Source organism: Ranitomeya imitator, chromosome 8 (assembly GCF_032444005.1).
Source record: "Ranitomeya imitator isolate aRanImi1 chromosome 8, aRanImi1.pri, whole genome shotgun sequence".
NCBI classification, from domain to species: Eukaryota; Metazoa; Chordata; class Amphibia; order Anura; family Dendrobatidae; genus Ranitomeya; species Ranitomeya imitator.
Window position 1 is genome coordinate 42,972,779 of NC_091289.1, and position 288,358 is coordinate 43,261,136.

The 288,358-nt window shown below is 44.1% G+C and overlaps 2 protein-coding genes and 1 long non-coding RNA gene across 16 annotated transcripts in view; 1 reads left to right on the top strand and 2 right to left on the bottom strand.

The window, feature by feature from the left end:
• Positions 1–17,384: 17,384 nt before the first annotated feature.
• ACAD9 (acyl-CoA dehydrogenase family member 9) lies at positions 17,385–69,745 on the bottom strand. Its single transcript, XM_069736796.1, has 18 exons — positions 69,481–69,745; positions 53,879–53,972; positions 53,339–53,440; positions 52,467–52,573; positions 50,625–50,725; positions 48,208–48,286; positions 45,820–45,994; positions 44,461–44,534; positions 44,184–44,259; positions 39,709–39,779; positions 32,852–32,971; positions 27,507–27,635; positions 24,964–25,043; positions 23,648–23,774; positions 22,728–22,805; positions 21,325–21,453; positions 20,815–20,887; positions 17,385–17,772 (listed from the first exon to the last, which is right to left on the bottom strand). The coding sequence occupies exons 1-18, from the start codon at positions 69,628–69,630 to the stop codon at positions 17,672–17,674; spliced, it is 1,866 nt and encodes a 621-aa protein (XP_069592897.1). The 5' UTR covers positions 69,631–69,745; the 3' UTR covers positions 17,385–17,671.
• Positions 69,746–90,621: 20,876 nt separating this feature from the next.
• Positions 90,622–124,559, top strand: LOC138647114 (uncharacterized). The gene is made up of 2 exons (XR_011314882.1): positions 90,622–90,767; positions 124,121–124,559. It is a non-coding gene; the product is annotated as an uncharacterized lncRNA (long non-coding RNA).
• A 13,347-nt stretch (positions 124,560–137,906) lies between these two features.
• The window catches only part of IQSEC1 (IQ motif and Sec7 domain ArfGEF 1), an 816,093-nt gene continuing 665,641 nt past the window's right edge, over positions 137,907–288,358 (bottom strand). For 5 of the 14 annotated variants that reach the window (XM_069736797.1, XM_069736803.1, XM_069736798.1 and 2 more), the window contains 13 exons: positions 233,029–233,305; positions 226,625–227,880; positions 212,957–213,118; positions 196,000–196,122; positions 192,857–193,023; positions 191,327–191,466; positions 187,284–187,313; positions 183,301–183,426; positions 176,262–176,361; positions 172,238–172,399; positions 171,098–171,274; positions 145,727–145,776; positions 137,907–144,908 (listed from right to left, as the gene is read on the bottom strand). In XM_069736797.1, coding sequence (XP_069592898.1) covers positions 144,369–144,908; positions 145,727–145,776; positions 171,098–171,274; positions 172,238–172,399; positions 176,262–176,361; positions 183,301–183,426; positions 187,284–187,313; positions 191,327–191,466; positions 192,857–193,023; positions 196,000–196,122; positions 212,957–213,118; positions 226,625–227,880; positions 233,029–233,305 — 3,310 coding nt within the window. In that variant the 3' untranslated portion in view covers positions 137,907–144,368. Of the gene's footprint in view, positions 144,909–145,726; positions 145,777–171,097; positions 171,275–172,237; positions 172,400–176,261; positions 176,362–183,300; positions 183,427–187,283; positions 187,314–191,326; positions 191,467–192,856; positions 193,024–195,999; positions 196,123–212,956; positions 213,119–226,624; positions 227,881–228,246; positions 228,265–233,028; positions 233,306–260,889; positions 261,071–281,071; positions 281,201–288,358 lie in introns of those variants that run through there. The other 9 variants (XM_069736804.1, XM_069736807.1, XM_069736810.1 and 6 more) reach the window with 5 other exon arrangements.

Genomic DNA, 288,358 nt, shown 5'->3' on the forward strand with positions numbered 1-288,358 from the left:
GGCCCGCAGGCCTCTATTGGCTCCAGGTTTTCCTCTTCCAGAACCTTGGCTGCAGTCAATCCAGAGGATACTTGTTTTATAAAAACAATCAAACTTTTCCTGGGCAATTTTTACAAGCAGGCATAGAGGATATGGGTTGTCATCATTCCCACAGGTACCGGACACAACTTCAGCCATGACTCTCAGTATATGTAGAGTATATATTCACTAGCACTAGGAAGTCTTCATCACCACTAGCAGTGCACCCGGATTGCAACACCTCCCACCTCATAGAGTCTGAGCTTCACAGGCTGAGGACACCCATGGGCCCCGACGTCCATCTCGAGGTTCCCCAGGCTGGCAGACGGAATCACGTGGAAGGGTATTTTTGACAACCCACTGCCCTGCAGTGGGGTCCTAGCATCCCTATATGTGAGACTGCTGCTGTCACTTCACTCCACCGTCCTACACCGAATTGTCACTTCCTGAACTTGGCACTAAAGCTGTTCCCCACCTCAAACTGGGCCGACCATTACAGTTAACCCTGCCTACTCTAGACTGCAGCCCCAGTGAGTGTTGCCGCTGACAATATGCCTGAATATAAAACACATTTAACCCCTCAGTGTCATGGAGCAGACCATCAGCTCCTCCACTACTACATTCACCCATACTTTAATTATGGTCATCCTCGACCATACCAGACCTTAAGGGAAGAGTTAGTGCAAGAATTAAAACATTATAAAATATGAAGCTGCAAACTTTTCCCAATATCTTCTTCCTTCTCGGGAGACACCTAGCCCTTCTTGGATAAGGGCCCTGATACAGCAAGTGAGACATTCCATCATCTAGGACATTTCTTTCTTTTCAAAATTTTAAAACCTTCAGCAGCATCGGTGCTTCTTGGTACGGACCCTGGAAGCAGAGTGTCTGAATCGCCCCCACGTAAGGGCAATGGAGTACTCGGTACCGGGTCCTCCTGTGGTATTCGGTCAGGGTGACCAACGCTGCTTAGGGGTCCGCTGGGGTGATGGAATGGCAGCTAGATGGTATACCTTCCCACAGGTGAAGTATATCCCCAGGGCTTCCCAGAAGTGTAGATGGTGACGGTGGATGGTGCAAGGGGCGATAAATAACGAGGACACAATGGGTGCAGTCTCTTTACCTTTACTGAAGGCTTCAGCATCCACAGTCCAGGGTGCCGGATGACAGGGTAGGCAGAGTCCGGCCGGTCTGATGGCAATTCCAGAGTCCCCCTATCCAAGTGGAAATCAGTAGCCTTCCCCTTGCGCACAGTAACATAGTAGGTCCCCAGGTGCATTAGCTCCCATAGGGTCCTCACTCTTATTACTCCTCTCTCTGTCCCCCCAGATGGATAGGACAAACCCGTATGACGGTGGTGGCCTGAGGCTATTTTATAGGGACCCTAGCGTCGCCCCTCCTCCACGTTGCCACCTTGTCTGCTTAGGTTCTTAGGTCAGGCAGCCAACTTGGAATCGACTATCCTGCCGGTCTCTGAAGTAAAGCGTAGAGTCTATTACTCCCTCGGTGTTCCGGCTACCGGATCTGCGCTCAGTGGGAGGCAGCCTGCTCCTAGCTAGTCTCCCACTGGTGTTTTACTCCTGTTGCTACGACTTCTGTGCTCACTCACTACGGCACACTTCCTTTCTTGTCCTTTCTTAGGAGGCTGCCGCATGGGTTGCAGGCGCAGCTCCGTGTCCTTCTTTTCCTTCCTGGGCCGAGCCCAGGCTGCTCCTCTCCTCTCCTCCTGACTATCTCCTTCTCCCTCCAGTCAGCTTCTCCCTCACTTCCTAACCAAACCCCCAGTTTTACCCAAGTGTGAGGAGTGACCTAATAGATAGAACCCTTAGCTCCCCCTGGTGGCCGGCGTGTGAAGTGTGTGTGTGGCTGTGATACCTGGCAGGGAGAACTCCTTTGGTGCCATCAGACATAACATCACTCCCCCTGGTGGAAGAACGACATTACTGCAACGACCAGGACTCTGGGGCGCTGCATATCCATGTCCATATTTTCAACAAGGGTCAACACAGCAGTTCTCTCCTTGTTCAAAAACATAGTCCATGAAACTTGAAGATTACCAAAATGGGCAATCGTAGCGTCACTAATTTGTACAGAAAATCTTTTGAAGCCTGCAGCTGACTTCAGCCTCCAAGCGTCGGGAGCGTATGACGTTACTGCCATGCGCCCCCAGTCATGTACATGCCGAAATCAGATGCTGTCCTCTGGTCGGCAGCATGTATTTCAGTGCACGGAAACGGTGAGTTTGTGCCCCGAAATACACTACAGTTCGATGAGTGTCCAAGGACGCACATCCAGCTGAAGTAATGGGGCTTGGTGTCGGCAGGCACCTCACCTGCAGGCCTGATTGCGGTGGCACCTACATTTTCTCAAAGGTCAACAGAATTTTGAAGGACTAGACATAGCCTCAAATGGCTCCATGCATTTGCTATAATTTAAAGGGAATCAGTCAGAAGAATCAACCCCCCTAAGCCGTCTATATGGGATCGTAGGTCATTGAAAGTTGAATAAAGTGATTCATTGATATCTTTGAACCGATGTGTTATTCCAGAGAAATCAACATTTGTCACCCCCGGAAGAAGCTGGTGGCGAAATGCGCATCGGTTGAGCAGACGCCTGGGTGAACACTCTGTCCTGGCACATTTACTGCAGTCACACGGTAAGGTACTTACCACTGAGTTGCTGCAGTCTTTCTTTGATAGATACTCTCAATCTATAATCACCTATGTGTTTATAAGTCTGGGAAGCATTTCTGTCCCCACCAAGTGTTTCTTATTTGGCTGCGCACCTGCTTAAAGGGAACCTGTCACCCCAAAAATCACGGGTGAGGTAAGCCCACCGGCATCAGGGGCTCATCTACAGGATTCTGCAATGCTGTAGATAAGCCCCCGATGTTACCTGAAAGAGGAGGAAAAGACGTTAGATTATACTCACCCAGGGGCGGTCCCGCTGCTGGTCCGGTCAGATGGGTGTCTCTGGTCTGCTGCGGCGCCTCCCATCTTCATTCCATGACGTCATCTTCTGATCTTCAGCCACGGCTCCGGCGCAGGCGTACTTTGTCTGCCCTGTTGAGGGCAGAACAAAGTACTGCAGTGCGCAGGTGCCGGAAAGGTCAGAGAGGCCCGGCGCCTGCGCACTGCAGTACTTTGCTCTGCCCTCAACAGGGCAGACAAAGTACGCCTGCGCCTGCGCCGTGGCTGAAGATCAGAAGAGGACATCTTGGAATGAAGATGGGAGGCGCCGCAGCGGACCAGAGACGCCCATCCGACCGGACCAGCAGCGGGACCGCCCCTGGGTGAGTATAATCTAACGTCTTTTTCTCCTCTTTCAGGTAACATCGGGGGCTTATCTACAGCATTACAGAATGCTGTAGATAAGCCCCTGATGCCAGTGGGCTTACCTCACCCGCGATTTTCGGGGTGACAGGTTCCCTTTAAGATCACAGTGCAGCACCTTGAGGACTGTTTGCATTATAATAGGTCTTTACTCATATTAACGTTACCATATATTCTTTTGTGCCTATTTTTATGTAGTATTCCATTTTGACTATGGATAATGCCAGACTGTGGTTATAAGCATACTTGGAGAGGATTATAGTCACAGTACTAAAATATCATTACAACTATACCTCCCTGCCCATTATATCCATACCATTTGTTTCACCCAGCATCCCCTATATGACATTTTTGCTTACTGTATTCTTTGCGTTTTAACACATTTTGATATTTAATAAAATGTACCTGTTTTATGGATCTCTTTGTTGACCAGTCCTTATTTTAGGTTTGAGTATTTTTGTTTTCGTGTCAAAAATATGGAAGTGTCAATCTAAATAATAACGGATAGTATTGTTTAACTATTTTTCTTAATGTACCCAGAAATAGGTCAATAAACCAAAAGGAAACAAAAAAAAATTAATAAAATATAAAATTTTATTGAATCATATGATAAAAAACATATGAAACAGGGGAACAGAGAGCAACATCAGAAACCATAGTACAGGAAAATCATTGGTGGGAATACTGACCAAATAACAGTTAAACATGATAAAAATCCCATATACTTAGACAATATAGTGCAAAGAATCTTTTAGACAAACATATCTAGAAGTAAACTGCATAGAAAGCATGAAAAGAAGGGATATAATGTATAAATATCTACCAGTAGTCAGTATCCTGTGGCTCCTGTGACTCCAATGTACGTTTCGCCCAGTGGCTTTCTCAAGGAGCATGGGGGGAAGTGAATGGGGGGTTTATTTATATGTCACACAGGCCAATCAAACTTAATGGTTCCTAATAACAAGTGTGGCATGATGAAATAGACTAATTGCCAGCAAAGAAAAAATAAAATATGCCATAACAATGATGCTATATTGGGCTTAAGCAGAAAAAGCTTTAGCCATATAAAATGCAAATCAAAAGCCTATAAAGATGTATGCGTTCCACCGTGGAATGCACGCCACAGAGAGGCACCTCTGGAACCAGAAGTGACATGTAGCAACGATGCGTCCAACCGTGGAACACAAAAGGTGCAGCCGGAAAGTAATGTCTGGTTCTCCAACAGGAACGCATAGCATGAAGCAACCCCGGAAGTGGTAATGACGTACCGCGGTCATGCGTCCCAAGGTGGAACGCATGAATATGGAGAAAGTAAGGACCTGAAGGTGCGGCCGAAGGATGTAAGCAGCATGCAGCACTGAACACCCCCGGATCAGGAAGTGATGCGCCACAATGTTGTGCACTAGAGTGAAATGCAAAGGACAGGGGAAAATAGCCAGGAGATGGCGATAAATCACATCGTTAGATGGGTACTAAGGAGGCTACGCAACCTATCAGGGCATAAATTATGGAGCAAAGTTAACGATATTTCATAAAGAAAAGGCTACAGTGGAATATGGCTAAAAGCAATTACCATACTGGCCAGAAAAAAATAGAAAGAGATTAAAAATACTGCCATCTAGTATACAGTAGATATAACAAATAAAAAAATAAAACACCATCCATATACATAATAGGGGTAATAATAAATAGCATGTATAAAGTGACAAGTGCATAACATAATATGGGCAAAAATATATACCCAGAAGAAAAACAGATATAATAGTAAATACAAAAGTATAAATATATCAATATATGCATTAAATAAAGTGAAGAAGTGTAGTGCAACACGCGTGCGAACGAGTGATACAGTGACATAATAAAGGACAAACAAACATGTAGAGAGGACCGAAGTCCAAGTATATGCAACATGTGGATGGAATGGAGAAAACTTTATTTGTTGTCTGAGGCTTGATGACATGATTGATGAAGCTAAAAGAAAGTGAAATACAAATGCACTGTAAGAGATTTGTTCATTAAGGCCTTTGGGTGCTAGTGTGTCCAACCTAAAGATCCATTTTGCCTCAATTTGGGCACAATGTCTCTTAAGGTCCCCAACTCTTGCACTAAGAATAATTTGACCAATACCCCTGACTTTGAGCAGCGACACATCACATTGATGTACTAGCTTGAAGTGTTTAGGTAGTGGTTTAAGAGAGTCAATATCAGAATTAGTCTGAGCTGCTCTAATGTCAAGGACGTGCTCTCGACCCCATCATCTAACTTCTCTGGAGATTAAACCAACATATTAAGGGTACATGGCAACTTGCACAGTATATAACTGTTGTGGTGGTGCAAGTAATGGGATAGAGAATTTTGAATATCCTATTCTCTTCAGCATTAAAAAAGTGGTCCATCTTTCTATATTTGGACAGGCTACACAAGTCCCACATGGACAATAACCCCACTTTGGGCCCCGTGATCCAAAAAGATACACAGCTTTCTTCTTGTAGTGACTATGTACTAAAACATCACAAAAGTTCTGAGACCTTCTAGTTTGGATGGTAAGTATTCAAGAAGGACACGATCTAGTTGTAACACCTTCCAGTGTCTAGACAAAATTTCACTGATCTCACGCCACCTACAATTGAACGAATGGATATATCGTACCTTCTCCAACGACTGTGGAGAAGAGAATCAAAGAATCAAGAGAATGCCAAGAGTGTGCAAAGCAGTCATCAAAGCAAAAGGTGGCTACTTTGAAGAACCTAGAATATAAGACATATTTTCAGTTGTTTCACATTTTTTTGTTAAGTATATAATTCCACATGTGATAATTCATAGTTTTGATGCCTTCAGTGTGAATGTACAATTTTCATAGTCATGAAAATACAGAAAAATCTTTAAATGAGAAGGAATGTCCAAAAATTTGGTCTGTACTGAATATATATATATATATATATACCGTATATATATATATATATATATATATATATATATATATCATATCTGAAAAAAGGCTGATCTATTAAAATCGGTAATCTAGAATTATCACTTTTTAGCCACCGCTCTTCCTAAAAAAAAAACCCAGTAAAATAAATAATGCAATAAATAAAAAAAATAGCAATGGGATCAAAATCCATCTACTCAGATTGCAAAAAAAAAGCCCTCACACAGCTCGAGTAACGGAAAAATATTTCATAATTGTTTTCACCAAAAATAAGTAAATAAAGAATAGCAACAAAAGAAGACAAGTTTTATACCCCCAGGTACTGACCTGTAGAACCATGCTGCCAGGTCACTTACCACATGCTATAAAAGCAAAACCAAAAAATGATGGTAGAATTACGTGGGTGGTGGGGGAAAGGAAGCTGCAATTTTACCGAACTTGGACTTGAATTTTTTTTGCCTTCTATTCATTTTACAATACAAAGTATTGGTGTCATCCAGTAGTGTAGCTATGGGGAGGCAGTCGTCCTGGGCCTCGTGCTCTGAGGGGCCCATCTGGAGCTAGGCTGCTCTAACTATCTGCGTGCACAGTGCGCCAATACAGTTACATTCTGCAGCAGTGCAGAAGGAATCGATATCCCTGTTGTGCCACCTGGCCGCAATGAGAAACTTCAGCAGGCGGCGGGGCCCGGTCCCCACCCATCATCGCAGGTTCAACTATATCGGCTGGATGCTGATACAGGTGACCGCATTGATGAGATAAAGATCATTATGCTCCCTCTCACATCATCCCCTGTCAGCGTCTGACATCACTAATGCATTATACTAGAGAGTCTGATTATGGAGTGCTGCATTATATTACAGTCTGCCTATGGGGCGGGTGCATTATATTACAGTCTTCCTATGGGGGGTTGCATTTTAATAGAGTCTGCTTATGGGGGGCTGAATTATATTAGTCTTCCTATGGGGGGTTGCATTATAATATAGTCTGCCTATGGGGGGCTGCATTATATTAGTTTGCCTATGGGGGATTGCATTATACTATAGAGTCTGCCTATGTGGGGGAGCAGTATACTATAGAGTCTGCCTATGGGGGGTGTATTATACTATGTAGAGTCTTTCTTTGGGGAGTATATTATACTACATAGAGTCTGCCTATGGAGACTGGCATCTACCACTGACCATATGGCGGTAATATCCATGTTGGTCATGATATAGAGATTATTTTCAGTAACAGCGCAGTCATCTGCTGAGGTTCTCCTCCACTATTAGGGTGCACCACCCAGTTGTAATCAGAGTTACCTGGGTAGGGGCACACTTAGAAACTTCTCCCACCTTCAGCCAAAACCGTAGCTACGCCTCTGGTGTCATCCAAAACTACAACTCATCCCACAAAAAAACAAAACCCAAATACGGTTATGTGAAGGGCAAAATAAAAGAAGTTATGGATCTCGAAACGAAAACCAGGCCCTTGGGGGGTAGTTTGAATTTCTTTTTTAAATAGGATAATGCAAAAATAAAACCATTTCACCTTTATATTTTATGCTATTTACCTTGTGATTTAAAACAAATCAAGTGAAATAACTTTAACCCCTTAAAGGGAACCTGTCACCCCGTTTTTTCAGATTGAGATAAAAATACTGTTAAATAGGGCCTGCGCTGTGCGTTACAATAGTGTATGTCGTGTACCCTGATTCCCCACCTATGCTGCGAAATACATTACCAAAGTCGCCTGTCAATCAGGCTGGTCAGGTCGGGTGGGCGTGGTGACATCGCTGTTTCTTCCCCAGCTTTCCGTTGGTGGCGTAGTGGTGTGCGCATGTCCAAGTGCCGAATCCACTGCGCGCAGGTGAAGAAAAAGCGCGCGATCTGCGCTATTACCCTTGTCATCGGTGGGGGCGGCCATCTTCCTGAGGCCGCGCGTGCGCAGATGGAGTGCTCTGCTGCACGGGGCTTCAGGAAAATGGCCGCGGGATGCCGCGCGTGCGCAGATGGAGATCGCGGCGGCCATTTTCCTGAAGCCGAGATGCAAACTCGGGTTTGGGAAAATGGCCGCCGCGATCTCCATCTGCGCACGCGCGGCATCCCGCGGCCATTTTCCTGAAGCCCCGTGCAGCAGAGCACTCCATCTGCGCACGCGCGGCCTCAGGAAGATGGCCGCCCCCACCGATGACAAGGGTAATAGCGCAGATCGCGCGCTTTTTCTTCACGTGCACGCAGTGGATTCGGTACTTAGACATGCGCACACCACTACGCCACCAACGGAAAGCTGGGGAAGAAACAGCGATGTCACCACGCCCACCTGACCTGACCAGCCTGATTTACAGGCGAAAACGGCGACTTTGGTAATGTATTTCGCAGCATGGGTGGGGAATCAGGGTACACTACATACACTATTGTAACGCACAGCGCAGGCCCTATTTAACAGTATTTTTTATCTCAATCTGAAAAAACGGGGTGACAGGTTCCCTTTAAGCCCCAAGGGTGGTTTGCACGTTATGGACCGGGCCAATTTTTACAATTCTGACCACTGTCACTTTATGAGGTTATAACTCTGGAACGCTTCAACGGATCCTGATGATTCTGACACGGTTTTCTCATGACATATTGTACTTCATGACAGTGGTAAAATTTGTTCGATAAGACTTGCGTTTATTTGTGAAAAAAAATGGAAATTTGGTGAAAATTTTGAAAATTTCGCAATTTTCCAAATTTGAATTTTTATGCCCTTAAATCACAGAGATATGTCACACAAAATACGTAATAAGTAACATTTCCCACATGTCTACTTTACATCAGCACAATTTTGGAACCAATATTTTTTTTGTTAGGGAGTTATAAGGGTTAAAAGTTGACCAGCAATTTCTCATTTTTACGACACCATTTTTTTTAGGGATCACATCTCATTTGAAGTCATTTTGAGGGGTCTATATGATAGAAAATAACCAAGTGTGACACCATTCTGAAAACTTCACCTCTCAAGGTGCTCAAAACCACATTGAAGAAGTTTATTAACCCTTCAGGTGTTTCACAGGAATTTCTGGAATGTTTAAATAAAAACGAAGATTTTTTTTTCACACAAAATTTACTTCAGCTCCAATTTGATTTATTTTACCAAGGGTAATAGGAGAAAATGGACCCCAAAAGTTGTTGTACAATTTGTTCTGAGTACGCCGATACCTCATATGTGGGGGTAAACCACTGTTTGGGCGCATGGCATAGCTCGGAAGGGAAGGAGCGCTATTTGACTTTTCAATGCAAAATTGACTGGAATTGAGGTGGGACGCCATGTTGCGTTTGGAGACCCCTGATGTGCCTAAACAATGACACCCCCCACAAATGACACCATTTTGGAAAGTAGACCCCCTAAGGAACTTATCTAGATGTGTGGGGAGCACTTTGACCCACCAAGTGCTTATAATGCAGAGCCGTAAAAATGAAAAATAATTTTTCACAAAAATGATCTTTTCGCCCCCAATTTTTTATTTTCCCAAGGGTAACAGGAGAAATTGGAACCCAAAAGTTGATGTCCAATTTGTCCTGAATACGCTAATACACCATATGTGGGGGGAACCACCGTTTGGGCGCATGGCAGAGCTCGGAAAGGGAAGAAGCGCCATTTGGAATGCAGACTTAGATGGAATGGTCTGCAGGCGTCACATTGCGTTTGCAGAGCCCCTAATGTACCTAAACAGTAGGAACCCCCCACCAAGTAACCCCATATTGGAAACTAGACCCCCCAAGGAACTTATCTAGATGTGTCATGAGAACTTTGAACCCCCAAGTGTTTCACTACAGTTTATAACGCAGAGCCGTGAAAATAAAAAATCATTTTTTCCCACAAAAATGTTTTTTTAGCCCCCCAAATTTTTATTTTCCCAAGGGTAACAAGAGAAATTGGACCCCAAAAGTTGTTGTCCAATTTGTCCCGAGTACGCTGATACCCCATATGTTGGGGTAAACCCCTGTTTGGGCGCACGGGAGAGCTCGGAAGGGAAGGAGCCATGTTTTACTTTTTCAACGCAGAATTGGCTGGAATTGAGATGGGACGCCATGTCGCGTTTGGAGAGCTACTGATGTGTCTAAACAGTGGAAACCCCCAATTATAACTGAAACCCTAGCCCTAACCCTAGCCCCAACCCTAGCCTTAATCCTACCCCTAACCCTAATGGGAAAATGGAAATAAATAAATTTTTTTATTTAATTATTTTTCCCTAACTAAGGGGGTGATGAAGGGGGGTTTGATTTACTTTTATAGCGTGGTTTTTAGCGGATTTTTATGATTGGCAGCCGTCACACACTAAAAGACGCTTTTTATTGCAAAAAATAGTTTTTGCGTCTCCACATTTTGAGAGCTATAATTTTTCCATATTTTGGTCCACAGAGTCATGTGAGGTCTTGTTTTTTGCGAGACGAGTTGACGTTTTTATTGGACACATTTTCAGGCACGTGCCATTTTTTAATCGCTTTTTATTCCGATTTTTGTGAGGCAGAATTACCAAAAACCAGCTATTCATGAATTTCTTTTGGGGGCACGTTACACGTTTGGTAAAATTGATAAAGCAGTTTTATTCTTCAGGTCAGTACGATTACAGCAATACCTCATTTATATCATTTTTTATGTTTTGGCGCTTTTATACGATAAAAACTATTTTATAGAAAAAATAATTATTTTTGTATCGCTTTATTCTGAGGACTATAACTTTTTTATTTTTTCGCTGATGATGCTGTATGGCAGCTCGTTTTTTGCGGGAAAAGATAACATTTTCAGAGGTACCATGGTTATTTATATCCGTCTTTTTGATCGCGTGTTATTCCACTTTTTGCTCGGCGGTATGATAATAAAGTGTTGTTTTTTGACTCGTTTTTTTTTTTTGTTTGTTTTTTACCGCGTTCACTGAAGGGGTTAACTAGCGGGACAGTTTTATAGGTGGGGTCGTTATGGACGCGGCGATACTAAATATGTGTACTTTTAGGTTTTGTTTTTTATTATTTAAAGAAATGTATTTATGGGAACAATATATATATTTTTTTTACACATGTGACTATTTGTTTTTTTACTTTATAACATTGCCCCGGGGGGAGCATCATGTTATAGTGACAGATCGCTGATCTGACACAGTGCACAGCACTGTGTCAGATCAGCAGGCTTACCAGCGATTGCTCTGAGCAGGGGCTGTTAAGCCTTCTCCCTGCAGGACCCGGATGCAGCCCCGCGGCCATTTTGGATCCGGGGCCTGCAGGCAGAAGGAGGTAGGAGACCCTCAGAGCAAAGCGATCACTTTGCGTTGCTCCGAGTGTCTCAGGGAAGCACGCAAGAAGCCCCCTCCCTGCGCAATGCTTCCCTATGCCGCCGGAACACTGCAATCATGTTTGATCGCAGTGTGCCGGGGGTCAATGTGGGTTAATGTGCCAGGGGCAATCCGTGACCGCTCCTGGCACATAGTGCCGGATGTCAGCTGCGATAATCAGCTGACACCCAGCCGTGAGCGCGGACAATCGCATATGACATACTATCCCGTCACTGGGAATTAAGTCCCAGGTCACCTTGACGGGATAGTACGTCATATGGGATTAATTCACTTGAATTATAAATGATTGTGTTATTAAAATCAGTTTTTTTGTACAAATGATTAGTAATTCCATGTATATCCCAATAATACATGGCATTATATAAGGGAACAGGCATATGCAGTCTGTGGCCCAGAGCTGCATGATGAGGTAGGCAGTGACATCAGGACACATCATGGAACAATGACCATGGAATGGGAGGTGATGACATTATGACATCATAATGGCCTCGGCTGTTAAAGGGCCTGTTGTTGTGTTGATCGGTGCACACATGTAAGAGAAGTATCTCTAGCGAGTGCTCCCTTTTGACTTTGTTATTTTTTGGCAAAGACAAGGAAATATTTCTTGAGCGTTTATCGTGAAGATTTATTTTGGTCAGCGCTATTCAGTGTCTTCTGGGCTAAGAGAGTTCCACCATCTTGCCCCACACTGAGAGGATCATGGCTTCAAGGGACAATTCTAATCCATCCCAAGTCCCAGGAGAGCCTTCATCAAATGAGATCACAAGACCTTCTACATCAGGTAAGATGGGGAAGGGCATAAAGATCCACTAATACGTCCATATACAGGTCTCCAAAATCTATATTCCTTATAGGGGTTAATATTCTACAGGAGAAAGTTCTTATATATGTTTGTCTTTTTCACACAGGAACATCGCGCCATAGGAGGGAGGATTCCCCTATAGCCCACAGGACGAGGGGCAGGATTGCCCGACAAAGAAGGATGGAGATAGCGCCTGTTAACACTAGAGGTAGAAGGCAGAGACAAAGAAGACCACCACCACCACCACCAGCAGCATCGGAAAGGTCTGAAGATGGGAACCCATCCCCCATTACCACCCAGCGTGAAGTGGTGAATTCGTCCATGCTGCTACTCCCCACCTCCGTAAGGTCAGCCGAGGACCCACCTGCGACATGTGCCATCTGTCTGGATGACTTTACACCTGGGGATCAAGCCAGCTACATGCAGTGCTCCCATTTCTTCCACAAGGCCTGCATTGGAAGATGGCTACTGGACAATAACAGCTGTCCACTCTGCAGGCACATTAACAGCAAGCCTCGGTATCTGGTCCGAGCATTTCTGGAAAACTATGGGCCGACTCTGGTAGTAGTTAATAACCCCAATATGCTATCCCACCCGCCAATGAGGGTATTTTTATTTGATGCCTGGAGAACCCTTCTGTTCCGTTGAGGGAATTCATTGCCAGCAGTGATGCAGAAACAGTGAGTATTTTATTTTATAGTCCAATTATAAGTGATAGTTGTTGTGTATTATGCTGCCATGTTATTTGGCACAAGAGATTGTCACATGTAATGTCTATATATATATTTCATAGGAACCTAAGTGTCACTCCTGGACGGGGCACAGCGGGAGGTCCAGCACAGTCCATCCAGTGCGGCACAGGGTCAGCCGCCATTTTCCATCTTTCATGCACAGAGCATCATTCTTGTGTAATTTTCTTCATTTATCAGGGGAGAGTGCACAAAGCAGACATTCACCTTTTACTGTATGTGGGTTACAGTTATCCTACTTGAGCCTTGTAACAATATTCTGCCCATTTCTATGTGTTGCGGAACTGATTGAGTTATTCTGCGCAGCATAAATATGACGAATGTTGTGTGCAAGCGTGCTACTCCCTGACAGCACAAGCACAGGAGCATTCACTTTTTTTAGTATAGCGCCCTAAAGCTAAAGTCTCCAGCCTCTATTTACTGTGGAGTAAATGTTCTGCCAGAAGATGACGTTTTCATCAGACAAATTCAAAGATTGAATTACTCATTGATATATAAAACCATAAATGCCATAGTGCGTCATGTGCAAGAATCCAGAGTTTTCCATAACATTTTATCATTTTCTCACAGGGACATCCTAAAAATTACAGGCTGGGTCATTCCACCAACCGTCCCCCAGACTGAAGAGAAATTGTTATTATGGAGAAATGAAGCCTCCAGTGAAACCGACTGAGGCCAAACATAGAAGATCAAGACTGCAAATAAGAATCAACTGCAACATCAACATCCAGCCTGAAGACCGATCACATACAGAATGGATGATGTCAGATCCCACCTGCTCGGGCTGGAGACATCTCATGCTAACACCCTAAACTCCAGCTCAATGCCCTCAGTGATCAACTGCTCTCACAGAGAAGATGCAGCGAGTCAATCGGGTGACGCCGACTCCACGGCAATCATTCACTGGACGGCAGAGCAAGGAACCATCCTTTATGACATCCAAACACCTTGTTGTTTTATAAAGAACAATGAAATCTATTTAGTCTTTATAATTGATCTTATTACAGCCAAAACATATAAAGGTTTTACTGTTTAGAAATAAGAAAAAAATGTTCTTTAAGTTATGGCACATATTGAATAAAGTGACAGGTATTGAGGGTTCTCTGCCTTCTATTCACCACTCAAAGCCTCACAATCCGCCCCATCCCATGTAGATTAGGGGTCCTTTATCTGTGACTTACAAGCCACATGTGGCTCGTGGCTGTCTACAAGTTTGATGCAGGTCTCCTGATGGTGACTTTTGTGAATCGCCCTGCATGAAAGAGTTGATGGATCCTCATGTACTACCCCTGGTAGGGTTCTTTTACGACTATGACTTTCCTTCCTTAGACTTCCTGGACTGTCCCATGGGTTTCAGAGAAAGCATACTGCGAGCAGCCGACTGCCATCTATGCATCTCTGACATTAGTCCAAAGTAGGTTCCTGGTGACTTCTCTTTAGACGTGGGTGAGTTGCTGCTCCCACTCGCTCTGGCACTCTACAGACAACACATGTCCCCGTCTCGGTGTGCTGCTGTGTGTGGGGTGCATCACACTTACTTCTGGCCTGCAGACCTCAATTGGCTCCAGGTTTTCCTCTTCCAGAACCTTGGCAGCAATCAATCCAGGCAGAAACTTGTTTTTATAAAAACAATCAAACTTTTCCTGGGCAATTTTTACAAAGCAGGCATATAGGATATGGGTTGTCATCATTCCCACAGGTACCGGACACAACTTCAGCCATGACTCTCGGTATAGGTAGAGTATATATTCACTAGCACTACAAAGTCTTCATCACCACTAGCAGTGCACCCGGATTGCAACACCTACCACCTCATAGAGTCTGAGCTTCACAGGCTGAGGCACCCATGGGCCCCGACGTCCATCTCGAGGTTCCCCAGGCTGGCAGACGGAATCACGTGGAAGGGTATTTTTGACAACCTCCTGCCCTGCAGTGGGGTCCTAGCATCCCTATATGTGAGACTGCTGCTGTCACTTCACTCCACCGTCCTACACCGAATTGTCACTTCCTGAACTTGGCACTAACTCTCAGTTCCCCACCTCAAACTGGGCCGACCATTACAGTTAACCCTGCCTACTCTAGACTGCAGCCCCAGTGAGTGTGTCCCCTGACAATATGCCTGAATATAAAACACATTTAACCCCTCAGTGTCATGGAGCAGACCATCAGCTCCTCCACTACTACATTCACCCATACTTTAATTATGGTCATCCTCGACCATACCAGACCTTAAGGGAAGAGTTGGTGCAAGAATTAAAACATTATGAAATATTCAGCTGAAAACTTGTCCCAAATCTTCTTCCTTCTCGGGGGACACCTAGCACTTCTTGGTTAAGGGCCCCGATACAGCAAGTGAGACAATCCATCATCTATTATATTTCTTTCTTTTCAAAATTTTAAAACTTTCAGCAGCATCGGCGCTTCTTGGTACGGACCCTGGAAGCAGAGTGTCCATGTCCATATTTTCAACAAGGGCCAACACATCAGTAGTTCTTTCCTTGTTCAAAAACATAGCCCATGAAACTTGAAGATTACCAAAATGGGCAATCGTGTCGTCACTAATTTGTACAGAAAATCTATGGAAACCATCAGCTTACTTCACTATCAAAGCTTTCATCCCAGTTCATTCAAAGACGGGATACCTATTGGCCAATTTTCCTGGGTCAAACAAAACCGCTCGGAATCGGATGAATACAAATATGAGGCCAGATCTCTTACTTCGCATTTCCAGGATTGTGGAAATCCCAAATCAGTCATCTCTCGAGCTTTTCAGAAAATTGCTGTTAAAACTACAAATTTTTTTAACTCAATCCATCTTCCCGATCAAAAGATAATCAAATTAGGTTTATTAAGTACGTTCAACAATCAATGGAGTCTTATTATTGGACTCATTCATAAGCCCTGGATCATGCTTAAAATTGTTAGTCACATTATTTTATATACCTGAGACACCCTCACTAACTGCCCAATGAATACCCATCCTACGTGACAAATTGGTCAAAGCAGGCGACATTTAGGACCCGCACGGGTTTACTCTTTAGAGGTTCTTTCCCCTGTGGGAAGTGTAATTTTTTCCTTGCTTAGAACCTACAATAACCTTTATTAATCCCATTATCAGCAGCAGTAAAACCTTAGAGACCTTATAAATTGTAAAACGAATAGTGTCATCTATGCTTTAATTTGCCCTTGTTCTAAAGTCGATGTGGGCGAAACCTTTGAAGAGTTACGTAGGAGCGTTCAACAGCATACGTACTGACCTGCAGACTTGACTAGCATCAGTGGAACGCGTATGTCACTTCCTGTCGGACGTTATCGCGCATGCGCGATGTGTAAGAAGGAATGTGCTGAACAATACGGTGCGCCTGTCTGCCATTCATTTGATTCGTTTTACGGCTCCTACTTAAGCCTGACACTCGACTCGGGCAGATTACCCTTGACAAAGCTGCTGGCAGGCAACGATACACGTCGGGTCTGCTTCTCCAGCTATTTCCACTTACCCCGGGATATATTTAATACGTTCTCATTGCTCCTATTAGGGAATTGTTCCCCAGCCTCCGCTCTCTTTATCTGGCAAGCAATACAAATAATTGTATTGTTTGTTTTTTTTTTGCTGCCATATATGTGATTATTGTACCCCAGCATTTAATCCTGGTATTTACACATTTTGTACTCTTGCTGCTATTGTTATACTATATGAATAGATTTTTTTCATATTTATTTTGACTATATTAAGCATCCTGGTTGCATGTATGCATTGTCATATTACTTGGAACTAATATAAAACTAAATTAAGGAAATATTTATACACTTACAATCGCCTGAGGAAGGGGGAATTGCGGTATTATCATTTACTACCACTTCAATTTCTCATACATATTTTTACTTGTTTGTAAATACAATTTTCTATCTGTATTGACATTTTTGCGCCACTGTCTTTAATAAAATTGATATTATTAATTATGGGTGTGCACACTTCTCTTTCCTTACAACGTCTCCTAACCTTTACTTTAGATGCTTTTCCTTTCCTCGGTTCAGCCTATGTTGGTTCCTGCTTATTCGCTAGGATACTGCCGTTTACATAAAGCTCCTTATGTTTTTGGCACAAAAATAAGTATCTAGGGTCTTGAGAAAGCATAGCCCACCGGAGTCACTGAGAACGAGAATTGCATATTTCTGTAATCTAATTATTTACACTGTACGGTCAACACTGTAAAGAAAAACAAATATAAAAGATTCATAAAAATATGGCGGCACAATCCTGATTCGTGTTCTGAGCTTGCATACGGCTACTGACATCAGACTTTCATATAACAGTTTTTTCATAGGATGACAACACAAATGGCTGTTTTTTAATAAAGGGATAAAGCGTGTTTGTCATGTATTACAAGTTTGATCACAGATTTAGAAAAGTTATCAACAATTGTACCAAGTTACAATACGCTCCTGCACACTCCACGCTGGCAATGTTCGCACTTCGTGTAAAGCTCGGTGGACTTTTTGCAGCATCTGATGCTACTTTTGGCTCAGTAATCAGAAAGTTCTGTCCAGAGGGTGAGAACATGTGTAAGCCCGATTTTCTAGGACATGTTTTGCGATTTTCTTAATACTGTCATCTTGATTTTCTGTAGAATCTGAAAAAAACCCAAATAAAATGTATAAGATACAACAGGGTGAAAATGATTGTCAAAGAGCAAATAATGCCAGCAAGAAAAAGCGTCAAACTAAAAAATAGTGAGAGATGTATGGCTGCATTTACTCTGAAATAGATAAATACAAATCTTGTGACTTTACAGCAGCTCTAACATTTTCTCAAAAGTGAGCAGTATTTGGAAGGAGTAAACTTGGCCGAATATGGCTCCATGCATTTGTTATCATTTAAAGGGCTTCCGTCAGAAGGATCAATGCTGCCAAGTTGTCTATATGGGCAGGTAGGTAATAAAAAGTTGAATGGAAGGATACCTTGATATCTGTGATCTGAGCTCTTATTAAGATCAATATGGAATTCTCTGTAATATGTAAATGAGCTGTTAAGATCTATGGGCCGGACATAGATCTCCACGAGTATCTGCCTCCAGAGCTTATTTAAAATAAAAGAGACATTACGAGTGTGAGACAAGTAGATCAGGAGAGCAGACTGTCAGTCATTACATGTCTCACACTTGTACTGCCCTCTGTCATTTAAACAATCTGAGGAGGCGGATTCTCAGGGAGATCTATGTCCGACCCATAGATCTTAACAGCTCATTTACATATTAACAAAAAATATGGATTTCTCTGGAATAACAAGGCATCGGATCACAGATATCAAGGTATTATTTTATTTTAATTTCTATGACTAACATGCCCAAATAGACGACGTAGGAAGGTTGATCCTACCGAGAAATTCCCTTTCAGCTGGAAACTTATATAAATTTAATTTCTAGTGGGGCATGGACCACTGAAGATCTGACAAATCTATTTAAGACATGCACACCTTCTTAGATTGTTGGTGAAGATATGCCAAACGAATATGGAACTGCCAGTAGTACAGTATCAAACATCATTCTAAAGTAAATGTGCCCTATGGTGTTTGGATCCTAACAATCCCCGCTATAGCACTTTTGTCAAGACATTAGTCCACCAAATGAGTGAGTACGGTGTCAGAGTAAAATGAAAGGATATACAGTACAGACCAAAAGTTTGGACACCTTCTCATTTAAAGATTGTTCTGTATTTTCATGACTCTGAAAATTGTACATTCACACTGAAGCCATCAAAACTATGAATTAACACATGTGGAATTATATACTTAACAAAAAAGTGTGAAACAACTGAAAATATGTCATATTCTAGGTTCTTCAAAGTAGCCACCTTTTGCTTTGATGACTGTTTTGCACACTCTTGGCATTCTCTTGATAAGCTTCAAGAGGTAGTCACCGGGAATGGTCTTCCAACAATAGTAATGGAGTTCCCAGAGATGCTTAGCACTTGTTGGCCCTTTTGCCTTCACTCTGCGGTCCAGCTCACCCCAAACCATCTCGATTGGGTTCAGGTCTGGTGACTGTGGAGGCCAGGTCATCTGGTGTAGCACCTCATCACTCTACTTCTTGGTCAAATAGCCCTTACACAGCCTTGAGGTGTGTTTGGGGTCATTGTCCTGTTGAAAAACAAATGATGGTCCAACTGAATGCAAACCGGATGGAATAGCATGCAGCTACAAGATGCTGTGGTAGCCATGCTGGTTCAGTATGCCTTCAATTTTGAATAAATCCCCAACAGTGTCACCAGCAAATCACCCCCACACCATCACACCTCCTCCTCCATGCTTCACGGTGGGAACCAGGCATGTAGAGTCCATCCGTTCACCTTTTCTGCGTCGCACAAAGACACGGTGGTTGGAACCAAAGATCTCAATTTTGGACTCATCAGACCAAAGCCCAGATTTCTACTGGTCTAATGTCCATTCCTTGTGTTCTTTAGCCCAAACAAGTCTCTTCTGCTTGTTGCCTGTCCTTAGCAGTGGTTTCCTAGCAGCTATTTTACCATGAAGGCCTGCTGCACAAAGTCTCCTCTTAACAGTTGTTGTAGAGATGTGTCTGCTGCTAGAACTCTGTGTGGCATTGACCTGGTCTCTAATCTGAGCTGCTGTTAACCTGCGATTTCTGAGGCTGGTGACTCGGATAAACTTATCCTCAGAAGCAGAGGTGACTCTTGGTTTTCTTGGTCTAATACAGTGTTTCTCAACTCCAGTCCTCAAGACCCCACAGTAGGTCATGTTTTCAGGATTTCCTTAGTATTGCATAGACAATGGAATTAATGTTTGAGCAGGTGATGAAATTATCACCAGTGCAATACTAAGGAAATCCTGAAAACGTGACCTGTTGGTGGGTCTTGAGGACTGGAGTTGAGAAACACTGGTCTAATACAAATTCTAACAGTCTATTCAGTAGAACTATCAGCTGTGTATCCCCCAGACTTCTGCACAACACAACTGATGGTCCCAACCCCATTTATAAGGCAAGAAATCCCACTTATTAAACCTGACAGGGCACACCTGTGAAGTGAAAACCATTCCCGGTGACTACCTCTTGAAGGTCATCAAGAGAATGCCAAAAGTGTGCAAAGCAGTCATCAAAGCAAAAGGTGGCTACTTTGAAGAACCTAGAATATAAGACATATTTTCAGTTGTTTCACACTTTTTTGTTAAGTATATAATTCCACATGTGTTCATTCATAGTTTTGATGCCTTCAGTGTGAATTTACAATTTTCATGGTCATGAAAATACAGAGAAATCTTTAAATGAGAAGGTGTGTCCAAACTTTTGGTCTGTACTGTATTTATATACACACATATATATACGTGCTAAATGTATGACAGTGGCTTATGCGGTTTAATGTGTTGTTCGCAGGCTTAGTCTAATTTTTAGATCTTGTTAGACTGTCAAGTCTGCTTCATCAAATCTGCCAAATTATTATTGTCTACACTTGATTTATTAGCTTCCTGTCAGTGAATATAGTATATATTGATAGGGGGGTATGCTGCATTTAGGATATGGCATCACTTTCTAATCGAAGTAGTTCTATGTTACTATGTTACTTTCTAATCGAAGTAGTTGTGCGTGAAAAAACAAATCCCCTTTGATAAATCTTCCTCAGTGCTTTACAACATTTAGCTGTGTGGTTTCATGCCTTACATTTTGCCAGCTGAGCCATCATGAAGCAGTTCTTGAAATAAGCTTCAGAACAGAAATAATTTGCAATCAGCACCTATAGTGGAAAAAAAATTGCATTAAATAATCACAAAGTAAAAAAAAAAAAACTAAAACATTTGTTCTGTCTTAGCCAGGAAGCTGTTAAAAAAAAAAGGTATCCGAGAACCGTTCTTATGTATATTAAATAATGAAATTCATTATAATGTGTCTAGAAAAGTATAAAAACCAGAGGGCGCAATCATCAGTAACACAAACAAGCATTAGAGAGGGTATTCCAGCAATAGACCCCAATGAACGCTGGGGCTGGACTCCCTTATCTTTACAGAGGACGGACGTCATTTTTCCTGTATTGGAGTAAATTTTGCCGTCTTGGAGTAAATACGGGAATACTAAAAGGAGCCTTGTTCTAAAATGTACAAGATAAAAAAACAAACCAGATGTGCATAATCCACCGCAGCGCAGGAAGTGGGATGAATGAGTTCTGATACTTGCCTCGTGATCATGGTTGCGCAGGCCAATAGTGATTGAGCGACTCGCCCGGGATATCACCGCCGTCATGGCATACAGATTGATGAGAATATCCGCCACTCGCTTCAGTGCAAGCTGCTCCTCCACAATTGTCTGAGAAAACGGGGTTCATGATAATGGGCATTAAATTCGTCATTGAAACCAGTTCTTCGTAAACCATTAATTTGCTGTAAGGATTTACTAGTGCAGAATCTGCACCTCTATAGGAACAGAAATACAGTAACGGCACTGACAATAACGGATTACTTAAAGAGACACATTCAGGAGGCTTTTGCCATGTAATCTGACAGCAGCATGATGTAGGGACAGAGACCCTGACTCCTGTGATGTGTCACTAAGAATCACCATTTTTTCTGCTGCAGATCTAGCAGAGCTCTGAATGCTGAGCTGTGTATAACCCTGCCCACACCGACCTGCAGCTTTCTGTGTACAATGTCAAAGTTGCCAATCAGTGGTGTGGACAGGAGGACTAGGAGGCATACAACATCTAGTAATAATCTCCTGCTGATAAAACACTTTGTATTGAAACAGCCTAACATTGCTGGAATCAAGGTCTTTGCCCCTGCATTATGCTGCTCTCAGATTACAAAGCAAAAACCTGCGACAGGTTCCCTTGAAAGAGAAAATCTACTACTCATAGGGTAAGGAACAACATGCTGGTCACTGGGGAACCAACTGCTGTGACCACCAAAGATTTGTAGAGTTGGGGGTCTGCAGTCCTATATCGAATTTACGGCAAGCGCACTTGCTCGATCTGCACTCATTGTTTATGGGACTGTTGGAAATTGCCAAGAACAGTAATCAGCAGTCCCATAGACAATAAATGGAGTGGAAGCCGAGAATGTGACCTGCTGATCTGTTCTTGGGTGTCCAGGAGCTTAGTAGCCAGATCCCCAAGTTACCAGTAGGAGATCACTTGTATTTTTTTTGTTATTTAGTTAGTATTTCAGCACTTGTAAACCAAAATCATAAGTAAAACTACAGAGAAAAACTATAAATGAAAGGATTACACCTTTTCTTTGTTTATGGGTAGGTTCACACGGCAGTATATAAAAATTGGTCTCATTCTGCAATTTTTTTCATATGCAGATTCAATCACTGAAAAAAAAAAATCTTTTACCTACACTGCACATTGAATAACATTGGGCAGAGTGAGATCCATTTTTTAACGGATAACACTCAGACCAAAAATAAAGGGGTGTGCACGAGTCCTTAGAATGACCCCTGGCTTTAGCATGCACATATTAATGAAATACTAACCAAAACCCTCATGTGTGAATAAGGCCTTAAAGGCCTGGTAAAAGGTAAGTCAGATCAGCATCCACCATCAACCACGAAATACAGGGACAGGGGAATCAAGCTCTTACCTTTCCAAACCTGTACAACAGACTTTCCACTGCACTGGCAAAATAATATGTATTCTCCTCCAGTTTCTTTGTACTTTCCTGTCAATTTAATAAGTGAATATTCATAGTTATTGATATCTCAGCTCTCATCCAAAATGGCCAGAGAAGAAATAAATCAAAGAGTTTGTGTACAGCCTATTAATAATGCATCAGGCATTGAGATACACAGAGGGAACCATTGGGCACACGGCAGGCTCCATCGGGCACACGGCAGGCTCCATCGGGCACACGGCAGGCACCATCAGGCACCATCGGGCACACGGCAGGCTCCATCGGGCACACGGCAGGCTCCATCGGGCACACGGCAGGCTCCATCGGGCACACGGCAGGCTCCATCGGGCACACGGCAGGCACCATCGTGCACACGGCAGGCTCCATCGGGCACACGGCAAGCACCATCCATGTGTCTCCATAACCAGCATGGGACATGTGCACTATACCAGCTGGGCATCTGACTGCCACTTTCCACGCTCTTGCCTTGGATGCGCTAGCATCTCAACAACCAATGCAGAATTGAGGGGCGCTGCATAACCCCTTGAACAGCAAAGGAAAATGCATAGAATGAGGACGTTTTGTCATTTTTTCTGAAAAAAGGGGTCTTGTATTGCTATGACGAATACCAACATGAAGAGTTCTTGAGAGGACTATGCACACGTCCAATTTGTGGTCATTAGTGAGCACTTTTATTGGTTTTATGGAGACAAAAAAAATAAATAAAAAATAAACTTTTCTTTGAGGAATGTGTTTTCTAATCTTTGACATTTGCACAATTATTCACTTTATTGTAGACAAAATGCACATTTGTAACGTGAACGTTGGGTAATTTTGTGTTGTTGCTTTTTTTTTGGTGGTAAATACTCTTTATATGATGAATCACTTACTTCAAGGCTTGGGTGCACGACTCCATCTTTTCCAGTTAACCCTAAATTGATTTTCCTCCTGAAAGTGCTGCCCAATTTTTTGCCGATAAGTTCCAAGGCGATGGAAAGATTCCCCTTCCTTAACTCCCTGATAAAAAGGAGACCACTGACATTATACACGTCACATATGAAGCCTGCAGGCAGGATTAGGGCTCATTCAGAGATCTGTGCAAATTGCACCAACTACAGACCACTAATGCACGGACCGGCCGCAGGTCTCCAGAACGGAGCACGACAGCGTCATGCATTGCCAGGAGGGTGTCAGAATTAAGTCAGGAGACTGCCAGGCCGTGCATTGCAGACAACGGATGGGGAGAGAGAGAAAGGAAAGAGAGAACAAAAGAAAGAAGAAAAAGAAGGAAAGAGAAAGAAACAAACAGAGAAAAAGAAAGAAAGAAAGAAAGAAAGAAAGAAAGAAAGAAAGAAAGAAAGAAAGAAAGAAAGAAAGAAAGAAAGAAAGAAAGAGAGAGAGAGAGAGAGAGAGAGAGAGAGGGAGGGAGGGAGGGAGGGAGGGAGGGAGGGAGGGAAGGAAGGAAGGAAGGAAGGAAGGAAGGAAGGAAGGAAGGAAGGAAGGAAGGAAGGAAGGAATGAAAGAAAGAAAGAAAGAAAGAAAGAAAGAGAGAGAGAAAGGAAGGAAGGAAGGAAGGAAGGAAGGAAAGAAAGAAAGAAAGAGAGGGGGAAGGAAGGAAGGAAGGAAAGAAAGAAAGAAAGAAAGAAAGAAAGAAAGAAAGAAAGAAAGAAAGAAAGAAAGAAAGAAAGAAAGAGAGAGAGAAAGGAAGGAAGGAAGGAAGGAAGGAAGGAAAGAAAGAAAGAAAGAAAGAGAGGGGGAAGGAAGGAAGGAAGGAGAGAGAGAGAGAGAGAGAGAGAGAGAGGGAGGGAGAGAGGGAGGAGAGAGAGAGAGAGAGAGAGAGAGAGAGAGAGAGAGAGAGAGAGAGAGAGAGCGCGAGCGAGCGAGAAGGAAGAAGGAAGGAAGGAAGGAAGGAAGGAAGGAAGGAAGGAAGGAAGGAAGGAAGGAAAGAAAGAAAAACAAAGAAAAGCAAAGAAAAACAAAGAAAAACAGAGAGTGAGAAAGAAAAAGAGCGTGAGAGTTTCCAGCTATAAAGTTTGGGTCCCCATTGACTTCTATGGGGTTTGGGCACAGTTCTGGTTCCTGAACCAAACCCAAACTTCCATGGGTCTGCTCCTCCCTGGTTATCAGCTACCCAATGGATAAAGGCTGTCTGATGAAAACAAGCTAAGTATTTGCTGATTGAGAGAATCACTATTATTTCACTTACTTTATTTTCCCGGTTAGAATCTTTCCTGCATACTGCATCCCTGTGAGGGCAATGTACATCCGCAGGATTTCATTAGTGCCCTGAACCAAGGATACATTCAGAATTACAATGTACACTTTGTATAATAATATTCTACATGTGCACAATAACAATGCGGAATATTTACGCAAACAGAAAAAAAAAAAGTTAACCTGTTATAAGACCAATGAAACCAAAAAGGGTGTGTAAAATGTTACTCTATAGCTGCACAATGTAAACATATTGTACAGTTATATGAAAAAGTTTGGGCACCCCTATTAATCTTAAGCTTAATGTTTTATAAAAATTGTTTTTTTTTGCAACAGCTATTTCAGTTTCATATATCTAATAACTGTTGGACACAGTAATGTTTCTGCCTTGAAATGAGGTTTATTGTACTAACAGAAAATGTGCAATCTGCATTCAAACTAAATTTGACAGGTGCATAAGTATGGGCACCCCACCAGAAAAGTGACATTAATATTTACTAGATCCTCCTTTTGCAAAAATAACAGCCTCTTGTCGCTTCCTGTAGCTTTTAATGAGTTCCTGGATCCTGGATGAAGGTATTTTTGACCATTCCTCTTTACAAAACAACTCCAGTTCAGTTAAGTTTGATGGTCGCCGAGCATGGACAGCCCTCTTCAAATGATCCCACAGATGTTCAATGATATTCAGGTCTGGGGACTGGGATGGCCATTCCAGAACAGTGCAATTGTTCCTCTGCATGAATGCCTGAGTAGATTTGGAGCGGTGTTTTGGATCATTGTCTTGCTGAAAGATCCATCCCCTGTGTAACTTCAACTGTGTCACTGATTCATGAACATTATTGTCAAGAATCTGCTGATACTGAGAGGAATCCATGCGTCCCTCAACTTTAACAAGATTCCCGGTGCCGGCATTGGCCACACAGCCCCAAAGCATGATGGAATCTCCACCAAATTTTACTGTGGGTAGCAAGTGTTTTTCTTGGAATGCTGTGTTTTTTGGCCGCCATGCATAACGCCTTTTTGTATGACCAAACAACTCAATCTTGGTTTCATCAGTCCACAGGACCTTCTTACAAAAAGAAATTGGCTTCTCCAAATGTGCTTTTGCATACCTCAGCCGACTCTGTTTGTGGCGTGCTTGCAGAAACGGCTTCTTTCGCATCACTCTCCCATACAGCTTCTCCTTGTGCAAAGTGTGTTGTATAGTTGACCGATGCACAGTGACACCATCTGCAGCAAGTTGATGCTGCAGCTCTCTGGAGGTGGTCTGAGGATTGTCCTTGACTGATCTCACCATTCTTCTTCTCTGCCTTTCTGATGTTTTTCTTGGCCTGCCACTTCTGGCCTTAACAAGAACTGTACCTGTGTTCTTCCATTTCCTTACTATGTTCCTCACAGTGGAAATTAACAGGTTAAATCTCTGAGACAGCTTTTTGTATCCTTCCCCTGAACAACTATGTTGAATAATCTTTGTTTTCAGATCATTAGACAGTTGTTTTGAGGAGCCCATGATGCCACTCTTCAGAGGAGATTCAAACAGGAGAACAACTTGCAAGTGGCCACTTTAAGTAGCTTTTCTCATGATTGCATACACCTGGCTATGAAGTTCAAAGCTCAATGAGGTTAGAAAACCAAACAAAGTGCTTTAGTAAGTCAGTAAAAAGTAGGTAGGAGTATTTAAAACAATAAAATGAGAAGGGTGCCCATACTTATGCACCTGTCAAATTTTGTTTGAATGCAGATTGCACATTTTCTGTTAGTACAAAAAACCTCATTTCAAGGCAGAAACATTACTGTGTCCAACAGTTATTAGATAAATGAAACTGAAATAGCTGTTGCAAAAAAAACAATTCTTATAAAACATTAAGCTCGGTGGCGCAGTGGTTAGCACAGCAGCCATGCAGCGCTGGAGTCCTGGGTTCAAGCCCCACTAAGGACAACATCTGCAAAGAGTTTGTATGTTATCTCCGTGTTTGCGTGGGTTTCCTCCGGGCACTCCGGTTTCCTCCCACATTCCAAAGACATACTGACAGGGAATTTAGATTGTGAGCCCCAATGGGGACAGCAATGATAATGTGTGTAAAGCGCTGCGGAATATGTTAGCGCTATATAAAAATAAAGATTATTATTATTATTAAGATTAATAGGGGTGCCCAAACTTTTTCATATAACTGTATATACTTCATAACATGCACTGGTTGACGGCATAAGAGGGGTGGTCTCAAGCCGTCTTCAGGCTCCCCTGGTGCCCAACTTGCAATCACACGCTCCTTGCCTATGTGACTATCCTCTTGTGAGTTGGTCTTGGTAACAAGTGTTATACTAGAAAAATAAAAAAAAAGGTAACCTGCACAGCTGATAGTCTTTTCTAGAATTTTGCAATTTTACCCATTTATTTTACCTCTTTAAATACCGTACAATAAAACCTATAATGCTGAACTGTGCCCGGCCTCGACGTCACAATGTCTTGCTCTCCAGAGGTAAATGTCAGGTATGAATTGAGGCAGAATAATAATGCGGCCCGAGAACGCTCACCTCAAAAATAAGAAGAATGCGACTGTCCCGTAGATAGCGTTCGTATGGATAATCCTTCATATATCCCAAGCCCCCAAGGATCTGCAGCGCCTCGCTGACACACTGCCATGCCCCTTCAGAGCTAAACACCTAACACAAGAAACAATCACCATTAGCAGCTTTTTTAATATCAGGGTGCCCCAAATGTAAAGCTAAAATCAATATTAATAAATTGTGAGCTAAACAAAAATATCTGAAGATCCATTTTGTGTTATCAGTATTTTTAGGTTTCCAGAAAAAAACAATAGTTAAAAAGGAGTAGATAGTGAAAAGAAGTGATCACTAGTGATGAGCTAACGTGCTTGGATCAGGTGTTATCTGAGCATGCTCGGGTGCGGCCATGCACACGCTCGACAGCCACTCCATTTATCTTCTACTAGATGGTGGCCCGATTCTAACGCATCGGGTATTCTAGAATATGCATGTCCACGTAGTATATTGCCCAGCAACGAAGTATATTGCCCAGTCACGTAGTATATTGCCCAGCCACGTAGTATATTGCCCAGCCACGTAGTATATTGCCCAGCCACGTAGTATATTGGCCAGCCACGTAGTATATTGCCCAGTTACGTAGTATATTGCCCAGTTACGTAGTATATTGCCCAGCCACGTAGTATATTGCCCAGCCACGTAGTATATTGCCCAGTTACGTAGTATATTGCCCAGCCACGTAGTATATTGCCCAGCCACGTAGTATATTGCCCAGCCACATAGTATATTGCCCAGCCACATAGTATATTGCGTAGCCACGTAGTATATTGCCTAGCCACATAGTATATTGCCCAGCCACGTAGTATATTGCCCAGCCACGTAGTATATTGCCCAGTTACGTAGTATATTGCCCAGCCACGTAGTATATTGCCCAGCCACGTAGTATATTGCCCAGTTACGTAGTATATTGCCCAGCCACGTAGAATATTGCCCAGCCACGTAGAATATTGCCCAGTCACGTAGTATATTGCCCAGTCACGTAGTATATTGCCCAGTCACGTAGTATATTGCCCAGCCACGTAGTATATTGCCCAGTCACGTAGTATATTGCCCAGTCACGTAGTATATTACCCAGTTACGTAGTATATTGCCCAGTCACGTAGTATATTGCCTAGCCACGTAGTATATTGCCCAGCCCACGTAGTATATTGCCCAGCCCACGTAGTATACAGCACAGAATATATTGCCCAACCACGTAGTATATTGCCCAGTGACGTAGTATAATGCACAGAGCCACGTAGTATATTGCCCAGCCACGTAGTATATTGCCCAGCCACGTAGTATATTGCCCAGCCACGTAGAATATTGCCCAGTTACGTAGTATATTGCCCAGCCACGTAGTATATTGCCCAGCCACGTAGTATATTGCCCAGCCACGTAGTATATTGCCCAGCCACATAGTATATTGCCCAGCCACGTAGTATATTGCGTAGCCACGTAGTATATTGCCTAGCCACATAGTATATTGCCCAGCCACATAGTATATTGCCCAGCCACGTAGTATATTGCCCAGTTACGTAGTATATTGCCCAGCCACATAGTATATTGCCCAGCCACGTAGTATATTGCCCAGTTACGTAGTATATTGCCCAGCCACATAGTATATCGCCCAGCCACGTAGAATATTGCCCAGCCACGTAGAATATTGCCCAGTCACGTAGTATATTGCCCAGTCACGTAGTATATTGCCCAGCCACGTAGTATATTGCCCAGTCACGTAGTATATTGCCCAGTCACGTAGTATATTACCCAGTTACGTAGTATATTGCCCAGTCACGTAGTATATTGCCTAGCCACGTAGTATATTGCCCAGCCCACGTAGTATATTGCCCAGCCCACGTAGTATACAGCACAGAATATATTGCCCAACCACGTAGTATATTGCCCAGTGACGTAGTATAATGCACAGAGCCACGTAGTATATTGCCCAGCCACGTATGTCACAGGTTAAAAAATAAAAAATAAACATACTCACCTTCCGATCCGAGGGCCCCTTGTAGTTCTGTCGCCAGCTTCCGGTCCCAGGGTGTGATGACGTCGCGGTCACATGAGGGGCTAGCGGCGACTCCGGCACCTGACCCCCACAGCGCGCCGGTGTCCCCGCCTGCTCAGGCCCCCCAGCACTCTGCGCCCAGCGACGATAGGGGAGTATGTTATTTTTTTTATATATATTGCAGCAGCATACGGGGCATATACTATGGAGAATCTTATGGGGGCCATCAACATTTATGGAGCAGCGTATGGGGCATATGGACGGGAGCAGCAAATTACAGAACGGTGGCGCAGGATGGAAGCAGCACATGACAGAACGGGGGCGCAGGATGGGAGCAGCACATAACAGAATAGGGCAGCACATGACAGAACGGGGGTGCTGGATGGCAGCAGCACATGACAGAACGGGGGTGCAGGATGGAAGCAGCACATGACAGAACGAGGGCACAGGATGGGAGCAGCAAATGACAGAATGGAGGCACAGGATGGGTGCAGTACATGTCAGAATGGGGGCCCAGGATGGGAGCAGCGCATGACAGGATGGGGGAGCAGGATAGGAGCAGCACATTACAGAACTGGGGCGTAGGATAGGAGCAGTACATGACAATAGAGCAGCACATGACAGAACGGGGGTGCAGGATGGCAGCAGCACATGACAGAACGGGGGTGCAGGATGGGAGCAGCACATGACAGAACTGGGGCGTAGGATGGGAGCAGTACATGACAGAATGGGGGCTCAAGATGGGAGCAGCACATGACAGCATGGGGGCACAGGATGGGGCTGCACATGACATGATGGGGGCGCAAGATGGTAGCAGCACATGACAAGATTAGGGCGCAGGATGGAAGCAACACATACCAGGATGGAGACCATATACCAATATAAATGCTCGCCACCCGGGCGTAGAACGGGTTCAATAGCTAGTTATATATAGGATGGGAATGCAGAGTATTGAGATCAGCTTCTTTTTTTTTTTACAGCCCCATAGAGAATGAATGCAGTGGCGATAAGACGTGCACTGACACTCAATTCTAATGGGGATGAAAGGTCTGTGGTAGGGACCCAGCAGTCGGACCCCCGCTGATTAAGAAGTTAGCAGCTATTGTGGATGGCTTATAACATATTGCCACCAGACAGCCATTTTCTTAATATGTAAAGGGGTTAAGTGTGTCCAACTCTCCAGCCATACAAAGGACTTTGGATATGTGCACACGTTGCGTTTTTGTCACGTTTTTATAGTCCAGTTTGGGCACAAATGGAAGGACTTTCTCGTATCAGCAGTGTGAATAAGATTTCTGAAATCTCATGCACACGGTGCTTATTTTTTCCTTGCAGATTTCACCCATACTAATTTGTGGGGAAAACGTTGCTTCAAAATTGCATGTAAAACAACCCTCAAAAAATAACCACATGACAAAAATGAGAGCCTCAATATCAATGCTTATCTACTATATAATTGTCTAAGGGTCACTTCTGTCTTTCGGTCTGTCCTTCTGTCACGGATATTCATTGGTTGCGGCCTCTGTCTGTCATGGAATCCCGCGTTGCTGATTGGTCTCGCCAGCTGCCTGTCATGGCTGCCACGACCAATCAGCGACGGCCACAGTCCGATTAGTCCCTCCCTACTCCCCTGTAGTCAGTGCCCGGCGCCCGCTCCATACTCCCCGCAGTCACCGCTCACACAGGGTTAATGCCAGCGGTAACGGACCGCGTTATGTTGCAGGTAATTCACTCCGTTACCGCCGCTATTAACCCTGTGTGACCAAGTTTTTACTATTGATGCTGCCTATGCAACGTCAATAGTAAAAGGATCTAATGTTAAAAATAATAATAAAAAAATAATAATTATATACTCACATTCCGCCACCTTTCCAGCTCCTCGCGACACTCCGGTAACCGCTCCAAGCGGCAGGTTCCGGTGGTAAGGATGGTATGCGACAAGGACCTGTCATGACGTCACGGTCATGGTCATGTGACCGCGACCTCATCACGGGTCCTGCGTTACCAACCCTGGGACCAGAAGCTGCCGAGTGCACCGCACACAGGCGACGACTACAAGGGCTCCCTCGGAAGGTGAGTGTATGTTTATTTTTTAACCTGTGACATACGTGACTGGGCAATATACTACATGACTGGGCAATATACTACGTAGCTGGGCAATATACTACGTGACTTGGCAGTATACTACGTCGCTGTGCAATATGCTACGTGGCTCTCTGTTGTATACTACGTCACTGGGCAATATACTACGTGGCTGGGCAATATACTACGTGGCTCTGTGCTGTATACTACGTCGCTGGGCAATATACTACGTAACTGGGCAATATACTACGTGGCTGGGCAATATACTACGTGGGCTGGGCAATATACTACGTGGCTCTGTGCTGTATACTACGTCGCTGTGCAATATACTACGTGGCTGTGCAATATACTACGTGGCTGGGCAATATACTACGTGGCTGGGCAATATACTACGTAACTGGGCAATATACTACGTGGGCTGGGCAATATACTACGTGGCTCTGTGCTGTATACTACGTCGCTGTGCAATATACTACGTGGCTGGGCAATATACTACGTGGCTGGGCAATATACTACGTGGCTGGGCAATATACTACGTGGCTGGGCAATATATTACGTGGCTGGGCAATATACTACGTGGCTGGGCAATATACTACGTGGCTGGGCAATATACTACGTGGCTGGGCAATATACTACGTGGCTGGGCAATATACTACGTGGCTGGGCAATATACTACGTGGCTGGGCAATATACTACGTGGCTGGGCAATATACTACGTCACTGGGCAATATACTACGTGGGCTGGGCAATATACTACGTGACTAGGAAATATACTACGTGGCTGGGCAATAAACTACGTGGCTGGGCAATATACTACGTGGCTGGGCAATATACTACATGGGCTGTGCAATATACTACGTCGCTGGGCAATATACTACATGGGCTGTGCAATATACTACGTGGAGATGTATATTCTAGAATACCCGATGGGTTAGAATCGGGCCACCATCTAGTAAAAACACAAAAGCTCTTCCAGAGTCCTCTGTATAATTAGATTTGCCATGTGTATTTGGCGCACCAATGGGTTATTGGTTCCAGCTGGGCATATGAACCCACAGCTATCATCATAGTCTACGGTAATCGCAGATTATTTTTAAACTCGTTTTATTGAAGATTCTACAACATAATAAGGTTACATCATAGAACAACAAACATTTATCATTGCTCATTAAAAGGAATCTGTCGCGTCATTTTTGCGTACCATACTAATAGTACCTTGATTTCCATGTTTTAAATTTACCTTAACCATGGCGGCTTCAACTGAGCAGTCGGGAAACCCTGGCCTGTCCATCATACCAGCTGTGAGGTACGCCATGCTTTCCATTACATAAGCCTTTTCAGCCATGACAGTAAATTTCTCCTATATTACCGGGAAGTAAAAACAGGATTTTTGGTTGCTTACCGTAAAATCTGTTTCTCGGAGCCTTCATTGGGGGACACAGGAACCATGGGTGTATGCTGCTGCCACTAGGAGGCTGACACTAAGCAAATAAAAAATTAGCTCCTCCTCTGCAGTGTACACCCTACCGACAGGAAGTAGCATCTTCAGTTAGTGAGAAAGCAGTAGGAGAAGCAACGTGTAAAAGAGAAAGAATAATAATATAATAATAATAAACTTTATCTACAGAGCGCCAACAAATTCCACGGCGCTCCACAAATTAACAGATTCAAACACTCAAAGAGTGTTCAAAGAACTCAAACGTATACAGTAAACAGAAATGTTCAACTTGGGAGGGTGCTGTGTCCCCCAATGAAGGCTCCGAGAAACAGATTTTACGGTAAGCAACCAAAAATCCTGTTTTCTCTATCGCCTTTCATTGGGGGACACAGGAACCATGGGACGTCCCAAAGCAGTCCCTGGGGTGGGAAAAAACGGACTTCCATCAGGTCCGATGACTCACCACTGCCGCCTGCAGGATCCTTCTGCCCAGGCTGGCGTCCGCCGAAGCATAGGTACGGACCTTGTAGTTCGGCAAAACGTGTGGATGGAAGACCAGGTTGCCGCTTTGCAAAGCAGTCGGCGAAAGCCTTGTGACGTACCGCACTGGAAGCGCCGACCGCCCGGGTAGGGTAGAGTGAGCCTTAATCCCAGGAGGGGGCACTCTGCTCTTGACCCGGTAAGCTTCCAAAATTGCCATTCTGATCGAGCAGGCAATAGTCGCCTTGGAAGCCGGCAGGCCTCTACGCACGCCATCAGGGATGGCGAAAAGAGAATCCATCTTTCGGAAAGCGGCCGTGCTAGCCAGGGAGATCCTCACTGCCCTGACGAGGTCCGGACTGTTCAACGATCGCTCCAGAGGGTGAGTCGGAGCTGGACAAAAGGTAGAAACAATGTCCTCGTTGAGGTGGAAAGATGAAAACCACCTCGTTAAAGGAAGGAAGGCGGAGGCCTGGGACCACCTTGTCCTGGTGGAAAAAAAAAAATCGAGAAAGGAGGTCGGCAAGAAATGGCCGCCAACTCAAAAACGTGGCAGATCGAAGAGATGGCCCTGATGAGAGCCACCTTCCGAGATAGAACTGACAGGGAAAACTCCCTGAGAGGCTCAAAGGGGGAACCCCTAAGAACAACCAGCACAACCTTTAAAGCCCATGAATCCACAGAGGCCCTGTACGGAGGGACAGCGTGGGCTACTCCTCGAAGGAAGGTCTTAGCCTGTGGCTGAGAAGAGAACGTCTTCTTAAAGGGAAGAAGAGCGCAGGAACCTGGCCCTTTAGAGAACTGAGAGCGAAGCCCGAATCCAGTCCTGCCTGAAGGAAAACCACATGGAAGGCAGGGAAAAGGACATAGTGACAAGCGGTTGGACTCGCATCAACGAAAGTAAGCCTTCCAGGTACGAAAAGTAGATCCTGGAAGAAGACGAAGGCTTCCTAGCCTGGATTATAGTGTGACCCATCCGGTCCGAAAGGCCGGACGCTCTCACAACTGTGGAGTCCACAGCCATGCCGTTAAACTGAGCGACCGATAATTCGGGTGGCAGATCGGACCCTGAGACAGCAGATCGGGTCTGTTTGGAAGGCACCAGGGGTGTCCGTGAGAAGATTGACGATGTCCGCAAACCAAGACCTCCTGGGCCAATCCGGGACGATCAGAATGACCGGCACCTATCCCGCCTTGATCTTTTCGACAGCTTGGAAAGCAAGGGAACCGATAGGGGAGCACGAACTGCGACCAAGGAATGGCCAGAGTGTCAACACCACTGCGAGAGGATCGCGGGACCTTGGGATGACCCGAGGGACCTTCCTGTTCCATCGGGACTCCATGAGGACCACCTCTGGAGTCCCCCATCGAAGAGCAATATGAAAGGAAACCTCCTGAAGTAAGGACCATTCCCCTGCCGCAAGGCCCTCGCGGCTGAGGAAGTCGGCGGCCTAAATGTCCACACCGGGGACATGCACTGCGGAGCTACCCAGGACCGTTGCCTCTGTCCAAAGGAGGATCCTGGAATCTCGGCCGAGGCCAGAGAACGCCGAGTCCACCCCTGGTGGTAGACATATGCCACAGCTGTGTCATTGTCTGTCTGGATTCGAATTGGCAGGCTGCTGAGAATCCTTACCCAGTGAAGGAAGACAGAAAGATGAACTCGAGGACAATGATCGGCAAAGAGGACTCCTGCGCCGACCTACAACCCTGAAAAGAACAGGTGACAAAGCCCCGCGCCTCCGCCGAGCGGGCTGGCGTCCGTCGTCACCACCTGCCAGGGAACTGGAAGGAAGGAAATGCTGTGAAGGATCTGCTGTGGGATAAAAGAAGTGACCTCGGCCACCAGTCGAGGAACCGTCTGACCCAGGAGAAAGCCGGATCGGACGATGCAGGGAGAAGACAGACCTGTCCCCTGTGATAGCATAGCCTGCTGAAGAAGTCTTGAATGAGACGGGCGAAGGGAAAATTGCTTCCGATGTTGCAACCAACCTCCTTAGGACCTTTAAGGCCCATCGGAAAGGAGGGGAGCAAGCGGAACTTCCTGACAAAAGGAGGAATATCCTGTCTTTGGAAAGGAAGAGACTGGTCCGACAAGCGTTGAAGAATATGCCCGGAGCTACGAGGCGCTGAACAAGACGGAAATTCTTCCTGTTGGCGAGCCACCCGCAACGGCTAGAGTGTCGGGAAAGATGGATAGACTTTCGGGCGCCTGAAACCGAAATTCCTGAGCCTACATGGAAGCGATTACTGAACGAGGGAATATCATCCTGAAGGTCTCCGACAAAACTTCCTGTTCAGCAATTCGAGATCCAGACTGGGACGAACGTTGTCGTCCTCTGTCAGTACAAAAAGATTCGAAGAGAAGCCTGTGAAACGTTGAACTGTTCCTGTTCTGGGATGGGAACGATTACCCCGGATTTAATGAGGGAAACAATGGCTGTAAAGAGACCCGGGACTAGAGCGGGGTCTCTTGGAGGTTGGAATTTGAAGAAAACGATCCCAGGGCCGGAAATGAAGATTTTGTATCTAGAGGATACAAGTGCCCTGGCCCATGCGTCCTCTACTGAGGAGACCCAGACGTCCCTTAGAAACAGAAGACGGCTGCCCAGCCTGAGAAACGGGCTGGGGTCTAGTCGTGGGTCATGCCTAGGTGGAACTTCCAGTCCTGGACCTGGAGAATCCACCTTAGGACTAGCGGGAACGCCAGGAAGTAGTGAGTCGAAGAATACCTTCTTCTCTTAACGTGCCTGTGGCCTCTGTTGCGAAAGGGAATCTGATGCCGCGAAACGACGAAAAAAAGAGGCCGAAAGGACCGAAGTTGCCGCCTAAGAAGAGAACTGGTGCCGTCAGTGGCGTCCTTAATAATTTGGTCCAGCTTGGAACCAAAAGGACGTGATCCTTGAAAAGGGCAGGCTCGTAAGGGACTTCTTTGATGGCTCTTGAGCCAAACAGAGCGACAGCTGGCAACAACATTACTGGGTGTCTGAGCGGCAGAAGACGCGACGTCCAGGGAACAAATTATACCCCTGCGTGAGTAATCTGGGTGGCAGCTTCCGCCAGCCAGTCTGGTGGAGCTCCGGCTTGAATGTCCCAACGGAATTGTTTTAGCCCTTTCGGATACCGACTTCGAAACCAAAGTGGAAGCGAAAGCCGGGCATAGGGATGATGCCGAAATTCACGAAGAATTCCATGATTCTATCGATGGAATCTGTCAGAGTCGCCCCACCGGACAGCGTGAGGACTGTCTTAGTGGCAAGTCTAGCAGTCGGCGGATCCACAGAGGGAGAGGTCGTTCTCCATCGCCTCTCATACCGGTTGGCGATGAGATCCGGAGGAAAGAGATATGAGACTCCAAGACGCTTGTCTCTTTGAGAACGTCTGGTCGAATTCTCCCTTTCTCTGGCCAGAAGCTCCTCGATTCAGGATGAGGAACGAATCCCTTGGGAGGTAGTTTAGACCGTCTAAACGAAACCGCCTGATCTGCGGGTTCCGTAGAGGAATCTTAGATGCCACAGGTCAGATTGGACGCTCCAATGAGGCTTTGAACCATATCCCTCATGTTATGATATGGTCCGACTCCGGCCCCAAATTATCCTCCGAAGGTACATCATAAAAAGCCTCGCCCTCCGAGAGGGGGAGGATAAGGGGAAACTCGACCACAGAGAAGGACCGTGGGGCGAGATGGACCGAGAAGAGAACTCAGACCGGCGTTCCCATCTGGATCTTTCGCGGCCTGTATTGGAAGACTCGGACAGAGATTCTTGCGACCCGCTGGCTACTACGGAAGTCTGCAGGGGCAACAGATCGAGCATGGACACAAGGGTCTGGGACACCCGTGTGAGATCCGCTACTGATAGAGACAGAGGGGAGGCCCAGCCTGGGGTGGGGACTTCGCTCTGAGGCGGAGCAGCAGGGAACTTAAAGTGGGTTGCTGCAGGCCTGCCTGAGAGAGGCTTGCGGTTGCAAGGCGAACCTTGAAAGTGTTTCACTAAGACACAGGAAAAAGTGACTCCGGCCCCTGAGACAGAGGATTGGGGGGGGGGGGGGCTGGGGTTTGAGTCAAACTGCGGTGCAGAGGTACTCACGGCAGGCGCTGCGGTGTCCAGATGGAAGGCTGCACGGCTTGGAAGATGCTCCTCAGGAACGATAGCCCCTAGGAGAACAGGTAGACATATCTGGGGCACTCTTGTTCGGAACTTGCTGCAGGCCTGAAGAACAGCAGTGGAACAGAAAGATGGAGCTGCTGCCCTGCGGCCTCTGGTTGTAATCCGCGCAGAAGATGTGCTGTGCCCCCAGAAATGAACGCTCTCAGTGAAAATGCGCGTGTGAAATCTCCTGCCCTGTGCTCAGCTGCGACGTGGAGGAAGGGGCGGAGTCCGCCCAGATGACACCGGTGGGCGGAGATTGCAGGGCACAGTTTGTCGGGCGGGAGAAAGCCCGCCCGAAGAAAGCGGAAGTTGAGGAGCGCGGTTCCGCCGGGGCCTAAAGTAGAGGCCGGCGCCGCTGGAAAAAGATCGCGGCCCCGGAACAATGTGCCGCAGAGCAGCGCGGTAGCCTGCCAGGGCCGCAGGGAGGACGGAATAGTCGGAAGGCGGCGCCGAAGTAGGCCCCGGCTGAAGCCGGGACCTAAATTAGAGGCCGGCGCCGCCGGAAAAAGAGATCGCGGCCCCGGAACAATGTGCCGCAGAGCAGCGCGGCAGCCTGCCAGGGCCGCAGGGAGGTCGGAAGGCGGCGCCGAAGTAGGCCCCGGCAGAAGCCGGGACCTAAATTAGAGGCCGGCGCCGCCGGAAAGAGGATTGCGGCGCCGAAGCCTGCAGGGCGGCCGCCGGGGGGAGCGGTGCCGACGCCGCCAGAAAAGTGACATTGCAGCCGCAGCGCGACCGCAGGGAGGACACTGCGGCCCCGAAGAAGGGGATAACCTGTAGTGCAGAGCTACTGCACGTCTTGCTGCCCCTGGGATTCCTTTTAAAATGAGATCAGCGCCGCCATAGAGGATAGAGCAGCGCATCTAGGGACTACTACTCCCCCACACAGCGAGAGAGTAAGGGGGGAAGATCTGGAGATTTAGGGGAAATACTCACCTTAGACATCCCACGCAGTTACTAACCTGAGGGGATTGAGACGTCCACGGAGCTGTGATGGACGTCCTCGTCTCCTCCAACCGACAGGCTCTGGTGGGCGAGTGGGTGGGGGACGGAGCCAGGACCGGACTTCTCAGCACGCTTGTGTGCTAGGATCTTGGTCCTGGAGAGGGATCTATGAGGATACGGGGTGGCAGTACACGCCGTACTCATAGTCCGCATTGTGGGAGTACAGGTGTGACTGCTCACCCTGTATCCCTCCGGAAAACCTGAAAAGGAACGACGCACATTGAGGTAGATAAGGGTCTAATGAAAGACCCGTGTCCACCTCCTACTGACACTAAGCTAAACTGAAGATCCTACTTCCTGTCGGTAGGGTGTACACTGCAGAGGAGGAGCTAACTTTTTATTTGCATAGTGTCAGCCTCCTAGTGGCAGCAGCATACACCCATGGTTCCTGTGTCCCCCAATGAAAGGCGATAGAGAAAATAATTTATTACAAATGTGCACACTGTCAGGAGTCCCTAGCATTGCCAGTGCAACCGAGATGTCACATCACCACATTTATACACTTTGCTTACTTGTGGTTTTGTGCCAACTACATGTGCATGGCCTCTACATCTAGCCTAGTCTGAAAAATCTGATTATGAGACAGCTCACACTGGCAATACTGGGGCATCCTGAAAGTGTGAGCATCACACACTGTGACAATTCACAAGTCTGCAGTCACAGAGAGACTGCAGACATGTGTAAGGCCTGGACGTCCAGTTAATATAACATAATATATATAATGCAATTTCTACATAGGCAAAATAGTAATAAATTTCTCTTTTTTGACATCCCAAGAGCTAAGCCTGCAATAGACGGATCAGAAAACAGACAGACTGTACAATGGGTGCCCTAAAGACGCACATGTTCCCGCATAGAGAGACCTTGTGAGGCAGCTGCCTTGTGCCAACCCCAGATCAGTGTAGCAGATCTAGACAGATAGAGCTCTAGATCCGGAGACACTGGATCCACTGTATTCAGGGTGGATTGCAGCTGCCGTCGTCATATTGTCACAAATACGGTCACAGAATAATGAGGAGGAATTACCTGTATTAGTTCAAAGTCACTGAGCTTCTTGTTGAACTGTTTCCTCGTACAGGCATACTCCGCTGTCATTTCTAGATCACATGAAAAAAAAAGGGTTGATAAATCAGTGTGCGAAGTGATCACATAATTTAACAACATTTGGCTTCACAAGAAAAAATATTACACTAAACATGAGAAACCCAAATATCACAGACCTAGCTTCTTCCAACGACAGAAAATAATCATTACTTAGTGACCTAAATTGAAAGGGGTTGTACACCACTGGGGACATTAGTTTTTCCCAAATTAATTTATTTTTGAATAAAAACATTTTTAGTAATTAGGTTTAATTAAAATCTTTGCATCGTTTACTTTATATAACCTGTGTTGCGCTGCCTATTGCTGGTTGCAAAAGGGGTTAACAGCGTAACAGAGAATCCATCAGTGAGCTCATTCTGACTGTCTAATGGGAGAGTCTGAAGAATGCGTATGTGTGCGTGTATAATATATACCAATATAGCTAGATATATCTATCTATCTATATCTATATATAGATGTATCTAATTGTGTAAGGGGTACTTCTGTCTTTCTGTCCTCAACTTCCGTAACGGAAATCCCGCGTCACTGATTGGTCTCGGCAGCTGCCTGTCGTGGCTGCCGCGACCAATCCGCGAGAGGCAAAGTCCGATTAGTCCCTCCCCTTAAGTCACAGTGCCCGCCGCCCGCTCCATACTCCCCGCAGTCAGTGCCCGCTCCATACTCCCCGCAGTCAGTGCCCGCTCCATACTCCCCGCAGTCAGTGCCCGCTCCATACTCCCCGCAGTCAGTGTCCCCGGCGCTCCGCTCCATACTCCCCGCAGTCAGTGCCCGCTCCATACTCCCCGCAGTCAGTGCCCGCTCCATACTCCCCGCAGTCAGTGCCCGCTCCATACTCCCCGCAGTCAGTGTCCCCGGCGCTCTGCTCCATACTCCCCGCAGTCAGTGTCCCCGGCGCTCCGCTCCATACTCCCCGCAGTCAGTGTCCCCGGCGCTCCGCTCCATACTCCCCGCAGTCAGTGTCCCCGGCGCTCCGCTCCATACTCCCCGCAGTCAGTGTCCCCGGCGCTCCGCTCCATACTCCCCGCAGTCAGTGTCCCCGGCGCCCGCTCCATACTCCCCGCAGTCAGTGTCCCCGGCGCCCGCTCCATACTCCCCGCAGTCAGTGTCCCCGGTGCCCGCTCCATACTCCCCGCAGTCAGTGTCCCCGGCGCGCCGCTCCATACTCCCCGCAGTCAGTGTCCCCGGCGCTCCGCTCCATACTCCCCGCAGTCAGTGTCCCCGGCGCTCCGCTCCATACTCCCCGCAGTCAGTGTCCCCGGCGCGCCGCTCCATACTCCCCGCAGTCAGTGTCCCCGGCGCTCCGCTCCATACTCCCCGCAGTCAGTGTCCCCGGCGCCCGCTCCATACTCCCCTCCAGTCACCGCTCACAAAGGGTTAATGCCAGCAGTAACAGACCGCGTTATGCCGCGGGTAACGCACTCCGTATCCGCTATTAACCCTGTGTGACCAAGTTTTTACTATTGATGCTGCATAGGCAGCATCAATAGTAAAAAGATGTAATGTTAAAAATAATAAAAAAACAAAAAACCTGCTATACTCACACTTTGTAGTCCGCCGAGCCGCTCGCGCTGGCCGCCATCTTCCGTTCCCGGAGATGCATTGCGAACTTACCCAGAAGACTTAGCGGTCTCGCGAGACCGCTAAGTCATCTGGGTAATTTCGCAATGCATCTTGGGAACGAAAGATGGCGGCCGCATCACACAGCTTCGCTGGATCCCAGGGGTGAGTATGTAACTATTTTTTATTTTAATTACTTATTTTTAACAGGGATATGGTGCACACACTGCTAAATACTGCGTGGGCAGTGTTATATACCTACGTGTCTGGCCAATATACTACGTGTCTGGCCAATATACTACGTGGCTCTGTGCTGAATACTACGTCGCTGGGCAATATACACATACATACAGATATATACATACACACACACACACATACATACATATCTGGGAGGACACACTACACATGTTCCCGGCCCCCCTTCCCAGAAGGATGACGCTGGGTCAGGAGGGCCCTTGGATGGCAGAGGTATTGATGGGCTCAGGGGCATCATTTTTCTCTCCTCTGTCATGTACATCATGTCAGAAGATAGAGAAATCATTGAATTAGAGGGCACACTTTTTTTTTTTTTTGTGATCATGTTTATTCACGGAAGAATGGCGATCATGTGATCGGCACCCAAAAATCAGGCCCTGATCATGTACTCCGGGGTCTCAGCAACCCCCTGTAACCAAGAAGACCCTGGAGATTTTTTTAACTCTTGAGAGGCCTCTTTCACAATATTTGGAACTTCTCCCTTTTTCTCAGTACATCATATGGTAAAATGAATGGTGTCACTCAATACTACAACTTGTCTCACAAAAAACAAATCCTCACACAGCTGTGTCACCAAAGAAAAAAGTTATAACTACTGGAAGAAGGGGAGGAAATAAAAAGCGTAAAAAACAATGTTTCAGGGCACAGCCTTGTTCGATCTATAAATCCTAAAATCATTCCTACCCCTGGCTACTCAAGCACTACCTCTCTGCCGAATCCCCCAGTCTTTGTTGATCTAGCGGCACAGGTGGTGTCAGGTTTAACCACAAGTGACCACTGCAGCCGATCACTGGGCATGGTATTCTTGTGCAGTCTATCAGCATAAGACCACTGACAGATCTGCGGTAATTCAAGCTGGGAAAGTGCGGTAAATTATAGCGCAGATCTTCACCAGCTCCCAGCATCTGTCTGTAGGAATGTGGAGATCGATCTGGGTCGTGATCAGGATCCACACAGGATTGTGACGACACCTGACAAATCATACTTGGATCTCCCACAAGTGGTGCCCCATTTTATTTTAACCCTACGATGCGTAATGTGGGCCTTTTAGGCCCATTCACTTACGTTTTTGCTATTTTCTGAAAGATTACTTAACTTCGAATTTTGAAAGTCTAGGTATTCCTCAGGCTTGTAGTTTTTGGTAATTTCCAGTCGGTTATATAGCTGTATGCGATAGTTTTTTGTTTGTTTTTTTAAATAAAAAAATGCTTTATTGGAAAACCACACATTTCCATAACACTGGCCCTTTAGGCCCGTATTATGTTTATCATATACTCAGCAGTTAATGTGTCATTTTTTTGGATGTAAATTTTTTTTATGACATTGCAGATATTTATGTGCAAACTTAGAAGACAGACGTATTGCTTCTGGAACAAACAATAGATGGAAAAATATCTCACAAGATTAACTTTACGCTTATATTGGACTAACACTTCCGGCAGGGTGTCAAAAATCTTATTATCGGAGAATTATTTCTGGACCCAATTCTGATCCATACTACAAAGCATCAATGTCAGGGAACAGATAGGAGGATACTCGGAGAAGCCTTCGATTTGATTAGCGACCTCGTCCTTCAAGGTTGGAAACGGATCGACGAGCTCCTATTAGTTATATTTGGAATATTTGTATCAGGAATTGTACCAAGCGCTACAATCCTAGTGATAACGTAACAGCGAATGAGCGACTTGTACCCTTCAGAGGACGTTGCGGGTTAATTCAATATATGCCAAGTAAACCAGCCAAGTATGGACTGAAAATGTTCTAGATGTGTGATTCTGACTATTATTATGGGATGAATGGGCTTATCTACTGTGGAAAAGAAGTTGGCGCTCCAGGGCAGAAGGACCTAGGTTCTGACATTGTATTAAAAAAAAAAAAATGCTATACAATTCTGGTATACATATAACAACGGACAATTACTGTTGACTTTTTGCTTGTAAAAAAAAAAATAAAAAAATAGAACAGTTGTTGGAACGATGAAGCCAAATCGACATGATATATCTCCGGTGATGAAGCACAAGCCACAGCGATAGTATCTTTGTTTTCAGCAACAAATCAACAATTGTGTCTTACAAAGATAAGGAAGAAAAATCAGTTGATTTGTGTAAGCGTAGATTTCTACAGTCATGCATCGTAGTCTAAGGAATCATTTTACCCAAATCATAGGCAGCATGAATTGCAGCCGGGGGGAGGGGGGAGGCGAAATGATGGAAGCTGGCTATACCCTTCTCTGAAATACACTGGTGTTTCAGAGAAAGTGAAGACATCCTGTTCTTCTCGGCAATGCTGTAGGCGATTGAAAAGTCTCTTATTCGTGTGTACATAGAGAGAGACCTGTCAATCACCTCCAGCAGTGCTGGGAAGAGCCGGCCAAGGGCTCAGCCAGACTAATCTGATCTTTATGGAACCCGATCAAAGGAAATTATCGCTGGAGAGTTTCTAAGGATAATATCAATCACCCGACAGATTCCCTTTAAATACTTTATTCTGCTTGGTCTTCTTCCAAAAATAATCATAGCAATTATTAAAAACACCACATGACAAACAGTAGGAAAAGTCGATGTAAGAAAATGTCATGTTACCTATCAGCTTCTTAATGATTCCGGCTGAGGCGCTGCCCATGCTGAAGCGCCCGCTATTCAGAATATTCATGGCAACCTGAAAAATACAGTTATTAGGATGAGGGCAGAGGTTGTGAGAACATTATGGGTTGTGGGGAACCCAGCATGGAGGGGAAACAGTGGGGGATGGAGGAGAGGATAGTCTGATAACTCATGAGTATGGAAAGTTCCAAAAATTGGAAATTAATAAGAAATATATTGCTGCTATATAAGGGCATTAAATGCAGCATCAACTCACCTTAAAACCTCCTCCAACTTCACCAATGACGTTCTCAATAGGGATCTTTGTGTTCTCAAAATGGAGCTCACAGGCTGCAAGATAATTTAACATATGAGAAGAGGACCATGCATCACATTTACTGCACAACATTGAATATAAACTGCGTATCTGAACCTAAAGGTCTTCAATTTATATGAAAAATAGACATGGATTGAAAACATTGTTTTTCTCTTAAAAAGCCATGTTAGCCCTTTTTTTTTACTGCTTAGTCACAGCAGCGTGCACCCCATGGTTTCCTGTGTCCCCCAATGAAGCACTAGGCCGGGTTCACACTGCGTTAAACAGCAGCCCGTTCAACATACGCTAACGGGCTGCTGCCAACGCAAGTGCCGGTATATGCCGAGCGCTAGCGCAGATAGAGCATCTGCTAGCTCTATCTGCGCTAGCAGTGACTGACCCGGAAACGCTGCAGCCTGCGTCTCAAGGTCCGTCACTCAGTGACGGCACATCGCTAGCGCATGCCCATTGTGGGCGTACGCTAGCGATGCGTCCGACATAGGGGATAATGGTGGCGTTAGACGGACTATTTTACACCGCATTTATGCTGCGGTGTAACGTAGTCCGTCTAACGAACGCCACACCGTAATGTGAACCCAGCCTTAGAGAAACTGTTTTTATTTCAAAAAGCCACCACTGGAGGGTGCACAAGAGCTTCTCGCATATGGCCCCACATTGAGAACACAGCATGCACCAATCTCCGTCTAGTGGTGGCTGCAGGAAGGCAAGATGCTCTGTTTTGAGTCTATGCAGAGGTTTTGGAGCGTTTTATGAGAAAAAGCTCTAAGTTGTATTAAAATCGATTAAAAATTAATCTGCACAGATTTTGGATTTAGGAATAGTATGATCATGAAGGCTGGATTGTCTCTGCTTGTTCGAAACGCGTTAACCTGAAGTTATTGATGCCAATTTTGGCATCAAAGTGGGTTATGCCAGCAATAACTTTCATTACCTATGTACACGATAGACGAAAAGATCAAGGGAGTGGAAGCTCCTGTGTGATGCAAGTAGTTGTACGTATGAATGATCAAGCTCCATTTACTTCTATGGAGAATGCAGTGCACAGGTGTGACCACCGTTCCTATAGATCATGAATAGAGCGAAGGTCCCACACGCGAACCACCACTCTATTCACATAAACAGCGGCCATTTTGGCAGAGCTGGCCGAGATTGTCGTGAAAGCGCCAAAGTTTCTGAAATTTTTGCGAGACTTCTAGAAAAAAAAAAATTGCAACTTAAAGTGTTTATGTTAAAAAAAATACATTATTTTATATATTGAACCCCCAAGACATTGCACTGGTGAGCGAGGATTGCTCTTACTGTTCGATCCTCGGATTCCGAGCTTATCTTCAGGCTTTCCGTGAGAGACCCCTCCGAATGCACGCTCCACAATAAAGGCTGAGATTTTATCCTTTGTGGCTCCATCTGCATCTACAACTTCTGTCCTTGCAAATACAGTAAAAATATCAGCCAGGCCCCCGTTAGAGATCCAGATCTGTAGAGGGAAGTCACATTATAAAAGCAAAGCCACAATAAAGGAATTAGAATTCCCCCTAAAAATTCACACAGCAAAAAAATGGCAGCAGCGATATGTACCTGCACAGGTGTCAGAACTAATGCACCATTAGCCTATTAGTGACCAATATAAATGCACTAACGTTGGCCTTGTAAACTGGGGTGTATGTCCGCATGGGGTGCACTTATATAGTGCTGGGCAGCCCGTCTGATCTAATAGCATGAGTGTCACTAAAAGGCTGTAAGCCAGACACTGTCATTTTCATCCTAAATCCCCATCTATTTAGTGCCATAATCTAAAACTATATACTTGCATTATAAAGTCCCTATGCTCCCCCAACTACATGAACTGCTTATATTAATTTTCTTCATTTCCTTTTTGAGGACTGTTTATTTGAGAATCCCTTAGCAAAGGGATTCATACACTGGGATTCTCAACACTCAATGACGCTTGTTTCAGGGGCTGGGCTACTCACTGCACGCAGTGCAATGTGCACAATGACAGTGCGCGCTGTTGCTCACTCAGATCAGAACTAATGGGCTGACAACATAGCGCAGTGTCTGAATACTCTGTGTGCAGAGACCAGTAATGTCACTTGCGGGGGCGGCGCTGGTCTCTGCACACTGCGTACTATGCCACTGCACTCGGTTGCTGGTCCATTGCTGCTGATCTGAGTCGGCTACAGAGAGCGCTGTCACTGTGCACATCTCGCAGGAAAGAGTGTTACTGATGACGCTTCATTTCAGAAAGGGGGCAGGGGCTGTGGCAGTGACTGCAGCTTCTGCCCCGATGAGGAGTATCTCAGCATGCACTGGAATTCTCAAAGTGTCATTGATTCCAGAGTTAAGGATTTTTTTTCACATCCTTTTTGAAAAGGAAGTGAAAAAAAATCCTTAACTCTGCTGCCTAACTAACTCACCTCTCTCCACGCTACTCCTCCGCTTCTACCCTCTGAGAATCCCTTCATTGGCTTCCAATTCCCCAACATATCCAGTTCAAACTACCAATACTGAACTACAAGGCCACCCATAATCTGTCTCCTCTGTATATCTCAGAACTACTCTTCCGATACCTTCCAAGTCGTAACCTCTGGTGTTTTAAAGACCTCCTTCTCTCCTCCACACTTATACGTCCCTCACCCAATTGCCTCCAAAACTTCTCCAGAGCATCCCCCATCACATCTGATTATCTTGATTAACTTGATTAACTTGAAAACCCATTTCTTTATGAAAGCGTACAACCTGTAATGACCATGCTACCACATCAGCACCACCGGAGCTGTCGCAATCCCCAGCGTACTGTCACTTTACCCATTATCTTGTAGAATGCAAGCCTGCAGGGGCAGGGCCCTCTCCCCTTTATACTAGTCTAATTTATATTTATACTTTGAATCTAACCCCTTCTCATGTACAGCACCATGGAACTAATGGGATAATAATAATAGATTATGGCACTAAATAGACAGGGATTTAGGAGGAAAATGATTTTGGCCTTTGGACTTCCCCTTTAAGGCAATAAAACATAAGTACTTGGTTGCAGAGCTGGACATAAAAAAATACATTATACATATATACACATACAGTAACTGTATGGAGATACAAAAGAGCAAAGTTATATATCATTACAAACACTTCCAGCTCTCATCTCAGTGCTGTCAGCTCTCCCACTTCCCACACTGACTGCTGTGAGGCAAGATCTGGAAGTCTTTGTAATAATACATAAATCAGCTGTGTATCTTTACACAGTAGTTGCAGAGATCAGTGAGGAGACATGGCATGTTCTTTTCACCCATTCCAATTGGTTAGCCTCATGCAGGGGAAGAAGTACAGGACCCTACAGCCAAATCACTGGTGACGCCAAGCTGAATTATAAAACAATGTATAACCTACACCTTTCAAGCTAATATCTCCACAACACAGGAAAAATTACAAAATAAAGACTATGTTTTACTGAGCTCTGCAGCAATTCTTCCATAATATGGACAGTTTAACATTCTCAATTGGGTGATAGATCCCCTTTAAAATAAATCATAACCATCAATCATAAATTAAAAGTACTTCTGCATCATAAGTTTAACCATTGAGAATCCAGATATTGCAGGTAATGTGTCTGGAATTGATCACGACTCTTGTTGTTTGAAGCCTAACCAGTACTGTGCATTAGTCGATGGCTATTAGTCCGTATAACTTTACCTTTGAACCATTGAGGATGTAATGTTTTCCATCATCACTTAATGTGGCTCTGGATTTTATTGAAGCAGCATCACTCCCACTGGACAGGGAAAACATATTAGTATTAGGACTTTGTTTATTAACAGTCTGTTGCACTCATAATGGCAACATATGCCAATCTACGTCTCATCTGCTGTTGGAATAACAAGCATGGATCATAGCTATAAAACAGATAAGGTCATACTACTTTATTACTTGATCCTTAAAATATATGTTTCTAAATAAAGATAATGGAAAACCTATTGGAAAGCAATCTTATACTAGAGCAGCATATTGGTCTAGAGGTCAGTGTCACGGCCATTACTCTTAAGTATAGTATTGAAGAGATAGCCCAAGCTGAAACTAACGTGTACTAATAGGACAAGCAATAAGGCCTCACTGTGCCAATATGTAATACTAATAGGGAGATCAAAGTAACCAATTACGGTATGTATATATAACATACATATACACAGAGTTATCCTACATTGCACAGCTATGATTTTCTTTGTAATACACGATCATTTCATTTTGCTTCCTTCTCTCCCAAAAAATCATACTGAAAGTGCTCTTTTGACTGCTTAGGATATGCTCCTTTATAAGCTGCCTTGAACTGCTGCTGTAGCAAGAATTGGTACTTACAACAATATTTACAAACAAAACACTTCCCTGTCTGAGCACAGGAAGGCCAGCATAGGCGTTCACACAGGGAGAGGCCTTAGGAATAGTATTTTGATTCTTGCTGAAGAAAGCAATTCAAAGCAGTTTCTAAAGGAGCATAAACTAGGCAGCTATAACAGCATTTTCAGCATATTCTCTGATAAAAGAAAAATAGGGCAATGAAGTATACAACCGATTCATAACTTGGCAAAGGTTGATCAATAATAATAATAAGTTTATTTACTTTATAAAGAAAGGCAATGATGGTTTGTAACATATGTTTGAACTTGAGGCATAACTTGTACACTCCCAGACCTCCCTCTGAAGCGTACCCCTCTGGGGTTGAGAAAGTCCTACATTACATCCACCATTCCAGATGGGCCAATCAAGCGCCCACTGTTATAAAAGCATTTTAAAAGAAGAAAAAACAGTCTCCAGACATTGTAGACCAGACACCAACATACGGCAATACTTTAATAATATATTTTTGATGTAGAGGCTTTAACATCTAAATCGGGTAGCCCAAGTCTACAGATTTTTGGGGTTTTGGTGCTGCACACTTTATAGATATGATAATGTGTTCTATAGAAATAAAACATTTACATTTTTCGTGTAAAGTAATAATGGTAAATGGGATGTAAACTGACAAATTCTGTTGGCTGTGCATGTAGGAGACAAACAAAATGGCAAAACCTAAGAGAAAATGACAGTTTATTTACGGTAAATAACTTCATCTTTTTTTAAAAGGTAAATTCACACATACAAAAATTTCTGTTGCAGATTTTACATCAAAATCAACAAGTGAAGATTTGACGTGAATTTCAATTCAGATTTAAATGGTCACGTCTACAAAATCTGCATAAATCAATAGTACAAGTGAATATAAGAAGCTGTAATTGATCCCATCAGAGAACTATGCCTTTTTCTCCATGTATGAGCCACTTCTTCCTCTCCCCCGCCTCCTGAATCATTCACCATGGAGGTTATAATTTATTTTGTTCAAGATGGGCTCTTTGCTCACTGAGGGATCAGATTACAGCTGCGAATGGAAGTGTATGAAAAGGTGAGAAGCAAATGGTGCCGTTTCTGCTTTTCAGTAAGTGTTTTATCTCACCCCAGTGCATGGATTCACTATAACAACACTGTATAAATGCAGCTGTGGCTTCAAAGGGCGTCCTACATATATAGAGGAAAGCGAGAATCCCTGGAGTCTGTGTCCACAGTGTCAGGGGCGGACATACCATTGGTGCAAGGTAAGAGGCCCAAGAGGTAAGGGGCCACTAGCACCACCAAAGCAGGTGGAATTGAGCATTATGATGAATTATTGGACTGCAAAGGACCTGTATATTGTTTGTGAACTGGGGTCCTCTAATGTCTGTGTCCGCCCTTATACAATACACCAGCTCAGAGACAAATGATAATTATGGATAAAGTCTGCAAAGGGGAAAAGTGTGGAAAAATTAAAGATACAAGTCAAAAACATCCAGACGTAATGATACAAAACCACATTTATGCATTGGAAAGGGGTTAGCTAGGACATTGTTTGGGAAGCAATGTGCATCTATTGATTGCCCGCTACATACAAAGCAAATATGTCAAAGCTATGCACATATCACATACTCTACTTTGTGCCATATAATCAGCTTCTTTCTTACTTTGTGATCAAACATCCAAAATAAAGCAAACACAAGGGGAAAAAAAAAAAAGCACAAAAAAAATATATTTTTTTTTTTTTTTACCTTCCAGGCTCCGTGAGACAAAATGCGGCAATGTGTTCTCCTGATGCCAGCTTCGGCAGATATTTTGCTTTTTGCTCATCATTACCAGCAATCAGTATTCCCTGAAGAAATGACAATAAAGCAGGAGTAGGTCCACAAATCTTCGCCCGGGATAATCTCCCGTCCCTCAACCAATCATAATAAAATCAAGTGTCCGTGTTATTAGGGGAGACAAGCGAGAGAAATATCACATTTCGGAAATAACTAACAACCCATCATCGTATCCCCAACACATGAATGGCGGAGCGGACGCCAGACAGAGGCAGGGAAAGCTACGACTCCCTCCATCCAAGACAGGCCTGAAGGGCACGGCAGTCATTATCATTAGGCCTGAGCTGCACTCGCAGATTGGATTTCCCCATTATAAACAATGTAATACATTGGGGACATTGAGCGGCTCCTAACAATCCCAGAGTGCTAATGTGGTAAGCCGACAGAGGCTCCAGAACCGGCAAATGATCGCTCGCGATTAAAACAGCGCAACGAAAGGCTGATGGAAACGCGGCCCGTTCATTCACTACGACGGACTCTGGGCCGCACTAACTTTAATGCAGAACATAAAAATAAAAAAATGTGAGAAACTGACCATGGAAACCAGATTTCTAATCTATAACACAACATGGACGGCTGGACTCAGACCTGTTCCCATGACTAGGGTTCTTTTCACATTGGAGGACCAGTCACAAATTTGGCATAAAATACCGGACAAAATGGCACAGCACGCTGTAACTAGTCCAGCACTATGACGGAGAAGGTTTTGGCACAAAAAAACGAAGCAAAACCTAATACCTGCGTTTTTGGTGCGCATTCATTTCAATGGGTGAAAAACACTGAAAGAAGGGATACGCTCCATTGTGCAAAAAAAACATGCAAAGCGCAAAATCCCGATGACAAAATAAACAAGCTGTGTGCATGAAATTTTTGAAATCTCATAGACTTTGCTAGTACTGTAAAACGCTGAGGAAAATTTGCATTAAAAAAATGCTGCAAAAAACACCTAGTGTGAACTTGGCCTTAGGCCTTATTATAGCTGTATGGAGCCTTCTTTAGGCTATGTGCACACGTTGTGGATTTTGCTGCCGGTCCGCAGCAGTTTTCCATGCGTTTACAGTACCATATAACCTATGGAAAACAAAATCCGCAGTGCCCATGCTGCAGAAAAAAAACGTGTGGAAACGCTGCATTGTTTATTCCGCAGCATGTCAATTCTTTGTGCGGATTCCGCTGCGGTTTACACCTGCTCCATAATAGCAATCCGCAGGTGTAAAACCGCATGTGGAATCTGCACAAAAACAGCAGTAAATCCGCAGTAAATCCGCAGTGCTTTTTACCTGCGGATTTATCAAAACAGCTGCGGAAAAATTCACGTGCACATACCCTTAGTCTGACTTGACAAGGAGAACAGTGCGGCATGCATTATTCACTTTTCTAATAAAGCCATGAGCACCACAACAGATTCCAGCCATCACCAGACACAGGTTATCCGTCATCTGACCAGTCTGGCATTGCAGTGTGCTTTCCATCAGAAACGATTTTCTTAAATACACCAGGTGGGGTTTTTGGGGGGGAAGAGAATGGACGCTACCGCGCAGCACCATCAGCACAAGGAGGGGACCGAGAGGCACATGTGACTCCTAAATCCACAAGTTGGGTAAAAACGCGCTAAAAGAATTATAAACTTAACTCAAATGCAGAAATCAACATGCAAGTAAATGCAAATTCTGGTCAGTCTCCTTATTTCCAAGGCAGAATATAAGACCCCACAACACATATTCACGGACGTGGTAATATACTATGTCTTACCTTTAGCCCTATGGCTTGGTGAGCGGCCAGAGTTACAGCTATTGCTCCGTCTAGAGACGTGATCTCTCCCAGCCGCGCATACATGGTGTTGGATAACCCCAGGCCTCCTGCATGAATCATTGCAGAGAAAACAGCCACAGGTCAAAGAAACCTTTCAGTACAAGCGGCCTCATACGTCTTCACTACTTATCACCGAACGTGTCTATTGCTTTGCCCTTTGTAAATGTACTAGGAAGAACACAGTGTAATATGAGGGGCGAGCGTGCTGCCTACGAGAGCATTCATCAATAATGAATGAGAGGTATATACCGGGTGGGAGAGAACAAGCACTGAGGGGTCGGGTTATAAGAGTCCGAAATCAGGAATGTACAGTCACCAACAGCCACCAATTTGTTGCAACGGTCCTGATTCTTCAGAAACAAACCTGAAAAATCTGGGAACATCTCAGAACTAAAAGGAGCAGAGTTTACGTAAAGCCTGCCGAACACCAATGTATACATGTTGTGTGTGTGTGGTCCAGGTCTTTTCCTACAGCTATGATATATAATATAAATATCTAACAGCCGCTTATCCAGTCTCTGGGCCTCGCATACATCTCTGTAATGGGCTGTATACTGAATTTCTATATCAGAGGATGGAGAGAGGACTATGGTCGGGCACCAGTCAGATCAGGGGACCCCCATTTTAGAGAGTGGGTCCTATATGTGGGACGCTGTGTGGAATGTACAAAGTGAGGATAGAAATTACATTAAGTCCCGAGACAAATCTTCATAATGCATGTATCGCTCCCCCTTTCTTAACCAGCATTATATGATGAAAGAAGAAGCCCACCCTAGGAGCTGCACACAGACGCCAGTGAAACCGGCACTTACCGTACTCCTCAGGAATTTGCATGCCGAACAGTCCAAGGTCCTTCAATCCGTCCAGTGTTTCAGGAGGGATTTTAGCATTCTGATCTATTGCTTTAGAATCAACTGCAAGAAGCAAAATATATTTAACTACAATAAATGTAAAAAAAAAATTAATGAGAGGCACAGAATTCATTACATGGGTATTTCTGCCATTTGGGGTGGTCTTATCACAGGCAAATCCTTGCAATGCGCAGCTGCTGGTCAGCAGATCACAGAGGAAGCTTTGCTCCACGGCAGAAATGTAATATTACATGGCAGCTACACTTGTCATATAAGGACGGCTCAGATCCACCAGAACAGGCGCTGCTCTGCATTCTGGCTTATGGGGAGGACGTCAATACGCCATTATACATGGATATCAACACACATGGCCACCACTCTGATGAATCTAGTAGTAGTGGAAGAAATGGTTTGGACAGAAAACAATACAAAGGTTTAAGGCGATCTTGTATTTTTGCTAGAAATGCTTTTTAATAAATACTACAGAGATCATCATCTCACCTTCCTCACTGAAGAACTTCTCCACCGGTCCTACGAGTTGATTGATCTCCTCCAACTCATCATTACTGATCTCTGGGTATGGAAATACTTCTTCCTGGAAGACAGAAAGAAAGTCATGTAACTACTGATCATTTACACCATACATGTTGTCTGCAGGATTCTTCATCGTTCACAAAGGTGTCCCTTACTTCAATATTTACAAGAAAACTATTATAGGTGAAACCTGGATCTACTGCGCTGCATTCAATGTGAAAAATGAACAATTTTACATCTGAGACTAATCAGTTTTGGATCCCAATGGGTCACATTTTCATAGAGTTATGCCCAAGACAGAAACAGTTATATGAAAAAGTTTGGGCGCCCCTATTAATCTTAAGCTTAATGTTTTATAAAAATTGTTTTTTTTTGCAACAGCTATTTCAGTTTCATATATCTAATAACTGTTGGACACAGTAATGTTTCTGCCTTGAAATGAGGTTTATTGTACTAACAGAAAATGTGCAATCTGCATTCAAACAAAATGTGACAGGTGCATACAGTCATGGCCAAAAGTATTGACACCCCTGCAATTCTGTCAGATAATACTCCGTTTCTTCCTGAAAATGATTACAAACACAAATTATTTGGTATTATTATCTTCATTTAATTTGTCTTCAATGAAAAAACACAAAAGTGAATGAAGAAAAAGCAAAACATTGATCATTTCACACAAAACTCCAAAAATGGGCCAGACAAAAGTATTGGCACCCTCAGCCTAATACTTGGTTGCACAACCTTTAGCCAAAATAACTGCGACCAACCGCTTCCGGTAACCATCAATGAGTTTCTTACAATGCTCTGCTGGAATTTTAGACCATTCTTCTTTGGCAAACTGCTCCAGGTCCCTGATATTTGAAGGGTGCCTTCTCCAAACTGCCATTTTTAGACCTCTCCACAAGTGTTCTATGGGATTCAGGTCTGGACTCATTGCTGGCCACCTTAGAAGTCTCCAGTGCTTTCTCTCAAACCATTTTCTAGTGCTTTTTGAAGTGTGTTTTGGGTCATTGTCCTGCTGGAAGACCCATAACCTCTGAGGGAGACCCAGCTTTCTCACACTGGGCTCTACATTATGCTGTAAAATTTGTTGGTAGTCTTCAGACTTCATAATGCCATGCACACGGTCAAGTAGTCCAGTGCCAGAGGCAGCAAAGCAACCCCAAAACATCAGGGAACCTCCACCATGTTTGACTGTAGGGACAGTGTTCTTTTCTTTGAATGCCTCTTTTTTTCTCCTGTAAACTCTATGTTGATGCCTTTGCCCAAAAAACTCTACTTTTGTCTCATCTGACCAGAGAACATTCTTCCAAAACATTTTAGTCTTTTTCAGGTAAGTTTTGGCAAAATCTAGCCTGGCCTTTTTATGTCTCGGGGGTAAGAAGTGGGGTCTTCCTGGGTCTCATACCATACAGTCTCTTTTCATTCAGACGCCGACAGATAGTATGGCTTGACACTGTTGTACCCTCGGACTGCAGGGCAGCTTGAACTTGTTTGGATGTTAGTCGAGGTTCTTTATCCAACATCCGCATAATCTTGCGTTGAAATCTCTTGTCAATTTTTCTTTTCCGTCCACATCTAGGGAAGTTAGCCACAGTGCCATGGGCTTTAAACTTCTTGATGACACTGCGCACGGTAGACACAGGAACATTCAGGTCTTTGGAGATGGACTTGTAGCCTTGAGATTGCTCGTGCTTCCTCACAATTTGGTTTCTCAAGTCCTCAGACAGTTCTTTGGTCTTCTTTCTTGTCTCAATGCTCAATGTGGTACACACAAGGACACAGGACAGAGGTTGAGTCAACTTGAATCCATGTCAACTGGCTGCAAGTGTGATTTAGTTATTGCCAACACCTGTTAGGTGCCACAGGTAAGTTACAGGTGCATACACAAATTAGAGAAGCATCACATGATTTTTTGCACAGTGCCAATACTTTTGTCCACCCCCTTTTTTATGTTTGGTGTGGAATTATATCCAATTTGGCTTTAGGACAATTCTTTTTCTGTTTTTTCATTTAAGACAAATTAAATGAGGATAATAATACCAAAGAATTTGCGTTTGCAATCATTTTCAGGAAGAAAATGAGTATTATCTGACAGAATTGCAGGGGTGTCAATACTTTTGGCCATGACTAAGTATGGGCACCCTTATTATTTTCTTGTTTTAAATACTCCTACCTACTTTTTACTGACTTACTAAAGCACTTTTTATGGTTTTCTAACCTCATTGAGCTTTGAACTTCATAGCCAGGTGTATGCAATCATGAGAAAAGCTACTTAAAGTGGCCACTTGCAAGTTGTTCTCCTGTTTGAATCTCCTCTGAAGAGTGGCATCATGGGCTCCTCAAAACAACTGTCTAATGATCTGAAAACAAAGATTATTCAACATAGTTGTTCAGGGGAAGGATACAAAAAGCTGTCTCAGAGATTTAACCTGTTAATTTCCACTGTGAGGAACACAGTAAGGAAATGGAAGAACACAGGTACAGTTCTTGTTAAGGCCAGAAGTGGCAGGCCAAGAAAAACATCAGAAAGGCAGAGAAGAAGAATGGTGAGATCAATCAAGGACAATCCTCAGACCCCCTCCAGAGAGCTGCAGCATCAACTTGCTGCAGATGGTGTCACTGTGCATCGGTCAACTATACAACGCACTTTGCACAAGGAGAAGCTGTATGGGAGAGTGATGCGAAAGAAGCCGTTTCTGCAAGCACGCCACAAACAGAGTCGGCTGAGGTATGCAAAAGCACATTTGGAGAAGCCAATTTCTTTTTGGAAGAAGGTCTTGTGGACTGATGAAACCAAGATTGAGTTGTTTGGTCATACAAAAAGGCGTTATGCATGGCGGCCAAAAAACACAGCATTCCAAGAAAACCACTTGCTACCCACAGTAAAATTTGGTGGAGGTTCCATCATGCTTAGTGGCTGTGTGGCCAATACCGGCACCGGGAATTTTGTTAAAGTTGAGGGACGCATGGATTCCTCTCAGTATCAGCAGATTCTTGACAATAATGTTCATGAATCAGTGACACAGTTGAAGTTACGCAGGGGATGGATCTTTCAGCAAGACAATGATCCAAAACACTGCTCCAAATCTACTCAGGCATTCATGCAGAGGAACAATTACACTGTTCTGGAATGGCCATCCCAGTCCCCAGATCTGAATATCATTGAACATCTGTGGGATCATTTGAAGAGGGCTGTCCATGCTCGGCGACCATCAAACTTAACTGAACTAGAATTGTTTTGTAAAGAGGAATGGTCAAAAATACCTTCATCCAGAATCCAGGAACTCATTAAAAGCTACAGGAAGCGACTAGAGGCTGTTATTTTTGCAAAAGGAGGATCTACTAAATATTAATGTCACTTTTCTGGTGGGGTGCCCATACTTATGCACCTGTCAAATTTAGTTTGAATGCAGATTGCACATTTTCTGTTAGTACAATAAACCTCATTTCAAGGTAGAAACATTACTGTGTCCAAACAGTTATTAGATATATGAAACTGAAATAGCTGTTACAAAAAAAAACAATTTTTATAAAACATTAAGCTTAAGATTAACCCTTGTCAGGCTGCATAATTTTACAACCTTAACAGGCTGCATAGGTACAATTGTACCTTCACATATACCTCCACTGTGGGAAGACTTTACTTGGTTTCAGAAACTAAAGTTCATTCAGCTACAAATGTTATGCTGATATCTATTGTTCAGTGTTGTTACTGGTCACTTATGTTGCTGTCAATTAAGTTAATTCAAACTGGGAGTGGCTTCTACTTGTCTTCCTGCCTCCCTCCTCTCATTAGCCATTTTGCTGTTCATCTCATTGCTGTGAGCACACATTTCTAGGCTTGTGAAGTCTTCAATTTCTTGGAAACGAAGGTAGGAAAGTCTCACAGCATCTAACAGCCAGTTATACCTTTATTCTCATTATGTGGGGACAGAACAGTCAAATTGTCTTTCAGCCTGGACTTGGCTTACATATATTTTGTATGAAACTTATCACTATAGGTATAATTTTTATACGAAAAATGGATAATAATTAGTATCTACATATTGTTTTACGATGTTTTATTTATATTCAGCACAAAATACGAAGCCAAAATTCATCTAGCAAGTCATCATGAGTGATAGTAATGCTGGATCTAGTTTCCGCCATAATCCAAGAAAACGTGTTTGCAGGTTAGTATAATTTTGTGAAAAGCCAATAATGTAGTATTTCGGAAAATTATTTATTTTACATTTTTTCATATTTACAGATTTACGTCTGACGAAATAATGCGAATGCTAGAAGAATCTGATTCTGAGCATGAGGATGAACCATATGTTCCATCTGATGATGAAAACTATGTACCACAAGTGGATGTTACTGAAGAAGATTCAGACATTGAACAAGAAATGGTCATAGAGCATGAAAATGAATACGAATCAGACGAAAGTGTTGAGGATGATTCTGTGCCTCAAAGTGCAGGCGACATTTGGACTGCTAAGGATGAAACTCAATGGTGCAGTAATCCACTGCCAAATGCACAAACAAAATCTCGTAATGTCCTACGACAAAGAGGTGGCCCTGCAGCAATCAGCAACCAATATACAGCAAAAGAGCTATTCAAGTCCATCATGACTCCCGAGATGTGTGACATCATATTACGGGAAACGAATCGAAAGGCCAAGAGAGTTTGTGATGCTTACAACAACGAACTGGTACAACGTTTTCCTGATTCTTCCAAACGGCCACCACAAAAAACATTCAAGCAATTTACTGAAACTGAACTTCATGCATTTTTGGGCATACTGATTGCTGCTGGTGTGCACAGAGCCAACAAAGAGAATCTGGAGGAAATGTGGAATGTTGCTGCTCTGCCTCTTATACGTGCAGCCATGTCTCGTGACCGCTTCAAGATGATACTCAGATTTATCAGGTTTGACAACGAAAATACACGTGCAGAACGTGTGCAAACAGATAAAGCTGCACCAATACGGGACATCTGGACAATGCTGAACAGTAATCTGGAGAGAGCCTACAAGCCATATCATTGTATCACCGTCGACGAGCAATTATTTCCATTTAGAGGTCATACTAAATTTACCCAGTATATACCTTCAAAACCAGCTAAATATGGCATAAAGATTTTCTGGGCTTGTGACTCATCAAATGCCTACCCTTAACAAGGTCAGCTCTACACTGGGAAACCAACTGATGGTCCTCGACAAGTAAACATTGGAGAACGAACAGTATTGGACCTAGTGAGCTCGTATAAAGGCTCTGAAAGAAATGTCACCACCGATAACTTCTTTACAACCATGGAACTAGCTAAGGTATTGAACTCCTGGAACATGACACTAGTTGGTACAGTGAGAAAAAACAAAAGGTTCCTACCTAACAACATGCAGCCTGCCAAAGAAAGGCCTGTATACTCGACAAATTTTGCCTACAATCATGATGCAACAGTCTGTTCATATGTACCAAAGAAGAACAAATCAGTCGTGCTTCTATCATCTATGCACATGACGGGAGAAGTTGAAGAGACACTAGCAGCCAAGCCAGAGATAATAAAATACTACAACATAACAAAAGGTGGCGTTGATGTTATGGATAAAATGTTGGGAGAGTACACTGTGAAACGACGAACATCACGTTGGACTTTGGCATTTTTCTACAATATGATTGATGTCAGTGGGTTAGCATCCTACATCATCTACAGAGAACACAATCCAAGCTTCAGGGCAAAGGATCAACGAAGAAAGTTCCTGAAAGATCTCGCAAATCAGCTGTGTATGATTGCAATTGAAGATCGTAGTACAAACAAAATGATAATGAGAAACCATTTTCTTCGAGGTGCAGTAGAAATGGTGCTTGGACGATGCATTGTGGTAGCATCGCAGCCAGCAGCTGGCCCCAAAATACCTCATGGTAGTCGTGGACCCTCCCCTGTTGTTGGTAGTTGCTATGTCTGCAGAGACCTGAGGCGAAAACAACGCAAGACTAGAAAGTCTTGTGTGGTTTGTGTGAAACCCATTTGCGATGAACACTCTGTAGCAAAGCCAACATGCATTACTTGCAAAGAAAATCAATAAAAAAAAGTTTCTTACATTTTCTTTTATAATGTAAATGAACAGTTTTTTACTTGTTTATAATAGTTAAATAGCATTATCATTAAAAAAAAATTTATGCTTTTTCCCTTGCATTATCTTCATTCAAAATATATGAGGTACATTTGTACCTATGCAGCTTGTTATGGATGCAAAAAGATCTCGACCCCTTATCTCGGAAGCGGGTGGAGATATTTTATTGAAATTTGGCCAATATATTCTGGACCAAAAATGTAGAGATGTCACGAAATTTCAGCCCTCTACGTCTTTTCAAAAAAAAGTTATTGCAATTTTAAAACGGAATAGTTACAATTGTACCTATTCAGCCGGATAAGGGTTAATAGGGGTGCCCGAACTTTTTCATATAACTATTAAAAAAAAAAAAAAAAGCGTCTACAAAAAGACCTTCCTCCTCCGGTCTCTAACCCATGATGTTCCTCTAAATCAGATCTCTCATCAGTTGGATGCCGGGTCTCACAGCTTAGACCGTGAGATGGTTCCTTCAGGAGAGGACATCCCAACATGTGGCTAGAGAATGCTTGTTTTATTTCACACGCAAGTTCACAAAAGTTCAGTGACGAATCATCATTCTTGATATTTGGGTGAGCTTGCTGGGACGGACGTCAAAGTCTGAAGAGCGGAGTGCCTTCTCTGAATACACACAGTTGGCTAACACACCTGTAGGGACACTTGCTCCCTAAGAAGCCTATAGAAGCGGGGATGGGAAAGCTTTCTGCACTCCTCATTTCCTTAAACTGACAGGTCTCTCCCTAAATCTGTACAGGAACAGACCTACCAAAGAGGAGGGAGGCTGGGACAAGAAGGGAGATATTAAACAACAATGAGATTGCTACATTTTACACTATTCACAAATAAAGAGCTCTCTTCATTCTTTAGGCTATGTGTACACGTTGCAGATTTGCGGTTTTTTAGCGCTTTTGCGCTATAAAAACCGCAAATAATCTGCATACATTAAGCATCCTATCATTTTTAATGAAATCCGCAACTTCTGTGCACATGATGTGCGTTTTTCCGCATGAAAAACGCATTGCGGAAAAATAATGAACCTGCTCATTAATTTTGCGGTTTTCCCACTGTCTAATGCATTGGGAAACGTCCGGGGAAAAAAACGCACAAAAACCGCGCCAAAACCGCGCCAAAAAACGCATGCGGATTTCATGCGGAAATCTGGCAGAAATGTCCGGATTTCCACAGGAATTTTCTGCATGAATTCCTAAACGTGTGCACATAGCCTTACAGTGTTAATTGAGAATTTAGCCTATTTTAGGTATGCACAATTATTTCTAATAAAACGCAGTACTGTGCTACTTAATAGTAGTGCATTTTTGTGAGTGTTATACAATCCTGCCTCTCTACCTGTACGTGTTATCTTACAAGTATATGACTTTCAGTGCATTAGGTCTTCATCATTCCCGTCCCTCACACTAGAGGTTTTGTATGCTTCAGTATTATACGTTTATCGTATTTTTATTCTAAAAACATGTACTAATTTTGACCTATTCAGAGTTGTGTCCACCATTACTATTTTGCACATAATGTATGCGATATAATAGTACTCTTTTTAGATCTACTAAGATACGCTGACAATTTGCTTGCGACTTGGGAGCTACATGCATGGTGTCCAGAGACTTCTCGGTGGCTCTACCGTTTATCTCTGGTTTCATACAGGAGGCAGAAAAAGGGTTTTCTGGCTAATTTATAGGGAAACATGATGCCAGGCTCCATCGGATGCCATTCTACAGACACTCTCTAAGGGAGAATGCCTCTGTGATACAGTACAGTACTGAGCCCCATACAGCAAAATGCAGAGTTAGAGGATTTTTTATAAAAGGTTACAAATCCCTTAGGTCTATTCTGGATCTCTGAGTTATAATGCATCCATATAGCCGCAGGGGATGTTCATACCTTGTATATCAGAGTATGGCACATCCCACAAACACTGGACATATAGATTGTGCATTGTGACGACCTCCTGCTGCACATGGAGGGGCTCAGAGCTCCCCTTATGCTCTATATCCCTCAGACACTGGATGTAATAATCTAGAATGGATTAATCCATTCCTAACAACCTGTGGATAACACCAGAGTGATAACGGGTTAACAGTAAAGAGCTTTTGCCCTTACACCAGCAGGATAAAGCCACTGAACTGCCCAATTCTGTTGGTATCCTCATTTAGAATAGTGGGGGGCAACTAATAATGTCCTCATGACAGTTATACTGGTGGTCACCGATCCTTCCCTAAAAACAGATCGAAAGAAGAAACCACTAAAGACTTTGTAATTCTTGAAAGAATGGGGGAAAGTGAACCCCAGATTTTTCCATGTGCCCCGCTCAGGTCTCCTCAACCAGTAATTGAAGCTACAACCTCTACACAGACAATTCCCCCTCGGTTCCCTTTATCTCCAAATCGGTCCATTATGGGTTTTTTCAGTAGTCTTGTCTGTATCCCAACCATTAGGACACAAGGGGTGAACTGCCATTCAGAGAAAAAGTATATATAAGCTTGGGGATACTTGACAAAAAGTTCACAGGAAAAAAACCCAATCTTGAATACTTAAAATCTTGACTTTGATTAATTAACTTTAAAAAAAAACAAAAAAAAAAAAAAACCCAAATAGTGCACTACAAAAACCATCACCAAACAGCAGCAGTCAAATAGGAAAGGCCCGGGTGGTGCCTACCCCTGCACTATACTACATGCACCCTACCTATCAGCGGAGGTTGGCACCCTACCTCCTGCGCAATTGGCGCCCCCGCTCCACGTCGACTCACCCGGCTACCCCTATTCGGCCCTGTCAGGGCGGGATGAATATTTACTTATATATACACACACACACAACGTGCCATTTCTTTATAATTCAGAGATTATTTCACAAGGACATAATGGCACTATGGGGCTGTCCCTTATTTGTCCCTGCCTGTCAGCGGGGTTGGCACCCTCATCATGCGTAATTGGCGCCCCCACTCCTCGGCGGCTGGTAACCTATTGTATCCCTAGATAGGCAGAAAAAGTCTTTAGGTAAGGTGCATGAGTGCTATAAAGTGCTAATAAATGGGAATAATCAGAGCATCCTATACCTACATGGGTTATCTTAGTGTGTCAGCCATTCATAACTCATATACACAACAAAGACGGAGTACCAACTTCATCCGGAAATCACGGACTTTATGGCAGATGGCTAATGACCTTATTCAGAGTAGATAACACCAATATCTTCATCAGATACATATGTACCCGCAATGATAACCCCGGGAACAACACTGAATATTCCCTAAACAAAATACACTAATAGGCATGTCCTTTACACAACCCACTCGACGCGTTTCCCCTCCACAAGTATATGAGGTTCATCAGGAGTAAAAACATGTATGTGCCACAGGACTACTTAGCTTATCCATAGATGGCCGGTTTCACATAGTTTGATCCTCAGCACTTCAGGGCCGATCTCCTTTTGATATAATGCCTTGTATAGTGCAGGGTTAGGCACCACCCGGGCCTTTCCTATTTGATTGCTGTTTGGTGATGGTTTTTGTAGTGCACTATTTGGGTTTTTTAGACACAAGGGGAGAAAAATCATTCCGGCACATCCACATGATTCTGAAAGGGATTGTCAACTTTTACAGACAAATATATTTTTATTTTTGTTTTTTTTTTCTTAAATGCAACTGTCTTTAATTAAAATGTTGGAATTTTTGGCTTTAAAGAAGCACTACCATCATTTTTTTCCCTCTTAAAGGGAACCTGCCACCCCCAAAATCGAAGATGAGGTAAGCCCACCAGCATCCGGGGCTTATCTACAGGATTCTGTAATGCTGTAGATAAGCCCCCGATGTGTCCTGAAAGATGAGAAAAAGAGGTTAGATTATACTCACCCAGGGGCGGTCCCGGTCTGGTCCGATGGGCGTCGTGGTCCAGTCCAGCGCCTCCTATCTTCATCAGATGACGTCCTCTTCTTGTCTTCACGCCGTGGCTCCGGCGCAGGCGTACTTTGTCTGCCCTGTTGAGGGCAGAGCAAAGTACTGCAGTGCGCAGGCGCCAGGCCTCTCTGACCTTTCCCGGGAAGGGAAGAAGAAGACATCATCGTAAGAAGATGGGAGGCCCCAGACCGGACCGCAACACCTATCGGACCAGACTGGGACCTCCCCTGGGTGAGTATAATCTAACCTCTTTTTCTCATCTTTCAGGATACATTGGGGGCTTATCTACAGCATTACAGAATGCTGTAGATAAGCCCCTGATGCTGGTGGGCTTAGCTCACCTTCCATTTTGGGGGTGACAGGTTCCCTTTAATATATAGCAGTCCTTAAAGGGAACCTGTCACCTGAATTTGGCGGGACTGGTTTTGGGTCATATGGGCGGAGTTTTCAGGTGTTTGATTCACCCTTTCTTTACCCGCTGGCTGCATGCTGGCCGAAATATTGGATTGAAGTTCATTCTATGTCCTCCGTAGTACATGCCTGCGCAAGGTAAGATTACTTTGCGCAGGTGTGTACTACGGAGGACAGAGAATGAACTTCAATCCAATATTGCAGCCAGCATGCAGCCAGCGGGTAAGGAAAGGGTGAATCAAACACCCGAAAACCCCGCCCATATGACCCAAAACCAGTCCCGCCAAATTCAGGTGACAGGTTCCCTTTAAATTATACAGCACTGTGTACTCACAATTGTTCATTTTGCCTTTTTACCCAGATACCGTAATTCTTCTCTTTTCCATTAGGTCTATGACATCATGTGATTAATAACTGACGAGCTGAATCTTTCTAAGCTCTATGTAGAAACTAGAAACAGGAGGTCAATTTTCTCGGCATGAGTCACTGCAAAAGTCCCTGGCAGGGGGAGGAGGAAGCAGCTTAGTCAGGAGTTGAAGGCTATGTGCACACGATGTGGATTTACTGCGGATCCGCAGCGTTTTATTTTCTGCGCAGGAACGCTGCAGATCCGCAAAGTGATTTACAGTACAATGTAAATCAATAGCAAAAAAAACATGCTGTGCTAATGGTGTGGAAAATTCTGCATGGAAAACGTTGCGGATCAAAAGAAGTAGCATGTCACTTCTTTTGTGCGGATCTGCACCCTTCCATTATAGAAATCCGCAGGGGGTAAAAAAAAAAAAAAGCATGAAATCCGCAACAAGCAGAGAAAAGAGAAGAATTATCAGGGTAGAAAGGGAAATGAGCAATTGTAAGTACACAGTGCTGTATAATATGATGAAGGCAATATATTAAGAGGATAAAAACGTTGATGGGAGGATGGCTTATTTAACAAGCTCTTTGCTTCTCTGCAAATTCAATTTTGATGTGGATTTTGAACATAAATCATCTGAAAGAAGCTAAGGCTAGGTTCCCATTGCATTAGTGGGTGTCCGCTAACGAAATCCGTTACATGGCGCAATTGTCGCAATTAACGCTATATAACGGATCCGTTAGCGCACCCATTGACTGCAATGTGCTAACGGATCGCTAACGTATGCCTTTTTTGGCATGCGTCAGCGATGTCCCGTTATTTTCGGACGGACCTCAAACGCTGCTTGCAGCGTTCAGGGTCCGTTCTTCACTAGCGCAGATCGGGCATCTGCGCTAGCGGGATTGCCAAACGCAATCCCTTTTTGGACATTGCGTTAGCGCATTCCGTTAGCGTATCCGCTAAACGGATTGCTCAAACGCAATGACAACCTAACGTAAGAAAACGAAAACACAAGAGTATAAAATGATCCCGTCAGACCGAGCGCACTCACGATTTCTCAATTGACTCATACTGCAGACAGTAATACACAATAGTGCAATGCAGACAATATAAGGCAAATGGCGCAAACAGGTTTAATGCGAACCAATTGCAAATTGGTTTCCATTCATCGCAATGGAAGAAACATGAAAACTAGAAATGATCTTAAAGGGAACCTGTCACCCCATTTTTTGAGATTGAGATATAAATACTGTTAGATAGAGCCTGCGCTGTGCGTTACTATAGTGTATGTAGTGTACCCTGATTCCCCACCTACGCTGCGCAATACATTACCAAAGTCGCCGTTTTCGCCTGTCAATCAGGCTGGTCAGGTCGGGTGGGCGTGTTCACAGCGCTGTTTCTTCCTCAGCTTTACGTTGGTGGCGTAGTGGTGTCCGCACGTTGAGGTGACTAATCCACTGTGGGCACGTGAACAAGGAGCGCGCGATCTGCGCTATTACCCCCTGTCATCGGTGGGGGCGGCCATCTTCCTGGGGCCGCGCGTGCGCAGATGTAGTGCTCTGCTGCACGGGGCTTCAGGAAAATGGCCGCGGGATGCCGCGCGTGCGCACAAGAGATCGCGGCGGCCATTTTCCCAAAGCCGAGATGCAAACTTGGCTTTGGGAAAATGGCCGCCGCGATCTCTTGTGCGCACGCGCGGCATCCCGCGGCCATTTAGCCCCGTGCAGCAGAGCACTACATCTGCGCACGCGCGGCCCCAGGAAGATGGCTGCCCCCACCGATGACAGGGGGTGATAGCGCAGATCGCGCGCTCCTTGTTCACGTGCCCACAGTGGATTAGGCACCTCAACGTGCGGACACCACTACGCCACCAACGTAAAGCTGAGGAAGAACCAGCGCTGTGAACACGCCCACCCGACCAGTCTGATTGACAGGCGAAAACGGCGACTTTGGTAATGTATTGCGCAGCGTAGGTGGGGAATCAGGGTACACTACATACACTATAGTAACGCACAGCGCAGGCCCTATTTAACAGTATTTATATCTCAAAAAACAGGGTGACAGGTTCCCTTTAAGACTTGTGATTATCTACAAATATGTAAGATACTCGTGTTTTCATAGATCACCCAGATGTGAGCCAGTACCTGGGCATGATCTTTATAACTGATGTGTCCAATGTGAAACCATATAACCAAAACACCCCGGGCAAACACCGTAGCATCGGAATTCAGGCACCACAGTGTCACTTACCAAGTACTATCTCATAACCCAATAGTAGGGTTAAGGGTAGACACAGTAACCTGACATGGCCCTCATACTGGAGGACCCCACTACTGACACTGCAGATGACAACAGAGAATTTCACACATCGAAAAACACCTAATTCTGTTCCAGTCCAGCGGTCCAGGTGGGTGCTGGTGTCCGGCATACCGAGCCGTCATTAATCTCACAGCACATGACTGCTCTTTCCCTGATTATGGTGGCCGTGACCTGCATAAGCCATCAAGCACGCAGAAATCTCACGTGATAATAACAAAATATCCCGGCCGACACCAACAGCTGCACAGAGAGTCCAAGGAGCGGGCGTGCGAGGCACAAAAGTGTGTGAAAGGTCTCCGCCATACACGGGAGCAGCGTCTGACATCACCCATCATCTAGACACAAGGGCTCGGACTGCAGACCTGTCCATCATCCAACACAAAGAAGAGGGAAGCCAGCTGTGAAATACTGATATGCCATGATTACATCAACAGTGGTCTTATATAGATAGGGACCCCCACTGAAGGCTGCAATTAAGCGGCCCCAGTAATTTTGCAGCTGGGACCTTCTAATTTCATATTTTTAGCTCAGGGCTCTGCACATAAAAAATACAAAAATCACCAGAACCACTGCTGTAGATCAGTAATCAACGCATCATAATCTGTAAAATATCAATTCACTAGTTTACCAGTTACTGCCTATTGTACTGTATGATCCAGATGGAAAACTATAGGTCACCTGTCGCTGGGGGTCTCGTGCAGTGGTCAGCTGATTGTTAGGCTAGCTGTAGAAGACCCTGCATTCTCTCATCCAAGAGAATGGGAATGCAAATGACACTAGAGAGTGCGCTCCATTCTATCAGATGAGGAGAAGGTGGAGAAAAAAATGTCTCCATCTTCTCCATTGTGTCAGTCCGTGGAAATTGGACTTCACTCAGATGTCATCTGAGTGCAGTCCGATGTTTTCCACAGACTCATGAATTTGCATTGCTGAGTGCAGTCCAATAATCGTATCAAACTCTGGCATGCAGTCAGCCGGTCCGAGGAGAACATTTAATATGTGCACAACTCTACAGCCGTCCTGGCTGGGGACGACGCCGTCCTGGCTGGGGACGACGCCGTCCTGGCTGGGGACGACGCCGTCCTGGCTGGGGACGACGCCGTCCTGGCTGGGGACGACGCCGTCCTGGCTGGGGACGACGCCGTCCTGGCTGGGGACGACGCCGTCCTGGCTGGGGACGACGCCGTCCTGGCTGGGGACGACGCCGTCCTGGCTGGGGACGACGCCGTCCTGGCTGGGGACGACGCCGTCCTGGCTGGGGACGACGCCGTCCTGGCTGGGGACGACGCCGTCCTGGCTGGGGACGACGCCGTCCTGGCTGGGGACGACGCCGTCCTGGCTGGGGACGACGCCGTCCTGGCTGGGGACGACGCCGTCCTGGCTGGGGACGACGCCGTCCTGGCTGGGGACGACGCCGTCCTGGCTGGGGACGACGCCGTCCTGGCTGGGGACGACGCCGTCCTGGCTGGGGACGACGCCGTCCTGGCTGGGGACGACGCCGTCCTGGCTGGGGACGACGCCGTCCTGGCTGGGGACGACGCCGTCCTGGCTGGGGACCACGCCGTCCTGGCTGGGGACCACGCCGTCCTGGCTGGGGACCACGCCGTCCTGGCTGGGGACCACGCCGTCCTGGCTGGGGACCACGCCGTCCTGGCTGGGGACCACGCCGTCCTGGCTGGGGACCACGCCGTCCTGGCTGGGGACCACGCCGTCCTGGCTGGGGACCACGCCGTCCTGGCTGGGGACCACGCCGTCCTGGCTGGGGACCACGCCGTCCTGGCTGGGGACCACGCCGTCCTGGCTGGGGACCACGCCGTCCTGGCTGGGGACCACGCCGTCCTGGCTGGGGACCACGCCGTCCTGGCTGGGGACCACGCCGTCCTGGCTGGGGACCACGCCGTCCTGGCTGGGGACCACGCCGTCCTGGCTGGGGACCACGCCGTCCTGGCTGGGGACCACGCCGTCCTGGCTGGGGACCACGCCGTCCTGGCTGGGGACCACGCCGTCCTGGCTGGGGACGACACTCTCGAGGACTCAGCTGGTGGCAATAGAGGGGCCATGGATGGGACCTCCGAACTGAAGACCCTACCCAGTGATAAGGAAACCAAAATGTATCACAATGATTGAATGTGAGAATTCTGTGCCCGAGAAAGGGGCAGACACAGAACACAAGGTGTGCCAGCTGCTGCAGCACCCACGGGTGGGATCCTGCCACAGGGAGGAGGATGGGGATCTAGCTGGATATTATTTTATGCTCTTGTTCTCCTGCTGATGAACTTTGTGAATCTTTGCAGTTGAGAATCACATGACCGCGTCCTCCGGATTACTCCCTGCATCCAGCACGGACCACCACTCCCATCCTCCTCCAGTCTTTCCCCAGCTCCCTGTGGTGGCCGCACTGTCTATAACCAGCCATGCCGGGAGTTGTGCAGCAGAGGTTACTATGGGGAGACCCTACCTTATTAATGGAGCCCAGGAAGAGCTGCTTGGCGAACGCCAGACTCCGCGGTCCCGTGTGTACGAGCCGCCGTAATTCCACCTGACGGCCCCGGGTGGAAGAGCCCCATCTCCAGGCGATACGCCCGATCTCTGCACACAGGCGGCTCATTCCTGTCACGTCAATGTCACGGCCGGTAACACTGCCACTAACGAACGACCTGCTACGTCATCAGTAGGCGCGGCTGCCGGCGTCACGTGATCTCATTGAGCGCCTTCAGCTTGTTCCCAACGTTCAGCACATGGCCGAGAAAAACTATAGTTCCCAGCATGCCGTGCGCCGGATACACTGAGGTGCGCGTGTGAGACAGAGACTTTTCTGACAGGGAGCAGAGCAGCAGCCTGAGCCACCCGGCCCGTCCTCCTCACAGGGGCAGCCCGCCACCCGGCCCGTCCTCCTCACAGGGGCAGCCCGCCACCCGGCCCGTCCTCCTCACAGGGGCAGCCCGCCACCCGGCCCGTCCTCCTCACAGGGGCAGCCCGCCACCCGGCCCGTCCTCCTCACAGGGGCAGCCCGCCACCCGGCCCGTCCTCCTCACAGGGGCAGCCCTCCACCCGGCCCGTCCTCCTCACAGGGGCAGCCCGCCACCCGGCCCGTCCTCCTCACATGGGGAGCCCGCCACCCGGCCCGTCCTCCTCACAGGGGCAGCCCGCCACCCGGCCCGTCCTCCTCACAGGGGCAGCCCGCCACCCGGCCCGTCCTCCTCACAGGGGCAGCCCGCCACCCGGCCCGTCCTCCTCACAGGGGGAGCCCGCCACCCGGCCCGTCCTCCTCACAGGGGCAGCCCGCCACCCGGCCCGTCCTCCTCACAGGGGCAGCCCTCCACCCGGCCCGTCCTCCTCACAGGGGGAGCCCGCCACCCGGCCCGTCCTCCTCACAGGGGGAGCCCGCCACCCGGCCCGTCCTCCTCACAGGGGCAGCCCGCCACCCGGCCCGTCCTCCTCACAGGGGCAGCCCTCCACCCGGCCCGTCCTCACAGGGGCAGCCCTCCACCCGGCCCGTCCTCCTCACAGGGGCAGCCCGCCACCCGGCCCGTCCTCCTCACAGGGGCAGCCCGCCACCCGGCCCGTCCTCCTCACAGGGGCAGCCCGCCACCCGGCCCGTCCTCCCCACAGGGGGAAAAAGCCCGCCACCCGGCCCGTCCTCCCCACAGGGGGAGCCCGCCACCCGGCCCGTCCTCCTCACAGGGGGAGCCCGCCACCCGGCCCGTCCTCCCCACAGGGGCATCCCTCCACCCGGCCCGTCCTCCTCACAGGGGGAGCCCGCCACCCGGCCCGTCCTCCTCACAGGGGGAGCCCGCCACCTGGCCCGTCCTCCTCACAGGGGGAGCCCGCCACCCGGCCCGTCCTCCTCACAGGGGGAGCCCGCCACCCGGCCCGTCCTCCCCACAGGGGCATCCCTCCACCCAGCCCGTCCTCCTCACAGGGGGAGCCCGCCACCCGGCCCGTCCTCCCCACAGGGGCATCCCTCCACCCAGCCCGTCCTCCTCACAGGGGGAGCCCGCCACCCGGCCCGTCCTCCCCACAGGGGCATCCCTCCACCCGGCCCGTCCTCCTCACAGGGGGAGCCCTCCACCCGGCCCGTCCTCACAGGGGCAGCCCGCCACCCGGCCCGTCCTCACAGGGGCAGCCCTCCACCCTGCCCGTCCTCCTCACAGGGGCAGCCCGCCACCCTGCCCGTCCTCCTCACAGGGGCAGCCCGCCACCCTGCCCGTCCTCCTCACAGGGGCAGCCCTCCACCCGGCCCGTCCTCACAGGGGCAGCCCTCCACCCTGCCCGTCCTCCTCACAGGGGCAGCCCTCCACCCGGCCCGTCCTCACAGGGGCAGCCCGCCACCCGGCCCGTCCTCCTCACAGGGGCAGCCCGCCACCCGGCCCGTCGTCCTCACAGGGGGAGCCCGCCACCCGGCCCGTCCTCACAGGGGCAGCCCTCCACCCGGCCCGTCCTCCTCACAGGGGCATCCCTCCACCCAGCCCGTCCTCCTCACAGGGGCAGCCCTCCACCCTGCCCGTCCTCCTCACAGGGGCATCCCTCCACCCAGCCCGTCCTCCTCACAGGGGGAGCCCTCCACCCGGCCCATCCTCCTCACAGGGGCAGCCCGCCACCCGGCCCGTCCTCACAGGGGCAGCCCTCCACCCTGCCCGTCCTCCTCACAGGGGCATCCCTCCACCCAGCCCGTCCTCCTCACAGGGGCAGCCCTCCACCCTGCCCGTCCTCCTCACAGGGGCATCCCTCCACCCAGCCCGTCCTCCTCACAGGGGGAGCCCTCCACCCGGCCCGTCCTCCTCACAGGGGGAGCCCGCCACCCGGCCCGTCCTCCTCACAGGGGCAGCCCTCCACCCGGCCCGTCCTCCTCACAGGGGCAGCCCGCCACCCGGCCCGTCCTCACAGGGGCAGCCCTCCACCCTGCCCGTCCTCCTCACAGGGGCAGCCCTCCACCCGGCCCGTCCTCCTCACAGGGGCAGCCCGCCACCCGGCCCGTCCTCCTCACAGGGGGAGCCCGCCACCCGGCCCGTCCTCACAGGGGCAGCCCGCCACCCGGCCCGTCCTCACAGGGGCAGCCCGCCACCCGGCCCGTCCTCCTCACAGGGGCAGCCCGCCACCCGGCCCGTCCTCACAGGGGCAGCCCGCCACCCGGCCCGTCCTCCTCACAGGGGCAGCCCGTCCTCACAGGGGCAGCCCGCCACCCGGCCCGTCCTCCTCACAGGGGCAGCCCTCCACCCGGCCCGTCCTCCTCACGGGGAGCCCGCCACCCGGCCCGTCCTCCTCACAGGGGCAGCCCTCCACCCGGCCCGTCCTCCTCACAGGGGGAGCCCGCCACCCGGCCCGTCCTCCTCACAGGGGCAGCCCGCCACCCGGCCCGTCCTCCTCACAGGGGCAGCCCTCCACCCGGCCCGTCCTCCCCACAGGGGCGGCCCTCCACCCTGCCCATCCTCACAGGGGCATCCCTCCACCCTGCCCGTCCTCCTCACAGGGGCAGCCCTCCACCCTGCCCGTCCTCCTCACAGGGGCAGCCCTCCACCCGGCCCGTCCTCCTCACAGGGGTAGCCCGCCACCCGGCCCGTCCTCCTCACAGGGGCAGCCCTCCACCCGGCCCGTCCTCCTCACAGGGGCAGCCCTCCACCCGGCCCGTCCTCCTCACAGGGGCGGCCCTCCACCCGGCCCGTCCTCACAGGGGGAGCCCGCCACCCGGCCCGTCCTCCTCACAGGGGCAGCCCTCCACCCGGCCCGTCCTCCTCACAGGGGCAGCCCTCCACCCGGCCCGTCCTCCTCACAGGGGCGGCCCTCCACCCGGCCCGTCCTCCTCACAGGGGCGGCCCTCCACCCGGCCCGTCCTCCTCACAGGGGGAGCCCACCACCCGGCCCGTCCTCACAGGGGCAGCCCGCCACCCGGCCCGTTCTCACAGGGGCGGCCCTCCACCCGGCCCATCCTCCTCACAGGGGCGGCCCGCCACCCGGCCCGTCCTCCTCACAGGGGCAGCCCGGCCCGTCCTCCTCACAGGGGCGGCCCGCCACCCGGCCCGTCCTCCTCACAGGGGCAGCCCGGCCCGTCCTCCTCACAGGGGCAGCCCTCCACCCGGCCCGTCCTCCTCACGGGCAGCCCGCCACCCGGCCCGTCCTCACAGGGGCAGCCCGCCACCCGGCTCGTCCTCCTCACAGGGGCAGCCCGCCACCCGGCCCGTCCTCCTCACAGGGGCAGCCCTCCACCCAGCCCGTCCTCCTCACAGGGGCAGCCCGCCACCCGGCCCGTCCTCCTCACAGGGGGAGCCCGCCACCCGGCCCCTCCACCCGGCCCGTCCTCCTCACAGGGGGAGCCCGCCACCCGGCCCCTCCACCCGGCCCGCCCTCCTCACAGGGGCATCCCTCCACCCAGCCCGTCCTCCTCACAGGGGGAGCCCGCCACCCGGCCCGTCCTCCTCACAGGGGCAGCCCGCCACCCGGCCCGTCCTCACAGGGGCAGCCCTCCACCCTGCCCGTCCTCCTCACAGGGGCAGCCCGCCACCCTGCCCGTCCTCCTCACAGGGGCAGCCCGCCACCCTGCCCGTCCTCCTCACAGGGGCAGCCCTCCACCCGGCCCGTCCTCCACAGGGGCAGCCCGCCACCCGGCCCGTCCTCCTCACAGGGGCAGCCCGCCACCTGGCCCGTCCTCACAGGGGCAGCCCTCCACCCTGCCCGTCCTCACAGGGGCAGCCCTCCACCCGGCCCGTCCTCCTCACAGGGGCGGCCCTCCACCCGGCCCGTCCTCCTCACAGGGGGAGCCCACCACCCGGCCCGTCCTCACAGGGGCAGCCCGCCACCCGGCCCGTTCTCCTCACAGGGGCGGCCCTCCACCCGGCCCGTCCTCCTCACAGGGGCGGCCCGCCACCCGGCCCGTCCTCCTCACAGGGGCGGCCCGCCACCCGGCCCGTCCTCCTCACAGGGGCAGCCCGGCCCGTCCTCCTCACAGGGGCAGCCCTCCACCTGGCCCGTCCTCCTCACAGGGGCAGCCCGCCACCCGGCCCGTCCTCCTCACAGGGGCAGCCCGCCACCCGGCTCGTCCTCCTCACAGGGGCAGCCCGCCACCCGGCCCGCCCTCCTCACAGGGGCAGCCCTCCACCCAGCCCGTCCTCCTCACAGGGGCAGCCCGCCACCCGGCCCGTCCTCACAGGGGGAGCCCGCCACCCGGCCCCTCCACCCGGCCCGTCCTCCTCACAGGGGGAGCCCGCCACCCGGCCCGTCCTCACAGGGGCAGCCCGCCACCCGGCCCGTCCTCACAGGGGCAGCCCGGCCCGTCCTCACAGGGGCGGCCCGCCACCCGGCCCGTCCTCCTCACAGGGGCAGGCTGGCCCGTCCTCACAGGGGCAGCCCGGCCCGTCCTCCTCACAGAGGCAGCCCGCCACCCGGCCAGTCCTCCGCACAGGGGGAGCCCGCCACCCGGCCCCTCCACCCGGCCCGTCCTCCTCACAGGGGGAGCCCGCCACCCGGCCCCTCCACCCGGCCCGCCCTCCTCACAGGGGCATCCCTCCACCCAGCCCGTCCTCCTCACAGGGGGAGCCCGCCACCCGGCCCGTCCTCCTCACAGGGGCAGCCCGCCACCCGGCCCGTCCTCACAGGGGCAGCCCTCCACCCTGCCCGTCCTCCTCACAGGGGCAGCCCGCCACCCTGCCCGTCCTCCTCACAGGGGCAGCCCGCCACCCTGCCCGTCCTCCTCACAGGGGCAGCCCGCCACCCTGCCCGTCCTCCTCACAGGGGCAGCCCTCCACCCGGCCCGTCCTCCTCACAGGGGCAGCCCGCCACCCGGCCCGTCCTCCTCACAGGGGCAGCCCGCCACCTGGCCCGTCCTCCTCACAGGGGGAGCCCGCCACCCGGCCCGTCCTCCTCACAGGGGCAGCCCGCCACCCGGCCCGTCCTCACAGGGGCAGCCCGGCCCGTCCTCCTCACAGGGGCGGCCCGCCACCCGGCCCGTCCTCCTCACAGGGGCAGGCTGGCCCGTCCTCACAGGGGCAGCCCGGCCCGTCCTCACAGAGGCAGCCCGCCACCCGGCCAGTCCTCCGCACAGGGGGAGCCCGCCACCCGGCCCCTCCACCCGGCCCGTCCTCCTCACAGGGGGAGCCCGCCACCCGGCCCCTCCACCCGGCCCGCCCTCCTCACAGGGGCATCCCTCCACCCAGCCCGTCCTCCTCACAGGGGGAGCCCGCCACCCGGCCCGTCCTCCTCACAGGGGCAGCCCGCCACCCGGCCCGTCCTCACAGGGTCAGCCCTCCACCCTGCCCGTCCTCCTCACAGGGGCAGCCCGCCACCCTGCCCGTCCTCACAGGGGCAGCCCGCCACCCTGCCCGTCCTCACAGGGGCAGCCCTCCACCCGGCCCGTCCTCCTCACAGGGGCAGCCCGCCACCCGGCCCGTCCTCACAGGGGCAGCCCGCCACCTGGCCCGTCCTCACAGGGGCAGCCCTCCACCCTGCCCGTCCTCACAGGGGCATCCCTCCACCCAGCCCGTCCTCACAGGGGCAGCCCTCCACCCGGCCCGTCCTCCTCACAGGGGCGGCGCTCCACCCGGCCCGTCCTCCTCACAGGGGGAGCCCACCACCCGGCCCGTCCTCACAGGGGCAGCCCTCCACCCGGCCCGTCCTCCTCACAGGGGCGGCCCGCCACCCGGCCCGTCCTCCTCAGAGGGGCAGCCCGGCCCGTCCTCCTCACAGGGGCGGCCCGCCCTCCTCACAGGGGCAGCCCGGCCCGTCCTCCTCACAGGGGCAGCCCTCCACCCGGCCCGTCCTCCTCACAGGGGCAGCCCGCCACCCGGCCCGTCCTCACAGGGGCAGCCCGCCACCTGGCTCGTCCTCCTCACAGGGGCAGCCCGCCACCCGGCCCGCCCTCCTCACAGGGGCAGCCCTCCACCCAGCCCGTCCTCCTCACAGGGGCAGCCCGCCACCCGGCCCGTCCTCACAGGGGCAGTCCGGCCCGTCCTCCTCACAGGAGCGGCCCGCCACCCGGCCCGTCCTCCTCACAGGGGCAGGCTGGCCCGTCCTCACAGGGGCAGCCCGGCCCGTCCTCCTCACAGGGGCGGCCCGCCACCCGGCCCGTCGTCCTCACAGGGGGAGCCCGCCACCCGGCCCGTCCTCCTCACAGGGGCAGCCCGCCACCCGGCCCGTCCTCACAGGGGCAGCCCGGCCCGTCCTCCTCACAGGAGCGGCCCGCCACCCGGCCCGTCCTCACAGGGGCAGGCTGGCCCGTCCTCACAGGGGCAGCCCGGCCCGTCCTCCTCACAGGGGCGGCCCGCCACCCGGCCCGTCGTCCTCACAGGGGCGGCCCGCCACCCGGCCCGTCCTCCTCACAGGGGCAGCCCGGCCCGTCCTCCACAGGGGCAGCCCTCCACCCGGCCCGTCCTCACAGGGGCAGCCCTCCACCCGGCCCGTCCTCCTCACGGGCAGCCCGCCACCCGGCCCATCCTCCTCACAGGGGCAACCCGCCACCCGGCCCGTTCTCCTCACAGGGGCAGCCCGCCACCCGGCCCGTCCTCACAGGGGCGGCCCGCCACCCGGCCCGTCCTCCTCACAGGGGCGGCCCGCCACCCGGCCCGTCCTCACAGGGGCGGCCCGCCACCCGGCCCGTCCTCACAGGGGCGGCCCTCCACCCGGCCCGTCCTCCTCACAGGGGGAGCCCTCCACCCGGCCCGTCCTCCTCACAGGGGCAGCCCGCCACCTGGCCCGTCCTCACAGGGGCAGCCCGCCACCCAGCCCGTCCTCCTCACAGGTGCATGTAAAGAAGCTGCGGAGACACCATCACATGTTTCTCGACGCAAGCAGTGAATAGCCAGGCCTTTCCCCGGGAAGGAACAACCACGGGAAGGGCAGCATCCTATAAAGGAAAGCCACCTATGCCAAGCATGGTATCCATCCACAGACAGCTGTTTCGGGGTTTTTGCCCCTCATCAGTGTGGAGTAGGAATCTGGCTATTAGGAGCAGTGCCTAGTAAAAAGGCTATAAAGGCACAGATGATTGGCCTCGGGGAGACCAAAACATCCAACACCGCGGAGACACCATCACGTTTTTCTCAACGCAGTGATTCCAGAACACTGCCCCCATCCCTTATGGGAAATATGCAGATGCATGTAAAGAAGCTGCGGAGACACCATCACGTGTTTCTCGACGCAAGCAGTGAATAGCCAGGCCTTTCCCCGGGAAGGAACAACCACGGGAAGGGCAGCATCCTATAAAGGAAAGCCACCTATGGCAAGCATGGTATCCATCCACAGACAGCTGTTTCGGGGCATCCCGCCACCCGGCCCGTCCTCACAGGGGCAGCCCGCCACCCGGCCCGTCCTCCTCACGGGCAGCCCGCCACCCGGGCCGTCCTCACAGGGGGAGCCCGTCCTCCTCACAGGGGCAGCCCGCCACCCGGCCCGTCCTCCTCACAGGGGCAGCCCGCCACCCGGCCCGTCCTCGCAGGGGCAGCCCGCCACCCGGCCCGTCCTCACAGGGGCAGCCTTCCACCCGGCCCGTCCTCACAGGGGCAGCCTTCCACCCGGCCCATCCTCACAGGGGGAGCCTTCCACCCAGCCCGTCCTCACAGGGGCAGCCCTCCACCCAGCCCGTCCTCACAGGGGGAGCCATCCACCTGGCCCGTCCTCACCTCCCATCTTCACTGACTTGAGGCGTAATGCTCCAGCCATAGCAAATACGCTGACTCCTGACCCTGTTCTCCAGACCACAGGGGCTCCAGCTGTCACCCCCATCCCCAACTATAATAATGGGCTTTTTTTTTATTTGGATCTTTTTTGTTTATACCTTTTTTGAGGGGGGAGAGGAAGATGCAACCAAAATAACAATAATTCTCTCGTTTTGATTCTTCTTTCCTTTAACCTCATGTTTACTTTTTATTTTTATAGATCTGTCTTTTATGGACGGAGTGATAATAAATATGTAGGGTTTTTGTAGTTTAATTATTTTTGACCTGGAAACCTTAAAAACATTTTAGATTTTTAAAAACTTTTTTTTTTCAGTTTTATTTAACTTTTTTAAGCACCTACACCTGCGTTCACTTGCTTGTCATACTTCAAAACTGCAGTATTGCAGTAAAAAGAAGCTTCATGGGAGCACAAATGTCGGGGATGGGTGACTTCAGTAGGCCCAGCAGTGTTGCCAACCCGTCAATTCTTGGAAGTCTGTAAATAATACTGCACTTTTTTACCTAATATCAGGTGAAATATTCTCTTTAGGGAGTAACCGTCGTTTTAATATTTTTATATAAATCAATAGTATATATGAAAATAAGCAACATTCTAATATATCTTATCAGAGAAATCTCTCATCCTGAACTGATCATTCAATCTCAGGTCATAGATAAAATGTGTCTTCAGTGACTACAGATTTCCCCATTACTGAGATAGAAGACAGTTGGTGCTTATGAAGTTCTATGGAGAACTGTAACTGTTGTTTCAGGAGAACTTGCAGCAGAATATGGGTCTGCCTATAGCGCCTCCCTCCTCCATAGAGTTTTATAAGCACCGACTGCCATCTCCTGGCTCCGGAATAGGAAATCTATTTTCACTGAATACAGATTTTACGATTAGTTGAGAATGAAAGATCAGTCCAGGAGGAGAAAGAATCAGATTTCTCTGATAAGATATATTACAGAGTTGCTAATTTTCTGTATACTATTGATTTATGAAATAAAAATAAATTAACTTTAAAGACTGATAATAAAACATTCCGAGCCAATGAGAAATTGCATTTTATTGGAAAAATATGTTAAACATTTTTTCCTGTATAATGACTTGTATGCAAGGCAAAATTTAAAAAGGATTTAAAAAATATATAATTTAAGGAAACCAAAATTGATTTTTTAAAATAAAAAAATAGGAAATTTCAGTGTAATTTATGAAGGAAGCAAAAACTGCTAAAAATGAGGGACTCGCATACACCCTGTATTACACATAAAGGAGGCGTCATACACATTCTGTTCAAATTGTCATGTAGTGGTAGACTTATACAGGCTATGCATAGTTGAGGGTTATATACCAAGGAAATTTATTCCAGAACACAAAATAGTCTATGGGTGAGCAATATAATGCTGATAAGGCTTTCTTCACATTTGAGTCGGTACGAGGCCGTCGTAGTGCGTCGGCCCGACGTACGTTGTGCAAATTCGGCACGACGTGGGCAGCGGATGCAGTTTTTCAACACATCCACTGCCCATTCTAAAGTCCGGAGAGGAGGGGGCGGAGTTCCGGCCGCGCATGCGTGGTAGGAAATGGCGGATCCGACGTACAAAAAACTTTACATTGAACCTTTTTTTCGTGACGACAGTCCGCCAAAACACTACGGATCCAGTGCACGATGGACGTGACGTATGGCCATACGTCGTGATCCGTCTGCAATACAAGTCTATGGGCAAAAAAAAAGCATCCTGCGGGCACATTTGCAGGATCTGTTTTTTTCCCCAACACAACGCATTGCGACGGACGTCACCCAACGCAACTGTGAAAGTAGCCTTAGAGTATGTGCACATGTTGAGTAAAACTTTTGAAGGATAAAACAGCTGCAAAAATGTGCGTTTTTGCCTGTGTTTCTGATTGCAGTAGATTCAATGGTTAAAAACGGCAAAAAGGCATAGAGAACTGACATGCAGCAGATCTGCAAGTCAAAAATACTCAACGTGTGCATGACATGTCAGGTTTCTCATTCATTTTGCTGGCATCAGGTTTTGTCACAAATCCACGCAGAAAAAAAACTGACTAAAACGCATCAAATCTGCACCATGTGCACACAGCCTAAATTTTTGAAGATTTTTTTTTTTGAGCGTTATATACCAATGAAAAGTACTCCAGACTACAGAATAGTCTATGGATGAGCAATATAAAATTTTGAACAAGTTTTTTAGGCTTATATACCAACAAAATGGACTCCAGACCACAGAATAGCTTGTGGGTTAGCAATATAATACTAATACAGTTTTGAAACGAGTTTTTTTTAGGCTTTTATACCAAGAAAAAGTACTCCAGACCACGAAATAGTTTTGGATGATCAATATAATAAAGATAAAATTTTGAACAAGTTACTTGAGGGCAACAAAATGTTCTCCAAAACACGTAATACTGTATGGCTGAGAAATGTAACCCAGCAAATGGCTGACAAATGGAAGCCTACACATTTTTTAAAAGCTTTTTCTCAGTTTTAGAGATCACAGAAATGTACTCCCCACTACGGAAATAGTGTATGGTTGAGAAATATTTCCCAGGAAGATGCTTCAACGATTTTTGAGTGTGTTATATAACACAAAAAAGAAATCTTAAAGCAAGTAATACGTGATGGATCAAAATATATTTAATTTTTTTCAGCCCAGACTGGAGTTTGTCTCTCTCCCTGCTCGTGCGACTCCCTCTGTCCCTAGGCTAAATTGTATGTGATACAAACAGCAAAACAAACAAGTATCCCTTAGAAGGGCTGTTAGTATGATGGCTTGGGGTCTTCAAGGCCTACGGTATGACGTTAAGAAAAATCATATTTGTGTCACCATGTTAAGAGCCTTTTTTTTTTTTTTTTTTTTTTTTACTATAATGGGGCACTACTTACTATGTCAAACATCTTAGATGCTACAGACATTACTGAGCATGCATCCAAGGGGTTTAACAGCTGGAATACAGTACGGCTGACATGGCGCCTGCTTTTGTGTCCATGCCATCCACTAGACATAGTTATACGTTCTATAGTGAGTATGTTGAGGTTTGGGGTTAAAATCTAAATGAACCCCTTTAACACAAAATGCACATGGTTACATTATTGTCCCGATTATCGTGTGTGCTGCGAGATTTCTCCAGTCTTCATTCCAGTTATACTAACCGCTCGGCATTCCATTGATTTAGTGATGGTCCCAGTTATACGGTCGATTCCCCAAAGTGTCTCCGGAGTCATTTTTCAAGACAGGTTTCCATTTGTGCACTATGTCAGATTCCCTGGACTACCTCAGACCTGCATGGGTTTGTTTGTTTTGTTTTGTTTTTTTCTAAATAAATCAATGAACCAGTGAAAGTGTCAAGGAGTGTTTTTTAAAAATAAAGAATTTTTTGTGTGTTTTTTACTTTTTATTTTTTATTACTGGGTTAGTAATGGGGGTGTCAGGTGATAAGACGCATGTCTATTACTAACATGAGGGCTTGATGTCAGCTGTGTTTTGGGGCAATTCACAGCTGACATTAACTCCATGCTCTCTAATGTGCTTGCACCAATTCTGGCGTGCCTGCAAGCTGGTATTTTTAGGCCGCGAATAACCTGGACCTTCACAGACTGATAATACCAGCTCACAGCTGTCTGCTTTACCTTTGCTGGTTTCATAAAATAGTGGGGACCCCATGTAGTTTTTTTTTTTACTTTATGTATTTGGTTAAACAAGCATAGAAAGCTGTACAATAAACTCCACATAACAGGTTCTAAAGGATGCAAGTTTATAATATGTCGGGGGGTGGGGGGGGTGAAATTATCCATCTACAGTATCTATATCTACAACGTCTATCGAAAGTATCTATCCATTCTTTTCTGAAAGTTCTGGCTGTGAACTTCCTGTGCTTGTCTGATGAAATTTCGCTTGAGAAAGGTCCTCAATTAGACCGAAACGCTACCATCACTATGAGCTATGACATTTTTCACATTTATTAGTGTAGGAGAGCTACATTTATTTTTGTGTGTATATTGGAGGATTGGTTTATGCTTGGCAGGCTCCGCAGCCCTGCGCCCCTTTTTGCTGATGCTGCCTTGATTTTTATCTATCTATCTATTGTATTATCTGTCTATAAACACATATTCTGGTGTGGTATGCCACACCGGAAAGGAAGTGAAAAAAGAGGAAATTGTTAAAATAAAAAGATAAATTTTATTACATAATTTGTTAACATAATACAACAATAGAATGAATGAAAGAAAAAACAGGGGAATAAAAAGGAAACAGGGGGGGTGGTGGAAAAACACCAGACTACCACGGGAATAGATAGCACCGAAGTCAAATGCTCCTAGAAAAGATGGGAGCAAAAATATTGGAGCTATGTAGCAATATAAAAAATAATAAATAAGCAAACCAGCCAAAATGGTTACATATAGTAATCTGATGGATAATTACATCATAGTAACTTCAGCCAACTGTGACAGGCACTAAATGTAAAGGGTACTTAGACATAATATAACAGGTACTGGGTATACAAAGTACTTGGTATGATATACATCCCCCAGAGGAATATGCTAACTAACGGAGAGAGTCAGATAGCTGAATATGTTAAATATAAGGGCTAAAAGTGAAGGCAATGATAAACCAGAGAATGCAACAGGAGTTGCTACTACACCTGGTGTGTGCACTAAACACTAACACAGTGCCTGCAATGTAATATGCCCAGTATGAGAGAGATTCCAAAAGGAGAGATGGTAGTTACCTGTAGTATAGCTGCTATATGGAAGAAGGCTGGCTATGCCGAATGAGGGATGACCGGTGCTATGTCGAGAAAGGGCTAACCTTCTCGCCCACAAATCGGTTAGATACCTTCACTGCAGTAAAGGACTTACACCTTTTTTCTAGGAAATTGATCCTTAAAAAATTACATTACAAAAATGATATCAATAACACCTTCTCCACAGTGGAAGAAAGGGAAGCACTGAGGAACCTGGAGGAACTTTTACAAGAAAATTCATCTACTCAGGTAAGCAACTTCCCACATGAGCTATTCAACAAATCTAAAAAATTCCCTCCGATTAACACATGCTCGGCCATTGAAATCTTTACTAAAGTCCTCACGGATGAAATAGAATCACTATCAAAAATACCATCTTGGGCCTCAAATATCAATAAAGAGGAAAAACTGGCTCTAGCTCACCTACAGTCTCTCCATGACGTAGTATTCAAGCCAGCAGACAAGGGGGGTAATCTAGTTGTATGGCCAGTAGATATGTATGAGAAGCAAGCTTACAAGCTATTAAATGCCCCCCAGTGCTACCAGAGGTTATCATTTAATCCTCTTTCAAGATATCATATTGAATTAATTACAATAGTCGAAAAGGCCTTTGAAAAAGGAATCATTACCCGAAAAATGCTGAATACCATTCAAAATTTAAGTCCTAAACTACCCACTCTATACCTCATACCCAAATTACACAAAAACCCTGAGGATCCACCAGGAAGACCCATTATTTCGGGCAATGGGGGTCTGTGTGAGGTGGTTTCTGATTTTGTTGACTATTTTTTGAAACCAATAGTGTCCACATTACCATCATATATTCAGGATACTACATCAGCATTACAAAAACTAAATCTATCTCTGGAAAAACACATGGTTATGGTCACGGCCGATGTAGAGGCTCTGTACACCTCCATCAAACATCAGGATGGACTGAAGGCAGTAGAATGGTTTTTGAGAACAAGCAGTTTGGATCAAGCCCTAATCCCCCTGATTATCTCCCTCTTGGAGTTTGTGTTGACTCATAACATCTTTACTTTCAACAAACACATTTATTTGCAGACCCAAGGCACCGCCATGGGTGCTTCCTGTGCCCCATCTTATGCTAACTTATTTTTAGGGGCATGGGAAAGGGAGATCTTTCAGGGCGATCTGTATCCTGAAATGCAGTCAGCACACGGATGGATGAGATACATCGATGACGTGTGGTTTATCTGGGAAGGCACAGTCAATGAACTCCATAACTTGATGGCTAAACTAAATGACAACAATTTAAATATATACTTGACTTATCAATTTGGCCGTGAACTGGAGTTTTTGGACATCAAAATTGATGTCCTTCATGATGGTATGATTCGTACTAATCTCTACAGAAAACCCACGTCTACAAATTCCATATTACATGCAGCCTCTTCACATCCATCAACTACAATCAAAGGAATACCAGTGGGCCAATTCTTACGCGCAAAACGCATCTGTTCTGAACAACAAGATTTTGAAAAACAGGCGGCTGACCTTACCAACAGGTTTCTTGATCGGGGGTACAGCAGACGATATATAAGAAATGGATATAGGAGAGCGAAGACAATTTCCAGAGATAAACTGCTTTTCTCACACAATAACAAAAAATCTAAAACAAACAGTGACCAGGTTAGATACATTTCCACATATAACAACCGCTGGAACGACCTCAAAGCCCTATTTAAGAAGCATTGGAATATCTTAATGACGGACCCTGTCTTACAGAAAATTCTTCCAAATGGTCCCTTATTAATATCAAGAAGAAGTAAAAACCTACGGGACTTACTGGTCCACAGTCATTATGAGCCAGTATCAAAAATAACTCTAAAACCCCCTCAGCAAGGTTTTTTCCCCTGTGGCATGTGCAAGGCGTGCCTCAATACAAAGAGGGCCCATTCATTTGCCAACTTCGATGGATCTAAAACCTTTGAAATTCGAAAACATCTAACCTGCTCCTCAAAGGGAATTATTTACCACGCTACTTGTCCGTGTGGGCTGATTTATATTGGCTTGACAACCCGTGAGGCAAAAATTCGCGTCCGTGAACACGTTCGTGATATCGAAAGGGCTAAAACTACAGACGACTTATCTTTATTGAAATCTGTACCGCGTCATTTTAAAACCCATCACAGCTGTAATCCTAGTGGCCTTCTATTTAAGGTTATTGATCAAATCGATTTGGGCTCACGTGGAGGTGATTTGGCCAGGTCTCTAGCACAACTAGAGAGTAAATGGATATATAGACTTGGCACAATCACACCACGTGGCCTAAATGAAAGCTTCGGCTTTAATTCATTCTTGTAATCTGTATCCCTTCATTTTATTAGTGTTTTTAAGGCATTTTTTAACTTGTTCGTTCTTAGTATGTAGTTTTTAGATTTATAACCTCACTTTTCTTGTTTTTATTCTCTATCTTTGGCCCTACATCACTTCATACACTAACCTCTATATTATCTTATAGGTTTATATATTTACGCTGCTAATCACGTGCAATACCCAGTAGGAACATCTGAGATGCTCGCAGAATTAAATGGGACTCAGCTATTCTTCTCATCCCCATGGACCTTACCTGGTGCATCCAAGTCTTTCTCTACCTCCATGGGACTGTGTGCCGAGACCTTCCGGATTCGGGAGTAGATGTTTTCGGGATGGGGGGGGGGGGTATCTTATGTGTGTGCAACTACCTGAGACATAAGGAGGCAAAAAGAGTTATTTTTATTTCTTCATCATTTCCACTATTGTCACATCAGCACTTTATTTATCTCAGGTCCTCACATATTCAGGCCTGTTTTATATATTTTTTTCATGTATCACAATGGTATTATTACTATATAATATGTATTATATAGCTTTGTAATTAGCATTCATAGTTTATCATCTCCCAACTTAGGATAAAATACTTTGTTTGCTACGGATGTTCTTCCTTAGCCCTATTTGCACTATTGTACTTTTGTAGGGGCTTATTCCCTCGCTCAAACCATATGGGAGGTTACACTAACATCCGCAAGTCACGCCCCATTTGCCTTCTTTGGCCGTATATTTTATCCTTCACTCAATCTCTCATATCTATGAACTCCGTCATCTGATGTTGCCCCCCTTGCTTCTTCTTTTTTTATTTTTATTTTTATATATTTTTAAATATTCCCTTGCCCAATTATAGGGGAGTTTACAATATCGTCCCCCTTCCTTTTACTATTATATACTATTAAATATCCCCTTGCCCAATTATAGGGGATTTTACACTATATTTTCAGGCCACGCACCATTTGCCTTCTGGCCAAACCTTTTTTTTTTTTTTTTGGCCACACTTCTTTTTTAGACTTCCCACGTCACCTTTATGTGGCATATTCTTATTGTCTTATGCTCACATTATGCCTTAGTCCCATATTCTTGCCTCCCCCTCCCTCTTCACATTCACCGTCTCAGTGGGTGCCACTTTAAATTCCCATAACGCTCCAGTCTGAAGCCTCAGGCTTGTATATACTCACTACGAACTTCCCCTCCCCTCCTCTTCTGCTCCAATCCACGCACGCGCAAACCATCCCAGCTCCCTGTCCTCACCCTCCGCTGGCATCTCTTGGAGTTCTCACGCGCGTGCGCAGGTTCCGTATACCCCGCCTCTGACCTCCTGACGGCGCCGCCTCACGTGACCGCAGTGCGTTCCACTGCGTGTCACGGAGCGCCCTCGGAGGGTCCCCTTGGCAACGGTGGGGCGGCCCTGTGCGCGCGCGCACTGTTTGATCTCCGCGAGTATGCTTCCGGTTTAGCACTTAGCGGCGATATAAATCTGATATGCCTTACCACTCCTTCACACGCCCCATTTGAAGAAGCTTGTGCGAAACGGCGCTCGTAAAAAGGGCTCGGGACCATAGCACCGGTCATCCCTCATTCGGCATAGCCAGCCTTCTTCCATATAGCAGCTATACTACAGGTAACTACCATCTCTCCTTTTGGAATCTCTCTCATACTGGGCATATTACATTGCAGGCACTGTGTTAGTGTTTAGTGCACACACCAGGTGTAGTAGCAACTCCTGTTGCATTCTCTGGTTTATCATTGCCTTCACTTTTAGCCCTTATATTTAACATATTCAGCTATCTGACTCTCTCCGTTAGTTAGCATATTCCTCTGGGGGATGTATATCATACCAAGTACTTTGTATACCCAGTACCTGTTATATTATGTCTAAGTACCCTTTACATTTAGTGCCTGTCACAGTTGGCTGAAGTTACTATGATGTAATTATCCATCAGATTACTATATGTAACCATTTTGGCTGGTTTGCTTATTTATTATTTTTTATATTGCTACATAGCTCCAATATTTTTGCTCCCATCTTTTCTAGGAGCATTTGACTTCGGTGCTATCTATTCCCGTGGTAGTCTGGTGTTTTTCCACCACCCCCCCTGTTTCCTTTTTATTCCCCTGTTTTTTCTTTCATTCATTCTATTGTTGTATTATGTTAACAAATTATGTAATAAAATTTATCTTTTTATTTTAACAATTTCCTCTTTTTTCACTTCCTTTCCGGTGTGGCATACCACACCAGAATATGTGTTTATGTATATCGAAGTGACTATAAGCAATATTGTGGACTATGGGTATATTGTATTATCTGTCTGTCTATCTATTATCTATACCCTTCTGTTCTGAGGTTTATGGCTGTGAATTTACTGTCCTTAGCTGATGACATTTCTTGGTTCCTTGTGAGATGTGTGCATAAACCATGCTCACGGTCCGTGTGGCGTCCATTTCTTTTCCTCGCACCCGTTGACCTGCATTGGGAGTCTTGTCGATATACATGGCCACTCCCAGCATGCTGTTTTGTTTTTTCTGAGCCCATTTCCAGCTGAGGAATATCTTGCAGATCATCACTGCCTCATTGAATAACATTTTTTCAGAGTGCAATGTAATTTTCCATCGGATATCACTTGTCCGATTTATACACCCGTGTGAGCGACCCCTAATAACGTCACTGATCGCAGCCAAGGCTGTAAGTGTGGGGATTTCTACATATACTCAATACTGAATGAATAGAAATGTTTGGGACATTTTGTTTCCATTTTTTTCAGCACCTGCAGATCATTAACATGCCTATAGCCATTTTGTGATTTCCATTATTCGATAACATTTTCTTCTTGGTGTTGAAACGTCACTGCTAAGGATTGTAAAATATACAAAATGTCGGTTGTTACAATTGGATTGACGTTCCACAACAATACACAGTACGATGTAACAAATCCTATACATAAGGCAGCTTAAAAAAAAGAAAGAATTTGTCTGGGCGTCCATATTCTCTGGTAGCGTATATGTTAGGGGCTGACTTTAGGAGAAAACACCTTTAAGTATCCGTTTGGCTTGTGTGATTTTTTTTATGGTAGAAAATCGCACATCTAAAGTTCACAACAAATATTGGACGCCGTTCCCAATGATAAGTAATGTTAGTCTGTAATAATGCAGCATGGCTCAGCAGAGGATGCTCATTACCTGTTATCTAATCATCGAGCTCTAGAATACATGTAGGTGGGATTACAATGATGCTGTGGACAGAAGCCATAAGGCAGCATCCGTCCATACATTCTCCATACTATGTAGCTATAACAATAATTCTATGACAATTTCTAGCTTAGAGAATATCGGATCAACAGCTTTCTCAAATAATTATGTTTAAGGAATCACTTTACTTTGTAATCACTTTCTATGCAACCTGAAGCCATTGTAGAAGTAAGCCCAGAGGGAAATCAGGTTCACTGCAGGCAGCAACAGGGGTGCAAATAAGAGATCGTCAAATTACAGAACATATCTCAACCAAGGGTTACACATAAAATCCAGGACTTCTACTCCGATCATATACAGCAATGCCTCCATGTTGTAGTGCCTGCCAGGTTAGTCCAAGCTTTAGAAGCTATTACTTGTTTATTGTGTTTGTCCTGCAGATTGACCTCCCACCAATCATGGGAATGGGGTTAAGAAATTCCTCATCTGAATAGAGCTGTAACCGACAAGTACATCGCTGCAGTCCCATGGAAAGTGCATGGTGCATGTCCGACCAGCCATCGATTTAAACAGGTCTCTGCAGAGCAGTCAGATTCCCACTGATCAGCAACGTAATCCCTCCCTTACGGATAGGTGAGAACCTCTACAGATGGGAAAGCTTGTATGTGAAGGTACTTTTAAAGGGAACCTGTCACCCCCAAAATCGAAGATGAGGTAAGCCCACCAGCATCAGGGGCTTATCTACAGCATTCTGTAATGCTGTAGATAAGCCCCCGATGTATCCTGAAAGGTAATAAAAAGAGGTTAGATTATACTCACCCTGGGGCGGTCCCTGTCCGATGGGCGTCGCGGTCCGGTCCGGGGCCTCCCATCTTCTTATGATGACGTCCTCTTCTTGTCTTCACGCTGTGGCTCTGGCGCAGGTGTACTGTATCTGCCCTGTTGATGGCAGAGCAAAGTACTGCAGTGCGCAGGCGCTGGGAAAAGTCAGAGAGGCCCAGAGCCTGCGCACTGCAGTACTTTGCTCTACCCTCAACAGGGCAGATACAGTACACCTGCGCCAGAGCCGCGGCGTGAAGACCGGAAGTGAACGTCATCATAAGAAGATGGGAGGCGCTGGACCGCGACGCACATTGGACCAGAACTGGACAGGGACCGCCCCTGGGTGAGTATAATCTAACCTCTTTATCTCATCTTTCAGGATTATCTAGAGCATTCCAGAATGCCCGGGTGGGCTTAGCTCATCTTCAGTTTTGGAGGTGACAGGTTCCCTTTAAAGGGTTTATCCTCTCCTTCGGACGTCCAGAGGAAGTGAGAGAGCAGCCGCAGATCTCACTTCTTCCAGATGTCAATTACGTCTGTAGGAGAGGAGAGTGAAGTCAGTGCACATTATGTCACGTGATCCCCGGAAAAACCAGTGCCGTAACTGCTGGAACGGCGCCGGACCTGGAGGCGAGTATTGGTGTTTTGATTTTGCTGGGGCTACATAGGGCTGGTGAGGGGGTTGTCTGAGTAGTAGGCAACCCCTGGCAACGAATGGAAAAACATGGCTACTCAATTTTAAAAAGTTTCACACCATCGATCTGAAGTGAGCAGCATCAAACAACCCCTTTAAATCAGATGTTAGTGATTTTCCCGTCATGCAATTCCCCTATAATAGCCGAGTCTAATCCATAAAAAGTTTGAGAATATTACAAGCTTTGAGTCTCATGGACCGGAGACATGAAAAGAATCTGTCAGTAAGATTTTGCTGTGTAATCTGAAAGCAGAATGAAGTAGGGGCAGAGACCCTGATTCCAGTTATGTCACTTGGTTTAAGTGCAGCCGTTGTGATAGAATCACCGTTTTCTCTGCTGCAGATTTAGCAGAGCTCGGAATGCTGAGCTGTGAATAACCCCGCCCACACCTCTGATTGGCTGCTTTGGCAATATACAGTGTACACAGAAAGTTGCCAATCAGTGGTGGCTGCAGGATTGGACTAGAAGGCATGAGACACCTAGTTCTCTAGTGATAATCTCCTGCTGATAAAACATTTATTAAAACAAAAACAAAGTCTAGTAAGTGACACATCGCTGGAATCAGGGTCTCAGCCATTACATCATGATGCTGTCAGATTACATATCAAAAACCTGCTGACACATTTCCTTTAAAACTGATGTCTGTATAGATCGATTAAACTATGAGGCCGATTCATGGACGCTTGAATACTTTGAAAAGTTGCAAAATCTTTGTGCAATATTTTACGACTTTCGTCATTTTCACATCAGCCCTGACAAAATGGGAGAAGCCCTCCCTTCCGATTCTTGAAAATCGCCTTCATTTTTTACACCAGAAATACTGCTTCAGTCCTTTACCGGAGTAACATTTCTGGGGCGACACACGCAACTGAGAAGAAGCGTCTCTTTTTGAGTTTGGTGCCTCTTGTACTCCATCAAGACTGATGAATCGGCCCCTTTGAGTTAAAAAAAAATGACAGCAGACGGATGTGTGAATGTAGCAGGACAGATAAAACCAAACACTACCATTGGATCTTGTTTTGTGATGCAATACCCTTTTCTGTCCACAGGTGTCACTCTTGTAGCTTTTCCATGCTTGTCTTTCACTTCCATGTGCTGCAAACCTGCGCTTCGGTCACGCACTTGCTGCATACGTTGGCCTCTTATATAGAAGTAAATGGCTTCCTGCATGTATGGCTGCATATAGCTGACAAAGCGCACGTTTTGGGCTTTAAATGAAGATGCAGACGACAATATTAGAGAAGGCGGCCACCATCCAGTCTTCTGTCATTCCATCTACTTTGTCAGCAACGCATGGCAGGTAATGTGTTTTCCATTAGGAGGGTAATGGCCTGGGGGCCACTAGCACTCTCCTCCGTACGCTGTATGCTATAATTGCTCGTGAAATAGTAAAGTCTCAAGCCATGCATGGATTTCTCACCTTCCGCACAATGTACTCCATTCTCACTAATATCAGTCCGGCCTTTTGGCGAGTTCTTTTTTTTATGGTAAGTACAATTCCTGCTGCCTGGATAAGAAGCCTTTGAACTATTACTTAGAATGGAGCCGGGAACCTGCGGTCGATTAATCGCATAGCCACGGCTATAAATTATGTTTTATCACACGCACTAGCCAATCATTTTACTATGGAGCCATTTGAAAACAAATTACGCGGTGCAATGAAATAAAAGGAAATATTGATTTTCTGTGAGGATTTAGTAGGTCTCCACGATGTGTTATTAGCAACACGTCTTTCATTCATTACCCAAGAGGGATGGAGAGCGGCTATTCCCTCTATTACCACCGCGGCTCGGTCAGCTTGTCACAAAAAGATCGCCTCCCAGGCAAAAATGGCTGGAATACCCAAAGGACGAGGAGAAAAATATAGAGTCACGTATTACCAAAGCAAGCTTCTATTCTGGCATCGGTCAGTCCTGCCAAATGAAGGGGATTACATGTCAGAATATTTGCCAGTTCTCTGAATGCTGAGCTGTGTATAACCCCACCCACACCCCTGATTGACAGCTTTCTGTGTACACTGCATAGGCAGAAAGAAGCCAATCAGTGGTGAGGGCGGGTTTATACAGAGCTCATGAATATGGAGGACTACATGGTAGTAATGTTACTAGTCCTGTAGTGTTAATCTTCTGCTGATAAATTCTGTGATTTTATCAAAATTACAGCAAGCAGCCCAGTAAGTGACACATCACTGCAATCAGTTTCTCTGATCTCAGATTAGGTGGAATAAATCTGTTGACAGATTCCCTTTAATAACTGATAATTGTGTATATAATGGGATTATTCAGATACCTTGCTTCTCAAGCAGGAACAACCCAATAAAAACCCTGAGAAGATTTCATATTCACTATGATTTGATTGATTTAACACAGATGTAATGGCTCATGTAGGGCGTCCGTGCTGGTCATGGCCCACTCGAACGCCACAGCCTCATAGATATACAGGTGCTTCTCACAAAATTAGAATATCATCAAAAAGTTAATTTATTTCAGTTCTTCAATACAAAAAGTGAAACTCATTATATAGAGTCATTACAAACAGAGTGATCTATTTCATGTGTTTATTTCTGTTAATGTTGATGATTATGGCTTACAGCCAATGAAAACCCAGAAGTCATTATCTCAGTAACACAGGGTAAGAGTAAAACAGTGTGGCAAGACTTTATTGAACCACCAACAGACAATAACACATAGTACAGTCCCAGCAAATACACAAGATGGTGCAAATTACAGAGTGTAACCCTTTCGCTGGCTCGTCGGGTTTAGAGCAGCTGCGATTTTGGGGCTTTCAGAGTCGGCTACCCCAGCAGAGGCACATCCCCCTTTTATAGTTCACAACTGTCCTTCAGGCCATCATCCACAGGTCAGGGGGAAGGTGAAATGAGGTCATCTCTCTTTGAGTAATCAATCTGCATAGTTTGTCCTTCACTGTTTGCAGGTTAACAAGCTGCCTGTACTAATACAATGGGTAATCAACATGTTAGCAAACATCAATTGTTCAATTATCCTGCATCTCTGTATTCCAAGGATAGGACAATAAGCTGCAACCAATATCAATTGAAGAGTCAATAGTCAGGCTCCTATGAACAATAGTCTATGTCTCGACCCACCGAACACATGTCTGGTCTAATTACGAATAAATGTATAGGTTCACCAAATAATAGTTATTTTCTTTATAATGAAAATATAGTTTCTGTATCAATTCCTCATAGTTCTGCTGTTAGGCACATTATTATTATTTTTTTAATTATTATACATTTTTATAGCACCATTTATTCCATGGCGCTTTACATGTGAAAAGGGGACAAGTATAGACAAATACAATAAACATGAGCAAAAAACAAGACACTAACAAGTACAGAAGGAGGGAGGACCCTGCCTGCGAGGGCTCACAGTCTGCAGGGGATGGGTGAGGATACACTAGGAGAGGGTAGAGCTGGTTGTGCGGTGGTTCAGTAGGTTGAGGATCACTGCAGGCTGTAGGTTTGTCGAAAGAGGTGAGTCTTCAGGTTCTTTTTGAAGGTTTCAGTGGTAGGCGAGAGTCTGATGTGTTGGGGTAGAGAGTTCCAGAGTATGTGTGAAGCACGGGAGAAGTCTTAAATAAGGTTGTGGGAAGAAGAGATAAGAGGGGAGTAGTGAAGGAGATCTTGTGAGGATCGAAGGTTGCGTGTAAGTAAGTACCGGGAGACCATGTCACAAATGTATGGAGGAGTCTCGTTTTGGATGGCTTTGTATTTCATAGTAAGAGTTTTAAACTGAAGTCTGGACGATTGGAACCTACTGAAGGGCTTGGCATAGGGGAGAGGCTGGTGAATAGCGGGGAGACAGGTAGATTAGTCGGGTAGCAGAGTGTAGGATGGATTGGAGTGGTGCCAGAGTGGTAGGGGGAGGCCAGAGAGTAGGAGGTTGCAGTAGTCAAGGCGGGAGATGATAAGGGTGTGCACTAGTGTTTTTGTGGTTTTGTTGTCAAGGAATGCACGGATTCGGGAAATATTTTTGAGTTTGAGACGGCAGGAGGAGGCAAGGGCTTGGATATGTGGCTTCAAAGAGAGGGCAGAGTTGAGGATCACCCCGAGGCATTGGGCGTGTGGGACTGGGGAAAGTGAGCAGCCATTGACATTGATGGATAGGTCTCGTGGAGGGGTAGAGTGAGATGGGGGAAGATGATGAATTATGTTTTGTCTATGTTCAGTTTTAGAAAGCGAGCAGAAAAGAACTCCGAGATAGCAGACAGACAGTGTGGGATTTTGGTGAGTAAGGAGGTGAGGTCAGGTCCAGATAGGTAGATCTGCGCGTAATCAGTGTAAAGATGATATTGCCAACAGTGGGATTCTATGAGCTGTCCCAGGACGAAGGTGTAGATGGAGAAGAGTAGGGGTCCTAGAACTGAGATTTGAGGGACACCGACAGACAAGGGGCGAGGTGAGGAGGTGGTGTGGGAGAGGGAAACACTGAAAGTTCAGTCTGTTAGATATGACGAGATCCAGGATAGGGCTGTCTATGATGAAAAGAGATGGGAGAATCTGTAGCAGGAGGGAATGGTACACAGTGTCAAAGGCAGAAGACAGGTCCAGGAGAAGGAGGACAGAGTAATGTAATTTTCTCTTGGCGGTTAGAAGGTCTTTGGTGACTTTAGTTAGGGCAGTTTCAGTTGAGTGATGGAATCGGAAGCCAGATTGTAACCGGTTAAAGAGAGAGCAGGAGGAGAAGTGGGGGGACTGTTCAAGATGGACATGCTGTTCCAGTAGTTTTGAGGCATAAGGGAGAAGAGATATCAGGCGATAGCTAGACACAGACGATGGGTCGAGGGAGGGCTTTTTGAGGATGGGTGTGATCTTGGCATGTTTGAAGGATGAGGGGAAGACACCAGTTGCGAGCGAGAGGTTGAAGAGGTGTGTTAGTGTTGGGATGAAGACTGGTGAGGTTAGGGATGAGGTGAGACGGGAGCGGATCAAGTGTGTGAGATGTGATCTAGACAAGAGGGTGGAGAGCTGATCTGTCATGGTGAAGAAGCTGGTTTTGGAGGAACTGGGTTGAGCAGCTATGAGGGGCATTGGGCGCTGTGGGCTAAAGCTTTCTCTGATCGTAGCGATCTGTTTAACCCCTTTACCCCCAAGGGTGGTTTGCACGTCAATGACCAGGCCAATTTTTACAATTCTGACCACTGTCCCTTTATGAGGTTATAACTCTGGAACCCTTGAACGGATCCTAGTGATTCTGACATTGTTTTCTCGTGACATATTGTACTTCATGATAGTGGTAAAATTTCTTTAATATTACCTGCGTTTATTTGTGAAAGAAATGGAAATGTGGCGAAAATTTTGAAAATTTCGCTATTTTCCAACTTTGAATTTTTATGCAATTAAATCACAGAGATATGTCACACAAAATACTTAATAAGTAACATTTACCACATGTCTACCTTACATCAGCACAATTTTGGAACAAAATTTTTTTTTAGTTAGGGAGTTATAAGGGTTAAAAGTTGACCAAAAACAGGCAAAGATGCCTGACAGGTAAGCATCTTTGCCTGTTTTTGGTGTTTTTTCTTGAATGTGTCCTTTTTTGGTGTTTTTCATGTTAGAGTAGGACTGGCAATACGTAAGGACCCTTGGCATGGGTTGCCAGCTTCCATATTATGGCCCTAATATCAACTAATACCTTACATATATTTATATGATTTTTTTTTTTGCACGTATATTTTTTGCAGGGTGCAGCTGGGCCCAAATTGTTCTGTACACTGTGGCCTCTGTTCACACGGGATGCATTTTAGCACTGGGCAGCCCGCCATAGGGCGTTATTAATAGGCTGTAGCCAAATGCTTTGTATTCCTTGTGTGAACACGCCACATACAGAGTATTTTATCTTAGTGCATTGGTGTACCACACGGCCAAACCCTTATTGAAGGCTGGCTGTTTCATTAGGTATTGCACCTGTGCATTTTTGCTATTTTGTTTGGGTCCGCTGCACCCTGCTTGTGCATTTGTATTGAGGCCTATTTAGACAGGTAAGCATCTTTGCCTGTTTTTGGTGTTTTTTCTTGAATGCGTCCTTTTTTGGTGTTTTTAAAAGTTGACCAGCAATTTCTCATTTTTACAACACCATTTTTATTTAGAGACCACATCTCATTTGAAGTCATTTTGAGGGGTCTATATGATAGAAAATACCTAAGTGTGACACCATTCTAAAAACTGCACCCCTTAAGGTGCCCAAAACCACATTCAAGAAGTTTATTAACCCTTCAGGTGTTTCACAGGAATTTTTGGAATGTTTAGATAAAAATGAACATTTAACTTTTTTCACAAAAAATTTACTTCAGCTCCAATTTGTTTTATTTTACCAAGGGTAACAGGAGAAAATGGACCCCAAAAGTTGTTGTACAATTTGTCCTGAGTACGCCGATACCCCATATGTGGGGGTAAACCACTGTTTGGGCGCATGACAGAGCTCAGAAGCGAAGGAGGGCAATTTGACTTTTCAATGCAAAATTGACAGGAATTCAGATGGGACGCCATGTTGCGTTTGGAGAGCCACTGATGTGCCTAAACATTGAAACCCCCCACAAGTGACACCATTTTGGAAAGTAGACCCCCTAAGGAACTTATCTAGATGTGTGGTGAGCACTTTGACCCACCAAGTGCTTCACAGAAGTTTATAATGCAGAACCGTAAATATAAAAAAATCATATTTTTTCACAAAAATCATCTTTTTGCCCGCAATTTTTTATTTTCTCAAGGGTAAGACAAGAAATTGGATCCCAAAAGTTGTATAATTTGTCCTGAGTACGCTGATACCCCATATGTGGGGGTAAACCACTGTTTGGGCGCATGGGAGAGCTCGGAAGGGAAGGAGCGCCGTTTGACTTTTCAATGCAAAATTGACAGGAATTGAGATGGGACTCCATGTTACATTTGGAGAGCCACTGATGTGCCTAAACATTGAAACCCCCCACAAGTGACACCATTTTGGAAAGTAGACCTCCTAAGGAACTTATCTGGATGTGTGGTGAGCACTTTGACCCACCAAGTTCTTCACAGAAGTTTATAATGCAGAGCCGTAAAAATAAAACAAAAATTTTTCAAAAAAATTTATATTTTAGCCCCCAGTTTTGTATTTTCCCAAGGGTAACAGGAGAAATTGGACCCCAAAAGTTGTTGTCCAATTTGTCCTGAGTACGCTGATACCCCAAATGTGGGGGGGAACCACCGTTTGGGCACATGGGAGGGCTCGGAAGGGACGGAGCGCCATTTGGAATGCAGACTTAGATGGAATGGTCTGCAGGCGCACATTGCGTTTGCAGAGCCCCTAATGTACCTAAACAGTAGAAACCCCCCACAAGTGACACCATTTTGGAAAGTAGACCCCCTAAGGAACTTATCTGGATGTGTGGTGAGCACTTTTACCCACCAAGGGCTTCACAGAAGTTTATAATGCAAAGCCGTAAAAATAAAACAAAATTTTTTTCCCACAAAAATTATTTTTTAGCCCCCAGTTTTGTATTTTTCCGAGGGTAGCAGGAGAAATTAGACCCCAAAAGTTGTTGTCCAATTTGTCCTGAGTACGCTGATACCCCATATGTGGGGGGGGAACCACCGTTTGGGCGCATGGGAGGGCTCGGAAGGGAAGGAGCGCCATTTGGAATGCAGACTTAGATGGAATGGTCTGCAGGCGTCACATTGCGTTTGCATGGCCCCTAATGTACCTAAACAGTAGAAACCCCCCACAAGTGACACAATTTTGGAAAGTAGACCCCCCAAGGAGCTTATCTAGATGTGTTGTGAGAACTTTGAACCCCCAAGTGTTTCACTACAGTTTATAACGAAGAGCCGTGAAAATAAAAAATCTTTTTTTTTCCCACAAAAATTATTTTTTAGCCCCCGTGAGCGTGGCCGATCGCTATGACGTACTATCCCGTCGAGGGTCAGATAGGCCCAGGTCACCTCGATGGAATAGTACGTCTAAGGTCAGAAAGGGGTTAAAGAAAGAGGCAAAGTCTTCAGCAGAAATGAGCGGGGAGGGAGGAGTTGCTGGGGGATGGAGTAGAGAATTGAAAGTGTTGAAAAGCTGTTTAGGGTTGTGAGACAGGAAGGATTTGAGAGATGAGAAATAAGTTTCTTTTGCGGCAGTGAGTGTGGACTTGAAGCTGGTGAGGGACTGCTTGTATGCGATGAAGTGCTCGGCAGAGTGGGATCTCTTCCATCTCCGCTCAGCGACCCTGGAAGCCCGTCTCAGTTCTTTGGTCAGCCAGGGCTGTCTGTTGATTGTACGAGTTTTGCTATGCATGAGGGGGGCAGATGAATCGATTGTTGCTGTTATGGTGTTATAAAAAGTGGCAGTAGCATCTGTGTCATGAAGGGAAGCTACGTCTGTAAAAGGGAAAAGGGACTCATAGAGTGATTGTAAATTGAGGTGTATGAGATTTCTGTGAGGGTGAGTGAGTTTGTGGAGTGGGGGTTGTGCACTAGGAGAGGAGAGGGAAGAGAATGTCAGTAGGGTAAAGATAAAGTCTAGTGTGTGACCATCTTTGTGAGTGGCCACAGAAGACCATTGAGTGAGGCCAAAGGAGGCAGTGAGTGATAAAAGTTGAGGCAGCTGAGGTGGAAGTGTCAGTGTGGATATTGAAGTCACCCATGATAGTGGGGATGTCAACAGGGAGGAAATTGAGTAGCCAGGTGGTGAAGTGGTCGAGAAAGGTGAACATGGCTAGTTTTGGGGGGAGGTAGATGACAGCCAGCTGGAGGGGGAATAGATGCGGACGGAGTGCACCTCAAAGGAGGGAAGAGTAGCGGAGGGTGGTAGTGGGATTGGAGTAAAGGAGCAGGTGTCGGACAGGAGCAAGCCAACTCCACCACGTTTGTTGCTGGGGCGAGGGGTGTGAGAGAGGTGGAATACGCCATAGCAGTAGCGTAGCTACCGGGGGGGGGGCAGAGCGTGCGGGCGCCCCGGGCCGGATGCTCAGAGGGGCCCACCCGGAGCTACGCCACGGTAACTATCGGCACGCACAGCGTGCCGATACAGATACCTTCTGCAGCAGAGCAGGGACAATCAATCTCCCTGCTCTGCCCCTGAGCAGGCGGGGGAGCCGGTGCCAGCAGTGGGCCCCCCGCCTCTCATCGTAGGGTCAGCTGTACCAGCATTTAGCCAATACAGCTGACCGCAATGATGAGGGAAGGAGCGCTGCACTCCTTCCCCCATCATCCCCCTGTCAGCGTCTGATGTCGGCGACGCTTACAGGGGCGTGATGACGTTACTGCCTGGCGTCCGCTGTCAGGAGACAAGTGGGAGCTCAGAGCAGCGCAGGAACCAGGAAGAAAAGAGGTATTTATTTTTTTAAGGGGTGCTGCCTTATAATACAGGATCTGCCTAAGGAGGGTGGTCTGCCTAATACTACAGGGTCTGCCTATGGGGGGTCTGCCTAATACTACATGGTCTGCCTATGGGGGGTCTGCCTAATACTACAGGGTCTGCCTTATACTACAGGGTCTGCCTATGGAGGGGTCTGCCTAATACTACTGGGTCTGCCTATGAGGGGGTCTGCCTAATACTACAGGGTCTGCCTATGGGGGGTCTGCCTAATGCTACAGGGTCTGGCTATGGGGGAGGTCTGCCTAATACTACAGGGTCTGCCTATGGGGGGTCTGCCTAGTACTACAAGGTCTGCCTTATACTACAGGGTCTGCCTATGGGGGGTCTAATACTACAGGGTCTGCCTATGGGGGTCTGCCTTATACTACAGGGTCTGCCTATGGGGGGTCTGCCTAATACTACAGGGTCTGCCTATGGGGGGTCTAATACTACAGGGTCTGCCTATGGGGGGTCTGCCTTATACTACAGGGTCTGCCTATGGGGGGTCTGTCAAATACTACATGGTCTGCCTATGGGAGGGTCTGCCTTATACTACAGGGTCTGCCTATGGGGGGTCTGCCTTATACTACAGGGTCTGCCTATGGGGGGTGCTCTCTTATCCTACAGGATCTGCCTATGGCGGTACTCTCTTATACTACAGGGTCTGCCTATAGGGGTGCGGCCTTATAGTACAGGGTCTGTCTATGGGGGTGCTGCCTTATTGTACAGGTTCTGCCTATGGGGGTGCTGCCTTGTAGTACCAGGTCTGCCTATGGGGGTGCTGCCTTATAGTATCAGGTCTGCCTATGGGGGTGCTGCCTTATAGTACAGGGTCTGCGTATGGGGGTGCTGCCTTATAGTACAGGGTCTGCCTATAGGAGTGCTACCTTATACAACAGAGTCTGCTTATAGGGGTGCTGCTTTATACTCGGGGGTCTGCCTGCGGGGTGCTACCTTATACTTAAGAGTCTGCCTATGGGGAGTGCATTATACAATATAGAGTAGGCCTATGGGTAGTGCATTATACTATATTAAGGACTATCTGGTACATTATACTATAAAGAGGCTATCTAGAGGGGCATCATACAGTTTGGGGATTACAGTGTTGGAGCCATCAAACAGTTTGGAGGCTACTAAGGGGTCAGTATACTGTGTATAACAGAGCATCATATTGTGTATAGATGAGCTGTACAGGGGGCAGACTCGGGACATTATTAAATGTAAAGTGGGCACTTATTGTTATAGGGGAACTCAGGTTACTATGACTGTCAAAGGAGCACACAAGGCAATATTACTTTCTAGGGGACAACATATGGGCACTGTTTTCTAGGGCACTTGTGCCCAGCATTACTGTATTATAGAGGGGTGCTTTAGAATTTAGAGGGCCCAGAGAACCACACAGCAGGGACACATACGGCAGCAGAGGCTCAGTATTGGGGTATCAGGTGCAGTAATAGGGTCACATACGGCAGCAGCGGCTCAGTAGTGGGGTATCAGGGGCAGTAATAGGGACACATACGGCAGCAGCGGCTCAGTATTGGGGTATTGGGGCAGTAATAGGGATGCATACGGCAGCATCGGCTCAGTATTGGGGTATCAGGTGCAGTAATAGGGGCACATACGGCAACAGCGGCTCAGTATTGGGGTATGAGGTGCAGTAATAGGGACACATACGGCAGCAGCGGCTCAGTATCGGGGTATCAGGTGCAGTAATAAGGACACATACGGCATCAGCGACTCAGCATTGTGGTATCAGGTGCAGTAATAGGGACACATACGGCAGCAGCGGCTCAGTATTGGGATATCAGGTGCAGTAATAGGGACACATATGGCAGCAGCGGCTCAGTATTGGGGTATCGGGCAGTAATAGGGACACATACGGCATCAGCGACTGAGCATTGTGGTATCAGGTGCAGTAATAGGGACACATACGGCAGCAGCGGCTCAGTATTGGGGTATCAGGGGCAGTAATAGGGACACATACGGCAGCACCGGCTCAGTATTGGGGTATCAGGGGCAGTAATAGGGACACATACGGCATCAGCGACTGAGCATTGTGGTATCAGGTGCAGTAATAGGGACACATACGGCAGCAGCGGCTCAGTATTGGGGTATCAAGGGCAGTAATAGGGACACATACGGCAGCAGCAGCTCAGTATTGGGGTATCAGGGGCAGTAATAGGGACACATACGGCAGCAGCGGCTCAGTATTGGGGTATCAGGGGTAGTAATAGGGACACATACGGCAGCAGTGGCTCAGTATTGGGGTATCAGGTGCAGTAATAGGGACACACGGCAGCAGTGGCTCAGTATTGGGGTACCAGGGGCAGTAATAGGGGCACGTACGGCAGCAGCGGCTCAGTATTGGGGTATCAGGTGCAGTAATAGGGACACACACGGCAGCAGCGGCTCAGTATTGGGGTATCAGGTGCAGTAATAAGGACACATGGCAGCAGCGGTTCAGTATTGGGGTATCAGGTGCAGTAATAGGGACACATACGACAGAGGTTCAGTATTGGGATATCAGGTGCAGTAATAGGGACACACGGCAGCAGCGGCTCAGTATTGGGGTATCAGGTGCAGTAATAGGGACACACGGCAGCAGCGGCTCAGTATTGGGGTATCAGGTGCAGTAATAGGGACACATACGGCAGCAGCGGCTCAGTATTGGGGTATCAGGTGCAGTTATAGGGACACATACGGCAGCAGCTCAGTATTGGGATATCAGGTGTAGTAATAGGGACACATACGACAGAGGTTCAGTATTGGGATATCAGGTGCAGTAATAGGGACACATACGGCAGCACCGGCTCAGTATTGGGGTATCAGGTGCAGTAATAGGGACACCTACGGCAGCACCGGCTCAGTATTGGGGTATCAGGGGCAGTAATAGGGACACATATGGCATCAGCGACTGAGCATTGTGGTATCAGGTGCAGTAATAGGGACACATAAGGCAGCAGCGGCTCAGTATTGGGATATCAGGGTCAGCAATAGGGACACATACGGCAGCAGCGGCTCAGTATTGGGGTATCAAGGGCAGTAATAGGGACACATACGGCAGCAGTGGCTCAGTATTGGGGTATCAGGGGCAGTAATAGGGACACACGGCAGCAGCGGCTCAGTATTGGGGTATCAGGGGCAGTAATAGGGACACACGGCAGCAGCGGCTCAGTATTGGGGTATCAGGGGTAGTAATAGGGACACATACGGCAGCAGTGGCTCAGTATTGGGGTATCAGGGGCAGTAATAGGGACACACGGCAGCAGCGGCTCAGTATTGGGGTATCAGGTGAAGTAATAGGGACACATACAGCAGCAGCGGCTCATTATTGGTGTATCAGGTGCAGTAATAGAGACACATACGGCAGCAGCGGCTCAGTATTGGGGTATCAGGTGCAGTAATAGGGACACATACGGCAGCAGCGGCTCATTATTGGTGTATCAGGGGCAGTAATAGGACACATACGGCAGCAGCGGCTCAGTATTGGGGTATCAGGTGCAGTAATAGGGACACATACGGCAGCAGCGGCTCAGTATTGGGGTATCAGGTGCAGTTATAGGGACACATACGGCAGCAGCGGCTCAGCATTGGGGTATCAGGTGCAGTAATAGGGACACATACGGCAGCAGCGGCTCAGTATTGGGGTATCAGGGGCAGTAATAGGGACACATACGACAGCAGCGGCTCAGCATTGGGGTATCAGGTGCAGTAATAGGGACACATACGGCAGCAGCGGCTCAGCATTGGGGTATCAGGGGCAGTAATAGGGACACATACGGCAGCAGCGGCTCAGTATTGGGGTATCAGGGGCAGTAATAGGACACATACGGCAGCAGCGGCTCAGCATTGGGGTATCAGGGGCAGTAATAGGGACACATACGGCAGCAGCGGCTCAGTATTGGGGTATCAGGTGTAGTAATAGGGACACATATGGCAGCAGCAGCTCAGTATTGGGGTATCAGGGGCAGTAATAGGGACACATACGGCAGCAGCGGCTCAGTATTGGGGTATCAGGGGCAGTAATAGGGGCACATATGGCAGCAGCGGCTCAGTTTTGGGGTATCGGGCAGTAATAGGGACACATACGGCAGCAGTGGCTCAGTATTGGGGTATCAGGTGTAGTAATAGGGACACATACGGCAGCAGTGGATCAGTATTGGGGTATCAGGAGCAGTAATAGTGACACATACGGCAGCAGCGGCTCAGTATTGGGGTATCAGGTGCAGTAATAGGGACACATACGGCAGCAGCGGCTCAGTATTGGGGTATCAGGGGCAGTAATAGGGACACATACGGCAGCAGCGGCTCAGTATTGGGGTATCAGGAGCAGTAATAGGACACATACGGCAGCAGCGGCTCAGTATTGGGGTATAAGGGGCAGTAATAGGGACACACACGGCAGCAGCGGCTCAGTATTGGGGTATCAGGAGCAGTAATAGGACACATACGGCAGCAGCGGCTCAGTATTGGGGTATCAGGGGCAGTAATAGGGACACATACAGCAGCAGCGGCTCAGTATTGGGGTATCAGGGGCAGTAATAGGGACACATACGGCAGCAGCGGCTCAGTATTGGGGTATCAGGAGCAGTAATAGGACACATACGGCAGCAGCGGCTCAGTATTGGGGTATCAGCAGGATGAGGAGTTTGTGCAGGTTGGGAATAGATGGTGATGGGGCTGGAATATGAGAAGTGAAATGTGTCTTTGTTGTTTTCTCTGCAGACGAGTCCTGGCTGGAGAAGCTGTCATGTCGGTCTGGGCCAGATGGGAAAAGTGAACGATTCCATCAGAAAGGACGTCAGCGGTCAGTCATTATCTGTAACTGTACTGTGATCTGTTATATGTTCTGTAGGGCTGGTATCTACCACTGACCATATGGCGGTAATATCCATGTTGGTCTTTGTATAGAGATTATTTTCAGTAACAGGGGGCGTCACCGAATTGTAATCAAGGTTACCTGGTTAGGGGCCACTCAGAAGCTTCGCCCCCCCCCCCCCCCCCCAACCAAAACCCCAGCTACGCCTCTGCGCCATAGGAAAGTGCAGCTGGAGAGGCTGAGTCAGAGGGGATGAGCCAGGTTTCAGCGATGTCGAGGAAGGAGAGTTTGTTGGTGATGAAGAGGTCATGGATGAATGGCAGTTTGTTGCAGACGGAGCGTGCGTTCCATAGTGCTCCAGGTAATGGGGCCGGGGGAGAGGGGGCTGGATGAATGGGTATGAGGTTATCAGGACACATGGCTTATTACAATTATCTGATATCTCTGTGAGCATCACACATCTGGTCACTTCTCAATCATAGTGTATTATTGAATGACTGCAAGCAAAGACAGTGAAAAATTCACCAAAAAGGAAATGGATCCTGGCATGATGAAGAAGTGATACATACAGTTAGGGCCAGAAATATTTGGACAGTGACACAATTTTCGCGAGTTGGGCTCTGCATGCCACCACATTGGATTTGAAATGAAACCTCTACAACAGAATTCAAGTGCAGATTGTAACGTTTAATTTGAAGGGTTGAACAAAAATATCTGATAGAAAATGTAGGAATTGTACACATTTCTTTACAAACACTCCACATTTTAGGAGGTCAAAAGTAATTGGACAAATAAACATAACCCAAACAAAATATTTTTATTTTCAATATTTTGTTGCAAATCCTTTGGAGGCAATCACTGCCTTAAGTCTGGAACCCATGGACATCACCAAACGCTGGGTTTCTTCCTTCTTAATGCTTTGCCAGGCCTTTACAGCCGCAGCCTTCAGGTCTTGCTTGTTTGTGGGTCTTTCCGTCTTAAGTCTGGATTTGAGCAAGTGAAATGCATGCTCAATTGGGTTTAGATCTGGAGATTGACTTGGCCATTGCAGAATGTTCCACTTTTTGGCACTCATGAACTCCTGGGTAGCTTTGGCTGTATGCTTGGGGTCATTGTCCATCTGTACTATGAAGCGCCGTCCAATCAACTTTGCAGCATTTGGCTGAATCTGGGCTGAAAGTATATCCTGGTACACTTCAGAATTCATCCGGCTACTCTTGTCTGCTCTTATGTCATCAATAAACACAAGTGACCCAGTGCCATTGAAAGCCATGCATGCCCATGCCATCACGTTGCCTCCACCATGTTTTACAGAGGATGTGGTGTGCCTTGGATCATGTGCCGTTCCCTTTCTTCTCCAAACTTTTTTCTTCCCATCATTCTGGTACAGGTTGATCTTTGTCTCATCTGTCCATAGAATACTTTTCCAGAACTGAGCTGGCTTCTTGAGGTGTTTTTCTGCAAATTTAACTCTGGCCTGTCTATTTTTGGTATTGATGAATGGTTTGCATCTAGATGTGAACCCTTTGTATTTACTGTCATGGAGTCTTCTCTTTACTGTTGACTTAGAGACAGATACACCTACTTCACTGAGAGTGTTCTGGACTTCAGTTGATGTTGTGAACGGGTTCTTCTTCACCAAATTAAGTATGCGGCGATCATCCACCACTGTTGTCATCCGTGGACGCCCAGGCCTTTTTGAGTTCCCAAGCTCACCAGTCAATTCCTTTTTTCTCAGAATGTACCCAACTGTTGATTTTGCTACTCCAAGCATGTCTGCTATCTCTCTGATGGATTTTTACTTTTTTTTCAGCCTCAGGATGTTCTGCTTCACCTCAATTGAGAGTTCCTTTGACCGCATGTTGTCTGCTCACAGCAACAGCTTCCAAATGCAAAACCACACACCTGGAATCCACCCCTGACCTTTTAACTACTTCATTGATTACAGGTTAACGAGGGAGACGCCTTCAGAGTTAATTGCAGCCCTTAGAGTCCATTGTCCAATTACTTTTGGTCCCTTGAAAAAGAGGACGCTATGCATTACAGAGCTATGATTCCTAAACCCTTTCTCCGATTTGGATGTGGAAACTATCATATTGCAGCTGGGAGTGTGCACTTTCAGCCCATATTATATATATAATTGTATTTCTGAACATGTTTTTGTAAACAGCTAAAATAACAAAACTTGTGTCACTGTCCAAATATTTCTCTGACCGATCCTTCACTGTATGTTTCGCTGGTTCCTCCTCCTCTCACCTTCCCCTTACTGTTGGGGTTCCTCAAGGATCAGTCCTAGGCCCCCTCCTCTTCTCTTTGTATACTGCCCCTATTGGACAAACAATCAGTAGATTTGGCTTCCAGTACCATCTCTATGCTGATGACACCCAACTATACACTTCTTCTCCTGATCTCACGCCTGCCTTATTAGAAAACACCAGTGATTGTCTTACCGCTGTCTCTAGCATCATGTCCTCCCTCTATCTGAAACTAAACCTGTCAAAAACTGAACTCCTCGTGTTTTCTCCCTCTACTAACCTACCTTTGCCTGACATTGCCATCTCCGTTTGCGGTTCCACCATTACTCCAAAGCAACATGCCCGCTGCCTTGGGGTCATCCTTGATTCTGACCTTTCATTCACCCCCCACATCCGATCACTGGCTCGCTCTTCTTACCTGCATCTCAAAAACATTTCTAGAATTCGCCCTTTTCTTACTTTCGACTCTGCAAAAACTCTTACTGTTTCACTTATTCATTCTCGTCTGGACTATTGTAACTCTCTACTAATCGGCCTCCCTCTTACCAAACTCTCCCCGCTCCAATCTGTCCTGAATGCTGCTGCCAGGATCATATTCCTCACCAACCGTTACACCGATGCCTCTACCTTGTGCCAGTCATTACACTGGTTACCCATCCACTCAAGAATCCAGTACAAAACTACTACCCTCATCCACAAAGCACTCCATGGCTCAGCACCACCCTACATCTCCTCTCTGGTCTCAGTCTACCACCCTACCCGTGCCCTCCGCTCCGCTGATGACCTCAGGTTAGCATCCTAAATAATCAGAACCTCCCACTCCCGTCTCCAAGACTTTACACGTGCTGCGCCGATTCTTTGGAATGCACTACCTAGGATAATACGATTAATCCCCAATCCCCACAGTTTTAAGCGTGCCCTAAAAACTCATTTGTTCAGACTGGCCTACCGCCTCAATGCATTAACCTAACGATCCCTGTGTGGCCTATATTAAAAAAAAAAAAAAATTAATTAACTGGTTCATGCAGCTTTACATGAACACCCAAGCCTTACACTATGGCTGGTCCGAATAACTATAGCAATTGTTACCATCCACCTCTCGTGTCTCCCCTTTTCCTCATAGTTTGTAAGCTTACGAGCAGGGCCCTCACTCCTCTTGGTATCTGTTTTGAACTGTATTTCTGTTATGCTGTAATGTCTATTGTATGTACAAGTCCCCTCTATAATTTGTAAAGCGCTGCGGAATATGTTGGCGCTATATAAATAAAAATTATTATTATTATTATTATTATTTCTGGCCCTAACTGTATTTAGGTGTTTCTTTTCTTTCCTGTGCTGGATCCTCGTCTATTATGGGTGAACAGTGATAGACCGAAAACCTAATGTAAATGCATCTGTATAATCCAGACATGAAAAAATTATTCTTCTGAAAAAAATATCCTTAAACTCTAACATTTAATATTGACCTTGACAAGACAAATCACAGATAACTGTCTGACTTCACATTACATAGACTACTTGAAATTTTAGCAACATGGATTCAATTGTTCTCTCTTATTCTTATAATAATACCCAATTTTGTGTAATTTGTCATCTTGCAAAAGCACTAAATAGGGCAATCGCAGAAAGTTTAAGATGCCTAAAGGAACATTTTATATAACCGAAAGGATTTTAAAGCTTTAAAAGGAATCTGTCAGTAAAATCAACTTCCCCAATTTATATGGGTATGCAGAAGTTAGAACTGCAAATCCATTAACACCTTTATATCTTCTATCTGTTGCTTCATTTCTGAAAAATTTGAGTTTTAATTCATATTCAAATGAGCTATTAGGTGCTTTCGGCGTGGCAGAGCACTTAGCAAGCCTCTGCCTTCCAAGGTTGTTTCCCTGCACAGCACAGCCTCTTTAGCTTGGTTGATAGATCACTAACTGATTTCCGTGCCTGGCGCCTTACATTACACAGACAGTGAGCTACCAATCCAAATTTAAAAATGTGGTGCTTGGCAGAGATGAAAGCTCTGGAGGCAGAGGCTCATGAAGTGCTTTGTCATGTCCATAGCACATAACATTTCATAAGCATATGAATTAAAACTAATCTCTCAGAAATGCAGCAACAGATAGAAGATATAAAGGTGTCAATGGATTTACATCTCAAAGACCTGAAGAATGGGTCATTGTTATCACATCAGTGAGTGTCCAATACCCGGCAGCTCACTGATCAGCTGATATCTCCTTCAGTGGCAGCCATATGCAAACAGGGTGTGGAGCTGAAAAAGCATAACTCTGTACACTGTACACTGTTTAGTAGCCTCTCCCTGGTACTTCCGCTGTGTTGCAGTTTACTTCAATACATGCTAGGCTTTTATATGACTAGTGTCCTTCATTTTTCACCAAATTTCCCCTCTGCAGACTCTGTCTGTAATGTTCAGTCCTGTCTGAGCTAATGGGAAGAGCTGCTTTGATGTCTCCCACAGACAGTACACAAAGTGATCTGGATTCTCCTACTCTTCTTTATAGCACACAGTCAAGAGCAGCTGCATCGAAAAAATTATACTGTTGAAATACATTTGCTGAAAGTTATAGACACCATTTATATAGAATCTGTCATCAGGTTTTTGCTAGTCTGCATAATGTAGAGAAATAGACCTTGATGAGGTTATATGTAAAGGGCTGAAAAGTAGTGATTCACTGTGCGATGAGGCTGTATATAGTTTCTAACAGGAGCAATGTACTGCAGAATGGGGCTGTATATAGGGGCTGAGAAGAGATGTAGTGCAGGAAGGGTCTGTATATTGCGGGGCTAAGAGGAGTGATTTACTGAAGAAGGGGGCTGAGTTTAGAGGAGGCTGATTGGAGCAATGTACTGTAGGATGGGGCTGTATACAGTGGCTAACAGGAGTGATGTACTGCAGAATGGGGCTGTATATAGAGGGGTTGAGAGGAGTGATATACTGCAGAATGGGGCTGTATATAGAGGGGTTGAGAGGAGTGATGTACTGCAGAATGGGGCTGTATATAGAGGGGTTGAGAGGAGCTATGTACTGCAGAATGGGGCTGCATATAGAGGGGTTGAGTGGAGCTATGTACTGCAGAATGGGGCTATATATAGAGGGATTAAGTGGAGCTATATACTACAGAATGGGGCTATATATAGGGTGGTTGAGAGGAACTATGTACTGCATAATGGGGCTATATATAGAGGGATTAAGTGGAGCTATATACTACAGAATGGGGCTATATATAGGGTGGTTGAGAGGAACTATGTACTGCATAATGGGGCTATATATAGAGGGATTAAGTGGAGCTACGTACTGCAGAATGGGGCTGTATATAGAGGGATTAAGTGGAGCTATGTACTGTAGAATGGGGCTGTATATAGAGGGGTTGAGTGGAGCTATATACTACAGAATGGGGCTGTATATAGAGGGATTAAGTGTTGTGAATTCTGCTCTTGGGCTCCCTCCGGTGGTTATGAGTGGTAGTGCTGCTGTCTTTGGATCGCAGCATTTATCAGGTGTGTCCACTTATTGCAATTTGGACTGGGCTATTTAGCCTTGCTTGATTCTTTAGTCTGTGCCAGTTGTCCATTGTTTTTGGAGGATTCACATCCCTACCTGGTCTCTCCTGTTTTGCTGTTCATTTCAACAAAGATAAGTTCTGGCTTTGTTTTGCTGTCCACATGCTGTGGACCTTATAGTTCAGTGTATTTTCATGTTTTGTCTTGTCCAGCTTGGTCTGTGTAAGGATTTTTTCAGCCAAGCTGTATCTCTGGAGATGCAGATATACCCTCCGTGTCTTTAGTCAGATGTGGAGATTTTGTATTTTCTGTGGTGGATATTTTCTAGTGATTTAATACTGACCGCATAGTACTCTGTCCTATTCTTTCTTTTTAGCTAGAATGGCCTCCTTTGCTAAATCCTGATTTCAGTCTGCGTATGTCATTTCCCTCTCCTCTCACAGACAATATTTATGGGGGGCTGTCTATCCTTTGGGGATTTTCTCTGAGGCAAGATAGTTTTCCCGTTTCTATCTTTAGGGGAAGTTAGTCCTTAGGCTGTGTCGAGGTGTCTAGGGAGTGTTAGGTACATCCCACGGCTACTTCTAGTTGCGGTGCTAAGTTCAGGGTCTGCGGTCAGTACAGGTACCACCTTCTCCAGAGTACGTCTCATGCTGCTCCTAGGCCACCAGTTCATAACATTAAGTGGAGTTATGTACTGCAGAATGGGGCTGTATACAGAGGAATTAAGTGGAGTTATGTACTGCAGAATGGGGCTGTATATAGAGGGATTAAGTGGAGCTATATATACTACAGAATGGGGCTGTATATAGAGGGATTAAGTGGAGCAATATACTACAGAATGGGCTGTATATAGAGGGATTAAGTGGAGCTATGTACTTCAGAATGGGGCTGTATATAGAGGGATTAAGTGGAGCAATATACTACAGAATGGGGCTGTATATAGAAGGATTAAGTGGAGCTATGTACAACAGAATGGGGCTGTATATAGAGGGATTAAGTGGAGCTATGTACAGCAGAATGGGGCTGTATATAGAGGGATTAAGTGGAGCTATGTACTGCAGAATGGGGCTGTATATAGAGGGATTAAGTGGAGCTATGTACTGCAGAATGGGGCTGTATATAGAGGGATAAGTGGAGCTACATACAGCAGAATGGTGCTGTATACAGAGGGATTAAGTGGAGCTATGTACTGCAGAATGGGGCTGTATACAGAGGGATTAAGTGGAGCTATGTACTGCAGAATGGGGCTGTATATAGAGGGTTTAAGTGGAGCTATGTACTGCAGAATGGGGCTGTATATAGAGGGATTAAGTGGAGCTATGTACTGCAGAATGGGGCTGTATATAGAGGGATTAAGTGGAGCTATGTACTGCAGAATGGGGCTGTATACAGAGGGATTAAGTGGAGCTATGTACTGCAGAATGGGGCTGTATATAGAGGGATTAAGTGGAGCTATGTACTGCAGAATGGGGCTGTATATAGAGGGGTTGAGTGGAGCTATGTACTGCAGAATGGGGCTGTATATAGAGGGGTTGAGTGGAGCTATGTACTGCAGAATGGGGCTGTATACAGAGGCATTAAATGGAGCTATGTACTGCAGAATGGGGCTGTATATAGAGGGATTAAGTGGAGCTATGTACTGCAGAATGGGGCTGTATATAGAGGGGTTGAGAGGTGTTATGTACTGCAGAATGGGGCTGTATATAGAGGGGTTGAGAGGCGTTATGTAGTGCAGAAAGTGTCTGTATATTGCAAGGCTAAGAGGAACGATTTACTGACGGATGGAGCTGAATATAGAGGAAGCTGACTGGAGCAATGTACTGTAGGATGGGGCTGTATACAGAGGCTAAGAGGAGCGATGTACTGCAGGATGGGGCTGTATACAGAGGCTAAGAGGAGCGATGTACTGCAGGATGGGGCTGTATACAGAGGCTAAGAGGAGCGATGTACTGCAGGATGGTGTAAATATTCTCTTTGCCGCTCTCCAGTCATTGTCGCAGTGGCAGACTAGGTGTAATCCATGAGGAATACACATATTTACTGAAAAAGGTATGTCAGGAGAGCAGACAGGACTGCTTAAATCACTGGCCTCCAGATTGCTTCTGTAATGATATTTTTGGAAGAATTATAGATTCATGAAAGGAACTGATTTGTTTGTTCTACGTATCACAATATTGTCAGTATCCGATGCTGTGGCAGTATCTGATTTACATGTTTTTCGAGGAAATCAGCAGAACATGCATAAAACAAGTATATTTTTGTCCTTCCAGTTCACGTTTGACGTAGAAAGCAATAAATAGAAGCAATCCATTAAGTCAAACAGGAAAGTCTGTGTTGTGTGCTAGAGTAATCTAATCGTATTCTAAAATGTAGGAATTTACTAAGACTTTCTATGTCTCATTATTTATGTTCTTATAGAACTCTGACTCGCGCTAAAAACAGGAGGAGAAATGTGTAAACTGTTGGGGAGCTCTCCATTGATGTGCTTCGTAGTTTTCTTGTACTGTTAAGATCTATGGGCCGGACATAGATCTCCCTGATAATCTGCCTCCAGAGATTATTGTAAATGAAAGGCAGAGATACCAGTGTCAGACATGTAATGGACATAAATCTCCCTGAGAATCTGCCTCCAGAGATTATTGTAAATGAAAGGCAGAGATACCAGTGTGAGACATGTAATGGACATAAATCTCCCTGAGAATCTGCCTCCAGAGATTATTGTAAATGAAAGGCAGAGATACCAGTGTCAGACATGTAATGGACATAAATCTCCCTGAGAATCTGCCTCCAGAGATTATTGTAAATGAAAGGCAGAGATACCAGTGTGAGACATGTAATGGACATAAATTTCCCTGAGAATCTTCCTCCAGAGATTATTGTAAATGAAAGGGGGCATTACCAGTGTGAGACATGTAGATCAGGAGAGCAGACTGTCAGTCATTACATGTCTCACACTGGTATCTCTGCCTTTCATTTACAATAAGATCTGGAGGCAGATTCTCAGGGAGATCTATGACCAGACCGTAGATCTTAAACAAATTTACATATTAAAAAAAATGTATTTTTGTGAAATAAGACACCGAATCACAGACATTTTAAATCGGCTTCCTACATGCCCATATGGATGGCTAAGGAGATTGATGCTACTAACATTCCCTTTAAGAGGTGCCCACCCTCCAAATGTATCACTGCTGCGGCCAGTAATTGGATGCAATAGTCACAGGTCCTCCCATACTGAACAGGTAGTATGGAGACCAGTTAAAATAAAATTAATGGATAGACCACCCCTTTAAGGTCACAGGTAACTATGACTCTCAGCGTGCAGTATATCGCCTCATTTTTGCCTCACTTTATTCCATGACGTTTTATTTTTCCATTGACGTCACTGAATGATGTCTTGTTTTATTGCGCCCTTAGATACATTTTTCATGCCTTTGCTCTGAAGTACCGTACATACTATATAACATAAAACTTGATTATGTGGCGATTATGGGAATAACCAATATAATATTTTTACGAAGTGCAAATTTTTTTATATAGAAAAAAAAAAAACAGTGGAAATTGTTTAACTTTTTTTATGAGCTGGTGTAATTTTTTTTTTACTTTTGCAACCTTTTTCATCTCTCATTTTATTAAACTTTATAATCATTTTTTCCCATTATTATTATTATTATTATTATGCATTGAAATATTTGTCTATTTTAATGCACCATCTAGATAATACACATACAACCCTCCAAGACACAAAGACACACCTATGAAATGTCCTAAGGCCGGTTTCACACGTCAGTGGCTCCGGTACGTGAGGTGACAGTTTCCTCACCTACCGGAGACACTGACACACGTAGACACATTAAAATCAATGCATCTGTGCACATGTCATTGATTTTTTGCGGACCGTGTCTCCGTTTGCCAAACACGGAGACATGTCAGTGTTCGTGGGAGCGCACGGATTACACGGACCCATTAAAGTCAATGGGTCCGTGTAAAACACGCACACGGACACATAATTCCGGTACCGATTTTTCCGGTACCGGAATTATCTGGACGTGTGAGACTGGCCTAACAGGTATTATTTTAAGCTCTTGCAGCCCATAAAGCTTTCCCTCAATCTTAAGACTTGTTCACACATTTTGCGTTTTTTTTTTACTCTCCGTTTATGCCCCTGAAAAAACGCAGCGCTTTACAAAAGTATGAGTAAAGTTAGCGACATTTCTGAAATCTTCTGTACATGTTATCAGTCGGTCATCTCTGCATGGCTGACACCACATTTATAGCTCTGCCCATATGGCGTTTATAGCTTGGCTGACAACCACGTACGCTTCCAACACACGGCACAAGCGAAACCAACACTTTTGTAATTTGACATAATAAACATTTTAACATCTGAGATTTTTTTTTCTTTAACTTCATTTAAATGTCTGTTGTTTCTACTTAAGGCAGATGGAATTTTTCCGTTCATTTTATTGTTTTTTTTTAGTTGTATACTGTAGGCGATCCAGTGAGCCCATTACGGTCATTTATTCCCTGGTAACTTGCTGGTGATGACACTTTCTCCGTGTGAATGTTACTGGTACTGTGCAATTCTCCCTTATTTACATTGTAATTGGTCAACAGAACAAGACGTAAGGAAAACAAAAAGATTGTGTTTGTTCTTGGGATGCTACAATGTATAAATAAGTAACATTCTACAGAAATAATAATAAACAGGGCAATATAATGCACAAGTCTTATTATTAGCTATATAATACGTTATACAATTTGTCTTTGTTACCAGCTCGCATACTTTAAGTTTTATTTCTATAGAATTGAAAGTTGCTCATGTGCATAAAAGTACTTGTCCTATACATAAAATATAAACGCGTCTATTGAGGTATTCGTACCCCGTTTCCCCAACTATAAGACCTGTCTTATATTAATTTTTGGTCCAAAAGATGTACAGGACTTATTTTCACAGAATGTCTTATTTTTCCATGAACAACAATCTACAATTATTAATACCAGTATTAATTAATATTATTAATATTTATTGCTCATCGGTTTCCATACAGTACTGTACCGTAATAATTGGTGAATGGATCCTTCATCAAGAAAAGACACCCTCGAAGGAAAAGACCGCACAAGACCCAAAACAATAAGGGTTGGTGAGTCCTGGGCTCTCACACACATTGGGGGGGAAACAGTCTCTACACTTGGCTGCAGTGGAACGCAGAAGGGAGCAGCTGGAACGTCAAGGGACCTGACAGCACGTAACGCGCCTGTGACAGCAGTGAGGACAGCAGGACTACCCAGTCTGTGTGTGTGAGAGCCCAGCACTTGTCAGCTCTTATTGTGTTGGGTCTCGTGGGGTCTTATGAGTGCAATTCTTTTGGGGGTGTCTGCTTTCCTTGGTGAAGGGTCTATCTATCCTGCTGCATCCTATTTTCTATTGATTTTACTTTTTTACATGTTTAGCTGCCTGGACACTATTAAAGTTGATTTGTTTATGAGCTGTAGCTAAGGTTTATTTGTGAAGTATGGCTTATATTTTTAGCATCCTCAAACATCATGTTAGAGCTTATTTTAAGGGTAGGTCTGATGTTTCGGCAGAACATTGTAGATGTCTCACTATCCCAGCATTCCCAAATAAGCTGCAGAGAACCTGAACTGCAGGCTAGAAAATGTATGCAACCTGCACTATGGGTTTCATCATTGGATATATGCAAATTGCCTCTTCAGAGAGGAAGAGGGCTTTATCTCTAGAGAAACTTATTGGAAGTAGCGATCCTAAAAGTCAATATAGACCCTTTAACAACCCTTGGCACATGGCTTAGGATAAAAGCCAAACCAGAATCTCAATTTGCAGAAATATGTTTCAGGGTGTTGCCCCTCCCCAGTTGTCATGCTCCACTAAGGAGCCAGATGACACACGGCGAAACGGATGAGAAGGGAAGCACTGCAACTACTGAAAGATTAAAGGGGCACCCTTGAATCTTGCCCTGTGCAACCCTGAGACTCTTACGTCCCTAGATGGGTTCTTTCACCCCGTGCTGCGATCACGTTCCCAATCTTTGCCTTGCTCTAAGCAGACCCTGGATAGTGCGTGGGGCAGCAGGAATGCTAATCCTGCTCTATAATACAGACACAAAAGAAGACAGAAACGGGTAAAGAAAACAGCAATCACTCTAAATGCAACCAGACTAAGGAATTGTATATAACGGGAGAGGAAAGGTGAGACAAACCAAAAAAGAGATAAGAAGGATAATACCAAGCAAACTTCTAAACAGCATTTTCCCGAGTCGACTCCGAAATGTTTTTCACTTTCCACAGGTCACAGCTCCCAAACCAACTCCAAGGTATAGTAAGCTATCACTGGCAATTACTCAAGCTAAGAAGTGAGCATTTATACCTTATACATCTCTTCCGATCATCAGTCGGCCGGCTCCCCCATACACATTAGACTGTTGGACGAACTTATCGATGTCAGCCTGTTTGGCTGACATTAGTCTAAGTATATAGGGGCCTATAGTCCTTATTCTCTATACAGAACACTTGCATATGCATGAGGGTGTTACATCTGTCAGAGGTTGCGGGCTAAAAAAGGCAACCTCAGACAGACTTGGCGGAAGCAACTCTATCTGACAGATTCCAGAGGAACACTGCCCTTCACTTTTTAACCTTTGCACAGGGATCTAGTTTTCAAACGGGGTTCTCTGGATTACTTCCACGGAAAAGCTGCTATACAGCAAGGCACAAGTTATACAGAAGCAAGTCAGATTAAGGGTTCGCTCACATTCGCGTATAAAAAAATGGCTCCGATGTTGATCCAGAAAAGTAGGACAGTGTCATGCGAGTGTGCAATTTTTTTTTTTATCACCTAGCATCTGTATGACATGCGAATGCAATCCATATTTAATGCGTTTTTCACATCATCTTTTACATACAGTAATACTCTGTAACGTAAAGCTAGTATACAAAAGTAATAAAACAATCTTATATAAAGATATAGATAGAAAGATATTAGATATATAATAGACAAAAAAAATAGATATTAGATAGCATAGATAGATGTAATGTAGATGTATAATTTCACAAGCCCCCAACATATAAAAAACTTGCACCCTTCTTGTGGTACTGAAGGGTGTTTAACCTTTTATATATACTACTAGATGGTGGCCCGATTCTAACGCATCAGGTATTCTAGAATATGCATGTCCACATAGTATATTGCCCAGCCACGTAGTATATTGCACAGCCACGTAGTATATTGCCCAGCCACGTAGTATATTGCCCAGCCACATAGTATATTGCCCAGCCACGTAGTATATTGCCCAGACACGTAGTATATTGCCCAGCCACGTAGTATATTGCCCAGTCACGTAGTATATTGCCCAGCCACGTAGTATATTGCCCAGCCACGTAGTATATTGCCCAGTTACGTAGTATATTGCCTAGTGACGTAGTATATTGCGCAGCCACGTAGTATATTGCCCAGTTACATAGTATATTGCCTAGTGACGTAGTATATTGCGCAGCCACGTAGTATATTGCCCAGCCACATACTATATTACCCAGCCACATAGTATATTGCCCAGCCACATAGTATATTGCCCAGCCACATAGTATATTGCCCAGCCACATAGTATATTGCGCAGCCACGTAGTATATTGCCCAGTTACATAGTATATTGCCTAGTGACGTAGTATATTGCCCAGCCACATAGTATATTGCCCAGCCACATAGTATATTGCCCAGCCACATAGTATATTGCCCAGCCACATAGTATATTGCCCAGCCACGTAGTATATTGCCCAGCCACGTAGTATATTGCCCAGCCACATAGTATATTGCCCAGCCACATAGTATATTGCCCAGCCACGTAGTATATTGCCCAGCCACGTAGTATATTGCCCAGCCACGTAGTATATTGCCCAGCCACGTAGTATATTGCCAAGTGACATAATATATTGCCCAGCCACGTAGTATATTGCCCAGTCACGAAGTATATTGCCCAGCCACGTAGTATATTGCCCAGTCACGTAGTATATTGCCCAGTTACGTAGTATATTGCCTAGTGATGTAGTATATTGTGCAGCCACGTAGTATATTGCCCAGCCACATAGTATATTGCCCAGCCACGTAGTATATTGCCCAGCCACGTAGTATTTTGCCCAGTTACGTAGTATATTGCCTAGTGATGTAGTATATTGTGCAGCCACGTAGTATATTGCCCAGTTACATAGTATATTGCCTAGTGACGTAGTATATTGTGCAGCCACGTAGTATATTGCCCAGCCACATAGTATATTGCCCAGCCACGTAGTATATTGCCCAGCCACGTAGTATATTGCCCAGTCACGTAGTATATTGCCCAGCCACGCAGTATATTGCCCAGCCACGTACTATATTGCCCAGTGACGTAATATATTGCCCAGCCACGTACTATATTGCCCAATGACGTAGTATATTGCCCAGCCACGTAGTATATTGCCCAGCCACATAGTATATTGCCAAGCCATGTAGTATATTGCCCAGCCACGTACTATATTGCACAGTGACGTAATATATTGCCCAGCCACAGCCACGTAATATATTGCCCAGTGACGTAGTTTATTGCCCAGCCACGTAGTATATTGCCCAGTTACGTAGTATATTGCCTAGTGACGTAGTATATTGTGCAGCCACATAGTATATTGCCCAGCCACGTAGTATATTGCCCAGCCATGTAGTATATTGCCCAGCCACATAGTATATTGCCCAGTTACGTAGTATATTGCTGAGCTACGTAGTATATTGCGCAGCCACGTACTATATTGCCCAGTGACGTAGTATACAGCAGAGAGCCACGTAGTATATTGCCCAGCCACGTAGTATATTGCACAGCAAAGTAGTATACAGCACAGAGCCACGTAGTATATTGCCCAGTTACATAGTATATTGCCTAGTGACGTAGTATATTGCGCAGCCACGTAGTATATTGCCCAGCCACATAGTATATTGCCCAGGTACGTAGTATATTGCCCAGTCACATAGTATATTGCCCAGCCACATAGTATATTGCCCAGCCACGTAGTATATTGCCAAGCCACGTAGTATATTGCCCAGCCACGTATTATTTTGCCCAGCCACATAGTATATTGCCCAGCCACGTAGTATATTGCCCAGCCATGTAGTATATTGCCCAGTGACGTAATATTTTGCCCAGCCACGTAGTATGTTGCCCAGTGACGTAGTATATTGCCCAGCCACGTAGTATATTTCCCAGCCACATAGTATATTGCCCAGCCATGTAGTATATTGCCCAGCCACGTACTATATTGCCCAGTGACGTAATATATTGCCCAGCCACGTAGTATATTGCCCAGTGACGTAGTATATTGCCCAGCCACGTAGTATATTTCCCAGCCACATAGTATATTGCCCAGCCATGTAGTATATATTGCCCAGCCACGTAGTATATTGCCCAGTCACGTAGTATATTGCCCAGCCACGTAGTATATTGCCCAGCCACGTAGTATATTGCCCAGTTACGTAGTATATTGCCTAGTGACGTAGTATATTGCGCAGCCACGTAGTATATTGCCCAGTTACATAGTATATTGCCTAGTGACGTAGTATATTGCGCAGCCACGTAGTATATTGCCCAGCCACATACTATATTACCCAGCCACATAGTATATTGCCCAGCCACATAGTATATTGCCCAGCCACGTAGTATATTGCCCAGTTACATAGTATATTGCCTAGTGACGTAGTATATTGCCCAGCCACATAGTATATTGCCCAGCCACATAGTATATTGCCCAGCCACATAGTATATTGCCCAGCCACGTAGTATATTGCCCAGCCACGTAGTATATTGCCCAGCCACGTAGTATATTGCCCAGTGACATAATATATTGCCCAGCCACGTAGTATATTGCCCAGTCACGTAGTATATTGCCCAGCCACGTAGTATATTGCCCAGCCACGTAGTATATTGCCCAGTTACGTAGTATATTGCCTAGTGATGTAGTATATTGTGCAGCCACGTAGTATATTGCCCAGTTACATAGTATATTGCCTAGTGACGTAGTATATTGTGCAGCCACGTAGTATATTGCCCAGCCACATAGTATATTGCCCAGCCACGTAGTATATTGCCCAGCCACGTAGTATATTGCCCAGTTACGTAGTATATTGCCTAGTGATGTAGTATATTGTGCAGCCACGTAGTATATTGCCCAGTTACATAGTATATTGCCTAGTGACATAGTATATTGTGCAGCCACGTAGTATATTGCCCAGCCACATAGTATATTGCCCAGCCACGTAGTATATTGCCCAGCCACGTAGTATATTGCCCAGTCACGTAGTATATTGCCCAGCCACGCAGTATATTGCCCAGCCACGTACTATATTGCCCAGTGACGTAATATATTGCCCAGCCACGTAGTATATTGCCCAATGACGTAGTATATTGCCCAGCCACGTAGTATATTGCCCAGCCACATAGTATATTGCCCAGCCATGTAGTATATTGCCCAGCCACGTACTATATTGCCCAGTGACGTAATATATTGCCCAGCCACGTAATATATTGCCCAGTGACGTAGTTTATTGCCCAGCCACGTAGTATATTGCCCAGTTACGTAGTATATTGCCTAGTGACGTAGTATATTGTGCAGCCACGTAGTATATTGCCCAGCCACGTAGCATATTGCCCAGCCATCTAGTATATTGCCCAGCCACATAGTATATTGCCCAGTTACGTAGTATATTGCTGAGCTACGTAGTATATTGTGCAGCCACGTACTATATTGCCCAGTGACGTAGTATACAGCAGAGAGCCACGTAGTATATTGCCCAGCCACGTAGTATATTGCACAGCAAAGTAGTATACAGCACAGAGCCACGTAGTATACAGCACAGAGCCACGTAGTATATTGCCCAGTTACATAGTATATTGCCTAGTGACGTAGTATATTGCGCAGCCACGTAGTATATTGCCCAGCCACATAGTATATTGCCCAGGTACGTAGTATATTGCCCAGTCACATAGTATATTGCCCAGCCACATAGTATATTGCCCAGCCACGTAGTATATTGCCCAGCCACGTAGTATATTGCCAAGCCACGTAGTATATTGCCCAGCCACGTATTATTTTGCCCAGCCACGTAGTATATTGCCCAGCCACGTAGTATATTGCCCAGCCATGTAGTATATTGCCCAGCCACGTACTATATTGCCCAGTGACGTAATATTTTGCCCAGCCACGTAGTATGTTGCCCAGTGATGTAGTATATTGCCCAGCCACGTAGTATATTTCCCAGCCACATAGTATATTGCCCAGCCATGTAGTATATTGCCCAGCCACGTACTATATTGCCCAGTGACGTAATATATTGCCCAGCCACGTAGTATATTGCCCAGTGACGTAGTATATTGCCCAGCCACGTAGTATATTTCCCAGCCACTTAGTATATTGCCCAGCCATGTAGTATATTGCCCAGCCACGTACTATATTGCCCAGTGACGTAATATATTGCCCAGCCACGTAGTATATTGCCCAGTGACGTAGTATATTGCCCAGCCACGTAGTATATTTCCCAGCCACATAGTATATTGCCCAGCCACGTAATATATTGCCCAGTAACGTAGTTTATTGCCCAGCCACGTAGTATATTGCCCAGTTACGTAGTATATTGCCTAGTGACGTAGCATATTGTGCAGCCACGTAGTATATTGCCCAGCCACGTAGTATATTGCCCAGCCATGTAGTATATTGCCCAGCCACATAGTATATTGCCCAGTTACGTAGTATATTGCCAAGCTACGTAGTATATTGCGCAGCCACGTACTACATTGCCCAGTGACGTAGTATACAGCACAGAGCCACGTAGTATATTGCCCAGCCTTGTAGTATATTGCACAGCGAAGTAGTATACAGCACAGAGCCACGTAGTATACAGCACAGAGCCACGTAGTATATTGCCTAGTGACGTAGTATATTGCCCAGCCACGTAGTATATTGCACAGCGAAGTAGTATACAGCACAGAGCCACGTAGTATATTGGCCAGTCACATAGTATATTGGCCAGTCATGTAGTATATTGCCCAGCCAGGTTTGTCACAGGTAAAAAAATAAAAAATAAACATATACTCACCTTTCCGAGGGCCCCTTGTAGTCCACGGCAGGTTCCGGTCCCAGGGTTGGTTTTAGCGCAAGACCTGTGATGACGTCGCGGTCACATGACCTTGACGTCATGGCAGGTCTTTGTAGTGCAGGCGCGCAGGGCCTGTGATGACGTCGCGGTCACATGACCGTGACATCATGGCAGGTCCTTGTCGCGCAGGCGCGCAGGGCCTGTAATGACGTCACGGTCACATGACCATGACGTCATGGCAGGTCCTTCTGCCACCAGAACCTGCAACGGAAGATGGCGGCCGGCGCGAGCTGCAACGGAGGGTGAGTATAGCAGGTTTTTGTTTTTTTCTTATTTTTAACATTACATTTTTTACTATTGATTCCGCATAGGCAACGTCAATAGTAAAAAGTTGGGGACACACAGGGTTAATAGTGGTGGTAATGGAGTGCGTTACCAGCGTCATAACGCGGCCCGTTACCGCTGGCATTAACCCTGTGTTAGCGGTGACCGGAGGGGAATATGTGGGCGACAGGCACTGACTGTGGGGAGTAAGGAGCGGCCATTATCTTCTGGACTGTGCCCGTCGGTGATTGGTCGCGGCAGCCATGACAGGCAGCTGGCGAGACCAATCATCGAATGAATAACCGTGACAGAAGGACAGACAGACAGACGGAAGTGACCCTTAGACAATTATATAGTAGATTAAATAATTAAAAAAACATGTGGGGTCCCCCCTTATTTTTGATAACCAGCAAAGGTAAAGCAGATAGCTTCCAGCTGATATTATCAGGCTAGGAAGGCCCCTGGTTATTGGGCCATTCCTAGCGTAAAACACCAGCCCACAGCTGCATCAGAAGTGGCACATCACATGCGCTTTGCTCTTCCTGATTGCCCTGGTGCAGTGGAAATCAGGGTAATTGTGCTTGGGATTGATGTCAGCTGTGATTTATCAAAAATCACAGCTGTCATCAACCCCTGGGGTTGGTAGTAGACACCCCCATTAACAACCCAGTCATCAAAAGGAAATGCGCACACACAAAAAGGGTTTATTGAAAAAAAAACACTGCCCTATGCTTTCCCTGGTTCACCAATTTATTTAAAAAAAAGCCACGCAGGTCCACTGTAGTCCACCAAATCCAACGTAGTCCACCGAATCTGACATAGTCCACAAATGGACAGCTGAAAAACAAAAAGAGAAAAAAACATGACAATGTCCCTCATTCACTAATTTATTCCAAAAAATATTCTCTCACAGCTACGACGTAGTCCAGCATTCCTCGAATCCGGTCCTGGCAACTGTGAGTAGGAGTAAGTAACATTACTACTGTTCACAGACACAGTCGCCGGGTACTCACATCACCACTAATCAGAGTTGCCGTCTCACACTGCACTCTGCCTGACCCGGCAGGTCTGAGCATCGGTGACATCAGTAACTACACCGCTCATCAGAGATGCTACCGAGTCACACTGCTGAGTGTGTATAGTTACTGATGCTGGTCAGAGCCGCTGGTGAGGTCAGTACCCGGCGACTGTGAATAGCAGTAATGTCACCACAGCCAGATTTATGGGAACATTAGCCTACATTGTAGTTGCGTGGGAAAATTGTTGGTAATAAATTGGTGAATGAGGGACATTTACTTGTTTTTTGCTCTCTCTTTTTATGTTTTTCAGGTATCCATTTGTGGACTACGACAGATTCCCAGGACTATGGCAGACCTGCATGGCATTTTTTTTTTAATAAATTGGTGAACCATGGAAAGTGTGGGGGAGTGGTTTTTTTTTTTCAAATAACCTTTTTGCGTGAGTGTGTTTTTAATTTTGATTACTGGTTAGTAGCAGGGTTGTCTGATAGACACCTCTCTATTACTAACACCATGGCTTGCTGGTAGCTGTGCTTTTTGACAAATCACAGCTGACATCAGCCCCAACTACCATTACTCCATTTACCAACGCATCAGGGCAATCGGGAAGAGCGAGTCAAAGCGTGAGAATTGACGCATCTCGCGATGTGCCACTTCTGGGGTGGCAGCGGGCTGGTATTTTTAGGCTGGGAAGGACCCAATAACCTGGGACCTTCCCAGCCTAAAAATATCAGCCTGTAGCTGTCTGCTTTACCTTTGCTGGTTATCAAAAATAAAGGGGATCCCACTTTTTTTATTATTATTTATTTAATAGCTTATGCAAGATTAAACACCCTTCAGTTCCACATGAAGGACACTAAAGGGTGCAAGTTTTTTTTATATGTTGGGGGCTTGTGAAATTATATATCTACAGAACATCTGTATCATGTATCTACTGTATCTATTCTGAGGGTTCTTGCTGTGAATTTACTGTACTTGGCTAATGAAAAGTTGTGGTTCCTTTTCAGATATGTGCGTAAAAATCGGATGGCATACAGATGGTCCATGTGCCGTCCGATTTTTCTTCTCGTACACGTTGACTTGCATTGGCGAGTCTCGTCCGATACACTCCTGCAATCACAACATGCTGAGATTTTTTTTACCTGTCTGATTAGAGCTGAGGAAAAACTTGCAGATGAGCGCTGACTCATTGAATAACCGGACAGAGTGCAACACAAAGTTTTCACGCATTGCACTTCTCTTTATTATAGGCCAGCGTGAGCGGCCCTAAAATTGGCGGTGGACAGCAGGATTTCAGGAGCTTAAATAGCTTGCAGGTCTCACCGTAGAGAGCAAACATTGATAGAAGTTAACTATATATCGTCTCTCAATCTGGATGGAACTACAAGTCATCCTCAAGGAGGGTGCAGCACCACCTGGAGACAGAAGCAGGAGCGGCAGGCACGGACACAGATGTCACAGTTGGGAGAAGGATAGTTGGCCAAACGAACGTTAAGTTGACAAACATCTAATGTTTATGGCTAACTTTAGACTTGAACTAATGTGAACACAGTGGTTGTACTTATTATTAGATCCATCAGTTAGGTCTCTGCTGATATTTTATAAGAAATACATTGAAGAGACTTAGTGCCACTTGAAATGTTTCAGATCAAGTTTGCTGCTACAATAAATTAGACATTTAATAAAAGAGTATATTGTTAGCTATGAAGTTCCATGCAGTAGAGAACATTGTGGTTTATGTTTGTTGACTTGTAGTCGCAGGGGAATCATACTAACAAATGTGGCATTTCTTGAGCTATTTGCTCTGAGCAAACATTACGGCACAGAATAAAGTCTATATGTTGTGTGTTTATTTATTTTACTATGAAAAAGCCACATTAAACCGGTGAGTTGACAGCAGGAGCCGCCCGAGAAGGAAAGGCTTTCTGTTCGAATAATTGATTTGGCCTTTTCCAGACACAACAGGAGACAGCAAAATTTTTCCAGTGAATGCAAAAAGCATCACAAAATGCGACACTAATGAAATGCAAAGGCTTTGTAGTCTCTATTCCGAGCCTGAAATAATGCAGGAAGGAAAACATCTATGTTTTAATAAAAGAATACCGAACCTGGCAGACGAATCAAAAGTCAAATATTCCGTATCCATAGAAATGTGTCGGAGCTTCACTTGTCTAAGACGACTAAGTCATTGACCTCATCATATTGTTTAATAAAACATTACTATTACTAAAATGGATTAATCTACTATGCTAAATATGTGTGAGCACCACTTAAGCTACTTATTGTCATCTGTGGTTACAGCTGTGGAATCGTAATTTTTTTTTATTACTGAAAGCCAAGTTATCAGGGGCGTAACGATCGCGGTCATAGAGAGTCCAACCACGACTGGTCTCATGTGGGAGGGACACCTGCCGATACTAAGCTCAACTGGATGGGCGTCCAAAGGCGCATATTCAGCCGAAGTGTATTGCAGTGCAGGGACCCTCCAGCTCCCTGCACTGCAATACATACTGCCAGCCAATCAAAGGCTGTCAGCTGATGTTGGCGTGCTAGTCATGAGCGACGCATGGCAGTGACGTCACGTGTTGCCCATGACCAGACATTGAAATGAGCTACAGAGGAGGACACTGCATGTCGTGGGAGCGGAGGAAGGTAAGAACAATCTTTTTTTTTTTTTTTACGTTATAGGTTATTTTTACGTTATAGGTAATAGGTTATTACGTTTTACGTTACATCAGTAAGGGGCCCAGGATGGGGGGCATTATACAAATAAGGGGGCTTAGGATGGGGGCTTTATACCAGAATTGGGGTCATCATACCAGGAAGGGGCTCAGAATGGGGGTCATTATACAAGGAAGAGGCCCAGGATGGGGGTCAGTATGCCAGAATGGGAATACAGTATGGTGGTCATTATACCAGGAAAGGGCCCAAGATGGGGTTCATTATGCAAGGAAGGGCACAGGATGGGAGGTTATTGTACAAGGAAGGTCCTCAGGATAGGGGTCATTATACCGGAATGGAGTCCAAAATGGGGATCATTATACCAGGAAGGGTCCCAGTATGGCAGACATTATAAGACGGGGACAGGATATCAAGAAGGGGCCAGGATGGGGGACGTCGTAAAATTAAGAGGCCTAGGACAAGGGACATTATACCAGGAAGGGGCCAAGGACTGAGGACATAATTACTGTAAGGTGCTCAGGATGAGGGACATTATTCAAGGAATGGGCCCATGAGGTGGGACATTACACCAGGAAAGGGACCAGAACAGGGAATATTATAAGAGGAAGGGACCTAGAATGAGACACATTATTACAGGATGGTGGACATTGTTACAGAAAGGGGTCCAGGATGAGGGACATTATTACCGGTAGGGGACTGGACTGGGGACATTATTAAAGGAAAGGGACATTATTAGAGAAAGGGATCAGTTTGGGATACATTATAGCAGGAAGGTGCCATGATGGGGACAGGACAGCTACACGTAAGTCTTTATAGAATCTCGATTGCTACAAAGGTCCTTACATCTGACCAACAGGGAGGTAGGAGCGAATGTCCAAATTTTGTGATGGGGACCATGGGACTCTAGTTACGCCACCGCAAGTTACTAATGGTTTTAATAATCTCCATCTCTCAATATTAGTGGTTGTTTAATGAAAGCAACACCTTTTTTCAATAAAAGGCTGATTGCAAAGATCACTGCTACATCTGTTCTCAATCAAGAAATCACTTAAATAGGACCTGCCTGACAAAGTGAAGTAGACCAAAAGATTCTAAAAAGCTAGACATCATGCTGCAATCCAAAGAAATTTTTTAACAAATGAGAAACAAAGTAATTGAGATCTATCAGTCTGGAAAAGGTTACAAAGCCATTTCTAAAGCTTTGAGACTCCAGTGAACCACCGGGAGAGCCATTATCCACAAATTACAAAAACATGGAACAGTGGTGAACCTTCCCAGGAGTGGCCAGCTAACCAAAATTACCTCAAGAGCACAGCAATAACTCATCCAAGAGGTCACAAAAGAAAAGAGGCCATCCAAAGAACTGCAGGCTTCACTTGCCTCAGTCATGATCAGGGCTCAGAAAGAGACTGGGCAAGAAACTGCCTGCATAGCTAAGTTCCAAGAGGAAAACTGCTGCTGAGCTAGAAGAATATAAAGGCTCGTCTCAGTTTTGACATAAAACATCTTGATGATCCTCAAGACTTTTGGAAGAATACTCTGTGGACTGACGAGACAAAAGTTGAACCTTTTGGAAAGTGTATGTCCCATTACATCTGGCGTAGAAGTAACACAACATTTTAGAAAAGGAACATCATACCAACAGTAAAATATGGTAGTGGTAGAGTGATGGTGTGGGGCTGTTTTGCTGCTTCAGGACCTGGAAGACTTGCTCTGGTAACTGGAACCATGAATTCTCCTTCAGGATTTTTTGGTAGACAGCAGAATGTCCGGCCATCTGTTCGTGACCTCATGCTGAAGCGCATTTGTATTATGCAGCAGGACAGTGAACCAAAACACACCAGCAAGTCCAACTCTGAATGGCTTAAGAAAAACAAAATTAAGACTTTGGAGTGGCCTAGTCAAAGTCCTGTCCTTATCCTGATTGAGATGCTGTGGCATGACCTTAAGGCGGTTCATGCTTGGAAGCCATTCGATGTGGCTGAATTACAACAATTCTGCAAAGATGAGTGGGCCAAAATTCCTCTAGAGTGTTGTAAGAGACTCATTGCCAGTTATTGCAAAGGCTTGATTGCACTTGTTGCGGCAAAGGGTGGCCCAACCAGTTATTAGGTTTAGGGGGCAATCACTTTTTCACACAGGGCCCTGTAGGTTTGGATTTCCTTAATAATAAAGGCCTTCATTTAAAAACTGCATTTTGTGTCACTTGTGTTATCTTTGTTAATATTTAAATATGTTTGGTGATCTGAAACATTAAAGTGTGACAAACATTCAAAAGAATAGGAAATCAGAAAGGGGCAAACACTTTTTCACACAACTGTATATACAGTATACGTCACTGCCGATAGCCCCAATTTTTTATGGACACTTTCCACATATTATTATATAGGTCACATCCCCAACTGCACTTGACCTAAAGCCCCTGAATTGTATACAGTGTTCATCCATCCTTCAAAAATAATCAAGGCAATTAAAGATAACCTGTCATGTAAAATAATGCTATTAACCGGCCGTTATGGGTTAACCTGCAGGTTAATCGTGTTTTGATACTGTGTGGCACTGGCACTGAAAGCCCCGCTGCTGGGAGAAAATTAACTTTATTCCTCCCATCAGCGTTCGGCCTCCAGTCATAGGGGCGGCTCCTGCATGGTTTCAGTCACCCCTCTGTGAATAGAGAGAGGCAGCTGTAACTGCACCTCCGACACTGACTGACAGCCGGCTCTAAAGCTGTTGAACTCTATACACAAAGCGGTGACTGATCCCGCAGTACTGCTTCCCTTATGACTAAACACTGAACGCTGCCGGGAGGAATAAAGTACATTTTCTCCCGGCAGCGGGGCTTTCAATGCGAATGCCGCACAGTACCAGAATGCTATTAATATGTAGATTGACCCCATACCTTTGGGTTAATAGCATTATTTTACATGACAGTTTCCTTATAAGTTAATAGACTCCAGATATCAAAATTGTGTGAACATACCATAAAACATTATTTTGTTTTCATTTGCAAATTTGAAGAATAAATGACATATTTTGTTTTACTTTTTGCTCAAATTACGTCTAATAAAATTAAAAAGTAAATGTTTAGAAATAAAAGATAGGACAGCTTCAGGTGTTGAAGAAAAAAAGAAAAAACAAAAATGTTTCGGTTAGCAAAAGAAATAAACAAATTCGTGTAAAAAATAGCTAAGAAGTATTTGGTTCAAAACACACCGGTAGTTAAAGGGGCTATAAAGCCCTAAGAAATTGATATTCTATTGTTAATATAGGCCATCATTATCAGATTAATGGCCTTCACATCATGTTCCATCCAGATGTCACCGTATCCCAAAATTCCAAGCGACGGAAGTTCACCGACCTCCATATTGGGACACCCAAGTGAAGGGTGTCTCAATATGGAAACTGCTGGTGGTACCAGCCTCTTGCTCATTACCACCAGCGAAACATCATCGCAACACATACACTGTGTACGCCTTACGCACCACACACACAAACATACACTGTATACGCCGTACGCACCACACACACTGTATGCGCCATATGCACCACACACACACACTGTATACGCCATATGCACCACACATACGCTGTACGCACCACACACATGCACTGTATACGCCGTACGTACCACACACACATACTGTATGCGCCGTATGCACCACACACACACATTGTATACACCGTATGCACCACACACATACACACACTGTATACGCCATATGCACCACACATACGCTGTACGCACCACACACATGCACTGTATACGCCGTACGCAGCCTCCTGCGCGGTACCACCAGCGGAACACCGTCGCGAACAGGCTGCCGCCGGGATCAGCCGAGTGATTCACTGACCGCCGCCATCTTTGTACAGGAGGAGCGCATGCACAGTTTTAATGTGACCGCCGCTATCTGTCTGCACAAAGATGGCGGCAGTCTGATTTACTGTGCCGGCGTGAATTCTGCGCAGGCGCAGTGAATCATTCGGCTGATCCCAGTGGCAGATGCACAACGTGTCTACAGGCAGAGGAAGTCGGTCAAATTAAAGAGGTTTTCCCACGCACGAAAGATCATTTTAAAAATTGTCTGTGTATGACCGTGTACGGAGCATACCACATCTCCTGGGCAGGGGAGGAAGAAAAACGGACAATACTGACATTACAGCAGGGGATCACAGTTGATTCATTTTGTCAGGTAAAATATTTAACTGTTTTTAAACAATATTTTACCTCACAAAAGGGAAAGAGAGAGTGGTTAGGTGGGTGAGCACATGGGGGGAGAGATTCTCGACGCTTCAAAGCCTGCCCTCATCGTGACATTACCGCCCTCCCGATGTGACAGCATCAGGCCTCCATCTAGTGTATATACACTGCTCAAAAAAAAAAGGGAACACTAAAATCTCACATCCTAGTTATTACTGTATGAAATATTCCAGTTGTAAATATTTACTCATTACATAGTGGAATGTGTTGAGAACAATAAAACCTAAAAATTATCAGCGTAAATCACAACTAATATCCCACGGAGGTCTGGAGCTGCAATGATGCTCAAAATCAAAGTGGAAAATGAAGTTACAGGCTGATCCAACTTCAGTGGAAATGCCTCAAGACAAGGAAATGATGCTCAGTAGTGTGTGTGACCTCCACGTGCCTGTATGATCTCCCTGCAACGCCTGGGCATGCTCCTGATGAGGCGGCGAATGGTCTCCTGAGGGATCTCCTCCCAGACCTGGACTAAAGCATCCGCCAAATCCTGGACAGTCTGTGGTGCAATGTGAAGGTGGTGGATGGTGCGAGACATAATGTCCCAGATGTGTTCAGTCGGATTCAGGTCTGGGGAATGGGCGGGCCAGTCCATAGCTTCAATGCCTTCATCTTGCAGGAACTGCTGACATACTCCAGCCACATGAGGTCTGGCATTGTCCTGTATTAGGAGGAACCCAGGGTCAACCGCACCAGCATATGGTCTCACAAGGGGTCTGAGGATCTCATCTCGGTACCTAATGGCAGTCAGGCTACCTCTGGTGAGCACATAGAGGGCTGTGCGGCCCTCCAAAGAAATACCACACCACACCATTACTGACCCACTGCCAAATCAGTCATGCTGAAGGATGTTGCAGGCAGTAGATCACTCTCCACGGCGTCTCCAGACTCTGTCACGTCTGTCCAATGTGCTCAATGTGAACCTACTTCATCTGTGAAGAGCACAGGGCGCCAGTGGCGAATTTGCCAATCCTGGTGTTGTGTGGCAAATGCTAAGTGTCCTGCACGGTGTTGGGATGTGAGCACAACCCCCATCGGTGGACGTCGGGCCATCAGACCTTCCTCATAGAGTCTGTTTCTAACCGTTTGTGCACATGCACATTTGTGGCCTGCTGGAGATCATTTTGCAGGGCTCTGGCAGTGCTCCTCCTGTCCCTCCTTGCACAAAGGCTGAGGTAGCGGTCTTGCTGCTGGGTTGTTGCCCTCCTATGACCCCCTCCACATCTCCTGGTGTACTGGTCTGTCTCCTGGTAGGGCCTCCAGCCAGGCTACCAGGAGACAGACACAGCAAACCTTGCCACAGCTCGAATTGATGTGCCATCCTGGATGAGCTGCACTGCCTGAGTCACTTGTGTGGGTTGTAGAGTCCGTCTCATCGTACCACGAGTGTGAAAGCACAAACAACATTCAAAAGTGGCCAAAACATCAGCCAGAAAGCCTTGGTACCGAGATGTGGTCTGTGGTCACCACCTGCAGAGCTACTCCTTTATTGAGTGTGTCTTGATAATTGCCAATAATTTCCATCTCTTGTCTATACCATTTGCACAACAGCATGTGAAATTGATTGTCAATCAGTGTTGCTCCATAAGTGGACAGCTTGATTTCACAGAAGTTTGATTTACTTGGAGCTATATTCTGTTGTTTAAGTGTTCCCTTTATTTTTTTGAGCAGTGTGTGTATATATATATATATATATATATATATATATATATATATAATATATATATATATGTTTATTAGTGGGAGAAGATTTATATATGGCAGTAGTTGCCAGGAGTAAATTATGTGTCACTTATATGTAATAACAGGCTGCACTGTCTTCAGGAAAAATCAGTTACATTCATTCTTTCTGCAGAATATTTTCAGATTTGAATCTTGCTGTGTTTTGAAAAATGAACATGGCATTCAGCTGGAGTGGACGCCTCAACTATAAGTGCTTCCTTGAGAAGAGACGGGTTCCAGGTTTGGTTTCTGGTCTCACAATTTCACATGACATTTACCGGACTTTCTGCAGTTAGATGTACGTAAAGAATAAGTGAGTTTCTTCCTGCATTAAAAGACAGACTTTGGACACAGTTTCTATCTTTACAACAGGACTTTCCACAATCAGACATACTCTTGGATTAAATTAGTTCATTCTACATCTAGAGAAAACTTCATGGCTCATTTTACGTTGTCAGAATTCAAATTAAATCCATGGTTGGGATTGGTCATCAATATCAGATCTGTGAGGGTCCAACACCCAGCACCCCCACCGATCAACTGTTTGTAGCTCCTGCGGCTTCATACACTGTATAGTGGCCATTCTCGGTAGCACAGACCACCCTCTGCCTCTTAGTATGGAGTCACAGGGACTACAGGGTGCTACAGTACAGGCTCTTTGTGGTCTTATCTGATTTGTTCCTGTTAAGGTACCGTCACATTTAGCGACGCTGCAGCGATCCAGACAACGATCCTGATCGCTGCAGCGTCGCTGTTTGGTCGCTGGAGAGCTGTCACACAGACAGCTCTCCAGCGACCAACGATGCCGGTCCCCTGGTAACCAGGATAAACATCGGGTTACTAAGCGCAGTAACCCGATGTTTACCCTGGTTACCAGCGTAAACGTAAAAAAAAACAAACACTACATACTTACCTTCCGGTGTCTGTCCCCCGGCGCTCTGCTTCTCTGCACTGACTGTGAGCGCCGGCCGGAAAGCACAGCAGTGATGTCACCGCTGTGCTCTGCTTTCCGGCTGGCTGGCGCTCACAGTGCAGAGAAGCACAGCGCCGGAGGACAGACAGCGGAAGGTAAGTATGTAGTGTTTTTTTTTACGTTTACGCTGGTAACCAGGGTAAACATCGGGTTACTAAGCGCGGCCCTGCGCTTAGTAACCCGATGTTTACCCTGGTTACGATTGAAGAGATCGCTAAATCGGCGTCACACACGCCGATTCAGCGATGTCTGCGGGAGATCCAGCGACGAGATAAAGTTCTGGACTTTCTGCTCTGACCAACGATTTCACAGCAGGATCCTGATCGCTGCTGCCTGTCAAACTCAACGATATCGCTAGCCAGGATGCTGCAACGTCACGGATCGCTAGCGATATCGTTGAGTGTGAAGGTACCTTTAGTTAAGTTCATCTTTGAGGAGGTAAAAAATCCCAAATGGTGTCCCGATTCTTAGGTAACCAATACACCCACCGTTTAGGATAGGTCAAACACTTTCACTGTGGACTTTAAACTTCCGAGAACATGCCTGTTGATGCTTTATGGAATTTGTTTTACGCTGTCTGTGCGCGAGTAATAAAGTATATTTCGTAATTGTAGTAATGCAGTTTTCTAATCATTTTCCCTACTTTAACCTAGGAAGAAATTACTAATGGAGCTTCCTTGGCTCAAGGAGACCCTCGTTCAGATGGTTTCTAACAATTGTAATGTACAGTGGCCCTGATTCATCAAAGCAATTTTGACATTTTGGGGTAAATTGCTTTGAAAAGTCCTACATTTTTGAGGAATTCATAGTTGCACAAAGCAATTGTAAATTTGACATTTTCACAGTTTCTTTCAGTTTCTGCCAAAATGGGCGCAGTGGCAGCATACTGCCACAGGTCGTCTAATTCATGAAGAGTTGTGGCTTTAATAGGAAATCTTACCACCATGGATGACGTCACAGGGGTCAGGACCGGCTCTGCAGAATAGTCACACTCTCCCCCAGTCTATTCCAACCTCAACTGGACAAAGCAAAGAAAATGTTTTAACAGATTGCGATGGGCGCCCTTTGCCCACTGATCCCCGACATTGGTGACGTTTTCTTGGTGCTCCAGGTTATGCCAGTTCTGGTTCATGTCTACCATATGAAGACCTGTGAATGCAGTCAAAATCTATAAGATTTGACAAGTTATATACAGTCAGAAAAAAAACACGTTTTTCCCCTTTAACGATTTACTTTAATGTGAAAGAGTTTGGTTAAAATAGTTGAAGTGTACACAGCCGTAAGACCGGCGTGCGGTCAAGGTTGCCGTGTATATTAGAAAACACAGAAGCTTAAAATTAAATCTTAAGCCGGCGAGCAGATCCTCCAGCTGAGAAGTAGCTTGACACGGCAGCGCATAAAGGTTTCCATGGCAATCCATGATGTCAGCGAGCGTAAATGATTGAATCAGAAAAGACGCTTCGCTGCCAGAAATACTTTACTCTTAATACACTGTGTATAAGTATTGGTCTACAAATCTGCATACAGCCGGGGGAAGGTGGTCAGAAGATAATACATACAGCACGGAAATTTGGAAATATGCCGAGACCCTATAATATTTGTCTCTTACCTCCTTAGCTATTTTCCCTCTTTTCACCCATCTTTATCTAACCTATTTTTCCCTCTCACCCCCATATTTATCTAACTCCTTTCTTCCCTCTCTCCACTCAAATTTCTCTAGCTTTTAATCCCTTCTTCCCATCCATTTTTCTCACCTCCTTTTTCCCCTCTCTCCAACAATCTTTCTTTAGCTCCATTTTCCCTCTCCCCACTCTGCCTTCCCTAGCTCCTTTTCCCCTCTCCACACATATTTCCCTACCTCCCTTTTTCCCTCCCTCCACCCATCTTTTCCTACCTTTTTTCTCTCTTCCCATCTATCTTTTCTTTGCTTCTTTTTAGCCTCTCTCTACCATTCTTTCTCTAGCTCCTTTTCCCCCCTCAGCCCCACTTTTCTTTCTCTAGTTCCTTTTTTTCCTCTCTCTACCCATCTTTAATAGCTCCTTTTTTCCCTCTCCACGCCCATCTTTATTAGCGCCTTTTTTTCCCTCTCCACACCCATCTTTAATAGCTCTTTTTCCCTCTCCTTGCCCATCTTTAATAGCTCCTTTTTTCCCTCTCCACACCCATCTTTCCCCAACTCCTCCCCCATCTTTCTCTAGCTCCTCCTTTGTCCTTTCCCACCCATCTTTTTCTTGCTTCTTTCCCGTCCCCAATTTCTAGGCCCATATTATCTGACTCTCACACATCTCTTCCAGCCATGCCAGTCCCATACTTCATGCTGTGTTCCCTTCATCCTTTTTCGCTCACACCCTCCCCTACTGTCACATCATGCTCTAGTCCCGGCCATGACCCTTTCCCATTGGACCGATGCTGACTTCCTTTCTTCTTGCTTCTTCCACTCCATATGGTTTTAAACAATTTTTTTTTCTCTTTTTACTTTTCATTATTATTCACACACCATTGATTTCTCTATATATTGTCTCAATTTCCATTGTTGTTCTTCAAGGTTTAATTTATGTTTTTTCATAAACTTCTCAGAAAAAACTTGTAAGTGCAGCAGAAAAATCACCAGCAACTTCAATTATCAGTTGTCTAAACTATTACAAAGCCCACACAATTTTAAAGAAGTTCTCCAAGACTTTACCAACGATGGACGATAATAAGGATATCCTTGGCCTAATCCTAGGTCCCAGATCTAGCAAGTAAGTTCTGAATTTTGGTCTTCGTCCCAATAGGTCTGACAAATGTCCTACACAATGTCTGGGGTCCAATCTGGAGTCCCTTTTATCTGCACAGTAGAAGGACTCGCGCAATAGTAGTGTCCCCATCAGTGTTTCCATGGCCATGGTGACTTCTCTGTATGAGTACCTATGGCTGGTACAGCAGTTCACAATGTAAGTTGATGTACAAGGAACAGCCACCCACAGAAATTTCACAATCCTGGAGAACCACGTTCGGGCTATGTCTATATGAAGGGTTTCTTAGGAGGTTTTGGAGCAGAAACTGATCGGAAACTCTCCAAATCCTCTTCAAAAATGCAAAACTCCTCAAAAACTTTGGAGGTTCTGCTCAGCTTCCACTACAAAAACTGAGCAAAAAGTATCTGCATGCACATACCCGGATACCTAGCACACTGAAAATAAGCAGTGTACTGTATATACCTCTGATTCTTCAGGAAACTGAGGCACACAACTCCTCTCATAAATGCTGAACGCCAAGGAGCCAGTGTAAATTGTCCATCGTACCAGCAATGCCAAGGTGCACTGGTGGCATTGGTCTACAGTTCCCAGTATGCTTTGAATGCCTTTTGTTCTGGAGATGTAATGGTTTCACAATGTTTTGGACATCAGCAGGAGTTCGGTGATAGTGTACGCATGCTCTCTACATGTACGCATGCTCTCACTATCCATCTGTGTAGCAGAATTGTTGTGCATCCAACCCTATTGTACTGGACCATTGGAAAAAGACAGGACGGATTCAAAATAACAATATATTAAATGATAATAAATTATAATAAATATTAAATGCAAATATTAAGCATTTTTGTAAATATTTTATCATATCTTTTCTTGGGACAACACTGAAGATATGATACTTTGATACAGTGTAACGTAGTCAGTGTACCGCTTGTATAACAGTGTAAATTTGGATTGCCCTCTAAATAACCCAACACACAGCCATTAGTGTCTAAACCGCTGGCAACAAAAGTAAGAACACCTCTAAATGAAAATTGCCAAATTGTGCCCAAAATGACAATATTTTGTGTGGCCATCATTATTTTCAAGCACTGCCTTAACTATCTTGGGCACGGAGTTCACTTGAGCTTCACAGGTTGCCACTGGAATCCTCTTCCACTCCTCCACGACATCATGGAGCTGGTGGATGTCAGACACCTTGCGCTCTTCCACCTTCTGTTTGAGGATGCCCCACAGATGCTCAATAGGGTTTAGATCTAGAGACATGCTAGTCCAAGTCCATCACTTTTACCCTAAGTTTCTTTAGCAAGGCAGTGGTCATCTTGAAGGTGTGTTTGGGGCCGTTATCATGTTGAAATACTGCCCTGCAGCCCATTTTCTCAAGAGAGGGTATCATGCTCTGCTTCAATTTATCACAGTACATGTTGGTATTCATGGTTCCCTCAATGAACTGTAACTCCCTACAGCCGGCAGCACTCATGAGGCCCCAAACCATGACACTCCCACCACCATGCTTGACTGTAGGCACTCAAGTTTTATGGTCTACCATGGCGAGGCCGGTTCTGAGTGGAACCTGTCTTGATAAACCACTATATGGTCTTGGCCAGTGTGCTGCAGCTCAGGTTCAGGGTGTTGGCAATCTTGTGAGTCACATGACACTGGGGAGGGAAAATGGCTAATTGAGCACAATTTGGTCACTTCCACCCAGGGGTGTACTCACTTTTGTTGCCAGTGGTTTAGACCTTAATGACTGCGTGTTGAGTTAATTAGAGGGTACATCAAATTTACACTAGTATACAAGCGGCACACTGACTACTTTACATTGTATCAAAGTGTTATATCTGCTGTATTGTCCCAGAAAAGAAATATAAAAAATGTGAGGGATGTATTCACTTTTGTGAGATACTGTATATTTATATATTATATTTTTAATATATATATATATATATATATATATATATATATATAAATATATATATATATATACATACATACATACAATAAAAAAATATATTTTTTTTACTTTGTCCAGATTTTAGACATAAGATGTCAAAAAGTGGAAGTCTGTTTAGAACTACAATATATGAATGTGAGCAGTGTGTAACTGGAACTTACCCATCATTTCTTCCACCATGATTTTTTTTTAGTGGAAGGAACTTTCTTGAAAATAAACCTTTGCATAGCAAACTGTGAAAACCAGCAGAGTACAACTCATCATTTTAAAGTCTTTTTTCACCATACATGCATATGGCGCCAAAGTTTTAGGCAGGTGCAGTAAAAAGCTGCAAACAGCATCAATTCTTCTAGTTACACGAATCGACATCCACAGAAGATCTGTGGTCAGTTCTCCAAGATGTTTGGAGCAACCTCCCTGCTGAGTTCCTTCTTTTATGTAAAGTGTATCTTGAATAATTGATGCGGTTTTGAAGGCAAAATGTTTTCACACCACACATTGTTTTGTTTTGTTTTTTTGTTTTCTCTTTTGTTCATTCACTTTATTTTTTATAGCTTCTTACATTGCAGCATTTTTTTTCCACACCTGCCTTAGACTTTGGCGTTGCATTGTATATATGGCAGGAGTTGAATATGTTCCGTTTCTCTGAATTCCATTTATCGGTATATCCTCACATCACAGACATACGTTACGATCCAGTGACAAAATACCATTGTCGTCTTTTATGGTTTATTGAGTTAGTCCACATGATCACAGTTATAGTTTTACATCGATAGGGTTTTGTTACTACTTACAAACAGAATGCATATTAAAATGAAAGCACTCCTTCTCTTCGCATTACTTACAAAATGCAACTTGTGTCCCATCAGACTAATGGGAATCTAACAGTCTACTCTTAGGAACTAACCCTCCGTGTGTTGTCTACTACGCTAATGTTATGGTCAGGAATCTAGTAAGAGATAGGGACTGTGTGCAACTTCAGTATGACTGCAGACGGAATAGTAATATACACACTATGTACAGGAATCAGTCACCTAGCTCCTACTTGGTCCTAAAACCGCCATTCCTAAATCGCCACTTGCGGTTAGTTCCTTTTTTGTTGTTGTTTTTATATATACAAAAGCAATCTTTATTTGCAGGCAAGAAGTGCAATGGTAATTTACAATGAAAACATAACAAATTCATGCGGAACTGCAGGAGACACAGCAAGTCAACAAGTAGAGAGTCAATATACATATATGTATAAATATCCGCTGCCAAGTTCAGCTTATATTAAGAAACCAGAGGTCTCCGCTACATGCAGCACCATGGGGAGTGTCATTCTACAATACATGTACAGTATATAAGTATCTTGTTATTGTTTACAGTGTACATTTCATTCTTAACTTAAAAAATACATATACATTATGTGGTCGTTCCAGGAAAGAGTCGGCGCCTTCATATTGGTTACGTCATATCGGAATGTGGCGGATTACATGAAAGCACTTTTATAGAACTACCGCTGTGCCGATCAATCGCAGGATCAATCTGCACTATACAAACAGCGTTACATAGAAAAGCAGAATATATTGTCTTTTTACTTATTTGGTCGATATGCCAAAATGACTATGTACCAAGTTTTATCAGCGGGAGGTTCAGGCCTCATTATTTCCACGCAATGTGTCAATAATTTACTTGTTCTCTTTTTCCCGCTTCCTAAATCTCTGGTTATAATGGTAAAAGCATGGTATAATGTAGGAGAAAAAGGTAGGGATGTATTCGGCACATCAACTTGCAGTTTACGATCCAAAAAACTTTATTAGGATGTCAAGCCATGTTAAAAGTGTTTTAAAAAAAAAACACCTAACGCGTTTCAGGCACGACATTAGCGCCCTTAGTCATAGGCACGTTGCTGTGCTTCTCAGCGGGATCAGCACTCAGCTGTTACACATCGGACCCTGCCTGATTTGGATTGGATCGCTATGGCGCGCAGCTCCCTGACCCCCTTTCTCCTCATTGTATAATGTACTACATTTTATTAGTAGGTATGGAAAAAGGAAAAAAGTAGCTTTCATCTGCCATCGAGAGGTCCGGTAAGTCAATTTCAGGTACATGTAGCTGACGAAGGGGCGTGAGCCCCCGAGACAGCTGCTTACAGATGGTCTTTATGAGTGTTACCCGAGCATGCTTGAGTGCTAATCGAGCATTTCGGCGAATAATATGTTCAAGTCACATATTTGCTAGGCAATCCCTGCATGTGCTGCGGCTGTCGAACAGCCGCGTGACATGCAGCCGCGGCGACTCGAGCGTATTATTCGAGAAGGCCTAAATGCTTGATTCGTACTCAAGCATGCTCGGGTAACACTTTATCCAAGCATACTCGCTCATCAATAATGGTCTTCCTTTTGGAGAAGACTCTGGTTTGGCTAACACGTTCAGGACAGGAGAGCCGCCGGCCAGTCCGAGCACCGTTTTCTACGGCCTTCTGACTGCGCCCTTACAATGTAAGTGTATGGAGCCTTTATTGGGCCGCTCTATAAACTTACCTTGTATAAGCCACTTTTGGCTCACAAATATGATCTGTCGAGTCGTTACCAGGACCAAAGTGGCGCTGGAAACCAAGAATAGACATTACGTTTATTAATGCACTATACTACATAGGTTTAGGCAATACAATTTAGTGGGAGTGCTCCTTTAAAAGGTCGGAGATTGACTTATAGGATACTTTCTTCTAATTGGTAGTGCTACAGAGGTTGTTTTATTTCATTTGGGGGGGATTTACAAGGGGAAGCAGTACCCACTGTAAATTGAAAGTGACACTGTCAGCATCTAGGCAGCGCATCTGCTGAAATTTGCATTGGCGTTGGGAGAAGCAGAATCAGACAGGGCCGTCGAGTTGCTAAAGCTCTGCGGGAACAACTTGAGACATCACACGTTTGCTAAGTCAACGTACCGTCCCATCGATGCTGCATCTTGATGCCAAATGCAAATTTCGGATTAGCTACTACAGAGCTCAAAAACTGTTTTTGCACCAAGAACTCTTTAGCAAATCTGTTTGCACCCAGGTTTCAGAACAAATGGCAAAGGGCATATACCAGAAACCAAATGGCACGAGTTCTTCTGGATCTCACCATCGAGATTTGAACATAACCATCGGGCTAAGCAAGTAGTGTGCTTGTGACTGCATATGGAGAAATAAAGGTGTCCACACTAATGAAGCTCCACACCGGCATTGTGCCTGCTATAGCTATGTTGTTGCCTTTCTAACTTCTACTAAATAAGATTAAGACTGCAAGAAGGAAAATATTAATATGATTCACGATGAAGAATACAACCAATATGCCGAGTCTTCTCTTTCCTGGAACGACATATAAATTACAGATAATTTCTACTATAAAGTACAGAGGTAAGAAGGGAAGGCTACATATTGTAATATGTTATCACCTTACCTCGGCTAATATGAACAATAATACTGATATATTCTGCAAATATACACTATTTAGAATGTAGCATCAGAATATTTACTATAGATGACATGCAAAACCGCTGTTTTGTTTGCCTTACCAGTAAGTTTTATAGCCTGTGAGGAACAGAACTGAGCCTTTTGATGAGAATGGGAGCCGTGAACATGTTGTGGGCAACCTCAAAATATTCTGTAAGAGACCTGACCTCTGCAGTGTACAAAGTGATGGGATACCCTGCAAACATGGCCTCGACAGGTAACAAGTGGTTTATGATTTGCAAGTAGTAACTCGATAAGACTGATTTGGGCAACACATTGATTTATCTTTTTACTCTATGTACCTGCAAAAATATGTTCTGTCCTTTCAGAACCAGACTTTGGCCCACATTTAATAAGTACCTTGCCCCAGTATCTGCCGCAAAATCAGATGATGATGAGAAGTGGTATAAGCTCTATGGAGTATGTGGGGTCTTCAAGTTTGAAGGGAACCTGTCAGGCAATTCATGCTGCCAAAACGCGGGCAGTATGAACCACAGCCTGGTTGCAGGATAGCAGCCAGGTATATCTTTCTCTGAAACCTATCAATCACCTGCAGCAGCGCTGGGAAGAGACGGTCAGAGTTGACGCCGGACAAGTCTCGTCTTCAGCTATGGTCAATCCGGCTCTTCTCAGCCCTTCTGCAGTGGATTCACAGGTTTCTTTCTCACTTGTGCATAGGGAGAAACCTGTCAATCTCTTCCAGTGGCGCTGGGAAGAGACGGCCAGGGTCGACACCGGACTAGTCTCGTCTTCAGCTATGGTCAATCCGGCTCTTCTCAGCGCTTCTGCAGATGATTAACAGGTTTCTTTCTCACGAGTGCATAGGGAAAAACCTGTCAATCTCTTCCAGTGGCGCTGGGAAGAGACGGCCAGGGTCGACATCGGACTAGTCTCGTCTTCAGCTATGGTCAATCCGGCTCTTCTCAGTGCGTCTGCAGGTGATTGACAGGTTTCTTTCTCACGTGTACATAGGGAAAAACCTGTCAATCTCTTCCAGTGGCGCTGGGAAGAGACGGCCAGGGTCGACACCGGACTAGTCTCGTCTTCAGCTATGGTCAATCCGGCTCTCCTTAGCGCTTCTGCAGTGGATTCACAGGTTTTTTTTCTCACGTGTACATAGGGAGAAACCTGTCAACCTTTTCCAGTGGCGCTGGGAAGAGACGGCCAGGGCCGACACAGGACTAGTCTCGTCTTCAGCTATAATCAATCCGGCTCTCCTCTGCGCTTCTGCAGTGGATTGACAGGTTTCTTTCTCACGTGTACATAGGGAGAAACCTGTCAATCTCTTGCAGTGGCGTTGGGAAGAGACGGCCAGGGTCGACACCGGACTAGTCTCGTCTTCAGCTATGGTCAATCCGGCTCTCCTCAGCGCTTCTGCAGTGGATTGACAGGTTTCTTTCTCACGTGTACATAGGGAGAAACCTGTCAATCTCTTGCAGTGGCGTTGGGAAGAGACGGCCAGGGTCGACGCCAGACTTGTCTCGTCTTCAGCTATGGTCAATCTGGCTCTTCTCAGCGCTTCTGCAGGTGATTGACAGGTTTTTTTTCGCATGTACATAGGGAGAAACCTGTCAATCTCTTGCAGCGGTGCTGGGAATAGCCGGCTGGACTTTCAAAGTATATTCTCTCTGAAACTAAGAAGCATTTCAGAGAATAATAGGCTGTGATTCATGCTGCTCGCAGTTTGAGCAGAATGAATAGCTAGACATGTTCCCTGTAAGACAAACTCATTTACTATAAATCTAGAAAATGGTGCAAATTGTGGCATAAATCTATTTCGGCTTACAGCAAGGATAGATTGCATTTTCTGCCTCTCAGACCTTCTCAATTGTAACTTTTGAGGAGACATGTCCTTCTACGCTACACGGAACTGATACACGCAGATTTTCCACCTCGTTTTTTGTGTACGAAATATCCACATCGTATTACACTACCAGCAAAGTGCAAAGTAGAAGTGTTCGAAGTGGAAATTGACAGCTGCAAGTGGATCAGTCGTTCCACTTAAAAGCTTGCGTAGGTCACGCTGGCCAACACGTCTCGATAAACGTGGGCTATGGTCTTCTACATAAATCAATAAGGAACTGAGTGCACTCTCTAATCATCATTGGGGAGGTCTTTTCTATATCTTTACATGGTTTCCACCATTTTCCCAAAAAAAAGTTTCTATGAAGACATTAGTTATGTAAGACATGACCCCAGTAAAAAATATTTGGGAGACTTGGAAACCTAACTACTGCTTTCTATAGCAGATACTAAGAAAATGATAATCGTCCGTTACGGTCACTAGCATTGTATAGTCTACAAGGAACAGTCTCTGCTTCTCAAAAGGAACCAAAAGTAGGCCCATATTGTTCTATAAGTAAAGTTTCTAAAGTCAGGGGTCTCAGCAACATACATATCAGCTGGTTCCTCTGACAGGTCTATCCTCTGGCCTATGAAGAGTTACGCTGGTATCAATAAGGTATACGGGCAAGGTACAGAATAGAAATCCATAGGTTCCTTTCATCACAGTGAAAAGTATTGTTTGGATTGGTTTGTAAAATGTGTCGAAATACAATGTACCCCTGTGTCCACCATGAAAAGCAGGAAAAGTAACGAGATGACCTCAAGCAATTCTGGATAGAGGTAACCATACACGTGATGGGTGACTTACAGAAGACTCTCTCGTGAACTGAGATCTGTAGAGTTGGTGGGGAGTAAACCGTTAGACTAAAATCTCTACTTGCCAATCAAAAAGAAGACAAAAAAAGAATGAAAAAACACTGCTAAAAAAGTCTGAAAATACATTCTCTGCTATAAAAAGGTCTCAAACGTTTCGCTCCTAGTTTCAGAATCAAAATGAACGGTGACAGCGAGACACTGCAGACAATGGAGAAGAAGATCCACGGACGCTGTATGATGCGAGTACACGAAAACACACATCTAGGTTTATGTGTTTACAAATCGTATGTATATATATATTTATATATATGTATATAAAAAAGGTAGATAATGAAAATTCACAGTTCTTACAGCCGTTAAAGTGTCCAAGAATCGGTATGGTCAATGGTCAGTTACTCTAGAAACTGCAGGGGGTTCTTCCGTCAGCTCACGTACCTGGAAGAAGACAGCGTAATACTGATCTGTAGTAGGTGGTTGTTGTTTTTTTTATGTTTTTTTTTTATCTTTTACAATAAGAATAATTTATCCTTTCGTACAAGCAGAAACTGTCAGAATAATTGGCACATATTATCATTATTACTACGGAGATTGCTTGGTTTTAGGAAAATACTAGAACCTCTTCGTAATGTTCCTACAAACTAGATGAAAGTGAGAATGCTCGTGAGTCAATATTGCTAGAGGTGAAAAATAATTTTTAAATATTTGTGTGTTTTTTTTTACTTTTTCAAGTACAATAATTTAAGGTACTAATGTGTACACGCACGCAATATATTAAGAAGATGCTATATGTAAGTGTGTACACGCACGCAGTAGAACTAGAGTAATTAGCTAAGTAGTATTATGAACCAGGCCAGTGCTGAGGGTTTTTTTTAAATTATTTTCTTATGCAGCTACTAGGCCGTTCTTCCATTGACTTGCTACTTCTATATTGTAATTAAATAATAAATAATGCTCCTCCTTTAAGTGTGACAGCAAGGAATGCTCTGGCGCTTTGGAGATCCTTCGTCTTCCCCTGCTGGAAGGATGATGCATCTAGACTATTGTGCTAATTCCGCTGTGTTTGGGTTTGGTGCTTGTGGACGTAGACGGCACTGGCTGAGAGTGATGATGTGGCGCATGCTGGGAATGTGCCGAGTGGCCGGAGTGGCCGGAGTGGGAGTGCTGTGCATGCGGGTGCTGAATGTAGGATGCATGGGAAGAATGCTGTCCGTGAGGGTGGTACTGGTGCGGCTGGATGTGCTGCGGAGGGTGGTAGTGATGATGGTGGTGGTACGGCGGTGGGTTTTGCGGCACGTGGCAGTACTGTGAGTGTTGTGCGTGTACTTGTGCCTGTGTTTGCCCCTCGGCTTGTGCCAAGTGATGGCTCGTTGGGTGCTGTTGATGTGAAATCAATGTAGGATGCTGCGGCGGCGCTTGTCCGGCTACCAGATGGCCTTGGGAAGATGGCTTCCCTCTCTTGCTACCGAACAAAGAACCTAGGAGGGAGGAAGAGTTAGGTAAGCTCTGACGAGAGGCACATTCCCGAGTTGAGGTGGCTCGTCTGCGCATGTGAGGGCTGCTAATGATGGACCCCTGAAAAGGAAGCATAAAAAATACAATTACACAATTTGCAGCAGTCCAATAGTATTATCAAAAAATACAACAAAGCTACACACCTAATCTAAGACAAGCCCACCGATGTCACTAGGTTGTCCCACTGCCGTCTCAAAAAGCTCTCGTAAAATCCAGACATTCCACTGTTACCATAGCGCTACAGCTATCTAAGCTAAACTACAGAGGTGAGCTAAGCCTATGTGAACTAGGTCTAGGCCTGGGCTTAAAGGGGACGGGCATTAGGTGGTCATGGGACACAAATTATCGGAGGTGAACACACAGAGATAGGTGACTGAGCACATGATCAGTGTAAATTAATGGTTCAAGATGAATGAAATCTCATGAAATCCTCATTGACGTAATTATCATATTGACTTTGTCTTCTGTCTACCTGAGTACAACCTCTGCTTCCCTTACGATATAGACTGGATCAAATTTAACAGTGTGGTCATAATATTCATCACACTAACAGATAGGCAAGAGACTGTCATTAGAAGTATAAGGTAGTGAGGAAAGAGGGTTAGCAGCCAGCTAGTGGTCCAGGGCCACCGTGAGAAGGAAGCAGTCATGTGTGGTGGTGGTGGTGGTGGAGTCATGCTTCTAGGAGCTAGGAGGATTACGAGGAGCCAGGAGCGTCCTCACAAATCTTAAGTGTTTGTTTGGCTTTGGAATATACAGAGTGAGAATCCCGGGCATGCAATATCTGAGGCAAGCAGAATACAGAGGAACAAAAAAAGTGTTCAAGTGAAAGGAAAGTATTCAAATGCATATCACATCCAGCTAGGCATCCTACTTACTTCCATATTGCTGTCTAGCGATCCTGCACTGCTGCGCCGCCCACGCTTGCCTGCCCAGGACATGCAATACCATAGATTAGATATCGACACAAGATCTGGGTAACACAAGTCTTCCCCTAGCTGACAACCTACTCATTTTACTCACTAAGCAATCAAACCTGACATATATAGATGCTCTCCTAGCGCGGTCTCTAGAAAGGCTGTACTTCTCTAGAGGCGTAATGCCACAAAACACGGGAACTAGCGGCTACCCAGCGGTGCTACAAAAACACGCTGTGAGATTCCAGCTTCCAGAATACCTTGCCAGGTTATCTCAGCTCTTCGGAAAAGATTGACGAAGTATACTGGAAGCCGTTCGAAGGTTAGGAGATGCCAAACACTGTATAGGGAATTATGGGTTAACAGGGGGTGTCCAGAGGAATAAAACTGTAGATAAATGGAGATAACTCATGCAGCTTACTAATATACTTTATGTCTCAAAAGTGCCCCGATCTTCAGCTACAACCTCTGAACTGGGCCCTGTCGGACCTTTTTCCAGTTTGTGTACCATATAGGAAAGCATTGACAAGAGTGATGTGCGAAGGGAACTGGTGGACTGATCATTTCAATAGCTAAGCCAGACCCCTTCTCTCTCTATACATCATCGGTGACAGAGAAGAGTCCTGGCTGACTTCTCGTTTCGACAACTAAGCCGGTCTCTACTGTGACAGAGAAGATGGCTAGTTGACTACTCAATTCGATAGCTAAGCCAGACCCCTTCTCTCTTTATACATCATCTGTGACAGAGAAGAGAGGTGGCTTAATGCTCATTTCAATAGCTAAGCCAACCCCTAGTGTTAAAGAGAAGGGGACTGGCTGTCTGCTCATTTCAATAGCTAAGCTAGACCCCTTCTCCCTTCCTCCATCATCTGTGACAGAGAAGAGGGTTGGCTGACTTATTATTTCAATTTGTACCCAGCTCCTACTGTAACAGAGAAGGGGGTTGGCTGCCTGCTCATTTCAATAACTAAACCAGCCTTTATTGTGATAGAGAAGGGGACTAGCTGACTGCTCATTTCAATAGCTAAGCCAGACCCCTTCTCTCTTTATACATAATCTGTGACAGAGAATGGGGCTGGCTTGCAGCTCATTTCAATAGTTAACTCAGCCCGTATTGTGATAGAGAAGGGAACTGGCTGACTGCTCATTTCTATAGCTAAGCCAGCCCCTATAGTGATAGAGAAGGGAACTGGCTGACAGCTCATTTCAATAGATAAGCCAGACCCCTTCTCTCTTTATATATATCAGCTATTACAGAGAAGGGGCTGGCTTAGCTTCTGAAAAAAGTCATCCAGACCCCTTCATGCACATCACTGGTCACATGTGTGCGAAGATGACCAACCACAACCCAGGACTGGATCTTGTAGATGAAGATCGGGCGGCACCTTACAGTAGTAAAGCGTATTATTAAGTTTCATAATTTATTAATGTAAACACATTTAAACTACATTTCTTCTACTTAGACAGCCCCCTTTAAAGCATTGTGGCATTAGACCATCTAGTAAATAGGAGGTTTCATAATAATTAAATGAAAAGCCAATTATATGATTTACATTCTCGTCATTACATGGGGAGAGACTGCCGCTAGTCAATTTGAATCAGTGACTTTTATTTCTAGGCATGTGTCCGGTATGACTCTAGATATGACATTCTCAGGTTGAAGCAGATCTGTAGCGAGGAGATGGTTGTTACACACTGATATCTATTGGAATATGAGAGATGAGACGTCTGGTTGTGATCTATTATCTCTACATCAGCAGAACAGGAGCTACGGTATGGGCACAGTCCAGGACCTGGGCTATGGGTGAGGCGGCTAGGCTACACAGGCCAACACATAGTAGCTTACTTGCACTGGTTTTGCCGTTTCTGAACAAGAACATAAAAGCTGCAAAATGACACTGGATGATTAGTGATGCAATGAATGGAAATGAAACATCTTTTTTTTGTCATACACAATACTTTTTTTTTACGTCTAAGCTTTAGTCTTTATGCTACAAGATTGACATAAAAATAAGAGGGTGAGTTTATCGTGTATTTGTGTGGCCAAATCAAGGACTAGTGTTTAGTGGCGTCAATAGAAATCCTGTCCCACGTAAGTTTAATAGATAAAATGTGCATGATGTATCAAAAACAATAATCCACATCAACATTATACAGTTCTAGCAATATTCAGATTTTAAAGAGAATCTTTCGTGACCGGACACTTGGCTTTCTATGCCTCGGATCTCAGCACCACGGACAAGTGATATGTCCTGATGGGACAACCCCTTTAAGTTGTCCCATCTGCACAATATTGTCTGTATGTCCCATTGGTGCATGTGACTGAAAGGCATTGGGGATGGGAGGAAGGTTGGGAAACGTCTCATGAACTACTGAAAAGCAGTGACTCCCCTCCTGGCCATCCAAGTAGAATATGGGGGTCATTCATTTCAATGGCTGTGCTGCATGCAATACTACAACTGTCCTGTAGGGGTCACTGCAGGGATAATGAACAGCTGATGGACGCTTTCCAGGCAGACCAATCAGAAACCTCATAATAAAAGGGTTATCTATGACATGATAAACCCTTTAATAAAGTTGAGGAGTCTTTTGCTTTTCTTTACCTGGACATAATCTCAGAAAGTATATGTAATTAAATGAAAAACTCATTAAAGGGAATCTGTCACCAGGTTTTTGCACCCCCATCTTTTAGCAGCATAATGTAGGGACAGAGACCCCGATTGCAGTGATGTGTCACTGACTGGGCTGCTTGCTGTCATTTTGATTCAATCCCTGCTTCCTCTGCTGCAGATCTAGCAGTTCTCCGAATGCTGAGCCCTGTATAACCCCGCCCCCATCACTGATTGGCAACTCTCTATGTACAATGTGCATAGGCAAAAAACAGTGGTGGTAGGGTTATACAAAGATCACTAATATGGAGGACTACGTGGCAGAAAATTTACAAGTCTTCGAGTGATAATCTCCTGCTGATAAAACTGTGATTTTCAAAATGAAAACAGGAAGCCCGGTAAGTGACACATTGCTGGAATCAGGGTCTCTGTCTCTACATCATGCTGCTCTCAAATTAGATGTCAAAAACCTGGTGACAGGTCCCCTTTAAAATATGTCTCCATTTTTATACTACAATTTGATGTGCAAATACTCTATAATAAGCTTGAACAAAGACGAAGGTCCATGATGCATGATCTAAATTCTAATCATGCTTCAACTTATCCTTCTGGTTGGTGTAATGGATCATCTAGGCAAGTCTTTACTATTAAGGTGTGGCTCACAGGATCCTCAGGGGCGAGTCTTTAGGCTTCTCCACCAAAGTCCCCTGTGAGCCACGCTCCTTATAAAGACCAAAACAATGCACCAACTAAAAAGACCAGTATCTCTGGAGACATATGGAGCTTTTATATAAGCAAACAGAAGAAATCGAAACACTCAAGAGTGGCGGAAAAAATAAGAAAAAAATGGCCACTTTAGACCTAGTGACAGGTCCTCTTTAAATGTTTATTAGGATCAATAAACTATGTTTCTCTAATTACTAGAAATATTTCATGACTATTACATTGTTATCATTTCTATTAGCATTTCCAATGCCAATGTCGAGCACATTTATTTCCTGGTAACAGAGAAACATGTTTCTATCCGTACAAATAGACTATTTATAGTGTGAGCATACCACACCATCCATACCTGCATAGCAGTCATTTTGTCTGTTATTTTGTAAAGGGTTTGTCCAAAACGAAGATATTAATGACCAATCTTTGCACTGTGTAGTGGCCATTTTTAGAATAGAGAGCTGAGCTGCAGTACCCAGGAATGGCCACCACTCAGTGTATGGCGCTGTGGGGTTCTGGCCGCAGGATCTGGTCTGATCGCTGGGGGTGCCTGGATCCCACTTATATCAATTTATGGATAGGTTATCGATATATTAGTCCCCTTTAAGTGATGGATATACTACTTTTATATGAAAAAGAAAAAAAAATAAAAGCTTGGTATTCATTAATGGAAAATATAAAAAAAATGAATTGTAATTTAAAAAAAACAATTTAGGTTTTAGCATTTGGATAGGAATATAAATATAACCATTTCATCAGAGGTAGGTGGGTCATAATAAGCCCGCCATAAATAAATGTTCTGTATAAGTAACGTACTGTGCTGCTATAATAACTGTATCAGATAAAGCCAACAGATACCAAAAAATCCCACTAAATATTCTGAGTATGCTGAGAGAGTCTGTCCAGAGTACGGAAGAAAAAGTGGTACAGACATAACCTGCTTTCTAATCCAAGTCTCATTACTTTTCCCGTTCCACAAGACTCCATCCAAGTCCCGCAGTCATCAACCGGCATAATCACTGGACACAAATCAAAAATCATAGGCCTGAAGCCCTCATGGCTTAAAAGAAACATGTCTAAGGAAGTTGTGGATTTTACGGTGATGTGTAACTGTTTTAGGCAAAAAATTAGAAATGTTAATAGTTTATTTTTCTCAATGAACAAAATGCAAAAGTGAAGGAACAAAAGAGAAATCGAAATCAAGTCAATATTTGGTGTGACCTCCCTTTGCCTTCAAAACAGCATGAGTTCTTCTAGGTACACTAGCACACGGGTTTTGAAAGAAAGTGAGATTGTTCCAAACATCTTGGAGAAGTAACCACAGATCTTCTGTGGATGTTGCTTGTGCAAATCCTTCTGTCTGTTCATGTATGTTGAGATCCGGGCTCTGTGAGGGCCATATCATCACTTCCAGGACTCCTTGTTCTTCTTACCACTGAAATAGTTCTTAAGGACATTGGCTATATGTTTGGGGCCGTTGTCCTTCTGTAGACTAGATTTGGAGCCAATCAGACACCTCACTGATGGTATTATATGATGGAAAAGTATCTGCCTGTAGTTCTCCGCATTAAGGACACCAAGAAATGGACAACATCGAGACATCAAGGTCAGCCATGGAAAATTGATGCAGCAGATGAAAGATACATCACTATGAAATCAAAAGATGTCCAGCAGTGCCATCAACTCAGAACTGGAAGCCCCCCCTCCCCCAGTGGGACCCAACCACACCCATCTACTGTTCAGAGAAGTCTTGCCAGAAGTGGTCTTCATCGAAGAATTGCTCCCAAAAATCATACCTTCTACATTGAAACAAGACCAAGTGACTCACCTATGTACGAAAACATAGGAGCCTGGGTACACAAAAATGGCATCAGGAGCTCTGGACTGATGATTCAGAAGGTAGCTTGTTTGTGAAGGGACAGATAGCTGTGCAATAATGAGCGTCTGCAGGAACAGTGAGGCATGGTGGAGGATGCTTACAAGCTAGAAGCTGCTTTTCAGCATAAGAAGTTGGGAATTTGATCAGGATGAATGGTGGACTCAAATAGAGAAATACAGGCAGATACCATCAGGAAGGTTTCTGATTGGCTTCACATTTATTCTGCAGCAGGACAACTACTCCAATCATACAGAATATGTCATTAAGAACTATCTATAGCGCAACGAAGAACAAGGAATCCTGGCGGTCATGATATGGCCCTGATCTCAACATCATCCAGTCTCTGTGGGATTACATTAAAAGACAGGAGGCTTTCCACAAGCGTATATCTGCAGGAGATCTGTGGTTAGTTCCCCAAGATGTTTGGAACAACCTCCTTGACAGTTCCTTATTTAAGTGTTTTAAATTTACAGCCACTAACAGCCAGAATCTCAATCTGTAGGTAGCACTAGTACCTCAGGGGGTACACAACACACCACTACAGGGGGCCTACACTGTTGTCAGGCTATACTTACAACATAAAATAAAAAATATGATAAACTAATTTAATGCAATTTATTTGAGTTGGGGGTACTTGGCTTAAAATGTCACTGGCATTTAGGCGAAAAAATGTTGTAAACATAAAAGTCAGAACAAGCTTTAATCGATTGGAGGTGTCAGCATCTGGATGCCATCGACCACTAAAGCCAGGGAGCTACTCACTGGGCTCACTAGAAAGTCTCTGGAACCTATGCTCAGTCTCAGAATGGCCTGACCGCTTGAATTTAGCTATCGGTGGGGGTCTCCGCCCTGACCCCACCAATCAATGCTTCTCACAAGTCTCTATGTTATACTTTTAATATCATTAATAAAAACTGCTTTCCATATTACCAAATCACGAAAAGTCCTTCTTCAGGACCTCAGTAAAACTATTTTACACACCGGATTAACACCATGTGTTAATGGGCACATACTTGGAAGGTGCCACATTTCCGTATAGTATGGATATGGCCAATATGCGTCTAGCCGGTATGATGCCCTACATGTACATATGGACTTACCTGGCTGTTATTGTGTACGGTTAGTATACAGCCATCTCCTCAAATATTATATGTTATCATTAGAAAATGTCCTACTGTTTAAATCAGGTTTTTGAGTTCCTTGTATTTTTGCAATTTTGTTTTCCATGTCATGTTAAAAGGAATTTGTCAGCAGGTTTTTGCTATATAATCTGTTAGAAAAATGATGTAGGGATAGAAACCCTGATTCCAGTGGTGTCACGTCGTTTACTGGGTGCAGCAGGTGTAATAGAATGACAATTTTCTCTGTTGCAGATCTAGCAGAGCTCTGAATGCTGAGCAGTGTATAACCCCGCCCACACCTCTGATTGGCAGCTGTGTACAATGGAAACTAATCAGTGCTGGGGGTGGGGTTTGACTATCAGGTATGAGGCCAGTTGTTCTGTAGTGATAATCTCCTGCTGATAAAACTATGATTGTATTGAAACAGTAAAACACAACCTAGTACTGGACACATCACTGTAATCAGGTTCTCTGCTCTTACATCATTCTGCACTCAGATTACATAGCTAAAACCTGCAAATGGATTCCCTCAAAAAAAAAAATACAATTAGTAATGTTGCAATTCTCACACTGACTCCTGATTTTTTTTCACTTTTACACTTCCATTCCTTTTAGGAAGAGTTTAAAGGTATTTTCTTATTATCAGAGGCAGGATTATAATGACAGGAGATGACAGCACAGGATCCACAAACAACAATAGGCACTATCACATCTGTCCCTGATCCTCTCTCTTCATAATGACCTTTGCACATGTGTTGTTTCCTGAAACAACTTGAAGTTAGAGTCTAAAAAAGCCCCAGAGGTCAATGTGAAAATTGCAACGTTTATATTTTTTATTTTTAATACAGATCGTGCAGTGTAAAGAAAATAAAAGAATTGCCAAAAACTTTTAAAATTTAAAGTTTAGCACAAAAACCTGATTTAATGGGTTTTTCTATGAGCAGGGTTCTTCAAGCCTATCGGCTAGTGCTAGTTTGAAATTATTATTAATAATTATTATAGCACCATTTATTCCATGGCGCTTTACATGTGAAATAATAAAATATGCTACCCAACCTCCCAGGGTCCAGGGCGGCCTGCCCACCCAGCTCAGATCCCAAGGGTAAGTAGCACCATCTACAGCTTTGTCACTGCCTAAGAACTTCTACCCTTTTGTATAACCATAGTTCCTAATGCTTTATCCCAATAATGACTATATACTCACATAGGTTGAAAAGAGACATACAGTAAGAACCTCAATTTCCACCTTTCGCCTTTGTCCTTCGTTCTCTTTCACTAGATTATTTATACTTCACAATGCCATTGGTTATGAGAACAGCATCCAGACAATTTTTTAATAATGTTATTATAGTGTCTTGCCATTACTATCTGTTGTGGTCGGCATTCCACATTCTGACCGCTCTAACTGTAAAGAACCCTTTCCTATTTAGCTGCTGGAATCGCCTTTCTTCCACCCTAATGAGTTCCTCCTGGTCCTTTGTAAGGTTCTTTTAAGGAATTAATCATGTACCAGTTCCAGTTCCTTTGTATCAACCACACATGTATTTATACATATAAATGAGATTGCCCATCTTTTCTCACCGGTCATGACAAAAGAAGAGTCAAATGACCGTTTTCTCCACATTCAAGATAAACGGTCCGATTATTCTGATCAAAGTTTGTTCAAAGTGGCATCAGTTTTTGACGGACAAGGGGAGAAAAAAGAAAAGGTTTTCCACCTTTTCCATTCTGTCAGTCCATGAAATTTTTTCCCACGGACCCATAGAATTGCATTGCAAATTTTGATCCGACTCTCAAATCACAATTGGACGTGTCACCGATTTTTTTCCACCGACCACTCGGTTCAAGGACAAAATCGGACATGTAACAGCTCCATAGAATATCATGGTTACAAGAGCTACCCGTGAAAACCACAAGTGGCATTGATCGGAGAAAACGGTCCGTGTGTCCTAAGAGAGACATTTTATCCTGTATAATTATCTGGTTGCCCGCCTTTCAACACTGTCTCCAACTTTCCAATATCCTTTAAAAAAAAAGTGGAGTCCAAAACCAGATCCTGCATTGAAGACGTGGCCTTACAAGTGATTCATAGAAGGATAATAATATGTTGGGATCACAGGATTTTATCTCTTTTATGCATTCTAAATTTAATTTGCTTATGAAGCAGCTGTTTGGCATTGAGCACTGCTGCTTAACCGACTGCTGAGAAGACCAGCATCAAACTGGAAACAGAGGGTCATTGAGATTTTGAGATTTAGCTTTTTTAACCCATTCTGAATCTAATATATAAAGCTGAATGTGTGTGTGTATGTATGTGTGTGTGTCCGGGATTGGCATCTGCACCGTCGCAGCTACAGCCACAAAATTTTGCAATCACACGTCTGGACCCTGAGAGCGTCATAGGCTATGTTGTGAGGTGAAATTTTGACCCCGCACTTTCCAATTCACCAAACAATTTTGCCCCTATCTACATAATGGGGAAAAAGTGAAAGGAAAAGTGTTGGAGGCAAATTGACAGCTGCCGGATGTGAACAAGGCGGGACTTAAAGAGTGAGAGCGATGGCGCCAAAGAGTATATACTGTACAGTTGCTAAGGTGGGGCCCCGACGTGGGATACTCACCACACACGGGGATATGAACACACACAAAATGCGCCACACACTACCACGTGCTTGAACACATATACCACCCTCAGCACACATTTCACCACACATACACCAACCTTGCCACATGAAAGTCGAAACACAAAAGTCGCCGCTCAAAACCCGCCACGCGCAAAACTCGCCACATGCAAAACTAGGCTCACGCAAAACTAGCCACACGTGCAAAACTCACCTCGTGGAAAACTCGCCACACGCAAAACTTGCACACGCGGAAAAAATTGCCACATGCACAAAAGTTGCAACACATGCAAAAGTTGCCTCACACAAAACTTGCACATACTCAAAACGCGCACCACACATAAAACTCGCCATGCGCAAAACTTGCTGCACACAACTTGCTACACTAACCTGTCACATGCAACTCGACACACAAAAAATTGCTACACGCATGTCGCCACACAAAACTCATCTCACAAAAGTCACTACATGCATGTCGCCAAATGCAACTCAACACACACAACTTGACACATGAAACTCACCCTAAAACACACACAAGTCTGGTATTATCCTTCAAAAATAAAAATCTGACTAATAAGCAGACAAACTACAAGAGCAACAAATGTACCATATAGGAAATACGGCAGCTGTCAGTCACATCACCTGTATATTATGTGTATGTGTGAGCTAATATATACTGCCAGGGGGGAGGGCTTCCTGTTGGCTGGAGATTTATCAGGCTGCCAACTTAGCTTACAAATACTGAGGTAAAAATACTGAGCAAATAACGTGTGAACGCGGTCTAATACAGGAGGAGATGACATACAGGTATATACTATATACAGGGGAGATGACACACCGGTATATACGGGAGGAGATGACATACAGGTATATACTATATACAGGAGGAGATGACACACAAGTATATACTATATAAAGGAGGAGATGACATACAGGTACATACTCTATACAGGGGAGATGACACACAGGTATATACTATATACAGGAGGAGATGACACACACATATATACTATATACAGGAGGAGATGACACACAGGTACATACTATATACAGGAGGAGATGACATACAGGTATATTCTATATACAGGGGAGATGACATACAGGTATATACTTTATACAGGAGCAGATGACACACGTATATACTATATACAGGAGGAGATGACATACAGGTATATCTACTATATAATTGTCTAAGGGTCACTTCCATCTGTCTGTCTGTCTTTCTGTCTGTCACGGATATTCATTGGTCACGGCCTCTGTCTGTCATAGAAATCCAAGTCGCTGATTGGTCGTGACAAAACAGCCACGACCGAATCAGCGATAGGCACAGTCCGGCGGAGAAATGGCCGCTCCTTCCTCCCCGCAGTCAGTGCCTGCTCCGAACTCCCCTTCAGTCAGCGCTCACACAGGGTTAATGGCAACGTTGACCGCGGTGTAACGCACTCGGTTAACGCTGCTATTAACCCTGTGTGACCAACTTTTTACTATTCATGCTGCCTGTGCAGCATGAACAGTAAAAAGATCTAATGTTAAAAATTATAAAAAAAATAAAAAATAGTTACATACTCACCCTCCATTGGCCCCCGGATCGAAGAGGTTACTGACGCTCCTCGCGACGCCCCGCTGACCGCTCCATGCATTGCGGTCTCGCGAGATGATGATGTGCGGTCTCGCGACACCGCTACGTCATCATCTCGCGAGACCGCAATGCACTCTTCAGACCGGAGCATCGCGAGGAGCATCGGTCACTGCTTCGATCCGGGGGCCAACGGAGGGTGAGTATGTAACAATTTTTTATTTTAATTATTTTTTTTAACAGGGATATGGTGTCCACATTGCTATATACTGCATGGGCTGTGCAATATATTATGTGGGCTGGGCAATATACTACGTGGCTGTGCAATATACTGCTTGGGCTGTGCTATATACTACGTGGGCTGTGCAATATACGCTGTGCGATGTACTGCGTGGGCTGTGCATTATATTACGTGGGCTGTGCTATATACTACGTGGCTGGGCAATATACTACGTGGGCTGTGCAATATACTACGTGGGCTGTGCAATGTACTGCGCGGGCTGTGAAATATAGTACGCGGGCTGTGCAATGTACTACGTGGGCTGTGCAATGTACTACGCAGGCTGTGCAATATACTACGCGGGCTGTGCAATATACTACGTGGGCTGTGCAATATACTGCGTGGGCTGTGCTATACACTACGTGGCCTGTGCTATACACTACGTGGCCTGTGTCACACACTACGTGGCCTGTGTTATACACTAAGTGGCCTGTGTTATATACTGCGTGCGTGGTACTGCGCGGGCTGTGCAATATACTATGCGGCCTGTGCAATATACTACGTGGCTGGGCAATATACTACGTGACTGGCCAATATAATACGTGTCTGTGCTGTAAACTGCGTGGCTCTGTGCTATATACTACGTGACTGGGCAATATACTATGTGGCTGGGCAATATACTATGTGGCTGGCAACATACTATGTGGCTGGGCAATATACTACGTGGCTGGGCAATATACTACATGGCTGGGCAATATACTACGTGGCTGGGCAATATACTACGTGGTTGGGCAATATACTGCGTGGCTGGGCAATATACTACGTGGCTCGGCAATATACTACGTGGCTGGGCAATATACTACGTGGCTGAGCAATATACTACGTGGCTTGGCAATATACTACGTGGCTGGGCAATATACTACGTGGGCTGTGCAACATACTACGTGGACATGCATATTCTAGAATACCCGATGCGTTAGAATTGGGCCACCATTTAGTACTATATAAAAGAGGAGATGACACATAGGTATATAGAGGAGATGACATACAGCAGGTATATACTATATACAGGGGAGATGACATACAGGTATATACTATATACAGGAGACAAAGGGACCTTTTGGGCCCCTCTATGCTCCAGGGCACAGGTGTAATAACTGCTACCCAAGCACCTACTCTAGTTATGCCCTTGGTGCTACCTTCACTAATCACAACCTACAAAAGTCTTCCAGCCTTCAATTGTCAAGGCCAGGGCTTAGTAGTCCATAATTTTTTTTAACTTGCACCACGTGATCCAAAAATTATTTGAAGGGCATTGAAACATCCACTTGTATCCATCTTTTCTGAATGTTTTATAACAATTAAACAAAAGATCCTCATTGTCAGAGTGCAGAATATTAGCTGGTAAGACACAACGCACACTCTCGTTAGATATTATTTCATGCACCACACTGTACAAATACGCTACATGCTGCTTTCTAGAGAGGTTTAATATGGCATCATTGCAAAATCATCCTCTTCAAACGTCAGTGACAAATAAATGACACATCCATTAAAACTAATTCTGAGCGTTGCAGGGACTCTGTAATACAATATTTTGCTAATATCTACTTAATTCTGCCATGATTAGTTGTCATCAGGGACCTACTAGTTCTGCAACCCAACTTCATTAATCGCTTGTTGGTCTCCAGGCAAAATATGTGCACTAATGAATGAATTGAATTAATCAGCTACGGTAATTAATAAAGACGTTTGTCTGTTTTGAGGAATGTTGCAGAATTTCTTTAATAAAGTGTTATTATTGTAGACTTTAGGTAGTTGAGGGAGCGACTCAAGACTAACCTTATGATCGTTGGGGTCAAATCCATCATTAGGACATACTGTCCATCAGCAGAACACAGTGTCTATCAGCAGGACACAATATCCATCAGCAGGACATATTGTCCATCAGCAGGACACTGAGTCCGTCAGCATGACACAAATGACACAATGTCTATCAGCAGGACACAATGTCCTTCAGCAGGACACAGAATCCATCAGCAGGACATATTGTCCATCAGCAGAACACAGTGTCCATCAGCAGAACACAGTGTTCATCAGAAGTCATAGTAACTATCAGCGGGACATAGTGACCACAGCAGGACACAATGTCCTTCAGTAGGACATAATGTTCATCAGCAGGATATAGTATCTATCAGAAGGACGCTGAGTTCATCAACAGAAAACAGTGTCCATCAGCAGGACACTGAGTCCAACAGCAGGACACAGTGTTCATCAGCAGAACACAGTGTCCATCAGCACAGTGTTCATCAGCAGTACACTGTGTTTATCAGCAGAACACAGTGACCATCATCAGCACACAATTTCCATTAGCAGAATAGTGTCCAACAGCAGAATACAGTGTCCATCAGCAGAACACAATGACCATCAGCAGGACCTAGTGTCCATCAGCAGAACACAGTGACCATCAGCAGAACACAGTGACCATCAGCAGAACACAATGTTTATCAGAAGAGATAGTGTCCATCAGCAGGACATAGTGACCATCAATAGGACACAATGTCCTTCAATAGGACATAGTGTCCATCAGCAGGACCCAATGTTCATCAGCAGGACACTGAGTCCATCAGCAGAACATAGTGTCCATCAACAGGACCCAATATTCATCAGCAGGACACAGTGTTCATCAGCAGAACATAGTGTCCATCAACAGGACCCAATATTCATCAGCAGGACATTGAGTCCATCAGCAGAACACAGTGACCATCAGCAGAACACAGTGACCATCAGCAGAACACAATGTTTATCAGAAGAGATAGTGGACATCAGCAGGACATAGTGACCATCAGTAGGACACAATGTCTTTCAATAGTACATAGTGTCCATCAGCAGAACATAGTGTCCATCAACAGGAACCAATATTCATCAGCAGGACACAGTGTTCATCAGCAGAACACAGTGTCCATCATAAGGACACAATTTCCATTAGCAGAATAGCGTCCATCAGCAGAACACAGTGTCCATCAGCAGAATACAGTGTTCATCAGAAGACATAATGTCCATCAGCAGGACATATTGTCCATCAGCACAACACACTATCCATCAGCAGAACACAGTGACCATCAGCAGGACACAATGTTCATCAGCAGGACATAATGTTTATCAGCAGGATATAGTATCTATCAGAAGGACGCTGAGTTCATCAACAGAAAACAGTGTCCATCAGCAGGACACTGAGTCCAACAGCAGGACACAGTGTTCATCAGCAGAACACAGTGACCATCATCAGGACACAATTTCCATTAGCAGAATAGTGTCCAACAGCAGAATACAGTGTCCATCAGCAGAACACAATGACCATCAGCAGGACATAGTGTCCATCAGCAGAACACAGTGTCCATCAGCACAGTATTCATCAGCAGTACACTGTGTTTATCAGCAGAACACAGTGACCATCATCAGTACACAATTTCCATTAGCAGAATAGTGTCCAACAGCAGAATACAGTGTCCATCAGCAGAACACAATGACCATCAGCAGGACATAGTGTCCATCAGCAGAACACAGTGACCATCAGCAGAACACAGTGACCATCAGCAGAACACAATGTTTATCAGAAGAGATAGTGGCCATCAGCAGGACATAGTGACCATCAATAGGACACAATGAACTTCAATAGGACATAGTGTCCATCAGCAGGACATAGTGTCCATCAGCAGGACCCAATGTTCATCAGCAGGACACTGAGTCCATCAGCAGAACATAGTGTCCATCAACAGGACCCAATATTCATCAGCAGGACACAGTGTTCATCAGCAGAACATAGTGTCCATCAACAGGACCCAATATTCATCAGCAGGACACTGAGTCCATCAGCAGAACACAGTGTCCATCAGCAGGACACAGAGTCCATCAGCAGAACACAATGACCATCAGCAGGACATAGTGTCCATCATCAGAACACAGTGACCATCAGCAGAACACAGTGACCATCAGCAGAACACAATGTTTATCAGAAGAGATAGTGTCCATCAGCAGGACATAGTGTCCATCAACAGGACCCAATGTTCATCAGCAGGACACAGTGTTCATCAGCAGAACACAGTGTCCATCAGCAGTGTTCATCAGCAGTACACTGTGTTCATCAGGAAAACACAGTGACCATCATCAGGACACAATTTCCATTAGCAGAATAGTGTCCATCAGCAGAACACAATGACCATCAGCAGGACATAGTGTTCATCAGTGGAACACAGTGACCATCAGCAGAACACAGTGACCATCAGCAGAAAACAATGTTCATCAGAAGACATGGTGACCATCAGCAGGACATAGTGACCATCAATAGGACACAATGTCCTTCAATAGGACATAGTGTACATCAGCAGGACATAGTGTCCATCAGCAGAACATAGTGTCCATCAACAGGACCCAATATTCATCAGCAGGACACTGTGTTCATCAGCAAAACACAGTGACCATCATCAGGACACAATTTCCATTAGCAGAATAGTGTCCATCAGCAGAACAAAATGACCATCAGCAGGACATAGTGTTCATCAGCGGAACACAGTGACCATCAGCAGAACACAGTGACCATCAGCAGAAAACAATGTTCATTAGAAGACATGGTGACCATCAGCAGGACATAGTGACCATCAATAGGACACAATGTCCTTCAATAGGACATAGTGTACATCAGCAGGACGCAGTGTCCATCAGCAGAACGCAGTGTCCATCAGCAGAACACAGTGTCCATCAACAGGACACAGTGTTTGACCACAAGCAGGACACTGAGTCCATCAGCAGGACATAGTGACCATCTGCAGAAGACAGTGACAATTAGCAGGACACAGTGGCCATCAGCAGACACAAAGCACTATAGGGTGCACCAAATACCAGATATTAGTCAATGTGGGTGCAAAAACCGTGAATGGAAAAATGAACCATGAATTTGAAAACGAGAAAAGACCAAGCAATAAATGGTTTGCACACCTGAATAAATATCAAATATATAAATCACAATTTATTAGGGAAACAACACACACATTATCTTAAAACCATTAAAAAACACATACAAAATCAAATCACAACACCCCTGGCCCAGGGGCAGCGATACACGTGGGGTTCTCCCCACACCCGTTCCCTATTGTTTTGTGAACCCCCAGCTCATTTCTACTTGTTCCTTGCCTGTATTCAAACCGGTTTGGTAAATATTATGAGAGCTTTGGCCTTTTATCTGGCCCTTAGCCTTTTTTGGTGAAGGGGCTCTTGTATAGCATTCTCGTTTTTTGCTAGACATGGGTTACTCATCCCGGGTTTGGGCATTCATGGCTTCCTAATATATAGGGGTTCACTGTTCTCTATTTAGCCACATTTGGACATCTGTATACATGTGTATGCTTCCTCATGTTTTGATTCTATTATAATTATTGCCTGTTTATTGAACGTGATATATACACATGGTTTTATATACCAGTGTTATAGTGCAATAGGAGGTTGTATTATCATTATTATCATTACACATGTATATTGGGCCAGGGGTGTTGTGATTTGATGTTGTATGTGTTTTTTAATGGTTTTAAAGTACACTTCACATAACCTGGACCTGACTGGGTAATGTACATATTCTATGCCTATTTATGTCAATGTATGTTAGTGAGGAAGGGTTTTAACAGGTATACAGTACAGACCAAAAGTTTGGACACACCTTCTCATTTAAAGATTTTTCTGTATTTTCATGACTATGAAAATTGTACATTCACACTGAAGGCATCAAAACTACGAATTAACACATGTGGAATTATATACTTAACAAAAAAGTGTGAAACAACTGAAATTATGTCTTACATTCTAGGTTCTTCAAAGTAGCCACCTTTTGCTTTGATGACTGCTTTGCACACTCTTGGCATTCTCTTGATGAGCTTCAAGAGGTAGTCACCGGGAATGGTTTTCACTTCACAGGTGTGCCCTGTCAGGTTTAATAAGTGGGATTTCTTGCCTTATAAATGGGGTTGGGACCATCAGTTGTGTTGAGCAGAAGTCTGGTGGATACACAGCTGATAGTCCTACTGAATAGACTGTTAGAATTTGTATTATGGCAAGAAAAAAGCAGCTAAGTAAAGAAAAACAAGTGGCCATCATTACTTTAAGAAATGAAGGTCAGTCAGTCCGAAAAATTGGGCAAACTTTGAAAGTGTCCCCAAGTGCATCAAGCGCTACAAAGAAACTGGCTCACATGAGGACCGCCCCAGGAAAGGAAGACCAAGAGTCACCTCTGCTTCTGAGGATAAGTTTATCCGAGTCACCAGCCTCAGAAATCGCAGGTTACCAGCAGCTCAGATTAGAGACCAGGTCAATGCCACACAGAGTTCTAGCAGCAGACACATCTCTACAACAACTGTTAAGAGGAGACTTTGTGCAGCAGGCCTTCATGGTAAAATAGCTGCTAGGAAATCACTGCTAAGGACAGGCAACAAGCAGAAGAGACTTGTTTGGGCTAAAGAACACAAGGAATGAACATTAGACCAGTGGAAATCTGTGCTTTGGTCTGATGAGTCCAAATTTGAGATCTTTGGTTCTAACTACCGTGTCTTTGTGTGACGCAGAAAAGGTGAACGGATGGACTCTACATGCCTGGTTCCCACCGTGAAGCATGGAGGAGGTGTGATGGTGTGGGGGTGCTTTGCTGGTGACACTGTTGGGGATTTATTTAATATTGAAGGCATACTGAACCAGCATGGCTACCACAGCATCTTGCAGCGGCATGCTATTCCATCCGGATTGCATTTAGTTGGACCATCATTTATTTTTCAACAGGACAATGACCCCAAACACCTCCAGGCTATGAAAGGGCTATTTGACCAAGAAGGAGAGTGATGGGGTGCTACGCCAGATGCCCTGGCCTCCACAGTCACCAGACCTGAACCCAATCAAGATGGTTTGGGGTGATCTGGACCGCAGAGTGAAGGCAAAAGGGCCAACAAGTGCTAAGCATCTCTGGGAACTCCTTCAAGACTGTTGGAAGACCATTCCCAGTGACTACCTCTTGAAGCTCATCAAGAGAATGCCAAGAGTGTGCAAAGCAGCCATCAAAGCAAAAGGTGGCTACTTTGAAGAACCTAGAATATAAGACATAATTTCAGTTGTTTCACACTTTTTTGTTAAGTATATAGTTCCGCATGTGTTAATTCATAGTTTTGATGCCTTCAGTGTGAAGGTACAATTTTCATAGTCATGAAAATACAGAAAAATCTTTAAATGAGAAGGTGTGTCCAAACTTTTGGTCTGTACTGTAACTACTGTATGTTGTTAGGATGCAGTTACTTCCAAATTAAGATGTAAAAAAGGTTAGGAAACAACTTGGATGTGTTGTTAGATGGAATCTGTCACCAAATATTGCTGCGCCATCTAAGAGCAGCATGATGTAAGGACAGAGACCCTGATTCCAGCAATGTATCACTTACTGGGCTGCTTGTTGCGGGTTTGATTAAACACTGTTTTATCTGTGGCAGATCTAATAGTTCTCTGAATGCTGAGCCTTGTATAACCCCACCCACATCACTGATTGTCAGAGTTCTGTGTACACTCTGCATAGGCAGAAAGCTGACAATCAGTACTGGGGTTTTAGCTGGACTACATGTCAGCAGGTTTGCTACTAGTGATGAGCGAACATACTCGTTACTCGCGATTTCTCAAGCATGCTGGGGTGTCCTCCGAGTATTTTTTAGTGCTCGGAGATTTCGTTTTTCTTGCCGCAGCTGAATGATTTATATCTATTAGCCAGCATAAGTACATGTGGGGATTCCCTAGCAACCAGGCAACCCCCACATGTACTTATGCTGGCTAACAGATGTAAATCATTCAGCTGCGGCAAGAAAAACTAAATCTCCGAGCACTAAAAAATACTCGGAGGACACCCGAGCATGCTCGAGAAATCTTGAGTAACAAGTATATTCGCTCATCACTATTTGCTTCCTCTAATAATAATCTCCTGCTGATAAAACTATTTTATAAAAACAACAACAAGCAGCCCAGTAAGTGACACATCACTGGAATCAGGGTCTCTGTCTCTATATCATGCTCCTATCAGATTAGTTAGAAAAAAACTAGTGACAGATTCTCTTTAAGTAAATCTTCATGTAGAGCTTGCAAGCTACATATGACCATAAGGCAAATAGATATACAAGGCTAAGGGGGATGGCCAATAAGAGAATATCTAAATTTATGAGATTGTATAATAAAGATTACAAATCGGATATGAAAACTGCTATTGGGTTATAGTAAAAGATAAGATACAAATAATAAAAGATATTAAAAGTCATACAATAACACGGCATAGAAAACTGGGAGTGTAATTATAATCAGGCTTCATGTAACTAAACTATTGTGTTACTTGTATTACTTTATGGAAGGTGTCTCTATTGAGACTTTGTGGTCGATAAACACTCACTATAGATTACAGTATCTCAGAATGGATCGGTAACTGGGTATGACGAGAAAAATTGGACAAAACACTTCAAGAGAAGTTATCTGTGATGTAAAGGTCTCTTTCATGGGCTGGTAATTGACTGAGCAATCTTCTAGAGAGAATCTGTCAGTAGGATGAACCCCCTAAGAAGTCTATATGGGCATGTTGGTCATAGAAGGATGAATGAAATGATACTTTGATATCTGCGATCCAATGCCTTATTTTAGAGAAATCCACATTTTTCTTAATATGTAAATGAGCTGTTAAGATCTATGGGCCGGACATAGATCTCCCTGAGAATCTGCCTCCAGAGATTATTGTAGATGAAAGAGAGAGTACCAGTGTGAGACATGTCATGACTGACAGTCTGCTCTCCTGATCTACATGTCTCACACTGATAATGCCCTTTCCATTAAAAATAAGCTCTGTGGGCCGAATTATCAGGGAGATCTATGTCCAGCCCATAGATCTTAACATCAAACTGTGGATTTCTCTGGAATAAGATAACTGATCGCAGATATCAAGGTATCATTTTATTCAACTTGTTATGTCGGATTAGTAGGGTTGATCCTATTGACAGAAGCCCTTTAATAAGAAAGCTTGTTCCTGATCATGACACCGGACATCTAACCAACAAATTGGCTGACTGCATCTTTTACATGTGCCTAATATTATAATTGTAAGCAGCACATCTCAGGTGTAAACTTGGGATAAGCTGCTAACAAGAAGCATATTGGATGGGGACCAAGAGATGGCATTGGCCTATGTGAAATGCCATCGATCGGCAATCGTTTAGGAAGGATCTGCCCTAAGAGATAGTATCCGGAGTTGATGGGATCATATACGACAAAGTGTAGATAAAAAGGGTGGCATGGTGGAATGAACAAGCAACATGAGCCACTGGAGGGAAAAGCCAAGGATAAATGATGACAAAGTAATGGAAGACACTGATGAGTATGATGTGGTTGGTGGTGGTTATATTAGATGGATGGAAGACACTGATGAGTATGATGTGGTTGGTGGTGGTTATATAAGATGGTTGGAAGACACTGATGAGTATGATGTGGTTGGTGGTGGTTATATTAGATGGATGGAAGACACTGATGAGTATGATGTGGTTGGTGGTGGTTATGTTAGATGGATGGAAGACACTGATGAGTATGATGTGGTTGGTGGTGGTTATATTAGATGGATGGAAGAAACTGATGAGTATGATGTGGTTGGTGGTGGTTATATTAGATGGATGGAAGACACTGATGAGTATGATGTGGTTGGTGGTTGTTATATTAGATGGATGGAAGACACTGATGAGTATGATGTGGTTGGTGGTGGTTATATTAGATGGATGGAAGACACTGATGAGTATGATGTGGTTGGTGGTGGTTATATTAGATGGATGGAAGACACTGATGAGTATGATGTGGTTGGTGGTGGTTATATTAGATGGATGGAAGACACTGATGAGTATGATGTAGTTGGTGGTGGTTATATTAGATGGATGGAAGACACTGATGAGTATGATGTGGTTGGTGGTGGTTATATTAGATGGATGGAAGACACTGATGAGTATGATGTGGTTGGTGGTGGTTATATTAGATGGATGGAAGACACTGATGAGTATGATGTGGTTGGTGGTGGTTATATTAGATGGATGGAAGACACTGATGAGTATGATGTGGTTGGTGGTGGTTATATTAGATGGATGGAAGACACTGATGAGTATGATGTGGTTGGTGGTGGTTATGTTAGATGGATGGAAGACACTGATGAGTATGATGTGGTTGGTGGTGGTTATATTAGATGTATGGAAGACACTGATGAGTATGATGTGGTTGGTGGTGGTTATATTAGATGGATGGAAGACACTGATGAGTATGATGTGGTTGGTGGTGGTTATATTAGATGGATGGAAGACACTGATGAGTATGATGTGGTTGGTGGTGGTTATATTAGATGGATGGAAGACACTGATGAGTATGATGTGGTTGGTGGTGGTTATATTAGATGGATGGAAGACACTGATGAGTATGATGTGGTTGGTGGTGGTTATATTAGATGGATGGAAGACACTGATGAGTATGATGTGGTTGGTGGTGGTTATATTAGATGGATGGAAGACATTGATGAGTATGATGTGGTTGGTGGTGGTTATATTAGATGGATGGAAGACACTGATGAGTATGATGTGGTTGGTGGTGGTTATATTAGATGGATGGAAGACACTGATGAGTATGATGTGGTTGGTGGTGGTTATATTAGATGGATGGAAGACACTGATGAGTATGATGTGGTTGGTGGTGGTTATATTAGATGGATGGAAGACACTGATGAGTATGATGTGGTTGGTGGTGGTTATGTTAGATGGATGGAAGACACTGATGAGTATGATGTGGTTGGTGGTGGTTATATTAGATGTATGGAAGACACTGATGAGTATGATGTGGTTGGTGGTGGTTATATTAGATGTATGGAAGACACTGATGAGTATGATGTGGTTGGTGGTGGTTATATTAGATGGATGGAAGACACTGATGAGTATGATGTGGTTGGTGGTGGTTATATTAGATGGATGGAAGACACTGATGAGTATGTTGTGGTTGGTGGTGGTTATATTAGATGTATGGAAGACACTGATGAGTATGATGTGGTTGGTGGTGGTTATATTAGATGGATGGAAGACACTGATGAGTATGTTGTGGTTGGTGGTGGTTATATTAGATGGATGGAAGACACTGATGAGTATGTTGTGGTTGGTGGTGGTTATATTAGATGGATGGAAGACACTGATGAGTATGATGTGGTTGGTGGTGGTTATATTAGATGGATGGAAGACACTGATGAGTATGATGTGGTTGGTGGTGGTTATATTAGATGTATGGAAGACACTGATGAGTATGATGTGGTTGGTGGTGGTTATATTAGATGGATGGAAGACACTGATGAGTATGATGTGGTTGGTGGTGGTTATATTAGATGGATGGAAGACACTGATGAGTATGATGTGGTTGGTCGTGGTTATATTAGATGGATGGAAGACACTGATGAGTATGATGTGGTTGGTGGTGGTTATATTAGATGGATGGAAGACACTGATGAGTATGATGTGGTTGGTGGTGGTTATATTAGATGGATGGAAGACACTGATGAGTATGATGTGGTTGGTGGTGGTTATGTTAGATGGATGGAAGACACTGATGAGTATGATGTGGTTGGTGGTGGTTATATTAGATGTATGGAAGACACTGATGAGTATGATGTGGTTGGTGGTGGTTATATTAGATGTATGGAAGACACTGATGAGTATGATGTGGTTGGTGGTGGTTATATTAGATGGATGGAAGACACTGATGAGTATGATGTGGTTGGTGGTGGTTATATTAGATGGATGGAAGACACTGATGAGTATGTTGTGGTTGGTGGTGGTTATATTAGATGTATGGAAGACACTGATGAGTATGATGTGGTTGGTGGTGGTTATATTAGATGGATGGAAGACACTGATGAGTATGTTGTGGTTGGTGGTGGTTATATTAGATGGATGGAAGACACTGATGAGTATGTTGTGGTTGGTGGTGGTTATATTAGATGGATGGAAGACACTGATGAGTATGATGTGGTTGGTGGTGGTTATATTAGATGTATGGAAGACACTGATGAGTATGATGTGGTTGGTGGTGGTTATATTAGATGGATGGAAGACACTGATGAGTATGATGTGGTTGGTGGTGGTTATATTAGATGGATGGAAGACACTGATGAGTATGATGTGGTTGGTCGTGGTTATATTAGATGGATGGAAGACACTGATGAGTGTGATGTGGTTGGTGGTGGTTATATTAGATGGATGGAAGACACTGATGAGTATGATGTGGTTGGTGGTGGTTATATTAGATGGATGGAAGACACTGATGAGTATGATGTGGTTGGTGGTGGTTATGTTAGATGGATGGAAGACACTGATGAGTATGATGTGGTTGGTGGTGGTTATATTAGATGTATGGAAGACACTGATGAGTATGATGTGGTTGGTGGTGGTTATATTAGATGTATGGAAGACACTGATGAGTATGATGTGGTTGGTGGTGGTTATATTAGATGTATGGAAGACACTGATGAGTATGATGTGGTTGGTGGTGGTTATATTAGATGTATGGAAGACACTGATGAGTATGATGTGGTTGGTGGTGGTTATATTAGATGGATGGAAGACACTGATGAGTATGATGTGGTTGGTGGTGGTTATATTAGATGGATGGAAGACACTGATGAGTATGATGTGGTTGGTGGTGGTTATATTAGATGGATGGAAGACACTGATGAGTATGATGTGGTTGGTCGTGGTTATATTAGATGGATGGAAGACACTGACGAGTGTGATGTGGTTGGTGGTGGTTATATTAGATGTATGGAAGACACTGATGAGTATGATGTGGTTGGTGGTGGTTATATTAGATGTATGGAAGACACTGATGAGTATGATGTGGTTGGTGGTGGTTATATTAGATGGATGGAAGACACTGATGAGTATGATGTGGTTGGTGGTGGTTATATTAGATGGATGGAAGACATTGATGAGTATGATGTGGTTGGTGGTGGTTATATTAGATGTATGGAAGACACTGATGAGTATGATGTGGTTGGTGGCGGTTATATTAGATGGATGGAAGACACTGATGAGCATGATGTGGTTGGTGGTGGTTATATTAGATGTATGGAAGACACTGATGAGTTTGATGTGGTTGGTGGTGGTTATATTAGATGGATGGAAGACACTGATGAGTATGATGTGGTTGGTGGTGGTTATATTAGATGGATGGAAGACACTGATGAGTATGATGTGGTGGGTGGTGGTTATATTAGATGGATGGAAGACACTGATGAGTATGATGTGGTGAGTGGTGGTTATATTAGATGGATGGAAGACACTGATGAGTATGATGTGGTTGGTGGTGGTTATATTAGATGAATGGAAGACACTGATGAGTATGATGTGGTTGGTGGTGGTTATATTAGATGGATGGAAGACACTGATGAGTATGATGTGGTTGGTGGTGGTTATATTAGATGGATGGAAGACACTGATGAGTATGATGTGGTTGGTGGTGGTTATATTAGATGGACATAATGGATGGTTACAGATGATGATGCAAAGAAAGATTCAATGACATATTGTAAAATAATTGTTGTAAAATCACGGCATGGAGGGTAGATTAGTATCCTGCCATTGACAATGTCAAGTATACCGCACTTGTACATCAAAGAGCCTGAATCGCTTTATTAATGGGTACAAGGTACGGTAATTTCCAGCTCACAAGGTCAAGGCGAGCCGCAAGGTTTACCTTCCAAGAAAATAAGCAGCTGTTTAAAACAAGGCTGTTTTTCGTTTCACAGCACGCTAATACACAAATAATAATTTGGGATTTTTTTGTCTACGTTTATGGCTCTGTGTGCAATGTTCTACTCTTTCTATTTAGGTTATATTGTGTTCCTGCATGGCTTAATGTGTACCATAAAGAAGCTTCATATTCCACTGCTATCCTGGTGATAGGACTAACCCAGGAGGTTTATAATTTTTATAAAGGCGGAGATTCGTGAATGCTGATAAAAGATAGCGGTCCAGTTTTTCATCGGACTTGTGTTTGCAGACCCTGAGGGTATGCAGCTCAATGTCAGTCTGCTGCGGTAAAGCTACTTTCAAATGGTAATGCTAAAAGACCTAGATAACTGGGCCAATATCTAGTACAGCATCGAAAGGCAAAAAATAAATTTAGACGGGCTTCACTCCATTTCATTCATCTAATGTAATGCACGGGTACACGGAAGCACAGGATACACATGAAGCGATCATTACATGAACCTGGGTCTGTCTGCTTCTATGTCTACAAATCCACTTACGCTTTCCACTGTCTTCACTGCAAGTATACATAGTAATCTATAATAGTTCATTGTCAAAACAAGTAGGCAAAAAAAAAAAAAGAAAAGGAAAACAGCAAATAAACCAAATAAATATTCTTATAAGGGTTACGGCTGTATACAGCACAAATGATGGTATATTTATATTGAATATACATATTTGTGTATATTAAGCTCATAACCAGGTATACGAGAATCATTCTTACCTGCTTCTGACAGATCTCGAAGAGAGCTGCTGAGAGCGCTGCGTTTTAGTCCTTCGCCTGTGGCGTAGCTGTCATCTAGACATGTCCTGTTCAATGTCCCGTTACCAGACTCCTTCTTCAAACTGGAGCATTGAGACATACTGGGACGCACCACTCCCTTCTGCTTCTCTAGCTCCGCTGAAGCAAACACAATGAGTAGAAGGGAAAAATGAGCCGCATTATCAACTCGCAGAAATCCAATACTGAACAACGAGAAGCGTTTGTATCTGGGATTTCACTGACGAGATCCCGTCCGTAGGACACGCTACATTAGGTTAGGGCAACAATAGTCTTTAAAATGACAATCTGTCGAATCCAACATTGTATGCCACCTTCAGGACCTAGAGCCTGAATACAACCGAAGCACCCCTATACATCCATATTCACGCTAGACTGTGTGTGAAACGCGTCAGTGTTTTGTCATTTGGGATTTTAATGTTGTATAAAGCCTTGAAAATGTATATCCACTATACTTGTTATTGTTTTACCCTGAATTCTCAAACTGGTCCACACATACATTGGAGTTGAGCTTGAATTTTCCTCTTTTTGTTTTTAGGTACACAACCATATGTCACATCTTCATCTTTCCAGGAGCCCTCTTCGCCTCTGAGCTATCCTGATGGGATTCTCTGTTTGTCTTGGTTCTTCATATATTTAGATTGGCCATATTGATAGTACAAGTTATATGGACGCTGTCCCTTCGAGTCAAGAGGGTGACAAGGGACCACCATATAGTGTATGCTATGTACCCCACCTTCTGATTAGTAGTGTGAGAAGGTATTTAGTGGGCAAAATTTTGGCGTCACTAATATGTAATCTAAAGGGCATTATTCTAGTGAGAGCTTCATGGATTAAACATCCATGATTTGCTTAGGAACATTAGTCAACCAGTAGACCAAAATCCATATGTGGCCTTTGGGCCAGTAGAAGACTGTGATGTCCTGGCATCTTGGTCACTTGGCCATACTTTTAATAGAATTGTCTATTTTTTATTCAGCAGATCTTCACTAAATCTACTAATACATCCCCTGTTCTACTGAGTAGCTGCCCTGACATCAGTATGACATTATATGCGCAGACTGTATATACCTTTGTACTTACACTCTATTCTGTATTTTTCCATTTCCTGAACTTCTGCAATGGACTCTCTCAAGTCATCTGTGAACTTCTTGCGATCCTGGGGATTTGGTGCATTGAAGTTTATGAGAACTTTAATATCTGCTCCTGGAATTGCTGATGTGAGTCGGATGCCATTTGGGTAGTCTAAAATGAACAAAGAGTAACAATCAATGAGCTAATCTAGAAATACAGCGCGCAGTGAAGCTCGGCGTCATGTCCGTAATGTAATATCTGCACAGTAGAACAACCATCGAAGAAGAAATTTGCTAAAACAATCTTTTTCGCAAGGCTCAAACCTTAAGAACAGTGTGGTCGGCTCATGGCACCGCACTTTTAAGGCTAGTGACCCACTAAGAGGTTCACCGTGACGTGGTAGTGGCCGTTATACCGTCTGATCACAATGTTAAACTAAGAACCTTGTGTTCAATTTTACAAATTTGTGAGTTTTGGATGTGCAGTCCATGTCTTTTTCTACAGCTATGGTATATTGCATGATCTGTCTCCTCTTTTCTGTTTTCCGTGGTACCAGCACTCTGTCCATTTGGCTTAGGTGTTTTAATTAGCAGGAGACTGCAGAAGGGGTTCTATCTATTTTTGCTCTCAACTTTTAGTCTGAGAGCTCATAGAAACTGAGGTTTGGGTACTACATGGCGGCCATTGTTGCTGTGATGCAGCACATGTGGGGTGGTGTGACAAGGAGCCATGGGGGCTTTGCCTTGCGGCACTGGTGCTCTGGGGCACCGGGTCGCTCCTTACCTGATGCTAAACTGCTTTGGCAGTGGTCGGCACACAGTGCCGCACCTTTAAGGTTCACCGTGACGTGGCAGTGGACTTCATACAGTCTGATCAGAATGTTAAAGTATCAACCTCTTGTTCATTTTTATACATTTTTTGCATAGCTGTAATAGACCAGTGTATACGTTTTGATGTATGGCCCTGGAGCGGACATATCATTGGTGCAACCTGTGCAGCCACACAGGGACCCAAAAGGTGAGGGGGCCATATCTACCTCAAAAGCAGGTGCAATTGTGCATTATAATGAGATATTGAAGTGCATAGAGCCCATACATTGCTCTAAATACTATCAGAAGCCAGGACATCAAATGAGCGCATAGAAACAATAAAGAGCAATCCAAACATCAGATGATGTAAAACATACAATCATTTTATGGTCTCAGAAAACACAATGCCCCTTTATCAAGTGATCTGTGGTATAGTGAACCTATCATTATGCAAAAAGTCGCCAGTTTTTATTTTCATGTTATTTAGATTTTTGTTTTGTTTAACTCCGACATGTGGTCCCAGAGATATGAGCCTATTTATTTACTGCCAATTTATACCACTTTGACAAACCAGGTGTGGCTCACGGGCTCCTCTGGGGCGTGTCTTTAGCCTGTTTTGCATAATTATCATTTGAGACACACCCTCTTTTATAAAGACCATAAAAAGTTGTGCAGGAAAAAGGCCCATATCTTTGGAATCGTATGACGGAATTTAAAAAGAAAAAAAAAATACTCAGGGGAGAAACAAAAATAGACAACGACAAACAAACTATCAATTCTTGACCTGCTAACCGGTCCACTTTAAATAAACGTTTTCCCGAATATCTTACTGAATTCAGAAATAATCAAAGACTCCATATTCTTTGCACTCCCTGTTTTATCTACTGATTTCAGCTGACAGTTCCTGAAGAAAGCGAAGACAGAAGAAATGAATCTGCCTTGTGTAATTCATGAAATTTTCTCGAGAGCCGGAAGCTAATGGCATCTGCTTGTATTTTTAGGAATCTAAGGTAACAGTATTCCTTGAAGCGTAAAAAAAAAATAATGTTATTTCTTCACACATTAGTGTTACTTTATAGCACGATATTAATTCCTGGCTGATGATCATTTATTATCCGATGCCCTCAAATCTGTCATATGTGCCCAAGGGGTAGCAGATGTGCTATAATAACGGCTTACGGTATCATCTATAACTTCGGGATCCCAAAAGAGAGATCTGTCGAAGAGGAGAAAAATATTTAATATTCTCCTGAGTAAACGGTCAGAGAGGTATAATTCTGCATATGAAATACTCAGAACTCGACATTGTGCTAAATAAAGCTGAGTTACTTGTGTTACGGCACAAGGTCACGGGTAATATATAATAGCCGTCCTATTATTTTGCGGGTTATGAGCATAGACAGGAATATATAGAAATCTGAATAAATATTGCGACAGGCAATGATTAATGTCACCATGGCGTAATAAAAGCGAGGCTTAGTATGGAGGGCCACTGTTCCAAACAATCACATCACCGAGCACAAAGTCGCCTGCCAGGACGCTTTAGCATTTGCCGCCTAATGGACTCCACAAATACTCTGCACTGCGGTGACCTGCTGAAGCTTTTGTGAATAATGCCGCTTAAGAGTTGTGCAAATTGACATTTACAGAACAATTTACAGCTTTCACACTTGTCTTCTCGAGAATTTGTCTCATTTTCTATCATCCGTGCTGGTTGCCTCGCAACCGCACAGCTATAAACTAAGGGCAGGCGCACAATGGCACTTGCCGACCAAATGATGCATCAAGTTCAGCTGCAAAATACAAAATTCTCTGCGTTAATTGATGGGATGTAAATGAAGAGTTTGGTATTTAAAGGGTCTCTCCTACAGAACTCAAAATCTGAGTTTTACCTAGGACTCCAAGTTCCCCCTAATCAACATGGTTTTACCTCCCATTGCTAGTCCATTTTTTAAAGGGAACCCGTCAGCAGCTTTTACCTCCCCCCCAAAAACCATTTATATGACTGTAGTGCCCTTTAAAAGATAAGCCAATCCCTTATGCTTATGCTACTCTTTTTAAAGATCAGTCTGGAAGTGCATTAAGACGTCACGGTGCACTTACAGCTCCTCAGTCTCACACTGTATTCCTGACAGGTTGTTTGCTTTATACACTGGCCATTGCCTTGTCCATCAGCCAGGGATTGGTGCTGTCAGTACGGGAGTACATAGTGAGGTTGAGGAGCTGTAAGGGCATCATCACTTCTAGACTGACTTCAAATCAAGATTTCTCGATGTTACAGCAGCACTTTGGGGTCAGAAAGGGATTGACGTGCTAATCTTTTAAAGGGCTACAAATGAATGGTTAGGGAGATTAAAAGTTGCTGACAAGTTCCCTTTAAACATTCTGCATCCTTCTTCCAGGAGACAGCCTGACCTGAGACCTTCTTCAACAATTCTTACTCTTTCCTATGGGCAAACATGAAACAAATATGAGTATATTGTACAGTAGGACTTAAGACCCCCATATACATTTGTCTGACAGTTATCTTCCCCGAATCTCCCATACACGGGAGTGCTCAGCAGATCGCTCCTATATAACAGAGCTGACTTCTCTGGCAGGACTTTACCTCTGCCGGGAATAAAAGGATTGGCTTTTGGGATTCCAACATTCCAATCCTTCTCCCCTTCGACATCACCTGCCGGGAGAGATGGGAGGTTTTTATACACATTAGGTATCTGCTTGATCGTTTGACTGACAGCTATCTCTCCCGACTTCCTCATACACAGGAACACTCGTCTCCTGTGTTTTCAATGAGAGAGCTGCTGCCAGATTCCTCTGGCAGCAGCTTATCCTCACAAGAACAGAAGGATAGACTGTCGGAAATCCAACGTGCCGAAACCTTCTCTAACCTCAGAGTCAGGAGACCTCCATACACATTAGACTGTGTTCCTATCCCAGCAAAATCGAAGGTCTGTCTGACTTTACTCTATATAGTATTGATTGGTTCCTATAGTATTTAGCCAGAGCCCAGGGATTAGCATAAAATTCACCAAGATCGGAATTCAAAATTATGCCAGTGAATAGTTGCAATTCTTGACAGAGTCCGTAGACCAGGGCAGAGGTTATTTTTTTTATCTTACAGCCCATGTGACTTACATGCAATATCCAGGTTATAATTTTATTGATACGACTCCAAAAAGATGCCCCCATTTACAGCCCACAAGAGTCGATGTAAAACTTACACTGATTTTCGAACAGCATAACTTGCATTCCATAGAGGGAGAATGACTGCCGAAAGCTGTAGGTTACAGAATTTTTCTTCTTCTGGAAGATTTTTGTTACCTGGAAAGTATGCAAGTGAACATTTAGAGTTTGGTGGACTTTATTTGACTTCCACTAATAAAAACTAATAAAACTACTTTATTAATATAACAAATTCAAGCTGCACTCTGAAATGCTACAGTATATAAACAGTGAATATATGAAATTGGAACTGAATTAGTGCTGTAGAAAACAAGATAAAAAGTGAAGGTACCTAGCGCACTAATTGGCCAACTCTTGTGTGCCCAACAACCAGCGACAAGGCGTACACCTTTGTTGGGACCCTGACCTAACATGATACCTCTCTCGGGCTAGTTACAGGCTCTTTGGCACACATGAGCTTTAATTTGTTAGTTACATATAGAGTAGATCTCTTAGCTTTCACCTGTTCTCATTTGTCTTACTGCTTGGAAGTGATGGTCAGACTTTTGATATTTGTAAATTCCTTAATCTGACATTAATAGGTCCTAATAAATGCTATATCAAGGAACATTTTAAATTACCGTACTGAAGAAACTTACATTAAAGTCAATTTTAAAAGGTTATACTTTCGGATTTTTTGGTGCTGTAGCTAATCCCCATTCATGATGCACATTGCGTCTAGAAAAATGCTGGAGGGGCCACAGCATTCCAGCAAGGGCCACTGACTTTGGTATTTATTGGTGGTCCAAGGAGTAGGGCTGTCACTGACCACACATTGACTGACTCTCTTAGGAGTATGATATCAATGACTATTGAGGGAAAAAAACATTTAACAAAAAATGTCTATAAAAATGCATTCACAAAATACTTGGCACTCAGAGGTTTTTTTGCAGAAACAAGTTGAACGTTTTCGGTCTAATCACAAGACCTGGGCATGGAGGCGCGGAGGTATGGCGAGGAGTCGCAATGTAGGCTGGAGCTTAGATTTCCAGGTGCGTGACATGGGGCTGCAATGAGGCCAGAACGGCCCAGATAATTTTCCAGGATATCGTATATCACTCCCGGGGCGTAGTTATACGCAGGACCACAGGTCCATATACCGTGCGCAGCATTCCAGTTGTGATAAAGATTATTCTGATGAAGGTCTTGTGATTAGACCGAAAATGTTTAAAATCTTCAAACTGGATGCACAAATAGACGAAATGTTCAACTTGTTTCTGCAAAAAAACCTCTGAGTGCCAAGTATTTTGTGATTACTATTTGATGGGTTGGAAACCCGACTTGTGCACCACCAACAAGGACCTTGAGTGCCGTGTGTACGTCTTTATAAAAATGCATGGTAAGGATTAAAGAGGTGTTCCCATCTCTGTAAGTGATGGTATAGCTGTCACACTGTGACTGTTCGTGATTAGGGAAAGAGGCCCTGAACCATCACTAGGACTGAGGCCCTAACTATCCCTGATCCCAAAGGTACCTCTAAAGGTGAGGAGGTTTGGGCCACAAGCCTTACTGTTCTCCTGTTATACCCTAAACTGTCCCCTCCCCCTATACCAGGAAGCCTGGGGCAGAAATGCTGGTGTATCTACATGTAAGACAGACAACGATAACAGAAAACAACAAACATACAAACACTCACCAAAGGTAGAGAGGTATATAGGGAGGGATAGGAAAGTACCAACCAAATGGAAATAAGACAATGAGGAAAGCATACACTCAAAAACAGCACGCAACAATCTCCAGTAGCAACAACAATATCCAATTCAGCACAGCGTGTCCAAGAAGCTAGGAAGCAAAGCTTTCATTGGCAGGAAGAGAAGGTCTGGCCAGGTTTTATAGGAAGAGGTAATGATCAGATCAGAAGCAGCTGAAAAGTAGCCTCATGTTTCTGACCAACATAAAAAGGGATGTTAACCTCTACAGCATCAAAGGAAACAAAATCCATTTACCGTAATATGGGACACAAACACACAGGCTAAATGGAAGATCTGCGATTCACACAGTGGCGTAGGAAGGGGAGTGCGGGGGGGGCGGTCTGCCCCGGGCGGCACAATGCGGGGGGCGGCCGGCGCTGCAGGAGAAAGAAAAAAAAAAAAAAAGACGCCCCTTTAAATCTTCGGGCGGCGCCGTCCGCCGCCACGACCAGGCTCCCCCCGCCCCTGGGCCCCCGCTCTATACTCACCTCTCCTGGTTCCTGCGGCGCCGGCAGCTACAGCGTCCTCTGACTCTGCGACGTCTCAGAGCAGAGGGCGCGATGACGTCACTACTGTGCGCGCCGCTCTGCCTCTCTGTACTGAGCGTCGCAGAGCCGGAGAGACGCTGACTGCACCGGACCTGCGCTAGGAACGGGAGAGGGGAGGATTTTACTTTTTTTTTTTTTCTTTATGTCTGACTCTGGGGGCAATGCTGGAGACCATTGGGCAGATTGCTAGACACACCGGGGCAATACTGGAGACCATGGGGTAGATTGCTGGACACACCGGGGCAATACTGGAGACCATGGGGCAGATTGCTGGACACACTGGGGCAATACTGGAGACCATGGGGCAGATTGCTGGACACACTGGGGCAATACTGGAGACCATGGGGCAGAATGCTGGACACACTGGGGCAATACTGGAGACCATGGGGCAGAATGCTGGACACACCGGGGCAATACTGGAGACCATGTGGCAGATTGCTGGACACACTGGGGCAATACTGGAGACCATGGGGCAGATTGCTGGACACACTGGGGCAATACTGGAGACCATGGGGCAGAATGCTGGACACACCGGGGCAATACTGGAGACCATGGGGCAGAATGCTGGACACCGGTGTGTCAATACCGGACACCCGGTGGGCAATACTGGAGACCATGGGGCAGATTGCTGGACACACTGGGGCAATACTGGAGACCATGGGGCAGAATGCTGGACACACCGGGGCAATACTGGAGACCATGGGGCAGATTGCTGGACACACTGGGGCAATACTGAAGACCATGGGGCAGAATGCTGGACACAATGGGGCAATACTGGAGACCATGGGGCAGAATGCTGGACACACTGGGGCATACAGGAGACCATGGGGCAGATTGCTGGACACACTGGGGCAGATTGCTGGACACACTGGGGGTAATATGCTGGACACACTGGGGGTAATATGCTGGACACACTGGGGGTAATATGCTGGACACACTGGGGGTAATATGCTGGACACTGGGGGTAATATGCTGGACACACTGGGGCAGACTGCTGGACACACTGGGGCAATGCTGGACACTGGGGCAGATTGCTGGACACACTGGGGCAATGCTGGACACTGGGGCAGATTGCTGGACACACTGGGGGTAATATGCTGGACACACTGGGGCAGATTGCTGGACAACATGGGGGTAATATGCTGGACACACTGGGGCAAATTGCTGGACACACTGGGGGCAGGACTTGGGGCATGATTGGAGACATGGGGCAGGATTGGATCATGGGGCAGGACGGATACGATGGAGGCTGGTGGGGCAGGATGGGGAGATCATATGGGGTAGAATGGATAGTCATGAGTGCAGGATACGAGAACATATGGCTGGAGCCAGGAATGAGATAAACGGGGCCAGGGTGGGGAATAGTGTTACCATAGGGGCTAATTAAGGGATATTATTACTGCAGTGATGTATTTATTTTATTTTTTGAGTATACTGTTTTAAATGGGGGGGCGGTACTGTTATTGTGCAGAGTGACACTATATCGCCTTTTTGTCTTCGTGTGGTGTAATGTAGAAGTTGTGAAAAATTAAGTAATGTGTTCTGCAAGCGGAGCTCGAGATAACTGTGTTATTTCCTGCAGAGACGAGTCCTGGCTGGAAGGAATGATGGCGGTCTGTGCTGGATGAAAGATGAAGGACTTCACCTAGAGACGTCACTGGTGAGTCAGTGTTACCTATACACTGACACTATACACTGTATACTATATACAGCGGTCCTGTGTACAATGTCACCAGTGATCACTGTGTTACCTATACATTATATACAGAGTTCCTGTGTATAATACCACCAGTGATCTCTGTATTACCTCTACACAGACACTGCATACTAAGTACAGATCTCCTGTGAATACTGGCACTTATGGTGATAGTATTGTGTTTTTTTTTTATTACTGATCAGTATTGTAGTATTCAGTCACTATGTGGTGGTAATATGTGGTCTGGAAATGGTGTTGTGGTATTTGTCCCTTGTATGTAGTATTATTCGGTCACTATGTGGTCTGGTCATGGTGTGGTGGTATTAAGTCACAGGTTTGGCATGTGGGGGTGACACCATTAGGCCCAGTTTAAGTTCTACAAAACAGGAAAACCATTTTTGGTAACCTTTGTGTGTATTGAGCCGGGGGGGGGGGGGGGGGCGCCAAACTCGGGAACAGCCCCGGGCGGCAAAAGCTCTAGCTACGCCTCTGGATTCACAATACGTAGTGATCTTCTAACCCCAGATCTCCCACAAGGATGTGACACACTGTGACAATAGCTCTAGAATATGTTAATATTTAGTAATCTATGACCCCCACTGATCGTGTCAATAAATGACCTGCAGAGCTTCTTCAACTTTCTATTCAAATCATAGTTTCTCCCCTGCGATGGGGTGTTCCTGATGATCCACTGCAGAGCGGCTCCTTTCAAGTGAATGTTGCCGTTCCCTGCACAGCCATGAGTGCAGGAGCAACTGTGCATGGAGATCAGGGAAATAGAATCTGTCAGCAGGTTGTTGCTATGTAATCCAAGAGCAGCATGATGTAGGGACAGAGACGCTGATTCCAGTGATGCGTCACTTACTGGGCTGCATGATGTCATTATGATTCAATGATTGTTTTATTCTGCTGCAGATCTAGCAGTGCTTGGAATGCTGAGCCCCATATAACCCTGCCTACACCACTAATTATGGAAACAGGAACACATGGGCTACTTGCACATTGAACAAGTCTGTAGGAACATGCTCACACACCACCAAGAAACTTGAAGACACAAAAGAGTATAGTAGAACCAAAAACACTCAGTTTAAAAAAATCACAGTAATCCGCAAGTGCTAGTAAAAAGATGTAAAAAACAGGGTATTTGGTTGATACGCTTTTTGCAAAAAATGTATACTAAGCTGCTCCACCCAACGTCAAGGTATACCCATATCAGAGCAGTCCTAACTGATGTATGCAATCCCTATATGATTTATTTAAAAACCTGATCATCTGTATATTACTTGTGTGAACAGGGTTCAGAGAGGAAAAGTCCATGTGGACATGAGTGAAACTCAGTGTTTTTGGTTCTACTATGCTCTTTTGTGTCTTCAAGTTTCTTGGTGGTGTGTGAGCATGTTCCTACAGACTTGTTCATTGTGCAAGTAGCCCATGTGTTCCTGTTTCCATAATTGTTCTCTTGTGCCTACAAGACTGGGGAGTTACCCACCACTCCTCTTGGGCTATCTGCACAAAAGCTGTTCAACTCAGCATGTCCACATGGACTTTTCCTCTCTGAACCCTGTTCACACAGGTAATATACAGATGATCAGGTTTTTAAATACATCAGATAGGGATTGCATACATCAGTTAGGACTGCTCTGATATGGGTATACCTTGACGTTTGGTGGAGCAGCTTAGTATAAATTTTTTGCAAAAAACGTATCAACCAAATACCCTGTTTTTTACATCTTTTTATTAGCACTTGCGGATTACTGTGATTTTTTGAAACTGAGTATTTTTGGTTCTACTATGCTCTTTTGTGTCTACACCACTAATTAACATCTTTCTGTGGCCATCGTATATTGACAGAAAACTGCTAATTAGTAGTGGAGATGTGGTTGGACCAGAAGGCACAAGACACCTTGTCCTGTAGTGATAATCTACTACTGATAAAACACTGGTTTTATTGAAACAGCAGCATTTAAGTAAGTGATATATCACTGGAATCAGGGTCTCAGCCCCCACACCATGCTGCTCTCGGATTGCACAGTAAAATGTGCTGACATATTCCTTTGAAGGGGACGGTGCTGAAGCCACTTTAATGATCAGGATTGGGTAAGGTCCGAGACGTTAGATCCCCAGTGATCATAACGTGATCATATCAAGGCGAAAATGAAAATAGCCCTTTAATACTTAATGGAGCAGATTTAGTAAAAAAGTGTGCGAAAGGAAAACTGTCTTTATTATCCATAGAAAAATATTAAAATTTGCGAGCCCTCGGTGGTTGATACCTTTTAATGGCGAACTGAAAAGATGGTAACGAAAAGCAGCTTTTATGACTAGTCATTGTTTTACGCCCAGCGTCCTGCTTCTCCCGTTTATCTGCAGTTTTACATAGCGGCATTTCCAATGCCGGCAGCAAAGCCTTTCATAAGTGTATAGATTAAGAAGTAGTCTCATCTCTTTGATCTCCAAATCTATTTTTGGGAAAGGATGAAAGCTCCAAATTTATAGTGATAAAACGTTTAACAGTTCTGAACGCTTCGAGCTGCACAAATAACATGTAATGTGTACGCACTCTCCGAAAAGAGGAGCCACTAGTATACTATATATTTTCTAGTTCTGAGCCTTACAGGCAATGTGTACTAATAATAAGGTATCCTGACTAAACGATGTCTGATCCGGGACTTCTGGGGATAGATTTCACTTAGGGCTGGTATACACCAGCGTATTTTCTCTCATCGGGTCAATCATGCAAATCAAATCTGACCAGACTGTCAGCATAGTGTAATCTGATTCTGTTAGATGAGACGATGGAGAAAAAAATTCTCCATCTTCTCCATTGTGCCAGCCCATGGAATTCGGACTGCACTCAGATGTCATCCAAGTGCAGTCAAATGGTTTCCATACACTTATTGACTTGCATGGCCAAGTGCGATCCAAATATTAGATCATAATCGGGCAGGCAACAATTTTTTCCTCGTACTGGCTAGAGGAACCAAATCTGACATGTGCAAGGCCCCATAGAATTATACTGGTCCGAGTGCAATCCGATGTTTTGTCGGATCGAACTTAGCCCAAAAATATAGCCATGTGCATGAGCCTTTAACGTGATACATACCACTAGAAGGTCATTAAACAGGAAGATTTCTCTCTGGTGTAAACCGAGTTTTTGGGGTTTGTTTGGATCGGGGACTTCGAAAAGACGGCAGTAGCAGACCAGTCTTCGATGCGGTAAGGAAAGGACCTGTAGGTAGAAAAGCAACATTTTCAATAGGTGGTAAAGAATCCAGAACGAAAATGTTATCAAATCATGATTGTTAAGGCCAAATACACATTAGAGTTAGATGGGCTTGTTGATTTTCGTAGGGCCTGTGTCGGAGAGGAAGAGGATTGGGCGTCTTCCAAGGAGGGGATATCAGGGGAGAGAAGGATCAGGCATTTTCAATTTCAGTGTCTGATTCTTTGCTCTCCATGCCAATGTACACTATATGCATGATCTGCCACACTGAGCGTGCAGGAGTATGACGGGACTATAGAAGATCATGGTGGATCACAAAGTGAACAATAAGTTAAATGGGTCTAAGGGTATAGGATCTGCTTTTCGGTAGAAAAAAGGACTTTTATTAGGTACAGTAGATCCACTAATGACTATTTCTGGAATGGGCATCTACGGTGAAACCATTGACATTTATGATCCTGTATCAGCCAACCCAGACTTTCCTCCAGCTGAAGATTACTACAGATCTGGATTTCATCCTACCCAAAGCGCGCAGGCCCCGATTCACCAACACTGGCGATTTTCACACCGGTCTTGATGAGGAGGGTGTGTTGGAGTCAGAGGCGCATAATGACTAGTGACGTGCGCCTCACTAGACATTTTACTTCGGCCATGGCCTGGAATAAGAGCCACCCAGGTTGATTGTGAATTAGAAGAGATGTGGCGTCACACCCCTGCTGCAATGGGCAAAAATGGGCAAGAAAACGCCAACAGTCACCACATTTTTTCCGAACTTAGATGCGTAAAAATGTGACTTTTCAAAAGCTTTTGCGTCAGTATTCTGGTGTAAATGTGTTGATAAATCGGGGCCTCAATTTTTACATCTCTACATGGAAATAAAAATCATGACCCTATAGAGTAACGGGCCGACCCTATAGAGTAACGGGATTCTCCAATGCCAGAACTTGGACTAATAATATTTGATGCTCCCCAGGCCTGTCACTCATCATTGTCAGATTTTTCTAAATCTTATTAAAGCCTAATCCTGAGCCTACATAAATACACATAAACAAGCACATTAATAAATGTCATGTGTGACAGACGTGGGGCAGAAATATAGCCACTTCTGACATACTAGATATACAAAAACAAACATAAAAAACATCGAGCAGTCCTTTACCAATTACAAGGGTTGTCTCGAAAAAAAGGCAAAAAAGCTAAGACGTGCCATCAACATTCGACTGGGGTCCGACCTCTAGAAAACGTTGGCTCTGCTTTGCATTTTCTGGAGGTTATACAGTATATCAGATTATTGACGTTGGGCCATGATATAACTTCTATATGAATACTGGGCCAAACGGGTGGATTCTGAAAAAAACTCTAGAAGATTCATCTGGAAACAAAGTGGCACTGGTGATAATGTGTTTAGCGTGCATTAACACTGCATCGATTATCAGAAACACGTGAGGTCCTATGAACTCTCGCTTCCCGATAACTGTGACATATAAACAGACTTTCGATCACTGAATGACAGCAAAACACTCGTTCGTTGGGTGAAATGATCTTTTGGCTTGATAAGAAAAGCGTGAGTTGGAGGGTTATACCTCCTTTGATCGAACATTGATGGCAAAAATTAGCAATACGCTATCAATGTTTAGCCTCTCTTAGGCTACATTCACATTAGCGTTGCGTCGGGCGCAACCGCGGGGACGCATGCGTCATGCACCCCTATATTTAACATGGGGGCGCATGGACATGCGTTGTCTTGCGTTTTGTGACGCATGTGTCTTTTTTGGCGCAAGCGTCAGGGCGCAGAGGACGCAGCAAGTTGCATTTTTTTTTGCAAAAGCAAGCCAAAAATGGACGCATGCGTCACAAAACCATGCATTTTTGCATGCGTTGTGCATGCGTTGTGCGTTGCGTCGCTGACGCAACACACAACAACGCAAATGTGAACGTACCCTTAAGGACACCAATGTGCTGGAGCCGGTATAGTATATATTCATGCAGTAAGCAACCTAACACAGTGGTAATAATATAATTAATCATGTCCGATCTCTGCTCTAATCTGGATTTTTCCTGCGATAAGACCTAATGAGGGCAAAGTGTCACCTTAGGGAATACAAGCTAAAGGGAACCTGTCTTGTTGTTCGTGCAGTCCGATCTGTTACTAATAGAGAAGAAGCCGAGCAGTATGATATACAGGTTTGTGGGGGGAAAGATTTAGTATATTTTTTATTTATTCATTGAAATCCCTAATGCTTGTATGTATATGAGTCCAGTGGGCGGAGCTACTCAGTGATTGACAGGTATTTCTGCATGCACAGTACAGACTTTATATTATCTGAGATATTGGTGACCTATCCTTAGTTTTGATAATCGGTATCAGATTGGCGGTCCTACCGATCGTCTGATTGAAGGAAATAGCTCCGTACATTGTGTAGTGGTCGTGAGTGGTACTGCAGTTCTCTTATTTATGTGAATAGGAGTACCATCCACGGCCACTTCACAATGTATGGAGCTATGCCAGGCCCAGTGCGCTGTGGCTTGGAATACGGCGGGAGGACTTTCTTTATTTGGATCTTCGCCGTGCCACATGTGACAGCAGTGGCTTCCTCCGTGCAAAGAACTGTAGCAGCCTCAATAAGGGTGAGCTGGTTCTCCTACATCCTTTTTGCCTCAAAGTTGTACCGCAACTGATCTGATACTATTGCAAAGAAAACTATTTTAAAGGGGTTGTCCACTACTCGGACAAAATGTTTGGCCCCGATAAAATAATAAAACCTATCCTCACCTCCCTTGCCAGCGCCGTTCCCGCGGTGTCAGCACTTGCTCTCCCCGGTGCTCTCGTGATGGCATCACTGCCCATTCTTCGAACAAATCGAACATGGAGAGGAAGTCTGGATACACATGATGAGAGCATTATACTGCCTCTGTACAAATCCCTAGTTAGACCGCACATGGAGTACTGTGTCCAGTTTTGGGCACCGGTACTCAAGAAGGCTATAATGGAACAAGAGAGAGTACAAAGGAGGGCAACAAAATTAATAAAGGGGATGGGAGAACTACAATACCCAGATAGATTAGCGAAATTAGGATTATTTAGTCTAGAAAAAAGACGACTGAGGGGCGATCTAATAACCATGTATAAGTATATAAGGGGACAATACAAATATCTCGCTGAGGATCTGTTTATACCAAGGAAGGTGACGGGCACAAGGGGGCATTCTTTGCGTCTGGAGGAGAGAAGGTTTTTCCACCAACATAGAAGAGGATTCTTTACTGTTAGGGCAGTGAGAATCTGGAATTGCTTGCCTGAGGAGGTGGTGATGGCGAACTCAGTCGAGGGGTTCAAGAGAGGCCTGGATGTCTTCCTGGAGCAGAACAATATTGTATCATACAATTATTAGGTTCTGTAGAAGGACGTAGATCTGGGGATTTATTATGATGGAATATAGGCTGAACTGGATGGACAAATGTCTTTTTTCGGCCTTACTATGTTACTAAGTCCGGGCTGAAGCTGATCTTGGACTTCCTCTTCATGTTCGATTTGTCTCAAAGCGAAGACAGTGACGCCATCTCTGATTGGGCGCCGACGTCAAGTGTCACAACACCGCGGGAGCGGGAGTGCCGACACCGCGGGAACGGTACTGGCACAAGAGGTGAGTATAGGCTTTATTATTTTATCGGGGCCAAGAGGGGGGTATGATAAGAAGTTGGCCAAGTTGTGGGCAACTTCTTTAACAAATGTATGGGGGGGGGAAATTCTAGTATTAAGCATATAATAATAAGGAGAACGTTTCAGAACAAAGGTAGACATTAGACGCTTTAGACGAGATCTAGTAGAGTTTAGCTAAAAAGTGTTAAACAAAACGAATACCTACACAGCCAAGTCCGTGGTGTAGGGATCCGATCTACAGTAAAAAGACACACATAAAGTCATTAGCAATAAAAAAAAAAACAACGTAAGAAACAAAGGAAATGCAGTGACAACACAAAAACTACAACATGTATTCTGGAGAATTGGACAAAAGAACACTTTACACATTTCCATCTCAGAACACCACATGTGAAGAACCAACGCGTTTCAATAGATGGATCTCCTGGGGAAGTTACTGCGGCGAGGAGCAAGGCCAGGGAATGATATTTCCAGGGATCCTATAAAATAACCTACATCTTTGGCTTTGTGATCTTAATACTGCAAAATGATGGAGCAACACTGACATTTCAGAGGGAAATAACATGGAGGAAGCAATAAAAAAATGATCCTTTTATTGTGATAGGTAAAGATGCTGATGAGGACACATCATAAAATCGGTTCCAACACATTAAAAAAACAAACAACATAAAAAAATACAGAAAGGGACCAAAGTCTATCGTTGCATGCCCAGAATTGGCTGATTTATCTGGGTAACGGATATGTTGCTGGGAATCACACGTAGGCTTGATACTAAAACAGGTTTATAATCAGAGCTGAGCAATAATAAGTCAATAAATATGAATATTAAAAGAAACCAGATACATTGATAGCCAAGGACTCCGGCAAACAGACAGTGGGAGCACAGATACTAACACACTTTCCTCTTTCGGAAACAGTCCAGGCAATTTTGTGGCTGTCCCAGTCCTAATAGGGTCAAGGTCTACACCAACCCTACCCATAAATTGAATTTACCGACCAGGGATGAGATGATCCTGGACGTCATGGGATCAAACATCCCTTTAAATGGAATTTGTAACTATGTTTTTGCTATGTAATCTGAGAGCTCATGATGTAGAGGTTGAGAGCCTGTCTCACATACTAGGTTGTGTTTTGTTGTTTCATACAATGAGTGTTTTATCAGCAGGATATTATCACTACAGGACAAGGTGTCTCATCCCCTTTGTCCAATCCTGCCCCCCAGCACTGATTAACAGCTTTCTGTCAATATACATTGTACACAGCAGCCAATCAGAGGTGTGGGCGGGGTCATACAGAGCTCAGCATTCCGAGCTCTGCTAGATCTGCAGCAGAAAAAACTGTGATTCTATGAGAACTGCTGCACCCTGTAAACTAAGTGATACATCGCTGGAATCAGGGTCTCTGTCCCTACATCATGCTGCTCTCAAAAAACCTGTTGACATATTTATTTTAATGACCAATGTTTATTAACTATGCTATTGATTTTGTCATAACCCCTCTATCAATATTTGTTAATTTTTCAGTTAAAACGTGATATAGGAGTAGCTAGCCCTTCCTTTCTGAACAGTACCCTCCTGTCCAGGCGGAATTCAAAGGCTGTAGTCACTGATTGGGTGCAGTAGTCACATGACACCCTTCCCTCGCCCCTCGGAAGAAAGATTTGATTTTCGGGTGGGGGACACAGTACGGATTACAGAGAAGCAGTGGCTCTCTGGAGATTGGACATAGTTTTTATTTTTTCTTTGAACACCAGTGGTTCATTAAGATTTATTGGAGTAGTAGTGAGGAAACCCTTTAAGGAAATTTTGGGAAATGTTCACAATATAAAACCTTTTTAGTGCTAGTTCTAAAATTCTTTGATGAATCATTTTTCAATATGTTTATTTTTGGTCAAAACTTCCTTATTCTGCTACATTGCTCAAAATCCCTTGCCTCCATTCACAATCCCAAAGTCCAAAGAGCTTTCCAAAATTTTAGAAAAAGTTCGTCAAGAGTAGGCAATTTTATAAAGCAAAGAAATAAGTATTACTAACCCCTTATATCCCCTTCTGTTCTGGTGGTCAAGGCCGGTCATCACTTGCCCCGGAGCTCATAAGCCGTGTGTGTAAAGATCACAATCAAACCAAGCGATTGGCTGCAGTGGTCAAGTGAATGATGGATGGGACATCATTGATCAGCTGGGACCACTAACAGCGGCAGAGCTGGAACGTCAGGGGATTCAACCTGTCTTTTTATTTCTAAGAACACCCCCTAATCTTGGCCAACATTTCGAAAATTACCGAAACCTAAATTAGAGGAAGTTAGAAACTTCAATGCAATGGCTTTTATTACCAGAAACATGCTCCCCCTAGAGGGGGCTGCAAACCCCCAAAATGTTATCTTTTACATTTATGGCTGTAGACATTCACTTTAGGAACACCTTCAATTAGGAAAACATGTACAAATTGATTTTAATTTAAAAAAATATATATTTATATCTATTCACAGCAAATGCTAAAAAATATTGACTTACCTTTTGTTCTGGAGAAATAATAAAATTATAATAATGATGAGAAAAAAACATCTTCCTCTAGTTTTCAGGGACACTAAAGTCACACACTATTGTAAAGTAAATGTTGTATTAATGGCCTATGTGTACCCATTTGCCCACATTCATCCATTAGGCTGCATTCACACACTCGAGTCTGATTTCACAACAGTGTAAGAACGTCCATTTTTCTTCCATGTGTGATATGTTTTGCCTCCCTGTTGTATCTAATTTTTTCTACCCCATTTTTAATAACTGAAGCAGGTAGACTGCGTGAACTGTAACTTATCCACTGACTCCTCCTAATGGATCATTTAAAAAATGATGGAACATTGATGGAACTCTGAAGGACAAAGGATGTCTTCTCTTTTTAACCCCTTTAATGGATCCCCATTAAGGGGTAACTGTACTTTTAAGTAACGATTCAGAATAACGATGAGAGAAACATAAAAATGGTGGCACTCACCGACCCATTAAAAGTTCCTTTATTGTTTCACATTGAAACCTGGATGCAGGAGAGTCTGTGGAAAACATGTCGGACAATGACCATTTAGCACCTTCTGCGCTTCAACGGGTCCTGTACTGAAGGGGAAATGATGGAAATCTTGCTAGTTTTTTAGCAAAATTCCCGTCATTTCCCCTTCAGTTCCAGACCCTTTGAAGCACAGGAGGCGCGAAACGGCGGTGAAACAATAAAAGAACTTTTAATGGGACGGTGAGTGCCATCATTTTTTTCTTTCTCTCATGGACATTGATTGATTTGTTTTTTCTTGGTGGGCACTTGAGATCCCAGGGGTCCGATGTGATTTGCTTTCCCTTAATCACAATAGACTTTGGCCATAGGTGTGACAGCGGTGCCGGTCTCATTCCTTGAACTATTCAAAATAAGCTATCATGTGTTGTACATGAGGAATAACACCATTTCTAGCCATTATATAACTTGTATCCTGCATTTTCACCAGTTTTCCCGTCTGCTGGCTTTATCTCTAATTTACATTTCTCTCTGAGCTGGTGGGTAGAGACTAAATGCGGTCACCTCTCCCATACACAGTACTGCACACAGAAAGGGAGTCCTAATCTTCATTCTATTTTTTTTTAGCACACAGAGTCGAGCAGAAGCACATAAGAAATTATACAGCAAGAGTGATCAGTGTAGTTATTTATTTATTCAGCACAGGGGAGAGGTAAAAGACTTGTTAGAAAGCTCACCGTGATCTTTCTATGTCTCCTTCTACCTATTTCCTTTCCCTGCTGCTCACTCTTCCTCCACTCTCTGTAGATTATAATGGGCTTTATACAGAGTTGATGATGCGTTCAGGGGGTAGAGGGAGAGGAAAAGGCTGATAAGAGGGAAAGGAAGTAGATTTCTCTGATACGACATATTTCAAAGTTTATTATACTCTCCTGCACTGTTGATTTATGCAACATTTTTGAAAGCCATTTAATGGCAAAAAGAAAAATGGGGGAGAAAACCACAAGTTCTGAGTCTCACAGATCGGTCACATGGATCCATATGTGTGTATGGATCAATTAAATTTTATGGGTCCGTGTGCTGCCCGCGAAAACAATGGACATCAGGAGGATGTGTACGGCGGTTGTGTTAATGTAACCTTACTTTATTTGTATAAAACATTTAAACTATCAGGAGATAATCCCAGTAGTACACGGTAGCATATTACTATGTGTACTGCATACTGACTGGGCGACAACCAGTAACTCACCGGCTTCTTGCCTACAATAAGTTTTTCAACCTTCTGAACTTGAGATACATGATCTTCATTAGTCTTGAGTTCACGCTTACGGATGCGCTCATAAATGCCTATCAGCATCTCCCGGGGGATGTCCTCACCATCGTCCACACCTGCAGAGAGTGACAGTTCTCATTACCAAAGGACGGGACATTACTGCTTGTTATTGCTGATGTCTCTGCAAGGTCAAAGCCAAGGACAATGATCACACATATCGTTGTTTTTCAGGGATGGGTAAGCAGGTACTGAATTGACAATTAGCCCAGGCACCACAACACTGTTTCTCTGGATAGTTGGATCATGGAGAAAATGATATCCGCACAGTTACTTGTTCTGCATTCATTACCTGTCATTCCCGGACTTCAATGTTTAATTACCCAAAAGTATATAAAGCCCACATTATGCACTGAAGGGGGTTCCTTATTACTACAACGGTGATTTAGCTTTATATACTACACGGGATCAGTGGAATATCAGGATGAATGAAATCATTTTCATTAAAATATCCCTACTAGTTATGTCTCCCATAAAATATCCATACTAGTTATGTCTCCCATAAAATATCCATACTAGTTATGTCACTCATAAAATATCCCTAATAGTTATGTCTCCTATAAATATCCCTACTAGTTATGTCACTCATAAAATATCCCTAATAGTTATGTCTCCTATAAAAATCCCTACTAGTTATGTGTCCCATAAATATCCCTACTAGTTATGTCTCCCATAAAATATCCATACTAGTTATGTCGCTCATAAAATATCCCTAATAGTTATGTCTCCTATAAATATCCCTACTAGTTATGTCTCCTATAAATATCCCTATTAGTTATGTCTCCCATAAATATCCCTATTAGTTATGTCTCCCATAAATATCCCTACTAGTTATGTCTCCCATAAATATCCCTCTTAGTTATGTCTCCCATAAAATATCCATACTAGTTATGTCTCCCATAAAATATCTCTACTAATTATGTCTTCTAGAAAATATCTCTACTAGTTATGTCTCCTATCAAATATTCCTACTAGTTATTTATTTACTATGCTTTTCTTATACAGCGCTATCTTATTCCACAGCACTTTACATATATTATCATCACTGTCCCCGATGGGGTTCACAATCTAAATTCCCTATCAGTACGTCTTTGGAGTGTGGGAGGAAACCGGAGAATCCGGAGGAAACCCACGCAAACACGGGGAGAACATACAAACTCCTTGCAGGTGTTGTCCTTGGTGGAATTTGAACCCAGGACCCCAAGATCTCAAGAAGAAAGGTTCTCACTTTAAAACCGAAGCATCGCCATGATGGGCCATTAAACAGTAGCTTTTTTCACTTTGACTGGTGTACTGCCTCCAATCCCTTGAAGTCTATCTATCTATCTATCTATCTATCTATCTATCTATCTATCTATCTATCTATCTATCTATCTATCTATCTCTCTATCTATTATCTACCTATCTATCTATCTAGTGGTATATACTATTGAAAATTTTAACTATTACCTCTTAGATTCTTCACAAAATCCTCCAGCTTCATCTTTCGCTCGGGCTTTACGTTGGGGCTGTACATGTCAGTGTTGAGAAGGATAATTGCAAATGCCAAAATGAAGATGGTGTCTGGATTCCGGAACTGCCTGACAACCCCGGGGTTACAGATGCAATACCTCTGGCTGTAATACAAGATCAAACCATCATGTACAAACCAAGATACTTCCTAAAAGCTAGTAAGTGAGTAGGCCATATTACATGTAGTCATGGCTGGTCCTTCTTTCCTCTAGAGGGAGAGTCAGGACATTAGGAGGAGGACTGGTCCCAAAGTTGGTGAGTTCGACATATGGTATATGTTCTCAACACTAGGACCGCTAGTGATTTAAAGTATATTAGTCAGCTAAGAATTTCACTATCAGAGCAGCTTCCACTGAGAATTAGACCTATGAGGACATCATGTATTTATCTCAATAGACAAGTATTCTTCAGTAAGCCCCCCGAGCCTCGGGCCATTCCAAGATGGATATTTCAGGAGGAAGTAAAACTTACAGGAAACATACAATTCATGAAAATGATTATTAGCAGCTCTCAAATCTGGAAGTTCTTTTATGCACAGTCAGGTTTTACAAAGGAGAAGAGTCTGTAAATGAAAGTAAGTGCAGGATTTACATCTGCTGGGTGCTGAGACCTGGTAATTTTCAGCAGCTCTTATTTGGCTGAGTATTACGGATGTAATTCTGGTATTTTAGTGAAATGCTCTTAAAAGGATAACATTTTTTCAGGCACTCTAATAATTATGGATAATGCAGCTTCTGACGAGCAAGATTTCGAAATTATATACTGCACGCTCGTTCAGAGGGTTAAAGGGTTTGTCTGGTGGTAACGTAATGATCGGAGGGGTTCTGACTGCTGGGACCATACCCGATCGGCAGAAAGGAGAACTTTTATCCCCCATTAGAACGAAGCAGCAGTGCAAATCCTGGATCATTGCTCCATTTATTCCCTATTCATCTGCCGAGCACTGCTCTTTGTCTTTTTTTTCCAGCAGCCCCAAAGAAGATGAATGGAGAAGCTACTGGGTTTCTGACCTGCCGCAGTATTTTGTAACAAGGTTAAAAAGTCCTCGTTCTGCCGATCCTTGCAGGTCCCAGAAGTCAGATTCCCACTGATCAGAATGTGATCACCCATCTTATGGAAAGGTGATAACTTATTTTCACTGGTCAACTGCTGTAAGGTAAATGAAACCTAACTAGGTCTACCTAATATCCAAAATTCACACACTGAAAATCTGTTGATTTCAGTGGGAAAAGGCAACCATCTAAAGGCCTCCTTACATATTAGATAGGTGTCAGCTGGATGATTGTTTATCCAACAGCCATTTCCTACAATTCACCCATACACAAAAACGCTCGGGTAGACCAAGGGTTCTCTAGGAGAGAGGTGCTGTCAGAGACAGAGACTTATCTTGTCACCAAGCTGAAGAATCGGTGTTGAAATTCCAATGCTTAGATCCTTGGGGGGATTCTCTCCCGCATGCCAATTAAATTATGGCCAATATCAATGAGCATAGCTGACTTTTGTCTAATGTGTAGATGGTCTTTTTGGCTCTCCCCTAAAAGATGATGTGAGAAGGATCGTACATGCTGAACTTCATCGCCCAAGCCTTTGGTTCTCCCTGTATCAAAAAAAGCCACTAGAGGTATTTAGCAATGGGTTACTCCCCACTTTGCCAAAGTGAGCAAGCACGTGTATACCGGGCGTTAAGAGAGATACCTGTTGGACGACCACTCATTTGGCCGACAGCCAATCTGTATGGGCACCTATATCATGAAGCTAGCTCACCAGCAGTTGTAGGTCTTGTCAAAAGTTGAGGTTGGCACTCAAATTATAATATTAGTTGTAAGTGGTAAACTACCAAAAATTGTTAGGGGAGCTAATGTTTTAGACCTAAGACTAACGGGATCCTCTTTCAGCCATTTATGCTCCCATCTGATTTGTTTCCATTTCTTACCAGTGACCTATAACATTGAGATCATGATTATTACCGTACTACACAATTTACAGATAGCGGACGCCGTGTGATGGGTGCATCATATGAAAGCTTGTAACATTGGCATCTGCTGGTAGGCTAGTTGGTGAGGCATCATATGGTGGTAGAACATCTGGAAGAACATACACTCAGGTTAGCCACCCTGGGCAGGCATCATATGGTGGCAGAACATCTGGAAGAACATACACTCAGGTTGGCCACCCTGGGCAGGCATCATATGGTGGTAGAACATCTGGAAGAACATACACTCAGGTTGGCCACCCTGGGCAGGCATCATATGGTGGCAGAACATCTGGAAGAACATACACTCAGGTTGGCCACCCTGGGCAGGCATCATATGGTGGTAGAACATCTGGAAGAACATACACTCAGGTTGGCCACCCTGTTCAGGCATCATGTGGTGGTAGAACATCTGGAAGAACATACACTCAGGTTGGCCACCCTGTTCAGGCATCATATGGTGGCAGAACATCTGGAAGAACATACACTCAGGTTGGCCACCCTGGGCAGGCATCATATGGTGGTAGAACATCTGGAAGAACATACACTCAGGTTGGCCACCCTGTTCAGGCATCATGTGGTGGTAGAACATCTGGAAGAACATACACTCAGGTTGGCCAACCGGAGTCACGGAAGCACAGATCGCTAAGTCTTGCGGTGATGATTTCACATATGTCCTTATCGGCGGTTTGTGGCTTCACGCTAGGAGTTCAGCGCACCGGGCATAAAACAATTTATTCTCCGGTGACTGTTTACAGTGCCCGCTTGCAGTTCAGTGCTCTTCTTCATGCGAGAGTAGAGATCAGCCCCTGAAATGTATTCATCATCCATGACCTTCAGAGGCAGGCACTTTATTTCCAGGGACAGCTCATCCCTCCCCAGTGTTTTCACACATGCTGTTTAAATTCCAAGCGGCCGAGCCATGACCATCTGACTCTGCTTAAGTCAAACTGCAAGAGCTTAGTGAAGCTTAAATCTTTAACTATGTGCAGCTCACATATTCTGCATTCCTTATGTGCCAGCTCTGCAAACATCGCACCCTTCCATATATACCTTGTTGTGAATATAGCCCGTAGAGCAGACGGAGCAATGAATACTGTATGCATACCTAAAGGCTTCAATGAGTCGCTCCACTTTCTGGGCTTCTCCCTGGACCCGTATATGAGCTTGGAACTTCCTGAGAGCTTCATCTAACTCCATGGCTGAAAAATCCATCTCATCAACCACGCAGCTGGAAGACAGAAGCACAATCGCATTGTTTAGCCTCCCAGCTGGGAAACAGGACTCTTGCGGAATTAGGTTTTAGCCATAATATTAAAATATTAGCATTATATTCTATTTCATAATTAACCGTAACCAACTAGGAGTTCTTGCTAATTGGAAAATTGAAAATCCCATCACACATACAAAAGCAATAAAATAAAAAATCTATAAAGCATCAGTGAACAGTTTGATGGTTGGCCATAGATCAGATGAAGCCTATTTGTAAGTCGGTATTAGACTGTATAAATAAGGATCAAACATTATATGGGGTTCTCCGCTTTGGACCAACCCTATTTGAAGTGTCCCTAGAAAATAAGCTGATCAAAGTGTCCCCCAATTGAGAGCGCCAATAAATCAGATGTTACTGTGGGGAAACCTGGATATAAGTGTTTCCTTTTTCTGCAGCGCCTCCACAGGGGAAACAGAACATTACACATCGTCCAATCGCATCATCGTCTGTGAATATAGTGGTTTGTCCTGAAGAAGAAGTGTTGTATTCTTCGAAACGCGCTGACAAATAAAATACCCTTCACTGTCTGTTGATCGTCTGGTGGGAGACTGGAAGTGAGATTTCAGATCCATCTTTCCGCTTGTCTACATATTATCGTCTGTATAACTCAGGAGATAGGACAGGTTCTCCAGAGCGAGAAATGCTTTTTGTAACTGCTCTCCCCTCCAGCCAAGAGATGAGTATCCTAAATATGAGGAACCCACTCTATTGACTAAGAATTCCCTATTATTTTGATGTCAGTGCATTTGGAGCTATTAAGATGAGCAATGGACTCGTAGCTAGGAGTCCAGAGTCTTCATGAGGGGAGCGCCGTCTACCCCTTATACATGTACCATCCATCCGGCTTAAAGTGATTTATGGTTGTGGTGTATCAGCATGTATACAAGGCAGCCATCAATAACAGATACACCGGACTCATAACCATGTGTCTTCTGTACTCTTTCATAGCTGCTTAAAGGGAGCCTTTCATCTGTTTTTTTTTAATTAAACTGACCGCCTCCTTTAGTTGGCGCTGATCCACTGATTCTGGAACAGTTTTTCTTTTTCTTTTGTGCCCCTCTGTTCCAAAGTTAAGCCCCTCGGTAATACAGATGCAAATTTTCCCTTCAACTAACTGGGCGTATACCAGAGAATGTTTCTGTGGGCTCCTCTGAAGCTGACCAATCAAAACATGGCCACACCCACCAATAAGTTCTGTGGTATACGCCCAATTGGGTGAAGGAAAGATTTGCACCTATATTATCGAGGGGCATAACTTTGGAACGGAGGGGCACAGAAGAAAAAGAAGAACTGTTCCAAAATCAGTGGAGCAGTGGCAATTGGAATCGATATTCAGTGTAAATGAAAAAAGGCAGTGAAAAGTCCTCTTTAAAGGGGTTGTCCTGCCCTAGGGTACAAATCTGCAGTTACTCTATGTGACTGCAGACTTGTGAATCTTCATAATATGCGCACTGTGTGCTCACAGGGGTATTCTCCTGTGTCGTGCCGGGAGCAGTGGGTATGTGACTGCCAGAATGTGATTTGCATACATGCGGGCTCGTGCCAACTAGACGTGCGCAGCCTAGCTCAATGCATGTGTATTGAGAGAGGCCGGACAAGTCTAGTCGGAATGTGGCCAGAATTATGCAAATCACATACTTGGGGTCACACACTTGCTGCTCCCAGCACCAGCACCGAAGGATCCTTCACGCAATGTGAGGATTCACAAGTGTGCAGTCACATAGATTACATAGTAACATAGTAACATAGTTAGTAAGGCCGAAAAAAGACATTTGTCCATCCAGTTCAGCCTATATTCCATCATAATAAATCCCCAGATCTACGTCCTTCTACAGAACCTAATAATTGTATGATACAATATTGTTCTGCTCCAGGAAGACATCCAGGCCTCTCTTGAACCCCTCGACTGAGTTCGCCATCACCACCTCCTCAGGCAAGCAATTCCAGATTCTCACTGCCCTAACAGTAAAGAATCCTCTTCTATGTTGGTGGAAAAACCTTCTCTCCTCCAGACGCAAAGAATGCCCCCTTGTGCCCATCACCTTTCTTGGTATAAACAGATCCTCAGCGAGATATTTGTATTGTCCCCTTATATACTTATACATGGTTATTAGATCGCCCCTCAGTCGTCTTTTTTCTAGACTAAATAATCCTAATTTCGCTAATCTATCTGGGTATTGTAGTTCTCCCATCCCCTTTATTAATTTTGTTGCCCTCCTTTGTACTCTCTCTAGTTCCATTATATCCTTCCTGAGCACCGGTGCCCAAATCTGGACACAGTACTCCATGTGCGGTCTAACTAGGGATTTGTACAGAGGCAGTATAATGCTCTCATCATGTGTATCCAGACCTCTTTTAATGCACCCCATGATCCTGTTTGCCTTGGCAGCTGCTGCCTGGCACTGGCTGCTCCATGTAAGTTTATCATTAACTAGGATCCCCAAGTCCTTCTCCCTGTCAGATTTACCCAGTGGTTTCCCGTTCAGTGTGTAATGGTGATATTGATTCCTTCTTCCCATGTGTATAACCTTACATTTATCATTGTTAAACCTCATCTGCCACCTTTCAGCCCAAGTTTCCAACTTATCCAGATCCATCTGTAGCAGAATACTATCTTCTCTTGTATTAACTGCTTTACATAGTTTTGTATCATCTGCAAATATCGATATTTTACTGTGTAAACCTTCTACCAGATCATTAATGAATTGATTGCAAAGTTATATCCTAGGGTCGGACAATTCCTTTAAGTCAAACAATACAGTATTTTTGGGGGGCTTTTCAGCTAAAATTGCACAGAAAATTATCCCATATTATGCTGCCAGAACACATTTTGTCCAAGGCTAAAAATTAATGTTAATTGTCCTCTACATGGGGAGTTCATTCCCAGTGCAATATGGTCCCTGGAACATATGGATGTCAATGAAGCATTACATGTTTTTTTTTTTTTTTTCAAAACAGTGTTCCGAAAAAATATAAAGCATTCTTCTTGCGCCACTTAAATTTAGTGTCTTTATAAGGATTAGTAGCTATTCACAGGTTTTATTACACATATTTATAATCCATTGTAGCACTTTATAATACTACTAGATGGTGGCCCGATTCTAACGCATCGGGTATTATAGAATATGCATGTCCATGTAGTATATTGCACAGCCCACGTAGTATATTGCCCAGCCATGTAGTATATTGCCCAGTCACATAGTATATTGCCCAGTGACGTAGTATATTGCCCAGCCACGTAGTATATTGCCCAGCTACGTAGTATATTGCCCAGTGACGTAGCATATTGCCCAGTGACGTAGTATATTGGCCAGCTAGGTAGTATATTGCCGAGTTACGTAGTATATTGCCCAGCCAAGTAGTATATTGCCCAGTCACGTAGTATGTAGTATATTGCTCAGTCACGTAGTACATTGCCCAGCCACGTAGTATATTGCCCAGTCACGTAGTATATTGCCCAGTGACGTACTATATTGCCCAGCTACGTAGTATATTGCCCAGCTACGTAGTATATTGCCCAGCTACGTAGTATATTGCCCAGTGACGTAGTATATTGTCCAGTGACGAAGTATATTGCCCAGCTACGTAGTATATTGCCCAGTGACGTAGTATATTGTCCAGTGACGAAGTATATTGGCCAGCTACGTAGTATATTGTCCAGTGAGGTAGCATATTGCCCAGTCACGTAGTATGTAGTATATTGCCCAGCCACGTAGTATTTTGCCCAGTCACATAGTATATTGCCCAGCCACGTAGTATATTGCCCAGTGACGTAGTATATTGCCCAGCTACGTAGTATATTGCCCAGTGACGTAGTATATTGCCCAGTGACGTAGTATGTTGGCCAGCTACGTAGTATATTGCCTAGTGAGGTAGTATATTGCCCAGCCACATAGTATATTGCCCAGTGATGTAGTATATTGCCCAGCCACGTAGTATATTGCCCAGTCACGCAGTATATTGCCCAGCCACATAGTATATTGCCCATTTACGTAGTATATTGCCCAGCCACGTAGTATTTTGCCCAGCCACGTAGTATATTGCCCAGTGGCATACTATATTGCCCAGCTACGTAGTATATTGCCCAGCTACGTAGTATATTGCCCAGCTACGTAGTATATTGCCCAGTGACGTAGTATATTGCCCAGTTACGTAGTATATTGCCCAGCCACGTAGTATATTGCCCAGTCACGTAGTATATTGCCCAGTTACGTACTATATTGCCCAGCTACGTAGTATATTGCCCAGCTACGTAGTATATTGCCCAGCCACGTAGTATATTGCCCAGTGACATACTATATTGCCCAGCTACGTAGTATATTGCCCAGCTACGTAGTATATTGCCCAGTGACATACTATATTGCCCAGCTACGTAGTATATTGCCCAGCTACGTAGTATATTGCCCAGCTACGTAGTATATTGCCCAGTTACGTAGTATATTGCCCAGTCACGTAGTATATTGCCCAGCCACGTAGTATATTGCCCAGTTACGTACTATATTGCCCAGCTACGTAGTATATTGCCCAGTGACATACTATATTGCCCAGCTACGTAGTATATTGCCCAGCTACGTAGTATATTGCCCAGCTACGTAGTATATTGCCCAGTTACGTAGTATATTGCCCAGCTACGTAGTATATTGCCCAGCCACGTAGTATATTGCCCAGTGACATACTATATTGCCCAGCTACGTAGTATATTGCCCAGCCACGTAGTATATTGCCCAGCTACGTAGTATATTGCCCAGTTACGTAGTATATTGCCCAGTCACGTAGTATATTGCCCAGCCACGTAGTATATTGCCCAGTTACGTACTATATTGCCCAGCTACGTAGTATATTGCCCAGTCACGTAGTATGTAGCATATTGCTCAGTCACGTAGTATGTAGTATATTGGCCAGCTAGGTAGTATATTGCCGAGTTATGTAGTATATTGCCCAGCCAAGTAGTATATTGCCCAGTCACGTAGTATGTAGTATATTGCTCAGTCACGTAGTACATTGCCCAGCCACGTAGTATATTGCCCAGCTACGTAGTATATTGCCCAGCTACGTAGTACATTGCCCAGCCACGTAGTATATTGCCCAGCTACGTAGTATATTGCCCAGCTATGTAGTATATTGCCCAGCTACGTAGTATATTGCCCAATGACGTAGTATATTGTCCAGTGACGAAGTATATTGGCCAGCTACGTAGTATATTGTCCAGTGAGGTAGTATATTGCCCAGTCACGTAGTATGTAGTATATTGCCCAGCCACGTAGTATTTTGCCCAGTCACATAGTATATTGCCCAGCCACGTAGTATATTGCCCAGTGACGTAGTATATTGCCCAGCTACGTAGTATATTGCCCAGTGACGTAGTATATTGCCCAGTGACGTAGTATGTTGGCCAGCTACGTAGTATATTGCCTAGTGAGGTAGTATATTGCCCAGCCACATAGTATATTGCCCAGTGATGTAGTATATTGCCCAGCCACGTAGTATATTGCCCAGTCACGCAGTATATTGCCCAGCCACATAGTATATTGCCCATTTACGTAGTATATTGCCCAGCCACGTAGTATATTGCCCAGCCACGTAGTATATTGCCCAGTGACATACTATATTGCCCAGCTACGTAGTATATTGCCCAGCTACGTAGTATATTGCCCAGCTACGTAGTATATTGCCCAGTGACGTAGTATATTGTCCAGTGACGAAGTATATTGGCCAGCTACGTAGTATATTGTCCAGTGAGGTAGTATATTGCCCAGTCACGTAGTATGTAGTATATTGCCCAGCCACGTAGTATTTTGCCCAGTCACATAGTATATTGCCCAGCCACGTAGTATATTGCCCAGTGACGTAGTATATTGCCCAGCTACGTAGTATATTGCCCAGTGACGTAGTATGTTGGCCAGCTACGTAGTATATTGCCTAGTGAGGTAGTATATTGCCCAGCCACATAGTATATTGCCCAGTGATGTAGTATATTGCCCAGCCACGTAGTATATTGTCCAGTCACGCAGTATATTGCCCAGCCACATAGTATATTGCCCATTTACGTAGTATATTGCCCAGCCACGTAGTATATTGCCCAGCCACGTAGTATATTGCCCAGTGACATACTATATTGCCCAGCTACGTAGTATATTGCCCAGCTAAGTAGTATATTGCCCAGCTACGTAGTATATTGCCCAGTGACGTAGTATATTGCCCAGTTACGTAGTATATTGCCCAGCCACGTAGTATATTGCCCAGTCACGTAGTATATTGCCCAGTTACGTACTATATTGCCCAGCTACGTAGTATATTGCCCAGCTACGTAGTATATTGCCCAGCCACGTAGTATATTGCCCAGTGACATACTATATTGCCCAGCTACGTAGTATATTGCCCAGCTACGTAGTATATTGCCCAGCTACGTAGTATATTGCCCAGTGACGTAGTATATTGCCCAGTTACGTAGTATATTGCCCAGCCACGTAGTATATTGCCCAGTCACGTAGTATATTGCCCAGCCACGTAGTATATTGCCCAGTTACGTACTATATTGCCCAGCTACGTAGTATATTGCCCAGCCACATAGTATATTGCCCAGTTACGTAGTATATTGCCCAGCCACGTAGTATATTGCCCAGCCACGTAGTATATTGCCCAGTGACATACTATATTGCCCAGCTACGTAGTATATTGCCCAGCTACGTAGTATATTGCCCAGCTACGTAGTATATTGCCTAGTGACGTAGTATATTGCCCAGTTACGTAGTATATTGCCCAGCCACGTAGTATATTGCCCAGTCACGTAGTATATTGCCCAGCCACGTAGTATATTGCCCATTAACCTAGTATATTGCCCAGTGACGTAGTATATTGGTCAGCCACGTAGTATATTGCCCAGCCACGTAGTATATTGCCCAGTCACGTAGTATATTGCCCATTAACATAGTATATTGCCCAGTGACGTAGTATATTGGTCAGTCACATAGTATATTGCCCAGCCACGTAGTATATTGCCCAGTCACGTAGTATATTGCCTAGTCACGTAGTATATTGCCCAGTCACGTAGTATATTGCCCAGCCATGTAGTATATTGCCCAGCGACGTAGTATATTGCCCAGTCACGTAGTATATTGCACAGCCCACGTAGCATAAAACACAGCCCATGTAGTATATTGCCCAGCCCATGTAGTATATAGCAATGTGGGCATCATATCCCTTTAAAAAAAAAGAATTAAAATAAAAAATAGTTATATACTCACCTTCTGGAGCCCCCGGATCCAAGCGAAGCGGTTACCGACGCTGAGTCCTCGCGCGCTCCGGTCTGAAGAGTGCATTGCGGTCTCGCGAGATGATGACGTAGCGGTCTCACGAGACCGCTACGTCATCATCTCGCGAGATTGCAACATGGACCGGTTACCGGAGCGACGCGAGTGGGAAAGGCCTGTTGTGGACCCGAGGGGCCGACGGACGGTGAGTATATAACGATTTTTTATTTTTTTAATTATTTTTAACATTAGATCTTTTTACTATTGATACCGCATACGCAGCATCAATAGTAAAACGTTGGTCACACAGGGTTAATAGCAGCGTTAACCGAGTGCATTACACCGCGGCAACGCTGCCATTAACCCTGTGTGAGCGGTGACCGGAGTGGAGTATGGAGGGGGCACTGACTGCGGGGAGGAAGGAGCGGCCATTTTGCGCCGGACTGTGCCTGTCGCTGATAGGTCGTGGCTGTTTTGCCGCGACCAATCAGCGACTTGGATTTCCATGATAGACAGAGGCCGCAACCAATGAATATCTGTGACAGACAGACAGACAGACGGAAGTGACTCTTAGACAATTATATAGTAGATAGTGGAATTAAGCTATGTGTGTGCCCTTTTTTACAAACAGGAAAACGATGGGCACTAATTACAGGTCATTGATCTGTTACCCGGCACTGAGCAGTGATCAATTTTCCTCTGCGTTGTTGGTAATACACACAATGAACAGTTTTAATCTTCCCGAAGCAATAAATTGTAGTGAAACTATTTAAATAGAATGTGCCATCAGAAAATGACCCAGTGTTTAAGTCGGGTTTTTCTGTTAAATTGATCTTTTTTCACTTTTTTACTTTTTTTTCATTCAAGTCTCTATTTAAAAAAAAAAATACAGAAAAAAATCTAGCATATTTCACACTGGCTACTATTAGACTCGTATATCCTGTTCTTCCTATGGACACTTGCAGCAAGGACTGGACTCAGATCCTATTGAATTGCATTGGAGTATGAAATGAGCATGCTCTAATGTGGGATAAGGTCATTGTGAAGGAAGGGGGAGGAGGGGAGCTTTGAGATAAAATTTGGTGGCAGAAATTATTGTGTCTGAAAATCATATCCATTCATCTAAAAAGATGGAGCAGTGACAGAACTGTCTGCAACAAAAACTGCAGCAAATATGCAACGTATGGATATACCCTAATTATTATGGTTCAGTTATGTATATAGAAATGACCATGTGATGCCCCTTCACACGTCCGTAAATACAGATAGCGGAAAAAATTATACGGATGTCATCAGTGTGTTGGAACATCAGTGTGCCATCCGTTTTTTCCAGTATTTCGTAAGAAAAATCAATTCCAAAGCTTCTCCTACACTTTGCAATGTTAAACACATACAGCACACGAACGGCACACAGATGGCACACGGACGGTACACGAACGGCACACAGATGGCACACGGACGGTACACGTACGGTACACGGATGGCACACGGACGGTACACGTACGGTACACGGACGGCACACAGATGGCACACGGACGGTACACGGATGGCACACGGACGGTACACGTACGGTACACGTACGGTACACAGACGGCACACGGACGGTACACGTACAGTACACAGAGGGCACACAGATGGCACACGGACGGTACATGTACGGTACACGGACGGCACACAGATGGCACACGGACGGCACACAGATGGCACACGGACGGTACACGTACGGTACACGGACGGCACACAGATGGCACACGGACGGTACACGGACCGTACATGGACGGGACACAGATTCCAGAGACTTGTATTGTCCATTGTCTGCTGTGCTGCTGGTAAAAAACTAAAATGTCTCCTTGTGGTTACACTGACGTGAGCAGAACTATAGATTATAATGGATACCTGTGGCATCATTGAAAAAAACACAGATGCTTCATGTACTGAAAACACGGATATGTGAAAGGGGTCTTAGTGTATCAGGCACGTTTTCTTTATCTCTAAAGGGGTCGGCAACTTCAGCTTTATTTTACCTGCTGTTTTGGGGATATGATTTTGTGGCACTGACTAATATGCAATATTACAGGTCCTCCTCAGACTAGACTTGGACATTTAGCCTTCCTCACAGAATATACAACTATTCTGTCCACAACATGGCTGCTCATGGAGGAGAATGTGATCAGATCAGCCATCAGCCTCCTCCAACTGAAAAACACCTCACATGGGAAAGCTGCTATTGAAGGAGGATGATGTAAAGGCCTGGTGACATGATCCTCCACCAGCGGCCATCTTGTGGAGACGACGGCTAAACATGCAAGTGCAGGGGACTGAGCTGTGATACCTGTACAGGCCGTCGCCGGGTTGTGAACTAGATAGATTCTGTAGGTTTGTTTGTAGTCCGAATCTTTATAAAAGTTGGAATAGGGTCAGCAAGAAAACAACTATTGTTCACCTCATCGCTGACCTCTCTGCTCGCTGCTTGCCGTTCGGGTCTCTTCAGCCAAAATCCACCGCCTCCCCGGTCCTATCCAATACAGGCCAGAACTTTCAGCCGTGTCCAGTTATCGGAGGTCAGTGTGATAAGGTTGATGTCAAGATGTGCGCTGCAACCTTCTGATGCTCAGTGACCTCCGAGGCCTGGACACCGCCAAAATGAAGAGACCAGAGAAGCGTTGTGTAATGGCGGAAAGAAGAGGACCAGATGGTGGACAGCAAGTGGCAGGGCGGCTGGTGAGGTGAATTTTTTTTTATTTGACCAATACTCACGTCATCACTCACCTCTCCTACAGCATCTGAGGGGCACTGAAGATGGCCATTTCCCACAATCCGGCCAGTTTCAGAGCAGCCCTTACAAGCTCTTTGTACAAACATTTTGCAATTTTATCCATTTAAAGAGAATCTGTCGACAAATTTTTGCAACTCTATAATTCCACGCTCTATTCATCCTGATCTATCTGGTTCATGAGTGGAGCGCCTGTTATATCAAATTACTAAAATTTAAAGGGCACATTGCATTTTTTACCCCCTATTAGGCCGGCTTCACACTCAGCGTATGAAAATATTATATTGTATATGTATATAATGTATATTACGGCCGTAATACGCTGAAATGTCCCGAAAATAGTGGTCCGTAGCTCCTCCGTAGGCAGGGTGTGTCAGCGTTTTTTGCGCATGGCATCCTCCGTATGTAATCCGTATGGCATCCGTACTGCGTGGTTTTCTCGCAGGCTTGCAAAACCAACATACCGCTATAGAAATGATCCATGTGTCCCAAAAAGAAAAAAAATATATATATATACTGTCTATATATATATATATATATATACATATATATATATATATATATATGTCATTAGACACATATATGTATATATATTAATATTTTTTCCAGCGCTATACAGCTTGAAAGCCGGTAATTCAATTACCGGCTTTTTCTTTCTCCTTCCTAAAACCCGACATGATTTGAGACATGGTTTACATACAGTAAACCATGTCTTCTCTCCATTTTTTTTGCAGATTCCACACTACTAATGTCAGTAGTGTGTATCTGCAAAATTTGGCCGTTCTAGCTCTTAAAATAAAGGGTTAAATGGCGGAAAAAATTGGCGTGGGCTCCCGCGCAATTTTCTCCGCCAGAGTAGTAAAGCCAGTGACTGAGGGCAGATATTAATAGCCTGGAGAGGGTCCATGGTTATTGGCCCCCCCCTGGCTAAAAATATCTGCCCCCAGCCACCCCAGAAAAGGCACATCTGGAAGATGCGCCTATTCTGGCACTTGGCCACTCTCTTCCCATTCCCGTGTAGCGGTGGGATATGGGGTAATGAAGGGTTAATGCCACCTTGCTATTGTAAGGTGACATTAAGCCTAATTAATAATGGAGAGGCGTCAATTATGACACCTATCCATTATTAATCCAATTGAATGAAAGGGTTAAATAAAACACAAACACATTATTTAAAATTATTTTAATGAAATAAAAACAATGGTTGTTGGAGTATTTTATTCTACGCCCAATCCAGTCACTGAAGACCCTCGTTCTGTGAAAGAAAAAACATAATAAACCAACAATATACTTACCCTCCGCAGATCTGTAACGTCCAACGATGTAAATCCTTCTGAAGGGGTTAAAACATTTTGCAGCAAGGAGCTTTGCTAATGCAGGCTGCTCCTCGCTGCAAAACCCCAGGGAATGAGTCTAAATATAGATCAATGAGCTATATTTAGCTTCATTTGCGGTGAGGCGCCCTCTGCTGGATGTTCATAGATCGTGGGAAATTTCCTAGAAAGCTCCCAGGCTTTCTAGGCAAGTTCCCACGATCTATAAACAGCCAGCAGAGGGCGCCTCACCGCAAATGAAGCTAAATATAGCTCATTGATCTATATTTAGACTCATTCCCCGGGGTTTTGCAGCGAGGAGCAGCCTGCATTAGCAAAGCTCCTTGCTGCAAAATGTTTTAACCCCTTCAGAAGGATTTACATCGTTGGACGTTACAGATCTGCGGAGGGTAAGTATATTGTTGGTTTATTATGTTTTTTCTTTCACAGAACGAGGGTCTTCAGTGACTGGATTGGGCGTAGAATAAAATACTCCAACAACCATTGTTTTTATTTCATTAAAATAATTTTAAATAATGTGTTTGTGTTTTATTTAACCCTTTCATTCAATTGGATTAATAATGGATAGGTGTCATAATTGACGCCTCTCCATTATTAATTAGGCTTAATGTCACCTTACAATAGCAAGGTGGCATTAACCCTTCATTACCCCATATCCCACCGCTACACGGGAATGGGAAGAGAGTGGCCAAGTGCCAGAATAGGCGCATCTTCCAGATGTGCCTTTTCTGGGGTGGCTGGGGGCAGATATTTTTAGCCAGGGGGGGGCCAATAACCATGGACCCTCTCCAGGCTATTAATATCTGCCCTCAGTCACTGGCTTTACTACTCTGGCGGAGAAAATTGCGCGGGAGCCCACGCCAATTTTTTCCGCCATTTAACCCTTTATTTTGAGAGCTAGAACGGCCAAATTTTGCAGATACACACTACTGACATTAGTAGTGTGGAATCTGCAAAAAAAATGGAGAGAAGACATGGTTTACTGTATGTAAACCATGTCTCAAATCATGTCGGGTTTTAGGAAGGAGAAAGAAAAAGCTGGTAATTGAATTACCGGCTTTCAAGCTGTATAGCGCTGGAATAAATATTAATATATATACATATATGTGTCTCACTGACATATATATATATATATATACCTATTCTATGTGTACACATTTATTCTACCTATTCTACTGTAAGCTGTCAGTGTGATTTTACTGTACACCGCACTGAATTACCGGCTTTTCTCTCTAACAGCGCTGCGTATTTCTCGCAAGTCACACTGCTGGTCCGTGTGAAATCCGTATTTTTCACGCTTCCATAGACTTTCATTGGCGTATTTCTTGCGCAGTACGGTGACAAACGCAGCATGCTGCGATTTTGTACGGCCGTAGAAAGCCGTATAATACTGATCAGTAAAATACGGCAGATAGGAGCAGGGGCATAGAGAATAATTGTGCCGTATTTTTTGCGAGTTTTACGGACGTAGTTTCTGCGCTCTTACGTCCGTAAAACTCGCAAGTGTGAAGCCGGCCTTAACCTACACGCCAATAAAAGCCTGAGACATTAAACAGAGTCTGTGTTGGAGGCCTAATGTGACGTCTGTCACCCACAGGCTATAATGGCATCCGCTCTGGCTACTTCTCATTTTTGCTCTTTTGTTTTTTTCCTTCCCTTCTTTCAAGACCCATCACTTTTTTATTTTTACAACGACATCCGCATCGATGCTGGGAAACGCCGACTGGGTGCAGATCTTCAAAGTATATTTTCTCTGACACGAAGGAGAACTTTAGGGAATAATATACTTGACGATTCATGCCGGAAATGGCATGGACACCATGAAATAACCTCACAGGTCCCTTTAATGCATTTATTGTTTGGTAAAAAACACCTGACAAAATGATATTCCAGGTAAGTACAGTTACGGGGATACCAAACTTGCAAAGGTTTAGCTTAAGTGTTGGAAAAAAAATTCAAATGTTTGTAAAAATAAAAATAAATAAATTAATTAAAAAATAATTCGTTTTGTGTGTCGCCATTTATGGAGACATTTTTATTGCATTTTAAAGGAGGCATTGATTGGCTACTGATATGGCTCACCTCTGCAGTCATGCCACTGAAACTAACACTTATTTTTAATCCTAAATCTATATTTATTTAATGACATAATCTAATCTCTTTTCTAATATACTTTAATTAAAAAGTCCCTTCCTTCCCTCGCTTTATTAACTTCTTTATTTTTTTTCACTACTTCCACTGTGATGGCGCTTCATTTGAGAATACCAACGCATGCTGGGATAGTCAAACGAGACGTCATCTGGTGGCAGAAGCTACCTACATTGCTACAGCCTCTGCCCCACCTTGAAATGAAGTGTCACCAGTGACATCCTTTTCAGGGGCTGGGCTAGTCCCTGCTCTATTGATCATTTTGACGCAATCGCACAGTGCACTCTCTCGCCGGCTCTAAGAAGTGACAAGGCAGCAAGAGAGCGCACTGTTAATGCTCATTGTAAGGAGAGAAGGAATAAGCAGTGACTGCAAGTGATGTCATTTGCAGAGACAAGGCTGGTCTCTACTCACCATTTTTTCGCCTAACCACGTGCACTGACAGTGTACTCTGTTGCTGCCTTGTCGCTTCTCATTAAACCTGGTGAAAGAGTGCACTGTCACTGTGCGCTGAGAAGAACAATGCACAGTGACATGATCCTATTGAGCATCCATCAGAACTATCAATTGGGACAACATCCAATCTTTGCTGTTATAATTGGAGCCAGCTATTACACAACCTGCATCCGTCATGTGTGGAGCGGGTTCAGCTTCAGAAAAAAATCTGTCATAGACATCATGTGTACTGATGTCTTCTTATATAGGACCCCATCAGGCACAAAGACTTATTTGTGGCTGCCACCTTGCCACTTGCTGTGGTTACACAGCAACCCATTTAGTGCAGCATATAACCTGAAATGCAGCAATATATACATCAAGCTTGTTATCGGTCCTTACATATATGTCCACACATCTGGTATAAGTTGCAATTTACGGAGAAGTACTTCTAGATGAAATAGTTTTGTACCGTCCGTTAAATACAATATGCCCTCACGTACTGTGGTTAGAGATTGTAGTGACAAATAACATGGAGACAATGGTCCTGGATGGAATCCAAAGACTCCGAGAAGTGACATGGAGAACATCCATCAGATGGCTTTCACGGTAATGAACACAATAAAGAGGTTAGTTGGTTCTTTTATTCAGCTGCATCAATTCAGTCCAAGAAGGCTTAGGGAGCATCACAAGGACCTAGAGTCAAGTCTGCACTACCGGCCAGTTACATATTAAATCAGGTGCAAGTAGCCGTAAATCTCCCGTAAAATGCACAGAATCATAAAATTATAGTACGGTAACTTTGAAGTTTTGTAAAATCTAACACAGAAATTGCTATTTAGTCATTTATAAAGAGCTGTAGTTCTCACAGACAGATATGACATCTATCGAGGAATTCATACCCCCAAAATATTACTGTGTTGCTTAGACTGCACCCTCAAAACAAGCAGGGAATGGGGTAGTGAGGTACTAGTATGTGTGCCATGGTGCGGACAATAGCCATTTACTCAATGCTTTAACAGAGAGAATCGTTAATAAAAGTCCTGAACTTATGAATAAATTAACTATACCATTGACTGACGGCACACACAGAGTGGAGCAATACTTTAGAAATTACAGTTTGGGGTCAGACGTCCCAATGTGCCTTATACTTGAAAGGGTTATCTGGGCATAGGGCGCAGTCATACGGCCGTATATATCGGACCGAGATTGGACTACAATGCTTGGACTGTCCGCGGCTCTCCCGACCTGAACACAACAGCTGCATAGAAATATATGAAGCTATCATGCCACCAGCCAGTCCAAGCATAGTAGTCCAATCTTGGTCGATTTATACGGCCCTCTGACTGCGCCCTTAGGGTTAGGCCATCACTATTAGATTGGTGAGTCTTAAGCCCAGCATATACCTCAGATGGCTGTCTGCAGAACCATCCGTTTGTCCCTAAGATATCTGGGCCATCTCCATCATACACAGGGGCAATCGTTCTGTCTACGACATCTTTCACTTATCTCAAGCAGAACAAAAGAATAACCAGACCAAGATCAGACATGCCGGATCCTTAACTCCTCCGACAATTATCTGTCTGGGGACCCGATACCCATTAGACTGTTGGCCAATCCCATCGATATCAGTCGCTTTGGCCAAAATTAATCTATTTTGTATGGTGGGGCTTGACTCTCAGTCCGCTGCGCAATCAGCTTTTTGCGGAGGCTGCAGTGATCCAGTGAGCACTATGGCCGCTTATTGTTTACATTGGTCCTTATTGGAGAGAAGCAATTTGATTGCTGGTCCAGCATCCAGTCTGGTCCTCCGAAGCAGCCGGTCTTCACTCCTATTGTGGACAACATTCTGGGCACCACTGGCATTTATTAAGCCTTGTAACATCATGGGATCGCGGGGCCTAGTAAGCACCAGAGGATCCTAGTGTGCTGGGTGCAATAGTGGAGACCGTCAGCAATAGACAACCGAACCGGTTGAGGTCTACTCAAAAAAACTGATTGGGAGGAGTTGCAAGAATCAGATCTCCACCAATCTAATATTAATCTAATATTGATGTGCCATCAATTTTAAAAGCCAGTATAACATTTTTATTGGATCCAAATGGTATTTAGTTAAGTTCCTGCTGATTATCTGGAATAACAGTAATAACTATGATCATATGTACGCCTGCTCCAGGCATACTTGTCAGATCGGAGAGCATCTGCACTTTCGCTCCACAATAGAGCACAATATAATACTCTAAATCTGTAATGCCTGATAACCATGGAAGTCATATACGGTATCTTCATGGTGCTATGAATTAGTGTAAGCTGGCCAATATTTCAATCATTAATGAGATATGGTCGCTGCTACTGAATGGCCTCGAGTTTAATGATAAACAGTGCTGAATCTCCGGTCCACCGCTCCCTGATCATACCATAGGTTCTACCGATCTTCCAACATAAAAACGACGAGTGCCAGCGAGGAACGCTACTCACATTGATGACATGTGGGCACAGATGGCCATGTTCAGAAAAGGCACTAATGGAAATGAACTTTGGAACGTTTATTCTTCTCTTCTGGTAAGCACCAAAGTGAGAGCAATCTCATCCAGAAAAGTACAAACTTTTATTAAAATTGTCTGCAAACAAACCTATCACGGTGGAGCTTACATTTACTAAACCGCTCTCCTAGAATGAAAGATAGTTATACCATAGAACAATTTTAGCAACAACTTTACAGATGTCAACGACCACCTCGGATCCCACGTAAAAAAGGCAGAAAGCAATTACTATTCATCTTAATATTTACAAAAATGAAAAAAAAAAAAAAAATTAGGACTGTATAATAGTTCTGATAAAGTTTTACTCACTCGAGGACGTCTCTGTTGAACTGTTTCTGTCTGTTGCCCAGAAACTCTCCAATCATTTGGCGGCTGAGTCCCTTTCTCTGCAAGAGAAAATGAGCCACTCCAACTGGGGTGTCCGGTACAAAGCCCCGCTCAATGAGATACTGGATTCCCTTTTCAGGTTTCCTTCAAAAACAGAAAAAGTCATAAAATCAATGGAGATACATGGAAACTAACAGAATCAGGATGACATGGTAGATCAATTTTCTTTGCAATCTGTAAATAAAATTGTACTGCTGTAACATAGTAACATAGTTAGTAAGGCCGAAAAAAGACATTTGTCCATCCAGTTCAGCCTATATTCCATCATAATAAATACCCAGATCTACATCCTTCTACAGAACCTAATAATTGTATGATACAATATTGTTCTGCTCCAGGAAGACATCCAGGCCTCTCTTGAACCCCTCGACTGAGTTCGCCATCACCACCTCCTCAGGCAAGCAATTCCAGATTCTCACTGCCCTAACAGTAAAGAATCCTCTTCTATGTTGGTGGAAAAACCTTCTCTCCTCCAGACGCAAAGAATGCCCCCTTGTGCCCGTCACCTTCCTTGGTATAAACAGATCCTCAGCGAGATATTTGTATTGTCCCCTTATATACTTATACATGGTTATTAGATCGCCCCTCAGTCGTCTTTTTTCTAGACTAAATAATCCTAATTTCGCTAATCTATCTGGGTATTGTAGTTCTCCCATCCCCTTTATTAATTTTGTTGCCCTCCTTTGTACTCTCTCTAGTTCCATTATATCCTTCCTGAGCACCGGTGCCCAAAACTGGACACAGTACTCCATGTGCGGTCTAACTAGGGATTTGTACAGAGGCAGTATAATGCTCTCATCATGTGTATCCAGACCTCTTTTAATGCACCCCATGATCCTGTTTGCCTTGGCAGCTGCTGCCTGGCACTGGCTGCTCCAGGTAAGTTTATCATTAACTAGGATCCCCAAGTCCTTCTCCCTGTCAGATTTACCCAGTGGTTTCCCGTTCAGTGTGTAATGGTGATATTGATTCCCTCTTCCCATGTGTATAACCTTACATTTATCATTGTTAAACCTCATCTGCCACCTTTCAGCCCAAGTTTCCAACTTATCCAGATCCATCTGTAGCAGAATACTATCTTCTCTTGTATTAACTGCTTTACATAGTTTTGTATCATCTGCAAATATCGATATTTTACTGTGTAAACCTTCTACCAGATCATTAATGAATATGTTGAAGAGAACAGGTCCCAATACTGACCCCTGCGGTACCCCACTGGTCACAGCGACCCAGTTAGAGACTATACCATTTATAACCACCCTCTGCTTTCTATCACTAAGCCAGTTACTAACCCATTTACACACATTTTCCCCCAGACCAAGCATTCTCATTTTGTGTACCAACCTCTTGTGCGGCACGGTATCAAACGCTTTGGAAAAATCGAGATATACCACGTCCAATGACTCACCGTGGTCCAGTCTATAGCTTACCTCTTCATAAAAACTGATTAGATTGGTTTGACAGGAGCGATTTCTCATAAACCCATGCTGATATGGAGTTAAACAGTTATTCTCATTGAGATAATCCAGAATAACATCCCTCAGAAACCCTTCAAATATTTTACCAACAATAGAGGTTAGACTTACTGGCCTATAATTTCCAGGTTCACTTTTAGAGCCCTTTTTGAATATTGGCACCACATTTGCTATGCGCCAGTCCTGCGGAACAGACCCTGTCGCTATAGAGTCACTAAAAATAAGAAATAATGGTTTATCTATTACATTACTTAGTTCTCTTAGTACTCGTGGGTGTATGCCATCCGGACCCGGAGATTTATCTATTTTAATCTTATTTAGCCGGTTTCGCACCTCTTCTTGGGTTAGATTGGTGACCCTTAATATAGGGTTTTCATTGTTTCTTGGGATTTCACCTAGCATTTCATTTTCCACCGTGAATACCGTGGAGAAGAAGGTGTTTAATATGTTAGCTTTTTCCTCGTCATCTACAACCATTCTTTCCTCACTATTTTTTAAGGGGCCTACATTTTCAGTTTTTATTCTTTTACTATTGATATAGTTGAAGAACAGTTTGGGATTAGTTTTACTCTCCTTAGCAATGTGCTTCTCTGTTTCCTTTTTGGCAGCTTTAATTAGTTTTTTAGATAAAGTATTTTTCTCCCTATAGTTTTTTAGAGCTTCAATGGTGCCATCCTGCTTTAGTAGTGCAAATGCTTTCTTTTTACTGTTAATTGCCTGTCTTACTTCTTTGTTTAGCCACATTGGGTTTTTCCTATTTCTAGTCCTTTTATTCCCACAAGGTAAAAAACCGCTTACACTGCCTATTTAGGATGTTCTTAAACATTTCCCATTTATTATCTGTATTCTTATTTCTGAGGATATTGTCCCAGTCTACCAGATTAAGGGCATCTCTAAGCTGTTCAAACTTTGCCTTCCTAAAGTTCAATGTTTTTGTGACTCCCTGACAAGTCCCCCTAGTGAAAGACAGGTGAAACTGCACAATATTGTGGTCGCTATTTCCTAAATGCCCAACCACCTGCAGATTTGTTATTCTGTCAGGTCTATTAGATAGTATTAGGTCTAAAAGTGCTGCTCCTCTGGTTGGATTCTGCACCAATTGTGAAAGATAATTTTTCTTGGTTATTAGCAGAAACCTGTTGCCTTTATGGGTTTCACAGGTTTCTGTTTCCCAGTTAATATCCGGGTAGTTAAAGTCCCCCATAACCAGGACCTCATTATGGGTTGCAGCTTCATCTATCTGCTTTAGAAGTAGACTTTCCATGCTTTCTGTTATATTTGGGGGTTTGTAACAGACCCCAATGAGAATTTTGTTACCATTTTTCCCTCCATGAATTTCAACCCATATGGACTCGACATCCTCATTCCCTTCGCTAATATCCTCCCTTAAAGTGGACTTTAGACAAGACTTTACATAGAGACAAACCCCTCCTCCTCTCCGATTTTTACGATCCTTTCTAAACAGACTGTAACCCTGTAAGTTAACTGCCCAGTCATAGCTTTCATCTAACCATGTCTCGGTTATTCCCACTATGTCAAAGTTACCTGTAGATATTTCTGCTTCTAGTTCTTCCATCTTGTTTGTCAGGCTTCTGGCGTTTGCGAGCATGCAGTTTAGAGGATTTTGTTTTGTTCCAATCTCCTCACTGTGGATTGTTTTAGAAATGTTCTTACCTCCCTTCTGAGTATGTTTTCCTGGGTCGTCTTTGTTCGAGTCTAATGTTTTTCTTCCCGTCCCCTCTTCTTCTAGTTTAACGCCCTCCTGATGAGTGTAGCGAGTCTTCTGGCGAATGTGTGTTTCCCAGGTTTGTTGAGGTGTAGTCCGTCTCTGGCGAGGAGTCCATCATACCAGTAATTCACACCGTGGTCCAGGAATCCAAATCCTTGTTGTCTGCACCATCGTCTTAGCCAGTTGTTTGCATCTAGGATCCTGTTCCATCTCCTGGTGCCATGCCCGTCTACTGGAAGGATAGAAGAAAAAACTACCTGTGCATCCAGTTCCTTTACTTTCTTCCCCAACTCTTCAAAGTCCTTGCAGATTGTCGGTAGGTCCTTCCTTGCCGTGTCATTGGTGCCAACATGTATCAGAAGAAATGGGTGGACGTCCTTGGAGCTGAAGAGCTTTGGTATCCTATCGGTCACATCCTTGATCATCGCACCTGGAAGGCAGCATACTTCTCTTGCAGTTATGTCCGGTCTGCAGATGGCTGCTTCGGTGCCTCTCAGTAGTGAGTCTCCCACCACCACCACTCTTCGTTGCTTCTTGGCTGTACTTTTTGCTGTCACTTGTTGCTGTGTGCCCTTTTCTTTTTTGCTTGCTGGTATTGCTTCATTCTTAGGTGTGCCATCTTCATCCTCTACAAAGATTTGATATCGGTTCTTCAGTTGTGTGGTTGGTGATTTCTCCATGGTCTTCTTGCTTCTTTTGGTCACATGCTTCCACTCATCTGCTTTTGGAGGTTCTCTGACACTTTTTGCACCTTCTGTGACCAGTAGAGATGCTTCTGTTCTGTCTAGAAAGTCTTCATTCTCTTTGATGAGTTTCAAAGTTGCTATTCTTTCTTCCAGACCCCGCACCTTTTCTTCTAAAAGGGCCACTAGTCTACACTTCTGACAGGTGAAATTGGATTCTTCTTCTGGTCGATCTGTGAACATGTAGCACATGCTGCAGCTCACCATGTAGGTTGTCACATCTGCCATGTTGCTCCTAGATCCTGCTGACTTGCTGTGTGTTTTCCTTCTTGTGTAATCTACTCAGCCAAGCTCTCTTGCAATAATGTCCTACAGGCAAAAATTCGGCGCGCGGTTTGGTGATGCTTTCGAAGCAGCTGGTCCCGGCTGTACCCAACGATCTTCTAGCTTAGGGAGACTTCGCTTCTCCCAGAAGGCACCTGGAATATGCAAATTAGCCTCCTGAAGCTTGAATCCCTGGTTTGGTGATGCTTTCGAAGCAGCTGGTCCCGGCTGTACCCAACGATCTTCTAGTTTAGGGAGACTTCGCTTCTCCCAGAAGGCACCTGGAATATGCAAATTAGCCTCCTGAAGCTTGAATCCCTGGTTTGGTGATGCTTTCGAAGCAGCTGGTCCCGGCTGTACCCAACGATCTTCTAGCTTAGGGAGACTTCGCTTCTCCCAGAAGGCACCTAAAATATGCAAATTAGCCTCCTGAAGCTTGAATCCCTGGTTTGGTGATGCTTTCGAAGCAGCTGGTCCCGGCTGTACCCAACGATCTTCTAGCTTAGGGAGACTTCGCTTCTCCCAGAAGGCACCTGGAATATGCAAATTAGCCTCCTGAAGCTTGAATCCCTGGTTTGGTGATGCTTTCGAAGCAGCTGGTCCCGGCTGTACCCAACGATCTTCTAGCTTAGGGAGACTTCGCTTCTCCCAGAAGGCACCTGGAATATGCAAATTAGCCTCCTGAAGCTTGAATCCCTGGTTTTGTAGATTTACTGTGCTCGGCTATGTTCACACTGCATTTTTGATACGTGACAGTGGTTCCGTCAGGGCTTCCATCTGAAGCTCTGAACAACAAGATTCAGGCGCAACGTCCGGGGCCACTGAATTTGAAGTGAGTTTGTCAGCACAGAATAACTGTTGAAATCAAGTTCAGCCGTTCGATGCACCTTTGGTGTGGCCAAACAGTTCATTGCACCTTCTCACCTATTTGTTTTCCATCTATTTCCACCCTTCTTTGGCTCTATAAAGCCAGAGCTGTCAATCAAAATAGGGGAGGAGATAGGGAGAGGCGTGGAAATAGGGGAAGAGGAAGGGAGATGGGTGAAAATAGGGGAGGAGAAAGGGAGAGGGGTGAAAATAGGGGAAGAGAAAGGGAGAGGGGTGAAAATAGGGGAAGAGAAAGGGAGAGGGTTGAAAATAGGGGAAGAGAAAGGGAGATGGGTGAAAATAAGGGAGGAGAAAGGAAGAGGGGTGAAAATAGAGGAGGAGAAAGGGAGAGGGGTGAAAATAGGGGAGGAGAAAGGGAGAGGGGTGAAAATAGGGGAGGAGAAAGGGAGAGGGGTGAAAATAGGGGAGGAGAAAAGGAGAGGGGTGAAAATAGGGGAAGAGAAAGGGAGAGGGGTGAAAATAAGGGAGGAGAAAGGAAGAGGGGTGAAAATAGAGGAGAAAGGGAGAGGGGTGAAAATAGGGGAGGAGAAAGGGAGAGGGGTGAAAATAGGGGAGGAGAAAGGTAGAGGGGTGAAAATAGGCGAGGAGAAAGGAAGAGGAGTGAAAATAGAGGGAAATTAAGTGGATGGGAAGATGCACTGAAATGTTTGGCCACACCAATGGTGCACCTGTGCGTGGACAGCCATCTTGTGCTTCACATACTCTCTTTAATGAGGAAATATCGTGGATCCTGGTCAGACGCCTCTCAATCAGCCAAACCAGATCTCCACTTTGCACTGACGAGGGGCAGTACCCCGAAACACAGTGTCTGCAAATTTAGATTCTGGTTTGGCTATTATATTAAGTCATGTGACAAGGCTCGTTAAAGGGTCGGCATTGATTTTTAGGATTGCTACTTCTAATAGGTGGCACTAGAGTTCTAGTCCTCTTCCTCTCTGAAGAGACAATTTGTCTCTTTAATGAGGCAGAGAGACTTATTTTGTGCTCTGTCAAATCTCATTTTAGATATTTGTTTTCTTTTACCTTGAAAATGTGTTGGTGTAATAAAAACTTTAATTTTATATCATGGAAGGTTCTTCCTTTCCAAAAAACCAGCCCAGGTACCGTGATCTCTCCACTAAAGTGAATTGCTATCTGGAAGGACTTTTTCTCCAGCCACTGGGCTGCAGTTGTGGATTCCAAGGCTCTTAGGCTGGGTTCCCATTGCGTTATGGGAACGCGCTTAACGGACAGCGTTGCACTGCGAAATTAACGCCGTGCAACGCGTCCGTTAGCGCGCCCATTCACGGCAATGGGAACGCGCAGCACTAGCGTGTGCCATGTTCGGCACGCGCTAGCGACGCGCCGGTGATTCCTGGCGCGCCGCGGACGCTGCTTGCAGCGTCCGAGTCGCGCCCGCGGTCCGTTCCCCGCTCTCGCAGATCGAGGATCTGCGAGAGCGGGGACGTTACCGCGACCCCAGGACGCGGCCCCATTAAAAACATTGCGTTAGCGCAACCCGCTAGCGCTAGCACTAAACGGGTTGCACTAACGCAATGTGACCCTAGCCTTATAGGTGTTGTGTCCCCACACAACCACCAGAGGTGAGCACCACCATCACTCTTACCCTCTCTCATGGTTTTGCCCTAGTGTGCACTTCTGTCCAAACCAAACCTCATTTTAGGGAGTGTCTTTGCTCTGCACTTTCCAGTATTTAGAGCAGGCAAAGTCCAAACGAAGCTCCTTGTAGAATGAACACATAACTTCTTTTAACCGCTTCACGGTTAAAAGAATCAACAAAAGGCTGATCATGTGCACAGTAGTGATGAGCGAGTGTGCTCGTTACTCGGGTTTTCCGAGCATGCTTGGGTCTTCTCCGAGTATCTTGGGCGTGCTCGTAGATTAGGTTTGTGTCCCAGCAGCTGCATGATTTGCGGCTGTTAAACAACCAGAACACATGCAGGGATTGCCTGTTTGTTAGGGAATCCCCACATGTATTCAGGCTGTCTAGCAGCCGCAAATCATGCAGCTGCTGGGACAAATGGTCGGGCAAGCCGTAAATCATCACTGAAAAAACGTTTTAGCCGTGAGGGTGAGCAATGAGTGGAACAGGCTGCCACGAGAGGTGGTGAGTTCTCCTTCAATGGAAGTCTTCAGAGGCTGGACAGAGATGATTTAGTGAATCCTGTATTGAGCAGGGGGTTGGACACGGTGACCCTGGAGGTATCTTCCAACTCTACCATTCTACGATCCTTCTTTTCTCTGTCGTCAGGGAGAAGTCAAGACACCCTGATACACATTACAGCCAGTCTTGTCAAAATAAGCAGGTCCAGCATTTCTCCTATATGTTTGGGCCCCTGTTGGCGTCTTTTTTGATTGACATTTTAGGAACTCAGAAAAGGCTTTTACATTCTTTACAAAGTTAAAGTCTGGATGTACAGATGACAGATTACCGCACAAACACTGCACATTCTCACTTTACGCTTTACAGTCCCTCCAATTACTGACATTTTCTGGATTGTTTCTTTCAACAAGCAACATAAGTAAAATTGAATCTCCAGATGCTAAAACAATTGATTTTCAAGACAAGGTGACCTACAAACATCCACGCGCTAACGCTGAAAACAATTTTACCAGTGAGGATGACTAACTGGAGATTAAAGGCTTTTGTTTTCAGATAAGAACGCTTCAAGCCCAAAAGGCTTCAGCGAAGCACAGGAAATATGGAGACGTCTGTTCTATAGGAGGATGTGCTGCCTTTCACCCAATGCCAAAAATACTGTCGAATAACCAGTGCTGACATTTACGGCCGTTCATTGTTGCATTTGTGCCTTTTTTCTGTCTCTCGTTTTTCCATTTAAGTCTTATTCTTCCTTCAATTTGCATTTTTTTAAGCCTGTTTTATGTATTCACCAGTTTGTGTGAGTGCTTTTTATTTTCCATACGTCTTTGGCTAATTTATCAATTGTTTAAAAAAAAACACGCTAAATTTGGTGCCCATGTACCTCAATCTACACCCCCACACACGCTCTGGAGTGCTTTTACATACAGAAATTATTTGGGCTTGAATGTTGCGCCATACGGTGAAACTCTTTTTTTTAATTTTGCGGAAAATTCATTAAGCATGTTAGCTATTTTAAAGAATTTAGGGGGCAGCACGATGGCTCAGTGGTTAGCACTGGAGTCCTGGGTTCAAATCCCACCAAGGACAACATCTGCAAGGAGTTTGTATGTTCTCCTCGTGTTTGCGTGGGTTTCCTCCAGGTTCTCCGGTTTCCTCCCACACTCCAAAGACATACTGATAGGGAATGTCCCATTGGGGACAGCAATGATAATATGTGCAAAACTGGAATATGTTAGTGCTATATAAAAATAAAGATTATTAATTTAGAGCAAAGAAAAAAAGAAAAGGGACTTAAAATGAAATGCAAATAATGACTCGTACCCTTAGTTTTTATTATAGGAAGACACTATTCCATCAGCTTTGCTGAACAACAGACAGCAAAAATAGGACAGGAGCATATTCTTCACAATCTGGCTATATGCTAGTGTGCAAAAATCAAGACTGAACCAGTGCCGACACTGCTGGAATGACCCCGGAAATAATGATAAATTTTATTATTTTACAAAGGGAAAACGAAGATTGAGAAGGGGTTGTGCAAGTAGTGGACAACCTCTTTAACACGTGCACAGCAATGTCATTTTTACATTGCTGTGCACTATGTTCATTTTGCGGCGCTTTTCCAGGTGGATTCCGGGCGGAACTCACCTAAAAAAGACATCGCGTGCACATGCCCTTTCGTTCCTGGGACTAGTCTGACCTCTCCTCCATGGCTCACATCTGCCAAAACAACATTCTGTCTAAGGCCGGGATCACACATGCGAGAAACACGTCCGTGTCTCGCATGTGAAATCCAAGCACTGTGGAGCGGAGCGTGCGGCCACATAGCAACACATGGAGCCGCACGCTCCGCTCCGGAGTGCCGGCGCCAGAGCTTGGATTTCACATGCGAGACACGGACGTGTTTCTTGCATGTGTGATCCCGGCCTAATACTATATCTCACTGCTCTGAAAAACAAACTCAATAAGTCTATTTATAAGATGGGAACAGAATGGCCGTCTTAGCGTATGACAGGGTGGAGTGGACATTTCTTCAATTTTGCTAATTTGCTGTTTTTGACTCATCACAAAGACTTCTCTGTGGCGAGAGAAACTCCTAAGTGACAGCACGAAATGAACATGAAAATGATATGTTCTGGGAGAGGATGGGTCGATGGGAGCCTGAAGTGACCGCGAAAGTGGCTGCGGGAGAATGTGACAGGAGCAGATGGTGAAGATCCTCTTTACGCGGCCTGCCGTGCTGACGACTAATTGATGTTGTCATCTTCAGGTAAGGCAGCTTCAGCTTAGGAGAGTCAGGAAACAGACGCAAATGTGCAGAGCGACAACCTGAATCAGTTTATAGGCTTGTGCACACACTGCAGATGCGGTGCGTTTTTGCAATACAGATTTGCTGGCAAAACCTGACGCAATCCTGATGGAAGCAAAGTGGACGAGAAACCTGAAGTGTCATGCACACGTTGCTTATCTGTGACTTGCAGATTTGGTGCAGAAAATAATCTGCAGCACGTCAATTCTCTGCGTGTTTTTGTACTGCGTTATTCACCATTAGGCCGGGATCACACACAGCGAGATACGGCCGAGTCTCGCAGGTTAAAACCAAGCTCTGGCACCGGCACTCCGCAGCGGAGCGTGCGGCCGCACAGCAATACATGGAGCCGCACGCTCCGCTCTGGAGTGCCGGTGCCAGAGCTTGGTTTTAACCTGCGAGACTCGGCCGTATCTCGCTGTGTGTGATCCCGGCCTTAACTTCACTCAAATCAGTCAAAAAAGCGGGGAAAAATGCACCATAATGTGTAAAAACGCACCATAAATGTGATTAAAAAGCACCATAATGTGCAAAACGCACCATAAATGTGGTAAAACGCACCATAATGTGCAAAAACACACCATAAATGTGGTAAACACACCATAATGTGTAAAAACGCACCATAAATGTGATTAAAAAGCACCATAATGTGCAAAACGCACCATAAATGTGGTAAAACACACCATAATGTGCAAAAACACACCATAAATGTGGTAAACACACCATAATGTGCAAAACGCACCATAAATGTAAAACCACACCATAATGTGCAAAAACGCACCATAATGTGCAAAAGCGCACCATAAATGTGGTAAAAACGCACCATAAATATGGCAAAAACACACCATATAATGGGCAAAAACACACCATAAATGTGGTAAAAACACACCATAAAGTGCAAAAATACACCATAAATGAGGCAAAAATGCACCATAAATGTGGCAAAAACACATCATGTAATAGGCAAAAATACACCATAAATGAGGCAAAAACACACCATAAATGTGGCAAAAACATACCATATAATAGGCAAAAATACACCATAAATGAGGCAAAATCGCACCATAATGTGCAAAAACGCAACATATGGTAAATGTAACAATGCACCATAATGTGCAAAAGCGCACCATAAATGCAGCAAAAACACAACATAACGTGCTAAACCACACTCTAACGTGGCAAAAAAGCACAAAAAAAGTGTTTTTCTTGCCAAGAGCTACATAGTTGCTGCATCCATTTACTCATCGTGTGCACACAGCCATTCTTGAATCTTATGTCTATCATTTTCTTGCAGATCCTGGCATTAGCCGTGTCATAGGGAACCGGACTCATAATCCCCTAATGTATTACCACACTATCTATATAATCATTGGGAAGACATATGATGTAAACATGTGCGTTATCAAAACCGGACAAAATTCATGGGATCTCCTAACCCTTTAACAACCCACCTAATTGTGGGATTTAAACAATGTGGACCTTTTGTAGACATTTTTATTTTTTACGTAAAAGTATGTATTTTGGTTCTAATCATTTTCGCTATTGGGTTTTGTTAAACATTTTGCAGCATTTGCATTTTACAGGTTCTTTACTTATTTGCATGTTGCTGAATTTTGAATGAGTTAACTGAGAATCCATCAGTGAGTTCCTTCTGATGGGAGAGTTCGTAGCTCTTGCATCAGTCTGTTTCTGAGCTTCTTTCAGCTGGTTATAGACCACACCAGAGCGCAAAAATAACATTGATGCAACCTGTGCAGCTGCACAAGGGCCCAAGAGGTAAGGGGGGGGGCGTTTTTACATCCAAAGCAGGTGGAATTGTGCATTATGATGAGCTACAGGACTGCAAAGGGCCCATATACTGTTCTTGCACAGGGGCCCTTTAATGTCCATTTCCACCTGTGTGACCACATTAACTTTGTGGTGACACATCAGCACGGAACAGTTCAGAAAAAGACAGCAGGAAGAGTTACAAACTCCCCATCAGCACGAGCTTACTGGCGGATTCTCAGATAACTTAACAGACAGCGTAATAAAGAAGCTACAGAAGGCAATCAGTGCAAAATTTGTATTAAACCCCATTGAAAAAATGGCTGTTAGTTAAAAATACATGTAGATAGGTAAAAATACAGCAACATTTTGCTATTTAATCTCACAGCAGCATTATGCAAGGCATGAGAGCCTGATTCCAGGGTTGTGTCACTTTATTAGGCTGTGTGCTGTAGTTTCAATACAGTCAGTGTTTTATCAGCAGGAGATTATCACTGCAGGACTAGGACTCACATGCACAGCAGTCAGGCAAATCTGCCACATCTAATATCAGACAAAACAGGGATTCTATCAAAACTACACCAAGCAGTCCAGTAAGTGATACATCACTGGAATCAGGGTCACAACCCCTAAATGATCCTGCTCTCAGATTATATAGCAAAAACCTGTCGGCAGATTCCCTTTAACTTTTAAGGATTAAGGACTTGGCAATTTCTTTTTATTCATTTCAAGAGCCAACACGTTTTGGATGTGGCTATATGAGGGCGAAACTAGAATTTTTTTAACTGTATTTATTGTCGATCATTGTGTTATTAAATAACATATTAATTCATCATTTACATTCATAGCCGACATAACAATATACTTATTTTTTTTTTTTTTTTTACATAATAAACCATTTTTCAGTGGGGAGAACACGCGTTTTGTGTTCTTTTTTAGTTCTTCCTTTATTGCTCATTTTTCTATTACCTTTTATAAGCTTGATCACTCATATAATACCCTGCACCACTACTGTATTACAGTGTATTATGCCTCCACCAGAGTCTGATAGGTGTATAAAGATGGCAGACAACTGAGTTACCGGAGGCCAGTATGGTGTCTGCCTACATAAAAGTGGTCCTTACTGCTGGAATACGTTTCCTGACAGCACCCGCAGGATCATCAAGATTAAAATATATGTAATGGAGCAATACATACATTTTCGTTGGGTAGTAAATTTTACAGCCGGAGAAGCCGCATTGTTTCTGGCGAAACAGCCAAATGCAGATGTGCCAGATGTGCGAAACTTAGGAAGAAATTAATGGGAGTTATGGGGACGACGTAGAACAGCAAGCTACGCATTCTCTACGACTCGGGACGCATGTCAAATGGCGTAAGTCGCTTTGTTACACTATTTTTGTAACTCCCATACATTTCTATAGGAGTTGCGCAAACAGCATAGCACAGCGGCGCTTGGTCGTTGTCATAGCCAGGACCTAAAAGCAGTAATCCCTATCGTGACCATGATAGGACAACATAGGATTAACCCCTTATTGGGGCCATTAACTACCCATCGGAGGCCAAAAAAGTTTCGGACTACATCTGATGCTATGATTTTACTCATTATTCTCTCTCATTCTTTTACTTTGTGGAATTCCGTATCGAATTTGCTTCCTTGTATCTATCCAAGGTTGTGAAACATTTTGCATACTCCAAATATGTACAGGGAGAACAGGCAGCGTCTACAATAGATACTCGGAGCACAGGATTGTTCACAAAGCCTTTCCTATGAATGTACAGACAAACATTGAGTTACTAAGGCTCTCAAATATGAGTACACAAGGAAGGCAGCAGACATGTGATGTGATCAGAGATCTTCATTGTCCACTGTTCTATAACTTGTAGATAAGTAGAAAGTTAAAAAATGTTGTTGCCGAATAAAATAATTGTATGATTACTGGCATCCGACAGCTGTAACCCCCACTGATCACAACAACAGGTGAAGTCCCTTGTGTGAGTCTTACTGAGCATGTGCGACCACCACTTAATGGAGTGCTGGTCGCACATGCTCATGATATTATTCATTCACTCATGTTTTCATTCACCTAGGGGACTTTGGCCCACCATCCTTGGGATCAGTGGGCCACTCAGCAGATAGAACCCATCGATCATACATGCTTATGGGACAACACTTGTCTGATTCAGGACTTGCGGGGACGTTGCGTGACCTTGGACTCGACTCTATTTTCACTTTTTCTTTGAAACCCTCCATCAGAATAATCCGTTAAACCATTTTCAAGCTGCCCAAGGTGTTTAAGAGTTCAGGTGGTACTTACTTATTGAAAAGGTTCAGCCCGATCCTGTAATGTCTTTTCCTGATGACATCATTACTGAATGCCGGGGAATCCCAGCTGTTCCGTGTCTCTTTGTGGTACGTCTGTTTGCTCAGGGTCTGCTCCCGGATACTGTCTCGTGAAGACTCTGAGCTGCAGTTTATGGTGTCATTGGAATTAGAAGTGCTATTTATGCTGTCATTATCGCCATCCGAATAATCAGATTCAGATTTACTCTGTCGGTTCACAGTGCCGTTGATTATCAACTGTGCATCGATAGGCCTCTGACGGTGGCGGCTTTGCTCATCTTCCCTAGAGATTATTTTGGTTGGAATATTATGGGGGATATGTTTGGGGCTTCCTTGCTGACTGTGGATCCCTCTTTCATACACGTTCTGCCTCTTTATAGATCCTCTTTCCGAGCGATCACTAAGATCTACTGAACTGTCACTGGGTGGCTCAATGGTGAGCAAAGGGAGATGGTCTATTCTTGACCGATGGTCCTGGCACTCCAGTGACGGTGTGCTCCGACAACTGGTATCTGTATCCAACTTGTCGTCCTTATGAGTCATGGACCAGTACTCTTGCGAAGAGTTCATTGATCTGAGTCTCAAGTCAGATTCTGTGCTGGACGGCCTGTCCACAGACTGAGAAAGAGGAAGAGGAGGGGAGAGCTCTTCCTCGTCAATATACAGGGTAACATCACTATAAGACGCCGTCATTTCATCAAGTTTCCGATGATCAAGATTATGTGCTGGCTTCATCTGACTACTTCTTTCCAATTCCCGACTTCTAGCTTGCTCAGATGCCTGGACCTCATCTGCGTGTAAACTACGGCAATTTAATGCATCATCGATGGATTCGGCAAGGGACTTAACTTGTCTGGAGAAAGCATCTTCAAGTTCTGTGATCGCATCGGCAAAATCACTGGAGGCAGCAGGAGATTTTAATGATGTTTGCTCACCGAGATCCCCACAATCAGACTGCAACATACGGTGCCCAAGTTTTGTGCCATCGTTCGACAGAGACACCTGCTTCCCTTCAAAATAGGAACTATGGACTTTCTCTGGTCCTTCAAAGGAGAACTGCATTCTCATATTGGACAACACGATCCGTCTCGACATGCGGTTTTCTGACATGGAACTTCGAAGCCTCTCGAAATTCTTGTTCATCTGATATTGCCGGAAGGCGGTTTGGATGGTGCGCGCAGCATGTCTGGTTATGAGACGGCCTCCATATTTGCGCTCCAGCATTTCCACCTTCAGAAAGAAACACAAAGCAATTATTAAGGTTCTGTATCAGACACAGGAATGTCCCAATTGTTTTAAACAATAAATTATCCTCATCTTTATTTATAGATATTATCAGATACTGATTTACAACCATGTACTTTTGCATTTTTTCCTTATCAAAATATGATTCCGTTCCTCCTGAGATATTAATACTTTTCTTTTGTTTGCAGCTTGTTGCCTAGGAGACAGACCACTGCTGTTGTCTAGCTTGTAAACACTGCACTGTATCTGACTGGGATTAGGAGGTAACAGCGCACTCCAGCTATCCTGGCTTAAAAACAGTGTGTTACGCCGCCAGTAACCTGTACACTTTCTGAGCGCTGTTATACTCACTGCGCTCACCGCTCTGCTCCTTTCAGTCTCAAGCCATCATGCTGAACACCCTCTTGCAGCATTCCCAGCATGGCTGCATCCTCCTCTTCTTGAGAATCTCCACCTGGGTAAAGGGAGGCATGAAAAGACTCTGCAGGAATTCGATCCCTGTGTGTCCCGCATAGTTTAACTTCCCTGCTCCTCTCCCTGCCAGCAGGGGATATAATCGACAGCTCCGCCCTCCACGCCATGCCTGAACTTAGGTTCCTCTCCTAGTATGCTGTCTATGTGCAAGTTTGTATTGACTCTCCTGTTACCCACCCGGCTTGTATACCCATTCTGTCTGACCTCTCTGTTACTGAAATCAACTTTGTATTCTGAACTTGTGCTGCCTACCTTGACCTCGTACTTCCTGAACATCTCTCTGCCTACGCCCCCGATGCCTCCTATCCCTGCCTTAACCCATTGTTCAGCTGCTACAGGTCCGGGAACTACCCTGGAGTGGCACCTGGTGGCTGCCCTAACAACCTAAGCCTATCCTCGCCATCAGAGACTATAGTGAAGATCAGGTAGTCACTTAGTCATGCCTCTCCAGGGTAAGCCCGACTATTGGCGCAGTGGGTCCGCATCCATCACTGTCACACAGTGTTTACAAGCTCAGAAGAAAAGAGCTTGTAAGCACTACACTTTATCTTCTGTCTAGCAGCGGAGTTCGGTCTCCAAGACAGCGAGCAGTAAACAAAAGTGTTAATATCTCAAGAAAGGCTGAAAATTTTAACTACTGGTATATTGCAAAATTGCTTGGATTTATAAGGACTATCTGACAATACCTATTTATGAAGATGGGGGAAAAAAAAACTTTAAGCCATGTTCACAACAATTTTACAAAATAAGACGTATTGTGTAATAAACTTTCTGTGTTAACTCCTTAAAGGGGAATTATTAGAATGATCAACCCTCACCTAAGTCATCCATATGGGTATGGAAGTCATTGAAAGAGGAATAATATTGTACCTTGATAACTACGATGTGATGTCTTATTTCAGAGAAATGCACATTTTCTTAATATGCAAATAAGCTGTTAAGATCTGTGGGCCGGACATAGATCTTAACAGCTCTTATACATAATAAGAAACATATGGATTTCTCTGGAATAAGACATCAGATCACTGTTATCGAGGTGTCATTTTATTCAGCTTTCTACGACCTACATGGCCATGTAGATGGCTTAGGAAGCTTCGTTCTACTAATTGATTCTCTTTCACGACCAGGCCTGTTTGGTCCTTAAAGGGATTTTCCACTCCTTGTTAAAAATTACTAATGGAAAGCCATCTTGATAAATGAAGCAATACTTACCCCTGGAAACTACCCTCCATTCTGACATTGTTGTAATGGCTGTCTACGCCGGGCTGGAAGTGATGACTTCACAACCTCCGGTGAACTGACTGTTCACCGTGGGTATGTGCACACGTCAGGATTTCTTGCAGAAATTTTCCTGACAAAAACCGGACATTTCTGCCAGAAATCCGCATGCGTTTTTACCGCGATTTTGACGCGTTTTTGATGCGTTTTTTGTGCGTTTTTTCCCAAATGCATAGAATTGCGGAAAAAATGCAGAAAATCCGCAAAAATAATGAACATGCTCATTTTTTTACCGAGATGCGTTTTTTTCGCGGAAAAAAACGCATCCATGTGCACAAAACATGCAGAATGCATTCTAAATGATAGAATGCATAATGTATGCGTTTTTAATTAGTTTTTATAGTGTTTTTAGCGTGAAAAAACGTGAAAAAAAACGCGAAAAAAACCTGAACGTGTGCACACTGATTAGCAGCAGGGTCAGGAAACTGGCGGCCATGACATCATCACTTCCGGTCTGCGGGAGAATGTCAGAACAGCAGCAATGGAGCAGTGGCTTCTTTTATTCTTTTTTTTTCAGGATTCCTTCAAATTAATAGCTTTTAATAGAGTGGAAAACCCCTTTAAAGATCAGGTATATCTGTTCTGTTTTTTCCTCTCTACATTTCAGCAGCTGTAACGCTTTACATTTTTTAAGTGCCCTTTGTTTTAGGCAAGAGAAAATTAACATTTTCCAGCTTGAGTGTACATATACATGACCGTGCAAGCTATTTAATTTGTTTTTACCGTGAATAGCAAAAAAAAAGCAATTTTCTGCATTATTTTTTAAAATCAGTCACGTTTCAAATTATAATTAAAGTGTCTCATTAATTCTTCAGGTAATTACAGTCATGTGGATATCTAATCGGTTTTGTTTGTTTTTTTGTAATGTATGCGCAAGGAAATGTACTTTACACTTACCGTAACTTTTTTTCTGTTACTTTTTTGCTTTTTTTTTAATTTTTTTAATATTTTGTTTTAATTGCATTAGAGATTACTATTACATATGTCTATTTTAGCTTCATAAAGTTTTATTACATTGGCAGCTGGTTATAGAAATGTATAAATAAAAGTAGCAGAAACATTTTTTTTTTCTTTGAAGGTGCTAGGGAGAAAGGGCTGTAGCCTGGTGGAGCGGAGGAGAACAAAAGTTCCATTGTATTCTTTCTAGCATTTTTTAAGTTAATATGTGATTTATATATGCATTCGGTAAACTAATACATTATTTATGATCCATGACACAGGCTAAAGTGTGAGCAGACAGCATAAATACACGGCGCCATGCAAAAAGGCCCATGCCAATTAGCATATGGCGGTCGTTAATAGGTTCATCATCCTCTGTTTTCAAGAGTTCTGCTTGCAGACATGTAAACTGGTCCGATCTCTGTGTTTTGGATGTGTCGGTAATGTTACGACAATAGCGCACATCACCGCTGAAGCCAATCACTGAGCTCAGCGGCTCATAGCATCTGCAGAGCCACTGAGCTCAGTGATTGGCTGCAGTGGTGATATGTGCTGTTAGCGCTGCAGCCAAACTAGAGACACCAGTAGTAGAGACCCATCGCTGCACCCGAGGAGGGTGAGAGCTTTCTGTGTCAGGGGTTTTACATGTCTGCAATCATTCGGGAACCAATTTTTTTGGAAAGTGGAAACCCCCTTTAAAGCACATTTAGATGATTATGACGGTGTTTGTTACTGTAAGAAATGGATCCGTTAGAAATGTACGGGTTCAGAATGCTTTTCACATTCAATCGACTATTCTGATTTGCAACAACAGTTTAAAAAAAGGACTTGTACTGTGATTGTCTGCAGCGGTGCTCTCATTTTCTGAATGGAGCCAGCGGAGACATCAGGAGTGTTCTACGCTGGATCCGCGAGGACACCGTAAAGTGACCATGGTACTGTTTTTTCATTTACAGTCTATGTCTTAATTGTTTTTCTATATTAGACAGCTCTTTTAGGGGAAATCAATCTAGTAATAAAGTGAAATACTAGGGCGTGATGGGTAAAAACGACTGTGTACGAATCAATTGATACTTAACCCCTAATATATCATAAATTAGACACTGGGGCATATTAATCAAAACTGTCTAAGAGAATGTTCACATGCAGCGTTTTTATACCGAATTTTTCTGCACCAAAAATCAGTGTTGGCAGGAAAAACTCTACAGTATGCATTTTTTTTTACATAGTTTTCGTAGCGTTTTTTCCCCCAATCGTTTGAACTGCGAAAATGCTGAAAGAATTGACACGCTGCAGATTTCAAAAAACGTTCAGTAGCAAAAAAAAAACGCAAGGAACAAAAACGCAGAGTGTGACTGAGATTTTGGAAACACATCACCCTAATTCTTAGTGCAAACTAGTCCCAAATGCTCCGGATTTATCAACGTGGTTCGTGCGGTGTGATCAATCTGTCTACTTTTTAAGACGGTCTAGTCTAAGTTTCTGCTGCCTACCAGTTGGCTTACTCTGTGCCAGAAACTTGCGCCAAAAATTGTGGCGCATTTTTTGGGTGCATGTCACGTTATGTCTCATTTCTGGTACGTCACATCCCTTTTAAGCATGCCGACACCTATTAAACACTGATAAATATTTTGGAAATCATGAAGACATTTTTTGGGGAGAGTATTAAGAATTTTGGTGCTTTTAGCTTGATAAATATGTCCCTTTGTGCCTTGTAAAAAATTATTTGGGGACATCATGTAAAAAATAAAGATGATGTTGCGTTTTAAACACTAAATTAAGAGTAAACGATGTTTCAAGTTTTATTTCATAAATCAATAGTACATATGAAAATAGGCAACTCTGTAATATATCTTATCAGAGAAATCCGCTTCTTTCTCCTCCTGGACTGATCATTCACTCTCAATTCAGGGGTAAAATCTGTCTTCGGTGAATAGAAAGGAGACAGGAAATGACAGTTGGTGCTTCTAAAGTTCTATGGAGAAGGGAGGAGCTAGAGGCCAACACAGGCATTCTGCTGCAAGTTCTCCTGAAATGACACCATTCTCCATAGAACTTTATAAGCACCAACTGTCATCTCCTGTCTCAGTAATGGGAAAATCTGTGTTCACTGATGACAGATGTCACCTATAAATTGAGAATTTTGAAGATGAATGATCTGTCCTGAAGGAGAAGAAAGCAGATTTTTCTAATACAAAGTTTATTATTTTCAAGTTTATTATTGATTGATGGAAAAAAATTAAAATATCAAGTTTTTTTTAACCATTTACCAATTGCATCCACCTCTCAGCTGGATTAGGTCTGTATGGGAGTGCAACCTCTACAAAAAATTTTTTTATTCAATGACAGTGTTCCGAGATCTTGCAAACGTGAACTCGAAAAAAAAAGGACAGATTTTTTTTTTTAAGAATATATGTATAGAAATACAGCAAGAAGCGTTACCTGCTTGTCCTGCAAGTCTGAAGACAGCTCATAGCTCTCGGAGAGTGATCGGGAGCGCTTGATCGCCTCCTCCTCGGCCTGTTTCCGCAGAATGGATGTGGAATGCTGTAGCTTTGGCCTTCGCGAGCGCTGTCCGGGGGACACGGAATAAATCCCGTAAGCAGGATGGTCGTACTGGTCGGGGCTTATAGATGAGGTGTGCGTTATTGCCCCTTGGTGGTAACCTGAGCCATCTAAAGACGCGCCTGTTTCACTTCCAGGGACCTCGCCTTCAACACTAGAAGGAAAGAAATGAATAAACAGCCGTAAGTCTTGGGAGTTACGAGATCTCCGTCCTCATCGATTATATAAGGCCTTTACATAATCTTGTATATTTAGATCCACACGTACATGAAGTCACGTCTAATCAGCGGAGATGTGGCAGATATCATCACGGATCTCACCTGTCTCACCAGCACCTTCCTTTCATCTTAACAACTTCCACACGCAGATACTGAATGTACTGGGCGTGTAGGAGACATGTGTCAGTCTTATCCCCGAGGTCAAAGTACTGACTGATCACAATAATCTGATCAAAGCACCTACTGTCTGTGCCTGGAGGAGACTCCCTGAGAAAAATCATTAATATACGGTAATCCTTTTCCACCCTTTGAGACTAAATTACGATAATACAACAACAACAAAAAAACATATCCAGACCTTTAAATGTCCAAAACAGCCCCCCTTCTACAGAGAGTGTCAAGCTCGGGCAGGGTCTGAGGACCAAAGGTTGTAACTCCTATTTATTATTTAAAAAAGACCTGTCACTTATCATATGGTTTTATTCAACATTGCGTAAAAGCCGCTGTTCTCCTGAATCCGGTGTTGTTTTTCTTTTCTTCCTGCGCCTCTGCGTTCCTGAGATATGACCTCTCTTTCCCCTGTTAGCCTTGTTAGTCAAATGGGCGCCTCCCTCAATGACCACGCCCAATTCGTACAAAGTCTACACTTATACACAGGGACGAAGAGGCCGTATCTTAGGAATGGAGAAGGGTAGAAACAAAGGAAAAACAAAGGACAGTACTTGGATGTCATCGCGTACAGTCTGACTTTTTCACCGACCCATTGTCTTGCATTACCGATATCTTCGGATCAAAATTGGACATGTCTCTCGGTCCGCAAAAAATTAAAGACATGTGAAAGTCCCCATTGACTATCACAGGTACTAGTGCTATCTGTGAAAAACACGGAGAGCGCTCATACGCGAAAAATGGACGTCTGAATGAGGGCAAATACCGATTAGGTTAGAATATTAGTTTTCGGCTAATACCAATCTATGCGGTTACAATATCGACCATCGGGAGACATCCAATGGTCTATATGGAAACAGACAGTCCTGTTCTATTTTTCCTTAGCTTATCATGGAGAGACTTCTATAAAGAGCAGAGCAAGGGGTCAGCGGGGACACACCGCACCGTGCGTAGGACCCCCGTGTGCAGGACCCCCGGCTCGATCTGAAATCTCAGCCATTGTGGCTTTGAACTTTCTGAGCAGCGCAGATTTATTTCGTCCCTCTCGGCTGAATTCTCACTTCAGAGCTGGAAACGCCGGGGGATTTTCAGACTCTGATAACGAAAACTTCACGGAAATGTTTAATTCTTTGGTCACTATAAAGCTAAAGAACATAGCGATTTTCTTCCAGAAAACACGACGAAACAGCTAAAGTTTTACTGTGTACTAAGTTATGCTGCTTTTTCTAGTGGTGAACAGGTACCAAAAGGTATGCAAGATATGTGTTTTTTTTTATCCTCTAAAGGCTGGCTTTACAAACACCCAGTGTCACATCATTGCTCGTGGCAGCGCTGACTCATGCGCATGTGGTTTGAGTTTTCTCTTCTGTGGTTTGTTTTTGTTTCGAGAAGTGGCAAATTGCATGTGACTATCCTCCTCACCTTCCAGCAGCCGGCAGCTCAACCCTTCCTGCTTGTTCTATAGTCTTAGTAAAACTTCTCAAGTCTCTCTGAAAAAATAACCATTTGCAGTAATGCTGAAATCAGTAGATAGGAAGGAGGGGGAAGAGGGAGATGCAGCTGCAGCTTCTCTAATGCTCTAAGTCTATGAAACGGCTTGGGAAGTAGGAAACTACATCAAAGTACAGTAAAGGTGCCCATACACGTGAGATAACTCGTCCGACAGCTATATGTCCTGACTTCCTATACACGTAAGATAACTGGTCCGACAGATCCCAATTCATGTGAACTCTCAGGTTGGGGAGAGGGGAGAAAGCTGCTACCAGACACCTGGTTCGAAGGCCAAGAAGAGCTCTCACACTAAAAAAATTCCGACACACATCTACCCCCTACCCAAACAGTGATTGTGATTTTTTATGTAATAAAGGCAGGCTTAGTATGTCCTGGATATGATATGATGAATATGGGACAATAGTCTAGTTCCAGAGTGAATGACCTAAAATAAAACAAAACACTACAAACTTTTATAAATTTTTAATCTTCTGACCAACTTTTTGCACTGGCTATAGTAACATACCATGTACAAAGGAAAGCCGGAACAATCCTATTTATAGGTGATTTCCGTCTATTTATAGCTGTATGTTCAGCACACGCTCATATTATTTTTTTATATTCATCCACTGAGGTTCCAATCCTTTGATTACTCCTGTCGCCTCCTGTAACAAGCCTGAGATGACGCTTACCGTGGTGACTGGTGCAGCACACCTCTTATATTACCCGTCGTAGTCATAGAGGTTACATCAGCGCTTGATGCAAACAGAGCCAGGCCCTATAGTAACACCCTATTTCCCATGGGTTTACAGTATATTTGCACTTCATGACATGTTTGCATGGCTGCGTGTGCAGAGTAACAACAGACCTGTAATTTTATCATGTGTTGTTCTTCATAAAATTACAATTTATCACCAGGTTTTTGCCACCTAATCTCAGAGTAGCATAATGTAGAGACAAAGAATCTGATTCCAGTGATGTCTCACTTACTGGGCTGTGTGTTACAGTTTTGATAAAAATCAAAGTTTTATCAGCAGGAGATTATCACTAGACGACTAGTACACCTGCTGCCATGTAGTCCTCTATATTCATGAGCTCTGTATATCCCCGCCATCACAACTGATTGGCTGCTTTCTGCCTATGCAGAGTGTACACTGAAAGCTGCCAGTCAGTGGTGTGGGCGGGGTTATACAGGGCTCAGCATTAAGAGAACTGCTAGAACAGCAAGCAGCCCAGTAAGTGACACATCGCTGGAATCAGGGTCTCTGATTGTTACTATTGTTATTACTGTGGGTGTTATTATCACACCTTGTTAAAATGGCTGTATCCCTTCACAGTCAGGCAACGTGAATGATAATTAGTCAGTTTTAGGACGACCGTATTTATGGTCCCAGCATAACATCGGATTGCACTCGGACCAATGGGGCCGTGCACCTGTCCAATTTTCACAGAATCCCCGAGTTGGACCCGATTATTGGATCACACTTGGCCGTGCAAGTCAATGACTCCACGAAAAACATTGGGTTGTACTTGGATGACTTTTTACAAATTTTGCAATTTTTGGTGCTGAAAAGATGCAAAATCTAGTTAAAGGCAAAAATAAAGAAAATTTTATAATAATAATAATAATAATCTTTATTTTTATATAGCGCTAACATATTCTGCAGCGCTTTACAGTTTGCACAGATTATTTTCCGACTTTGTGCCGAAATTTCTGGGCCAGGTGTGCAATCTTGAAGAATTTGGCACAAAGAACATCAGTGAATATCACATGACAAAAAAAAAAGAAGTGGTTACAAAAAAAAAATAAAAAATGCAAATGATCTTATAATTGCAGTATACTAGGAAACTAGACTTCACGTAATGCCCTATTACTTTTGCAGAGACATCGTAAAACTGAACAGTTGGCATATTGTGCCCATCTAGAAGACCGGGTCCTATGCTGGGTAAACTGGTTCTTGGCGCCCCAAGCTTTTGGAACTTTAAGCCCACAAGTGCCAAACATGTACCCATATTAAAACACAGTAATAAAATGTACAGAATGAAAGTGGAAATCTGTTGGCAGTGTCCCCTGAGATCGTCCTACTTTCCCATTTACCAGACCGTATCTGGCCCCAAACTGCGTAAAGCGCCCACAGACTGGGATTTAACTTCCCCGTTTATTCGATCCATCTGAAAAAATCCAAATATATTATGCAGTCCGGCATTTCATAAAGGAAGAGAAGTGTAACTATACTGTGAGAAAATGATTTATTGTAGAGAATATAATTACGGGAGCTTGCCTTCAGGCGCGCTGCCCCCCACAGTCATGACAAAGTATTACTTCTGTCACTGCCAGCTCCACTCTGGTGGATCGCCATTTGTTGGCACTTGGCATGCTGTGAATATCTGATCATCTGCGGTCTAAGGCACCGAGCTGTGAAATGAAGTTCACCGAGAAACAATGCACCTTGCTCTGTTGTTCCTCACATTTCAGATGTGCAAATAGCCTCTTTAGAAAGAAGGATTTGAATTCTAGCGCAACCTATTGGAAGTAGCAATCCTAAAAGTCAATGTCGACCCTTTAACGAGCCTCGCCACATGACTTGGGATAAGAAGCCAAACCAGTAACCTCATTTGCAGACAAGTATTTCGGGGTGGTTGCCCTTCATCAGTGCAAAGCAAGAGATCTAATTTGGCTAGGTGAGAGGCCTCTGACTGAGGTTGTAAAGTGGAACATTTATCCTTGTGGAGAGTATCAAGCCAGCGTAAGGAGACTTATAGGCCATACAATACTTCTCTGTGAATTTAACTATGCTAATAGCCTCCTAACAGAGGAAAAGGACTTGATTTCTGGTGCTACCTTTTGGCTGTAGCAATAATAAAAGTCAATAATGACCCCTTAATGAACCTTGCCATATGACTTAGGAAAAGAAGCCAAACCAGAAACCTCATTTGCAGACAAGTATTTCGGGGTGGTTGCCCTTCATCAGTGCAAAGCAGGATATCTAATTTGGCTAGGTGAAAGGACTCAGACTGAGGTTGTAAAGTGGAACATTTCTCCTTGTGGAGAGTATCAAGCCAGTGTAAGGAGACTTATGGGCCATACAATACTTCTCTGTGAATTTAAATATGCTAATAGCCTCTTAACAGAGGAAGAGGACTTGATTTTTGGCACTAACTTTTGGCTGTAGCAATCATAAAAGTCAAAGTTGCCCCTTTAATGAGCCTTGCCATGTGACTTAGGAAAAGAAGCCAAACCAGAAACCTCATTTTCAGACAAGTATTTCGGGGTGGTTGCCCTTCATCAGTGCAAGGCAAGAGATCTAATTTGGCTAGGTGAGAGGACTCTGACTGAGGTTGTAAAGTGGAACATTTATCCTTATGGAGAGTATCAAGCCAGTGTAAGGAGACTTATAGGCCATACAATACTTCTCTGTGAATTTAAATATGTTAATAGCCTCTTAACAGAGGAAGAGGACTTGATTTATGGTGCTACCTTTTGGCTGTAGCAATCATAAAAGTCAATGTTGCCCCTTTAACAAGCCTTGGTATATGACTTAGAAATAGAAGCCAAACCAAAAACTTAATTTGCAGACAAGTATTTTGGGGTGGTTGCCCTTCATCGGTGCAAAGCAGGAAATCTAATTAGACTAGGTGAGAGGCCTCTGAGTGAGTTTGGAAGGTGGAACATTTCTCCTTGTGGAGAGTATCAAGTCAGTGTAAGGAGACTTATAGGCCATGCAATACTTCTCTGTAAATTTAAATCTGCCAATAGCCTCTTAACAAAGGAAGAGGGCTTGATATCTGGTGCTACCTATTGGATGTAGCATTGACCCTTTAATGAGCCTTGCTGGAGTTACATAATCTGAGAATTTTTTGCCATGTCCTTTACAAGAGAAGGCCTCATTCAGACATTCATTTTTCATGTACTTGTTCTGTCCATGTTTTTCACACATGAGACACGTGCTCATTATAGTCTGTGTGGCTGTTCACATGTCCGGATTTTTTGGCAGTGTGTCCGGAAAACAAAATCTTGGACCCATGTCTGTTTTTGATACAAGTCATCACCCATACAAGTTTAGGGGTCCTTTAAATTTACGGACAGCATATGGGTGCCATCCACGGGCAATCCGCTTGCTGTCCATTTTTAACATTGTAATGTGTAGGAGAAGTTTGAACTGTAAAATGAGACTAAAATGCAAACAGGTGACATAAAATTTCCCATAATAGTAATCTAAAACTATGAGAAATGAGAAAGTTCTATGCTGACCTTTATAAATGCCGCAGTTTGGGCCTTTGACAGGATGAAACAGCAAGAGGACTGGCAGTGCCATCTGGCAAGGGACAACAAGGGCTTTAAAAATCTTACTAATTCGTTAAGAACTGGGTCAAACATATAGAAAAATCTTTGATTATGGTGGTGACATTTAAAAAGTAATACATTATTTCAGGTTGAAATATCCCTAAAATAAAATAGCAGGTCTGCAGACAGGTCTGTGGGGCCAATACAGGGTATTACTGCAACGTTCCCAACTCTAGAGGTAATAACATGATATTACTGTTATCAGATTTACAAATACATGTCCCTGGGTGTTTGCCCATCATCAGTACAAAGCAGGAGATCTGATTTGGCTCCATAAGAGGCCTCTGATCAGAGTCTGAGGGGTAAAGTTTCTTCTTGGGGAAACTGCTAAATTGGCGTAAGGAGACTTAAAGGCCATGCAATGAGCTATAAGTCTCCTTACGCCAACTTGGTACTCTTCACAGGGGGTCTTGAATACAAATTTATCCCAAAGTAGTTTATATGTCCCCTTTCTGCTTGTAATGGTTTCCTCCTGCATTAAAATTTGTCCGTAAGAGGTACACGGTGCATACACAAGGTCATATCTGTGATCTATTTCGTATGGATCACTAATATTTTGTCAATTAAATCACATAGGTCCAAAAAGTATCTTTGTTTTTCCCAAAAAATTGCAACACGTAATGAAGGTATTTTTGCATACCCGTGGATAGATTAAACTATAGGGCCGACATAAGTCAATATTGGCGCAATTAACACAGCAAAAAAGTAATTTTTAAAAATAAAGTTATTTCTAGAGCCTGAGCTATGGCATAAACAGAACGGCTACAGTCCCTGAACCTAATGAAGAATTGTCCGACAACGAGAAAAAAATTCCATTCCACCTCATATGGTTAAATCATTAAACCTCAGACGCACAACACAGGACTCATTGACTTCCACAGAAAACCCAGCAATGTGACGGCAGGGCTCAGACTTAGCAGGAGATGCCAGGAAGTGTAATCAAGACTCCAAAATGTCTGCAGCTCCCGTGCAGAAGGAGCCACCTATGAAATATTGAGGGTGATTTCTTCAGTCTCGCAGAACACTTAGGCCATAAAACCAGCAGCTGCCGGGAATTAAAAATCTGTCTAATGAGCCTCCCAAATCTCTCTTTTTGGAATTAAAGCTCAGAGTGAAAGCTAAATCTGGAATAGTAACATTCCTCGAAGACTCCTACAGTCCTTCCAACAGCTGACTCCTGGAATGTGAGCATTCATCCTAAATAAAGTAGTAGACTGATAAAGAAGCCGAGCAGCTAGCCACCGGCCTGGCAGCTGGGAGCCCACAAGACTTAATATAGTATTACCACCGCGGTGACATATCAACGCATTCGTTTTCTCTCACCCTATAGTTACGCCATTTCCTTGGAAATTCTGCAAAGAGAAAAAACGCACGTTGAGGCATTCATGATGGTTTAATTAACCTTCATGCATTTAATCTTTGTATATTGATCTGCAAGAAAGAGTACAATGCCAACGTCGGGGCTCATTTTACATACGGTAAGTGAATGTGCACACTGTATGGGAACGAATGGTCATTACTACCCTATAATTAGCATCACTGTTGGCATTTTCATGGCGGGATTTGCTAATAAGCAGGGGAGTATCTATAGTGGGTGCAGGGTTTGCAGTTACACCTGGTGCACTGGAGCCAAAAGGGGCCAAATATTTTGGACCATATATGTCACACACCTGTCCCAGATATCCAGGTCTCCGCTTCCTTCCCCTGGGTCCGCTGCCTTCTGTTGTGCTCCACATCGGGTTTTCAAAGTTGCCCGCTGTGGATTAGAAACATCATCTCACAGGGCCTATTTCAGGACCATTAAGACACACACTTGCGTCCGGGGTTTGAGACTCTTGCCCTCTATGTTTGGTTATGTTCCACTTTCTGTCCATACTGTGCTCTACTTGCATCCATCCCTGCTGCTCCTGAGATTCCTGAGTGTGCACAGTCCTCGCTTCCCATGTGCCTTCCTCAGTCAACGTTTGGAGTCCGTGTGCCCACTCGGACTTGAGGCTTAGAGGATCCACCTCACCAGGAGGGCCTTACAATATGAGAGAACCAATTGATGACCCATGATACTTATCCCTGCTGGAAATTTTTCATTGGGACCCATGAGCTCCAAGTTACTCTACTGCTGCTATTGATGATTTTCATGACCTGTCATACAACTCCTGTTTATAGGCAATAATCATTCCTATCCGCATTCATTTACTCTTATTTCAGTGATCTGTCAGTCAAAGAGCGGAGGCCGACAGTGGGCGGGGAATAAGCAGAGATGCAGGAGAGCTACAAGTGCAACACCCGCCCACTGCACTTGCAGCTCAATAGCATCCAATTTCAACTATGGATTTATTTCTCTAAAACAGCAAAACGAATTTCTACAAGAAAGGTAAGGATTTACTCCTTTTCATACACGTCATTAGTTTGGGGTATAAAATCCTGACGACAAGTTCTCTTTAAATTTTCTTTTGGGGTCCTAAGAGTCATGCAGATTGCACCATGATGGAAGGCTACACGCTGTGCCCTTCCGCCGGACTGATACTTCTCGCTCTGGCCCAAACAGCACCTACTACAGCAATCAATAAATATTATACGCAGTCAATGGTTTCTTTATTTTTTTTTTTACTTTTAGTTTATTTTTTTCCTAGAAATCCAGTGGATATAAACCAGGCTCCGATCGCTCACGTGTATTGATGGAAGCTTTTCCTTGTTGACTCAAACTTCAAGCAAAATGTTTCATGTTTGTTGAAGAGGAGGATGAATCATTGGGTGATTTGCATAGAGGAACACAGAGCGCTTTGTGACAAGAGCTTGGCAACTGGATGGAAGAGCTATGGACGGGCAGATCACATGGAAATATCACAGACTAGCAGGAGATTGATGCTGCAGGCACATCATGAGAATATTAACCATCCGTCCAGCGTTAGGCATGATGACATGCTCCATCCGACCACACCTAGTGTATGTGCATGTCTGTAAGTCTGCAGCAGAAAAGAAGAGCAAATACGACAGTAAGCAAAGTGCAGCGGGGACACAGTAATGCACGGACTGACCCTGGGTCTCCCGACCTGGACTTATAGGCTCATATATGCCTATCAGGTTGCAGGTTCGGCTCGGGAGACCTGTGATCAGTCCATGCATTTTGGTCCATGAATTACAGGCTAAAGTGTACCTTCGCTATAAAAGTAAAACTGATTTTGGTGACGGACTTAACATTTTGTGCATTGCTTATATATTTCAACCTTTCTACATTATGCAAATTGCCTCTTCAGAGAAAAAGAGGACTTAAACTCTATAGCGCTACCACCTGACCTTTCTACATTCACTTACGGTATCTTCTCATATTCACCAGGACTAGACAGAACGCCATTAAACACAATTAGGTGACGAATTCATGTACAACTATTCATCTTCTCATTGTCTAGAAGGATGCAAGGATTGACTGATTGAGTGGTAAGGAGGGCGATAACACAAAGAAATGTCCCTAAGATCACCGGAGGTCAGGGAAGTAAAACCTTTGTGTTGTTCTTAAACAAGTTCTATGCCCCCCGAATATTGCACCTAGAATTTGACAAATTGAAAACTAAGACCATGATCAGCTAAGCTCTGGTCACCCTCATATTCTAGCCGAGGCAAATATTTAAAGTCGCGATGCTAGCAGTAATGTAAATTTATCTCCCAAAAAACAGGTGACACTCTCAGAAAGTGTAGTTAGATGCTTCCTAGAATACGGACTCTCCAGTCTTTTCTGCCGCACACATGGACCCAACGTCTGTTAGCGAAACACAGGAAACGTTTTTCAAGTTTTTCTCATCTCAACTCACAAACAGTAATGTCGAAGCATGCGGTACCCATGTCACAGCTCTTACCTATTATGCCATGTTCTAGCCAATCTTCTAACAACATACGAGCAGTTTGCAAGTAGTAAAATTGCCATCATTGTCTCTCATCTTCCTCTTGACAATACTCTATAGATTCTCTATGGGGTTAAGGTCAGGCGAGTTTGCTGCCAATCAAGCACAGTGATACTGTTGTTTGTAAACCAGGCATTGGTACTTTTGGCAGTGTGGACAGGTGCCAAGTCCTGCTGGAGAATGCCAAGAGAATTTATGGGGTATTGTCAAGAGGAAGATGAGAGACACCAGACCCAACAATGCAGGCGAGCTGAAGGCTGCTATCAAAGCAACCTGGGCTTCCATAACACCTCAGCAGTGCCACAGGCTGATCGCCTCCATGCCACGCCACATTGATGCAGTAGATGATGCCAAAGGAGCCCCGACCAAGGATTGAGTGCATTTACTGAACATACATTTCAGTAGGCCAACATTTAAGATTTTAAAATAATTTTTCAAGCTGGTGTTATAAAGTAATCTAATTTACTGAGATAATGACTTCTGGGTTTTCATTGACTGTAAGCCATAATCATCAACATTAACAGAAATAAACACTTGGAATAGATCACTCTGTAATGACTCTATATAATATATGAGTTTCACTTTTTGTATTGAAGAACAGAAATAAATCAACTTTTTGCTGATATTCTAATTTTGTGAGAAGCACTTGTAACTCTGCGAACTACTCCAGTTATTTCACATACAGCAGGAGGCACCAACACCATCACAACATATGCATTATTTTATGTGCCAATTTTGTTTTTCAACCTGGGACCCATCTACCCTAAATCATCACTCTGAGAGTCCTTTTTGGGGGCTGGAATGACACCTATTAATTTAGTGTTATTGGAACATCTCCCAATTGACATGCACAATTTACACCAAACAGAAATAGGTTTGTAAAATTGCAAAATTTCCAAAAACATAAAATAATAGAAAACTTGACTTGCCCTTGGAGAGTAGCTGCGGAGAGGAACAAGTCTGATCCAGGCGTATGCAGCAGATGAAATGGCTGGCAGATCTCGTACTGGTATGTAACTGGTGATAAATCTAAACCTGTCCCATGCTGACATCACTACAAGCACTGACAGGCTCCACTTGGGACACCACTAAGGATTTTGGGCAGATGGTAAGATGGCAAGAAAAAAAAAAGCTCCTGAAAGGCAGAGGCTCCTAAGTCATAAAATGTATGGGAACCATAAAAAATGTAGAAAAAAACAAATGGGCAACTGGCATACCTGTGTACATTTAAACATTCCTATAGCAAAATTACTGTGGAGCAATTCCAATGGACATAGTTATAAGGTTATGTTCACACACAGCAGATTTCTTGCATAATTGTGTGCGGCTGTCCTATTTGCGATTTGCGGAAATCCATATACATGCTGCAAGACTGAGCGCAATCAGATGTATGGCAGTGATTATTTCAAAAATTTATGCAACAAATCAGTCACGCGGGAACTTACCCTAAAGGCTCATCGGTGACAATCAATCCGAGCATGGACCTGCCTCGGCTCTGCTGACTTGAGCGTCACCGCTTTATACCATATACATGTCTATGAGACTGTGACACGTGGGTCGGTAAAGGTGCAGCCAGTCAGTGCATCGTGGTTCATGCTCGGACCAATTTGCACTGATGTCTGCATGAGGTTTCCTAAAAGGTTGTAGCTGTGTCAAAATTATGAATATTGGTGTATACACACACAATCGTTTCCATATGGATAGACGTATACTGGCACATGGTTCATTTGTAGAAATCCATACACTGGATTATTGGTGTGTGAGGAGAGGGGGAATTATTATTATTAAAAATGGTGAATCAACTGGAATTTTCAATATAGTATGCACCATTTGCACAGGCCTCAACTTACTGAATATCTAGGATATGTTGTATATGGGGTACCTATATTGGACACCGTTGTCACTAAACGTGTTACTGGTCAAATGCTTATTCAGCAGGCAGCTATTTCTGCCTCTTCCCCCCATACACATACACGGTCAGTCGAACATTCATATGATCTCAACAGGAAAATAAGCTGTGGCAGTGACTTATCTTTCACTGCTTCCTCTCATATACATACACGGTCAGCCAAGCATGCATATGATCTTAATAGGAAGTAGGGAATAAATAAGCTGTGGTAGTGACTTATCTTTCACTGCTTCCTCCCATACACATACACGGTCAGCCAAGCATGCATATGATCTTAATAGGAAGAGGGGAATAAATAAACTGTGGCAGTGACTTATCTTTCACTGCTTCCTCCCATACACATACATGGTCAGCCAAGCATGCATATGATCTTAATAGGAAGAGGGGAATAAATAAGCTGTGGTAGTGACTTATCTTTCACTGCTTCCTCCCATACACATACACGGTCAGCCAAGCATGCATATGATCTTAATAGGAAGTAGGGAATAAATAAGCTGTGGTAGTGACTTATCTTTCACTGCTTCCTCCCATACACATACACGGTCAGCCAAGCATGCATATGATCTTAATAGGAAGAGGGGAATAAATAAACTGTGGCAGTGACTTATCTTTCACTGCTTCCTCCCATACACATACATGGTCAGCCAAGCATGCATATGATCTTAATAGGAAGAGGGGAATAAATAAGCTGTGGTAGTAACTTATATTTCACTGCTTCCTCCCATACACATACACGGTCAGCCAAGCACGCATATGATCTTAATAGGAAGAGGGGAATAAATAAGCTGTGGTAGTGACTTATCTTTCACTGCTTCCTCCCATACACATACACGGTCAGCCAAGCATGCATATGAATTTAATAGGAAGAGGGGAATAAATAAGCTGTGGTAGTGACTTATCTTTCACTGCTTCCTCCCATACACATACACGGTCAGCCAAGCATGCATATGATCTTAATAGGAAGAGGGGAATAAATAAGCTGTGGTAGTGACTTATATTTCACTGCTTCCTCCCATACACATACACGGTCAGCCAAGCACGCATATGATCTTAATAGGAAGAGGGGAATAAATAAGCTGTGGTAGTGACTTATCTTTCACTGCTTCCTCCCATACACATACACGGTCAGCCAAGCATGCATATGATCTTAATAGGAAGAGGGGAATAAATAAGCTGTGGTAGTGACTTATCTTTCACTGCTTCCTCCCATACACATACACGGTCAGCCGAACATGCCAATGATCTCAATAGGAAGAAGGGAATATATAAGCTGTGGCAGTGACTTATCTTTCACCATTTCTCTCCCATGCACACCTGTGGTCATTCAAGCATGCATATGATCTTAATAGCAAGAGGAGAATAAATAAGCTCTGGTAGTGACTTATCTTTCACTGCTTCGTCCCATACACATAAACGGTCAGCCGAACATGCCAATGATCTCAATAGGAAGAAGGGAATAAATAAGCTGTGGCAGTGACTTATCTTTCACTGCTTCCTCCCATACACATACACGGTCAGCCAAGCATGCATATGATCTTAATAGGAAGAGGGGAATAAATAAGCTGTGGTAGTGACTTATCTTTCACTGCTTCGTCCCATACACATACACGGTCAGCCAAGCATGCATATGAATTTAATAGGAAGTAGGGAATAAATAAGCTGTGGCAGTGACTTATCTTTCACTGCTTTGTCCCATACACATACACGGTCAGCCAAGCATGCATATGATCTTAATAGGAAGAGGGGAATAAATAAGCTGTGGTAGTGACTTATCTTTCACTGCTTCGTCCCATACACATACACGGTCAGACAAGCATGCATATGATCTTAATAGGAAGAGGGGAATAAATAAGCTGTGGCAGTGACTTATCTTTCACTGCTTTGTCCCATACACATACACGGTCAGCCGAACATGCCAATGATCTCAATAGGAAGAAGGGAATATATAAGCTGTGGCAGTGACTTATCTTTCACCATTTCTCTCCCATGCACACCTGTGGTCATTCAAGCATGCATATGATCTCAATAGGAAGAGAGGAATAAATAAGCTGTGGCTAGACACCTGTGGTGGTGGCAAATCTTTTATGAGAAAGAAGCATGGGTGTTTTTAAATCCAATATGCCTGATCCTTTTTTACTCATGGGTGATTTTAAACATTGCAACGCTCATCAGATGGATGGTCAGTCCTGCCAAAATTGGCTAGTTTGACCGTTTCAATATAACGAGTTTGGACATCTCTGAAGAGTCAATCGCTTTCCAAATGCAGCCCATCAACACTTCGTCCTACTTCTCATTGGTAAACTACTGATTTTTTCTGGGAAAGCTACGTTTAGCCAAGCGATTGTAGTACTACATGACAGCCTGTCAGATAAGTGGCTGCCCTTCTAGTATGATGGATCAAGTCCACTAGAATGGAAGACGCCCTATGGCTTAACAAATAGAAGGGGTGCCAAGCGGGTACATGTACAGGGGTTGTCTTGATGAAACAGCCACATCAACTCATACTGCCCTCTGATAAGGAAGCCTGATCTTACCTATAGGTCCCCTTTTTCCGATGCCAGTGGTTTTCAGGAATGTGCTCCACTGTATGAGTGTACATAACCTGGGAGGGTGCTGCCGTAAATAAAGTTACACATCTATTATCAGAATCATTGGCATTATACCTGGGAACAATCTGATAGCGCAAGGAGGCGTCGAGATAAGACATGCCACCGAACAGCAGCATGTATTATGCTGAAGAATTTGCAAGGCAAATGTGTGTACTTTGAAATATACAGCCGCCTGTCTTGGTGTTATCAGAAATCCCATGTAATCATGTTATATTTGGGAATTTTTGCTTATTATTTCCAGTTGATTTTAATGGAGAAGCTTTTAAGCCCCTGTCAGATGAAATGATTTATTTTGTTACATATTCTAGTTACAATAAAACAGAAATCAATATTCTTTAAGGGTTTGTCTACTACGTGAGAACTCCTTATCAATGGAACCCAGGAGGTCAAACAATTAAAAAAAAAATTGTCCTTGGCTGGTGCTGCTCCTCTGTACTCAACACTGCATTCCCCGCTGGTTTTCAGGAATCAACATCGGGGAGGTGCATCAGGTGAACGCTGCAGTCAATCAGAGGCCAGTCATTGACTGTAGTGTTCAGATTTTGCCTAAGCTGAAGAAACCACCAACTTCAGTGGGACAGGTCATCATCAACCTAATGTGTATGGACGCCTCTCGATTTGCCATCGACAGAGAAAGTTCAAGCACGAATGAATCGCAAAACCCAAACCTTTTGTTTCCCCAAGCCACTGGTAGTGGTGTTTCCCTCGCGCTCTCAGTGTGTACGAGAAAGTTGCGAGATTGATGTTGTTTGATCAACTTGTATCTGAGATTTTTTGACACCATTAAAGGTTTGAACCAAGATATGAAGTTATCCCCTATTTGCTTTGAGATCCAACCAAACAGTCTGATTGAGAATAATAGGTGTACATGCCCGACCTCGCTCCATTTGGACAGGAGCTCCTCAATATTGGAGTCACAGCGGTCGGATACCCACCAATCTCGATGTTGTCTCCTATCCCAAAAATAGGGAATAACTTCATATCTTGGTCCAATTTAATGCAGTGTTCTACAATTGGTGGCAATCCTGGTATTCCAAAACTACAACTTCCGGCAGGTCCTGACAACCGTAGTTTGGGAATTATCGCTTAAAGCAGAACCATAGAGAGAAGAATACTGCTACAAGGATGCGATGAAATATGCTGAGCATTTGAAAGCATTTTTCTTGTAAGGAAACTGCATTTTAGCTAAAAATATACAATCCTTTTATGGCTGCCAGCTGCTCTGAATTGACCAAACTAGCAACTGCCGGAACGGTTTATTTATACCCCGTAGAAGTGGCATTTTTCAGCAGGACATCACATGTGAACTTAGCTGCTTCTATGATGGTCAAGTGTGCAAAAACTTGTTGAATAAATGTCAATGGCCCCATAAGCTCCTCTCAATAATGATAATCGTTTGAGAACAGCTGTATGGGGGAACAGACACTGATCCTATATGGTGGGAGCGGGGAAAATATCGCCAGGAGATGACAATCTGGGTACATTTTCCATTTTAAGGGATTCTTGGTAATGTGAAACACAGATGAGGTGATTTTACTCGAATTCTTTGGAAAGAGCTTTGCATTACATCATGGTTTCTGGCAGTCGTTCTTATTTGGCTAATGCTGCAAAGACAAGGAGGTTGGATATCGCCATCCAGATACTTATTTCCTTAGATTTATAACGTTTTCAGCTATTTATAGTGCTACGTACAAAGCTCTGGTTCAGACTTGCGAATCCCTTTTGCAAATGTGAACAAGGCTGCAAAGTTGAACAGTAAAAAGCCTATACATATAAAAGTTGTCTCACCCATTTCTGCTGAATGTGTATGGGAAGCCCCCAACTGTCCCCCCTATAGATGAGGATGTGGATCAAACATTTTGAATGTAAACGCCCAATCAAGGTGACATTGGACAAGTCTAGCCAGTGCAGCTTCTCGGGATTTAGGTACTGCCGGTGTGGCTTCTCAGCGTTCAGCTACTGCTGATGCGGCTCCAAGGTTCAGATCCGCTAGGTCAGGTTTCAGGCTACAGGGACTGCCGGGTGTGGCTTTGGGCCTTTGCCACACAAGGCCCAGCGGTTCAGTGTCAGGCCCAAGCCACACAAGGACCCAGGTTATGGCTCACTACACGGTATACTAGGATGACAGACCTGACAACATACAGTTGCACATACGAGACATGTAGGGGAACTCAAGGGAAAAAAAAAGTTGTTCAAGTGTCTGGTAAAATAGTTTCTTTATTTTAAGTCCATTACAAATGTACAAAAATTACAAAGGTTGCATAGACAGGGCAAGGGAGCAAGACACGTTTCGAACGCTCACTTGCCTTCTTTATCACAGCTTGGCTACACAATCAAAAGGATCCTGGTCACAACAGACACTCAGCTTTCAGAAACACAGAGTGGACAGCAATGTGAGCAGCCTCTTCTCTCAGCACCATGGTATCTCCATTGTTAGATCAGATAGACATGGTGGACAGCAATGTGAGCAGCCTCTTTTTACCTCAGCACCCCTGATATCTCCATTATTAGACGAGACAGACATGGTGGACAGCAGTGTGAGCAGCCTCTTATTACCTCAGCACTCCTGATATCTCCATTATTAGACGAGACAGACATGGTGGACAGCAGTGTGAGCAGCCTCTTCTTACCTCAGCACTCCTGATATCTCCATTATTAGACGAGACAGACATGGTGGACAGCAGTGTGAGCAGCCTCTTATTACCTCAGCACTCCTGATATCTCCATTATTAGATGAGATAGACATGGTGGACAGCAGTGTGAGCAGCCTCTTCTTACCTCAGCACCCCTGATATCTCCATTATTAGACGAGATAGACATGGTGGACAGCAGTGTCAGCGGCCTCTTATTACCTCAGCACCCATGACTTCTATTGCATATGCTTGCATGTATCTGTCCTATGAATATTCTAGTGCAGGTTTCTGTCAGTGGCCATTTTAATGCTCTATAGTGATTATCTCCTTAGACAAAACAAGGGTCATTTGCTAATTAAAGGTATTTGGAAACTTAAAATAAAATTTCCTTTAGTTATTTTTTGTTCTATTTCCAGAAAAAAATCCTTTAATAATCAGGTAATCATTATGGCTGTATTATGGAACTGTATTACACAAATGTCCAATACGGTGCCCATATGAAGCCTTATAATGATCATGTGTCCATCAACCAAGCTTCCTACGCCATTGTTTGCTCTCCTATACACCTTTATGTAGTGACAAAACCTTCACATAGTTACAAAACAGAATCAAGTCTTCAGAAAGAATATCAGAAGTGACTCACAAGTTTTATGTAACCTCACACTCAAAAAGGGCGTTCCTATTAGATTTTGGCCATTCCCTAAGGCTGTCCTGGGGGATAGGACTTATCGTAAACATCCTTATTTCACCAACCAATGTTTTGTTAGGCAAGCTTCCACATCACATAGAAGTAGAATTTTGGACCAATGTGGCCAAAAAGCTCAAGACAAAAAAATTCAAATCTCAGGTAAAACTTTATTTCGTGCTCCTAACCAAAGTTACTCTTAAGCTAAGTCTAATTCTAAAGCTGCCTCCATGCCAGACATCACTGTAAGCACATCATCGGAATCACATGGATTCCCAGCACCGCAACATGCAAAACTCTAGTCAGAAAACTACTCTGTAATCAGAATATTGTAATAAAGTCCTTGCTCCACAGCTGTTGCAGATTACACGAGCCCCGACTAAGCCAATGCTCCACAATTTCCACCAAAATAAACATCAAATCTATTTACTGTGTGATATACCTGGACCGCTGCCGGCTGACTCATGGTAACGATCAATGGACAGTTTTATGTGTTATATATGGTGTAACGTTGGCTGTGGAGAAAGCAGACACTGAAAGCTCAGTTCTTATGAAAATCAGAATTAGGTGACAGGATGCGAGGAGTGAGACTCAAGGCTACGTACGCCATGATGCCTGCTCGGCTCAGATCCCAACACAGCTTCTACAGTGCTTTATAGGCTGCTACCAACATTACTTTATTCCTGGGTAATTAAAAAAAAGTAATTTTAAGTTTCAGAATGAAAACTCTGTAAGGCTTGGTTTATATTAACACAGACCTCCACCAAGCACTACATCGGAGTTTGTGTCGGAATCCCCGAAAAACTCAACCCAACAGCGTCATTCACTTAAATGAAGCCAACGGAGTCATTGTGGACCCTGTCTGGCAAACTCAATGACTGAAAAAGATAAATACTGCCACAATGGAGGCTTCACTAAACTGTTCCCTTCGCAATACAGTTTTTTTTGGGGATTCCAACAGAAACCTCAACAATTGTGCTCGGCAGAGAACACGGTATTAATGTGAAGCTAGCCTTAGAGAAACACCCAGGAAGTTTTTCCCATCTCGCTTAGTAGTGTTGAATGGTGGTGGTCTGGGTATTTTGACCCCACTGATAGCTCAAAACTAAGAAGCAAATGCCCTCAGCCTATCATTGAGCACAAGCAAAATAAAGTCTATGGGTACGGTATGTTCACATTGGCTTTTTCTATGTGGACTTTGAAGCAAATTCGCTATGAAATCCATGTAAAAAACTCAACTAGTGGCTCTTTACAGCGTCCTGCTCATACTCACGGATGAGCAGCAGGAACAACGGGTCACAATCAACACTACTAAACATTGGCTATAAAAAAAGTTTAAAACTTTAGGTACCCTTTAACAGTGAACTCATGAGAAAATGAATTTTCCCAATGTATGAAGATGACCAGCTCTCAGCACCGAAAAATCTTCACCTTCCTCTACCAATCTAGAAATGTCACCCATTACAGTAGAAAATGAATGGTGGCTGATATTAAAGGGGTAATTAAGTAAAGGGATACTCCAACCAAAAACATATGGTATCTCCCGTCCACTGGACTCACTCCTATAAAATAGGAATGGTGCAACATAGCATACATTTGACCACTTCTTGCACAGCGGTTACACCATTTAGTACTGTTACAGAACCCCCCAGCATCAAGAATGTTATGCAGTATATGTATGTATAATACTGTAGTTTCCATGTGAAATGCATCAGTCCACAGGCTGCACCCCTGGACAAGATATTCTCTTTCTGACTTCCCCCCACCTTTGTAATTCCCACAGTAAATATTGGCAGGCTCCGGCCCCCTGCGGCTATTGTAATGTATGTCTGGCCTGCTTTTTCTATTGGCCTGCCCTGTGTATCTGTGTTATATATTCTGTGTGCTGTAAATAAAGGTTGTTCTTAGACTGGAAATACATGGAGAAGCAGTCAGCTTTTATATGCTCTCATGTAATCAAGAAATTCCTGCCAGCGTCCTTTATTCAGAATCTAGCAAAAGCAGAGTGGACCTCCTGAAACACGGGGTGGTACTGAAAGAGGTACCCCAGCTTGGTAGACCCCGTTACAAGTACCGATCCAGTAATGTAACTGCCCAGCTGACAATTGGAGTATAATTATGCCTTTGTTTTTGACGGACTAATTTGCTAATCCAAAATTGAAGCTGCTACAGTACGTGCGATGTGAGTGCTGCCAAACTCTATACAGCGCTATAAGCAATGAGAAATGAGTAAATGTCATTAAATTAATTTTGGGGTTTTTTTTTATTTTCTGAGAATTTAGCATTGAAGACTTATCCAATGGAGGTCTAACTCCTGGCTGATCCACCGATCGGCTCATTTGAAGTATTGTGGTGCAACAGAATTGTAACAGCTCCATGGAGTGTGTAGTGGCCATAAATGGTACTGCAAGGTCTCTCCCATACTGGTGAATTCTTATTTACCAAATTTAGAGCAGTATAAATAATAGAAAAGCCCGAGACATTTCTTTGCACATTTTTAAGAAATAATACAGTCTCTCTTGTCATTATACAAGTCAATTACGCGGGATTCTAACCCAAAGATAATAGAAACACAATATCCAAACCCAACAAGATCTATAGAAAAAGAAGCTGAAATTAATGTCTTCTCAGCTTGTAGTGCCTAGTAAATTATTAAAATGCTTTTCATTACATTTCCCAGTGCAGTTTTTATTTGCTCTCATAAATTATACAGTATTTATAGCTACAAAAGAGAATAGCTGTAGTTTATGAAATGCTAAACAGATGACATCACTAAATGACTGCTGATGACATCATCGGCCGGAGCTTAAACAGGCATCCGAGGTTTATGTATACGGTCTCCGGTGTATTATAATTATATGTTCCACGTTCTCACAGCAGGACGAGTAACTTATACAGAACTCCGGGCTGCGACTAAATAAGTAATAGGTTTTAATGTAATTGAGAGAGCGCGATATTTTATTTATTGTTCTGTCGCTGAGTCTCATCAACAGGAGGTCACATGCCAGTCGTTCACTTATTATGTAAAGTTACGATAATTATCAGTGACAAATTATAGAGGAGAATTAAAGGGAAAGGGGAAAAAAAGTGTCCTGAATTCTCAAGAAGGGAAAGGGTTCAACATTGGAGATAAAAACAGCAAAGTTTTATGTATACTTGTTAGAATCCTGCTCGTGTTTCAGGCATCTTCAAGCCCTAAGTTGTATCAAAAATGTCTTGAACCTGCTTATCAAACATGATTGATCGGCTATGTCACCGATCAGGTAACCTGTTAGGATAGACGGATATAGATAAGATTCTCCAGGCGTATCGCCGCTCAAGACTGTGGCTTCTTCAGGGGTTGGAGTATTGTGCCAGCAGTATACACTGTCTCTGTGTTTAGCCTACTATCTATGTTAAGGCTTCTTTCACACTAGTGTCGGAATCTCCCCGTCGCAATGCGTCGGGGAGAGATTCCGACGCTAGCGTTTGCTGCATTGCACAATGGAGGCAGCGGATGCATTTTTCCGGCGCATCTGCTGCCCCATTGTAAGGTGCGGGGAGGTGGGGGCGGAGTTCTGGCCGTGCATGCGCAGTCGGAAAAAGCGGTCCGTCGGGAGAAAAAAACGTTACATGTAGGGTTTTTTTCTCCCGACGGTCCGCCAAAGCACGACGCATCCGTCTTGCGACGGATGCGAAGTGTGCCAATCCGTCGCAAATGCGTCGTCAATAGAAGTCTATGGGGAAAAAACACATCCTGCAAGCACTTTTGCAGGATGCGTTTTTTCTGCAAAATGACGCATTGTGACGGATTTAAAAAAACGCTAGTGTGAAAGTAGCCTTATGTTTAATTAAGCTTTAATATCTTCAATTATACTATTAGATCAACGGAAGTACTATTGTGACGACAGTACATACTGCTTCTGTGATAAGCCGGTTGGCCATGTGGAACCTTTATTGTATATCAGGCTTGTGATTCACATGTATATATTTATAATATATTTGATAGGATTATAGCATTGCACTTGGGTAGCACCTTTGTTGACCCCTGCTACTTATTTGTGCGCTTCAAACACAGACCTAATATTTGGCGAAAAGTGGTGTTATTACGCATTTCTAATATTATTGTGACACACAGTGTGAGAACACTAAATGCAACACGAGGAGATGGAAGCCCAAACGCTAGGGAAAGGCGAGTGGAGACCTCTAGGTAGATGTAATAGCACCCTGCCTATCCTACCATCCCTATATTGATTCCACACCAATCGTCGAGCAGGAACCTAAGCCCTGTATATCCTTAGAGCTAGGCCCTGAATAGGGAAGGGGGGAGAATGAGCACTGGTCAGTCCCCACTGTACACTAAAAAAAGAAGGGAGACCAACAAGGGGACAGCAACTCAGCTTGAGCAGACTTAGAGGTGTAACACCAAATGTCCTCCAACAACTCCAGAGATAAAGTAAGCTATAGATCCAAGCCTTCACAAGAGAAAATGTGAATATCACCAGCAACTCCCTGAAGCAGACTGAGAGTCTATAAACACCCAGGTCTAGGTGTGTCAATTAGAGCCAGAGGGAGGTTGCCACTGGGTCCAAAAGTCACAAGGATTAAGAAGGCGTCTGCAATGCCAAACGCATAGACCTTCTGCAGCCACATGCTGTCTGTAGCATCTGACACACCTGTGACAATTATGGCATATATTTTTATTGGTTCCTCATGTACCATCTCACAGATAGGTGGAATAGATTCCAACACTTGTGGTCTGACATACTACAAAGGCCATTTGTGCTGTTTAAGTGTTTTTAAATGTCTTTGCTATTACATTTAGGTGATCCTTGTCACTACATACTTTCATTTTCTTTTTTCCCTTGACAACTGGTGGCAGCGATGGGATCTGTGTGATCTCCCCTGTGCCATCCTTCACCGTGACCAAGTTATGTGAGGCTTCTGTAATGCAAGTCATTAATATATACGTTCTTGAGGAGAATCCCAGGAACCTGAGGCCTCGGGGCTAACAGTGGAGGCCCAATGAGTGAGTTTCCGTCTTTAGTGAATACTGATTACATGATACAATTAGACTTATTGTAATAGCTCCAGAGAAAACAGAATTACCACAGCAACCAAAGTCCATCCATTGCCACCCGTTCTACTCTCACAATCCTTCAACATATCTTCAGGAAGCTAAGGTCCTACAAAGGTTTATCTTGCTGGCAGGCCCCTTTGGCAAGCACTAAATCAAGGCAAGAGCTGCTTTTACTGCTGGCAAGAAAGTTTTAGGAAATGTTTCAGGAGCCTGAGACGATTACAACAAGAAAAGAGAGGCTTTGCTTTAACAGATGAAAGAACTGGATGGTGATGCTGGAGGCAACGCTGCCAATAGACATGCAACAATGGTTGGCCAAAAAAGAACTGTTAAAATCGGCAAGTCCTTGAATGGTTAATTCTAAATGGTAATTTACAGGACCAAGGGAGTGGGAGCTTACAGACCCCTCTGATACAGCTGATCTATAGGTAAATATTTCTCCTGTCCTGCTTATTTGTTCCAAAGAATAAGAGCGCTGGTCGAATAAATTGGGGTGGATCTACATTATCCCGCAGTGGCCACTATGCAGTTGAGTTGTGATGTTCTGCTCCACAACCACACACATCCAGCCCCCGCCAACACTGGGACCAGCTGATCACTGGGGGTGCCAGATATCATACCTCAACTGATCTGGTAATGATGGCCTCTGCTATAGATATGCCACCTATATAAAAGTCTCAGACAACCTCAGCTTATGGTAGAATTGGGGGTTTGGGAAAGTAAGCTGTTGGCTAGAAGATCAACAACTATCTGTTCCAGCTATGGCTATCTTTAATAAGATGTTTAAAAACAAAAATCACTCAATCTATGTTGAAGAGTCTCCCATGAAAAAAACTAAAGGGGTGGTCCGAAATACAAAATAATTTTCTAATATACGTAAATTAAAAAATCCCTGTCCTTCCCTAACTACCCTAACTGCTTTTCTATTTTTTCATCTGTTTCGTTTCAAGGAGGGGACAAGAGGTGCGGCATCGACCACCGCGTCTGCCCCAACGACGCTTGCATCGGGATTCTCAAATGAAGCATCATCAAAAAGGAAGTGAAACAAAAAATTGAAAAGCAGTTAGATAGTGTAGTTAGGCAAGGATATGGACTTTATAAGAAAATAGTTTAGGTTATGACACTAAATAATAGGGATTTAGAATGATGAAAATTACTTTGGCATACGGACCACCCTCTGAAGGATTTCCACTTGTCTGTCCTAACTCTGCAGATAGGGAGGATGCTCTCCTTTTACAAAAGAGATCTGTATTAGTTTTTAATGTAGTATATGCCATACCATATAATTATAAGACTTCTAAGCATAGTCAATAATTAGTCCAAGATTATTAGTCTTTTCAGATGAATGGGGTGGTAGAGTTAGTCATCTTCCCACCCTTTACAACAATGAATTCCTCCTCTCATTACAAACAACCCAAAGCGCTGTCAAAATCCGCCAATGCTGTTTGTCAGATGGTAGCGTGGCTTGACGCCTCTTATTCGTCCGGCCGGCTTGGAAAGCTCAGTGTGATTCTCCCACGTATTTAGAAATATCTGATATACGGAATAGTACATCCCGAAATGTGAGACCTGATCTATTTCTGCTCAAGTTACTAATATGTGATTTAGGCCATGGCGGCGCCTAAAAGAGAAGTTAAATGAGTTCAGCAGATCCCGTACTAAAGTGATGTCATGTTATTTTTCAGCACAGACTTGGACAAGTTGTGGTTTTTAGAATTTTTTTTTTTAAGGAAAAACTTTGGAACTGGAACACAATGTTCTTAGCTGTACTACCCTTTAGTTCTTTCTAAAAGTCAAGACTCGTGAACATTTTATTTATCACTGGGTCTGGGCAGACATATTCCTCTTACTGCCAACTGGACCATAGTGGCAGGAGTTTCATGCCATCAGCACTCCATCGGTATGGAAGTTACAATAATTGATCCATGCAGATTCATGCTGTCACCTTGGGGTCACCTTGCTGGTTCCAAATCAATGTCGTAATTAAAGTCACAGCTAAAACTGGCCATAAAAGAGCGGTAAAGCTAGAAGTGGGAAATATTTACTAGTGCAAATTGGGTTGGGGTTCCACTCATGTGTTTGCCCCCACTGTCTCTGCCAAACACATGAGATTCATTCTGGTGGATTTCTGCAATGTTTCCAGTTTCCCGGTGTTTCCTTTCAGCCGAATTTCTACCTGTAGTATCCTACCATTTCCCTAGATAAGCAGCGCCAGATGTGTTGGCTTATATTTACTTTGAGATATCTATTTCTATGGATGTATCCTTCATCTGGGAATTAAATACATGTAATTCAACACTGCCTCCTCTCCATCTAGAAAGTCAGAAGAACTCAAGTGCTGTGGTCTCTAAAACTTTCAAGGTTTCTCCAATTAAAACAAGGACTCTTCTGATTGATGGAGATCCCAGATACAAATCTGACCCTTACGACATACTGTAAGTCCTAAAAGTTATCGCTGGTTTTCCCAGGCATGTAAATCTATATGTATTTAGATCAATGTAGAAATGTTACCATTGACGTTACATAGATGATCTTTTTTTATGTAAATCCACATACAAGAAAAGTAGATTCTACAAACCAATGGTTAATGTACAATATATCTATTACACATTCGGTAACCCTATTTCCAGAAAAAAACGCTGCACTGAAAAAGTACCATAAATCAAAGGATTGCAACAAATTTGATCCAATAAAATTATTTCTAATATCAAAGTGGTCTAAAAGAAATGAATACTGAAAGCAATATTCCACAAAGCTGATTACGGACGCGATTTAATGAAGCATTAACGACAAACCCAAATTGGCATTAGATCATTAATCCCTCCAGAATTTCAACCAATCAGTCTAAGAATTAAAGCGATCTAATAAAATGACTGTTACTAGGTGTATCAATGGCGTTGATTCAACAGTTCTTGGCCATGGGAGAGTGACTTGTTGGTGCACCGTGACACAGTTATTTCATTTGTTATTAAAGGGAGTCTGTCACCATTTTTGTGTCTCTGAACAAATCGCCTGTATACCCCAAAAATGCAATTTTAATTGCTCCCGAGCTGTTTTTAAACAAGGATGGTCTGGTCCGATGGGCGTCCTCGCTGTGGCTTCTGTGCCTCCTCTCTGCTCCTACTCACTGTCCTCCTGCTTTGACATGTCCTGCGTCATCCACATAGAGAAATGAGAATTTGCACCTGCGCAGTAGCCTCACAGATCCACGCAGATGAACACTGCCCTGCCCTAGTGCGGGCAGAACCAAAAACATCACTGCAAAAGCGCCGAGCGAAGTCATCCAGTCATTTCCAGCGGCAGGGTACATTGGAGATGGAATGACGCCTGCGCAGCGATGTTTTATGCTCTGCCCACAGTAGGGCAAGGTGAGAAATCTCGTTTTGCTATGTGGATGATGCAGGAAGCGTCATCCACGTCGATCACAGCTGAAGGATGGAGATCAGGACCAGAGAGGAGGCCTAGACATCGTAGCTGGGACGCCCATCAGACCGGACATAAAATGGCATTTTTGCATGTATACAGGGGGAGTCCGGAGATGATAGACATGTCTTTGGCATGCAGAAGCAGACAAAGGTGGTGCCATTTGTTCGGAGACACAAAAACCGGTGACCGGTTCCTATTAAAGCCAACTGGGTATACAAGTCCAGATACTTCGAAGAAGCTGCTAATAAAATGTATCCTGTTGGTACAATGAATGGGAAGGCATCCATAAAAACAAGTGTGACTTCTGGCTATTTACGATTGTGGTACTGACACTTCTGATCATCACTTCCCTATGATTGGTCCAATTTCTGGCTCAGTGGTTAGCACTGTATGGTGGCTCAGTGGTTATCATTCTGCAGAACACTAACATTACTCTCACAAGCTATACAACTGCAATCTCCGGGGGGAATCCACCATCTTCAAATGCTAGTTTGTCATTCTCCGCATATTTAGTGCATGTTTTATGGTAAAGATGGAAGATCTGGAACTACTTTACTGAAAGTCGAGGCATAATTTTCTCCTTTACGGCGCTGCCCTGTGACTTCATCCAGTTTAACCATTCGTTACCCACACGTACTGCTATTCCAGAAGGGAAGCATATTCCAGACGTGGGCACATATTTTCACGAAGAGTCATGTTTAGGTGGGACGCACCATTCATTAAAAGGTTTAACATCTGCTTTTATGGCATTTCTATGCAAGATTAAAGGAAAACAAAGTACCCAAAAGTTTTAAAAAAAAAAAAGTAATACGACCGGTATGCACCATAATGGCTTCAAACTTTATACAGCATTACAGAATTGATTCAGTTTTTCCAAAAGCATGTCAAATAATGCGTTGCCCCTTCTTTTACATAGGACTGCAGATTTGAATGCTATATAAACTATAAAGATACAGTATATAGCACAAAATCTGCAAATAGCACAAAACACATTACAGCTTATACCGTACCATAGACAGGATGTTATACAATGTAGCTATGGATTGTGGAGGAAGTTTTACATCATTTTTCTACGCTGTTGCGCTGTGGTCTTGTAAACCGTCTACAACGTTGTGTCTGGTGTGACGGGATTTGTATAAAAGTGGCGGAAAATATTTGATGTGGCGGTGACTTATTGCAGCATTTTCTATACATTGCAGGCGCTGGTCCCTGCGAGGACCCCGCGATGTTTTGTGCGTAGTGTAGTATATACAATGGTGCGTGCTATTTGTGTCTATATATATAAATATTCTGTATTACCAGCTGTCCAGTTCAAGCTCCAGCAGAGACTGGGTCCTCTCCGAGTTACATTGCAGGCACCACATGGCTCAGCGCAGGGACAGGACAAGGTGGCGGTGTCACATCATCCCAACTGGGACCCCAACATCCTGTGTCCCCCCTGAACCGCTCTTTGCTGCTTCTGCAGTGATCCGGAAGAATCAGCAGAGAGGTCCACCCTTCCAGTCCAGGGGAGGATGGGGGGATGGCTGGGAAGCTGGGATAGGGGGTGAGGAGGAGGAGGGACACTGGATTAAACTGCTCATTTGCTGCCCATTGCTGGCGCTTGTGTTTTCCAAGCAAAGGAACAGGAAACTGCTAAATAGTCCAGAGCTGGAGTACAGGGAACAGAGCAGTGTATACTGTCAGGAAGCAGGGCGGATCAATGGAGCACTGTCACCCCGAATTCTGGGGACAATGCTCCTGCACTTATGGCTCATAGTCTTACTAGAACCAGATTTATTATTATTATTATTATTAATGATACTAATAGTAACAACAATTATAATATCAATATTTATATAGTGCCAGCACACTGAACTGAGCTTTACATTGAATGCAGAAATCAACCACATGTGGAGCGCGCCGTATTTATTAAGATCTGCCATCGCTTTTTATGACGTCCATTTATTATGGTGCCTATGTAGCATCAATTTATTCAGGAGAGGTTTACAGAGATTTTTTTTTATCACTGTCCCCAATGGGTCTCATTAATCTGAATTCCCGATCTGTATGAGTGTGGGGAAAAAACAGACTACCACGCAAACATGGGAAGAATGTACAAACTCCTTGCAGATTTCGTCCTTGGTGGGATTTAAACGCAGGATCCAGCACTGCAAATTAACAGTGTTAACCACTGAGCCACCATACAGTGCTAATCACTGAGCCACCATAAGGTGCTAACCACTGAGCCACCATACAGTGCTAACCACTGAGCCACCATAAAGTGCTAACCACTGAGCCACCATACTGTGCTAACCACTGAGCCACCATACAGTGCTAACCACTGAGTCACCATAAAGTGCTAACCACTGAGCCACCATACTGTGCTAACCACTGAGCCACCATACAGTACTAATCACTGAGCCACCATACAGTGCTAATCACTGAGCCACCATACAGTGCTAATCACTGAGCCACCATACAATACTAACCACTGAGCCACCATACAGTGCTAATCACTGAGCCACCATAAAGTGCTAATCACTGAGCCACCATACAGTACTAACCACTGAGCCACCATACAGTACTAATCACTGAGCCACCATACAGTGATAATCACTGAGCCACCATACAGTACTAACCACTGAGCCACCATACAGTGCTAATCACTGAGCCACCATAAAGTGCTAACCACTGAGCCACCATACAGTACTAATCACTGAGCCACCATACAGTACTAATCACTGAGCCACCATACAGTACTAACCACTGAGCCACCATACAGTGCTAACCACTGAGCCACCATATAGTGCTAACCACTGAGCCACCATACAGTACTAACCACTGAGCCACCATACAATGCTACCACTGAGCCACCAGACAGTACTAACCACTGAGCCACCATACAGTGCTAATCACTGAGCCACCATACAGTACTAACCACTGAGCCACCATACAGTGCTAACCACTGAGCCACCATACAGTGCTAATCACTGAGCCACCATATAGTGCTAACCACTGAGCCACCATACAATGCTACCACTGAGCCACCAGACAGTACTAACCACTGAGCCACCATATAGTGCTAACCACTGAGCCACCATACAGTGCTAATCACTGAGCCACCATATAGTGCTAACCACTGAGCCACCATACAATGCTACCACTGAGCCACCAGACAGTACTAACCACTGAGCAACCATACAGTACTAACCACTGAGCCACCATACAATGCTAACCGCTGAGCCACTGAGCTATCCAGACTACAAGATTATATCATTTTCCTTTCGAAACCAGTCCAGGCAGTAGAGGCACAGGTGTCTATAAATGTCTGATTACACAGCAGTCCATAAGGCAGGTCGATGTATGATGCAGCCGAGCTGCCGTGGAAGTTGTGCTATTTTCAGAACATTTGTCTGGTTTAGAGACATTTATCATGAGCTGTTCGACATTTTAGAAGAAAGTCTGCAGTTCTGGCTCCTGAGATGAGTCTTCACTGAATCTCAATAGAAAGCATTAGCAAGAAAAGCAGATAGGGCAGCTTAGTGGCTCAGTGGTTAGCACCTTATGGTGTTAGCACCTTATGGTGGCTCAGTGGTTAACATTGTATGGAATCTCAGTGGTTAGCATTCTATAGTGGCTCAGTAGTTAGCACTGCATGGTGGCTCAAGATTAACACTGTATGCTGGCTCAGTAGTTAGCACTGTATAATGGCTCAGTGGTTAGCACTGTATGGTGGCTCAGTGGTTAGCACTGTATGGTAAATCAGTGGTTAGCACTGTATGGTGGCTCAGTGGTTAGCACTGTATGGTGGCTCAGTGGTTAGCATTGTATGGTAAATCAGTGGTTAGCACTGTATGGTGGCTCAGTGGTTAGCATGTTATGGTGGATCAGTGGTTAGCACTGTATGGTGGCTCAGTGGTTAGCATTGTATGGTAAATCAGTGGTTAGCACTGTATGGTGGCTCAGTGGTTAGCACTGTATGGTGGCTCAGTGGTTAACACTGCATGGTGGCTCAGTGGATAGCACATTATGGTGGATCAGTGGTTAGCACTGTATTGTGGATTAGTGGTTAGCACTGTTGCTTTATGGTGCTGGGTTTGCATAGTTTTCCTCCAGTTTCCTCCCACACCCCAAAGACATTCTGATAGGGAATCTAGATTGTGAGCAAAATGCTTGTTCATCCGGTGATTTGAAGGCATAAAGATCATCTACTGTCATATGTATACAGGGGAGGTGCTGCTGATAACATGCGCTGTATATGAGGAAAGATCAATTGTATTAATGTTCTGTCTCCATCACTCCTCACCATGTAATCCTTGGGGTACATGCCCACGATCAGTAATAAAAAACGCTGAATCGTACAGTCCAAGTACAACGTAGCCGTGGCGTTCCAGTGGTTCCTTCCCGATGATCTTCTGTTTACCTGGACTGCAATGCCCCAAGCATCCAGTATGACTGCTGCAGCCAAATACCGGCCTGAGGTCTTGTGCCTTATACTGATCAGGCCAGTGATTGGCTGCAGCAGTCACCAGGTAAACACAAGACCAACAGGAAAGAATTGCTGAAACAACAAGAATTACAAGGTTGCGTGCACATTTATTATTTTACTTCTTTCATGCGTTTTGTTGGAAGTTGGGTAAGGCTACAGAAGAGGAAGCTTAGCGTCAACTGTTTATTCAGGGTCAATCAGTGAAATGATATGATGGGAAACGTATAATGGACACAATGTAAAAGCAGAAGACATTGTCCCAGAAAAACAGAACATGTTACAAGAGAACATGGAAGTAAAGTATGTTGTACCAGCAAAGTATTGCACGCAAAAGTAAAACCAATAACAATAATCGCCGGGCTGCAGCTGATCCCTGGCATCATCATCATGTTCATTTCGACAGGAGGCGGAGACAGTGACGCCAGCGCTGACTGGGTGCCGGGCATCCCGCACCATTACACCACACGACAGCCCCGGTGCCATGAGTGCCGATACTGCGCTGGAACGGTGCCGGCACGGGAGGTGAGTATAGGCTTTATTATTTTATTGGGTGCCATGCATTTAGTTCAAGAAGGGGTTGCCCTAGCAGTTGACAACACCTTTAAAAAAGCTGGTGTAAGGATAACAGTGCAGTGTATGTTGATGCGTTTCGCAGTGTTCTTACTTCATCAGGAGAACCGAAGATCATTGTGGATCTCCTGATGAAGTTAGAGCACTGCGAAACACGTCGAGAATAAACCGCACTGTTACCCTCATACTGGACTGGACATACCACCAGCAGCACAGGTTACCCACAATTACTTAAATCTCTAGTAATCAGGCAGATACATCCAAGGCTAAGATCCCACAATGAGCTTTTAGTGAATTTTTGATGTTGCGGATCTTCCGCAGCATTTATGCACTCATTAAGTACGGTAGGTTATTTACATGTTTTTTTTTAAATACGCAAAGTCAAAAACATCACTGAAAGCTCATCATGGGAACTTAGCCTAAGGCATCAGCTTTGGATGTAGCTGCAACCTTTGCAATCTCTACAGCTTCGCCAGGTACTGTACACCAAGACAACAGCACATGAGCTACACCGGGAGGCAGATGAATACTGTAACTGGGAAGGAGGCAATGTATGGAGCGAGCAGAACATGTCACATTGACAGCAGAGGGAGAGTAATACATTGTTCTTGGTTAGTAAAGCATGTTACATTGCAGCATTGGGACAGCAGAGAATATTTCATAGAAGAGCGCAATGCAGAACATGAATGTACGAAATGTACTGAGAACATGGAATAGACAAGCGGGGAGCCAGGTCTTGTATCATCCTACAATCCTCTACACATTTGGGTTTAATTACTTGGACTAAAGGGATCAATTCCGATGACTGAATAATAAAAAGTCCTATTTATAAGAATGGGACAACAACTTTTGCCCACATAACTTTAGGCTACAGCCACTACCAAGGGACATGGGGGGAAGCGGTAGTCTGAAACGGCACACAAGGACTCTGGGGAGCGGACAGAAAGGTGATGGTTCAACTGGCAACTAGGAAAGGCACTTAAAGGGATTGTCTGAGACTACCACATTGATGACCTACCCTACCAGTAGGGATCCAACATGGATCAGCAGATATCTGTTCCAGCAGCAATCAGATGTAAGCAATGTGCTGAGTGGAGCAGGGCAGCTCCTTACATTGTTTAGCGGTCACTGTTTCAAGTGATAGAGAAATAAACCGGCAGTGGCTCCTAAACAATGTATGGAAGTGCGGTGCTTCCATTAACAGCACCTAGAGATATGCTTTAGAACAACTACTTGTACCATAGACAGTAATAGCCAGGACCTGATTCATTGACTTAGATCATACATGTCAAACTCTGGCCCGTGGGTCTAATCTGGCATTTATATTTGGCCCACGGTAGCAGAACAGTCATCCTTATGTGAAGCCAATATTCTCTATGGAAGACTATGCGAGGCCCATTATACTGTATGGAGGACTTTGTGGGGCCTATTATTCTGTATGGAGGACTATGTGGGGCCCATTATACTGTATGGAGGATTATGTGGGGCATATTATTCTGTATGAAGGACTATGTGGGGCCCATTCTAATGTATGCAAGACTAAGTGGGGGCTATTATTCTGTATAGAGGACAATGTGGGGCACATTCTAATGTATGGAAGACTATGTGGGGCCCATTATAATGTATGGAGGACTATGTAGGGGCTATTATTCTGTATAGAGGATTATGTGGGGCCCATTTTACTGTATGGAAGACTATGTGGGGCCCATTATAATGTAAGAAGGACTATGTAGGGCCCATTATACTGTATGGAGGACTTTGTGGGGCCTATTATTCTGTATGGGGACTATGTGGGGCCCATTATACTGTAAGGAGGATTATGTGGGGCATATTATTCTGTATGAAGGACTATGTGGGGCCCATTCTAATGTATGCAAGACTAAGTGGGGGCTATTATTCTGTATAGAGGACAATGTGGGGCACATTCTAATGTATGGAAGACTATGTGGGGCCCATTATAATGTATGGAGGACTATGTAGGGCCTATTATTCTGTATAGAGGACAATGTGGGGCCCATTATAATGTGTGGAGGACTATGTGGGGCCCATTATAATGTATGGAGGACTATGTAGGGCCTATTATTCTGTATAGTGGACAATGTGGGGCCCATTATAATGTGTGGAGGACTATGTGGGGCCCATTATAATGTATGGAGGACTATGTAGGGGCTATCATTCTTTATAGAGGATTATGTGGGGCCCATTTTACTGTATGGAAGACTATGTGGGGCCCATTATAATGTAAGGAGGACTATGTAGGGGCTATTATTCTGTATAGAGGATTATGTGGGGCCCATTCTTCTGTATAGAGGACAATGTGGGGCCTATTATTCTGTATGGAGAACTATGTGGGACCTATTATTCAGTATGGAGAACTTTGTGGGGCCCATTATAATGTGTGGAGGACTATGTGGGGCCTATTATTCTGTATGGAGGACTATGTGGGACCTATTATTCAGTATGGAGGACTTTATGGGGCCTATTATTCTGTATGGGGGACTATGTGGGACCTATTTTTCTGTATGGAGTACTATGTGGAGCCCATTAGTGTATGGAGGATTATGTGGGTCACATTATAATGTATGGAGGACTATGTGGGGCCTATTATTCTGTATGGAGGACTATGTGGGACCTATTACTCAGTATGGAGGACTTTGTGGGGCCCATTAGAATGTATGGAGGACTATGTGGGGCCTATTATTTTGTATGGAGAACTATGTGGGACCTATTTTTCTGTATGGAGTACTATGTGGAGCCCATTATAGTGTATGGAGGACTATGTGGGGCTTATTATTCTGTATGGAGAATAATGTAGGGCCCATTATACTGTATGGAGGACTTTGTGAGGCCTATTATTCTGTATGGAGGACTATGTGGGGCCCATTATACTGAATACTGGTTGGCCTGTGCCTTTGTCCAAGTTTTTCTTTTTGGCTCTCTGTGTGTTTGAGTTTGATATCCCTGACTTAGATGGAAGAGTTTTCTAGGTGTGCTGCACGACCTGGTCGCTGTGCAAGGAAGGGGAGGAGATGACCTGTGACCATTACATATTGTGACTGCTGTGTTCCTTAGTAAGCTATATACAGCGGATATCTTGTGCTGTAACTCTGATTGTGATAATATTGAGATGAATGTTGAAAACTGATTCATACAAAGGTATCAGACTAATATTGGGTTTCGTTTACAAAGTGAAAATGGTGAAATTGTAAAAGCCACTTCCAGGTGACACTGAGCAAAATGTGACCTGGAGAGTCTGACGTGCGATGACGTCACTGAGAAGAGGAGCGGAACGGCGCTGTAAACAGTGAAGGCGAGTATATCAACACACGCACTACAGTACATACACATATATACAGAATTAGTAAAGAAACTAAACTTTATGGGAAGGCTTCTGTAATTTAATAAGTGGAAAACTAACTCAAAGCACTTTTTGTCTAAACAATAAAAAGAAGGCTTGATACATGCAGACTATTAATATATGTGAGGCATAACATTCCCACAGATAATATTAGGAAGAAATATTCAGTAGCGCCACATTATAAAGCTCCGTCTGTCTGTAGAAAAAGAGAAGGATGTGATACAATCACAGATAATATATTATCCTTGTCAAATAAGCAGCTTTGAAGGATGAACAGATCAATCCTGTGTCTTCTAACTTTCAATGTCATTGGGAAATAATCAGGTCGTCCGCACTTGAGGCAGAACCATTCTACAATGTGTAACAAGGGGCACTGGCCGGGTGCCAGCGCCTTCCTCCTATAAAAACATCTGAAATATTTCAGGGAGAAATAACAAATGCTGTACTGTGAGGAAAGATACTTTATATGTTGTTTTATTGTACTATATCGCTACTAAATGATCTGTAAAATACATAGGAAAAATTACTGTACGTTGCACACAGGGATCCTATAAGGGCCTGTTCTGCCTACTCATATGGGGGATTGTCGGCCTCTAGCAGGGATAGACTCGGTGTTAGAGATAGCAATGCCATAAGGGGCTTCAAAAGTCCAGAGTTGGATGCAGGGTCCAGAGAAACGTAAAAAACGCATAGAGGTAAATAAGGTAAATGCTACTCTATCATTTAATGTTAACAAGATCTTGTATTATAAATGCAATGGATCATAAGGGATCCATGACCATTATTATCCAAGGGCCACTCCCAGTTACGTCTCTAGTGTCTTGTAGAACAATGACTGATGAAATGCCCCTACATAGCTTTTCCCACCTGAGATCATGAATGTTGGCATAACTGCAGCATTAACCAAGAAAATACCTAATCAGGATGGCCAAATTGATAGACAGCATCAAGTATCTGGGCAGTTGGCAAACCTGAAGCTAATGTCATCCCAAGATATTATACATAACATTTTAGGATTGCCCGTCACATACTAATAGACTGCAGAACAGTTATAATAATTATGCACCTCAGGGGCGGACACAGACAGAAGAGCCATAATAATCATGCAGCTCAGGGGCAGACACAGACAGAAGAGCCATAATAATCATGCAGCTCAGGGGCGAATACAGACAGAGGAGCCATAATAATCATGTAGCTCAGGGGCGGACACAGATAAAAGAGCCATAATAATCATGCAGCTCAGGGGCCGACACAGATAGAAGAGCCATAATCATCATGCAGCTCAGGGGTGGATACAGACAGAAGAGCCATAATAATCATGCAGCTCAGGGGCAGACACAGACAGAAGAGCCATAATAATCATGCAGCTCAGGGGCTCACACAGACAGAAGAGCCATAATAATTATGCAGCTCAGGGGCTGACACAGGCAGAAAAGCCATAATAATCATGCAGCTCAGGGGCGGACACAGACAGAAGAGCCATAATAATCATGCAGCTCAGTGGCGGACACAGACAGAAAAGCCATAATAATCATGCAGCTCAGGGGCAGACACAGACAGAAGAGCCATAATAATTATGCAGCTCAGGGGCGGACACAGGCAGAAAAGCCATAATAATCATGCAGCTCAGGGGCTGACACAGACAGAAGAGCCATAATAATCATGGAGCTCAGGGGCGGACACAGACAGAAGAGCCATAATAATTATGCAGCTCAGGGGCGGACACAGGCAGAAAAGCCATAATAATCATGCAGCTCAGGGGCTGACACAGATAGAAGAGCCATAATAATCATGCACCTCAGGGGTGGACACAGACAGAAGAGCCATAATAATCATGCACCTCAGGGGCGGACACAGGCAGAAAAGCCATAATAATCATGCAGCTCAGGGGCTGACACAGACAGAAGAGCCATAATAATTATGCAGCTCAGGGGCGGACACAGACAGAAGAGCCATAATAATTATGCAGCTCAGGGGCGGACACAGGCAGAAAAGCCATAATAATCATGCAGCTCAGGGGCTGACACAGATAGAAGAGCCATAATAATCATGCACCTCAGGGGTGGACACAGACAGAAGAGCCATAATAATCATGCACCTCAGGGGCGGACACAGGCAGAAAAGCCATAATAATCATGCAGCTCAGGGGCTGACACAGATAGAAGAGCCATAATAATCATGCACCTCAGGGGTGGACACAGACAGAAGAGCCATAATAATCATGCACCTCAGGGGCGGACACAGGCAGAAAAGCCATAATAATCATGCAGCTCAGGGGCTGACACAGACAGAAGAGCCATAATAATTATGCAGCTCAGGGGCGGACACAGACAGAAGAGCCATAATAATTATGCAGCTCAGGGGCGGACACAGGCAGAAAAGCCATAATAATCATGCAGCTCAGGGGCTGACACAGATAGAAGAGCCATAATAATCATGCACCTCAGGGGTGGACACAGACAGAAGAGCCATAATAATCATGCACCTCAGGGGCGGACACAGGCAGAAAAGCCATAACAATCATGCAGCTCAGGGGCTGACACAGATAGAAGAGCCATAATAATCATGCACCTCAGGGGTGGACACAGACAGAAGAGCCATAATAATCATGCACCTCAGGGGCGGACACAGGCAGAAAAGCCATAATAATCATGCAGCTCAGGGGCTGACACAGACAGAAGAGCCATAATAATTATGCAGCTCAGGGGCGGACACAGGCAGAAAAGCCATAATAATCATGCAGCTCAGGGGCTGACACAGATAGAAGAGCCATAATAATCATGCACCTCAGGGGTGGACACAGACAGAAGAGCCATAATAATCATGCACCTCAGGGGCGGACACAGGCAGAAAAGCCATAATAATCATGCAGCTCAGGGGCTGACACAGATAGAAGAGCCATAATAATTATGCAGCTCAGGGGCGGACACAGGCAGAAAAGCCATAATAATCATGCATCTCAGGGGTGGACCCAGACAGAAGAGCCATAATAATCATGCACCTCAGGGGCGGACACTGACAGAAGAGCCATAATCATCATGCAGCTCAGGGGCGGACACAGACAGAAAAGCCATAATAATCATGCACCTCAGGGGCGGACACAGGCAGAAAAGCCATAATAATTATGCAGCTCAGGGGTGGACCCAGACAGAAGAGCCATAATAATCATGCACCTCAGGGGCGGACACTGACAGAAGAGCCATAATCATCATGCAGCTCAGGGGCGGACACAGACAGAAGAGCCATAATAATCATGCAGCTCGGGTTTTAGCAATGCATGCCCTGAACTATGGTGTAAATATTGGTTAGCTGTGAGTGTTCCCCATCCCTGGCATATCTTCTTACCTTGGGCATAGGTGCGCTATGCAACACAGGACATTCCATTACTGCAGATATCATTCATGGGCTGACATGTATGTGGCATGTAAATGTTGAGACCAATGGCAGTCCACAACCAGATTTTATTTTTTTTATGTTTTCTTTGTTAAATTTCCGACAACCTCCTCAATATAAACCCTTATCAATGTAGAAAAATCATTTGTCTGGTAGTCTGATGACATCGAAGGGATCACAGACACAGCCATGAATAATATTTTTTCCTAGTCTACATAAACCCCCCGGGAGATGTTCACAGTTATAATTAAATAGATCATAATTAATAAGGAAAATGACGAGTTTCAACATGTTAAAGGGAATCTGTCAGCAGGTTTTTCTATGTATTCTGAGAGCAGCACAGTGCAGGGGCAGAGCCTGATTTTAGCAATATATCACTTTCTGGGCTTTGTGTTGCTGTTTCAATAAAATCAGTATTTTATGAGCAAGAGATTATCACTCAGTGTCTTGTGCCTCCTAGTCCAACCATGTATTTATATAAAAGCTGGAAAGACAAAAAGCCCAACAGGGTCTTATCCGCATTAGAAAGAATAGAGTAAAATGGGATTTGCTCGCTTTTAGATAAAGACAGCTGCTCCGAAACGCGTTGACAATTAAACCATCAATTCTTCAATCACACTGTGGCTTGCCATTTAATCAGCAGCACAGGATACTTCCACCACCCTTGGCACAATTGATGGAATCAGGGTCTCTGTCCCTACATCATACTTCTGTCAAATAACATATCGAAAACCTGCTGACGGATTCCCTTCAGTCGTTTCATATATCTGTATTACTAACACATCTGTCTTTGGCTTTTCTTACGGAAACCTCTAATGGAGATAAAATCTACAAATGGATATAATAATTGCATTCCAAGGAGGAATTTTGTTCACAACGCGTGCAATAGAACTTTCATTGTAACTTTTTGAACCAGTGATTGAGAAATTCCATACTGTGACTTGCATTCGACTGAACAGGACATGTAGGAGCGCTGCAGTCCATCGCTCAGCAGCTCTCAGCCAATGAGACGGACACAGATTGAAAAAAACAATGATAAATGCAGAAATCATTTTGGAGGGATGTAGGGAAAAGGAAGCAGGAGTTGGATCTTCAGGAAGAGACCAATGTCATAAAAGAGCCTTTGCTTGTCTGCGGGGCAATAATGGGGGACTGCAATGCTCAGCAAACCCTGCAGATAACAAGGTGGGAGCTTCAGTGGCAAAGACATAATTTGAAGATTCAGATACGTTTTTACCGAAGGATCTTCAATATTTTGCATTTTTATGACAAAACTGAAAACGCTGCCAAGAATTACATGGTAAATCATTTGTATTCCGGATCATATGATGTTGATCTGCTTCCAGTTATGGAACAAGCAGCGCGATGTGCGAGGAAAACATTTACTCAGCATAAATATGTCCTGTATCTTATAAACTCCCATTTTGCTTTTCATTTTACACTTATTCCTTCATTACGAATAATAATTTAATGATAGAAGTATCTCATCATTATCTATCTGCCACCCAAAATTGCCTTAAATAGTGGTGATCTAATCAGTGGTCTTTTTAAAAAGGACTTGTCACTTGCCATAAATATGTATTTTTTTTCTATTGCCGCTGTTCTCCTGAATCCGGCGTTGTTTTTTGTTTCTTCTTGCGTCTCTCTGTTCCTGAGATATGACCCCCCGATCCCTGTATGTAAATTAAGTCTTTTTATCAAAGTGGGTGTGGTCTTCTGCAGGCATCTTCTTGAGTATCACGCCCACATGGACAATAAAGTATAGAGAGCCATATCTCAGGAATAGAGAGGCTGAAGAACATAAGGCAATCAATACCAGATTCAGGAGAACAGCGGCGTTCACACCAGGTGAAAATAAGTACATTTTTAAGGGAATAAGCAACAAGCCTCTTCAGAGAGGAACTCTAGCGCCGCCTATTTGATGTAGCAATCCTAAAAGTCAACATTGACCCTTTAAAGGGCCTTGTCCACATGACTTAGGATAAGAAGCCAAATCAGACACTCAATTTGCACAGACACGTGTTTCGGGGTTTTTGCCTCTCATCAGTGCAAAGCTAGAGAACTTGTTTGGTTTTGTGAGAGACCTCTGATGGGGCTTTAAGGGGTAAAGCTTCGATTTGGGGAGAGTGCCAAAATAGAGTAAGGAGACTAATAGGCCATGCAATGCACCGATATTTATAAAATTCCCAGAGGAGCACTGCAACCTATAAGTCTCCCTATGCCAACTTGCTGATACTTCACCCCTTAGACCTCATCTTTTTGGCAGATGACAGGTCCTCTTTAAAGAAGATGGAACTGAAATCTGGTCTGGATAAAAGGGTCTTCTGAAAGAGGTGGTCTTTTAGAGAGGCTTCACTAGATATGCATACATCCTCCTTCATAAACATAAGCAATCGATGCACATAGCTCCAAGGGAGAGTCCGAGTAGTTGAGCTGTTCCAGATGTCACTTGTGCCTGTAAATGGTCCTCAAGTCAGAGGTCAAGCATCAAGGAGAACCCTGCCCCCCCTCCCCCCCGCTGCACTCTTTTTGCTATTTGTTATAATAGCAACAGTCAGGGAGAGAATTTGGGACAGAATTATGCGGTATCCAGAACACAAGTGCTGAGTGCAGTCAGAGTCCTGGCGGAGACGTGACCCTGAACCGAAGCTTCTGCAGGAGTCCTCCACCGGTTCTGCAGGAGTCCTCCACCGGTTCTGCAGGAGTCCTCCACCGGTTCTGCAGGAGTCCTCCACCAGTTCTGCAGGAGTCCTCCACTGCGTCTTCTGTTTCTATCTGCCTGTGTATTCAGTGTAACATTGTGTCATAATTAAATATGTAAGAAGAGAGGAACATTACTGCGCTGTTCTCACAGCGTGCACAGTACACATTATTTCTCCCTTACAATGCCTTGTGCTTGTCTGGTAGGAGGATGTAACACACAAACACAATTCTGCCTGACAATAGGGAAAGGTATTTTATGGTGTGTGTCGACATCATAAAAAGTACGTCACCATTGTCATCTGCGATTACTTCAATATTAGCGCAAGGAGGAACTACAAATGTACAATACTAGAAATTAAGCAATCGCCTTCTCCATAAAAAGTCTGCCTACCAAAACCAATTTAGACCAGAGAGATAACTATAGGCATGGACCCTTATTATACCTTACAAATAGATATTACATATACAGAGTAATGCAGGAAGCCCTCCGCTGACTGACCATCTAGATAGCGACTTATTATGCACACGGATACAGTACCATATATACTAAAATCAGCCTACTTATTATGCACACGGATACAGTACCATATACTAAAATCAGCCTACTTATTATGCACACGGATACAGTACCATATATACTAAAATCAGCCTACTTATTATGCACACAGATACAGTACCATATACTAAAATTAGGCTACTTATTATGCACACAGATACAGTACCATATACTAAAATCAGCCTAATTATTATGCACACAGATACAGTACCATATCCTAAAATCAGCCTACTTATTATGCACACAGATACAGCACCATATACTAAAATCAGCCTACTTATTATGCACACAGATACAGTACCATATACTAAAATCAGCCTACTTATTATGCACACAGATACAGCACCATATACTAAAATCAGCCTACTTATTATGCACACAGATACAGCACCATATACTAAAATCAGCCTACTTATTATGCACACAGATACAGTACCATATACTAAAATCAGCCTACTTATTATGCACACAGATACAGTACCATATACTAAAATCAGCCTACTTATTATGCACACAGATACAGTACCATATACTAAAATCAGCCTACTTATTATGCACACAGATACAGTACCATATACTAAAATCAGCCTACTTATTATGCACACAGATACAGTACCATATACTAAAATCAGCCTACTTATTATGCACACAGATACAGCACCATATACTAAAATCAGCCTACTTATTATGCACACAGATACAGCACCATATACTAAAATCAGCCTACTTATTATGCACACAGATACAGCACCATATACTAAAATCAGCCTACTTATTATGCACACAGATACAGCACCATATACTAAAATCAGCCTACTTATTATGCACACAGATACAGCACCATATACTAAAATCAGCCTACTTATTATGCACACAGATACAGCACCATATACTAAAATCAGCCTACTTATTATGCACACAGATACAGCACCATATACTAAAATCAGCCTACTTATTATGCACACAGATACAGCACCATATACTAAAATCAGCCTACTTATTATGCACACAGATACAGTACCATATACTAAAATCAGCCTACTTATTATGCACACAGATACAGCACCATATACTAAAATCAGCCTACTTATTATGCACACAGATACAGTACCATATACTAAAATCAGCCTACTTATTATGCACACAGATACAGCACCATATACTAAAATCAGCCTACTTATTATGCACACAGATACAGCACCATATACTAAAATCAGCCTACTTATTATGCACACAGATACAGTACCATATACTAAAATCAGCCTACTTATTATGCACACAGATACAGTACCATATACTAAAATCAGCCTACTTATTATGCACACAGATACAGCACCATATACTAAAATCAGCCTACTTATTATGCACACAGATACAGCACCATATACTAAAATCAGCCTACTTATTATGCACACAGATACAGTACCATATACTAAAATCAGCCTACTTATTATGCACACAGATACAGTACCATATACTAAAATCAGCCTACTTATTATGCACACAGATACAGTACCATATACTAAAATCAGCCTACTTATTATGCACACAGATACAGTACCATATACTAAAATCAGCCTACTTATTATGCACACAGATACAGCACCATATACTAAAATTAGGCTACTTATTATGCACACAGATACAGTACCATATACTAAAATCAGCCTAATTATTATGCACACAGATACTGTACCATATACTAAAATCAGCCTAATTATTATGCACACGGATACAGTACCACATGCTAAAATCAGCCTAATTATTATGCACACGGATACAGTACCACATGCTAAAATCAGCCTAATTATTATGCACACAGATACAGTACCATATACCAAAATCAGCCTAATTATTACGTACATGGATACAGCACCATATACTAAAATCAGACTAATTATTATGCACACAGATACAGTATCACATACTAAAATCAGACTAATTATTAGGCACACAGATACAGTACCATATACTAAAATCAGCCTACTTATTATGCACACAGATACTGTACCATATACTAAAATCAACATAATTATTAAGCACACAGATACAGCACCATATACTAAAATCAGCCTAATTATTATGCACACAGATACAGCACCATATACTAAAATCAGCCTAATTATTACGTACATGGATACAGTACCATATACTAAAATCAGCCTAATTATTAGGCACACAGATACAGCACCATATACTAAAATCAGCCTAATTATTAGGCACACAGATACAGTACCATATACTAAAATAAACATAATTATTAAGCACACAGATACAGTACCATATACTAAAATCAGCCTACTTATTACGTATATGGATACAGCACCACATACTAAAATCAGACTAATTATTAGGCACACAGATACAATACCATATACTAAAATCAGCCTACTTATTAGGCACACAGATACAGCACCATATACTAAAATCAGCCTAATTATTAGGCACACAGATACAGCACCATATACTAAAATCAGCCTAATTATTAGGCACACAGATACAGCACCATATACTAAAATCAGCCTACTTATTAAGTACATGGATACAGCACCATATACTAAAATCAGCCTAATTATTAGGCACACAGATACAGTACCATATACTAAAATAAACATAATTATTAAGCACACAGATACAGCACCATATACTAAAATCAGCCTACTTATTACGTACATGGATACAGCACCATATACTAAAATCAGACTAATTATTAGGCACACAGATACAGTACCATATAATAAAATCAGCCTACTTATTATGCACACAGACACAGTACCACATACTAAAATCAGACTAATTATTAGGCACACAGATACAGCACCATATACTAAAATCAGCCTAATTATTAGGCACACATATACAATACCATATACTAAAATCAGCCTACTTATTAGGCACACAGACACAGTACCACATACTAAAATCAGCCTAATTATTAGGCACACAGATACAGTACCATATACTAAAATCAGCCTAATTATTAGGCACACAGATACAGCATCATATACTAAAATCAGCCTACTTATTACGTACATGGATACAGCACCATATACTAAAATCAGACTACCGTAATTATTAGGCACACAGATACAGTACCATATACTAAAATCAGCCTAATTATTAGGCACACAGATACAGTACCACATACTAAAATCAGCCTAATTATTAGGCACACAGACACAGAACCACATACTAAAATCAGCCTAATTATTAGGCACACAGACACAATACCACATACTAAAATCAGCCTACTTATTATGCACACAGATACAGTACCACATACTAAAATCAGCCTAATTATTAGGCACACAGATACAGCACCATATACTAAAATCAGCCTAATTATTAGGCACACAGACACATAACCATATACTAAAATCAGCCTACTTATTAGGCACACAGACACAATACCACATACTAAAATCAGCCTAAATATTAGGCACACGGGTACAGCACCATATACTAAAATCAGCCTAATTATTAGGCACACAGATACAATACCATATACTAAAATCAGCCTACTTATTATGCACACAGATACAGCACCATATACTAAAATCAGCCTACTTATTACGTACATGGATACAGCACCATATTCTAAAATCAGACTAATTATTAGGCACACAGATACAGTACCACATACTAAAATCAGCCTAATTATTAGGCACACAGACACAGAACCACATACTAAAATCAGCCTAATTATTAGGCACACAGACACAATACCACATACTAAAATCAGCCTACTTATTATGCACACAGATACAGTACCACATACTAAAATCAGCCTAATTATTAGGCACACAGATACAGCACCATATACTAAAATCAGCCTAATTATTAGGCACACAGACACATAACCATATACTAAAATCAGCCTACTTATTAGGCACACAGACACAATACCACATACTAAAATCAGCCTAAATATTAGGCACACGGATACAGCACCATATACTAAAATCAGCCTACTTATTATGCACACAGATACAGTACCATATACTAAAATCAGCCTACTTATTAGGCACACAGACACAATACCACATACTAAAATCAGCCTACTTATTATGCACACAGATACAGTACCACATACTAAAATCAGCCTAATTATTAGGCACACAGATACAGCACCATATACTAAAATCAGCCTAATTATTAGGCACACAGATACAATACCATATACTAAAATCAGCCTACTTATTATGCACACAGATACAGTACCACATACTAAAATCAGCCTACTTATTATGCACACAGATACAGTACCACATACTAAAATCAGCCTAATTATTAGGCACACAGATACAGCACCATATACTAAAATCAGCCTACTTATTAGGCACACAGACACATAACCATATACTAAAATCAGCCTAATTATTAGGCACACAGATACAATACCATATACTAAAATCAGCCTAAATATTAGGCACACGGATACAGCACCATATACTAAAATCAGCCTACTTATTATGCACACAGATACAGTACCATATACTAAAATCAGCCTACTTATTAGGCACACAGACACAATACCACATACTAAAATCAGCCTACTTATTATGCACACAGATACAGTACCACATACTAAAATCAGCCTAATTATTAGGCACACAGATACAGCACCATATACTAAAATCAGCCTAATTATTAGGCACACAGATACAATACCATATACTAAAATCAGCCTACTTATTATGCACACAGATACAGTACCACATACTAAAATCAGCCTACTTATTATGCACACAGATACAGTACCACATACTAAAATCAGCCTAATTATTAGGCACACAGATACAGCACCATATACTAAAATCAGCCTACTTATTATGCACACAGATACAGCACCATATACTAAAATCAGCCTAATTATTAGGCACACAGATACAATACCATATACTAAAATCAGCCTACTTATTATGCACACAGATACAGTACCACATACTAAAATCAGCCTAATTATTATGCACACAGATACAGTACCACATACTAAAATCAGCCTAATTATTAGGCACACAGACACATAACCATATACTAAAATCAGCCTACTTATTAGGCACACAGACACAATACCACATACTAAAATCAGCCTAAATATTAGGCACACGGGTACAGTACCATATACTAAAATCAGCCTAATTATTAGGCACACAGATACAATACCATATACTAAAATCAGCCTACTTATTATGCACACAGATACAGTACCACATACTAAAATCAGCCTACTTATTATGCACACAGATACAGTACCACATACTAAAATCAGCCTAATTATTAGGCACACAGATACAGCACCATATACTAAAATCAGCCTAATTATTAGGCACACAGACACATAACCATATACTAAAATCAGCCTACTTATTAGGCACACAGACACAATACCACATACTAAAATCAGCCTAAATATTAGGCACACGGATACAGCACCATATACTAAAATCAGCCTACTTATTATGCACACAGATACAGTACCATATACTAAAATCAGCCTAATTATTAGGCACACAGATACAATACCATATACTAAAATCAGCCTACTTATTATGCACACAGATACAGTACCACATACTAAAATCAGCCTACTTATTATGCACACAGATACAGTACCACATACTAAAATCAGCCTAATTATTAGGCACACAGATACAGCACCATATACTAAAATCAGCCTAATTATTAGGCACACAGACACATAACCATATACTAAAATCAGCCTACTTATTAGGCACACAGACACAATACCACATACTAAAATCAGCCTAAATATTAGGCACACAGATACAGCACCATATACTAAAATCAGCCTAAATATTAGGCACACGGATACAGTACCACATACTAAAATCAGCCTAAATATTAGGCACACAGATACAGCACCATATACTAAAATCAGCCTACTTATTATTTACACAGATACAGCACCATATACTAAAATCAGCCTAAATATTAGGCACACGGATACAGTACCATATACTAAAATCAGCCTAAATATTAGGCACACGGATACTGTACCATATACTAAAATCAGCCTACTTATTATGCACACAGATACAGCACCATATACTAAAATCAGCCTATCTCCCAATATTCAGCTCTGTACTGACAATGCTTATAATAAAATCCGCCTTGCTCTGTATTGACACCACAACTGTCTACAGATGCCTCTTTCTTCCTGGCGAATGAGCCCGTGGCTTTGCTGGGATGAGTTTTCTCCTTTCTTAAAGAAAGCTTATTTGCATTGGTTTCGGTTCCTATAAAGCTTTTTTTGTAAATAGGTCTCTATAAGTAGTGAGAACCATTATCCCCCTAGTGTCCGTTCTGGCCAAAGTAGAGCGGCTGGTTGGAGCAGTCAGCTCCCATGGCACATGCCCGTCGCGCCCTCCCCTGATACGTCCTACTACCTTTGGTGGCATTCTCTCACCTGTGCTCCGGTGACCTCCGATTTCTCCATTCTGGTTTTCCACCACTTTGCATTGGTCATCTGTATGAAGCGGAGTCCCTTTGTGTGTATAATCTGTGCTGCGAGCTGCGGGAATTCCTCACATCTGCTGACACCAAATGTTTTCTGCCCAGAGTCAACAAGCCTCCCAAAACGTCAGATGACTTTTTTTCTTCATTTCAGTAAATAGGAGTTTTGCACTAATAATAATTAAAAAAAAAAAGTAGAGCGCGGGCGAGACCCGCAGCGTACTATATCATCTTTTTCCGGCTGATGTTGAATGAATATCGACTGTTAAACAACACCAATCAATGTCCTCAGTGTTGCATGAAAAGTGCACCGGACAGAAAAACAAATTGGAATAAACCACACAGGCAAAAGCAGAGAAGTGTGGATTTAGCTCCTCGTATGAGACCTGTTTCTTCTCCCCCAATGCCAACATTCTGACCACTTATGACCATCTCCAAGACTTCTGATGAGATATTGTTAGCGACAGCCTTTACCCATCATATACGGTATGCACTAAACACACGGAACCTCTCCAAAAACCATCTCGGAGAAGACCAGTCCATATCTAATCTAGGCTATGGCGGATTATCGTCCATCTTCCTTGAGAGAAGCTAGGAGACCATTTTTTTTAGCTGCAATTTTTATTGCATTCAAATCCATGAGTTGTGGGAATAATTCAATTAAGGGCTCATTTAGATGGTCACTGTACTTATCTTGATCTTATTTGGTAGATAATGTGATAAGTACACAATTTCCAAATGACTTTAATGTTGTCTGTCCTTCAAACAGATCGCTACAAATTCCTGGCCACTAGGTGTCTCCCTTCTGTGTAACTTGTTGTCTACTGCCCATTAAAGAGGGTGTCTGGGACTTTAAAAATGTTGGCAGAGACAGATATAAGAAGTAAGCACAGGATTTATGTTTATCGCTCAGCTCCTGATCTCCTGTCTGTTAAACTTTGTACAAGCAGTCAAGGTGTTACATATGGGCACTAAGAATGCATGTTCCAGCACCTAGAGTGCTGGTAGAGTACTGTGAGGGATGAGAACATTATGACTATATTTTTCTACAGGTTTTGTACACTTTGAACATTGCAACCATTATCATTATTGGAACCGGTCTGATAATCATCACCTGTTATCCAATTGATATTGGCAGCAATTACATGTAGTACGCGCACAGTGTAGTATAGCGCTGGGCCCCTTAGATCCATATTGTTCTCCAGGTGACTAATAGTCCAAAAGAACAAGATGCGTCCTGATGAGATAACCCGCTTATTATTTAGTTCAGCTGTTTCTCTGCTGCACCAGTCACCTACAGAGGTAACAGATGCTGGCGACGCTCACTAATAGCTGCCATTGCAGTGGCCGGAGGGTTCTTCACTCAGGTTTCTACATACTCTGAATGGTAGAACTCAGCATTGTAGCCGTAGTTTGTCTGTGTAGCAGTTTTGCCATCATATTCATTAACCCAGAGGTATAAACTGAAGCTCCTGGGCACCAATGTAATGTTACCTCTGCAAGACACCAATAAGTTTAGGAAGAAGTCAGTCTTAGATCCATAAAAGATGCTTGCTGTAATTCTATATAATGATTTCCGGTTTTCATAATTTTATATAACATTTGCATTGCTTTTTAGTTATATGAAGTTGGTTCCAGTGTTACATCTGGAATGCAGACTCCAAAAATTGCCAAATCTGAACGAGGCCCTACTTTGTAAACACTTACATGATATTTCTCAGTCTTTTATAAAGTTTTAAGCTGTTGTCCAGAACTTAGATACTGAAGACTAATCGTTAAAATTGGTCATCATTCTCAGATCGGTGGGTGTACGATATCCGGCACGCGCACTGATCAGCTGACTGCAGATTCCGTATGTATAGCGCAGGTGCCCCACAGCACCACTCACCCTGTAGTGGCCATTCTCGGGTACTGCAGCTCAGCTCCCATTGAAGTTTACTGCACAGGGATGCATTGTGGAAGTTCAGATGACAGCATACTTTCATAAAACATTGAATTTGATGGGTCTTCTTTACTATATTTTTCTATAACTTCTGTTTTTATGAAAACATGCAAAAATTTCACGGCAGACTCCATTGCATGCAGTTTTCTGAGCGGATTTTCCCCTTAGACTTGCATTAGGTGCAGAAATTATACAAGTAAAAAAATGTACATGGCATCAAAAATGCATTTCATCCGCACCTAGGTCTATCAATACATTTTTGTGAAATGCAAATATCAAAAACTATCAAAAACAAAGCAGCTTTATTTAAATCATGACACAGCAACAAGAGACAAAAAGCGCAGAGTAAAAAAAACGCAATAGAAAACTGCAAGTAAACTAATTTAAATAGGTGGAGAAATTCCGCAGTCAAAAACTCACCAAAATAGTCAACGTATGCACAGGGCCTTATTGATCCCAAAAATGGGGGCCCAAGGTGTGAATGGAGCAGTCAGTAGTGAGCACATGCGACCACCATGCTAGTAGACAGTGAACGGTGCAGTGGTCACACGTGATTACTACTGCTCCATTCACACAGGGGACTGGTGACGGGTCTGGTGGGTCCCGGCAGTAAGATCAAGCAATCGGACATTTATCACCTTTCCTGGTACAACCCCTTTAAAGGGAACCTGTCAGCCGATACATGCAGCCCAAACCGTGGACGATGTATCAGTCCCTGGCAGCTATTTCAGTCAGAGACAAACATACATGGCCATGATCGTACATCCAGGGGCTGATACAGGCCGCCTACGCTTTGGGCAGCATGTATCAGTTGACAGGTTCCCTTTAAGATTTGCATAAATGCAAAATATATCTTTGCCATGAGAGACACATTATAGTTTTGCAGTTAAATTGAATCTCTCAGCAGCAGCTGTATGCTTTCCAGACTCATGGCGGCCATAAATAAGGACTGAGGAACTTATGCCAGCGATGTGTCACTTACTGGGCTGCTTGCTGTAGATTTGATAATATCACAGTTATACCTACTTGTCCTCACAGTGATGCCGTGCTCTCTAACCTCTCCTCTGGAATTGATTGAAAGCCTTCTGCCCAAACTGTGCATCGACACAAAGCTGTCTATCAATGACTAACATTGAGCTCATCACTGAGAAGACTAGCAAAGCTGCAGCAGACAGACCAGTGATAATATGCAAACTACTGCAAAAATCTCAGTAAGGGATATATTGCTGGAATCAACATCTCTGCAATTACTTTGTAATGCTCTTTACTGAGGCATCACAGACCTGGTGACAGATTCCCTTTAACTAGAATATCGTCATCGATTTTTGCCTTTGCATAGATTAGCTGACCCTTCACATGAAAACCCACTTTCCAATCAATCACTGGTCATGGTTCATCTTTCATTGGATCAAGTCGCACTAATAAAGTTCTCTGCAATAAATCAGATGGTCAAAATGATCACATCCACTTATTTAGTGTAACTTTATCAGTGTTACAGTGTCTTTTTTTTTGTTTAAGGCAAAGCAGAATGCTGATAAAAGTTATTACGTATCAAATATAACATAAAGAAGTGTAAAAGAATCCAGGATATCATTATTTATTTATTTTACTCCCTTATATAGCGCCATCATATCCCACAGCGCTTTACAGACATTATCATCACTGTCCCCAATGGGGCTCACAATCTAGATGCCCTATCAGTATGTCTTTGGAATGTGGGAGGAAATCGGAGAACCTGGAGGAAACCCACACAAACACGGGGAGAACATACAAACTCCTTGCAGATGTTGTCCTTGGTGGGATTTGTACCCAGGACCCCAGAGCTGCAAAGCAACAATGCTAACCACTGAGCCACCATACAGTACTAACCACCTAGCCACCATACAGTGCTAACCTCTGATCCACCATACATTGCTAACCACTGATCCACCATACAGTACTAACCTCTGATCCACCATACAGTGCTAACCTCTGATCCACCATACAGTACTAACCTCTGATCCACCATACATTGCTAACCACTGAGCCACCATACAGTGCTAACCTCTGATCCACCATACAGTGCTAACCTCTGATCCACCATACATTGCTAACCACTGAGGCACCATACAGTACTAACCACTGAGCCACCATACAGTGCTAACCTCTGATCCACCATACAGTACTAACCTCTGATCCACCATACAGTGCTAACCTCTGATCCACCATACAGTGCTAACCACTGAGCCACCATACAGTGCTAACCACTGAGCCACCATACAGTGCTAACCACTGAGCCACGGTGCTGCTCTTGACATGATAGCAATTTTACTCTCAATGCATTTCGCAGAATCTACAGTTAGGTCCATATATATTTGGACAGAGACAACATTTTTCTAATTTTGGTTATAGACATTACCACAATGAATTTTAAACAAAACAATTCAGATGCAGTTGAAGTTCAGACTTTCAGCTTTCATTTGAGGGTATCCACATTAAAATTGGATGAAGGGTTTAGGAGTTTCGGCTCCTTAACATGTGCCACCCTGTTTTTAAAGGGACCAAAAGTAATTGGACAATTGACTCCAAGGCTATTTCATGGACAGGTGTGGGCAATCCCTTCGTTATGTCATTCTCAATTAAGCAGATAAAAGGCCTGGAGTTGATTTGAGGTGTGGTGTTTGCATTTGGAAGGTTTTGCTGTGAAGTAAACATGCGGACAAAGGAGCTCTCCATGAAGGTGAAACAAGCCATCCTTATGCTGCGAAAACAGAAAAACCCATCCGAGAAATTGCTACAATATTAGGAGTGGCAAAATCTACAGTTTGGTACATCCTGAGAAAGAAAGAAAGCACTGGTGAACTCATCAATGCAAAAAGACCTGGGCGCCCACGGAAGACACCAGTGGTGGATGATCCCAGAATAATCTCCATGGTGAAGAGAAACCCCTTCACAACAGCCAACCAAGTGACCAACACTCTCCAGGAGGTCGGCGTATCAATATCCAAATCTACCATAAAGAGAAGACTGCATGAAAGTAAATACAGAGGGTTCACTGCACAGTGCAAGCCACTCATAAGCATCAAGAAGAAAAAGGCTAGACTGGACTTTACTGAAAAAAAACATCTAAAAAAGCCAGCACAGTTCTGGAAGAACATTCTTTGGACAGATGAAACCAAGATCAACCTCTACCAGAATGATGGAAAGAGAAAAGTATGGTGAAGGCGTGGTACAGCTCATGATCCAAAGCATACCACATCATCTGTAAACCCGGCGGGTTTTACTCTGTGTGCACATCAGAGTAAAAAGTAAAAAAATGTTAAAAATACGGTTGTGTGGTTGGAAGAATAAAAAAAGTTATGGCTCTTGAAAGAAGGGGAGAAAAAAAATGAAAAAATGGAAATACAAGGGGAGAGCACTGTTGTGCTGGGGTCCTGGGTTCAAATCCCACCAAGGGCAACATCTACAAGGAGTTTGTATGTTCTCCCCGTGTTTGCGTGGATTTCCTCTGAGTTCTCTGGTTTTCTCCCACACTCCAAAGATATACGGATAGGGAAATTAGATTGTGAGCCCCAATGGGGACAGTGATGATGTCTGCGGAACATCATGGCGTTATATAAGTAGGAGGAATGAGTAAAGAAGCTAAATCCATCATGTCTCACGTAGCGCCATGTTCACCTTGTTACGGAATTTCCTTTCCAATGTCAACCAAAATATTACACATTTATTTCTTATATATTCATTTTCTTGACCATTTTTTGCATTCAATATCCCCTTTTTTACATGTGAAAAGGAAAACATGCAGCACAAGTTCTCTAGAAGTCTGTATTTCTGAGCTTGATGGAAAAAGGTTTTAGTTTAACCCCTTCGTGACATGCGCCGTACTAGTACTGCGCTGCCGGCACTGCATTTGTGCCAGCAGCAGTACTAGTACAGCGCACCGATCACCGCGGTCTCGCGCTGAGCGCCGCGGTGATCGGGTGCGGGTGTCAGCTGTATATGACAGCTGACACCCCGCAGCAATGCCCACGATCGGCGCTATCGCCGATCGCGGGCATTTAACCCCTCTGATGCCGCTGTCAGTAGTGACAGCGGCATAGAGGGGGATCGCGCAGGGACGGGGGCTCCCTGCGCTCTCCCACCGGAGCAACGCAATGAGATCGCGTTGCTCCGGTGACTCGGAAGGAGTCCCCGGATCCAAGATGGCCACCGGACTCCTTCCGGGTCATGAAGTGACCTGGCTAGCCGGCGCCTGCTGAGAGCAGGCGCCAGAAAGCCACCTAAACTGCCTGTCAGATCGTTGACCTGACAGTGTGCTATGCACAGTGTCAGATCAACGATCTGATCTAATACAGAGATGTCCCACCCTGGGACAATGTTAGAAAGTAAAAAAAAAAAAATAGAATGTGTAAAAAAAAATAAAAAAAAATCCCCAAATTAAAAAAAAAAAACATTTCCCAATAAATCCATTTATTTATGTAAAAAAAAAAAAACAATAAATGTACACATATTTGGTATCGCCGCGTCCGTAACGACCCGCTCTATAAAACTATTACACTAGTTAACCCCTTCAGTGAACACCGCAAAAAAAAAACAAAAAAAAAACAACGCTTTATTATCATACAGGCGAACAAAAAGTGGAATAACACGCGATCAAAACGACGGATATAAATAACCATGGTACCGCTGAAAACGTCATCTTGTCCCGCAAAAAAAAAGCCACCATACAGCATCATCAGTAGAGAAATAAAAAAGTTATAGCTCTCAGAATAATGCGATGCAAAAACAATTATTTTTTTATATAAAATAGTTTTTATTGTGTAAAAGCGCCAAAACATTAAAAAAAATTACATAAATGAGGTATCGCTGTAATCGTACTGACCTGAAGAATAAAGCTGCTTTATCCATTTTACCACACGTGGAACGGTATAAACGCCCCCCCTAAAAGAAATTCATGAATAGCTGGTTTTTGTTCATTCCGCCTCCCAAAAATCGGAATAAAAAGCGATCAAAAAATGTCATCTGCCCGAAAATGTTACCAATAAAAACGTCAACTCGTCCCGCAAAAAACAAGACCTCATATGACTCTGTGGGCCAAAATATGGATAAATTATAGCTCTCAAAATGTGGTGATGCAAAAACTATTTTTTGCAATAAAAAGCGTATTTTAGTGTGTGACGGCTGCCAATAATAAAAATCCGCCAAAAACCACGCTATAAAAGTAAATCAAACCCCCCTTCATCACCCCCTTAGTTAGGGAAAAATAATAAAATGTAAAAAAATGTATTTATTTCCATTTTCCCATTAGGGCTAGGGTTA

What these genes read in the sequence shown, in the direction of transcription:
- ACAD9 (XM_069736796.1), bottom strand. Translation starts at nt 69,630, where the DNA reads ATGAGCCGCCTGTGTGCAGAGATCGGGCGTATCGCCTGGAGATGGGGC. An exon ending in TGTCTCACGGAGCCTGGAAG is followed by an intron (nt 48,287 to 50,624) that starts GTAAAAAAAAAA and finishes TTCCCTGTCCAG; the next exon opens with TGGGAGTGATGCTGCTTCAA. An exon ending in TGTTGTACAGGTTTGGAAAG is followed by an intron (nt 21,454 to 22,727) that starts GTAAGAGCTTGA and finishes CCGTTTTCTCAG; the next exon opens with ACAATTGTGGAGGAGCAGCT.